Genomic DNA, 269,202 nt, shown 5'->3' on the forward strand with positions numbered 1-269,202 from the left:
GTCAGCTGCCCTGTGCTGTGATGAAGGCACACAGCATCTCAGTCTCAACGAGCTCACCTATGAAATGGGGAGACCAGAAGTACTTGCTTCGCAGGGACGTGGTGAAGTTCTTGAGAAACGGCAAGGCGCAGAAAGTTGTGGACCTGGCGCCTGGTTACTCTCCCTGAGCCTTGGCACCCCCATCTGTCAGCAGGGATAACAACAGCAGGTCCCTGCTCGGGTGCTGCAGGGAGCGAGCTGGATCAACACGCCGGGCTTGTGGGATGCCCCGTTGTGGTTTCCCAGGAGCAGCGCCGAAAGCCAGCGACTGGCTCCTGCCCAAAAGCCCCAGGCCGTGGCCATGGCAGAGCCTTTCTGGAAATGGGCCAGGGTCTTCCTGCCCCTCCACTGGCAGCCCGGCCCTGCCTCCTCACTAGCCAGGCCCACCCCCAGTCGGACCCAGAACCAGGGCAAGTGAGAAGCAGGTGAGGCTGAGGCAGACCACACCCAGAGACAGTCGCCAGGCCAGGTGCTCGGCCCACTCCTGCCTGGCCTGAGAGGCCAGAAGCCCCCACTGCAGCCCCCACGGGGCAGGGGCCAAGGCACGGAATTGGGGCAGGACTGGAAGAGAAGTGGCGGTCCCTAGGATGCTGTCCACACACCTGTGCACACACAACACAGACAGCACACATTGTCCACGCACCTGCACACACACCTGTACACACAGGCGGCACACACCCGCACACACACCTGTACACACCTGCACACACATCTGTACACACAGGTGGCACACACTGGCAGCACACAACTATGTAACACACCTGTACACACGCGGCACACACCTGTACACCCACCTGTACACACCTGCACACACACCTGTACACACAGGTGGCACACACCTGCACACACAGGCTGCACACACAGGCAGCACACACCTGTACACACAGGCTACACACACCTGCACACAGCCAGCACACACCTGCACACACAGGGTACACACATCTGCACACACAGGCTACACACACCTGTACACACAGGCAGCACACACCTGTACACACAGGCTACACACACCTGCACACAGCCAGCACACACCTGCACACACAGGGTACACACATCTGCACACACAGGCAGCACGCACCTGTATACACAGGCAGCACACCTGCACACACGTTTCCAGGCATTCACACACACAGACAGCCCATGGCTCCTTCCCCCATACACCAACACGCAGACATGCAGACATACAAGCACATACACACACAAACACTCATGAACCAAACTCCCCTCCACAGCAGACCCAGCACACATGGCTGCACACATAGACACACAGACCCTGACACACACAGGTGCCGCACACACTTCTTCATGGACACACACTTGAACTATCCCCCCACACCTTATACCCAAAACACACAGACCCAAATGCACACACGTGTGTGTAAATCACAACACAAGCTCACGCACACCCCCACTGCACAGGTGCGCATACCATACACACAGACACACTGCCCACTTTCATGCCATGTGCACAAGTACCTGGAACACACCCTCCATACCTGGACTCATAGACACCTGCACACATGGACACACACAGGCCCCCAGCCTGTTGCTCTCCTGAAAATGAGCCTCCTTTTCTGTTTAGCCAAGGAGACAATCAGCCGGGGATCCCAGCACAGCTGCTGCGACCCCCCCCATCCCCCAAGGGCCTCATGTACCTTCTGCCTTGGAGGCTGGCAGCCCCAGGACTGAACCTCATAGCAGCCCTCTCAGATATACAGCCTCCCTGCAGCTGGGAGTTTGCCCCATCCCCGCCTCCTCCGCATCTCAGAAGACCTCCATCTCCCCACCCCGCCTGCATGCTAGCCTTTCTGCAGTAAACATTCCACCAGGTGGGAGGCCACCACCGCTGGCTCCCAGTCCAGTCCCCAGGAGAAACCTGTGAGCTCAGAGAACTTGCCCAGTGAGGAGCCTTATCACCTTCTTCCTCCTTCCAGAGACAGGGAGAGGGGGATGACAGCCCCGACACCTCAGGCAGTCCACGGACAGAGGCTTCTCATCCTGCAGGCTGCAATGCTGTGTGAACACGCTGTGTATGCTCGCAAACAGACACACACAGCTCTGCCAATTTCTCCCTGCTCCCGCACGCCCCTCGCCCTCCCCCTGCAGGAGTGACTGTCAACCTGGCGGCAGCGGCCGCTAGTGCAGCTTCCCCAGCAGGAGACAAGCTCTGCCACCCTGCCTCCCCTCCCAGGCCAGGGGCAGGGGCTCCCCGGGAGTTCATCGGGCTGAGAAGGACCCTGCTGGCCAGCCGAGCCGTTGGCGGTCTAACAGGAGGAAGCAGAAATCCAGGGAGGAGGTGGGGAGGGCACGGACGGGCCCCCTTACCCTGAGAGGCCAGGTTGGGATTAACTGGGAAGCGCTCCGGGGTCTACAGTCTCCAAGTGACTCTGATGTGAGGTCCACCCCCTGGGGGCCCTTTGCAGTGCTCTGGAAAGGAAGGGATGACGTGCTCACTAAGCACCTAGGGCAGCATGTCCCAGAGGGCAGACCGAGGCCTGGGAGGGGGAACGGCTTGCTCTGGCCGAAAGGCAGGTCTAGAGCCCAAGTTTGGGGGCTCTGGGAAGCAGGGGTGCCCCGGGCCCTTGCTGCTGGGTGCCCCACAAGGGGGCACGGCTGGCACATCTTCTCTTGGGCTAGCCCTTGGGAGGAAACCACAAAGGAGCCCGTCAGCTGACCCAGGAAGCAGAAGTCCCAGACTATTTCCCCCAAATGGCCAGGGGCCTGGCTCTCCCAAGGCATTTAGGATGCAGACTTCAGGGGAGCCTGGCTGGCTCAGTCCAGTGGAGCATGACTCTTGATCGTGGGGGCCCAGTGTCATGAGTTTGAGGAGTCACAGGCCCACGCCTCAGAACCAAGGAGGGACCCAGTGAGTGTGCGAATTCCTGGCCACAGATTGAGTGACCAGAAGCAATGCCCTTGAATATGGGTTTTAATAGCCCTCTCTCCAAGAAAGTCCAATGACCCCCGGTGACTTTCTCTCTTTTACTTCTTCATTTTGAAATGGAATCAACATATGGGAAGGTGCACCCAACATAAATTGGTGGTTGAATGAATAAAAGTGAGGCCCACCCTCCCAGTCCCTGCCCTTCCTCTGCAGACGGTCACCACTTCCCTGGCCTGCAGCCCCAAATGCCATCCTTTATCTTGCCTGCCTGGGAGCTTTCTGTAACCAGAACCACACGGAATAATTTGCGTCCTGCTTCTTCCCAGCATCACGCTGAGAGATTCATCCCTGCTGAGTGTGACTGTCCCCTATCCATTTCCCCTGCCGTGTGATATTCTGCTGTAGGACTCTCTGCAGTATGTCCATGCACGATGGGCTGTCGGTGGACTTCTGGGTGGTTTCCAGTTTGGGAGAATCACCGACAACACAGCTAGAGGGCTCCTGCGCCCAAGCTCAGGCTGAGTGGCATTTTCATCCACTTGTTCCCAAAACTGTGATATCCAGGGCTTGGCTGACCCTGGACCACAGAGATCGGGGAGAGGGCTGATGGGGGGTGGGGGGAGGTTGGCCGAGGCACCTGCACAGGGCAGGCCTCAGTCCTCGTGCCCCTAAGCGTGGCACCCCAGCTCCGCACTAGGGCTGCCAGACCTCTGGGAAGGCAGTGATCCCACAAGCCACCGTCGCATGGCAGGGTCACTGTTCCCAGGCGCAGAGTATGTGTCCCTCTCCCGCCATCCTTGCTGCTACCTCCCCGTGGCCCAGGCCTCTGCGGCCCTCCCCCTGCCACCGTGAATTCAGACCCTGGACAGCTCCGGGCGCTGTCCTGCCTCGCTGGTGCTGAAGCCATCTGCTGCCTTATCAAGCAGCCTTCCAGAAGGAGCCACAGGCACAGGGACCTCGGGAGAGAATGGAATCAAGTGCCTACAATCCCGTCTCCACCAAGGCCTGTCGAAGTGAAAACAGAGGTGCAGAGAGGGAAAGTGGCTTGCCTAGCTGTGCAGTTAACGGCAGCAAATGAAATCCGCGGCAACAACTAAGACTCGGGGACCACCTGCTACACCCCACACGCCGTGCTGTTTGTGTGCACGGTGTCTCAGCCAATCCTAAGAGCAGGACGCCCCTGACAGAGGAGAACCTACATCAGCCTCATGCTGGGTCTTTCTTCTACTCCACTCCCCTTGCCCTTGATCTTGGGGAGTCCTGCTCCTCTCTGGGAACCACCCAGAACCTGTCTTTCACTCTGCCCTGAGTTCTCCCAGCCACTAGCTCACCTGCACTGTAGACAGATGCTGTGTCCCCCCCATCTCTGTGTCCCAGGAGCCCTACAGCCAGCAGCCTCCCAAGAAACCCCCAGCAGCATCTCCTGGGGTTATGGAGCAGTTACATAGCCTTTGTTTGCAACAAGACCACTCGCTGACAGCTTAAATGTCCATTCAGAGTGGTAAGAACTCAATGCTGTGTCCCCACAGCACAATATTGGTTAAAACCGATGTCATGGGGCGCCTGGGTGGCTCAGTCGGTGAAGAATCTGCCTTCGGCTCAGGTTATGATCCCAGGATTCTGGAATCAAGTCCCACATCTGGCTCCCTGCTCATCGGGAAACCTGCTTCTCCCTCTGCCTCTGTATGCACTCTCTCTCTCTCTCTCTCTCAAATAAATAAATAAATCTTAAAAAAAAATCACGGATGCGTAAGAAGTACTGATTGGCATGGCAAGATGTTCGTAACAGAGTAAGCAAAAGCCATCTGTAAAGAACAGGTGAGTATTGGACACCTGGGTGGCTCAGTTGGTTAAGCGACTGCCTTCAGCTCAGGTCATGATCCTGGAGTCCCGGGATCGAGTCCCGCATCGGGCTCCCTGCTCAGCAGGGAGTCTGCTTCTCCCTCTGACCTCCCCTACTCCTGCTCTCTCTCTCTCATTCTCTCTCTCTCAAATAAATAAATATCTTAAAAAAAAAAGAAGAGGTGAGTATTGTCTCCTATTCATGAACGTGTTCATATCTAATAGCAACCATCCACCAGGAGCGTGCCATGTGCCAGGCCTGGGCACGGCCTGTGGTGTCTTGTGTGGCTGTCGCAACCATCCCCACATGCTGGCATCTGTTAGTACCACTGTTTTTCAGAAGAGAAAGCAGAGTCTCAGGAAGGTGAGGCAGTAGCACGCAGAGTGGGGATTTGAACCCAAGCCCCTCCTTCTACAAAGTTGGTGTCTTCAGCCACAGGGCTGGGTGGCCACTCCTCCCCCGAGACTCTGGAAATGCCCGGATCCTGGTACATACCCAGGGTCCAGATCACCTTATTTTCTTTATCTGTCTTCCTCTATAAAGGTGGGTTGATTCAGTAATTAGAAAAAATGACCAAAAAACATTTTCCCTCTTCGTGGCAGCGTTCCTACATTCAGTCCCAAGGACCAGAGCAGGGCATGGGCAGGAAAGGCCACTTTGCCATGCTCTTAAAGGCAGGGTTTGGGGGTGAGCCACAGTGAGATTTCTTAGAACGTCACCTCTCAGTCCTTAGGCTTAGGGACTTGGCAGTTGGTGAAAACATCCAGCTGGGAGGTGGAGGCTCAGGGAAGGGGGTGTTCCAAATGTGTGTTGCAGATGGCACATGCCGGGGCATGTCCGATGGGCCCTGAGGAGGGAGGGTGTGTCTGAGTGAGTCCTCAAAGAAGCATGCAGGTATTCAGCTGCCTCAGTGCTAAATTACCACATGACTTCCATACCATCTGTCCATAACCAAGGGCCCTCTACCTCAGCCAGCCAGACCCTCCTTGGAGACTTCTGGACCTCTTCCACGGCCTGGAAACCAAATGGTTCATGTCTGGTCCCATGGCTGTGATCCCTCTGGCTGGTGGGCAGCCATGCTGTCCGGTTGTTAAGTAGTACTTCAGCAGCACGCTCGGGTATTCAGCAGTGGGTTCTGCTGAAGGTGGGGGGTGCTCCTAGAAGCTCAGGTGGTGTTTGTATAAAAGAAGATCGGGGCAGAAGTATAAAGTCATTGGCGTAGAGATGAAAGCAGGCTGGCGCTAAAAGAAAGCAAGTCATATTCTGGTGGTAACGTCATCACAGGGCTGGAGGGCCACGTGGGTGCAGAACCTGGGTCCCAGGTGCAGCAGAGCCCCTGTGGCCTTGGTTCTCTGGTGCTGGGCTCAAAGGACAGCCACTTTGTCATTGTGCACACTTCTGCAGCAGGCTCCCCTGGGTGGTCTTCTGTGCATGGTGATGGTTGGGACCACAGTTGTCTAGGGTCACCTGGCTGGCGCTCATGCACCTGCTGCCTCGCAGGGAGGACTGGCAGGCTGGGGCTGGCTGGGACGGCAAAGCCCGGCTCTCTCCACGTGGCCATGCCAGTGGAAAAGCCAGACATCCTACAGCAGCTCAGGGCCCCAGGAACACACAGTGCCTTTCCCCGCCCCTGCCAACTCAAGCCATCATGAGCTAGCCCAGATCGAGGGGCTGCTCCAGAGTACGAGTCCCAGTGGCCAGGGTTCCTTGGGACCATCTTGGAGACCAGCCACTACAGTCCCCTTGTCTTCCAGAAAGGGCGTCACTGACCGCTGGGATGGGGAAGCCACGGGCTGCCTTGCGGCATGGAACGAGGGTGCTGTGCCCGCGCTGTCACCGTGGGAAGTGCGGGAAGAAGTCCCAGCTCTTGGTAAAGGCTGTGAGTTGGGAACTAAACTGACATCATTCACTGACTCACTCATTCAGCCTCACCAGAGAGGAGGGGGTGGGCAGCCGCTGCTTGGCTGGGCTGAGGCCCATCCCGGGACGTCTCCAGGAAGGGAAGGGAAGAAGCTGGGTGGGGTCAGTGCTGGGCAGCCTTTGGGGGTCTGGGACAAAGTCTGGAGGGGGCAGGGGTCCCCCGGGGAGTCAGGGTCCCACACAGAACCAGGGGGCCCTTCCTGCAAGCCACGTCCACAGCCACCCCCAGAAGTCAATTCCAAATACAGAACAAAGCTGAATAGAAATGTGTGCTCCATTAATTTTCTCGTGAAGCTGGAGAACGAACTTGTGGATGAAGACGAAAGGGACTGTGTGCGCGCACGCCTGCGTGCGCCCCTCGCCAGTTGGGGATGGACAGCTTTGGAACGTGCAGGAGCCTGAGGCCTGCCCTGCCTTCCCGGCAGCACCCAAGGGGCCATCTGGAGAATGAGAAAGGCTGAGGGGCGCTGGCAGCCAGAACAGCACCTGCCAGCTCCTACCCCGGCCCACATCCCCGACCCGCCCCCCCCCCCCAGGAGTGGAGAACACCTGGGTTGGTGTGCCCTCTGGTGGCAGCTTGAGAGAACAGCAGAGGCTCCCGCGGGCACTAGCCCCTTGAAGAAGTGAGAATGCGGGTCCACCCCCCCAGGACCCCCAACCCCCGCCGCCTCCGGCTAAAGACAGCTGTAAAACCCCGACGTACTGACTGATATACGTGCATAGACGCATTTGGAGGGCAGCCAACGCGGGCAGCTGTGGGGCTATCACCCCTGAGCAAAGAGAAAGAACAAAGTGACCCCGCATCCACCCCGGGGGGGGGGGGGCGGGGGACGGGTAGACAACTGCAAGCACGACCCTGCTGAGCTGAGGGAACAGGGTCTAAAACATCTGGAACTTGAGGGAAAAGCCTGGAGAGAAGGAGCCCAGCATCCTGAGTGCAAACCCGGGGAGTGGCGACTAGCCCCTACGCCCGTGCTGGGGAACCCATGAGAACCAGCAGAGAGGAGCAGCTGGGGAGACCAGGAGCTGGATGAGCGGCCGCAGCAGCATGAAAGCAGGAGAAACAGACTGCAGATCAAGCCTGCGGACACAGAGTTGGGGCAGACGGTGCAGACCGTCCTCTGAGAGTGCAGACACTCCACTCCCGGGAGCACGGACGGGCCACGCTCTCAAAAACAAGCCAGCCCTTGCAAAGCCTGGAAGCAAGGCTTAATAGGGCCCGGTGATCTGCTGAAACCACCCGCTCATACGAATGAAGCCTCACCCTCTTTGGAGCAGATAAGGCCATCCCAGCACCCTGCAAAAATGTATCCACCATGTCCAACATCAAATAAGAAGTACAAGGCATGCTATAAAACAGGACCAGATCACTGAAAACCAAGAGGAAAAGCAACAGACCCCACAGGTGACTCAGTTGCAGGAGCTTCAGATGAGGCTCCAAAATCACCAACATGCACTTTCTTCATGTCCCCTGCTTAATATCTACTGTGGCTCCCCGTCACTCCTCAGTCAGGCAGTAAATGCCGCCCTTGAAGCAGCATCCCAGAGTGGAAAGAAAACAGCCTCATCCATATAGACATTACAGACATACACTTCAGACTCATCTATTACAATGTGTAACATATGTTCGATACGGCAATCAGCTGTGAACATTTGGGCCACTTCTGTTTTTTCCCCCTTTGTTCTTTCATTTGTTATCAAGAGATCTTCTGTGAGTACCCTTGCTCATGTCTCCTCACGGCCATGGGTGAAAGAGTCCAGTCTGGTGGTCTCGCCCTCCACGGGGCATCGGATCCCCAGGCCTGTGAAAAGGCAGACTGCCAGCCCCACAGCCAGAGTTTCTGACGCAGCAGCTCTGGACAGAGCCTGAGAATGTGCATTCCTAACAGGTCCCGTGGTGTTGCGCGGCCGCCCAAGGAATCCACTTTGAGAGCACCCATCTAGGGTTGCCTTGTTGGTCACAGAGCACTGCTCTCGATATGCCCGTTGTTTTCCAAAGTGGTTGTCACCCAGTGTAGAATCACACACTTGTTAAACTCAGACTCGGTGCCCCCCCACAACCACCGTGCAAACACCTGTCACAGTTCAGTGGGTGGTGGCAGCTATCTCGGGCCGTAAGTGATGTTCATGCAGGCCTGTTGTCTTTGACCAGCCCAATGGCCCTGGCCGGATGGGCCCACGTCAATCAGCACTCTGAATGTGTGGGGTGCATGCCTGCCAGTTAGCGTCAGAGCAGCTGCTAGTGACCTTTGACTCCAAATGACCCCGTGGATAAAACAGAGGTTTATGTTTCTCCTACAGAATTGTCACAGCCAGAGTGACCTCACCTGGAGACACAGAACACCTGGGGTTTGTGGTCGGACTCCCTGGGTGAGGTCCCAGCTCTGCCCTTCACAGCTTCTACTTCCTCTGGTGTAAAACAGAGATCGCAGTGCGGGCTGCCTCCCGAGGATGTCACGACCACGCCCAGCACACAGCCTGCCTGAGCAGGGAGCTCTGTGAACCAACGACTGTGTGTGCCTGCCACCTTGTGGCCTCCTCCTTCCCTCCGGAGAAGGAGGCAGCAGGTGTGAATAGCCCCGCTCTATAGAGCAGTGAAACTGAGGCTCACAGGGACACTGCTTATATGCTTACACCCAGGGCCTATGGCTCAAGGCACAGCGATCCAAGCCCATGGTATTTAGGTTCACGGAGACTGGGTTCTGACCCATCTCAGCCATTTTCTGTCTTTCTGAATGCGGGCCCCCAACACACACACATACTCCCGGTGCTGCAGATACTGTGGCTGGCTGTTCAGTGCCTGACCGGGAGCTCATAGTCGTGCGGCGGAGACAGACAAGGCTCTGGAAGAAGGTCCATCCTGGGTGAGGCCTGAAGAAGGATCAAAGTTCGGCAAGGAAATGTGGGAGCAGCGTCCCAGGCAGCAGGAATGGTATGGACAAAGGCCTGGGGGCAAAGCAAAGTGTGCAACCAGTTGAAGGCAAGGGAGGGGGCACAAGGGCTGGAGATGGGTTAGGGAGCAGGGACAACACACCCGAGGGTTCAAAGCTTATCTTGGGGCAGAGGGAGCTGCTGGGGGGGCCTCAGGCTGGAGCAGTGAGATTATAGTCAGGTGGCTCTTGGTGTCTGGGGGAGGGTGGGGAGCAGGGGAGTGGCTGGAGCTGTGGCATGAGCCCCCTCCCCGCCCCCGCACGTGAGGATGGTGGGTGGAGAAAAGGGAGGGTAGCTGGAGATTCCTTCAGGAGGTAGAACCCTGGACAGAGTCTGGCCCTCTCCCTCTCCCACAGAGCCCTCGCTCCTTCCCTCCCCCCACCTCCTCTCGCTCCTTGCTCCCATCCTGCATTGCCCCCCCATGTCTGCCTCTACTTCTTTTCTTTCCTTTTTTTAAATAATAGCTTTGGGGGCACCTGTGTGGTTCAGTTGGTTAAGCGTCTGCCTTCGGCTCAGGTCACAAGGCCAGGGTCCAAAAAATCTTTTTTTAAAAGTGAAAAAATAATAGCTTTGTTGGGGTATAATTCATATGCCATAAAATTCACCCTTTTCAAGTACCCAATTCAGTGGTTTGTAGTACGTGCCTATCACCACTAACTCCGGAACATTTTTCTTACCCCAAAAGAAGCTTTGTTCCCAGTAGCGGCCACTCCCCATTCCACCTCCCCCGGCCCCTGGCGACCACTCTTTACTTTCTGACTTGATGAATTTGCCCCTCCTGGATGTTTCATGGACATGGAATGTATTAGTCAGCTCGGGCTGCCAAAACAAAATACCACAGACTGGGCAGCTTAACAGAAATTTATTTGTCACCGTTCTGGAAGCTAGAAGTCCAAGGACAGGGTACTGGTGTGGTCGGGTTCTGGCAAAAGCCCTCCTCCAGGGAGGCAGGCACCACCTTCTTGTGCCCTCATGTGGTGTGGGGGGGGTGGGGGGAGAACTCGGTGCTACCTCTTCTTATAAAGACTTCATTCCTTTATATGACTAATATTCTATTGAATGGATAGACCATATTTATCTATCATCAGTTGATGAACATGTGGGTTGTTTCCCCTTTGTAGCAATTGTGAATAAATCTGCTGCCAATTTCCGTCGGTGTACGGGTGTCTTCGTGCATATTTCATTTCTCTTGGGTTAGCTACCCGAGTGTCATTGCTGGGTCGTATGGGAACTCTCTGCATGCCCCCATTTCTTCCCTTGCTCGTTTGTTCAGATAACACGGGGCAAACGTCTAGGAGTTCATGCAACTTCACAGTCCGCCAGACACTTACATATGTGGCCCAACGGTGGCAGGCTGCCCCAAGGAGGAGCTCTCTTTACTGCAGGCTTTCTGGAGGAGGAAGATGGGCTGAGGGAAGGCCCGCTCTGCTCAGCATCTCTTAAAACCCTTCATTACGCCCAGAACCAGCTATCTAATTTGCAGTGTCCAGTGCAAAATGAAAACCTGGGCCCCCTGTTCACAAATGATTAAGAACCCAGCCCAGGACCTTCCTCTTTAAAATGGAATAGTGCACTCGGTGGAGCGTGCCACTCTTGAACTCGGGGCTGTGAGCTCAAGCCCCACATCAGGGGTAGAGATTACTTAAAAATAGTATCTTAAAAAAAAAACATAAAAAGTGCTGTTTGATCCCCTGCAGGCTGGCTCCACGTTGAGGGGCTGTGCGCAGCTGGTAAGCTGCCCAAATGCTCCCAATACCACATGATGTCCTTTCGCTCACAGAAAGCTGATCACATTTAGTATTACGCAGAGCTGTTTATTCCCACAGAAGTAGTGAAAATTGTCTCTGATATTGAATCTTAGTATCTACAATATGATTGATTTTTTTGTTGAGCTAATTATTTTTAAGAAAGCGGGAATGGTTAAAAATCTTAAGCTTTGACATTTAAACTCAATACTCAAAAATGATTAATTTTGTATTGAATTGACTATACTCAACAGAGCGTAAGCGATTTAGTCCGACGGAAATAGCTAAAAACGTCCGGGCTTTGAGGTTTAAACTCAATATCCGAAAAATGAATAACTTTGTGTCAGGTGCCCACGCTCAACGGGGCGGGAGCTCTCGGGCCCGGCGGGAGGAGATAGGATTTCCGGCTCCGGGGGCGAAACCACCTGCGCGGCTCGGCCCGCCCCGCAGGCGTGGTCGGACGGCCGGCGGCGCGCGGGCTCGGAGACACGCCCCGGGGCGGGGCCTCCGGCGGCGCTTGCGCCGTGGCTGGCTCGAGCGGGCGCGCGCCGCGGGGGCGGGGCCGCGCGGAGGCGGCCGCGCGGAGGCCGGAAGGAAGCGGGCGGAGGGCGGGGCCAGCGAGGGAAGCCCGCCGGCCCGCAGGACGACCGTCGCGGCCTGATGACGTCGCACAATGGCCGGCCCCCGCGGGTAGTGGAGCCCGTTTGTTCCGCCCGCGTCGCGCCTGAAGCCGGAGCCTGTGAGGAGCGGAAGGGCCGAGGGACGTCTTCCCCGCGCCGCCCCGACGCCAGCGGAGCCGTGGCCCCCTCCCCGCCCTCGCGCTGAGGTAGGTGGCGGCGGCGGCCGCGGGAAGGCCGGGCCCGCGGGGAGGAGGCCGAGGCGGCCGGGCGGGGAGCGTGGCGGCGGCGCGGAGCCGAGGCCCGGGAGCCCCGGCGCCGCCGCCTCCGGGGAGCGCTCCGGGCTGTGTCCCCGGCCAAGCGTGGCTCTCGGGTCCTGGGAAGGGGTCGCGGAAACAGACACGATCCCGCGTTCGGTCCGCGGCTTGCCGGCCCGGGGAGCCCTGGAACCTACTTGGAGCCCGAACTCCCCGTGGCTGCCTCTGCGCCCCGCGGTGGAGTCCATTCTCCCGAAGCTGTCATTTCTCTTCCGGGACATTCGCGTGGCACATGTTTGCCGCCCACGGCGGGGGTGGGGGGGGGAGGCACGCAGATTCGCCCTCCAGAGGAGACCAGCCCGGACTGGGGATGGGCTCTTCGGAACTTTGAGCTCTCTGGAGCTTCCCGGAACTTGCTCCCTCAGCTTCAGTGTGCACAGGTTGGATGTATTGGCTGTGCCCCAACTCGCGCTCCACTCTTAGGCATAAACTTCCTTGCTCCTTTAGGATCCCGAAGGATGCCGAGTCCTTTGGATAAACTAACTGTAGCTATCATGCTGGGAGAGCCTAAGACTTCACTTCCAGCCTTGCTTCTGCTAAAAGTTAAGTTTTCTCGAATACTTTATGACAGCGCGTTTGTTGTGTAGAGTGGCTGATCGTTTTAAGAGAGCTCTGTTCAGCAAGCTCTTTTGCAAGAGTAGGTCAGTGTTCGATCCGTTTGGGGAAAATGGAAGAAGAGAGTGTTTGGCATCTGTAGTACTTCCTGGGGGCAGAGCACTGTCTCATCGTTTCTTCTTTGAGACTCACCTCTCTCCTATTGCTCGTGGAGTGGAGTTGGAGTCTTTGCCTGAGGATTTTACAGTCTGAGCACGTGTGTGTGTCCCGAAGGCTGGAACTCCTCTCTGGTTTTGGGTGGGGAATTCCCAAATGTTCTAAGAAAGCTTTGTGGAATCATTCCAGAGAGCCAGCAGGTAAGCTGTGACCTTGCTTATGTATAAGAAGGTTTTTTGCTTTTTCACAGCTACAGATCATCATCCCAAGGTGAGTGCTTCTTTCCTGAGGAGTTTTGGTGGTCAAGTTTAGTCAGTTTGGGGGTGGTGTCTGTCATCGACTTTGACGTTCTTCCTTTAGATGTTGTAAATCTGTGAAGTTATGAATCAGAATTTTTAACCAAATGTACCAGAACTTGAGCATTCAAGTAGGGATTGCTCTTTAAAAGTTGTTATCCTGAAAGGTTATGCTTGTATTTCATTGCTGTTCCTTTGCCAAAACTGCCTTATAACTTCTGTTTTGGCAATGAATATATAAGTCATATGAGAAAATTGGTCTCATTCAATAGTCGTACCCTATGTTTAACCACAAAGCATCTTACCTGGCTTGGTAGCTCACCTCATGTACCAGACCAGGCTCTGAATGGTCTCCCCTGACCTCTCAAAGTGACTTACCTTGAGGGGAGGAATACCTGCTTGCTACTAGAGCACCAGGAAAGAACTTGCGTGTTCTAAAGGTCCCTCAAACAGAGAAGTTCCCAAAATGCTCTGCACTTTAGCATTGCCATTGGAATCAGTGTGCAGCCTTCCAGCGTGGCTGCTGGGAGGTGAGGCAGCACCCACTGCAGGTCTGAACTCTGGTGTAGTCTTCTAAAAATGGGGTGCTTATTTCCAGTTTCTTCCTGGTATGCAACAGGTAGTTTCTCAAGTAACAAGATTTTGTCATTTATTCAACAAGCATTTATCGAGCATCGTCTGCCAAAGGCAGTGTGCGGTGGAAACACAGTGATGGACACTTGTCATTCAGTTCTCTGGGCAAGTTCACCATCTTGTGGGTCAAAGAACCGAAGAGGTAGTTCTAAACTTCGCCAAGAATCCTCAATTACAAGGTGATTGTGTGAGAAGAACAACTGAGTAAAAACTCTGAACCGGGAGTTGGTGAAGATGTGACACAAGAGGACCCTTCATGGCATTGTCTGCATTTGATAGGCTGCGTGTTCTTCCTAGCACCTGACCTAAAGTGTGCACCCAGGTGGTTGCCAAATTGAATTCATCTCAAAACAGGACGTAGATGCCCAGTGAGACCATGAACCTGCCCAGCCCAGGGCCTGGAACACAAACCATCTTCTGACCCCCAGTGACACTTCTCTTCTGTGCAGCAAGGTGTGGCTCAGGTTGTTTCTAATAGGTAGATTCTTTGGCACATTTTTCTCTCCAAGGTGCTCACCTGTGTGCAGCCTCATATTGTTAAATCCTAAGGGGTTCCACAGGTAAAGAAAAGATGTGACTCCTCAGGAAATTGTCACGGCCTCCTAAGGGTGATTGTGTGTCCCAGTGTGCCTAGGACAGCTCCTCTTCATGCCTGTTGTAATTATTTTTTGTTTGGTTTGTTTTCAGTTTGTTTTTTTTTTTTTTTAAGATTTTATTTATTTGTCAGAGAGAGAGAGGGAGAGAGTACAAGCAGGGGGAGCGGCAGGCGGAGGGAGAAGTAGGCTCCCCGCTGAGCAAGGAGTTCGATGTGGGACTCCATCCCAGGACCCTGAGATCATGATCTGAGCTGAAGGCAGATGCTTAACCAACTGAGCCACCCAGGTGTCCCACCTGTTGGAATTGTTAATAGTGCCCCCTTTTCAGTCTCAGACGTGACCCAATTTAGACAATAACATGGGACACTGCTACTAAGGGCCAGCTGTTTGCTGAGCTTGAAAAACACAGAGGTGAGTCTGAACCCTTTTATTCAGGTACTTTGTGGAGGGGAGGGGTCTGCCAACAGACTTTACAGACAAACAGTTGTGGACAGCGTGGTTAGTGTGGAAATGTACTAGAATAACATATACTATACTTAGGGCAAGTGTTCTCAATTTGAGAGTGGTGGGTAAGCCTCAGGGGATTTTGAACTCCCTAAAGTGGGAGATAAAAATTGCATACATTCAGGTTTTTCTAGGGAGAGGAGCCATCCTGTCCCCTTCATCAAGATTCTCAAATCAATCCATGTCCCCTGAGGCTAAGCACCACTACCCTAGAGCACTAAGCCCCCCTTCTAGTAGCAGGTGTGCCCCGGGACCTTTTGCCCTGCCACCTTCTGGTCAGCTCTGAAAACTGCCTTTGAGAGTCAGGAAGTTAGTTAATCTTGGTGTCCTTGGAATGTTGAAGTGATGTCCAAAATTTAAACTGTGGGGGGATGTACTCAGATAGTACTTCTTAAAATTACTTTCCTTGCCACAATACACCAGCCTCTCGGGATCGTGATTTCAGTCAGCATTTCCCGTGGCATCGGTATAAAGGTGTGCACCTTTGGGGTTTTTCTTGGATTCATGTTTAGTTTACATGTATAAGATTCTAACTTTAGGCAAGTTTAAAATAAATGGTGTCACAAGTTGGACCTCCATATGTTCATAACTATTTTAACTAATAGACTATATAAATGGTATGTTAACTTTTCTATGTACATGAGAATGTTTTTGTTTCTAGAGGGCCTAAGATAGAATTGTAGATGGATCAGCACAAAACTTTAAAAGAGAGAAAAGAAAAACAGGCAAAATCTACTGGTTCAGTAGAAGTCCCCAGTATGTGTGGGTTCTGTTCGAAAAGAGTTTATAAAATTAGTTTGGAACTCAGGTCCCATTTTCCTGTAGAAACAATGGCAAAAAGCAGGGGTGGGCTCCTCTGCAGGTTGCACCAGCTCATTTCATGCATAGTGCGGGGCTCTGTAATTGACTACACGCCCTAGAAGCAGCTCTGATTCGCAGTCCCAGGATACCTGCTCAGTGGCCATGTGGCCTAGGTCCCCTTATCTGTGACAGGGAACATGGCTTATTTGGAAGGCTGACGTGAAGGATTGGTCAGGTACCTGACACAGAGGGGTCATCTCTTAGCAGATGGTGGTGGCTGTCAGCTTTATTGCAGACATCCTTGCAATGATAGAGTCTCCCATTGAGTAGAGAGCTGTTTGTCAAATGAAACCATGAATGAATTAATCAAGTGCACCCAGAGACTGGAAATGCGTCTGACAGAGGTGATAGGAGTCTGGTTCTTAGAAGTTGAGGATTACCTTTATTCGTCCTCTCGCTAATTCAGTTTAAATTCAAATATGTGGAACCTGTGCCAGGCATGTTACCAGGCTTATCTCATCTAATTGTTGCAACAGCCTTGTGAAGTGGATACTGTTGTCCTCGTGTTTCAGGTGAAGAGACAGACTGAGGTGTGGCAAGTGTACGTAGTTGGCCCAGGATCCTGAAGCTAGGAAGCGGAGGGGCTGGGGTTCAGCTCTTAACGCAGAGCCCACACTGTTGCACTGTCTCTGTGCCCCATAAAACTGCAGCACACCAAGGGGAAAACTGCCCACTGGCCTGGCCCACTTTTTGCATTGGTTCAGGTAATTTGAAGTTAGGTACTCTTTTTCTTCCATTTCTTACTCTAGGATTTGATTTCAGTTTCCCAGAATATAAAAAGCAGTTTGGGTCTAATCGTAACAGTGAAACCAAAGTGCAAACCTGTTTACATCTGGGCCCCAGAAAAAGGGCTGTTACCAGGCTATGAGAGCTTGTATCTGTGAGCAGGGTAGGATGTTCGGAGGCCAGTAGCAGACTTGGGTTTTTCTGCAACTTATCAGTTGCAGATTTTTAAACTAGTTTGACATACAATTTTAGATAACATTTGATTGATTTAAGTAAGAAGTCATTTTGTTTCCAGGGTTGCCATTGGATTATAAAATGTGAGAATCAGAATTTGTTGGGCGGGGGGTGCCTGGGTGGCTCCGTCAGTTGAGAGTCCGACTCTTGGTTTCAACTCAGGTCATGACCTCAGGGTCTTGAGATCGAGCCCCGCATTGGGCTCCACACTAGGTGTGGAGCCTGCTTAAGATTCTCTCTCTTCCTCTCTCTGCCCCTCCCCCCTTAAAAAAAAGAAGAATTTGTCAGGTTTCAAGTAGGATGTCTGAGGTTCAGTAACCAGCTCCATGTGACCGGCTGCCCACAGGGTACAGGTCTAGATTCAGCAGCTGGGGAGATGAAAGTCACTGCCCTCCTGTGAAGATTTCTTATATGCAGTGTGATAAAAACTAAGCAAAGATGGGCATAGGACTCATGCACAAAGGAAAATCTTACTATTCGGTAAGGAAGGGGAAGGGGCCCTGAGTGGCTGCTTAACCCCCGCTCCCTTCAGGCCCTGTCTGCAGCTGAGAGCAGAAAACCCTTAGCTTTTGGGCACCTTGCTTATCTTTATTGTGGGTGGTAGGTATGCTGTGCACAGGGACAGGCGCTGCCCTGTGGGGCGTAGGGCTCTACCTTGATTTTCAGCAGAGTCCGTTGTTTGTGGACTTTTTTATTTGAGAGAGAGAGAGAGCACGCATGAGCGGGAGTGGGGTGGGCGACAGATGGAGAGGGAGACTCTCAAGCAGACTCCGTGCTGAGTGCGGAGCTTGAGCCCGATGCCAGGCTCAGTCTCACAACCCTGAGATCACGACCTGAGCTGAAACCAAGAGTTGGACGCTTAACTGCCTGAGCCCCTCAGGCGCCCCTTGAGGACTGACTGTTTTTAAAAATTCTCCCAATAGTCCTACCTCTGGATAGTGCAGTTAGGAAGACTGAAAAGTGAATCATTTTCAAAACTGTGGCTGTGAATGGATTGATTGGTTTGTAGATTTCTTTTGCTGACCATTTAGTTGATTTATAAAATGGTGAATTTTAAGTGGTTTGTCTTAATGTGTACTCAATTATAATAATTTCCATTAACTGCAAAAAAAACCTTTTAATTATAGGTTAAGATACCATCTCTTGGTATGTGCATCTTTAAACACAGGTTCTCCTTTCAAAAGTATAAATTTGAAAGATATATGTTTAGTTTTTAGTTATATAAATGCATAAAATAATTCTTTAAAGTATATAATTTCCTGTGTGTGTTTCCAGATCTTGCTGAGATACCAAGCTGCATAATTGTGACATACATTATTTTAAATTAAAATTTTGAAGAATCAAGGAAACGCTGAGCCTTTCACTGTCCCTCTTATTCCAAACTAGTTCAGCAGCGACCTGCTCCAGGCCGCACTGGTGAACGCTCTCTGGTGTTGGTTTAGTGCATATACTCCTGTCCCACTCTGCGCAATTTTTACATTTAAAACAAAGGGAACAATGTCCTGTCATTGGGCATGGAGGTGGGAAAATGAAAAAATGTCCACTATATGATTATGTCTAGCTTAGTAAAAATAGAAAAAAAAAAAATCTTCTAAAATGACGGTCTTTTTACATAGGAAACTACTCAGATACTTAAAATTTTCTGCCAGAGGTCTTTTCCGTGACATACTATGTTAGAATGATAGTTCTCCACTGTTCTGTAAGATAATCACAGCATGCACGGATGAACGCCACCTTCTAAGCGTCTGCTGGTGGCCCCGACATACAGATCTGTGAGAAGGCCCAAGGTCTGCATTTTCAAAGATCATCCCGAGTGATTCTGATGGGGCGATCGCAGCCATACTTGGAGAAGTGCATTCAGGAACAGGACATAGCCCATGACCTGGGGACAAGGCCGGCCAGGGTTTCTGCTCCAGACCCTTGAGGGCGGCTCCAGAAAAATAGCAGCGTGCCTTTAGTTTGGTTGCCTCATTCCATAATGCAACTTTTCTGGAATTTTAAAAATAATTTAAGAATCCAAAAAGCTGTCCCTTGCAATGCGTATCTTATTGCTCACTTTCTGTTTACCTGCCGGGTTGTGTTTGTGACAAGAAGTACTCCAGGTCTCTGCTGGATAGCTGCAGATGTGAAGCACTTACATACAGCTTAGGGAGTACTTGCAGCCTTGTGGAGGTATTGTGTGCAGGGCCAGCCAGCGTCCTTCCTGCTGGGACAGCCAGCAGCGGTGGTCTGTGGAGTGGGGTCTGGGGTTTGGAGGAGCCGTGTGGGACCAAGAGAGGTGCAGGTCCTGGTCCCTCCTGCAGGTCGGGAATGAGAATGGGGCCAAGAAAACCAGGCCAAGATTGACTTTCTGTTTTGCTAACTGCTGTGCATCTGTGTTCTCTCTCTTGCGCAGAACTGTGGGTACCGATGGATGTGGCCGAGAGCCCTGAACGGGACCCTCGCTCTCCGGAGGACGAAGAAGAGGAGCAGCAGGGGCTCTCGGACGATGACATTCTGAGGGAGAGCGGGTCTGATCAGGATTTAGACGGAGCTGATTTGGAGGATGGAGGCAGTGCCGCCCCGGGACTGAGCCGGGAGGAGGAGGAGAGTCACTCTGACGAGGAGGCTCAGGACCAGGAGTCCGAGGCTCACGGTCTGAGCAGGGGCCCCACGAGCCCCCCGCACGGGGGGGAGGAAGAGCGCACGAGCGACCTGAGGGACGAAGCCTCGTCCGTCACCAGGGACCTGGATGAGCATGAGTTAGACTATGATGAGGAGGTCCCCGAGGAGCCAGCCCCCGCTGGCCAGGAGGACGAGACCGAGAAGGCCGGTGCCGAGGACGAGGAGGAGAAGGGAGAAGGAGCTCCTGGGGACGAGGGGGCTGCGGGCATGCACAGCGTGGAGGACAAGGAGCCCCTGGAGACCGCCAAGGAGAAAAACAAGGAGGAGGATGATGGGGAGCTCGACGATGGGGAGCTTGACGTGAGTGCCCGGGCTGCCGGGGCTGGGGCGGTGAGGGGAGCTAAGGCGTCCAGGAGACAGGACGCATGAGGGCTGGGAAGTCAGGACTGTTCTGGGGGCAGTCACTCTGGTAGTTAGGGAGTGCCAAAAACCAAGGAGGGGGACCAGGCTAGATTCAGAAAACTTGGTTCTGCCACTTGGTAGCTGGCGGAAGTTTGTGGACCCTCCCCTGTCTGCTGCTCCTGGGTGGAGTGTATTAAAATCCCTAACCCTGATTTTGTTTACTTGAGCTCTAGGTTTGTGTAACAATTAAAAAGATCATTTCTCTCTTTCTTTTTGCTATCTTTAAGTAACACTTGAGGTCACATTCTACTAAAACCATCGTGGATTTTCAGTTCCTGTTAAGTTCTTGAGACTGATGAGCTCCAGAAGCTCCCTTTAGGTTTTGTCTGTTCTTCTAGGTTATCTTTGTCCCTAAGCCCGTCCTCTGGCAAGGGTGCCGGCTGGGCCGAGCGTCTTTGGAGGTGTCCCTGAAAAGACCCTTAGGAATGGATCATAGGGGGTTGTGCCTCCAAACACCTCAGCCTTGGATCAAGCCATCACACTTTGTTATAATTTATTTAAATACTCTGACTTTCAGGTTACAGAGAAGGTAACACTAACATATCCTCTCAGACACGGATGGGTTGGGTTTTTATGATGTATAATCCTGTTGAAAGGACTGTGATCATGATCTGTCTCTCTTTTTAAGTTTTTTATTTTAGTTCCAGGAAAGTTAACATAGAGTGTAGTACTAGTTTCGGGTGTACAACAGAGTGATTCAACAGTTCCATACATCATGCAGTGCTCCTCAAGACAAGTGCACCCCTTCATCCCCATCCCCTGTTCCCCCAGCCCCCCACCTCCTCCCTGCTGACCGTCAGGGTGTTCTCTGTAGTTACGAGTCTGTTTCTTGGTTTGCCTCTCTCTCTTTCTCCCTTTGCTCGTTTGTTTTGTTTCCTAAATTCCACGTCTGAGTGAGATCATGTGGTGTTTGTCTTTTTCTGACTGATTTATTTCACTTAGCATTATACTCTCTAGCTCCATCCATGTTGTTGCAAATTGCAAGATTTTATTCTTTTTTTACGGATGAGTAGTATTCCATGGTGTGCCTACACCACATCTTCATTATCCATCATCTATTGATGTACACTTGGGCTGTTTCCGTATCTTGGCTATTATAAATAATGTTGCAGTAAATGTAGGGGTGCGTGTATCCCTTTGAATTAGTATTTTGTGTTTTTGGGGTTAATGCTCAGTAGTGCCTTTGCTGGGTCATAGGTTAGTTCTGTTTTCAACCTTTTGAGGACCGTCTGTACTGTTTTCCAGAGTGGCTGCATCAGCTTGCACTCCCACGAACAGTGTAGGAGGGTTCCCCTTTCTCTACATCCTTGCCAACATCTGTCGTTTCCTGACTTGCTAATTGTAGCCATTCTGACAGGTGTGAGGTGGTATCTCATTCTGGATTTGATTTGCATTTCCCTGATGGTGAGTGATATTGAGCATCTTTTCATGTGTCTGTTGGGTATTTGTGGGTCTTCTTTGGAGAAATGTCTGTTCATGTCTTCTGCCCATTTTTTAATTGGATTATTTGTTTTTTTGTTACTGAGTTTTATAATTTCTTTATATTACTAACCCTTTATTGGATATGTCATTGGCAGATATCTTCTCCCATTCCATAGGTTGCCTCTCAGTTTTGTCGTGCAAAAGTTTTTTATCTTGATAAAGTCCCAGTATATTTTTGCTTGTTTCCCTTGCCTCTGGAGACATATATAGAAAAATGTTGCTACAACCGATGCTAGAGAAAGTACTGCGTGTGCTCTTCTTTAGGATTTTTATTGGTTCAGGTCTCACATTTAGGTCTTTAATCCATTTTGAGTTTGTTTTTTGTATATAGTGTAAGAAAATGTTCCACTTTCATTCTTTTGCATGTTACTGTCCCGTTTTCCCAACCTCATTTGTTGAAGAGACTTTTCCCCATTGCATATTCTTGCCTCTTTAGTAATCATTTTTTTAAAGATTTATTTATGTATTAGAGAGAGAGAGAGTGCTTGCTTGTGGTGGGGGGAGGGAAGAGACAGTCCTAAGTAGACTCCCCACTGAGCAAGGAGCCCTACGTGGGGCTTGATCTCAAAACCATGAGTCAACCAACTGTGCCACCCAGGCACTCCTTTTGTAATCATGATCTTTAAAAAAGTTGAGTTTTGGGGGTGGGGGGAGCCCAAAGTCCTGCTGAGTAATACTTTTACTCAAAGGAGTTGAAAGAGGAATAGAGCACATTGAAATAATCAGGGGTTTTTTAAGTACCCCAGGGAAGGAGATGCTGCCTGTCCAGGAGTCATGGCAATGAAAGGTGTGTGGAATAGGTCTCACAAATGTTTTGGGTTGGAGGAGGGAAAAGGTTGCTAGTGAAGCACTTGCCATTGGTTCATGGTAAGCACCACACTTCTTAGTGGCTGCTGGTACATATGTGCTCAGTCCATTTCAAACCGTGGTGGTGGGGCATGGCTATGCCTGGTAAATTTATAGGGTTTTAAACATTGCTTATCTAACTTTGGTTCACACGAACAGAACTTTGTGGGGGGGGGGCGGGTATGTGCTTACAAGCTCAGAATTTTAGATCTTTTATCTTTCACAACTAAGTTAATAATCTTTGCTTGGTATTTTATTTAAAAGGGTATTGTCAGGATGTGATTATGCAGGTGTCCTTAGGTTTTCCAGCTATGCGTCCCTTCCAGTTTTGGAAAATGTACCTCTACCACAGGGTCACCAAAGGGAAGAGATGCTGTGAAACTCAAGTTCATCAGTTTGGGTGAAATTTTAGGCAGAAGATGAAGTTATTGGTTGAGATTGCCTGTGAATGTGGTTTCTCAGTGTCACAGAGTGAAAAGCGTGGCTTTCTTGCGTCCCAAGAAAATGAGGAGGGGGCTCCTGATTACCAGGATGCTATGGCCCTGGGGTCCTTGGCAGCCTGTGTCCCATTCAGAGAGGATCAGTTGTGAGTTCTTGCTTCAACTGTTGAGTAAGTCTTAGGGGGAAATTCAGCTCCTTTCCTACCTTTCCATGGTCATATAGGGTCAGGTGTCTCCCTACAGGTCCTGGAGAACCCTGCTGTCCTCGCACCAGCGGGCTTGCCACTACTTAGGTGTAGTCGTGTGGGACCTTGGGTTGAACTGAGCCAGCCCTGGAAAATGCCCGTTGTCTAGAAATTGGCTGGTTCCCTAGAAAAAGCATGTGGAATAAAAATCTAGTTTGTCTTTCTTGTCCCCTCAGATCCTACCATTGGTTGGCTGGCTGGCTGGCTGGCTGGCTGGCTGGCTGGCTTTGCTGTCCATCGCACCTTCTTGTGAGGGGCCCCCAGCCTAGTTGGAAACAGTGCTGCTGAGGAGACCTGAGTACAGCTTCATTCAGCTGTGCAAAACCAGCCTCCCCACCTCCCCGCGCCACAGATGGTGCCTCTTGGTCTCAGCCCCTCTGGGCCCTGTGATGTACCAGGGTCATTGTACTGTTACCAGAGTGACCGGGTAGAGCAGGACCTGTTACCCCCCTTGGAGACAGGCAGACCTCAGCAAGGGGAGGGCGAGGCACTGTGGATGTGACTCAGAGCCTCACAGGAGCACGGCTGCCCTCCAGGAGCTTCTCTGCCGATTTCTGCTCTGGGCCCTGCCGGCTGCACTCCCAGCTGCCCCCCACCCTCTGACTGTCAGAGGTCTGCGCTTGCGTCTGGGAACAGCCTGCTCTCACCAGTCCTTTGGCTTGATCCCCTTTAGTGAATCCCTGCAAAGTAGCCTCTGGCCTCATGGAAAGTATACATCCCAGAGAGTGTTTTGGCTTATTGCTTTCAAGCCCGCTCATCAAAAGTGAACTACCTGGATGCATTATGAGGAGGAAATGTGCATTTTGGCTTACACCTCAAAAATATGCATTCACTGATGTCCCTGAGAGTTTCTTTGCCCAGCACGCTCCCTGGGACCCAGAGCACCCCCCCTCCACCCCCCTGTTGCCTGCCTCCTCTCTGCAGCCTCCCGGCCCTGAATTGCCCAACAGCTGAATGAAGAGTCTAAAAAGCCAAGTATTTTTTCTTCTGTCATAAGACATTGTCCTGCCTTTTTTCTCACTTTTAGATTTTGGGTCACTGGGACAGGTGACCTGATATGCGGTGGGGTCACCCCCACCGTCCCCAACTTTTCTGCCCTCTTGGTAGTTTTCCTGATGATGACATCAATTTGTGCAATAAACCCTTAAAATTCTTTTGTCTAAACCACACAATTTGTGACTAAGACCTTGAATGACCTTTATATATGTTTGGCGTGCTGCCAAAATACCCTTCCCGTGCAAATACCTTTCTGCAAGTACCGCTTTGTGGTACTTGTAGGGGTGGGGTTTTGCACACAGCGTGGGCCAACTATTTATGGCACCTTGGCTTGTTTGTGGAGTGGGGGCCGAGGGTCCCTGACATCCAAGCCCCAGGGAGCCTTAGTTAATCCGTAGTCTCTCACCTGTTCTGGAAGCCACACTTAACAGCAGACTCACCTGTGGCTTGGTTTCTGCCTCTGCATCTCTCAGAAGAGTGGGTGGAGCCCACCAACATCAGCTCCTACCGTGTGAAGGTCTTCCTTTCTCCTGCAGTTGCTGGGTCTTGCCAGAGCCATTCCTTCCATCTGGGTTTGACGACCACTTGGATACGTATTTGTGGGTCTTTGATTTTGACTTTTCCGACTCACGTCCTCCCATCTCTGGTGTGTTTCCTTCCCTTTGTGTCAAGGGTGCTGTCCCGTGTTTAGACGCACCAGTTTGCTTCTGGCTGGACCACTGGGTCCTCTCCCTGTCTCCCACTCTCTACTGTTTCTGCCTGCAGCCACATGATCAGGTGATTCAGGTAATCTGAAAGAATCCGCATGCATTACACACTCACCATGATAGCCACCAACAACTGAGCGGTGTGAATTTGACTTTAGAATCCCCTTTCTTGATCTGTGTTTGCATGAAACTCTGCAAGATTTAACAACTCATTTTAATTTTTCATCAGTTGAAAAGCCATCATACTAAATGGTTCGTTGAAAATTTCGGGATATTATATTGCCGAGTGATTTATTGATCTTGTTTGTTTTTTAATTAAAGGGGAGACCATAAACCCAGCATAGCACCGGGGACAGCTGTCCGTCTCCATCCTAGCAGGTGTGGGGGCTGGGGGGCAGCGGCCAGTGGGTGTTCTCCGGGTGGATGTTCTATCGCGGGTGCTTTACCGTGCGTTGCTAGGTCTGTTACAGAGCGTTTTCAGCAGCTGCACAGAACTCCTTTATATGGCTCATATGACTGCTCACCAGTCTGAAGATGGGTGGGTGGTTCTCCTTTGTGCTCTGCCAAGTATTAAAAGTCACAGCTTTGCAGAAATACCTCTTTAAATCTGATCTAGTGCACTTGCTGTGAGTCCTGACTGCAGACCTGCTCTCCTCATCGCAACTCCTGTACCTTAATTTCCAAGTGAAGCAGAGAGATTTGAACAGGTTGTAACCTTTCATAAGAGTTTGTTTTCCTAATGACCATGAAGAATCTGCTCTCCATTTGAGCTATGTAAACACCACAGGAAGGTGTTAGCATTGTGATCATCACTGTGAGGACAGTTGTAAAAAGAAGATGCTAAGAACCAGAGGAGAGCGCTGCTTTGTCCCTCGCATGAAGGAAACACATTTCCTCTGAGACGTAAGGAAATCAGCCTGTGGTTTGGGAAGTGGGGAGGTGGTGCTGGTGCTCCAAGGGGACACACTTCAGTTAGAAGATGAGTACGTTTGGGGACCTAAAAAAGTCCTTGAATAAATTATTTAATCTTTTTCAAAGAAAATAAGTCATCTTTTAGTTCTTAAAGGATATAACTTTCCAGCATTTGTTCTTTTCAGTATATAAAATGCCTTTTTTTTTTTTGAGATTTATTTATTAGTGCATGTGTGCACAGCGGGAAGGGGCAGAGGGATAGAGAGAGTCTCTAGCAGGCTCCATGCTGAGCATGGACCCCCAACATGGGGCTCATTCTCACAACCCTGAGACCATGACCTGAGCCGAAACCAACACTTGGACGTTTAACCAACTGTGCCACCCAGGCGCCCTTAAAATGCTTTTTTAATAAGTAAATATTTTCAAGGCAGAAATGATACAAATACCTAAGCTTTAAAAATAAGTCGTTGTAAATCCAGGGTTTGACTTCAGTATTTTTTCCTTCAACAAGTGCTTACCATTGACTACACGCCCATTGCTGTGCTTGTACGTGCCACAGTCCAGCCCGGTAGAGCTCCCATTCAGGCAGAGAGAGCCGCGGTGGCCATGACCCGTGCTGCCAGAACCCGTCGCGAAGGGAGCTGGGGGGCCCTGAGGAAGGAGACTCACCTGTCATCTGAAAATGAGATGAGCCGCATGTTAACAGAAGCGGAGAAGGAAGAAGGCGGGCCAGGGTCAGAAAGGTCACTGGGTGTGGGCAGTCAAGAGTGAGTGGGGTGGCACCAGGTAGGAAGTGGCTCCTAGACCAGGTGGAACTGGGCAGTATTTTGGATGAGGGTGATGCTGCAGGAGAGGGTGAGATGCTCCAATGACCCCCACACCCTGCCCTGTGTGACTCCTTGAGTTGACTGCCCTGGAACAGGCTAGGACACAGGGGCAATGAGGAGCTCCATCTTGGACCTCCCACCAGAGAGGTCAGCAGGGCGGCTGCATACTTGGCTCTGGGCTGTAGGTGACCCCTGGGCCTGGGGTCTCAACTGTGGGGCACAGGTGGGTGTCTGCAGGTCAGTGGTGACTGAGGCCCTAGGGTAGTGGGGGCTGGACAGGGCACAGAGCAGTAGATCACGGCTGTCCTTTGGAATCCCTGAGGGTGAGACCCACCCAGGCTCTGCATCATGTTAAAGCTTGACAGCCGGGGCGCCTGGGTGGCTCAGTTGGTTAAGCGACTGCCTTCGGCTCAGGTCATGATCCTGGAGTCCCGCATCGGGCTCCCTGCTCGGCAGGGAGTCTGCTTCTCCCTCTGACCCTCTTCCCTCTCGTGCTCTCTGTCTCTCATTCTCTCTCTCTCTCAAATAAATAAATAAATAAATAAATAAATAAATAAAATCTTTAAAAAAAAAAAAAAAAGCTTGACAGCCAAGGAGCTCTGGACTGCGAAGAGAAGGGCCTGGGTCTGAGTCTGACCTCCCTCTTCCCCAGCCCTAGACTTTTGGAGGATGTTGGTGTTTAATTTAATTTTTTTTTTTTAAGGAGCCACTTTGAAATATACCAGAACATTTTGTTCTTTTTTTTTTTTTTTTTTATGATTTTGTTTGTTTATTTGAGTGAGAGAGACACAGAGCACAAGCAGGGGGAGGGGCAGGAGGAGAGCCAGAAGCAGACTCCCCGCTGAGCAGGGAGCCTGACTTGGGGCTTTATCCCAGGACTCCGGGATCATGACCTGAGCCGAAGGCAGACGCTTCACCGACAGAGCCACCCGGGCGCCCTGGTGTGTTTAGTTTTTGTTTTTAAGATTTTATTTATTTGAGAGACAGACTCCCCACTGAGCAGAGAGCCCAACATGCAACTCAATGGATCCCAGGACCCTGAGATCATGACCCAAGCCAAAGGCAGACACTTAAACCGACTGAGCCACCCAGGCGCCCCACAGCATTTAGTTTTAAGAACATAAAAAATTTTGGGGGCACCTGGGCGGCTTGGTTGTTTTAAGTGTCCGAGTCTTGATTTTGGCTCAGGTCATGATCTCACAGGGGGTTCTGCACTCAGTGGGGAGTCTGCTTGGGACTCTCTCTTTCCCTCTGTCCTTCCCCCCTGCATGCACTCTCTCCCTCTCTCTAAAATCAATAAAAATAAATTTGAAAAGGAGCATAAGTATTTTCTATAAATATTGTTTAAACCTAGAAAGTGTTAAAAACCTGGAGTGTAACCGTTTTCTGCCCGGCATTGCTAATGAAGGGAAGTGTGGGGAAACCCTGCTTTGCGCCTCCCTTCCCTACTCCGCAGCGTGTTTTTAGGTGGTGCTCCTGTGTAATGCCTGGGTCTTAGGAGCGGGCCATCGTGCTGGCTGAGGGACCTGAGGTTGTGGACGCTTACGTGAACTGCTGAGCAGCGAAGACACGAGTCTTGTGGGAATGCGAAGCCCTGCGTGTTGGCAGCTGCCGCTGCCACCTGCTGTCTCTGGTTCTGGCAACTCCCTCTGAAGCCCTCTTGTCCTTGTTTCAGGATGATGACCTGGAGGAGGGCGAAGTAAAGGACCCCAGTGACAGGAAGGTGAGGCCGCGACCCACCTGCCGGTTCTTCATGAAAGGTAATGGTCTGAGGGGCCTTGTGTGACCTTGGCTTTTCCCGGGGCTGTGGTGCTGGTTCGGCCCTGAAGCTGTGCACGGCTGTTCTTGGGGCCAGACTGTGACCGTTAGTGGCAGTGGTGCCATCGGTGTTTTGGGGGTCCTTGCTTCACTTGACTGACGGAGCGGGCCAGCCTCGCCCTTTTCACACTTGGGGTACCAAGCCCAGCTGTTTGTAGCAGAACCGTAGCTTTAACATGCCCTTGCTGTCAGGCCAGATGGCCCAGGCACCAGGGCAGTCGTTTTCCCACCTCTGTAAGGAAAGTTGCCACTTGTTTGCTAAATGTGTCGAAGTACACCCTTCCTTTGGAATGGAGGGGCTCTGAGTGCAGCAAGGTCCACTCCCTCTGGGAAGGTGAATGGTGTGAACCAAGTGGCTATAAACGAGCGGGGCCGACCCGGCCATGGCAGCAGGAACCCTGGTGTGCAAGGGTTTCTGTGCCATGTGACAGTAGTCGTCCCACATTTTCCTTGCCTAGGTAGGAGATGTTTGTGTCTGTCCTAGGCTCGCTCTGGCCCTGGGTGCCCTTGCTCGCTGGCCCAGCCTGCGCGTACGGTCTGAATTTCACCAGAGCTTCCTGTACTTCTTTTCCAGATGTGACAGCCTTATCCACTCCTCTTCCACCAATATCACATTCCATACCATTCAGAGGCCAGGTTCAAGGTACAAAGTATACGATATTCACTCTCTGCTCCGGAGGCCAGACTTCTTTCTCCTGGATCCAGAATTCTGATGTGAAGCCAGAAGGAAGGGGGAGGCTCTGAGGGGCAGAGAGCGGTCTTGGACCTCAGTTCTTAGAGGCACTTGATGAGGCTCACGGGAGCTTTGTGGATGGCACGGGGAGGGGGGAACCGTAGGGGACGGTGGAGTCCCCATCTTCCTGAGAGGCCAGGCTCTGCCCTGAGTGGCCCCTGAAGGACCCTCTCCCTACACCCAACATGATGTGGTGCAGAGGGTGCACGGGGACCGAGGAGCCAGTGTGCTCAGGACACAGGTCAGCCCCCTCCCCAGGGCGAGTGCTCCTGGCCTGTGCCGTTTACATGCGGATATGGCTTCTGCCAAGTGGAAACTCACTGGAGGTAGACGTGCGTGTGGTGAGTTCCACTATGCAGCCTTGTGTGTTCTGCCCTCAGGAGGGCGGCTGCCAGTGATGTCGTGGGCAGCATGGTCACCCTGAGAACGCAGAGAAGTTTGTGGTATGTTTTAGGAAGTCAGTTCTTAACAGTTCTTTAAAAGTTTTGGTATTTGAGGGGCTCCTGGGTGGCTCAGTTGGTTCAGTGTCTGACTCTTGAACTTGGCTCAGGTCTTGATCTCAGGGTCCTGAGTTCAGAGCGCACATTGGAGCTCAGCATGGAGCCTACTTAAAAAAAGTTTTGGTATTTGAAACATTAATATTTCAGAAAATTTTAACTTAAGCAGAAGACCTCTTTTCCATAATTATGTGGGCATAAATGATGTCAATCCACCTCTGAAATTTCTAGATTAAAGAGAAAGAGACCAATACGTACATGTGTATGTAGATGTATGTGCACTGTTGTCAAACTGTGTGGTTCAGAATCCTGGCCAGCCCGTCAGGACTAGCCCGGGTCTCCCCTGGCAGGAGGCAGTGCCTTCCATCCACACCAGAGAGATTCCCATCCAGGTGCGTGGGGTCACAGCACTGAAGTTATTTCCAGAATTTAGCAACAGAAGCACACAGACAAGTGAAGTTATTGCTGGGACTGCAAATCAGCATCCTTGGGAGATGCCTCGTGGGCAAGGACTGGGCACCATCTCCAGGGACCCCATGGTCCCCAGGGCCACATTGCAGTAGGAGGGAGGTCCCCTCCAACAGTCCAACGAAATGTTCAGCTTGGGTTTCAGAGACAAAGGCCAGTGGGCAGGGCTTTCTGCAGAGAAATCCGAGGCTAGTGGCAACCGGCCCTCTTTGCAACTTGATTGGGCATAATCAATAACTTGTTTCAGACTTTGCTTTTAAGTATATATTTACCTTTTCTGCCCATACTTACTTGTTTATTCCTCGGAGTGGTGTGATACAGTACAGAAAGAAATTGATTCTTTGGGTGTTTTAGAACTTATCTCTTGCTTCTTTTCTTAGGAGAGTTTTTGGGTGAAAATGTTTTTGTTTACCTTCAGTTTATAAGCTTAGTATTAATTTGAGATGAGTCCATATAATTTCCATTTATTAGCAAGAGAAGTCACTTTAAAAATAAAATGGAGTTTGTTGCATTTGATGAGATGTGGAGAAATGGAACCTTTACACACTGCTGGTGGGAGCACGAAATGGTGCAGCTGCTGGAAAACAGTGTGGCGGCCTGGGGAACAGGAAAGGGTAGAACTCTCCAGTGATCCGATCACTTATGCTTCTAGGTCTCTACTCACAAGAAAGGAAAACGTACATCCTCACAAAAACTTGTACATAAATGTTCATAAAAACAGTGGTCAAAGTAGCCAACAGGTGCAAACAACCCAAATGTCCGTCAGTTCATAAATGGTTAAACACATCGTGGGCTGTCCACACAGTGGGATGTTATGCCTCCATGAAGCAAATGAAGTGCTGACCCCACAGCATGGATGAACCTTGAGGACATTCTGCTGAGTAAAGAAGCCAGACACAAAAGGCCCCCCTCTTGTGCATTTTCATCTATACGAACCATCCAGCATGGCTCCATAGGGGCAGGAACTGGGTTGGTCATTGTCTAGGCCGCAGAGCCTGGGCGGGGAGGGAGGGAGTGGGAGCGGGCAGTGGGGGTGATGGCCAAGGAGTGCGGAGCTTCCTTCTAGGGTGATGGTTGCATACCTTCTGCATACATACTAAAACTCACTAAATTATGCACTGTAGTTTGGGGTATTTTATGGTATGTGAATTCTATCTTAATTTAAAATTCTTCCTTTTTTTTTTTTAAGAGTATGTGTATTTTTTTTTTTTAAGATTTTATTTATTTGACAGAGAGACAGCCAGAGAGGGAACACAAGCAGGGGGAGTGGGAGAGGGAGAAGCAGGTTCCCCGCTGAGCAGGGAGCCCGATGCGGGGCTCGATTCCAGGACCCTGGGATCATGACCTGAGCCGAAGGCAGACACTTAACGACTGAGCCACCCAGGCGCCCCTTAGGAAAAATTCTTCCTCAGAAAATTTGTTAGTTGTATTTCTATTAAAAGATTTCTGCAGATTAATCATTAATTGCCCAAATGGATACATTGGCGTTTGTGACCACTGACAATGAAATGTACTTAGAAATAAAAATGGAAACTTTTTTTATTTTTTAATTTTTTTTTAAAGATTTTATTTATCCATTTATTTGAGAGAGCGAGAATGAGAGAGAGAGAGAGAGAGCACATGAGAGGGGGGAGGGTCAGAGGGAGAAGCAGACTCCCCGCCGAGCAGGGAGCCCGATGTGGGACTCGATCTGGGGACTCCAGGATCATGACCCGAGCCGAAGGCAGTCGCCCAACTGAGCCACCCCGGTGCCCCAAAACATTTTTTTAAAGGTTTTATCTATTTGACAGAGAGCGCGAGCATAAGCAGGGGGAGCTGCAGGCAGAGGCAGAGGAAGAGGGAGAAGCAGACTCCTCGCAAAGCAGGGAGCCCGACACGGGACTCAATCCCAGGACCTGAGATCATGACCTGAGCTCAGGGCAGACACTTAAAACCAACTGAGCCACCCAGGTGCCCCTAAATGGAAACATTTTTAAGCACCAGTATTTTGTTTGTGGTGTATTTTTACTTCTAGTGTATTTAAGTTGAATCATCAAGATAAAAAGTACTATCTGCAAAAGCATAAATAACATTTTCTTTAAATTGTGTCCTACTTTGGGTTCTGATTGAGCCAGCTGTCAGTACTGCCCATCCGTTCTGTGGGCCAGACCTCGTCTCTGCTCCTTCCTGTTCTCCCCCTTTCTCCCCCCTTTCTCACACACACACACACACACACACACAGTTTAGTACTATATGCCTAATGTAAAGTTTACCATCTTAACCATTTTCAGGTATACAGTTCCTGGCTCTGAGTACATTTACTTTGTTGCCATCCCCACCATCCATCTGTAGATTTCTCTCCCTCTTGTAAAACTGAGACTCTGTAGCCAGTAAACAATCACTCCCCATTCCTCCCTCCAGCGGACCCTGGCAACCACCATTCTACTGCCCCTGAATTTGACTACTTTACGTGCCTGATAGGAGTGGAATGATACGATTCTTGTTTTTTTGTGACTGCCTTATTTCCTGGTGTCCTTGAGGTTCATCTGTTTTTTAGCAGGTGTCAGAATTTTCTTCCTTTCCTAGGTTAGTACTCCATTGTGTGTACACCACATTTTTGTTCATCCATTCATCCAACAATGGACACTTGATGTTTCCATCTTTTTGCTACTGTGAACATAGGTATGCGAATGTGTCTTCAAGACCCTACTTTCAAATTTTGGGGGTGTGTACCCAGAACTGGAATTACTGGATCATATGGTGATTCTATTTTTAATTCCTTGAGGAGCCTCCATGCTGTTTGCCGCAGCAGCAGCACGTTGGATCCCCGCCCGTGGTGCGCAAGGACCCAGGGCCTCCTTGTCAACACTTAGTGTGTTCTTTTTGATAGCAAGCATCCTGATGAGAAATGGTATCTCATTGTGGTTTTGATTTACATTTCCATAATGATTAGTGATGGTAAGCATCTTTTCATGGGTCCATTGGCGTTTTGAACAGTCTGTCTTCATTGGAGAAATGTTCATTGCCCGTTTTTGAATCCCTGCATTCTCTTTTATGTTTAAAGCAGCAGGTCTTCACATATGGTCTGCGGACCCCTAGAGGTTCTTAAAATCCTTTGAAGGGACCCTGAGGTCAAAACTACTTTTGTTGTCCTGAGCCTGCTAGTAGTTGGGTATTGACCACCAGACACTTGGAGTGGAGTAATAGCAATTTCACTTAATGATGTCTCTAAGAGAGCAGGAAGAATTATAATTAAATTTTGCATTTGAGTACAGGTCTTTAAAAAAATATATTGAGATATAATATCCATGCCCTGAAATTCATGTGTTTTAAGCATACAATTCAATGATTTTTATTAAATTTACCAAGTTGTGTGGCCGTCACCACAATCCAGCTGTAGAGCACGTCCGTCGCTCCAGGAAGACCCCACAGTGCTGGTCTTTCCCACATCCAGCCTGATGAGATGCGAGCGCTCCCGGAGCCCCTCAGCCACACAGGGAGGCGCCAGCCGCATCTCCAGGGAGGGCACGCAAGGCTTGCGCGGTGAGCAGGGACCGCCGCAGGACACAGAGCACGGTCTCCTCCGAAACAAAGTGAGCCCACCGCCTCCAGTAGAACAGCTGACAGTGTCTGTTGCTAACGATGAGCTTTGGGCTCTCACGTGAAAGTCAGAATTTTGGAGGGCCTGAATCTCCACCCGCGGTGCTTAATGACTTTTCCAGATGACCGTTGCATGGTGTCCCAGAATCACACCTGCGTAGAAGGTCCACTCGCAGTTCGAGGCGGAGCAGTGCGCATCTGTGGAACAGTCAGAAATGTTCAGTGCGAGGGTTACAGACCCCGCACAGCAAGTAACGGCTGAGAAGCCTTGCTTGACAAGGTCCAAGTGGCCTCAAGGGCATGCGAGAGTCGCTGCAGAGTTGGCCTGAGGCTGGCTTACCTTCACCTACTTCAGCGCGAATGAGCTCTCCTGGCAAACTGAATGCAGAAGCCGACAAGAGAGAACCGCTGTCTTCTGTGTTCCTGTCAGCTTGAAAGAGGTTTGCAAAAAGGAAGAGAATTCTGCTCGCGTCATTAAGTATTTTTGAAAGTTATCTTTCATGAAACATTTATGCTAATGTATTGTTACCATAAGTTACACATAGCATACACTGTGTCTTTAAATTTTTTCAGTCTTAATTTCTATAGTAAATAGATACGACCCATTTGTGATGCTTTGGGCTCCTAAGACCTAGAAGTTAAAGAACTTCTGGTTTCAAGTCTACATTATTTACAAAGAAGCAGCCCAGATATTAATTATTTCAGCTAGCACAATGAAGGTATTCCTTAGAGAAATTAAAATATCTCAGATACCCCGAGAGGTGACTGGTTGTCGGTGAAATGGGAAAGGAAAGTAATCCTGAGTTGTTTGTGTTCTGTCGTTAAAAACTTGCATGTGATGGTCCATGGGACTTGATGCCCATTAGGATACACGTTTATAGATTCTCAGTTTGTCCTTAATATTGAATGGTTACATTTTTACATATCCTGCCTTTCAGTGATAATTTCCTAAAACCATGAAGCACTTTAAACCTCCTGATTTTTACAATTCCTGTATTTATTTTCTATTCTGAGTTATTTAGACTAACAGAAAATGGGACCGCTGTGTCTTACTTAGAAATAACACGGTAGCAGGACGCCTCACAGACACAGAGAAGAGCCCCTAGGCGAGGCCAGCCCTGCGCCGTACCAGCAACCAGTCAGACCGACTCTGGTCGTCTTTCTGGACCCGGCACGCGTACGCACTCGCGAGTGTGCCCACAGATGTGCTTTCTTCTCCTGCCATTGCATGCTGCAGGAGGGACGGGTTGGGTCCTTGGATCAGTCAGGTGTGTGGTTGTGAGCAGCAGCTTACTGCCACAGGAGATGTGGCTTTGGTGTCCCATCATCTCTGGGTTCAGTTCCTCTGATGGCTGTGGAAGGACTGGGTAGGTTTTCTGCAAAGGTCGTGTGTGTCTCCCTGGTCATGGGTGTGTTGGTAATGCACACACAGGTTCCTTTTTCATGGATCTGTGATTTAGTGAGAGAAGCAAGGGTCAACACAGGGTACAATAGAAGCGGGGGAAACATGGGGGTGGATACATCGATTGATTGATTGATCCATCCCCAGCAAATTGATAACTGTCTCTGGTCGAGGGCCCTGGAAGCATGGAGACTTCACTGAATACCTTTTAGAGTATTTGGATATATTTTTATGTGTTACTTTTATTTCATACCTATAAATATTTCACGTATATAAAATAACAGTGTCTCCTCAGGCTTATATGATGATTAAAAAAACAATAGTACCTAAGATGCCCACCATTCAGTTACGAAATCGAACATTATTAGTGCCTTTGCGAAGAATCTTGTCCCCCGTCCTGCCGCCGTGACCATGCTTCCAGTTCTCCTTGTTCCCTGCTGGCTCGCGTCCGGGTCCTCACGTGGAGTCGTTACATCATTGGGAGCCTGTTTCTTTCCCCGGTCAGAGTCACAGTCCACATAAATTTGTGTTTGTGAAGTTTCATTTGGAAGTAGAAGACCATATAGTTTTAAAACAAGATTTTTGCCTCCATTTTCTCGAGAATATTTTTCCCTAAACAAAATGATTTTTTAAATTGTGAAAGTAATACATACTGACAGAGAGTAGGGCAGTAAAAGATAAAAGTCTTTCTACCATCCAACAGTTTGGGGTGTTTCCTTCCAGGCTTTTTTCTACACAGATAAAAATCCACTTTTAAAAAGGCTAGTGGTGGGGCGCCTGGGTGGCTCAGTCGTTAAGCATCTGCCTTCGGCTCAGGTCATGATCTCAGGCTCCCGGGATTGAGTCCCGCTTTGGGCTCCCTGCTCAGCAGGAAGCCTGCCTCTCCCTCTCCCACTCCCTCTGCTTGTGTTCCCTCTCTCGCTGTGTCTCTCTCTGTCAAATAAATAAAATCTTTAAAAATAAAGAAAGAAAAAAAAAAGGCTAGTGGATGGTTGGCTCAGTCGATGGAGTGTGCAAATCTTGATCTCCGGGTTGTGAGTTTGAGTCCCATATCAGGTGTAGAGATGACGTAAAATCTTAAAAAAATCAAAAGGCTACTGGGAGTGGACAGCCCCTGTGATCCCTCCTCCCTGCGTGTGCTGGGCATCTGTCCTGGTGGTAGGTGCTTATAGACCTCTCCTCCTGCCTGGAGCAACCTTCTCCTTGTGTTTGGTGGCCAGGAGTCAAGACATGTCCAGCTGGGATCTTTGCACACCCAGGCGCACATGGTCCACGAGGACAAGCTCCTGTCACCCACCGGAGTCTCGGGGCACAGGCCACTCGCTGCTCTTGCCTCTGGCACTCCTGACTGATTTCTTCTGTTCCTCTTTTCTCCCCCTGCCTGTGGGAGCAAGAAAAGATCTTTTTTGTCAGTGGGCTCATTGGGTGATGTTTTTGGTTTCGTTTTGAAGATATTTTACATATAGGGGCGCCTGGGTGGTGTCCGACTCTTGGTTTCAGCTCAGGTCATGATCTCAGGGTCGTGAGTTAAGCCCCGTGCTGGGCTGCACGCTCAGTGCGGAGTCTGCTTGGGCTTCTTTCCTCTTCCCTCTCCCTCCCCCTCTGTTCCTCCCCCCCCCCCCACACACACACTCGCACTCTCTCTCTCTAAAATAAATAAGTAAAATCTTTAAAAAATATATTTTACATACAAAAAAGAACAGTGATTCTCAAATACCCACTTATCCACCACCCAGGTACATATGTTAGGTTAAAAAACTTACGGAAACCTGGAGTTTTGCACATCAGTGAGGATACCGTGCGAGCTCTGTGACAGATGGGGAAGGGCCTGACAGCCCTTTATTTAGATGCAGGACTGCATACAAGGTCTGTTTTCTGTCAAGCTCTCTGAGACTCTGGGATTTGAAACCCTCATAGTGTAATATTTCCCAGCCTCTGACTTACGTGATCTCTCTAACACTTTAAGAATTTTAAAAGTCATTTCTGCATTTCCAGAGAATTAATTTTAAGCATACTTTATTTTGCATTTAATTCAGATCAGTATGTTATTAGGTTGGTTTTAATACAAGTTTATTCATGATGTCAAATTTAGCTTTTTCTTAAATACCAAATGATTATTTCTCTTTATGTTATACAAGGAAAAATGTGTTTTGTTGATAGAAACATTCAAGTGGAATATCACATTTAGAAGGGAATATATATTAAAAGATGGTTTAAAATTGAACTGCATGTTAACCCATTGAAAATGCTTTTAAAATTAGATATTTATGCCATATTTATTTTTATTCTTATATAGATATTACATGTTTAAAAAATTAAATTTTTATTTTTATTCATGTGTTTTATTTATTTATTTTTTTCAAGTAATCTCCGGGGGCGCCTGGGTGGCTCAGTCGTTAAGTGTCTGCCTTCGGCTCGGGTCATGATCCCAGGGTCCTGGGATGGAGTCCCACGTCGGGCTCTCTCCTCGGCAGGAAGCCTGCTTCTCCCTCTCCCACCCCCCCGCTTATGTTCCCTCTTTCGCTGTGTCTCTCTCTGTCAAATAAATAAAAGCTTTAAAAAAATAAATACATAAATAAAAATAAAATAAAAAATAATCTCCGCCCAACGTGGGGCTCACACTTGTGACCCTGCGATCAAGAGTTGCACACTCCACCAACTGAGCAGGCACCCCCCCCAGATTAAATTTTTAAAAAGTGGTTCACTTACTGATTAAATTAAAACTTGGACTTCTTGCCTTCTGCTCTGAAAAGTCAAGTGGTTTCCTTGAATTATCTTGGTGTTCTGTTAGGGAGGAATTCTAAAAGAGGACATTTTTTACTGTGTTTTTGTAAAGTATGAACACCCGGTGTGTTTCAGTCCTCCATATCTTGGCGCTCGCACACATCTTCAAGCACAGAAGTATCCTGGGATGGTTTGTGAGACTTTTGGTGGGAGAAATGCAGGTTTACAGAGCTGGTAGAGACGCCCTGAGACAGACGCAGAACTCTTGAGGTGATCGCAGTGTTTGGAGTCAGGATAAGGATCTTGCACGCACACCTCGGAGCCCTGCTGGCGGTGCAGTGTACCTCACAGAGCAGGGGGCGGCCTCGGATTGTCTGGGAAGCTCTGGGACTTCACTGTTTTTAGGGGGCGATGAACTCTTCCCAGAGTGACTTAGGAACGGGGGCTGTGTTTCCTCGACCACATGACCCCAGCCCTTCGGGAGCCCTTAGGCGGTCCTGCTCGCGGGAGGCTCCTCAGCCCGCGCTCTGGCCCGACGCCTTCCTGGCCCGCCTGTCAGGAACTTGCGCGTGGGGGGGGCTGGTTGCTGCGCCCTGTTCAGGCGTGAGGGGTGGGCCCGCACGGCCCCGCTCTGAGCTTCGACTCTGCCGCTGCAGCCGCCTGCCCTGGGACCTGTCCATGCTCAGGTGACACAGCTAGCGAGGCAGCGAGGGCTGCGGCAGGAGCCCTGGAGCACGCGGGGGGCGGGGGGGGGGCCTCCCCAGCCCTCCGTAGAGCCGCTGACCCCAGCACTGCCCCCAGGCTGCTGCTGCTGCAGGCAGAGCGAGCAGGAAGCTGACCCGTGAGCTCTGGTTCCCTTCTCCCCTTTCTGACCCGGCTTTTGTCTCCATAGGGAACTGCACGTGGGGAATGAACTGTAGGTTTATACATCCCGGAGTCAACGACAAGGGCAACTATTCCTTAATCACCAAAGCCGAACCTTTCCCGCCTAATGGTGCCCCGCCTCTTGGACCTCACCCACTGATGCCTGCCAACCCATGGGTGCGTGAACACCTCTTTTCTTTAACTGCTAGCAGATGGGACACCTAAGCTCTCTGAATCCTCAGCTTACAGCACATTAACACACCTTGTTTAAAAAGGCACTTCTGTGACGTCACACAGTCACTGAGTCGCCTTCCAGATGCTTCCGTGTCTCCATGTGGAGGTAATTCTAGATTCAGGCAGGGCAGTGGGTCCGGGGCCAGACTGAGGCTTGGAGAGCGGGTGGTGTGCAACCACTAATGCTCTTGCTGGGGTGTTTGCTCCCGTTTCTTTATAAATTTTAAAGTTTTGCTTGCTTTCTCAACTTTTCCCTTCTTGTTTTTTAATAGGGTGGGCCAGTAGTTGATGAAATTTTGCCTCCACCCCCTCCAGAGCCCCCCACAGAGAGTGCCTGGGAACGAGGACTCCGGCACGCGAAGGAGGTAACCAGACAGCCCGAGAAGAAAATGCTAGCAGCGCTCCTTGAGCAAAAGTAGCATTTCTTTGATTCAGGGACAAGGATTGAAAACCCAGTAAAGTCTCTGAAGTGAGGGTATATTTGTCTGATTTCTCTGAAGAGTTACAAAAGGAAACTGATGTCTGTCGACCTCTCCGAGGTGCGTGAGGTCACAGCACAGGCCTGCTGCCTTCCCTTGGCTTGGGCAGCAGCAGACCACACCCCAGCTGGTGCTGCAGCGCCCACAGCCCAGCCGCTGGCCGCCCAGTCCCGCTCCCTGGGGACTTAGCGCAGGGGCCCCTGCCTGTGGAGGAGCTGCCCTCTTCCAAGACCGCCCTCCCCTCCCTTCCCGCTCCCTCACTCCGTACCGTGGCCCCGGCTGTCAGGCTAGTGGTCCGTCGGCACCAGGCCTGCTTGCTGAGCCCCCACTTCTCTCCAGGGAGGTGACAGACTAAGACAAAACCCTTCTCCCTCGCTCAGCACACACCCCACCACCCTTCCTTTCTTTTGAGACTGGAACCACTCCATGTGGCTTTTCTGCCACCAGCAGCCTCACCTTCCTCTCCGCACTTGGGCTTCCTCACGAAGTGACTGTCTGGGGCTCCCCAGCTCAGTGTCAGGACTATTTCTAGGAGGTGGCCAGCTCTCTCAGCCCTTTCTGGAATGTGAGCGAGCTCCGTGGCACTGCTGAGCGGGCCTGTCCTGACTGCCAGGTGCAGCGACCGCGCGCTCCAGGCCCAGAGCTGAGGTGCATCTCCCCCACCGCGCATGCAGGCCACTCGGCCATCCTGGCCGAGGCTCCACAGGTCACACCAGGACAGGCTTCCCTTTGCTTTTCTTAACGGTAACCGGCATTGACTTTTTCTTACAATGGTAGGTTTTAAAAAAAGCAACCATTCGAAAAGAACAGGAGCCTGATTTTGAAGAGAAAAGGTTTACGGTGACCATTGGTGAAGATGAACGGGAGTTTGACAAGGAGAATGAAGTTTTCCGGGATTGGAATTACCGGATCACCAGAGATGTCCGAGACACAGTGTAAGAACAGTTCTGGTCTCTTCCTTCCCTTTTGATAAAGTATTAAGTTGTCCCCAGCTGTGTGAGCCACGGGCTCTGGAGAGCAGAGGCACGTAGGTTCCCTCAGGCATTGCTGGCCTATGCTTGTCCCCTGTCCTGGACTGAGAATGGCGTCCCCAGGATCCTTTCAGACTCTCTGCATGAACTTTCCTTGGTTTTTTGCTCCGTGAAGGAAGAGTGTCAGCTCTGCCAGGGCCGTGCGCCTGGGGGGGGGCTTGCCTCCCTGTGGGTTCCTCTGAGCTCGGAGAGCTTCTACAGCTGTTCTTGGAGCCTTGTCGGTCCGCCTCTGCCCACCCTCCTCCAGGCCCCCATGAGATTGTCACCAGAGTCCAGGAACTTGGCAGGTGTGACCCTTTTCGTTGTAAATGCTGTCTTTGTTGTTTTTTTCTGCCAGGTGTTTTACTGCTGGTCTTTTAGAGACTCATTACCAAAGTACACATGGTTGAAAACCTAAGTCAGGGTTTTAGAAATCATGTAACATTAAGTAAAGCTCTCGTCTGCCTGTGCTCCAGTTCCAGGGGAAGGAAGGCCAGCTTCGTTGTGCTCTCTTCTATGGAGCAGAATCAGGCAGGTTTCTCCTGAGCAGCAGCTGCAGTGTGGGCCCAGGTCACAGGGACGGCGTGGCATTCGGCCTGTGATCGGAGCCGCCTTCAGCATCGTGTCAGGCTTGTAGCGACGTGCGTTCACGCTTGCTTCCGGGAAAGCCCCGTCACCGGGCTTGGCTAAGGTGCTGGTGGACGGTGCGGAGGGGAGGGACTCCTGCAGTGCTTGTGTTTCAGGACTCCGCTGCCCTTACTTGCTCCCGCCAGGCTGTCTCAGGGCCCTCCTGTCACACGTGCAGAAAGGAGGAGAAGCTCTTTGGTCCACGCCTGTCATGGCAGGGAACAGCTCAGAGGTCGATGGATAGAGATTGAAAGATGGAGTTCAGACCTCTGTGTTTTGTAATTCTGGGTATGGGGACGTGTCAGATCCCAGACAGGAACATGGGAGTCAGAACTGTCTGCTAAGTCATGCGGCTCCCTTCGTGTCCTGAGGCCTCGCATTTTCCTTGTGTCAGATGCAGGTGATGATCTTGCCTTGCGGGGGCCAGGGTGGGATCCCGGGAGCTCTGGTGTGGGGCATGTGACTAGCACGGAGCAGTGGGTGCTCCCTGAGTGTGGTCATTCTGAGCCCTGAAAGAAGAGGTTTAGAACCTCAAGGTTCGCCCTTGCCACTGTGTTTCCCAGCCCTGGTTGGAGCGGGGACTTGAACACGTGCCTCCTGAGGAACAGGGTGGCGAGTCTGGCTCTGGCCTCCCCCAACCCTGCGCTTGGTGCCGGGCTGACACTGGCTGCTGACTCCATGCCTCCTCTGCTGGGGACGGGGGGAGGGGTCCCCGCTGCAGGGCCTTCAGCCTCTAAAGCCTCTGAAGATGGGTCTTCGAGCCAAGTTCTCACTCGGGTTTGATGTTTGAACATCGGGGCCTTGGGGCTGATGAACCAGGGCTTCTGCGACACTCGTGGGCCAGGCCCCAGCCAGACGTTGTCAGTCAGGACCTCCGGGAACAGGGTCCCGGCATGGGTCAGGTGGGAAGCCACCTCTGCTGTGTCAGTTGGCATCCACTAAGCAGAGGAGATCCCCCTGGCTATTGTAATGAAGAGCATGTAACGTAAAGACACGCTGTCTGTGAGACTCTGGGAGCAGCACCTGCAGGAAGCAGTGCCCCCACCCCTGCAGGGAGGGAAGGGAGAGGCTGGAGGAGGTGCTGGGAGTCCAGCCACTGAGGAGGGGATGCTGGCCAGCTACACTGATGTCTCTGAGGTGAGCGAGGAGGCCGGGGTGCAGGAGCCCTGAAGGCAGTGATGGGCCGGGGCCAGGACAGAGCCCTTGTCCACCCCAGCCTCACCAGCTCCTGGGGCACCTGCTGTGGGCCAGCCTCACACGGAGCACTTGGCAGAGAGTGTGCGGGGCGGCTGAGACACCAAGCAGGGAGCTTAACAGCAGTTCAAGGGCCAGCGATGGAAAACTTAGAATGCCCAGCATTACTGGTTCTCCTTTCCTGGGAGCCTGCAGCGTCTCCACTTTGGTGCCCAGCTGCCCCTCAGCTGGCAGCGCAGCAGGCCTGTGACCAAGGTCCCTGTGTGTGCCAGGCGAGGGGAGGGGGGCACAGGCCCAAGGGTGGAGCTCCGGGGTTGGCCTCGGGATCAACAGCACACCAGGCTGGGAGGCTTGTCAGAAATTCCCCCTTCTGAGCGTCAAGGGCGGGTGGAGCCCAGCTGGCTGCTAACAAGCCTTCTGGGTGATTCTGCTGCCCACCTACTGAGGTCTGAGAACGTGGACATCCGTTCCCGGGACCTGGGCTCCCTGGCCTGATGCTGAGGGTAGGGACGGAAAATTCTGAATCGCTGTCACGTGGTGGCGCCTGGTGGCCTTATTCATGGTCGGGCTCCGGTAACACGGAGCTGGGTGCTTCATTAGAGACCCGCTGGGGAGATGCCTGCTCAGGAGCTGTGAGGAAGCTCTCTGAGGTGGCATAAAGGACAGGAAAACAGGTGTTATCTTTATGCTATTATTTGGAATTAATTTGCCCAGCAGGATCAGTTGGTAAAAATAGTGTCTTTCTAGACAGACCCCAATTCATAGCTTTAGGACCTTCTTTCCACCACCCTGAGGCACTTTATTCAGGTGCCGAACAACTTGTGGGATCTGACACGCACAAGACATTAAGAAATGTCCCCTCAGGGCACCTGGCTGGCTCAGTCGGGAGCACACAACTCTTGATCTCCGGGTCATGAGTTCAAGCCCCATGGTGGGCTTGGAGCCTACCTAAGAAAGGAGGGAGGGAAGAAGGAAACCTCTCTGCACAGGCTGCTGGGGTGGGGTGTGAACCCAGAATGCCGCGCTGAGCCCACAGGACGGTGGGAACTGGCAGACAAGGGGACCCCAGGGTGTCAGCTGTGAGGAATGAGGTCCTTGGCAGGAGCTGTCAACAGCGGTAACCTGGGGCCTGGGGTGGAGCCCTTACCAGTATGCGTCCATCGAGCCGCTTGCGCCGCCTGATCTGAGCAGTCCCTCGGGAGAGGGCCCGTTTTCACCCCACTTACCCGGTTTCCCAAACACGAATCGGCAGGTACAGCCCTCCTTTGAGAGAACGTACACCCTCACACCCACTTGGGAAAGGGCTCCCCAGGGCCTCCACTTAGCTGCAGATGGTGCTGGTGCCTCAGGGGCCGCATTCTCTCTTCTGTTACGGCTGCAGCAGGCCTCTGCCATTCCTGACTCTTGTCTTAAGTACGATCTGAGTAGTGTGGGGCTTAGGTGCTTAGGAAGATGTCTGGCTGCTTGGAATGAAAGAGAGCTGTGTCATCCGCAGAGCCAGCCTTGGGGGGTGCCTGCCGGACGGAGGTCCTGGACGAGCCGGGGAGAGGCCTCCCAAAAAGCAGCCCGCTGGAGGCCATCAGGTGACCCAGATGGTCCGCCTGGTGTAGGCCTTGGCGGCTACCCAGAACAACACCTCTGTGGGTTATAGGCGCCTCGGTTTCCCCCACCAGCTTACTCAAAGGGGAGAGTTGGTCTCGAGCCAAGAAATCCCTGGAAGAATGCCCATGTGTTCTTGGGTTTACATTTCCTCTTTCCTCCATCGGGGTCCCAGGCATCCCCAGGGCAGGTTCTCTGGGTCTGTGGGTAAGGTGGGGTCTCCTCACCTTCCTCACAGAGGTTAGTGGTGGTTCCCTGCGGGAGGCTCCTTTATCCTCCCTACTGGGGTCTGTCTCTGGGTTTCCTGTCACATTCCTGTGGGCCATTCCTTTCCTCCCCAGAAAGGCCTCCTACCATGGCTTATTGTCTCAGAGGGCGTGTCTTTCTTGGCTGGTCTCCCTTTCCTCTGTCTCCCTGGGCACCTGAGAGCCAGCTTGTCTAGCTCCATACAGAAGCTCACTGCTGTTTGTACCAGGATTACCCTACGTTTATTAATTAACGGACAGATAGTTAACTCCTTGGCAGTGTCTGGTCATCCTGACCCAGCACAGGGAACATTGTCTCATTTATTCACGTGTTTTTGTGTCTTTCCAGTGTTTTCTGTGTTTGTTTTTGTTTTAATTTTAGGTAGTTAACATGCAGTGCAATGTTGGTTTCTGGAGTAGAATTCAGTGATTCATCACTTCGGTAGAACACCCAGTGTCATCCTAACAAGTGCCCTCCTTAATGCCCATCCCCCATCCAGCTCCTCCAGCCCGCCCCCCAGCTCCTCCCCTCCAGCCCGCCCCCCAGCTCCTCCCCTCCAGCAACCCTCAGTTCTCTGTCCTTATGAGTCTCCCGTGGTTTGTCCCCCTCTCTGATTTCGTCTTGCTTTATTTTTCCCTCTCTTCCCGTATGTTCCTCTGTTTTGTTTCTTAAATTCCACATGCAAGTGAAATCATGGTAATTGTCTTTCTTTGATTGATTTATTTCACTTAGCATAATACCCAGGCACCCCAAATGTGTAGATATTTTAACAGTGGTTGTTCTTCCAGTCCATGAGCATGGAACATTTTTCCAATTCTTTATGTTCTCTTGAGAGTGTTGTGAAATTTTCCTCAAATATGTTCTGCTCGTTTCTGGTTAAATGAACTTTATTCCTCAGTATTTTTGTTTCTTGCTTACTGTTGCAAATGCAGACTTCTCTACTCTCTCCCAAGCGGTGAGTATTTGGTCTCGGTCTGCCTCACTGGGTTCTTCTGGCTGCTTGGAGTGGCTTTACTGTGCCTCAGTTTCCAGGTGTAGATCTTTTTCCTTTTTGCCCAGTCTCTGGCCTCCTGGTTGTAGTGGCTGGGCCCCTGTCCCGCCAGTGGGTGCTCCTGGAGGCCGTGGCTTCCTCGCCTTGGCCTGGCCTTACAGAAACGCCCCTCTGTGCCCATGGCTTTAGTCCCACAGTGCACACATATGTGTGGTCACATTAAGAAAGCGCCACCTCCACTTTCCTTCAGTTTTGTCATCAGGAATGGGTACTCTTGTCCCAGACACTGCCACCATCTGTGGGTGCAGTCCTGTGATTTTTCTCTCTAGGTTTGTCGTGAACCTCCTCGTATTGGCCCAACCTTGCACTCCTGGAGGAAATCCCACTGAGTCATGGTGTCTGTTTTCATAACGTGGTGTCGGATTCTGTTTGCTAACATTTTATGTAATGTTTTTGCATTAATATTCCCAAGTGGCAAGATTTACTTTTCCCGGGCTCTGTTTTCAGACTAGAGCCTTACGCAGACCCGTATTACGACTATGAAATCGAGCGTTTCTGGCGTGGCGGGCAGTACGAGAACTTCCGGGTGCAGTATACAGAGACGGAGCCGTACCATAATTACCGGGTAAGTGGGATGCGGGTGTGCACATCTGAGCTCACTGGGCAATTCCTTAAAATGATCTGCTTTTTAATTCATAGGACTTCCTACGGTCTTAGTACTGTGTTGGCAGTGTATCAGTTTCAAGCCTAAATTAACTGTGGAGAAACAGTTCAGGTCCACAGATTGAATTGGTGGTGGTTTGAACAGAGACTTCCTTTAGTTTACCTGTAGTTCTGCTATGGTTTTTTTAAAACTGAGGTTTACTGATTGGGTTATTAATATTAATATAAGCTTGCATGGGAGTGTGTTCCACCCTCCTGAACAAATCCCTCCTTCAGACTCCTTACTGATACCGTTTATAACTGTGCTGTGCTTCTCCATTTTCATAACCTGGGCCTCTCCCCAGCTGTGCCATGGTGGTCTCCTGGCGGACTATCCTGTATTGGTATTTTTCGATGAACGAATGTGTGCCAGTGTTTTGAATCCCTCATGTTTTCAGAGTGGTGGGCACCCTGCCGCTAAGAAAAGGTCCGGTGGGAGCAGTGGGGTGGCCTTTGTCCTGTGAGTCATATGACAGAGTTTTGAGTTTTCAGGATCAAAAGGAGGTGACTGCCCTGGGAACCCATGGATGGTCGGACCGTGGTTGACCATCATGTGCCTCTCTCCCTGATAGAGCATCGGTGGGGCCGGGCTGCCGGGGTACGGGTGCCGCAAGCACCCATTCCGTCGCCTCTCTCCCCCACCATGTCCAAGGGTGCGGGCCAGGGAAGGAGCAGGAACATGCTTCATTTCCCCACAAGGCTCCTTGGAGCCCAAAACCCATCTTTGGGCTGTGATTTGGGCTTTACCGTTTTAACTTTGAATATTAGTGGAAATGAACAGATGAGTGCAGACTGGTTTAGAAAGATGTTCAAGGGTTGTGCATAGGAAAGCAAGGGCCACCACTTGGGAGCGCCCCCTCTGTACCAGACTCCACCAAGCAGAGTGCTTTGGTCCGAGCCCATGAGAGGCCTTGCCAGGTCGTGTCCACCCCTCACTGGAAGGGCTGAGGCGGGAGGCGGGTGGTGCTGAACCTTTAGGTTGGGTCCCAAGCTGGCATCTGGCTCATGGCCTAACGCTGTTTTAAGGAGAAACTTGGGAACAGAGTGAGCACTTGAGATCATTCCCTGTGGCCTTCAGTGTGCTGCCTGCACTCGGTGCCAGGTGCCACCCAGCACGTGTGTTTGGCTTTAGGACCGGGAGCGCGAGCGGGAGCGGGAGAACCGGCAGCGGGAGCGCGAGCGCGAGCGCGAGCGGGACCGCGAGCGGGAGCGCCGGCAGCGGGAGCGCGAGCGGGAGCGCGAGCGGGAGCGCGACAAAGAGCGGCAGCGGAGGAAAGAGGAGTGGGAGAGAGAGCGAGCCAAGCGGGATGAGAAGGACCGACAGCACAGAGACCGCGACCGGGAGAAGGAGCGTGAGAAGGAGAAAGAGAAGCCGAAGCCCCGCTCCCCACAGCCGCCCAGGTAAGCCGTCCGCCCGCTGGGCTCTGGGATGGTGGCCCCCGGGGCCGGAGAGGAGGGGGCTCACCAGCTGGTCACGGGTCCTGTCTGCTTCCCGTAGCCCGGTGCCTACAGTCCCACAGTCGTTACTGGGAAATGATGTGTTTTGAGGAGCAGGTGCCACCCCATCCTGTACCGTGTGTGTTACGGTGGAAATGCGCACCGAGTGCTCCTTATCATCACCCTGAATCAGGGAAGTTGTGAATTCCCAGTCCCCCTGCTTTGGCAGAGGGGGTGGGAGGTTGCCGGCCACCGGGTGGCACTCTGGTGTCTCGTGGCGGAGGGCAGGCCTCCAGTTAGCTGGTTCTCTGGGCGCTAGTCATGGTGCTGGGCTGCGTCCGGAGAGCTGCCAGGGTGACCACTGGGGTGGGCGCTGACAACAGGCAGCACAGAGGGGCCCAAGAGGCAGGGCAGGTTCTGGGCCTTCATAAAGCACTTGTTTAAAATGCAGACAGGGGACGCCTGGGTGGCTCTGTCGGTTGAGCGTCCGACTTGTGATTTCGGCTCAGGTCATGATCTCAGGGTCTCGGGATTGAGCCCTGCGTGAGGCTCCATGTTCAGTGTGGAGTCTCCTTGAGATTTTCTCTCCCTCTGCCCCTCCCATCACTTGCTCCCTCTCTTCCTCTCTCTCTCTAAGATAAGTCTTTTAAAAATAAATAAAATATGTGCATATGTATATTTGAATACTAGAGCAGGACAGGCGGTCCTCAGAAAATCATGGAATTGGAGTAAGTTTTGTCTGTGTGTTTACAGCCTCGTGAGATGAAGTCTGCACGCCCTGTAGCACCTCTGTTCAAAGTGGACAAAGTCAGTGGTGTGTGGTGCACTCACAGTACTAAAGCACCTCTGTGCCTCATACTCATTGTCGCCAAACGCCTCCCAGCCCTTGGCAGCCACTAACCCACTTTCTGTCTCTATAGGTTTCCTTATTTTGGACATTTCACGTAAATGGGATCACACAACATGTGGTCTCTTGTGATTGGCTCCTTTCACTTGGCAAGATGCTTTCCGAAGTTCACGTATCCATACTTCACTCCCTTTTGTGCTGAATAATATTCCATTGTGTGGATGTGTGCATACAGCATTTTGTTTACCTGTTTGTTGATGGACATTTAGGTTATTTCTACCTTTTGGCTACTGTGAGTATGAGCATTCGGGTACAAGTTTTTGTGTGAAAATCGTTTTCACTTCCCTTGGGTATACACCTAGGAGTGGAATTGCTGGGTCATGTGATAACTATGTTTAACCGTTTGAGGAATTTCTAGAATCTTCCTGCATAGCTGCATCAGTTTACATTCCCACCAGAAATGTGTGAGGTTTTCAGTTTCCTCCAGATTATGTATTATTGCCCGTCTTTTTTTTTTTATTATAGCTGTCCTACTGGGCATGAAATGGTAGCTCACCGTGGCTTGATTTTCATTTTCCTGAGCATCTTTTCATGTGCTTCTTGGTGTATGTTCTTTAGAGAAACGTCTATTCAGATCCTTTGCCCACTTTTTTATTTTACTATTTGCTCATTGTCTTTATCACTGAGTTTTATATATTCCAGGTACAAACGCCTTGTCAGATACCCAACTTGCACGTGCATGCCCCCCCCATACTTTGCGTTGTCGGTTTTGCTTTCTTGATGATGTCTTTTTTTTTTTTTTTGAGGGAAAGCCTCTTATTTTATATTCCAGCTTTATTAGATGCAGTTGACATGTAGCATTGTACAAACCTAAAATATACAGTGTGATGAGTGGATAGGCATAGTGCTGCAGAATGGTCTCCGCAGTGAGTTAGCACCAGCATCACCTCACGTGACTGCCTTCTCCGTGTGTGTGGGGAGAACATTTAAGATGAGCTCTCTCCGCGGCTTTCCAGTACACGAGACAGAATTGCTCGCCACAGCCCCCGAGGTGTACATGAGATCCCCAGAACTTCCTCACCCTGTAAGTGGAAATGAGTACCGTCTGACAAGCAGCTCCCCATTTCCGGCACCCCGGCACATGGCAGCCACCATTCTGCTCTCCGTCTCTGAGTTCGGCTTAGATGCCACATGTAAGTGAGCATGTGCAGTGAGAATAGAGAGTCTTTCTTTGTCTGACTTACTGTAGTTAGCCTTGTTTCTCAGGGCCCGTCCGGGCCCTCACAAATGGCAGGATGTCCTCCTTTTTATGGCTGAGTAATAGTCCGTCATGCGGCTCACCCCTGTTTTCTCCGCCTGTTCACCTGCCCGTTTGCTCCCGTTGAGAAGAAGGCTGAGGAGGGTGGCAGAGTGCGGGCATCTCTTTTCATTTCTTTCAGATACTTACCCAGAAGTGGTTGCTGGGTCACATAGTAGTTCTGGTGCCTCAGGCCTCCCTTTCCTCACCCTCACTGGCATTGTTACCAATTCAGCTTTGGTTGACAGCCATTGTAAGAGGTGGGACATGATACCTCCTCGTGGGTTTGATCCGCACATCCCTGATAATTAGTGGTGGTGAAGCATTCTTTCATGTACCTGTTGGCCATCTGGATGTCCTCTTTTGGAAAATGTCTGGTCAGGAAGTTGCCCATTTTTAAATCGGATTGCTTTTGGCTATTGAGTTGTACGAATCTCTTACATATTTTGTATGTTAATCCTTTATCAGATGGATGATTTGCAAATATTTTTTCTCATTCGGTAGGTTGTCTTTTCATTTTATTATTTTGTTCTGTGCAAAAGCTTTTTAATTGAATGCAGTAATAATTCATTTTTCCATTTCCAAATATATATTTATTATGTATTTAAATTCAGTTCATTAACATATAGTGTATTATCAGTTTCAGGGGTAGAGTTCAGTGATGGCACTTATTTATTTTTGATCTTGTTTCCTGTACTGTTGGTGTCCTGATCGGACAGTCATTACTGAGACCCGTGTCAAGGAGCTTTGTTCCTGTGTTTTCTTCTAGGAACTTTATGGTTTCAGGTCTTCTATCATTTCTAGTCTTTAATCCACCTAGAGTTAGTTTTTGTGCACAGTGTGAGATGGGGTCCAGTTTCATTCTTCTGCATGTGTCTGTCCACTGTTCCCAAGACCATTTATGGAAGAGACTGTCCTTTCCCCATTGTATATTCTTGCCTTCTTTGTTGTGATTGACCATATATGTGTGGATTTATTTCTGGGCTTTCAGTTCTGTTCCGTTGATCCATGTCTGTTTTGGTTTTTTGTTTTTTTGGGTTTTTTTAAGTAATCTCTGCACCCAACATGGGGCCTGAACTCACGACCCTGCGATCAAGAGTCCTACGCTCTGTTGACTGAGCCAGCCAGGCACCCTGATCTGTTATGATCTGTTACGCCAATACCATACACTTTTGATGACTGAAACTTTGTGATACAGTTTGAAATCAGGAAGTGTGATGCCTCCAGCTTTGTTCTTGCTCAGGGTTGCTTTGGGTGTTTGGGGTCTTTTGTGGTTCCATATAAATTGTATGATTGTTGTTTCTATTTCTGATGAAAAATATCATTGGAATTTTGATAGGGATTGCATTGAATCTGTAGGTGGCTTTGGGTACTAGGGACATTTTTATAGTATCATTTCTTCCAGTCTGTGAACATGGGATATATTTCCCTTTATTTGTGTGGTCTTCAGTTTCTTTCATTAATTTCTTGTAATTTTCAGCGTATAGCTCTTTTACCCCCCTTGGCTCAATTTATTTCTAGGTATTTTACTATTTTTTTAAGACTTTTATTTATGTATTTGAAAGCAAGAGACCAAGAGCATGAGTAGGGACAGAGAGGGACAGAGGGAGAGGGAGAAGCAGACTCCCCGCTGAGCAGGGAGCCCGGTGCGGGGCTCGATCCCAGGACCCTGGGATCATGACCTGAGCCGAAGGCAGACGCTTAACGACTGAGCCACCCAGGTGCCCCCAGTATATTATTATTTTTGTGCAATTGTTAATGAGATTGTTTCCTTTATTGTTTTTTTCAGGTTGTTAGTGTATAACAATGCAACAGGTTTTTTTTTTTTTATGTTGACAGTTGTGTCCTTTGTATTTTTGGTGGATGAAGCCAGGCTCTCCTGTATGATCAGACCAGCCCCTTTCTTGTGCCGCTGTGTTTCTGACAGTAAAACAGCAGGACACTTAGTCTGTGTGAGCACCAGTTTTGACTGTTCTCATCCTCCAGATCACAATAAATTGTCCTCACTAAATTTGCTATATTTTTTTCATACATTGGGCAAAGTAATGTTTTTAAAGAATATTCAGAGTGAATCACATATTCTGGGTGCACTGAAACCATTCATTAACAGACTGCTTTGATGACTCTTTGTGTTGCAGCAATCACTACGCTGTCTTGAAATTTAAAACTTCATTTGAATGGCAGAGCTTGATTTTGATATTCCTGTTGGTCCACTGAAGCCCCGTTTTGATAGAAGCCCTTTTCCCTGAGATGTGCGGTTTCCCGTGTGGACTCGGTGGTGAGGCTGTGGCCTTTCTGGGAGCATTGCTAGAGTAGGAGCCCAGCTCCCTCTGCTCACACCACCTGCTTTGCCGCTCCTCCAGCCTGCGCTCCAGCCGTCTCCTGCCCCTGCTGGCCCTCCTTATCTCCAGGACTTTGCTCAGATCTTGCTGCTCAAAGAGGCCTCCCCGCTCACTCCTGTCTTCCCACCCTGCTCGATAGTTCCTCATGGCTCTTATCACTCCCTCATGTCACACATTACTGTCTACGTGTATGTTATCACCTGTTGCCTTCTATAGTGCAGTCCCCTGCAGGGCACCGCGGCATCAGGCCTCATCTCAGGGCCTGGCACAGAGCTGGAGCCCACAGACACTTGATGGTACTGTCAATGAGTTTTGGGTTTGGTAGCAGCCTCCAGTTTTACTTTTTCTGTCATAGCACGTTGTAGGATTGATGAAATTGCAGACTGAGTTCTGCAGACAGAACTAACTCATGCTGCTTTCCAGATTCCTAAAACAGCTGTTTTCGTGCATATCCAGACGCCTGGTTTTGGAAGGAGAGAGACAGGAGAGGTGGGCAGATGGTGTGTAGGATGTCACCCTGCCCTTGTAACTCTGTGGATTTCCAAATCACATCAGCCGGTCCACTCCAGGGGTTTGATGACTTACGAGCATATTTACTCATATTTACTCTGGCTACGGACCGCTTTCCCTCACTCCTATTCACATGTTCTGCTTGTTTCCAAGAAGCCAGGTAGCTCCAAGTCAGGTGTCTGTATTTCCAGCTCAGGGACATTTTTACACACTTGAGTGTGCTTTTAGAGAGAGCCTGTTGGAGGGAGGACAGCTGCACAGGTGGCTGTGTCCATCTGTGCTTGTTGCTAACGCATGGGACAGACGTTCCCGATGCTGCCTGACCCCTCCAGAGAGGAGTGTCCACGTGAACCCAAAAAGACTGCTCAAAAGGCAGGAGCATTCATTGGCTTAGCTGCCAAGCACCAGATCCATGTGAAGAACAGCCTCCACACCCTAACTTTGCACAACTGTGGACCTTCGGGTGAGGGACGGGGTCAGTGAGAACACCGCTGAGCCATCGGGGCGGGTTCAGGAGGCTTGACTGAGTGGATTCTTCCTGAAATGAGGTGCAGCTTTCTCACCAAACCGGGCAGGCCTGCTCTCCACTGGTGTCTGCTTCCTTCTGCTAGGCTCACATCCTCCTTCTTCCCTGGACCCTCATTCACGCTCCTGTGGGCAGAGGCAGGCGCACCTGTCACTTTGTCTGGATTCAGCCTGTCTCGGTGGTGCCAAGGAGTCTTGAACCCCATCTGTGATCACCCTGGCTGGAACCCTACGAGCCCTGCTGCCAGGGTGAAGGGCTAGGGTTTCCCCGGAGCAGAATTTCCAGCACGGTCCTCCTGTTTCCTTTTCCTTGGAGAAGCCGGAGCTGACGTGACCACTTCAGGAGGTGGCTGAATTTCCCTGCAGTAAAATATTTGTGTGAGCTCCCTTTTTTAGGTGAGTTTACTTACCTAGGACAGGTTGGGAATTTTACATCAACAGCTGGATACAAAGAACTTTTCTCGCCTAAAGTAGGAGACAGCCATGACTGCATTCAGGGCAGAGTAGGAAGCTTTCATCTTAGCTGGTGCACAAGGGACTCAGCAGTGGGGTCGAATCTGCCCGGAATGCTCCTTGCAGAGTCCAGCGGGCACACATGGGAGTCGGTGATGATAAACTCGGTGTGGTCTGTCTGTGACCAGCAAGAGCTCTCGAAACCCAGACCGCCCATTCCCCAGGGGGGACAGACACGGCACAGCGGGGTGAGGCGCGGCGAGGACTGGCGCCACGTGCCAGCAGGGTGCCAGGCTCCCTGTGTCTTAGCCGCCCCCCGCCATCAGCCCTCTCTCCTGCCCTTCTCCCCCCGCCCCGCCCAAGTGGGCCGCTCTCAGGCGGTTACTTGGTGAGCGGTCTTCTGTGGAACATCTCCCTCTGGGGTTTCTGACCAGCTTTCCTCTAGAGTTCAGAGGCTCGATGCAGCGTCGCTGTGTGGAGAGACGTGTCTCTCTCTCCATTTAGGTTTACCCTCTGGAATTAGGCCTTTGGAGAGCTCTTGCCTGCTCCTGTATCTGGGCTGCTTTTAGACTTGAGCAGAACCTTGTAAGCAATTCTGTAGAAGGCATCTATGTAAGTAGAGGGAAATCCCTTTTGTGAAACCTCCTTCTAATCTTTACAGCCAAGCCAGTGGGTGTGCTGCACCGGGTGGAGCTGAGGTGGGTAATTAGGATGTTCTTTGGCGTACGCAAATTAATTTCATCCTAGATAAAGATAGTAATTGGGCTCTTCCTGGAGGGATTGCCCAGACAGCCTGTCATCTTAAAAGCTGCTCGCTCAGTGTTCAGATGCACAGGTGAGGTTTGGCGCCCCTTGGGGTTGAAAGGGCAGGCTCCTTACCTCCTGGGAGCTTTCCTGCATCCTCACGAGGGAGCCGTGTTCCGGCCAGGCTGCTTTGCACTCCCTGAAGACCGCCGGCTCCTGCGAGGGCTCCTTGTCTCGGGACCCCAGCAGCCTGCGTGCAGCCTGTCAGCATCCAGTGTGGGGCACGTCAGGGGCCCCGGGGGCTTGGCAGTGGGCAGGCGCTCACAGCCTTCTTCACAGGGGACCCTGAGCCCCTCACAGGGGCCCATGGCTCTGGACTCGCCCTCAGAGGCTGGGACGTGCCAAGGCAAGGGAGCTGGATTTGTAGCTACGTGAGCTGTGCTAGGACCGCTGCCTTGTGCGTCTCTGTCCAGCTCAGGCTCACCGTCACCTATCCGAGGCTGCGTGGCCTTCTGCCATCCTAGAGAGAAGGCGACCTCACTCCAGTCAGCTGTCTTCTTGGCAAAAACTACACATTGGGTTTCTTTCTGCTTTTGGTGACTCCCCCTCCCAGTTCCCTGAGCACACCTCTCCCCTCCAGCTTCCTGTTCCCCTCACCTTGGCAGCATGGTTCCTCAGTCCCTCCCACAGCTTACGTGTTGCAGTTCGTCGGGTTCATGAATTTGAACATTACAAGTTGCTCACACGGCCCTAGACCGATGTGGTGGTGTCACACACCTTTGCTGCCCCTGAGTGTGTCCGACGACCACACCTGGATGGCTGTCAGGAACCTCGCAGGATGTGCGTGGCCCCACGGAAGCAGGTGGGCGTTGTCCTGTGGCCGGGAGATGGCAGGTCGCCCCGGCCTCCCACTCTGCTCCCAGCTGCGTGACGTTTCATGCTTCCTGATGAGCCAGGCGCTCGGAGATTGCTCAGCGTTGGTTCCCTGGCACTTAGGCTGGGTTTTAAAACAGTCACTGATCTTCTGTTAGGGCAAAAGGCACTCGCCTGGAGATGTAATAAATCTCAGTTCACTGTGCTGACCTCTCGTCTGTCCTGGGCACAGCTGAACTGCCTGCCTCCGAGAAAGTCATTGTGCCTGGGGCATTTTTAAGCTACTGAATGATCCAGAAGTTGCCCAACTGATAAAGACAAAAAGGCAGATAATAGCATTCTCCCGTGTATTGAGATCTAAGCCCGGACCTCTCGTGGCAATGGGAGTTGGAGAGATAGAGGTGGACACAGATGGCGGCTGTGAGGTTGAAGGACTTGCTGCTGAGCCTCCTGGAGCACGACCTGCCCCCAGCGGCAGCTTTTGGTTCCTCACAGGGGAGGCTGCGGGGGCAGGAGCCGTAAGGAGCCTCAGGCAACATCAGGGGCCTTGCAGCGGTTAGAACATGTGTGTGAATGCCGCTTGCCCAGCGCTTGAAACAGTAGACTTTTTTTTCTTTCTGTTCACCCAGAAATTAAAGTGGAAATGGGTGGGAGCTTGCGTGTACCCTGCTGGCAATCACGTTTCTCTCGGGTTTACTTGTTCCTCATTAAGTTCAAGGATGCTTTCACAACTGGAGAGTGGAAGTTATGGGTCTGTCGCCACGTGCCGGCTCACTAGGGAAAGCCTGTCTGTTCTGCCCTCCCACCCCCCACCCCGGGGAGGACTGTCCATGGCAGTGACCGGCCCCTGGAATTATCAGGGTTCTGGGGCACTGCTGCGTGCCTCCCTGAGGCATTGGCCTGTGTGACAGGCTTCCGTCAGGGCCTGTGGGGGCACTAGGCTGAGAACCGTGAACAGGAGATCTAAATTCTCACACATCTTACTTGTGTGTCCGTCCCTAAGAGAGGGCAGACAGCCTGGCGGAGGCTGGAGGAGGGGTTATAGCCCGCTGGGGTGTGTCATAACTCATGATAGTCCGAGACCGGGAAGAAGTGGGATTCCCATGCAAGGTGGGCATTCCAGAGGGAGAGATGCCTTGGCAGCGCTCGCAGTCTCGGCACTGGCAGGTGTACCCCCCCCACACACACTGGCAGGCATGGTGCTGGGCAGGAAGGGCTGCAGCCAGCAGGGTACATTTTGGGGGCCCACCCAGAAGTCCAGGGGAGGGGTGTGGCAGCCCCCAGCCGCGTGGACCCCCGTGGGTGGTTTCTGCCCAGGCTTAGGGGAGGTGATCACGGCGCAGGTTTCCATCGAAGGCCCCACAGAGGCTTCCAGAATGCAGTCGCGGCAAAACTCTCCCGTGAAAGGTGCTGTGACGTGAGTGTGAACAGGTTTAGTCACTTCTAATTCCCTTTTCCTGGATCTTTATTAGATGCCAGCCTTTTTGATTTTAGAAGAACACCTTTATGTTTTCTCTCTTGTTTTATCTTTGACCCCAAACTTGGCAGCCGCTCCACTCGGAGTTTCCAAACACCTTGGGGTTGCTGCCTTACGTCACTGGCACCTCATGCCTCTGTCTGCTGATGTGACATGAGAGGCGTGTCATGCATCGTCTGGGCCCCTTTGTTGTGTTTTGTTCTGACGTTTGTGTTTGGCAGGCCTTGCAGCTGACCTTTGCTCCCGGAGTCTCTTCCTAGGCCTTGAACAGAGGGTCAGAGCCTGGAAGATAGAGTGTGCTGCGGCTGTGCTGGGGAGGCCCCTTCCTCCGCGGTCGAGGCCTGTTCCCCCTCCCTGTTGAGAAGGTTTTCTGCAAATGCCGGCCTGATGCCGCAGCTCCGGACTGCGGCCCTCCCTTGCCAGCAGCCCTGCCTTCCCCTGCATCTCCCGGCCTGCCGGCACGGGACAGGAAAACAAACTCCTTGTCATTTTGGTGCAGTGTTTGTCAGTTTGTCGGCCTCCGGGGCCTGGCTTCTCTCCAAAACCAGGGGTAGAGCCATGGGCCAGGGGCACCCGTGTGACGCCAGCCCTGCCGCCTCCAGGTCCTAGGCTCCGGGGCAGGGGTGCGGCCTCCCAGGGTTTCAGAGCACAGCCGCGCTGGCCCTGCTTCCTTACAGACTGGGTCGTGTTCAGCTTACCCTCGCAAAGCGACTTCTCTCCTGTCCCTGCCGGTGTGGGGCCGAGAGGCAGCTGAGGGTCGGCATCAGCGGCCATACAAGCCACTTGGCACCGCGGCAGCGCCGGTCAGAGCCCGGGAGCTTCTTCCTTTTTCGGACCAAGTATGAGTAAAATTCCTGAGCGTGTGTGCTAGTCAACATAGCAGAAGATCTCTGCAGAAGGAGAAACATTTTTAAAATAACATTTGGGGTTTTCTGTAATAGATATAAAACGTGATGGTGTAGGAAAGTTTGGAAAACTTTGTAAAGAACGAAAAAGATCGTGAAGGACAGACCATGTGAACGTGCAGCTGCCATCACCCCTGGCCGCACGTGCCCACCTGCTTGGGAGTCCAGGGGCACGCCTCATCCTGCTGTCGCTCACCCTCCCCAATGTCCCGGGCACATTTCCCAGTGGGCTTTCCCGTGAGCTCTTTATTGGGTGTCCATTCAGTCATTTTCTCCAAAACATTTTCCATTAAAATGGAGGTTTCCAGTTTTGTGTCCAAGTCTAAAACTGTTTCTCCCTGGTTTGAGTCCCCAGATATGTGGCCCAGCTCAGCTCATCTGAGTCTGGTGGTCTGCAGAAGGGACCCCTCACTCAGTGTGCTCCCTAAACCACTTCATTCTTGTACCAGCTGCATGGTTTCCTGTATCCAGGTCCCATGTACGCTTTTTATATTTTTTGATATTTTTACTTTTTAAGCTTAAATACATTTTAAGAGGAAACTACCTCATTTCCATAAAATAAGCCAGATTATTTGTCCTAGTGAGTCACTGTAGAAATTAAGTCAAAAATGAAAATGGCTATCTATATACAAATTAAAATCAGGACCCCCATTTGCCATACTTTGAGGGATCCCTTGTTTCACGGGGTCACTACCAGGCCTGGTTACCGGCCCTTGAGAGGGAAGGTGGCGCTGGCTGGTGGCTCGGTGTGCGTGGGCTGGCGGCCCCCTCTGGGCCCTGTGCCAGCAATGGTGAAAGGGCACTCACCATGAAGCCCATAGTGTCACCCCCAGAGTGTGTGAAGGAGTCTCCCTGGGGGGGAAACATTGACTCTAAAAGATGGCGGCAGCCTGCTTTGCTCACCTCTCTGCAGCCTCCGTGGATTTCTTTTCCGTGCTGTGATGGGGACAGCACTCTGTCCTTTGTCCCCTACCTGCACCCGGAGCTCCCAGTACAGTTAACAGTGACATCAGGAGTCTGTCCCTTGCTTTCCATCTGCTCTGCTGCCTTGTCAGAGGGGCTGCAGACTGGCAGAGGTGGGCCATTCTGATGACTAATGAAAACCTGGTGAAGAATCCCACACCAGCATTTTTAGGGGGAGAGTAATGCAGGCAGCTCCGGGCTGGCCTGGGACCGGCTGGAATTGACAAGTTTCACTTCCTTCCGGGATTACTTTTCCAGGAGGACACACTTGTGAGCTTATGTGGCAATCACTCTTGGGGTTTAGAGCCGGCATAACGGGGATTTTATGCTTCAATTTAGTGTGTCCTTTGGGCGTTTTTGAAATGTTTTATTTAAATTCAGTCAGTCACCATATAGTACATCATTAGTTTCAGATGTAGTGTTCAGTAATTTATCAGCTGCATATAACACCCAGTGCTCATTCCGTCACATGCCCTCCTTAATGCCCATCGCCCAGTTACCCCATCCCCCACCCACCTCCCCTCCAGCAGCCCTCAGTTTGTTGCTATGGTTAAGAGTGTCTTTTTTTTTTTTTAAGATTTTATTTATTTGACAGAGAGGTCACGAGCAGAGGGAGCAGCAGAGGGAGAGGGAGAAGCAGACTCCCTGCTGAGCAGGGAGCCCTATGTGGGGCTTGCTCCCGGGACCCAGGAATCATGACCTGTGCCGAAGGTAGACACTTCACCCACTGAGCCACCAGGTGCCCCCCTCAGGGCATTTTTAAATGTTGGTTATTGCTTCTGGTGTGGGATTTTTGGCAAGTAACAAGCTGGAACTCACTGGTGGTTCAGCAAATGTCAACAGGTGACGGGTTTTGTATATTATGATGGAATATAAGTAGATGGTGGCCAGTGTCAACCGAGACGCTCAGATGCTGGTGGTGGAGAGTCCACAGCAGCTGGAAGTCTGCCCTGGAAAGGCAGGGCCTCTTAGGAAGAGAGCTCTTGGCCTTTGCTGGCCCATGTGAAAGAAGACATGGGTAAACAGGAGGTGCTGTTGATCAGCTCCACACCATTCCCACCGAAAGCCTGGTGGAGGCGGTGCGGGCTCTGCCACTGCTGCTGTGCTGCACCTCGCGCTCTCCCGGCAGTGCCGTGTGCTGCAACCACAGATCCCAGGCACACCGACAAGTACAGCTTTACAAAAAGAAAGGAGGGGAACTCCAGATCACCCAGAAGAAAAACGCAAGCATATATGGCTCAGAGTGAAGGACTGCTCGGCAGACGCCGCCACCAAACGCAGTCAAAAGCAGCTAGCCGGGGGCAGATGCAGGACAGGGAAGGGTTCCTCCATACATGAAGAGCTTCCTGGAAAAGTGGCCATTGGTGGGGGGGGGGGGGGGCGCCACAGCCCGGGGCAGCCCTCCAGCCACAGCTGCCCCTGGAGGCGCCAGGAGCCCGTTCCGTGTGTGCCGTTGCCACAGTTGGGGCTTGATCTGGTGGCTTCCCTGGTGACACAGCACCCCAGGATTGTCGACAGGCAAAATGGGTACCCTCCGGCTGCCAGTGGAGCGCAGATTGCTTTCACTTTGGGGAGAATGCTTGACAGCTTACGAGAACCTGTAAAGTGTTCGTTTCCTTTGACCCACTGCTTCCATCTCTTAGGAATTTACCTCGAGAAAACCTCGTCCCTAAAGATGTATATATAGTAATTTTAATGTTGTGGTTTCTTGTAAAGTTAGAAACAGCTAGTACTATAGAAATTTTGAGATCGGGTTAGCACAGGGGGTGGATTTTCACACGGTCCAGGAAGAGCACGCCTGCAGGGGCGGATGCCACCGGGCGGGTCGCAGCCATGTCTGCAGGGGGTGTGAGTGCACGCCTGAGTGTTCATCGTGGCAAATAGAATACAGGTGGGAAGGAAACGCAGCAGTGCTAAGTGTTGACTATCTCTGGAGAACGAGGTAACGGGATTTCTGTTTACTTCCTTGTTTTACTTTTCTGTGTTTTCCACAACTTTTCAGTGAACTTTGTAACTGATTAAAAATGTATGTATCATGGGACCAGCAGCTACCTCTGTGTTAAAGTACTGCTGCTAGTTGTCTGGGATCCTACACTTTGGCTCCTTTTTAAGTGAGGATATTTGGGTTTGTAAGGTGTATCTTTGGGCACAGGGCACCCTGCTGCCACTGTGTCTCCACCCTGAGCTCCCAGACAGGGTGAACGGGCTCCCCCGTTGAGCACTTGGCTGCCTGGCTGCCTCCTACCCCGTTAAGGAGGGCTCCTGGGTTCTTCTCCTGCCGGTGGTCTGCTCGTCACCGTAGAGCTCGGCTTTCACGTGTCAGCCGTAGCCATGATTCACTCCCAGGTGATCGTCCTCTCTGCCTGCAGTTACCACTGGTGCAGCCCCACAGGGATTTGGGGGCCAGGGCCCTTCAGTCCTGGCAGAGTCCCTCCCACTGGCACGCCGGTCCTGACGCTTGTGTTAGCGGCTGTCCCACGGAGCACCTCTGACTTCTCTGGGGCTTGGACCAGCACTCTCTGCGTAAATCAAACCAGTCTCTTCAAACCTAAGTAAGAGAACAAAGGAACTGTTGAAGGCTCGGGTTTGATGATTCACGAAATTTCTAATGCACGTGGACACAGTACTTTATTTTTTTTCAAATTTTTATTTAAATTCTAGTTAGTTAACACACAATGCAATATTGGTGTCAGGAGTAGAATTTACTGATTTGTCACTTCCATACAGCACCCCGTGCTCATCGCTTCACGTGCCCTCCCCAGTGTCCACCCCCCACCCCCCTGCCCCCCAGCAGTCCTCAGTTTGTTTCCTAGAGTTCAGAGTCTCTCAGTCGGGCTCCCTGCTCCGCGGGAAGCCTGCTGCTCCCTCTCCCACTCCCCCTGCTTGTGTTCCTGCTCTCTCTGTGTCTCTCTCTGTCAAATAAATAATCTTTAAAAAAAAGAAGTCTCTTACGGTATGCTTCACTCTCTTTTTCTCCCCCTTACCTTACATTCATCTGTTTTTTTCTTAAATTCCACACGTGAGTGAAATCATGTGATGATTGTCTTTCTCTGACTTAGTTTACTTAGCATAATACCCTCTGGTTCCGTCCACGTTGTTGCAAATGGCAAGATTTCATCCTTTCTGATGGCTGAGTAAAATTCCACTGTATATATATACACCACATCTTTTTTTTTTAAGATTTTTTTTTTATTTATTTATTCGTGAGAGACAGAAGCAGAGGGAGAAGCAGGCTCCCCTCTAAGCAGGGAGCCCGTTGCAGGGCTTGATCCCAGCACCCTGGGATCATGACCTGAGCCGAAGGCAGACGCTTAACCATCTGAGCCCCCCAGGCGCCCTTACACACCACATCTTTATCCATTCATCTGTTGATGGACATCTGGGCTCTTACCCTAGTTTGGTTATTGTTGATAATGCTGCTATAAACATTGGGGTGCATGTGTCCCCTCAAATCTGTATTTTTGTATCCTTTGGGGTAAATAACCAGTAGTACAATTGCTGGGTTGTAGGGTAGCTCTAGTTTTAACTTTTTGAAGAACCTCCGTACTGTTGCCCGGAGTGGCTGCACCAGCTTGCATTCCCACCAACAGTGTAGGAGAGTTCCCCTTTCTTCGCATCCTCGCCAACACCTGTTGTTTCCCGACTTGTTAATTTTAGCCATTCTGACTGGTGTGAAGTGATATCTCAATGTGGTTGGGTTTTTTTTGTTTGTTTTTTAAGATTTATTTATTTGACAGAGACACAGTGAGAGAGGGAACACAAGCAGGGGGAGTGGGAGAGGGAGAAGCAGGCTCTCCACTGAGCAGGGAGCCCGATGTGGGACTCGATCCCAGGACCCCGGGATCGTGTCCTGAGCCGAAGGCAGACACTTAACGACTGAGCCACCCAGGTGCCCCTCAATGTGGTTTTGATTTGAATTTTTGTGAGGGCTCATGATGTTGAACATTTTTTCATGTGTCGGCCATTTGGATGTTTTCTTTGGAGAAGTGTCTGCTCATGTCTCCTGCCCATTTCTTGACTAGATTATTTGTTCTTTGGGTATTGAGTTTGAGAAGTTCTATAGAGTTTGGATACTAGCCCTTTATCCGTAACATCATTTGCAAATATCTTCTTCCATTCCGTGGGTTATCTTTTGGTTTTGTTGACTGTTTCCCTTGCTTTGTAAAAGCTTTTTATCTTGATGAAGTCCCAATAGTTCATTTTTGCCTTTGTTTCCCTTGCCTTTGGTGATGTGTCTAGCAAGAATTTGCTGTGGCCAAGGTCAAAGAGGTTGCTGCCTGTGTTCTCCTCTAGGATTTTGATGGATTCCTGTCTCACATTTAGGTCTTTAATCCATTTTGAGTCTATTTTTGTGTGTTGGTGTAAGAAAATGGTCCAGTTTCTTTCTTCTGCATGTGGCCGTCCAATTTTCTCAACACCATTTGTTGAAGAGACTGTCTTTTTTCCATCGGATGTTCTTTCCTGCTTTGTCGAAGATTAGTGGCCATAAGTTGAGGGCAACAAGTACTTTATTGCCCTTGAACTCAGTATTTGTTTCGTGCCCACTGCATGCCAGCTCTAGAGAGGACATGTTAGACAAGGCCACCCTTGTCCTTCCCAGAGTTTGCAGTATGGTGGGGAATTCTGTAAGTCATTACACCCAAAAAAGTAAGTACCGGTGTGGTTAGTTACCATGAAGGAGAAAGACCTGTTCCTCCAGGAAGGACATGAGTGCGTGGAGACTGTCTGTGGAGTTAGCCCCACTACCAAGGGAGGACTTGCTGCCCCGGTAGGCGACTCGTTCTTTGTCAGGCTTCCCCTGAAGCAGGAGCTCATGCCGCCATCCTGCCTCTCGTTTGCCTTCACCGAACAGCACTGCTGTCATAGAGGATGGTCCCAGAGTGGCTAACGCTTCTGTGATTTTAGCCGTCAAGCTGAGCCACCAAAGAAGGAGGCCGCCGCTGCAGGCCCGCAGGTGAAGCGAGCAGACGAGTGGAAGGACCCTTGGCGCCGGTCCAAGTCTCCCAAGAAGAAACTCGGGGTGTCTGTCTCCCCTAGCCGGGCACGAAGGCGTCGGAAAACATCAGCCTCTTCGGCCTCTGCCTCCAATTCCTCCAGGTAAGGAGGCTGGCCGGTCACAAAGACTGGTTCATAAATGCCACCGGAGGGCTGCGTCGTCCTGGCCTGAGGACGGTCAGGAGGACTAAAGAGGCATCTGTTTGTCCAGCAGAGAATTACTGAGTAACTGGGGTGCTAGAGCGTCAGCGGCAGGCAAAACTGATGTTTAGAACCTCAGTAAGGCTTCACACCCCCAAAATAAACAGTTGACCTTAGCCAGGATGCTGGCAACCCAGAATGGAGCACAGACCCGGCGAGGGGGCCAGCAAGGGGAGAGAGCCCGCCCACTCCCTCTGGGAGAGACCCCGCCCACTCCCTCTGGGAGAGACCCCACGAGGCAGAAGGCCAGAAGGACGGCGTAAAAGCCCCGTCATGCAGTCAGCCCCTCTCTTTCTCCTGTGCATTTGGGCTCCCGTGTGTGCACTGGGTCTGAACAAACAGGGATGAGGTGGCTGGTGGGAGGCCGCCATGCTAGACAGGGACTGGGGAGGTTAGCGTCGACGTCGCCAGGGCTTTCATTACATACGCAGACGGGCAGAGAGAGAACTTGCAGGTGTGTCTGCACAGGGGCGCGCGCCTGTCCTGGCTCTGTCCGGCCAGGGCCTGGGAACTGTCCGCCGGCAGTAGGGAGCACCCGTACCACATCTTGCTTTCTGAACCTGAGTCCTGCCAGGAGGGCACTGGACTGCAGCACGCCCGCAGGGGCGTCCCAAGGGCGGGTGGGAGCGGGGAGGCGGGCAGGTGTGCACGGACGGGGATGGCGGGACGTGTGGCCGTCATCGGGGTAGCAGGCCGGCAGCAGCGGCCAGGCTGGCGCGGAGGAGGACTGGCCCCTCTCCCACCTTGTGCTTGGACTTAGGTCCTCGTCGCGGTCGTCGTCGTACTCCGGCTCCGGCTCCTCCCGCTCCCGCTCCCGCTCCTCCTCCTACAGCTCTTACTCCAGCCGCTCCTCCAGACACAGCTCGTTCTCAGGCAGCCGGTCCAGGTGAGTGTGGGCGCAGCCGGGCGCGGCCCGGGGCAGCCCGGGCGCCTGCACCGTGTCCGGTCGGGCTCGACGGTGTCCTTCCCGGCACTCAGCTGCTCTCAGAACAGCCTCAGCTGTGCTTCGAGGTAACTTCTGAGGAGGAATGTGCGGTGCATCGCCAGGTAACAGACTGCAGGCGCTGAGGGCTCAGGGCACAGAGCACGTGTCGGGAGGTGGCTCAGAAGCAGCAGCGACGCGGCCTGTGCTGTGGGTGTGCTGAAATCAGAAGGCCACTGTTGCCATGTCCTGTGGACCCGCACTGTCCAGTGGGCCACTGGCCACGTGTGGTGATGCAGAGTCTCCTTCAGTTAGAATTTTAAAGTGCGTGGGCCCTGTTTGGAGTGCCCAGATGGAGGACATTTGCATCTTCACAGAAAGTTCTGTTGGACGTTTCTAGAAAGATCAAACAATATGTGTATTTTTCCCACTGAAAATAGATAAACTCTGGAGTTTTAGAGAATTCTTCATTGTCATTTATGTAGGAACTAGGTCATTGATTAATACAACTAACAGGACCGTTCAGGCTCTGCGTCTGCTGCTTCTGACTTTCCAGCCAGCTCAGGTGGCAGCACTGCACCTGCACCCACATGCCCTGCCTACAGGGGACACCCATGTGGGGAGACCCCCTTCACCCCATTCAGCGTTGGTTAGGAGAGGCCCAAGGCCCGAGGAAGGTGGAGGTGGAGGACTGCCCGCGTGGGGGCCTCCAGGCCGTACCCCCCAGTTCCACTGTCTCCGCACAGAGAGGGCGCTGTAGCCCCGCCGGGAGGCCACAATCGGGATTGGACCAGAGACCTCATCGTCACAGTCAGTGACCAAGACCACGCGCACACCAGGCGGTGGCACAGGGCAGCGCCATCTGGCTGTAGCCTCTTGGCAGTTAGTGGGGGTGGCCCTGCCCGTCTCCCCTGGTGGGTAGCCCCAGCCAGGCGAAGCGAGCGTCAGGATGGAAGAGCCAGGCGTTTCCTCCATGCCTCTCTGTCTCTAGAACCTCAGTGTGTGTCACTGCAGGAGCCCCACTTTATTTTACCTGGTGCCATTGCTTGGCTGAAAATGTGGAGTTGTCCACGACAGTTTCTAAGTCGGGAGAAAACAACAGCCCGGGAGCCTTTCGGAGGCTTGCCTCCTGTGCGGTGTGGTGCTGGATCATGGGACAGTGGAGTCCCTAGCTTGGCCAGGCCGGCCTCCAGAACTACCTGGCCAGCTCCCCGCACCACCCCCCCAACCCCCCACCCCCGTCCTGGGGCTCTCTGTCCATGCTGCTGTCACCTGAAACTGGAGCCCGTCACCGTTTGCTTCAGCAGGGACACTCCCGGGCTTGGCCAGTCCCGACCTCATGCTGCTCGCGGCCGCTCCCCACCCCGCACCTTCCAGCCCCCTAGGCCTCAGTGTCCAGCTCTCTCGCTTGGCCCTCTGTCCTACCTGTGTCACCATGTCCTTGCTGGACTTCCTGAGCAACGCAGAGCGTGTGCCCTTCCCACCCTGCCCACATGACTTCCAGGCCTTCTGCAGGACCCATCAGCCTGGCTACTCCTTTCCCCTCTAGTGTGTTTTAGGAAAGGACCAAGAACTATCTGAAATCCATTTTGAATCTGAGACAGCTAAGTGGAGACTTGCAGTAGCGTTTTCTGTGTCTGGGCTCGCTCGAGTGCAGACTAGGGCACCGTGGTGCGCCCTCCTCATGCCGCGGTTTCCTCCCTAGGTCCCGGTCCTTTTCCTCGTCCCCCTCCCCGTCTCCAACGCCTTCCCCACACAGACCTGTTAGAACCAAGGGGGAGCCGGCTCCACCTCCTGGGAAAGCAGGGTAAGTGCCCCGTCAGGCAGGTTCTCCTGCTCTCTCTCTGTCTCTCTCTCCCTCCTGTTGCATCTGTGAAGAAGTCCCAGTGAGAACCCCTGGCGGGTGGGCAAAGGTGTTGGGGGATCAGGCTTGGGGACCGCAGGGCACACACTTAGCCTCTCGCTTCTTGACATGTGGACTTCGAGGCCACACGCACATCAGCGTGCCTGCACCCCTATGTGGTCCATGGTGGTGGCCGTGCTCCTTGGGGTTAGACCACTTCCCCTGCCAGGAGCAAATCCCTGCTGTTCTCTTCCAGGGGGCAGGACGGAGGTGGTTCCCATCGTGCTTCCTGGGCTGTGTCCAGGGCACGTGGAGAATGGGGGCCCCACCAGACTGGCCTCGTTGTTCGCATTTACTGCTCCTAGAGAGTGGTTCCCATTGATCCTCATCAACAGCTGTGGCTAACGTGACAAGTTAGAAACATCTGGAACTTACCAGACAGATGTCACACCCCGTGGCGTGCAGTGTCTCGGGTTGCAGCCGTGCCCACGCTCCCCCCCCAGAATGAAAGTGGGCTCCTTTCCTGAGTAGTGCAGAGCATGGAAAGGCAGCCAGTGGTGGAGTTGACCCTGCGGCCTGCAGGGCGAGGCCGGGGCACGTGTGAGCTGACGGGCCTGCGTGCCCACATGTGGCGCCAGCGCCGCCCTGCTTTGTCATTTGTCCTCACGCGTGTGGCTCACTTAGCGGCCGATAGCCTGGCACTTGCCGGGTGGCCGGCGCTGAAGCGCTCCACGCTGCACGTTTGCTTCCTGAGCAAGTCTTCCAGCAGCCCTCAGGAGTTTGCAGGAACCATAGTCGCCCCCTCCTAGAAAGTGAGCGGTGTGGAGGCATAATTTATGCCTGGCACCCCAGCCATCTGAATTGTGCCGTCTGACGGGCTTAGCGAACACGTGAGGCCACCCCAACCCAGACACCGCAGCCGTGTGGCAGGTTGTGCGGGCGTTTTCATCTGCTCGGGTCTTAACTCGCCCCCGGCACTGTGCTGAGTGGCTTGCTTTTGCTCAAGACTGTTTCCTGCTGATTCCACCTGAACTGTGACTGTTCGGTGCTACCAGAATGTTCAGCAGGGTATTCTTCCCACACTGACAGCACAGAAAATTTGGGGCCGTTCTCTATACTGCAGTGTGGGTCCCACATGTGAGCGGTGCTGGCGCCCTCGGACGTTGGCCCGTGAGCAGGGCAGGGGGCCGGGGGGCACGTTCCTGAGGAAGCACAGCGCCGGCTCTGTGGTTCTCGGGGGCTCTTCAGATGGACCCGTCCTCCGCCTGTGCGGCCGGGTGTGACCCTCCCCCCTTCTCCTGTCACAGAGAGAAGTCTGTGAAGAAGCCAGCCCCACCTCCAGCCCCACCACAGGCCCCCAAAACCACTGCTCCAGCCCCCGAGCCCGCCAAGCCAGGAGACCCTCGGGAAGCCCGGAGGAGGGAGCGGCAAGCTAGGACCCCCCCCAGGAGGTGAGCGAACGGGCTTCGAGCTGGGGCGGGGGGGGGGGGGCTGTTCAGTCCTTGTCCTGTCACATCGCGTCCTTGAGCCTCGGTTTCCCCTGACCACGATGGGAGGTGCGAGCGCCTACGCACAAAAGGTGTGGTTGTGCGGGTGGCAGGCGCCCCTCGACAGGTCTCCCCTAGAAGGAGGTGGGGCTGCTGCAGGACGCCGAGGACGGGGTTGGCATCTCGCTCCGAGGGGACACCGCACGCCCCGCGAGCCGCCTGGTGAGACGGGCCTGGTCTGTGTTGCAGGCGGACTGTCAGCGGCAGCGGCAGCGGCAGCAGCTACAGCGGCTCCAGCTCCAGATCCAGGTCATTGTCGGCACAGCCCCGGCCCCTGCCCCCCCGCCCGTCGTGCTCGGGGCGCCCCGTCGCGGCCGGTCCGGTAGGGACGAGTGCTGCCATCGAGCTGCTGGAAGAGAAGACACTGTCAGATCAGTCCGTAGATCCCAGAGCAGACGTTCTCGTTCGTTTCTAGGCAGCCCAGATTTTCCTCAAAGAGGTTTAAAGACCCCGCCTTTAAACAGAACTGGGCCCTTCCTTTCTGCCTGGGTCCTTGCGGTGTTATCGGAGAGTGACCGGACTCGGACTCAGCGGCCCGCGGCGTGGCACGTCGTCCTCATGGCGCGGGCTGTGGCAGCAGCACCTGCGAGCTGGCCGCCATCCCCGTGCTTCCCGGAGCCGCGTGCGGGGCCGGGGCACCTCTGCTCTGGGGCTCTGGTGTGGCTGCGGGGCAAAACCCTCCCCTTTCTCGGGCCTCACAGCCTGGGCGCTCAGCTCTGTCGTCACCAGCCTCACTCACAGCTAGTCACTCATCGTATGTCCCAGCCCAGCAAACAGGGTGGCTGCTCTCTCGTGCACGGGCCCTCGACTCTGTGACTGGGGTGTGCCTTCACTGTGGGGCACCTTTAAACCGCCCGCCTTACCCCCTGAAGTTTCCGGTTAGGTGGTACATGTTCCTCGAAACTGGAGGCTGGGGAAGGTGGATGTGGACACCCACGGCTGCCCCCCCTCCCCGTGGCCTCTGGCCCCTGGCCATCTTGCCGTCGGGGCCACGTGGGTGCAGACGTGCTTGTGTGTGTCCAGGTCCCTGAGCGTGAGCAGCGTCTCCTCGGTGTCCAGCGCCACGTCGAGTAGTAGCTCGGTGCACAGCGTGGACTCAGACGACATGTACGCAGACCTGGCCAGCCCCGTGTCCTCAGCAAGTTCGCGGTCCCCCACCCCAGCCCAGACCAAGAAGGAGAAAGGTACAGGGGGCTCCTCGTGTCCTGGGCATTGTGGCTGCAGAGGCGGGCAGGCCCTTCATGGAAAGAGGGTGTGTGCACTGCCTCACTTGGTTAAACAGGAAAGCGCAGGAACCTCCCAGCTCTGTCCCATGGACACGTGGCCTGGCTGATAGCACGTCCACCCTCCAGGTGGCCCCCAGGAGACCGCCGTGCCAGGATGGTGACTGTGACTTAGCATTTGTTGTTGGCAGGAAAGTCTAAAAAAGAAGATGGGGTTAAAGAAGACAAGCGGAAAAGGGACTCGTCCGCACAGCTGCCCAAGTCCTCAAAGCCTTCTGCTGGAGGTAAAGCCCAGCAGCCCACAGCCCCCCAGCAGGGGCCCCCCGGGCAGCCCCAGCAGGGCACGTTCGTCACCCATAAGGAGATCAAGCTGACGCTCTTGAACAAGGTGAGGCCGTGGGCACTCCTGGTGGCAGTTCCGGGAGCCCCGCTCCCCGGGGGGCATCCTGGTTCCTGGGGCCAGTGAACGGTGGCTGGACATCAGCCCGCTTGTCCTGCTGCCCTGATGGGGGAGGCGTGGGTGTCGGGTGGCGAAGCCCAATAGCATGTCCTGGGAGATGAGAGCATCCCGGGGGTGGTGGGTGCTCTCCCCGGCCCTTCTCCGTGTAACTGGCCCTGTGTGAGCTGACATCCCCGAGGCTCCCTAGGACTGGGAGGGCGAGATGCTGAGTCCCTCGGGGTCCTCTCCGGGGCTGGTGGCCCCCAGGGAACACGGTGTCTCTGCGGGCACCTTCGCTGCCGAGAACGAAGGCCCGAAACCCTGGGCCTTCCCTCCCTCGGGGCCCCGTGGGCACCCACCGGAGGGGCTAGTGGAAGCAGATGTGGGAGTGAGGCCATCACCGCTGTGCTCCCTGCTTCCCGCGGGGGGCTGGTTCTGCCCGATGGCCAGCCGTGCTCACTGTGCCCCCTCCATTGTGCCAGGCGGCCGAGAAAGGAAGCAGGAAGCGTTACGAACCCTCGGACAAAGACAGGCAGAGCCCTCCTCCGGCCAAGCGGGCTAACTTATCACCAGACCGAGGTGAGCTGCCCACCTCTGCAGGGCCCAGCGGGGCGGAGGGGCCACGACCCCGTGTGCTCTTCAGTGTGGGCCCCAAGGAACCAACGCTCGTGTGGTTCCGTCCATCGATGTTAAGTTTTTAGAAGTTGAAACTCCGGAAAAAATGTCAACGTTTGTTAATGTTAAAAATAACAGTAACAAAAGTATTATATTTTAACACAAATAACCTTTTTTATGAAAAATAACTACATTTCAACGAACAAAAATCAGGAGTGTCACTTTTTTTTTCTTTGAAAATGTCTTCAGTGTCTGGCTGACAGACGGTGGCTCGGTCCTCCATGATGGCACAGGGTGTGCAGACTCTGGGGGCGGGCAGAGGGCAGGCAGGGGGGCTCGGCGTTGCTGCGCACGCAGTCCAGCCCCGGCTGTCTGCGGGCCCTCTGCCTGGCCAGCTCTGATTGCCGACGCACAGCCATCCTTCCTCCCTAAGCAAAGGGCAGAGGGGGCGCCCCTTGCCGGTGCCGCTGAGCCCGGGACTGCAGCACACCCGCCTGGGCCGAGAACCGGCTGGTGCCAGAGCCTGTGTGCTCCCCAGGCGCTGACCACCCCCGCCCGCCGCCCTCACACAGGCCCCCGCGCTCACTGGACCCCTGGCCTCTTGATTTTACTTCTCTTTCCTATGCTCCCCTGCCTGTTGGTTCCCAGTTCGAAGGTGTGAGTGATGAGGGTCTTTGTGTTGGATAAGTGGGAGCTCGTTGGCCTGTCCTGACCTCGGCCTACGTGGGCTTCTGGGGCTTCACTTTCCGACGTGACCGGCACTGCCCTGTCCCTTCCTTTGACCCACTCTGCCTTTTGCCTCTTCCTGTGAGAACATGCAGGCGGTACTGAGCTGCCACGTCTCTGGCATGGGGTCGCCGGCATCCGGTAAGGCCGCCCCAACCCTGTCCATGCACAGCAGCCCACTCTGGGCTGGGACCGTGGTCTTACCTCGTCCCGTGTCATCCAGGTTCTCGGGACCGGAAGTCAGGCGGGAGACTCGGCTCCCCGAAGCCAGAGCGGCAGAGAGGCCAGAATTCTAAGGTGCCCGTGGCCCCGCCGGACAGGTGAGTGCCCCACCCGTGCCCTGGGCGCACCACCTGGGCACCGTTGCCTCAGGGCAGGCTAGCCAGAGCGTTCCTGCCCCGCAGCAGGTCCTAGAACGAGGGCCCTGAGGCACGAGGCTTCCAGGTGCTCCCGGCTTCTCCTGCCTTCCCCATCGGCCCCGGAAGCAGGGCAGAGATTTCCTTCTCGCAGGAGGCCGGCTGTGAGGCCCTTCCCTGTCACCCCACTGCTCAGGGTCGTGGTCCAGACAGGTTTGGGATCTCAGCCATCTGTGTAGCCCCCCACATGTCCCGGCCCTCAGGGCTGCTCCTGGGTCAGCACCATGGGATTTCTCGCCACCACAGGGGGAGGCCGCAAAGAAGCACCAGAAGCAGGAGGGACAGGTCAGCAGGGCACCGGCCGAGCCCTGGACGCTGTGCCCCCTTCACGCTCCACAACCGAGGGCGGGGGAGGGGCACTCCCCACTGCAGCCTGGCCCGCTGCCGCCGGGAGGCAGACCTGTGTCCATGGCCGCCAGGGCCCCACGTCCTTGCCCAGCGCCCCGCGCGTCCTTGCCCAGCAGGAGGCTTATGGCAGACCCTCTGATGGCCTCCCCCTCCCCCCCACAGGAAACGCCAGTTGTCTCCCCAGTCCAAGAGTTCCAGTAAGGTCACAAGTGTGCCCGGCAAAGCCTCGGATGCCGGCACTGCCAGCACCATCTCCGGCGGCACCAAATCAGGGAAGGCCAGCACACTGTCGCGGCGCGAGGAGCTCCTGAAGCAGCTCAAAGCCGTGGAGGACGCCATCGCGCGCAAGCGGGCCAAGATCCCCGGGAAGGTGTAGGGGCCCCACGGGCCCGGCCCCCGCCGCCGTGAGAGACTCTCGTGTTTTTATAACTAGCGTGAGCACAGCCGTCTTGGATTTTGAAGTTAATGTCTTATTTTGGCTGTGAATCTTTTTAAAAATTAAAAAAGAAAAAAAAAGTTTCTCAGCTGGAAAAGAAGCCACACACGATGAAGATGATGTTGAATCCCAGTCTTCTCCCGACCAGACCAGACTGAACCAGCCCCATCCCAGAGCAGAAGTCCCGCCAGACAGGCAGGCAGGCCGGCCGGCGGCAGGAGCGAGGACGCGGCACCAGTTTTATGTAAATGATCAGCCCCGGGTGCCCAGTTCCGCCCGCCCGCCTTTCCTCCCCGCTGCCGGCCAGCCTGCCCTGCGTCCTGGCCTCCGCACGTGCTCCTTCCCGGCCCGGGAGCGCCCCATGCTCCTGAGCAGCCGCCTCCCCGCCCCCGCCCGGCCCCAGGGTCAAAAAATAGATATATATTCTTGACTGAAGTCCGATTGGGAAATATTTCCTGTCTTTTATTTTAAGCATCAGATTGTTTTAGTTGATTTAAAAAGGAAAAAAAAAATACAGAAAAAGACCAAAAAAAAAAAAAAGGCTGAGGGTGTTGTTGGGCGTCTGTGTAATGTGGAGGGTCTTTTTTTGAGGGATCTCCTAAAATAAAGTATTTTGATAAGCAGCCATCTTGCCCTGGTGGTGGTGATTCCGTGGGCCTGGGCCCGCCTGCTGTGCTGGCAGCCGCGGCTCCCGGAGGCCCTGATGAGATGCCCCTGGCGCTGCCGGCACAGGGGCTGTGCCCCCCGGCCCCCGTGGGCAGGGCACCTTGTGTCGTCGTGGTGACCCTGGGCCTGGCGGGGCGTCCTGAACACGGGAGCACCTCCTGCTCGCGCCGGTGACCTGCTTTCCCCGAAATGGGTGCCCGAGCGGAGAGGCCAGGAAGCATGGTCGTCGGGCTAGGCCGGCCCCCGGCCCCAAAGCTGGTGTGTACACGGGCTCCCCCGTGTGCGTGCACGCAGGCTTGACAAGTCCTGGGCCCAGGACCACCCTGTGGCCGTGCTGCCATGAGGGGGTCTGAGCGGAGCCGCCCTGCTGCCCGCTGCAGCCCCCGCGGAGAGCCCCGCCGCCGCCAAGCCACCGCTGAGAACGCTGGTGCTTGCCGCGGCCCTTCCTGGGGGAGTGAGCTCGCGGAGGAGCACCAGGGCCTCCGCGCGCCCCCACGGGGTCTGGGGTGGGCGGGGTCAGCACCCCTACGCGCTCAGATTGCTCTAAAACCAGACACCCCCTGGGCTGTGTGCTGCTGCCCCCAGGTCTGGGCAGGGCTGCAGGGACCGGTTCAGAAGGCAGCAGCCCCGGGGCCTGTCCCCTGCCGGTGGGACCCGCTGAGCTGCCCTCAGGCTCTGCCCAGAGCCGGGGTGGCGGTTAGAGCTCGGGCGCCTGGGGCTGAGCCAGGTCAGCGTTCCGTGGATGGTGTTTCGTGTTGCCTCCACGTCCTGCGGGATGTGTGAGTCCTCCTGCGCCACGGCGGCCTCAATCCTGTGTCTCAGCAGGTTTTCAAGGCTTATCTGATCTGCCGTCAAGCCGGGTACAAAGGGAACTCCCATTCTCTGAGTGGGTGGCCTTCGAGGACACAAAGCCAGAACCCAGGGCAGGTTGGGGGCCAGCCTGATCCCATGTGCTCTGTACCCCCGGGGCCGCTGCACCCCACAAGCCAGCTGGGAGCCCGCAGGTGAGCCCACCACATGTCCCTGTCTGCACATAGCTCTCCTTGCCCCACTGACCTGGCCCGGGCCTCTGACACCGAGGCTGGAACCACGGCCCTGGGTCCCCTCAACCCCAGCCCAGTTTAAACGAGCATGAGCCTTCTGGGCTCATGGTTCCTCTGGGCCAGACTCAGTAGTACCTGTCCAGGGAGGGGTAAGGGCCACAGCCGGAGCCAACCCTCCCCCTGCCCAGTCTGGTGGAAAGAACATTCGTGGAAAGAACATTCCGTGCCAGACATCTGGAAAAAGGAAACCCTCTATTATGTAATGGATCCTCAGGCATGTTGGCGCTCTAGGGAACATGATGGCTGAGATCCTGACTGTGGTTAACATGCAAATAGTGGGGAAAATTAAGGGCCGTCCCTCCAGTTCCGTGTCTGTCCGCTAGACTGCCCCCCGTGTCCAGGTCCAGTCTTCACAGCTCGAGCAGCCCGGCCACGTGACACATGCTGAGCCACCCCACCCCCACCTGCTTGCCATTCTCCCACCCCAGGTCCTTTGCACATGCTGTTTCCCCGTTTTCTGGAACTCTGACCTGACAACTCCTCACGCTAACTCTGGCAGCTCAGGCCAGCCCACCCCATCCCTTCAGGCCTTCCCACACTCCTTCCCCAACCACCTGGCTCCTGCTGACGCCCCCCAGCCCCCACGGCGGCCTCCCTCTCTCTTGAGTGGATAAAAAGAAACAAAACAAGGGTTTTTTATTTTGTAATTCTTGTCACTCAAATGTGAGATACAATCTCCAACGTCATGAGTGAACACGTCAGGCTAATGCGGCAGCTCGTTTGGTGAAAGTGAAATTTCTGTGGGTTTCTCTTTGGTCACTCACAGCACCCGGCAGGGCTCCTGGGCCTGTCCCCCTCCCCCACGCGCCCAGCTGCCCGGCTCCCGCCAGGGACAGTTGTCACCCGTCTACCCAGGGCTGCAGGCCGCCTCACTCAGCAGGACGCTGAGGGAGGCAGGCGCACGGTCCAAGGGGCATGGTTTGAGGGCGGGGCCTTCCCGGACACCGCCTCCGGGACTCCCTCCAGCCTTCCTCTGGCAGCGCCTTTCCAGTCTTGCCCAACCCGGGACTTCTGTGCTTGCCTCAGCCGCCCGCAGGAATGAGGTGCCGCCTGGGCCCCCGCCCTGCATCCTTCCGGCCTTGGCACCGCCCGCCGAGACCCCCGACCCCCGGGCCCTGCCCCTGGTCTGCTGGGCCAGTTCTCCCCCGACCCCAACCCCCTGGGGACCGCCGTCAGGACCACGTGGAGCCGCGAGGGGCGGTGGTGCCGTGAAGCAGAATGGGCGCTCAGCCTGGTCCCAGGGTTACTCTGCCGAGCGCGGTGCCCACCCGTGGAAAGGCACAGAAAATGCGGAAACTCCCCCCCGCACCGTGGGGGGCTGGCATGGGCAGGGGGCCGCCGTGCTTGCCCAGTGCATCCAGCCGCGCCCCCGTGGGAAGGGACCCGTCAGGCAGCCACAGCAGAAGTGACCATTTACAGCCGTTTCGTTTCATAAATAACACCTGTGTGCGTGTGCGGCCAGACCGCGCCCCAAAAAGAAGGCGAGACCACTGCACAGCGGGCATCTCGCTCCCTCGGCCTCCAGGCTGGGGTTCACCCGCCAGCACCCCGCAACTGGGGCCCTGTCACGCCGTTTTACTCCCTGGGGAGCCAGGCTCGTCCTTCTTCCCCTCGTTGCAGCGTGTTTGTGGACCAGCTTGGTGCCACCACACCGCCGCCCCTGCCCTCAAGGGGCTCACACTGCCTCCTGGGGGGACACAGGAGAGACTGGAACTCACTCTCCCGAGACAGGGAGGCGGGGGTCAGCCCGGCCTCGGGAGGGGCTTCCTGGACCTCCAGCATCTGCGCTGTAGAGGGGGTCCTGGGCTCAACTGTGTACCCCCCAAAATACATCAAAGCTCTGGCCCCAGTCCCTGTGAAGAAATGAAGGGTCTTGGCAGATGTAATTAAGGTAAAGATCTTGAGATGGTTCTGAATGAGGTGAGTGTCCTTAGGAAACACAGAGCAGGGGAGACAGACACGGGCAGAGGCCCCGTGAAGACAGGCAGGGGTCGCAGCAGCGTGGCCACAAGCCAGGGGGCTCAGAATCACCAGCAGCCCCCGGAAGCGGCAAGAGGTGGGAACGGTCCTCCCTCGGAGACCCCAGAAGGAACGGAGCCTGCCCACAATTCGATTTCAGACTCTGGCCTCCAGAACTGTGGTGTCCTCAGTGTGTAGTACTTAGTGATAGCAGCCCTAGCGAACGAATGCAGGGGGTGGTGATCTCCCCATTGCAGGAGGTATGCAAGCAGAGGGCTGACGACCAGGGACCGGGGCGTTGTAGGCAGGAGCAGCTCTGGGGACTCAACGCATCTATCCATCCATCTGTTGGGAAGGAGCATTTCCTCCAGGCCAGCGAGGGACAGGGTATCCCCTAACCCTCTCCTGCTCCCCAGGAGGGAGAGGGGCACAGGACAGCCCACTTGCAGGTGCAGACACCTGCAAGGACCAGGAGGGCAGGTCCCTGCCCAGAATCACACCTGGGACAGCCCTGCTCCCCCAGGGGGTCTTCGTGTCCCTGGAGACTTAGGGAATGGTGCGTATCCCGTCACTGCCCCGCCCTCCGACCCTCATCGGCTGGGGGATGCTTTAGCCTCTGATAGGAGAGACCGGGGACACACAGGGCCCTGTGTCTTAGGGGTGGCCAGGGGACCCAGGGAGCGGCGTCCAGAGCTCCGCCAGATGGCCTCCAACTGTCCCTTTCAGGACAACCAAAGTGCCTGGACCGTCGCCCCTCAGCCCCCTGCAGCCCCCCTGCAGCCCTGAGAGGGGCCTCCTCAAATACAGCTTCTTGGGGTGCAGGCACTTTAAAGTTTCCAAGGCATTCTCACCCGCATCTCTGGCTTCTAGGGTGAGGATTTGTTGAGTGAATCCGCAGAAACCCAGCCCAGAACCTGAAGACACTGGCCGGCCCCCGGCTCCCGGAGCCTCTTCCGGACTCTCTCCCACCTGCGCAGCTGCAGGCAGACACGGGGCCCCTCCTGGACTATCTCAGATGAAAAACGGGACCAAGTGCGTGTCCACAAGCTGGGGAACCAGCCCTGGAGGAGTTCCACGCAGCCCTGTGGACGAGCAAGCTGCCCCAGCGCCCCACTCATCGCGCCAAGCAGCGGGAACTTCCCCGTCCTAAGAAGCCCTGGGCTCCGTGGCTCCGTTTGCAAGGCGGCAGCCTGGGACAGGGTCCCTCTGGGTGTGTGTGGGGGGGGGGAGCAGAGGAGTGGGGGTGGGCATGGCCCGCCCCGGGGCGGGAGGAGGGGCCGGGGACCCACCGGGAGGGGAGGAGGAAGCAGCGCAGCCGGGCACTTCCCCAGGAGGAAGCTGCTCCGGATTTTCCCCAGGTGTGGCTGGAGGTATAAAGGGCACCTGGAGCCGGGCAGCCTCCAGGTCCGCAGCCTCCAGGTCCACAGCCTCCAGGCCCGCAGCCAGGTGCACCTGTCTCTCCAAGCCCAGCGCCCCTGCTGCGATGATGCGCCTGGTGAGCCGCTGCCTCTCCCCACGCCCCCGCCTGCCCCGTGCCGCCGGCTCCCAAGCAGAGGAGGTTGGCACGGGGTTCAGGAAGCCCCCCAAATCTGGGGACAGGAGAGAGCCAGGGCCCAGGAGCTCTGGTGCTCTGGGGAGCTTGGGCTGAGGGTCAAGTTTCCCTCTGGGCCTCAGTTTCCCCAGCTGTAGAGGGAGGGCCGCACCCCATCGTTCCACGGGAAATAGGGCAAGCTGGGAGGTCAGGGAGGTGCCCTCTTCCCTGGGCACTCCCTGACCTGACCACCCAATGCCTGTCCACCAGCTCCTACCCGGCCTCTTGCTTCTGCTCTGGCTGCCCGCCAGCCTGGCCCGCCATGGCCCCCCGCTCTGGGGGGGGCCCCACCCCCACGGGACCCCACGCTGCTACTCAGCCGAGGAGCTGCCCCTCGGCCAGGCCCCACCACACCTGCTGGCTCGAGCTGCCAAGTGGGAGCAGGCTCTGCCTGTAGCCCTGGTGGCCAGCCTGGAGGCGGGGGGCCGCAGAAGGAGGCACGACGAGCCCCCGGCTGGGACCCAGTGCCCGGTGCTGCGGCCTGAGGCGGTATTGGAAGCCGACATCCACCAGCGCTCCATCTCGCCCTGGAGATACCGGTGAGGGCTGCAGGACTCCCCAGGGACAGGGGTCCCTGCTCTGCGGGGTGGGGCCGTTCCCTCCCCTCTCTGAGCCTCAGCGTCTTTCCCCTCCCCCGCTAGACGGGCCGTCACCCCCAGTCTGCAAGATTGCAGCGTGGCTCCATCCCCAGGATTCCCCGGGACAATTCTGAGGTCCACACTTGAGCCCCTGCAGGGGTGGCTGGGCCCGGTGTCGGGGTGGGGGGGAACTCTCTGGGGGGCAGTGGGGGGCACGATGAGCCTCACTAGTGGGGGCCCCGTGCCACCGGCCCCGCAGCCTCGGCTCATGTGGGCGAGGAGCACCCTGAGCACGAGGGGCAGCCAGGGGGCTGTGGGCAGGGGCCTCACCCCGTCTGTCCCTGCAGCGTGGACACCGACGAGAGCCGCTACCCGCAGAAGCTGGCCTTCGCCCAGTGCCTGTGCAGGGGCTGCATCAGCGCCAAGACGGGCCGGGAGACGGCCGCGCTCAACTCCGTGCCGCTGCTGCAGAGCCTGCTGGTGTTCCGCCGCCGGCCCTGCTCGCGGGACGCCTCGCGGGTGCCCACACCCGGGGCCTTCTCCTTCCACGCCGAGTTCATCCGCGTGCCCGTCGGCTGCACCTGCGTCCTGCCCAGGTCGGCACAGTGACCAGCGGCCTTGGCTGTCTTCGCTGGACACACTGGACGGTCGGGGTCTCTCCGAAGAGGGCCCCTCCTATTTATGTGTATTTATTGGTTATTTATTTGCCCCCTGGGGTCCCCGGGCAGGTACCGAGGCTGCAGGCCTCGGGGCTGAGGAATGGCGGTGGAGACCAAGCAATGGAAGAGCGGTGTCCCCTGGGGCCTGTGGGGGCACCCATCTCGAGACTCGGTTTACCCTTTCTGCACAGACAGTTGGGATAGAAGGAATCGTTTTATTCTTCTAGAACGTCTTAAACGAAAGGTGTTCTGACGTCCCCTCCGTGTCTGTGGTTCCCCGGGCTGCCCTCACTCGCTCACGGGCCTCAGGCTGGTCCCGGCCCCCAAGCTTCCTCTTCCCTGCAGCCCCCCAGGAACAAGTACCCCTGTATTTCTAAAACACCTATTTATTTTAAGTGTAAAATGTGTTGTTTAATCGACAAATGCCCCCAGGGCACAGCGTCGGCCGGCCGAGGGCAGTGGCTGAAGGCACCCTCCTCACCCTCACCCCTGCCTGGCCTTGACACCCAGCCGGTCCTGCAGGGGTGGCCGCTGGCCCTAGCTTCTGCGTCCTTCCAGAAATGTCTGTGCGTGAACCCCAAGGGCAGCCAGTGTGCGAGACGTGTGTGCCCTGCATGCCCTGGCGGGTTTCACCTGCCGACACCCCTGGCCCCGGCACCCGCAGAATGGCTGGGCTCCCGGTCTGGCCAGGATGCGGGCAGGCCCTCCTCCAGCAAGGGGACCTACCCTGCTTCCCCACGGCTGGGGGCGTCGGCTCGGGGGGACGTGACTGCGCAGCCCCCTCCAAGTGTCTGCGTGTCCCTTCCAGCCCCACCAGACACCCAGGCCAATCCGAAGGCCAGTCTCCATCTCGCTGCCTGGATGCCCTGGGGGCTTCTGCCCACCAGCACTCACCTGGCCTGTCCGGCACCCCAGCCTCTGGACCCGGCCTGCAGAATGGCCGGGATCAGAGCCTGTGCACTTCCAGCGAGGCAATGATCCCCCCTTTGGAGACTCAGTTTCCCCGGCCCATCTAAGGACAGTTTTCAGCACCTCCCTACCTGACCAGCCATTTCCACCCCTGATGAAGGCCTACTGTGTGCAAACAAGCGCCTGGGAAGGGGGGAGGAGTGACCTTTATCTGAGGTCCGAAGGACACTTTCATCAGCACGTGACTGAGTTTCCACCATGTGGCTGGCTCTGAGGGCAGAGCCCCACGGGCCACGGACACCACAGAACCAGCGGCGACACCGTCTGCTGGTGAAGGAATGACGGCCGGCTGGGCACGGGGAGGGGGAGGGGCTGCACTTCCAAACCGAGGGTCCGGGAGGCCCAGAAGCCACGGGCCAGAGGCATCCCTGCGGCGGCGGTGACCGGCGTGGCGCGGGTGGTGTCCGTCCTGGGCTGTGGGAGCCTGGCGGTCTGGCAGTGGCCCTTCGGTATGGGCAGGTGGGGAGGCAAATAGGGCGAGAGAAGTGGCCCGTCCGGAATTTATGCTGAAGGAGGACCCGGATTGGGAGTGGGGTGCACACGGAGAGTCAGGAGCGTGCTCTCTTTGGTTTATTTTGGGGGCTACATGGCGGACAGCTGGAGACGTGGGTCACACGACCTCGTCGATCACCGGGACCGGGTTCTCCTGGGGGCCTCCAGAAACGCCCGCTGCACCTGCTGCCTCCTCCTCGCTAGGCTTCTTTCGGGCCTCGGCTGGGGGCCGGGGCGGGGGGTTGCTGGGAGGCTGCTTGATGGTGGCCCCCACCTGCGGCCGCTCCTTGGGCTTGGGCTCGATGGGGACCCACTGCTCTCCGCGGACGGCCGCCTGCAGGGTATGGAGGGGCTGTGGATGGATAGGGCCTCCCAGAGGCCAACTCACCCCCCAGCCCCTGGGAACCAGGCAGGACCCACGTCTGAACCCACTAATTCCGGAGTGACAGCCAGGACCCCAGACCCAGCTGCTTCACTCTCCGGGCAGGACCCCACAGTGGGGGGAGGGCAACCTGGAGGCCCTTGAGGTGCATGCTCCAAGACCAGGCCTCCCCCCGTCCGATCTCCCCCACCCGCCCCAGGGACTAAGGCTGCGACGGGACATGAGACCACAGGGTGGGAGTGGCCCACAGGGGCAGCCAGGGAGGGCAGGGGGCCTCCCTGGGGGCACCCGCCATAGCAGGCTGGGGAAGAGAACGGGGTCTCGCTGGATGCAGAGCCCTCAGCGGGCTGGGAGGGCTTGGGAACGTGTGCTTCTCATCTGTACCCCACAATCCTTGATAAAAAAGTGTGACATCACGTCACTTATGAAGCAGAAGAATAAAATGAACATTTGTGGTCCGACCTCCTAACTTAAATAGTAGTGCATCTACCCTGAAGAGGAGAAACTCTACAGTGGACCCGAGAGGGTGCAGAGAGACGCGGCTTACGGGCAGAAAGCGGCATCTGTAGAAGGCACCAACCAGGGGGCAAACAGACAAACTTCTGTTGCGCCCAGGGAAGGATCTCACACAAAAGCTGACAGACACCTCCCTGAGGCGGAGAAAATATTCAGGCTCTGAAATTCACTCACAGAACGTTCACAGTGAAAACAGACACGAGATTCCTTCAAGTTAATAAGGAAAAGACAAAAGCCCCCTCGAAAGATGGGCAGTTCTAAGAGAAAGCTCAGACACGCAGGCGGAGGGAAGCAAGTGGGAGCCAGCAGGCCGGCCAGCCTTAGGTGGGAGGTGGGCAGACGGAGGGTGCAGGGGCCGGACGCAGGCGAGGCACCCCGCCCCCCGGCTCCTCGCGGCCGCACCCAGGAGGCCGCCGAGCGAACAGACAGGAAGGGCTCCCGTGGGGGGACCGGCAGGTGGGTCCCCAAGGAGTGAAACGGCTGGGCCCGTGGGCATTCAGAGCACAGACAACATGCCGCCCCTTTAAGAACACGCACAAATGGAAGGATGAACATCCAGCGCAAGAGAAGCGCGAGCATCTGGCCCAAAACCTGTGCCCGAGACTTCCGCCCTTGCCATCCTTCCCCAAGTCTGCCGGCCTTTCTGTGAAGACCGGGTGACGTGCATCCTTACCGCGGGACCTTTGCATGTGTCCCAACTCCGGGCAGGCCCAATGGGGCAGCTTTGGAAAACATTCACGTGGCATCTGTACTGTGAACGTGCTCCCCAGGAAGTGCTCCCAACGGCACCCCGAGTTAGCAAGAATGGGTTAGATAAAAGTATACCAAACGGGTCCCCACCGGTTGGGCCTCGGCTGGCCGTGTGACCCTGGGCCAGCCATGTCACCTCTCTGACTTCCCACTGCTTGGTCTGCAAAGCAGGGCGAGGCTCAGATAAAGGAGTTAGCACACTTTACACATGCGGCGAATGGTGTGCACGGAGTCACCGATCCCATCACAGCGCGAGCGAAGGACAAAGGCTGCAGAGCTGGCTTTGGAGACGGAGGTGGCAAGAGCCCTCGGGGCTAGTCACCGAGGGTACCACTCACCAGCAGATAGATGCTGCTCGCGATGGCCAGGCAGGCTGTCCCCAGGATGGTGGCAAGCAGGAAGCCAGCAGGTACTGACAGCCTGGGGAGGGGGGCAGGGCGGTCAGGAGGGGTCTGCGGCCCCGGGACCCCGGCTGGAGGACACGCCCAGTCCTGCGAAAGGTTGGGCTTCCATACTCGGGCCCTTGGAGCTGTCCTCTTTGCTTTTATTTGAACCTTAACGACTCTTGGGGTGCTGGCGCTTGGCCCCCACCCACCGCGCCAGGAGGAAGCTCGCACGGCCGCCGAGGCCCATGGGCGTTGCGGCCTGCCTGGCAGGAACCGGCAGGCGTGTGCCCCGGCCGGGAGCAGGGCCGCCCGGGTGAGCCTCATCACCCCGGCCCCTCCCCGACTACTCCTGATTCGGCTCCCAGCGTTGCCGGGAGCCATAACGCAGCACGAGGGGACATCTGGAAGCATATCTGCGCGGGGATGGGGCTGACTTGATCCAGGCGGTGGGGAGGGTTTATGCCCAGGCTGTCCTGGTCCTCAGCGGGCCGCGGGGGGAGCAGGGGGGCTCACCCAAGGTGCAGGAAGGCCCGGATGTAGTAGTTCCTGGTGAGAGGCCCGAACAGCTTCAGCACTTTGGTCATATACTTCTGTCCACTAGGCAGAGGGAGAGAGAAGACAGACTGTATACTACTCAGCAGCCCCCACCCGAACCCCCCGCAGAGCACCCGGGCTTCTTCGCTCCCAGAGACCGAAGGGCCATGGCGGCTGGGCGGGCTCTGGCCTGTTTGCCCAGGAGGGCGTCTGCGGCGTCAGAAGGAGTGTCCTCGGCCCCCAGGCAGAGGTGGGGGAACTCACCATCTCTCCATGGTGGATCCCTTTCTCCTCTTCCCCCGGGGGTACTCCAGCAGGCAGACGAACACGCCTGCGCCACTGAACGTGCCGTTAAGGAACAGCCGGGCTCAGCCTGGAGGCCAGGGTGAGCCCCCTTTGCTGACGAGAAAACAGAGGGGTGCAGCTGCGTCCTGGAGGTCAGACAGCTGGGAAACAGGTTCCAACAGGTCTGGCCACTCTCCTGCCCTCTGGCCTGTCACAGCTGGGCCACAGGGGTTCAGCCCACTCCCGGACAGATCCCAGGCCTGCCCAGGGGGACAGCTGATAGAAGGGGGGCACAGAGGGCACCCCCAGAATTCCCGAGGCCTCAGGGCCTGCCTCAGGGCCAGTCGCTCCCCTGCTCCCAGCCTTGGCTTCCCAAACTGCGACTGAGCCCTATCCTGCCTTCCGCACGGCTGCAGGGGGTCTAACGGGCCCCGGGAAACTGTGCCGTGGGTCCAGGGGCAGCCGCGTCCCCACCCTGGGCGGAGCAGCACTCCCCGCCCCCCCCCCCGCCCCGTCCCAGGGTCTACCCTGGCAGGATACATGGAGTACACGCCAAAGTACCACTTGGTGAACTGGCCGGCAGTGGCCACGATGCCCCCCATGATGAGGACTGTGGACAGAGGGGAAGCAGGTTAGCAGGAGGCCCCCACCCCCCGGGGGATGCGCCCCCACCCAGCCCTCTCCGTGTGCTCCACCCCCGCTTGGGGAGGCCAGCAGTCGGCCACAGATGCTCCGCAGTGGGACAACACGCTTGCCTGTGCAGGGGACACAGGCGGGGGGGAGCCCTAGGAAGCAGCACGTGCGCTGGGCAGCGAGCCGGGCAAGGCGCTGAAGGAGCGGCTCGCGCGCGGGCGGAGCCGGGTCTGCGTCCCAGCAGCTGCCTCGGAGCCCGGGGAGGGCAGGTGGGGCTGGTCTTCACCCTGGCGGCCCGCTCTCTGCAGGTCTCTGCGGACGCCTGGCCATTTGGAGCGTTTGCGTCCCGTGTTTCGAGATGACATTATCATTCGTCCGTGTTTCTGTGGACAGAGGCTCTCTCCCGGCCGCACGGTGCTCCCGTTTGTCCGACGGTCTCACCTGGACCCCAGCTGTCACGTACCGATACCCCAGGCCCTTCCGGATGTCAGCTGTTTCGAGCCTGCGGGGTGCTGCCTCATCTGATCTTTTCTCCCCAGAAATTATTTTGTTACAACTTTTTTTTATTGCGGTAAAATATCTGTAACATGAAATGTTCCATTGTAGACATCTAAAAGTCTAAGGTCCTAAGTCCAGGCACACCCCCGAGCGAGCATCCCCAGAACTTCCAGCAATTTCTCCAGCTACAATTACGTGAGCTCGGTGACTTTGGGAGGTGCTCCCCCACATGCTCTTCACCCACGTCAAGACTCCCCTCAGCCCGCGAGCCCCCCGCACCCTCGTGCCCCGCCTCGGCTCATGCATGCCGCCCATGCGGTGTTCTGCTTTAGTTATCAACCGCTGACCTGCTCTCCCGTCTTTGGGGCTCAAGCTCTAAGTTCTCAACTTTCTCTTCCTGGATCACGTGCGGACTTCAGCTTCGCCTCAGCCTCGGCCCCAAGCCGCGGGCGCCATGACTGATTAGTTATTTACCATCGGTGCTTATTCCCGAAGGCCCCCTCCTCCGCCTCGTGGCCAGTCCCGTCTGCTGGACTCGGCGCCCCCCGGCTGATGGGCATCCTTCGGGGGTCCCCCGGGGCAGGCCTGGCAGCAGCCCGCCAGAGGAGTCGGCCTGGGTCCTGACCCCACCCTTCCTCTCTGCACCTAAGATTTCGTTCCCTTGCCTTCTGGCAGCTACTCTAGAGAAATCTGCAGTCAGATGCCAAGCCACTTTTCCCCTCTGGCAAATTTTAAGATTTTCTTTAATGGTCTCTAATCTCATTACTGTGTGTCCAAAAAGGGATTTGTTTTCCTTTATTCGGTAAAGGACTCTGCTTTCTCTCAGTCTGAGATTTCTCCATCTCTGGAAAACGCTCACCCATTACCCTTTCGTCTCGCCTCCCGGCACTCACCCGACAGAGCCCTGACTCTCACCTCTGCACCCGCTGCTGCCCTCGGGGAGGGTCTCCCCTGCCCCGCACCGTCCACGGGGCAGGTTTCTCCCCTCCACTCCGGCCCACAGGGTGCCCCCTCCCCTGCACAGGGCTCAGCTTCTCTTTAATAACCGCACCTCTGTGTCTGGGCTGCGCGCTGTGAGGTTCCGAGCCCCGTCTCCCATGAATCCTCTCGTCTTTATAGCATGTTCAATTCATCCATTAACCTTTAATGACTTTTCTTCCTTGACGTGCTGCATTAGTTCACTTTTTGCACTGTCCTGTTTTGCTGTATAATTCTCTGCTCCTTTCGCTCCTGGAGCAGTTTGGAACATACTGGTAGGCATCGATGTGTGCTCACGTTCTCAGGTCTTCCAGACGGCTCGGCCGCTCCAGCTCTGTCATGGTGTGAGCAGGTCCACCCCAGGCGGCGTGCTTCCTCGGGGCGGCTGGGGCGGGGAGTTGGGGGGGAGCAGACAGTTGGCAGGGTCCGGCTTCCTGCGGCCCCAGGGAGCAAACGGCCTTGCAGACAATTTTCACGTTTGCCTCTGCTGGGGGCTTTGGGGTTTCTCCAGGCCTGGGCCCAGTGCATGGGAATCTCTTGGTCTGGCGCAGGGTAGGGGACGTTAGGCCCTTCCCCACACACAGCACGGGCCTGAGTTCCCATGGTTTTGCCTTGTCCCGGACTTCTTCAATCCAGCCCTGGCTGCGGGTCCCAAGCGTCCTTGGAGGGGACCATTTCCTACTCTGTTTCTTGTGCAGGTGGCCCTCCCCAGCCCGGTCCAGCCATGCGGCCCAGCTTCGCCTGTTCCCACACAGAGGCCCCCACATCCCACCAGGTAAGAGCCTGAGCCCCTTCCTTCAGCCCAGATACACCACCTTGAAACCTCACTCTGCTTTTCGGCTAGCAGATTTCCTACCGGTGGTGCTGAGCTCTGGTACATATTAACTTTTTTTGTTGGCTGGTCAGCATCTGGGGGAACTAGAAGAGGGAAGGGCGGTGTTCTGCATTCAGCCAGCTCACTTGTGTTTGGTGCATGATTTCCGCATCCCGAGCTGCAGTGTTGCCGCCTACCCTCAGCAGGAGGGGGGCAGACACCACTGACTCACCAGGAAGGCGGGAGGAGTGCTCCACTGCCCACCAAACGCTGAGAGTCCTACCACATGCAGGATGCAGCAGCGCCACGGAAAGATGAGGCCTCGGCTATCGTGGGGCTCGTGGTCTCGTTAGGCGGAGCAGAAATAAACATCAGAACTAGAAGGGGGGGCGCCTGGGTGGCTCAGTCGGTTAAGTGGCTGCCTTCGGCTCGGGTCATGATCCTGGGGTCCTGGGCTCGAGCCCCACGTCCGGCTCCCCGCTCAGCAGAGAGCCTGCTTCTCCCTCTCCCTCTGCCTGCCATTCTGCCTACTTGTGCTCTCTCTCTATCTCTGTCAAATAAATAAATAAAATCTTAAAAAAAAAAAAACTAGAAGAGGGGGAAGGTAACTGAATGTCTGGGGCTACTCTCCACCTGGTGCTCTGGAAAGACACCTCCAAGCAGGTGGCATCTTGAGCTGAGAAACAAATGGAGAAGTCAGCCAGCCACAGAGGCTTCAGCTCAGCAAAGGCCCTGCGGTCTGCTCAGGAAATCCGGGCACAGAAAGGAAGCCTGTGCATGAGTCCCGGCAAGGCAGGGAGCTGGAGGCTCAGGGCCCAGAGCAGCCAGAATCTGGCTTTTGGTGTGTGTACAGGAAAACCCCAGGAAGGCTTTCAGCAGCAGGTGCCAAGATCGGGTCAGATGGGGTTTCCCACAATAGAAAAGTCTGTGGAGTGTGACTGTGGCTAAGGTCTCACCAGGCCTGAGCCATCCCTGGAGGCTGCAGTTTATACCCAGGAGAAAAGTCAGCAAGGGAGGAACCAGAGCAGGGCTCTGGGGGACCTTCTAACAAACAGTCTTATTTGATTTGATGATGGAGAGGGCTAAGCCCAGGCCCCGACTTCACCGTCTGCGCAGCGGACGTGAGAGAAGTGTGGGTCCCAAGGCACCACAGGCTGTAGCCAAGGCCAGGACGGCTGGCCTGCACGCAGTGGACCATCAAAGAATGGGGTTCCGGGGCCCAGAACCCTCTACTTCCTGGGAGGCTGGTCTGCAGTGGACAGCCTGGGGACAATGAGGAGCACCGTGTGACCAACCCACTGGTTCTTGGCCACTCGAGATGCCCAAAGCAAGGGTGACCTGCCTGGACATACAACACACCGCTAGACCCCATATTCTAAACTGTGATCCAACAGTGGGGGCTGGGGAGACTTTGTCTACCTTCCCTCCCCAGGTGGCAGGAGGCCTCGGGGCGGGGGGATCCCAGGCGAATGGTGCTGGGCTGTCTGCACATTCCCCACTGGGCACAGGCCCTTCCTGGGAGTGGCAGGTCCCTGGAGGGGGGCCAGGCAGAGGCTCTGGGCCCCCTCTTGACTCTGGGCCCGCTTTTACCCCACCCAGTCCCGAGAGGTTCCTGCTTGTGAGTACTGAGCTGGGGTACACACCCCACTGCTCCCTAACCGGAGCTCTTGAGCACGCGTGGCAGGGTGACTGGGGGCGCTGCCACCCTTCCCCAGAAGCAGTCTCTTTGGGAGCAGAGCTGAACGCGGGTCACTCTGAGTGTTTCCAGCCACCTTATGAAATCCCAGATGCCCTTCTGTGCAACTGAGGGCTGGGCCCCACATGGAGAGCGCCTGCCACCCCGGGCCCAGGAAGAGAGGGAGCCCCTCCCCACCGCTGGGCAAAGCCCCCCCACTCCCGGGCAGCAGGCCCCCACCCCTCACCGCCCCGGGCGTCCACTTGCTGGTTGCACCCAACTCCGGTGGGCAGTGACTCCCCCGGAAACCACCAAGGCCGAAACGCCTCTTCTCTGGCTGCAACTTCCTCTCTCGGTGGAGAGGTCCGGGCGGGGGTGGGGGAGCGTAGAGGGGACAGCTGGGGGGTTGGCAGGAGCCGGGGGATTGGTCTCCGAACCCCCTCTGCAGGATAAGGTCCCTGACTGCTCGGCTGGCCGCAGCCCACCCCCACCTCGAGCCCGCCCCGCAGCTGCAGGTCCTCAGCCCCGCCTTCAGTCCCCACTTCCCGGCCCGCAGCCCGAGGTCTCGGCGCCCCCGCCGGCCCGGCCCGCAGCCCGAGGTCTCGGCGCGCACTCACTCAGGCCGGAGGCCAGTGCCTGCTCGTTGGCCCACATGGCCCACTCGATCTGCCCCATGGTGGCGGAGGCGACCACGGCTCGGCGGGATCCCTGCGACACTGCGTCCCGCGGTACCGCCGCCCGCCCCGCCCCGCCCCGCCCCGCCCCCCCCGCCCCCAGCGACCGGCCCCGCCCCCAGCGGCAGCCCCGCCCCCAGCGGCAGCCCCGCCTCCGGAAAGCCTCGCCCCGCCGGGCAGGCGGGTACCCCGCTGGGGCCGTCGCCGCCCCGCTGTCCTTGAGAGCCGGGACCGAGCGTGGGGGGTGCCTGTCGGCCCCCGGCCTCCCTCCCTGGCGGGGTCCCCTGCAGGCCCAGCCAGACCGCCTCCGGGCCCAGGCCCGGCCCACTTCCTCCTCCCCGCTCCTTCCGGCCACGGGAGCGGGAGGCCACCATTTGTGCTCCACTTCCCAAGCATCGCCTGGGCTGATTCGGACCAGGGCGATCCCTGGAGGGCTGGGTCACACGGGCATCAGGCTGCGACTTGGAGGCACCTGCCTAAGAGGGCAGAGGCACCCCAGAACGCTCAGCTTCCAGACCAAGGATCCCACAGGCAGCAACAGGGGTTTCTCCCAAAAGAGGTGTGGGCAGGCTGGTTCCTAGAAGGTTTTAAAGGCCTAGAACCTTCACCATGGCCACACAATGGATGCCCCACAAGGGAACAAGGCGCCAGTACTCACCACGAGGGACAGTGGCAAGCCCAGCCCCCACTTCCTCATCTGGCCGTGGCCTGGGGCAGGTGTGGCGGAGGTCAAACTGCAGGCAACCCTCTGCTCAGAGGACTAACTCCTCTGCAGGACAGGATGTGCCAAGCTTCTGGAGAAATCCAGAATGCAGGAGTGCATCCTTGTCACCTCCCCCCACCCTCTGCGTCAGGATCACAGCCCAGCAGGTGCTTCAGCAGCAGCTGCCACGGCCACGGCCACGGCCACAACCCCAGCCACGGCCAAAGCCACGGCCACAGCCCTGACCCTGGTGGGAGAGGGACGGGGGTTTGGCCCAGGTGTCCACCTTCTCCTGGAAGCCTGCCTCACATTGCACTGATGTTTCAGAAATGGGGAGGGGTGGCATTCCTGTGGTTTCGGGAACCAGAAACTTCTGGGCTGTGGGGAATCATGTCCTTAACCAGCAAACCCACTTCCCACCTTCTTTCATGGACAGGGACCTAAAGCCAGACCCAAACCACCTCCTCACACCCCTCAGAGCCTCAGTGACCATGTCAGCCGCCGAACATGGGTCATGGCCACATGCTGAACACTCGCTGTGTGGCCAGCAGCGGACAGGCAAGCGAAGGGGACAGAAAGCAGCTTTTTTGGGTGCGCTGCCCATACCCTCCCAGGCTCTCAGCACAGGGGCCCCAGAGCACTGGTGTCGGAACCACAAAAGAGCACGTCTGCCCCAGTCAGCCCCGCTGCCTTTATTCCCAGCAGCCCACAGGCTCCGTTGGTGCTGCTCGCCCACCGCCCGCTGGAGACACACCCGGGGTCTTTCTGTGCCACATGCCTGAGTCTGGCAGAGGGAGCATGGGGGCTGTCTCAGGCTTGAAGCTTCTGTGGGGGGGTCCCTGAGGTCTGCAGCGGTGACCTGTCCTCCGGCTCTGAGGAGGGGTGCCAACTCCCCGTCATGTCCGGCAGAGCTGCTGTTTGGGGCTGTGGGAGTGGCCTCGGAGAGTGAGTCCAGGGGGCCCTCTGAAGGGTGCCCGGCAGCTCCACACCATCCAGCTCAGTGCCCAGTATCGGATCCTTGGTGCTCATACCCACTCTCTTCTCGGCAAAGTACTAGGTGAGGCTGGGGCGAGGTGAGGCACTTGGTGGGGGGGCATTCCCGATGGCCCGGGTGGCGCACATAGTCACTCCACTGACCCAACTCGGCCACAGCACGTGGTCCGGCCTGGAGCCCAGTGGCTAGCCCTCAAGCCCCAACAAGCATGGACCCGCCACCCGCCACACCCAGCTCCCCAGTCCCAGCGAAGCGGCCCTTCTCCCCGCAGTGGCCAGGGCTCCCCTCGGGGAAGGCAGTCAAGCGGCTGGCTTCGGCAGGCCGTCTGGGCCCAGGAGGTGAGCGTGAGGGTCATCCAGGATTTGAGGCCCAGGTCCCACCTGTCAGATGGGGATAACGGGAGAGGCAGGTAAGTGCAGGTCAGAAGCTAACAACCCACGTGGTAACACACTGACACCCTGACCCACACGGGGCACCCTGTCGCTTGACCCCCATCACCCAGACCCGGGGTAGACAGCATGTCCCAAGTGGAAGGGCCTGGGGGCTCAAGTCACAGGAATTACAATCAGACAGATCTCAATGAAATGCTGGCTCAGGCATTCAAACAGGGATTCTGACCTCATCCTGTCCGGTGAGCCATAAAGGTCCCCAGGACCCCCAGCACCTACATGTCTCAAGTCTGCCCCCTCAGCACAGAGAATACCACCCCACAATGCCAGGGGTCCTTAAACATCCACTTGCAGGGTAAGTGAGTGAATGGGACAAGCCACATTGTACTAAATGCTCTGAAAACCCAAAGGTAATGTCACTGCGTCTTCTGCTCCTACTCTTGGCAAGTCGGCTTCCCAGCCAACTGGGAAGATGGCAGCTGAAGGGAGCCCCTTCGCCTGGGGGCAGGCGGGGTCTGAGCCTGCAAGGCTGGAGGCGCCCCCCTCAGTCAGCGGGGCTGCTGGGCCTCACCTGGGTGGCAATGATGTACTTGACACCGCCGGGGGTGGGGTCCACGTCCAGCGCAGCTTTGAGCTCGTCCGAGAGTGGGACAGGCCTCACGGGCAGCCCTTTCAGAAACCTGGGGAAAGACAGGTAGGCAGGTCCGGAGGCCATGGACGGGAGGTGTGCAGACAGCAGATACAAGACAGGAAGCAGACTAGTGGCTGTGGTGGTTGGGGGAGGGGGGCAGGGTTCTTCTGGGGAAACGCAGAAGCCCCGGAACCAGATGGAGATAACGGGAGAGGCAGGTAAGTACAGGTCAGAAGCTAACAACCCGTGTGTGGCCACAGCCCCGGGGCGCACACTCCAAGGCTGCGTAAACGCTAACGGTACGTGGTGTGTATCCGACCTCGCCCACGAAGGCCAGCACAAGTGAACAAGTGCCTGGCGAGCCCGCCAGGAGGGGGGCTTTGGGTTTCCTCCTCTTCCACTCCTCACCCGTGGCCCCTGCTTGGGTGACCCCTGGAACAAAGGTCAAGAAGGAAGCACCTCATGGGGCGCCTGCGTGGTTCAGGCGTTTGAGCAACCAAGTCTTGGTTTCAGTTCAGGCCATGATCTCAGGGTCCTGGGATCGAGCCCGTGTCGGGCTGTGTGCTCAGTGGGGAGTCTGCTTCTCCCTCTCCCTCTGCTCTCCCCCCCACTCACGCTCTCTCCCTCTCTCAAATAAATAACATCTTTGAAAAAAAAGAAGACGAAGGCAACGCCTCAGTCCGAGTGTCAGTCCATGGACTTGCTCCCCAGAACGTGAAAGCCTGCAAACCTCCCACGGGGTGACAAGAGCAATGAGTTCAGAGTCCCCCGAAGGACACCAGCTGCCTTGGGGGCCGTCCTTGGTCATGGGGTCTGTCCACGGTGAGGAAGTCAGCCTTCTAGCCCCACCCACTACAAGTCAGTGTCGCCCCGACGACGGTGACACATAAACCGACCCCACATACTCCCTGCACCCCTAGCAGGGAGGCGTCCCTGCGCGGAAAACGACTGGAGGAGAGAAGTCCAAAGGCCCAGCCGTCACCGCGAGGCCGCAGGCACCGCTCCCAGGAGCCATTATACTGCATGCACCTGCACGTGAGGCCACCGGGCTGTGACACGTGATGGTCACAGGGAGGCACCCTTGGTGGCACACTGCTTGGGGTCCCTGCAGAGACTGAAACTCCCATGGGACCCCATTCAGCACCACGGCCTCAGGGGCCACCGTCCCAGATCTCAGCAGGAGACCCTGCTCCTCCCTCCACGCCTCCCAAATGTGGGAGACCCCCAACTCACTTGTCTCCGTTCGACTCGGGGGGGAAGCACTGTCTCACGGCAGCCACGAACTCAGGCACAGTGTCCTCCAGGGTGAAGACCACGGCATTGGGGCCCGCGTCAAATGTGTACGCCACCTGGAACCCACGTGGTCAGTGCTGAGTGTCTGCAGAGTGGCCGGTCCGGCTCACACGAAGACCCACGGCTGCCCACGGCCGAGCCGGGCCCAGGCGAGCTGCCTGCCGTGGAGCCGCGGCACCTCTGCCCATCAGCTCAGGACCAGCGTCTTCACGTGTGGGCCACACACCCCTGAACCGGCCAAAAAACAAAGCGCCTGCAGACCACAGGGGACAGCGGGAGCCGGGAAGCCCTGTCTCGGCCGGCCTGTGCTCGACCGCAGCCGGGCTCTCTGGCAGCAGCTCTGGGCCCAAGGGCTGTCCCAGGGAACACACCGCAACTCTGGGGAGCCGGCAGAATGGCGTCAGCCCCCACCTGCCCCCCACCCGGCCTTGCCTTGGTCTGCCCATAGTGGGCGTTGAAGCAGTGCACCAGCTGGACAATGCGCCTGGAGGTGTCGCTGAGGTAAGAGATGGGTGGGAAGGTGTCCAGGCAGGTGGCGTGGAACTGGTTGCTGTCCTTCATGGTCAGCTGGCCGAAACCCTGGAAGTCGCGCTCCTGGACACAGCGGGTCATCTCTGCCATGCGTGCTGGCACCACCGATTCAGCCCGGAACTGCAAGGCACATTCCCGTGAGATGCGGCCGTTCCCCCGGTCAGAGCCCTGGCCCTGCAGGGCGGCCAGGGGCTCTGCTGGGGGTGCTGAGCCGAGCAGAGCAGCCTGGCTTTGAAGGATGCAGGTGGAGCCTGCTGTGTGTTGCGATGTGCAGGACGTGCCCTGGGCCGCCGCTCACCCATCCCGCCACCAGCCTTACCCTGAGCAGGGAGCTGGTCTCCACGCTGGTCTGCATGCCTGCGGTGCTGCCCATCAGCTTCTTCTCCGCGCTCACCTGCACCAAGAGAAATACCCTGGACCCCACCCTGCAGCCCCCAGCCTGAAACATCCAACCTGTCCCACCACCCCCCTGCCCAGCCACAGAGGTCGCCTCCCTCAGCAGACAGGGCAGGCCTGGGAACAGTAGCCCCTTTGCTGCGGGGAGTCACTCAAAGCTTCTCCAGGTGCCTCTACCACCTGGGGAGCCCACAGGCCAGGAGGAACCGCCCCCTCCCAGCCTCACTCACCACAAGTATGAGGACTCGGAGCTCGGGCCAGTGTGACTCCGGGGCCACCTGCCGGGCTATGCTGTCCTTCCCATCGGCCCGCTCCCCCATCTGCCACTCCACAAAGCCACCATACAGGCTCCGGCAGGCGCTGCCTGAGCCCCGGCGAGCCACTTCCGAGAGGTCACTCTCAACCCCGTAGACCCGGGCCAGGGCATATGCTGTAGGCACAGGGTGAAGGGCAGAGGGGGCTCAGATGGGTGGGGTAGGGATGAAGACTTTGAAAAGCCATGTGGAGCAGAGACCAAAGCAGAGAGGCCTGAAAAGCGGGCATGAGCACGGCAGCTGGTAGTGCTGGGCGTCAGGGAGCAGGGCTGGGTCTGGCCAAGGGTCTATAGCCAGGATAGAGAGCTGGGGGCCCACAAGGCAAGCTCTCTGTCCCCACCACTGCGTGTCCTCCTGCCCTTGCCAGTCATCGAGGGTGGCTTAAGCATGGGCACATGAACTGGCTGAGCAAGTAAGTATCACCCCTGGGGTTTCTGCTAGGCCACACACGGTGAGCCCACCGCCTGCCCCTGTGGTACCCAGCTTTGCCCCAGGTGGGGGGGGGCGGCTACTGGAGAGTGAGCCAGCACAGAGGAAAGCGGAGCAGGGGTCTGGAGGGAGGGAGACAGGTTCCCAATGAACCTGTCGGAGCACCTGGAGCCAGCTGCACCTGGAGCCAGTTAAGCCAAGAAACTGGCCCTATCTTAGGCGTAAGCAAGTTGGAGATGGGTTTCTGACACATACAACCTAGAGGATTCTACACACAGACCCCGGGGAAGACTTTAGCACTCGGGTCCCTGAAGGCTGTGAGCGTGTGAAGTGCCGCCTGCCGCAGCACAGCACCCTAGGGGCCCTGGGTCTCCTGTGGGCACCCACCTAGGCAGGCATAACCTGCCGCCGAGGAGGCCAGGCCCGCGGCCGTGGGGAAGTTGTTCACTGATGCGATGTGAACCTTGTAGCTGAGGCTGAGGGGCAGCGGGTCCTCATCACCGGCGCTCCTCCGCTTCCGGGCCAGGCGGCGGACTGAAGGGACGGGGGGGACAGTCACTGGGCAGAGTGGCCCCGACCTGCTCCTGGCAACTCACTTGCCATGAGTCAGGAAGAAGCAGCGGCACCGCTGAAGCCGGGCCTCTGCCCAGACTTGGTGCGGGCCTCCTGCTCAGGGTAAAGCCCCAGACCCCAGCGCCAGACCCACACCCGACCCCGGCTATGCTAACAGGCATCCCCCTCCTCCCCCCCAACAGGGGCCGGGCTGCGGTGGGAAGTCAGGGGAGCCAGGAGGCAGCAGCACCTTCTGTGCCCTCAGACCCAGCCCAGAGTGAAGAAGGGACAGTGGAGTAAGGAACCAGCTTGGCCTGGCCCCAGCCCCGCGCGCCTCCCTCTCGGGACCCCACTCACTCTCCCTCAGGCAGGCCTGGAGGCGGGGCTGGCCCACGTCCTCCTCCTGGCAATTCAGCCAAATTCGGTCCTCGGTGAAGTCCTTGCTAATGGCAGCTGTGGTGGTGGTTTTCAACTGGGAAAGAAAACACAGGCCACCTCAGGGGCGGGTGCCAGCTAAACAGCCCCCTCCACCGGGGAGGGCCTTCCTATGCCCCACTCAGGGGCAGGGACGGCCTTACTGGAGAACAGGGCTGTTGAGGCCCAGCAGGCCAGGCCGGGCAGTGAGGAAGGCCCCAAGCCACACAGCAGGCTCGGTGCCAGGCTTGGTCTCCAGCACGCAGGGTGCAGCCCACACTGTCATGGCCCACAGCAGAGCCACTGGGCACGGGTCCAGGAGGAAGGGATGCGGACCTCCAGAGGAGACCAGGGAGCACGGGAGTGCATGTGAAGAACAGTCCTAATGGGCTGTGTGTGTGCGTGTATGTGTGTGTGTGTGTAACAGTCACTGGCTACGGAGTTACTGCTACCAATCCAACTGTCACACAAAAGTTCAACAAAAGAAGTGTGGTAGATATTTGCTTTGGTGTTTGGTGCCGACCCATACTAACCTGGTCCTGGTGCAAGGTGACACTCAGAGAGGAGTTGATGGGTAGGATCAGGTCCTCATCTCGCTTCCCCCCTGGAACAAACAACCCAAGGCAAGGCCAGTCCATTTCCCAGCCCTGCAAACCAGCACGCTGTTGCGCTCACTCCTCCCCACCAGTGCTCCCCCATCTGCCGGGAGCCTGCTCTCTGCACCGGATACGTCCTCTTCCTCCTGTGCCCTCACCTTCAGGAAGTCCTCCTGGATTGCTCCCCACTTCACTGGGCTCCCGCTCCCAGAGCGGAGCCGGAGGCCAGCCCATCCCCCTGCTTCAACACTTCTGTTTAATCTTGTTTCATCTGTTCAACGAATTACCTTGGAGTGCCTTCCAGGCCCTGAGCATTCTGATGGTAAGGTTCTTGCCTCCCACACAGGAGGAGCCCTGGTTACAGAAAACGCCTCCAAGCTCTCTGCTCTCACGCCCTGGAGACACGCGGGACCGCCCCACTGCCCGCACACCAGCGACAAAGGAAACCTTCGTGGAGGGAGAAGTGGCGGATCTCTCGGTGAGGCAGTCACAGCACACGGCGCTTTCGTGTGCAGTGCTGGGAGGGTGGACAGTTAAGGGGGTGGTAATGACTACCGCCTGGCAGGTGACCCGTGACGGCACAGACACGGACCGGCACAAACACGCCCAGCTCATCTGTGACAAGAGTGCAGAAGCAATGCAAATGAGAGGAACGGCCTTCTCAGCAAATGCTGCCCCGATAACGGGACATCCAGAGGCCAGAGGAAGACTGCAACCCGACTCCCGTGCCTTACACAGAGAAACAATTCAAGGTGGGGACTTAAATTTAAAACGTAAAACTACAAAACCTTTAGAAAAACACACGGGAGAAAACCTTTAGGCTGTAGGACCAGGCAAATGCGTCTGACTTGACACCAAAAGCATGACCCACTCGTGGAAAAACTGACACACTGGAGTTCACCAAAACTTTAACAACTTTGGCTCTTTGAAAGACCCTGTTAGAAGGATGAGAAGACAAGCTACGGAGTGGGAGAAAATATTGGCAAACCCCGTGTCCAACAAAGGATTAGTAGAATATATCGCAAACTCTCAAAACTCCACGGTAAGAAAGGGCACGGTCCAAGCAGACCATGGACATGAGGACATGCAGGTTACAGGTAAGCAGGAGAGCAGGTGTTCGGTATCCCTAGCCCGAAACCCACAACCAGGTGTCACCCCACCGACGAGAGTATAGCTCAAATAACAACTGACAGCACCACCACAGGCTGAAGAGCTGGACCACACGGACACTGCTGGTGGGAATGCAAAGTGGGGCGGGAAGTTTTTCTTTATTTTACTTTTTTTAAGATTTTATTTATTTATTTGGCAGAGAGATAGGATCAGAGAGCACAAGTGGGGAAACGGCAGAGGAAGAGGGAGAAGCAGGGGCGCCTGGGTGGCTCAGTCGGTGAAGCGCCTGCCTTCGGCTCAGGTCCTGATCGCAAAGTCCTGGGATCGAGCCGGAGGGGGGCCCCTGCTGAGCAGGGAGCCTGCTTCTGCACCTTCCTCTGCTCCTCCCCGCAACTTGTGCACGTGCGCTCTCTCTCAAATAAACAAAACCTTTAAATTATTTTTAAAAAAATAAAAAACTAAAGTGCAACTACCCTGTGGCGCAGCAGAGGCATTCCTGGACATCGGTCCCCAAAGAATGACAGCTTGTACCCACACAAGCCCTGGTGCACAGTTTTGCAGCAGCTTGATTCACGATAAAGCTCAACCGGGAAACAACCCAGCTGCTAAGGAACGTGTGGGGCGTCCCCACCAGCCAACAGGGCTCAGGCCGAAAGAGGCCAGGGATGACGTGAGCAGCCGCCTGCACGTCTCCGGACCCACCGCGACAAGAGCACTCCCCCAAGCGACACAGGCTGTGGTTCCGCTAACGGCGATCTTCAGGTGACAGCGTGAGACCCGGGCAGCGGCCCCCAGCCGGCCAGCTGCGGGAGGCCGAGGGAGCCCGGCCCCCGTGCTGGGCACTGTCACCGTCCCCCGCGGGGCTGGCCGTCCTGTGGCCACGCGCACCCCCCCCCCCGTCCCGCCCCCGCGGGGCCGAGCGTCCCTCGGGGACGCTGTCGCCAACCGGCTCGCCCCCGCGGGGCAGACATCCCGCGCGGGCCGTGTTCGGCGCCCCCGGCCGCGCACTCACAGTACTTGATGACCGCGATGTTGACCGGCGCGGTGCAGGTCACCGCCACCGGCGGCTTCTCAGGAGCCATAGCCTCGAAACGGCGAACGCAGCGCTCAGCCGCCACCAGGGCCCGGCTCGCACCGCACCTGCCCTGCGATTGGCTCGCAGGGCCCCTCTGTTTCGCACGCCGCCCAATCAGCGGTGGGCCCGGCCACCGCTTCATTTCTCAGCCAATGAAGGGGATCGAACGATGGACTGCCGACTCTGGGCCCGCCCCCGTTGGCGGGCGACCACGCGCCGGCTCTGCGCAAGCGCGGAGATACGCCCAGACCGAGTCCGCGCAGGCGCCGGGGTCGGCGTAGGTGCGGGGACCGCGCAGGCGCAGGGCTCTGCGTAGGCGTGCGGCGCCGGCTTCCCTGGAGCGAGCCTGAACTGCGGCTGAGGGCAAGGGTCCCGCGGGCGGACGCGGTAGGGGACCACAGCCCGAGGGGCTGTCCCGCCGGCCTAGGCTCAGGGGGTGCGGAGGCCCAGACGCCCTCAGCAGCTCCGGACGACAGATGGGATGACCGCGTCAGGGGTGCCGCCGGAGCTGAAGGGCAAGCCCCGGAGTCTTCGGCCCCGCGGCGCGCATCGGTCTCCCCCCGCCTGACTCCTGGGGTCCCCGTGCCCCGTGCCCCGCGGCGCGCATCGGTCTCCCCCCGCCTGACTCCTGGGGTCCCCGTGCCCCGTGCCCCGCGGCGCGCATCGGTCTCCCCACGCCTGACTCCTGGGGTCCCCGTGCCCCGTGCCCCGCGGCGCGCATCGGTCTCCCCACGCCTGACTCCTGGGGTCCCCGTGCCCCGTGCCCCGCGGCGCGCATCGGTCTCCCCACGCCTGACTCCTGGGGTCCCCGTGCCCCGTGCCCCGCGGCGCGCATCGGTCTCCCCCCGCCTGATGGTCGGGCCCCGTGCCGCGCGGTTCAAATGGTTGTCCTCAAACCTCACCACTTGGGGTCCCTGCGACCCAATGGTCTGGCATCACTATGGGGTCCGCATCCCAGCCCCCACCTGTGCTGGGTCGGGGGGCACTAAGGGATGAATGGCTTCAGAGATAGGCTCTTTCAAACCTCAGCCCCCCTTTAAAGATTTATTTCCCTATTCGGGGGAGGGGGAAGAGGCAGAGAGCATCTCCTGCAGACTCCCTCTGGGTGTGGAGGCCAACTGGGGGCTTGATCCCACCACCCTGAGATCATGACCTGAGCAGAAATCAAGAGTTGGACACTTAACCCACTAAGCCACCCAGGCGCCCCGCTCACTCCCTTTTTTTTTTAAGCTCCAGATAAGCGGGGATCTTTTTTTCACTGTTAAGATGGATTGCCATATCTATATGCACATTGAGTTTTTTGTTGTAAATATTCGTAGTGTAAAACTTACCATTTTAACTATTTTCAAGTGTGTGGTTCTGTGGCATGAAGTCCGTTCCCGTTTGACAGCCATCACCACCATATAGCCACAGAAGCTTCATCTTAAACTGAAACTCAGAGCCATTAAACAGTAACTCCCAATTTCTCCTTCCGTTTATAAACATTTATTTTTTACCTTTAAAATGGCTGAGATTTCAGTCAGGTTGTGAGTGTGCAGAAGGAATCCTGCCACCCCAGCCACCGCCCGGTTCTCTTCCCAGAAGTCTTAGTTCTTTATCTTTCCATCGAAGTTTATGCATGATACATGCAAAGACCTTCTTTCCCACCCAGCTTTTCCCATTTAGCTACTTCTTGGAGATCATCTGGTTCTATTGTCTACATGTGCCTTAATCTTCCCAACTCGCCTCCTGTTGGTGCACAATTAGGCGGTGACCAATTTTTTTTATATGGTATAAGCTGCTTTTTATGTAGCGCATTTTGTTTAAGTGTTAGTCTTCCTTAGGAGAAATTTCAGGAATTGGAATCACCGGGCCCGGTAGAACGTGTCAGGTAATTTTGATAGCTGTTGGCGAGTTCCTAGAAGGAAGTTGAATCCGTTGTTGAAGCCTGGCCACCAAAGTGTGGAGGTATGTGCGCCTTCTCCAGCACACAGCTCTTCAGTCTGATGGTGAAAATAGTGTCTCGCTGTTGTTTACATTTGCATTTCAGATGGTTATTGTTTTAAGTTGTTCTTGCGATCATGTTTGTTTCATGCAAAGGCGCTAAAACTTGTTTTGAAAGGTTGATGATAGGTTGCTCTGGGCAACAGTCAGGGTGTATTCTCTGAAGACAGGTCACCTGTGAGCCTCAGTAATTTATGTTCTGCCATGGTCACGGTGGAAAGGACAGCACAGATCTTTACGAAGTTCTCCAAGTTCATATGATGAACCCAGCCCCCACGGTGATGGTGTCAGGAGGGGGGCCGGTGGGAGTCTGTGAGGTCAGGAGCAGGGAGCCTCATGATGGGATTAGAGCCCTTACAGCAGAGGCCCCAGAGCGCACACCCTTGCCCCTTCTGCCGCCGTCTGAACCGGGAAGTGGGTCCTCCCCAGATGCAGAATCCGCCAGGACCTTGGTCTTGGACTTGCAGGCCCCGGGACCGTGAGAAATCAGTGGAGGTTTATAAGTCCCTCAGTCTGTGGTATTTTTTGTTACAGCAGCCTGAACAGATTAGGATAATATTGTATATGCATGATTTTAAAACTCAGTTACCAGACCCCTTCCGTACTCACGTCCTCCAGGTTTTGGCTCACCAAAGGCAGCCACTGGTTTGTTTTGTTTTTTTGAGATTTTTTTTTTTAATTTTAATTTAATTTAATTTATTTTAAAGATTTTATTGATTTATTTGACAGAGACACAGTGAGAGAGGGAACACAAGCAGGGGGAGTGGGAGAGGGAGAAGCAGGCTTCCTGCTGAGCAGGGAGCCCGACGCGGGGCTTGAACCCAGGACCCTGGGACCATGACCCGAGCTGAAGGCAGACGCTTAACGACTGAGCCACCCAGGCGCCCCTATTTATTTCATTTTAGAGAGACAGTGAGCACTAGTGGGAGGGGCGGAGGGAGGGGGAGAAAGAATCTCAAGCAGACTCCACACTGAGCATGGAGCCTGAAGTGGGGCTCGATCCCACGACCCTTAGATAACCACTTGAGCTGAAGGCAGATGCTTAACTACCACCCAGGCACTCCAAAGGCGGCCACTATTCAAATCTCTTATTTTCCTCCATATTTCTAAATAACCTGTTCATATTCTTTTTTTATTAATTTCTTTTATTCTTTTTTCAGTTTTGGATAGCATCTGTTGATTACCACCGCGTAGAAAGATGGGGTTCTATTCTACCCCAACAACATCCCTTCCTGCCTGTCCTCCTCGTGCAGTCAAGTGGGTATTCCTTTGTTTTTGTTATTATGATTGTTTAAACCGTACTCTCTTCAGTCAAGGAGGCATAAATGTCTGGCCACGTGCTCGTGGGCAAAGGCTCCCTCATTTAATGGAGAACCTTGAAGGAACAAGTCCCCTATAAGAGGGCTGGGCCTAGATCCCACACCAACACCTTCAGCCCAGGACCTACTCACATGTGTAAAATCAACTCCTCGTAGGGCCTCTTGGGTAAATAAATATATTTATTTTCGTACTCTGAGCTTTTGGTTTTATAGGTTGTGGCGTTAATGCCTCTTAGGTCACAGAGAGAAGGATAAACCAGAGGTCACTTTATTCTGATTTTCTGTTTGTTCCATTCAAGTGTTTCAAAGGTGCGTGGAAAACGGAGTAAAGCTTGAACTTTCAAGGCCAAGTACCAAGAATGAAGAGCAGGGTGTACTCCTGTAAGCCTCAAGCATCTCCCAATATCCTCCTCAGATTTTTTTCTGTTTTAAAACGTTTTTTAAAAAATCGTGCTAAAATATACATAGCCTCGGGGCGCCTGGGTGGTACAGGCAGTTGAGCGTCTGACTTTTGGGCTCGGCGTGGTCACGATCTCAGGGCTGTGAGACTGAGCCCCGTGTTGGGGGTCTGTGCTCAGTGCCCGGTCTGCCTGGGATTCTCTGTCCCTCCCTGTGTGTACTCTTCCCCCACCCCCGTCTAAATAAATAAATAAACCTTCAAAAAAGTAAAATGTACATAGCCTAAAATTTACCATCTTAACCATTTTTTTATTAGCTCAGGGACGTTAAGCACACTCATTGTAATGTAAACACCACCACCGGTTCACAGAACTTTTCCATCTTCTGCACCTGGAGCTCTGTCCCCATTAAACAAACTCCCCATCCTGTACCAAGCCCCTGGCGCCCCCCTGTCTTTCTGTATGGATCTGACTCTCCTAGGGACCTCGAATGAGTGGGATCTTACAGTGCTTGTCCTATTGTGACTGGCTTTTCTCATTCAGCATAATGTCCCCCAGGCCCATCTCTTTGCTATAGTAGGTGTCATGACCTTTCCTAAGGCTGAGTGATTGTCCACTGCATGGAATGGGCCGCATCGTGCTTTTCCACTGAGAGACACTTAGCTTGCTTCCACCTTTTGGCCGTTGTGAGTGATGCTGTGAACACAGGTGTACCAATATCTGTTCAGGTCCCTGCTCTTAGTTCTTTTGGGCAGATACTCAGAGATGGACTTGCTGGATCATACGGTAATTCTCTTGTTGGTTTTTTGAGGAACTGCCGTGCTGTTTCCCATGGCAGCGGCATCATCTTGGATTCCCACCAGCAGGGTACAAAGATCCCAGTTTCTCTACACCCCTCTCAATTCTTCTTTTCTTTTTTGTAGGAAATATTTTTTATTTATTTTAGAGGGAGAGAAGCCGACTCCCCACTGAGCGCCGAGCCTGATGCGGGCCTCGATCCCACAACCCTTGAGATCACGACCCGAGCCGAAACCAAGAGTCGACGCTCAACCGACTATACCACCCAGGCACCCCAACTCTTATTTTCTTTTTCCTCTTTGTTTTTACTTTTATTTTTAAAGATTTTTATTTATTTATTTGACAGAGAGAGACAGTGAGAGCAGGAACACAAGCAGGGGCAGTGGGAGAGGGAGAAGCAGGCTTCCCGCTGAGCAGGGAGCCCGATGCGGGGCTCGGTCCCAGGACCCTGGGATCATGACCTGAGCCTAAGGCAGATGCCCAACGACTGAGCCACCCAGGCGCCCTCCTCTTTGTTTTTAATAACAGCCATTCTAACAGGTGTGAAGTTGCTTCTCATTGTGGTTTTGGTCTGCATTCCCAGACTTCGCTTTATATTTCAGGTGATCTCACAGTGTTGATGAGAGGAAGTCTCGGGTGGTGTCCCTCTAGTGTTAATGTGCACACAAGTCATCTTGGGAGCTCGTGGAAATCTGGATTCAGGAGATCTGGATTGCGGCCTCTGCATTTCTAGCAAGCCCCAGGGGATGCCAGTGACAAAAGCTGCTGGTCTGAAGGCTACCTGTGAGTAGCAAAGACAGACGACAAGAAGTGCATCAACTCCAGAATCAGGCGAACTGAACTTGGGTGCGTGTATAAGTTTCTTAGCTGTGGTGACCCCAGTCTCTTCGTTTATGGACCAATAGCAGTGCCCCCTACTATAAACTGCAGAGTGCAGGGCTTGGACACAGAATAAATGACGGCCGTCCCCAGTAGCTGCTGCTTGGCCCGTCCGTGCTGGACGAGCTGCCTGAGGCAGAACTGAAGAAGTGGGGTCCTCGTGTGCTGTCAGCAGGCACCATGTGTGGTGGGGCGTGGGGGCCCAGGGTCCCCTCCTGGCTGCAGGCTCCAGGGTCTGACCTTCCTTGAGCACTGGTGCCTTGGCATTTCAGGAGAGCATGAAGGGCCTCACTGCTCATTCAGTGACCACCCATCGGGGGTCTGCCCTGCGTCACAATGCTGTGCCGAGTGCCGGTGCGGGATTGTGGTCAGCAGAAGCAAGCCGTCACAGCCCGGCACGGGAAGTTGGGCCTGGGCCTCTAGTCACACTGCTGCCCTTCCCTCCTGCTTGGGGACCAGAGAGGGACCAGAGCTTAGTGCTCCCGGACCTCGTGCACGACAATTCTCAGAGTCTGCAGTTGCCTGGCCCGCCCATCTCTGGCCACTTTGCTCCAGCCTGTGCACTGGGGACTGAGTCCTTACGTGAATTGTTTCATTTATGCTCATGATAGACTGTTGTCTTAAACACCAGTTCCTAGGCAGATCAGTGAGGTATGCTTGGTGTCCTTTAATTACCCTGAGAACCTGCCCCAGCTCACCAAGCACTCCCATCTAGAGAAATGGATCTGAGGCAGAGTGTCCAGAGCTGGGGGCTGGCTGGGACAGATCTGGTACAAACATTCCTGCATCCTGGAGACCTTCAGGAGCCTGTGTTCAGGGGAGAAGGGGCTGGACGTTGCCCCATGATTGCTGCAGGGGACACCAGCCCCCCCTTCCCGACGTCTCTTTCTTCTCCCAGAACCACTGTTTCTTTGTAAAGTTTTCCTGTTCATTAAGGAATGTTTGATGCACAGAGCACAGGTCATGTGGTCATTTGAAGCATCCCCCAGCCTCCACCACTCACTCTGAGATCCTGACCAGTTCTCTGAAATCCTTGGGGCCACCGTCCCTCCCGGGTCTGCTCACCAGAATGCAAGTCGGTGGGAGGGCCCTGCTACTGTTGTGGTCCTGTCACTGGTGGCACTGTGTGGCTTCTGAGCCTCGCTCTTCTCACACCCAGTTACATCTCTAAGGGTCGCGCTCTCTCCTTTACAGGGAGGATTCCGTGTTGTGGATCCAGGGCCACCTTGGCTAGAGCCCAGCATGTTCAGACACCAGGCACCTGCCAACATCACAGGAAGGTGAGAGGTAGCGGGGCTTGTGGCAGAGATGGAACAAGAAGCAATTAAAAACTGGCCCGGCACGAGGTTGCCCCCAGCCTTCACCTTTTCCAACTTCCAAAACTGTCCTTCATTCTGTCCCTCTTCAGAAAGCAGCTGTGTGACTTTCTCATCATCACAAAATGAAGGCTCTAAAGCCTGTGATTCTCTTCTAAGCTCTGTCAAAGTCACATATACTCCTCTCTCTTCATTTGTGAAGCCTTCTTGGGGCCTCGCCGGCAGGGCACGAGGCCGGGTGAGGCAGGAGGGAGCCCTGTCCTCGGGAGCTTCACAGCCTGCCTGTGGAAAGGAGACAACTAGAGTGTTGCTGGAGGTGGTGTGAATGCTCAGGCCTCACAGACCAGTCTGGGGGATGACATGATTGTCAGCTGTATCTTGAACAAAGGTCATTGGTCACATGGATGACTTGGAGCAGGGAGACCCCTAAAGGTTGTCACGGTAGTCTGTAACCTCTGCTGTCCGCTGCAGCCTAGATGGTGACATCTGTCATCTACAGCTGTGGTGGTCTGTGACATCTGTCATCTATAGACTATGATAGCGTGTCGTCTGTCGACCCTGAGAGCCCATGTTTGTCGTCTATAGACCATGATGGTCTGTGTCACCTGTGTCGTCTATAGACCAGGATGGTCCGTGTCGTCTGTTAACTGTGACAGCCCATGTCTGTCGTCTATAGACCATGACAATCTGTCATCTGTGTTGTCTGTAGGCCAGGACGGTCCATGTCGTCTGTCATTTGTTAACCGTGACAACCCGTGTTTGTCGTCTATAGACCGTGATGGCCTGTGTCATCTATAGACCAAGATGGTCCGTGTCATCTGTCGTCTGGACTATGACGTCTGTATCCTCTGTAGACATGGTCTGTGACATTTGTCATCTAACACAGACTATGGTGAGCATATAGTGAGCATATGGTGGTCTATAATGAAAGTTCTGGACCAGCATCGGAGGGTCAGCAAGGGAATCTGAGGCCTCGAGAAGTCTATGGGAAGAAAACATGACGTGTTGAGGCCTCGGGGTCGGGACTGAGGAGACGAGATGGGTAAACAATCATGGCAGATTCCGCTCCTAAGAATATTCTAGAAAGTGCCAGCAACCGACCTGTGTGACAGAAGGCAGCTGCGTGGTTGCCTGGGGGCGGGGCTGGGGTGGGGGACACAGAAGGCTGGGAGGGGCTGGGGTGGGGGAGACAGACGGGGGCAGGAGGCTGCTGGCTGGGTGTGCGCAGGTGTCCTGACTCATCAGCTCGCACACTCATATATGTGCACTTTGTTATATGCCGGTCACCGCTCAGTATGGCTGCTTAGTGATGCCATGATTTCATGTGTGTGAGCCACCAAGTGGTTGGTTATGAACTGAGGGGTCTGGTAACTGTCTTTGATTGGTGGACCTGAGTGGGTTCCCCCTGATGTCAGAAGACAACATGCTCGTCATGTCAGGATCACAGACACTGTCTTTGCTGACCAGCTCGTCTAAAAATATTTGCCCTTTGATTTCTGAACCAAAATGAGCTCTTTGAACGAGGCATAAACGCGGAGTCCAATGCGGTGAAGGTGGCATGGCGTGCAGCTCCGTGGTGACAGAGCCGAGGTGACAGTGGGAGAGGGGGAGCATGTCACTAAGGAGCGCTGGGCTCCCTCCGTCTGGAGTCATCTGACTATCCGTGTCCTCATCACCTGTCCTCGGATGCAGGACCAGCCGTGTCACTGCAGGGCTCCGTGCAAGGTGAAAGTGTGGGTCCCCTGTCCAAAAAGTAGGAAGAATTTTGAGCTGAGCCCAGCAGAGCATTCACCTGAGCGTGGGGCCCTCCACGTCGGGGTCCGTGCCAGGGCCTGGCCTACCAGCAGGGGCTCAGGAGGAATGGCGTCTGCATGCACCGTGGCCTGAGCCGACCCCTGTCTTGTCTGCACGGTCCCAGCTCTTCCCTTTGAGACTACTGGTGTTTTTCTCAAAACTGTGGGACTCCGCTCATAGTGCTCATGTCCACCACGACGCAGGCAGAGTGCTCAAGTTTGCGTCTCCACTCTCCCTCTTGGCCACTGGGTGCTCCCTTTTCCTCCTGAGCCCTGCTCCTCGGGGCTGCTAAGGGGGGGTGTGCCGGGCACGGAGCAGGTGCTCACTGTCTGCCCTCCTCCATCAGCAGAGAGAGAACAAGACAGGACTTCATGTACAGGTTTTTATTTTCATTTTACTGGTTTTTTTTTTTATGATTTTATTTATTTGAGAGAGACAGATTGAGAGCATGAGAGGGCAGAAGGGCAGAGGGAGAAGTTGACTCCCCGCTGAGCAGGGAGCCTGATGCAGGAGTCGATCCCAGGACACTGGGATCATGACCTGAGCCGAAGGCAGATGCTCAACCGACTGTGCCACGCAGGCGCCCATATGTACAGGTTTTTAATCCGTGTTTCATTTATTTATGCTTTGGGGTTAGTCTTGGGGAAGGCATGAGGTGCGTCGTGAGGCATGTGTGCGGGGGCAGCCAGGGGAAGGTGCCGAAGACAAGGAGCAGGGAGACGTGGATTCCTAAGCCTGCTCCAGGGAAGGCCGGCAGTTACCTGTCCCCACGTGGGGGAGGGCAAGGCGCTTGCGTAACTTGAGGCCCACCTGTCCCTGCAGGGCTGCTCTCTAGCGAGAACGGGGCCTGAGAGTTCTGGGGTCTGGGGGAGGCTGCCTGGTTCAAATCCTGGTCCTGTGTGTTGTGGCTAGGAGCCCCTGAGCAGGTCAGTCCACCCCCTGTGCTGCCTACCTCTGAACTAGGGCTGGGACACCGCCAACCTCAGAGCTCAAAAGTCTGACTCCTGGGAAGGCTGCTTGCGGCACACTGGCGCCTAGGGGGTCATGGCAGCGGTCTATTGTTTAAATAAGATTACACGGTTTTTTGTGTTTTTTGTTTTTTTTTTAAGATTTTATTTATTTATTTATTTGACAGACAGTGAGAGAGGGAACACAAGCAGGGGGAGTGGGAGAGGGAGAAGCAGACTTCCTGCCGAGCAGGGAGCCCGATGCAGGGCTCGATCCCAGAACCATGGGATCATGACCTGAGCCGAAGGCAGACGCTCAATGACTGAGCCACCCAGGCATCCCAAGATTACACGGTTTTGAAAGGGAGCTCTCGGGCTGAGTTGCCCTCTGAAAATGTACATGTTGACATCCTGACCCCCAGGACCTCAAGATGTGACTCTATTTGGAGAGAGGGTCTTTAAAGAGGTGATTAGGTTAAAGTGAGGTCAGTAGGGTGGACCCTGATCCCAGTGACGGGGACATGAGGAAATCAAGCACAGATGTGCACCGAGGGAGGACCACATGAGGACATAGGGAGAAGATGAGAAGATGCCAGTCTGCAGGCCACATAGAGAGGCCTCAGCAGGCACTAGCCTGCCCACACCTTCGTCTGGGACCTGCAACCCCCGGGATGGGGAGAGAGTGAGTGTCTGAGCTCTCAGCCCCAGCTGTGGGGTTTGTGATGGCAGCCGCAGCATCCGGGAGTTAGGATGCATTGCAGTCCCCAGACACTTGGGAAGAGGGCGTTCTGCAGGCTGGTTTGTGTATGCTTCACAGAAGACGGTGGCCGGGGCCTCTCACCCAGCCCTGTGCACACCTGCAAGAGCAGGTGTCTGGCTTGTCTTGGGAGGTGCCTGCTAGCTGTACCTGCTAGCGTCTTGCTGCTAGTCTTTCCCTGAAAGGTTTTTGATCCCAGCAGGAACAGTTTAAGGTCTCATTGTGAACCAGAAGGACTAGAGCTGTGAGTCACAGAGTGTGGAGGGCTGATTATCAGGCACTTGCTGGGTGTCCAGTGCTGTGCCAGGCAGGTTACCTGCTGTCTGGTCCCCAAGCCCAGCTCTCAGTGGCACCGTCACACCTGGCTCAGGAGATATCCTTTCCGAATCTGCCTTTGGACTCGTTCAGTCCTGGCCGCTACCCTTTGACCTCCCCCTTCTCTGTTCTTCCTTGCCTTTCTGTCTGGTTTCTCAGAACCTGGTCAGCTCGGTGAGATTCCGAGCATCCTGCTGTCCTTATGTGACTTTCCAGCCCCCCCTCCCTCTGCTTACGACCCCTTCTCTTTCACTGGGCAGTCCAACGCTCAAGTCCCTGACCTGCCGGCTAGGACAGTTTTCCTCAGTGCCTGGGGCAGCTCCCCTTCCTGCACATCCCCGGCCGCCCTCCAGCCATCTCCGCACACCCGGGCCTGCCGCTGAAAGAACAGCCTCTGCATCCTGATATCTACTCTTTTTCTGATTTCCAAGAGAAAGGAAAGCTCAGAATGTCTTACTGAGCAGCAACATGGTTTAGTAGCTGAGATCACAGGCTCTGAAGCCAGAGTGTGTGGGTTTAAATCCCAGCCGCCACTGACAGGCTGTGCGCCCTCTCTGGTGGAGGAGAAAGGCCTGGAAGTGCCCTCCCAATGTCACGCCCATGGCAGTCCACGGTGGCCCCAGAAGCGCTCAGGTACATGCCACCACCTTCCAGAAGAAACAGTGGTCGGGTGGTTAAATCAGTGAGTGAGTGACATAGCTTCTTCCGTGGCCTCCGGTTCTCCGAAATGAGCTCACAGGCACCATCACTCACTGCATGCACACGGCTTGGAAGCCTTGTTAGCTGGGGCCAGCCGGCTGGCGTCTCCCTGCCAGTGCTGCTCACGGTGGAGACTGTCTCCTCCACCGCCTTCATTGTCCGCCCGCTTGCTGACACCCGCCCACCATGTCTGCACCACAGCCAGCCTGGGGGAGCACAGCAGGCTGCCCACCTGCCCCCTGGGCCTGATCATGGTCCTCACATTTGTGCCGAGGCTAGCAGCTTCCTTTCTAAGGATGAGAAAAGGCCACGACTGTGAGATTAGCCCCAGAAATGGACTGAAGAAAACAAAAATAAAGGCTGGTTTAGACTGAGCCTTGGCCTGTTCCCTGTCTCTTCCTTCATTCCCTTTCTTTTTTTAAGTAGGCTCCACGCCCAACGTGGGGCTCAAACTCATGACCCTGAAATTAAGAGTTGTGTGCCAAACTGAGCCAGCCGGGCACCCCTTCCTTTATTCCCTTGGGTTTGTTGAGCACCTGTCCCAATCAGATACAGGCCAGGCACGTGGGGCACGGAGTTGCTCTTGTTCAGTTGGTTTAGGGTAGAAGGTGGCTTCCCACAGGATGCCACGGATTGTAGTCTTGAACATGAGGCTGCCAGGGTGCTGCACTGGGGATGGGGGAGGTGGGTGTGGGTGGAAGATGGGAGCAGGGCCCAGGAGGAGCCGTCACTGATTGGGCTGAGAGCGCAGGGCCTGGGCCGAGAGGGTGGCGGAAAGAGCCTGGTGCATGTGAGTAAGTGCACGCCGGGGAAGCAGGGGGTCCCCCCCCCGGAGCAGCGACGGGGGTGTCTCTCACTGCATGTGTGTGAGGAGTCACGTGGCCTCAGGGATTGTTTCCAGGGTCAGTGGGGAAAAACAGAAAACACATATAGTCTGAGTTACCCCAAATAACCCCTCAACATCCCCCGTGAGGCCGAGCGGACACCTCTTGCTGCGCCTGGTGCAAGCTTCTCTTGTAGCGCCCGGCCGGATGGCATCCGTGCACCCCCACGGGTTCCTGCTCCCACACCAGGACCACACATGGCAGTGTGGTCCTCCAGCTGGGTCTCAGAGTGCTTTCCCTCTCCAGGCTCAGTACCCGAGAGCTTTGTATATGTGGTTCCTCTACATTTATGTATGTTAGGAATTAAAATTGATGATGTTTTAAAGATTTGCTAACTATGTTCGTTTAGAATCATCAATAAGAAACCTACCATGTGCTAACACATTTGTGTGAAAAAGAATGATTTTCCAAAACAGGGTTTTAGGAGAGTAGGATTGTTTTGCATTGTTATAAATCTTGGCGTCTGGTGTCCTGGATGGAGAGGCCCAGTTGCCCCGTCTGCCCGACCCCCACAGACTTGGCGACAGAAACACACCCCAGCAGCCTCCGGATACCTGTGGCTCATCTTTGGTGGCATTGCCTCCAGGCGAGCTGCGACATGGCATCTGACGTCAGTGAACACCTCCCGTGCTCCATTCCATGGAAATAGTCCTGTGCTTGGGCTCTCTGACCCAGGCGGGATGTTGGAGCATCTGCATCAGTCATTGGGAAAATACTGGTTCACTGATTTACCCGGAATGTCCACATGTCGACGTTTCATTTTATAATTAAAAAAATTATTTTCTCATCAGAGAAGTCTTTCAGCATGAAAGCTGCCAAAAGATAGAAAGCTTCCGAAATGGTCATTTTTCTCTTAAACGTGTAGGTGTTATCATGGGCAAGGACTCCTGTTCGTTCTCCTTGAAGTGACAGGCTCCCCTGGTTCTTTTCTGATAAGATGCCTGCAGGTGTCCAGGCCTGTGTCTCCATGGCGCGTGCCCTCCCCCGGTGGCTGGGGCTCTGCGCACACCTCCCATTTCTTCACTCGGAACACGACTGAGACCAGGACCCAGGGTTGAGATTGTTTACAATTCAGGATGTCCTTAGGCTGCATGTGATTTCCGTGAGTGTGTTGTGGGGACGTGCCAGGGCCCTGGGGCAGCAAGCTGGCTGGCCCATGCGGAGATGCCAGCACTAAAGCCCCTGTTGTTTCTGCACCATCAGCGTGTGCGCCCCACGGTGAGGGGTCTCCCGCGTAGTTGCCATGGGGGGAAGCCTGCAGACCACTTGTGTGGGTTCTGAGAGGGGGACAGGGGCAGCCGCCACCACGGTCACTGGAGCCATGGGACAGCAGCCGCGCCTCAGCTCATACTCAGCAGAGGGACTGGCAGTGGGGTTGGGCTCAGACTGTCCCCAACCCCAGCCTCCTTTTGGCTGATTCAGAACCCTTGCCTTCCTGAGGTGAACGTGCAGTTTTCAGAGTCCCCTGTGGCTCCAAGACCGCCTTCCTTACACACTCTCCTTTCCGAGGTCACGGTGTCACTGTCTGGAGCCCAGGCCTGCTCCCAGGGGAGGGAAGGCAGGACTGGCGTCTTAAGCTAGGTAAGCCAAGTGATTACACGTCTTCCTGAAGGACCCGTGACGGCTGGATCTTTACAGGAAAATGGAAGAGAGGCCCCGAGGGGCAGAGGTGCCGGGAGATGGGGGCAGGGGGGGAGGGGGGCGGTGGATGCCCTCAGGTCAGCCTCAGGGCCGGGGGGCGCAGCACAGATGGACGATGGGGGGAGGCAGCCCCGCACTTTTGCACATACTGGAGACATACGCGCCCAGTCGCCGTGATGAACCCTGAACCTCTGCCCCTCAGCCCTCCCGCCCTTGGCACTGCTGTGTACTCGAGCCCCTGCCCATGTCTGCTGGGCCCTGAGGACGCTCTCAGCAGCGCAGGCAGCTGGGAGGGGAGATCAGGAGCCAGAACTCGGTGGTCGGGAAGTGCACAGTTCCTAAGAGGCGGTGAAGGTGGAGGGTTTCTCTAAAGTTAGCAATTTGGTTTTATTTGAGGCATCCTAAGTGTCTTTTTTTTTTTTTTGCTATTATATGTATTTGGCACTCCCCTGAATTGTGAAATAGAGTTTAGCATGATTCCTTTTTTACAGAAGCAGAAGCCAAGGCTTTATAGTGGGATTGGCTCTGCTGGGATGAGAACACCTCACTTGGGAACCGGGCCAGGACACCCTGATTGCCAGTGAGTCCCACGGACTCCCCCGCTCGGGGGCGCCCTGCTGTCCCAGGCTCCTTGGAGCCCCTGACTCTTGGCAGCACCCTCCCTGGAATGTCATGCCATCCGCAAGTGATAGAGGCCTGGAAACTTTTGTTCCATTGAACTTTGCCAGCGAGCTATACTTAGCCACCAAGTGGAGGCCAGGAGTGGGTTCTCTGAATATAGATAGTAACAAGCGGGCTATTTTCAAACTTCCAGAGAACCCCCCCAGAATATTCTGGGCCAAAATGATATTTATGGAACCCTCTGGGCTTTTGGAAGGGAAGGCATAACCTTAGTGTGTCTGCAGCTTCAGGAGAGAGGTTTCCTTGAACAGGGGGCGGGGCAGAGGACCGGGCCACTGAGAAACTGGGTGTCCCTCTCGCACCTGTTTCTAGGACCTGAGCCCGCGGAGGCCGGGCGCTGGCATCTGAGTCCGAGAACAGTGGTTTTCCTGGCTGGGTATCTGGTGCTGACCCTGTCCATGGCCCTCATGCTGCTATCCAGGGGCACCTCTCATGCTGAAAGACGGGGTCCCCAACCTTGGAGGGCTCGTGTCATGGTTTTCCTCTTGTCCAGAATCCTCGCTGATCTCTTAGGCTTCTGCTTTTCTCCAGACATAACCGGGCTGCAACCATAGCACCACTCCCAGCTCCTCAGGCCAGGGCCTCTGGTCCCTCGTCCACTTGCTCCCAAAGGCCTTCTTTAGGGTGAAGAGGGGAAATGTGATCAGTAAGATTTGGGTAGTACAAAGAAGGCCTATGCATGGAGGGACCCAAACAGCAGCCCCTGGAGAAAAGCACCAGCCCCGCCCGCTTCACTGGGACAGACATGAACGAGGCCTAGACCCCCTTCCTGATTCCTACTCTGTAGGTGTTGGGAGGGGGCTCCAGAAAGCCAGCTTTTAAATGGGTGTCCCAGGTGAATTCTGATGACCAGGCAAAGTGACAAGGAAAAGCGGGGGTGGGGGTGGTGGGGAGGGGGGAGCTGCCAGCCCTGCGTGGGCCTGGTGGCATGGCCTCCCCGTGGTCTGACCGCAGCCGACTCGCTCCTGGTGGACCGTCTCCCCCATTCATCCTCCATCGGTTCCCCAGCAGGTGCTCGGGCCTTTCTTCACCCCCTCGGCCAAGCCAGCCTCCACTGCCCTGCCCTCTGCCAGTCCAGTTATAAATATAAGAGCATTTTCCATGGGCCAGCACAGAAGGGCAAGCATTTGACTTTATTTTAGGGCCGCGAAATTCTCTCCCTTCATACCCGACAGGTGCATCGCCTAATTTAGACATCAGGGCCCAGAAATAGAACACAATCTACAATATAGCTTCCTTCAGGCATCTGGATGCTATCAAAAAAAACAAAAACAAAAAGGCTTCCTGTGAGATGGTGCGACATAGGCCCGAACGCTGGCTTAACCCGCTCAATGGAGGAGCCCAGCGCTCTGGGAGGCTGCTGGGAGGAAAGGCTGCCCTGTGAGCGCGGGGCCCTGCTTGGACGATGGACAGGAGGTGGGAAGTGGGAAGTGTTTTCAGTAAATCTGTCAGTTAAGTTGACTGCACCCCCCCGCCCCCCGATCCTTTGTGAACTGAGAGGACAGAGGAGTCAAACACAGGGACCCTCCCCAACCAGGCATCTTGGCAAACTCTGTGTTCACATCAGCTGTTGGAAATTCTGACCCCCAGGTTCTCAGAATGTGTCCCTATTTGGAACCAGGGTCTTTGGAGGTGATCAAGTTAAGATAAGGTCATCAGGGTAGGTCCTAACCCAGTATGCCTGGTGTCCTCACAAAAAGGGGGAATTTGGACACAGAGACAGATGCAGAGGCAGGAAGAAGCCGAGCGAGGTGGAGGCAGAGATGGGTGATGGGTCTACCGCCCGAGGATATCGAAGTTGCCAGCAAGCCAGTAGGAGCCGAGAGAGGGGGCCCAGAAGGAACCAGCCATGCTGGCACCTCGGTCTGGGACTCCTGGCCTCCAGACTGCAGGAGAGTGGATTTCTGTGGTTCAAGCCACCCGGTGTGTGGGACTTGGTCACGGCAGCCCCAGCAAACTGATATATTAGCTAAGCCTCCAGCTCACACTGTCCCTCAAGGGACGGCTGATCCCTGCGGAGGGAAGGCAAGCAGTGCAGGCCTGGGAATGTGAGCGAGGGTGTCTTCATTCCACCTGCTGATACAGTCTGGTGCATGCTGGAGCCTCGGTCTCCTGAGTGGCCAGTTTCATCAAGGTCACCCTTGGTCCAGAGAAGCCCAAGATCACGGTGACGTTTCCTCTGGGGTGCCCCCAAGGCTCTTCCAATGTCCGTCATCAAACCAGCCCCAGAGGACCCTCCAGCGGAATCTACAGGGGCCTTGTGGCCCGGCGTGGGCTGGTAAATGCTCTTCAGCAGGTCCATGTGGCCTGGGGCTGAGATAGGGGCCTCTGCCGCTTGCCCTGTGGCCCCATTCAGGGCCAGGACCAAGGTCTCTGACTTTGTTCCTCAGCCTGGGCCAGAAGTGGTATTGCTGACAGCAGGCCAGCTCTCCTGAAGAGAGGAGCAGGTGTCCCCTCCGGGTGTCAAGAACTCAATCAGTCCCCGTTAGACACAGGCCACCCTCCGGGACCAGCTAGAGATGCTGAGACATGCTGGCAAGAGGGGGACCAGCCCAGCAGGTGACTGCCTGGAGGTCTCTGGTGGGAAGAGGCTGCCACGTGGGGGCCCAAGGCTGGGGAGGGGTCTCCTGTTGTTACCTGAGTCAGTTTGGGAGGCGTGTCTTGGGCAGTGTCAAGGTCTGCCACTCTCTCAGCTGGTGGATACCTGTGGCTTCAGGAGAGGGCAGGCAGAGGGGAGTGACTGTGCCACAGGCAGCCACGGACACAGCTCCTGGATGACGTGGTGGGCTCCGTAGAGACGTGTGCAGACCCAGGACTAGACTGTCTTCTGAGTACCCTGCCAGTGCAGGCACGTGCAGCCCACAGCTGCCTCTTCCTCGGGCCTCTGCTCTCACACCCTCACCCCAGCATGTCCTTGCCCCGTGGCTACTCTCCCTCCCTGTTTAATGCTGTTCCCCTTTCTGGTCTCTTTCTTCCAAAGGATGGTGCCTCTGCTCACCTGCTTGTGCTCTCGCTGCCTGCCTCCTGCCAGCCCTGCTCTCTGTCCCTGCACTTCATGGCTCCACGCCCTCGCCATTGCCTCCCCTACTCTGTGGCCAGAGGCCAAATTACCCAGGCATCTGCGGCCTCTGGCAGATAGCTCCGCGCTCAGCCTCCACCATAGATTCAGAGCCTCAGAGGACACAACAGCCAGGGCTTATAGGCTCCTCACTGCCCTGCGGTTGTGGTGGGGTCCTAGCTCCGTCCCCGGGGCCACCTGGTGAGGTGGGCAGGGGTGTGTGTATGCGTGCACCTGTGATGTAACTTGGCCTAGAGTCCAGACCAACAGCAGGTGGAGGTGAGCCATGAGGCTGCTCTGCCTGTGAAGGCCAGCTGAATAGCAGGAGCTGTCCATGCTGGTAGCCGACTCTGGGAGAAGAGAACCAGAGACCAGAGCAAGTCAAACACAGGACTGTGGTTAACGGTTCGGTGACCTTCTTCAGTCACTTACCCGAACAGCCCACCGGGCTTCTCTGGCTCTGGACGGAGGCGGGCGGCTGCAGGCAGGGAGAGGAGAAGCACCCAGTGGGCGAGCATGGGGCCGGGCAACACGGGCCGCCTGGAGCGGGTCAGCCACCAGCTCCTGGGGTGAGGTCCTGCCCCTCCTCCCTGCACCGAGCCCGCGCCCCTCAGGGGCCGGGGCAGCAGCCGGACTCCGCGTGGCGTGCCAGGAGCGACATGCGGGAGAAGGTCTTGGCACAGCTCTTGCACTGGTACTTCTTGGTGTCAGAGTGTGTTTGCAGGTGGGCCCGGAGATTGGAGCGGTCGGCGAACGCCCTGCTGCAGTGAGAGCAGGTGTAGGGCTTCTCACCTGGGGGAGGAAGAGGAGTGCCAGGTCAGTGTCCCTCTGCGTGGCCACGGGAGCTGGCCCCCGGTTCATGGGTCTCTCTTTATAAATGAACAAGCCCCAGGGCGCCTGGGTGGCTCAGCTGGTGAGCATCTGACTGGATTTTGGCTCAGGTCACGGTCTCAGGGTCATGAGATGGAGCCCCACATCAGGCTTCGCGCTCAGCAGGAGTCTGCTTGAGCTCTGCTCCCCCCCAAATAAATAAAATCTTTAAATAGAAAATGAATAAGCCCCTCTACCTCCCCCAATATCATGGCAATTCTAATGCATTATCTGCCTTCAGCACCCTTCCCAGGAGATGCATGGTGGGGGCTTTGGCCCCTGATCCAGGAGGAAGCCCTATATGGGACCAACAGGCCCCCACAAACACGGTCAAGGTCAGAGCCACTTGGGCATAGGATGGAGTGCCACACCTGGGCAGGACTGCAGCACCTCAGACCCTTTCTAAGAGGAAAGATCTAGCATGGGTCTTTGCTGGATCTAGCACGGTTGCTAGATCTTTCTCTGTTTCTGCCAGAGCCCTCCTGGGGCCCTTTGCCCACATCTGCCCCTGAGAAGCACTGGGGGCCTTCTGGCCGCTGTTCCAACCATGGAAGGACGGGGGTGGCAAGCAGCGCGGCTCCCACAGAGTCGGCCGTGAAGGCGGGCTGGAACGAGGCCCAGCCCTTGCAGTGAGGCAGGCATTTGGGGATGGCTTAAGAACCTGGTGTCCCCTGGGGCACCTCCAATCAGGGCGCCTGGGGATTTAGACAAAGTCCTTCTGTTGGGAGCTGGGCCCCCAGGACGACCCTAACCAGTAGAAGAAGACCACTGGGGGCCATCTGTTCTCCTCTGCCCGTGTGGCTTGACGCCTGGCCCTCCACCGTACAGGATCCTGAGAGGCACCAGCCTGCAGCCCCCATGGCCCCCGGGCATCTCATCCCTGCCACCCAGAGCTCCCATGCACCCTCCCAGCCTGGTCAGCCTCCTGCGGGGCCTCCTGCTCTCAGGGCTCCCAGACGGAGAGTGCTGAGCCGCCGGGGGGGTGGGGCGCTCAGGGACATCTTTGTGGGGGGAGCTAAGGAAAACCAAATGGAATTTCAGCCCAGAGAACAGCTTCTGCAAAACCCTTCTTTCGAGCGTTTGCCTGGCTGGGACTCCAAAGAGTCCTAATCACAGAGCCGCGACCTAGGGCCAGGGAGGCTGCGGGGACCGCGGGCGTGTGTGGCAGCCATGGGCCTCGGCCCGGCGAGTCTTGTTCCTGGCCTTCTGTCTGTGTCTGCCTCTCCCTGTCCTGGTGGGCCTGGGGTGAGGCGTGGTCCCACCCCCTGCCCTCAGGCCCGGCTCAGCGGTGGTTTACAGACCAAGTGCGGAGGCTCCTGGGCCCCTCTCCTTCCTTGGCTCGTCTGTGTCTGTCCATCTCTCTGTCCACAGCTGCCCTTCTCCCTTCCTGTGTTCAGGCATCCTCTCCCCAGGGATGGGTTTGCCCCCCCGGGCCCCAGTCAAGCTGCAGCCATCATCCGTGCCCTTCACACAGTCTGTGTGGCCCCCATGCTTGCCACCCGCCTTTCCCCGTCCCCCCCTCCTGCGGCTCCAGAGTTCCGGAAGGCCATGGCAGGGGCGTCCTGTGTTTGCCGGGTGTTGTGGGTTGAGTTGTGTGTCTCTTAACAGAGATGTTCGCGTCGTAACCCCCGGTGCCTGTGGATGTGACCTGACCTGGAGCATAGGGCCCTGCAGATGTGACCGGGTTAGGGTGGAGTCACCCTGGGGTATGTGGGCCCTGGTTCCATATGACTGGTGTCCTTACAACAGAGGGAAATGAGGCCCCGTGAGGACAGGGGCAGGGGCGAGGGGCGCGGCCACCACTGAGGGACACCCAGGCCCCCCGGAGCTGGAGGAGGCAGGAAGGACCCTCCCCTGGAGCCTCTGCAGGGAGCGTGGCCCCACCTACACCCCGTTCCAGACTCTGGCCTCCAGCATGGGGAGAGAGGGCACTTTTGATGTCTAAGCCTCTGATCTGTGGGGCTTTGGAAAGCAAGACGTAGGGGAGTGGAAGCACGTCCACCCGCTTGTTTGTAAACTCACCCCTCCCTCCCTTCCCAAGGGCCAGGCCTGACCCTCACCCCTGCCGGGTCCCTCGGGAGGACCCACCTGTGTGGGTGCGGATGTGGCCGCGGAGCAGCCAGGGCCTGGAGAAGGCCTTGCCGCAGATGGCGCAGGGGCAGGGCAGCGTGTGCGTGCGGATGTGCATCTTGAGGGCGCCCAGGCTGCTGTACTCCTTGTCGCAGTGTCTGCAGGGGAAGCAGCGCGGCGTCCGTAGCCGGCAGTGCAGCTCGCGGTGCCTGGCCAGCCCAGCCAGTGTGTGGTAGGGCTTGCGGCAGTGCGGGCACTGGAAGCCGCCGGGGCCGCGGGGGGCCCGCGCCGCACCCCCCGGCAGTCTGTCTGCGGCCTGGTCCCCGGCGGGGCCTGGGATCGGGGGCCACCGTGTGGGCAGCAGCAGCCGCGGAGGCAGGTTGAGCTGGTTCAGGCTGTCTTTGAGGGGCACGCTGGGGGCCCGGCCGGCCCAAGGGTGCACAGGGCCGACCTGCAGGGGGTCTGGCCCGGAGGCCCCCCACGCTTCCTCATGGCGGGGAAGGGGCAGCGAGATGCGGGCGATGATGGAGGTGCAGTCCCAGGGCCGGGGAGGGTCACCAGGTGTGGATGAGGCTGCTTTATCTGGGAGGAGGAGGGGCACCACCAGCCCCCTGCAGGCAGAACAGGCGCCATTGATTTCTAGAAGGGAGGGCGGAGAGAGAAGGTACAGGTGAACATGAGCCCCCACACTCTGTCCTCACGCTGGCCCTGCTTGGTCCGACCTCAGGCCTCTTCTAGGTCATTGGCAGTCCGCACGAAGGGAAAGGGCTGACGAGGTGGGGTGTCAGCTCGGGAAGTGACCACAGGGTCTACGGGAGAGATCTCAGGTTCCCCCACTGCCCGGGCAAGGCAGGCCTCCCTGACCCCCGTCCCACCTCAGGGCCAGCTCAGAGCTGTGGCGCCAGGCTCCTACACAGAGCTAATTCAGAACAAACACTTGGCAGTCCGCCACGATGTGTAAGAGAACTAATTAGCCTTCGGTCACCCCCGATCACCCCTCACCCGTGGTGACGGAGGTGCACACAGCCTCCCGCCAACGCTCCCGGGTCGACAGCTGTCCTCGGTGGTACCACAATGGCCTTCAGGGGCATCTGGTCCCCAGGCTGCTGCCTCCACATTTGTGGGCCAGCATGCCCATGCTTGACCAGGTGAGAGCGGCAGGATCCCCCAGAGTAAACAGGCAAGCATTTCCCCCAAGCCCAAATCTCCACAGTCCCCGACCCATTTAGTACTCCAGATGTGTTGAAATAAATCTCTGGCCCCATTTCTACCTTAATAATGCCAAGGCTTTGGGTAGAGAAAGACAACCCACAGATTGGAAGAAAATATTTGCAAATCATGTATCTGATAAGTAACTAGCATGTAGAATATACAAAGAACTCTAGCAACTCAACAATGAAAAGAAAATACAATTTTAAAATGGGTAAAGGATCTGAAGAAACATTTCTCCAAACAAGATATACAAATGGCAGGGTGCCTGGCTGGCTCAGTTTGTAGATCATGTGACTCTTAATCTCAGGGTTGTGAGTTCAAGCCCCATCTTGGGCGTACAGATTACTTAAAAAAAAAAAAAAAGCAAGAGAGATACAAATGGCTAGCAAGCACAGGAAAAGATGCTTGCCACCATTATCCATCAAGGAAATGCAAATTAAAGCCACAACAAGATACACGTCATGCCCAGTAGGATGGTTAGAATTAAAAATAGCCAATTACAAGTGTTGGTGAGGATGTAGAGAAATCAGGACCTTTTTTTTTTTTTTTTGAGAAATCAGGACCTTTAAGGAAGGTTCCCACCCACCACTCTGTCCTGACCTCACCCCAAAATCCCCTAATTATAAAATAGCACACCAAATTTCTGTCCTCCCAGGAAGAGGGAGTAGCAGTGGCCAGCTAAGAGACAAAGGCCAAGGAAGTTCTGGAGACAGCCCTGGGATGCCGGAGAGCCTAGGACCCCACAGAAGCTCCACGAGGAGCCTTTCTACTGGGGAAAAAAGTCACCTTCTTAAGTCTCTGGGATGCAGCCACCACCCTGGTCCCAGGCATCGCCAGAGCCAAACCCTGTCTGGAGGGGGCGGTCCCAGGAAGAGGGCAGGGGGGGCGAGGCAGCCATGCTGGTGGTGTTGACCCGAACTTCTGCTGGTCCTTTAAATGCCTCCCCACACCCTCTGGGGCTGCTGGATTTTGTTACTGGTCCTGGGACTCAGATTCCTGGGAGAAGAGACTTTTAAGTCCCCTCTGGTTTCAGAGTTCCCTGGGGGCAGCCTAAAAAGGGACTTATTTAAAATGAGAGAGTGAGGGGCCCCAGACAACATCCTGGCAGGAAGAGGCTCACAGTGGTCACCTAGGTCTCGGCATGCAAGGGGAGTGACAGCGAGGGGAGGCGGCTGAGTTTGAGGCTCGTCACTGGCTGCCTTGGTCTGCATAGTCTGCACGTTCAAAGGGTAAGGCGGGGTGCACATTAAGGCTGGGCTTAAACAGCAGGTTTGAAACGTTACCAATTATGGCCAAGGTCAATTCCATTTTCCACCATATATGTACGTATATATCTGAAACAAGTTTCCTTTACCTGAGCCCTGCACTCTGATGGTTTCTGTTCTGTTTCATTTTATGAAACTGCTGGTGGTGACTCATTAAATTGATTTCAAAATGCAGAGTTCAGGAGCCCAGTCCTAGAAGGCACCCCCTGGCGGCAGTGGGCCCCAGGATGGATCAGTGAGGCGTCCTCCACTCGCGGACCTCTGCAGTGTCCCTCCTCCCGAGTCACCAAGCAGTTTCCTGGGGTCGGGGGATCTTCACCCCCAAGAAGCTGCTGAGCTGTGGGGAATGGCCCTGATCATTCTAGAGAGGCCTTTGTCCTGGGACCTTCTCGTGTCCCTATGCCTAGCAGGGAATGGGGATTCATGGACAGTCCTGGGTCCTGGACGTGCGTCTCCCCACTGAGCCACCTGGGGGCTGGCAGAAGGACGGCAGCTCCTCAGCTCCCCCCGCCTCCCCCGAGGAACCGTCACTGGGGTGAGGGGAGGCCCGAGGGAAGGTGACCCACGGGAGGGGTGAGGGAGCACTGGAGGGGTCTGGAGGAGCACCGCAAAGAGCCGGGCCTTGGCACGCGGAGCCCAGGATCTCTCCTTTGGTCCCCTCTGGATGTTCTGGGGGAGCACTTGGACAGCAGCCCCAAGTCCTCCCCATCTCTGTCCCCACCCATCCCTGGGTCCCCACCCACCTACCCACCCAAACCTGCACCAGGAAGATGGCCCCGGGGCTCCCTTAGCTCGGATGGGTTCACCAGGCCACAGCGGGAGAGCCCCAAAGTGACTGGGGGTTTAGAAACTGCTCTAAGTGGGGAGGGACTCCGCGCCTGCTCAGCCCAACGCGGGGCCGAGGCCCCCCGAAGCGGACGAGGCGCCCGGAGGCCACCCACCCACCCGGGGTCTCGCTCCCGCTCTGCTGGCAAGGTAACTCCTTTCCTCCCACCTGGGACGGGAGTCCGGGGAGCCCGGCAGCCCCTACCTCTCTGCGTCTCCAGCTGCCTGTAGTTGGGAACCCTGTGGCTGGAGTGCGTTTTCACCAGGAAGGAGCGCGGCATGGTCCCCCTGCTAACGCGGGTCCCCCAGCGCGTCCACCCAACGCCCGGAGGCAGCGCTGCAGGCAGGTGGCGGGAGGGCTGGCTCATTAGCATAGCGTGCCCCCTGGACCAACCAGCGCAAGGCGCGGCCGGGGCGGGGTTGCGGGGCGGGGCTTTGGGGCCACGCCCAGGACAGGTGCGCGGGCCGCGGGGGAGGGAGCGCGTGGCCGCCGAGTCCTCCCCACGGGACTGCCCTGGCGCGCGCCGCGAGTCACACCGACCCCTGGGGCCTGGCGCACCCACTCACCGTGGACTAAAGGGCGGAGGTCAGGGCTGGATGGAAGTCGAGCCGGGCTCCAGTCCACACGGCGGTGGAGGCGTGCGCAGAACCCCTGCTCCTGCTGGTCACGCCCGCCCCGCCTGCTGCGCCAATCCGCAAAGGTAGGATTGATGAGCACAAGCCCCGAATTCCAAAGCTGACCCACCTGACTAGCCATAGTGGTGACGGGGGTCAGCTGACCTGGGGGAGAGAGGCCTTTCCCAGGGGGTGAAACCTGGGGAGGGTTCCTTCCCTCTGGGGACAGGGCTTTAGGAGTTGGCCCACGCCTCCAGAAGGCTCCTTTGGTTGGGAGAAGGGACACAGCCTGGAATTCTGGGATTCCAAGGGGTTCTGAGCTGCACTTATGGGAAGTTTCATCAAAGGGGGGGAAGCACGTGCGCTGTGGAACAGCCTAGTCTGTGACCCTGTGCAGCCGTGTCCCTCCTTCAGTGCCGCAAAGAGCTGGACGAGCCATGTCTGAGTGTCTGGTCCCTTTTGATGTGGACGTTTCAGGACTTCAGGCGTCAGATGGGGCATTCTCTGGGCGAATGGACACAGCCCCAAGCCTGCCCCTGACAGCTGCAGGGTTTTTCCATGGCTGTGCAGCAGGCCTGCCTTCCTGGCGGTGCCTTTGAGGCCTGGGTGCCGCGGGACTGCTGGTGCTCCTTGCCAGCCGTGGGCTTGGGGGGCGACGAGGTGAAGTTGATGGTGAGCCTGTAGAAGGACCTCTGGAAAAGCAGGGAGGGAGGGCCATGTCACCCAGGGTCTGATGTTCATAGTGTTGCAGACGAGAAGGTGGAGGCTCTGAGAGTAGGGGGGATAGGAACCCAGGGGAGCACATGTGGCTTGGTGAGAGCATGGAGGGGCAGGTGGTGCACGGACAGAAGGCACGCATCTCTCCTGCGGGCCGCAGCCTGGCACCGTGCTGTTGTGCGTGTGGATTTCAGAGGACACGTGGCTGCCTTCTGCTTATTCACCTGTTCTGTGGCCTCGCAAGCTTTCTTTTTATACCCGCTCTTCCTTCTTTCCCCTCCCAGACGTAGATAAGGCTTGCAGGTACCTGGGTCAGCCCTCCACCCACACTGTCCTTCCTCACCCGGTCACCCACTGTGTGGCCGCCCGCCAAGATGAGGTCCCTCATCCCCAGAGAGATGCTCACACTACTTAGGGAAACTTGAGTGTTCCTGATCTCATCCTGGAAATGCTCCCTGGGATTGCGAGGGTCCTTGGAGCCGCTCTGGGGTAGGGGCAGTATATTCTTTTCCTAGGGCTGTCATTACAAATGACCCCCACCCACTTCTCAGCCCTCCTTGGGGTCACGCAGACTCACTGGCTGTAACTCACAGGGTGGTGTCTGGGTTGGACCCAGGAAGGACCACAGGGGAGGACGCTGGCATCTACTTGTCCACACCTGTGCCGTGCCAGGGAGGGGGTGCAACTGTCCCCATCCCCTCTTGCTCTGTGTCCCTCTATCCTTATGGCCGCTTTACTTGGCCATTAAGCCTCATGCCCGCCCACTTCCCACCAGTCTCCTGGAACTGCCCCTCTTTCAACCACAGCAGGACTTGCAGGGACCAGAGTCCCTGCCTTCCAGAAGAAATCACAGCGGTCTTCCCTTGGCACCTAAGACCCTAGGGTTGACAGCTGGCTGGGAGCCAGGCTGTGGGCCCCACCCATCTGCCTCTGTCAGCCGCCTGAGCAGCACTTTCCAATTAGGATAGGCACCTCCCGAGCGATTGCTACAGTTCTGCTTAGTTTCTCTCTCTCTCTCTTTTTTTTTAAAGATTTTATTTATTTATTTGACAGAGAGAGACACAGCGAGAGAGGGAACACAAGCAGGAGGAGTGGGAGAGGGAGAAGCAGGCTTCCCGCGGAGCAGGGAGCCCGATGCAGGGCTCGATCCCAGGACCCCGGGACCATGACCTGAGCCGAAGGCAGACGCTTAATGACTGAGCCACCCGGGTGCCCCGTTAGTTTCTCTTTTTATGTGTATGTGTTTGGAGTCTTTTTCTCATGCCTTACAAAGAATAAGACAGGTAGTGCTTGACTCTGCCTACGTATGTTCACATACATCTGCATCCCCACTGCATGCTCACTTTTTAACTGATTGCGTTTCATGACCTAGTTTGGGGGGCCCTGCTCCCTATCAGACTGCGCCCAAGAGGGGGGCCAGCTGGGAGCCAGCCCTCACTCCTGCACAGTACCTGCATGTGCACGGTGTGGTCCAGCAACGCTTGTTGGATGAGATGGAAAGGCATTGAGAACCCCCAAACAGTGTGGCCCCTGGCATGCACATCCCTGGGGCTTGGAGGAGGGTGAGGCTCTGTGCTCTCAAGTGTGGACATGTCAGCATGAAGCACAGGCCCCAGGGACCAAGACTCTTGGAACAGTGCTCAGAGCTGGACCTCGCAGCTGGGGCTCAGCTGTCCCAGGACCCCGGACAGATGGCCCCTCGCACTGGGGGCTCCAGCCGCAGGGACAAAGGGTCCCTGCACCAGCATATGGGGTGTTCATTGGGGTGTGGCTGTGGCTGGGATATCCTGACTTAGGGCAACCTCATGGCTGTACGAGGTCATGGACTTGTGGAAATTGAGACCAAATGTTCCAGCTCCCAACATCTGGTGAGATTGGTGCCAGTGAGTGCTTGGTCACCCCCAGAGAAGGGGAGCTCATTCCATTTTGAGGCCTGTTACAGCTGATGCTGGTATTTAGTCTGGGGTCTGGGGGACATGTCCGTGTGAGACAGAAAGGGACACTGTCCCTTCCCACACAGCTTATTCGACATGCAGGAGGGTACTAGACATGGTGCCCTAGGCATGCCAGGGGACACGGTGTTGGGTGCTGAGGAGGGGTTCTAGGGGCTGGGGCGGAAGGGGGAGAAAGCGAGGGGCCGAGCGGGGGTGGACGCACGTGCTGGGCCGTGGCCTGCCGTGTGTGCACATGATGCATGTGTGTGCACACGTGTGTTTTGTGAGGCCGCAGGTGCTGTTCCCATGTGATAATGGGTGTCAGGCATCAGCAGGATGCCCTGCAGGGCCTCAAGGAGAGGGGTCCCTCGGGTCCACAGCAGGGTTTCCCGCTCTGCACCCCACTGCCTCCTCCCTGCACTCTGGAGCTGGCCCCTTGTTCCCAGCAGGTTGTTGGAGACAGGGAGGGCCACCTGTCAGGCGGGTCTCTGTCACCAGAAGGGGCTGGAGTCCCCATCTTGCAGAGACCTGCCCCCAGCCAAGCCTCCGCACCACGGCACGCCCTGTGCTTCTCACACCAGCCACCAGGGGGCAGAGGCCAGCAAGCTCGGCCCCTCCCCGGAGGCTCCTGGACAGGCGTCTCAGGCAGCTCAGGCCTCTGCTGCAACTTGCTCCCAAGGCGCTGAGCGCACCGGCCAGACAGGAGCCTCCTGGGTCCCAGGTCTGGGATCCCTATAGCGCAGGCTTTCTGGAAGCCACTGACTGCAGGGCCTGGAGTCTCTTCTAGCCCCGAAGGAGCCAGCAGTGGGGCTCTTGGGTCCAAAGTGCCTCCTCTGCTGGCCTGGCTGGCTGGCCGCCACATTCAGCAGGGTGCCTCCGTGGGAGCCCAGCTGGCTGTGCCCCAGGGCTAGGTCAGGGCAGTGGGCCAAACTCTCAAAGGTGCTCAGCTCCCGTGAGACCCGGGGGTGAGCACCGCGCCAGTGCTCGGGGGCCTGGGGGCTCTGCCCTCTGGGCGTCCTGCCTGCCGGCCCCGTGCTAACATAGGAGGTCGTAGGTACCCAAGATCCAGACATGCTTTCTAGGCCTCAGGGTGCGTGTGGACTCCCCACGCCGCGGTGCAGTGCGTACCCTGATAGAGAAGTGTGCACTCCGGGCGGGGGCGCCCCAGGACGCAGGGCTGTCTGGCTTTGTGTGGCAGTGGGGGACATGAGCTCCTGCGGTGGTCGGCCCCGCGTGTGTCAGGGTGGGAGGGGACGCTGGCTTCCAGGACCTCCCAGCCTAAAGTGGCGGGAAACCCTGGAGGTGGCGGAGCTGATTTACAGGGAGGCCTGGCGGGACAGCCCCACTGGCACAGGATTCACTCGAAGTACAAGGGAGGCTGTTTGTGCTGTGGCCTTCAGCCCGAGCCTCCCCACCGACACTGCGGGGTCTACTGAGATCCAGCTCGCCCGGTGTCCCCCACGCCGTGTTGGGGTTCACTCTGATGTCCTCCCCTGGGCAGAGTGCCCTGAGGTGTTGGGGATGAGAGGCCACATGTGGACGCTGTCCTGTGGCTGTACGGAGAGGGCAGAGATCCTCAGGTGTCCTCAGGTGGCAGCAGGGACCCGCCACCATGCCCGCCCCTGGAACTGGCGTCCTCGGCCAGTGGGGTTGAAGAGGGGAGGCTCCTAAAGAAGGACCTAAGGCGGTGACCAGCTTGTCACCGCTCTCCCGAGTGGCAGCTTGTGGGCGCTTGTTTGCCTGGCCCTGCCTTGGGAGACCCACCTGCTTTGAGGAACAGCCCAGAACACAGCCCTGCCCAGGGAAACTGCCCTGGTGGCCCAGACCACCATCTCTGGCTGGACATTCCACATTTAAAGATTTTATTTTTAAATAATCTCTACATCCAATGTGGGGCTCAAACATAGAACCCCAAGACCGAGGATGGCACCCTCTAAGCCAGCCAGGCGTCCCAGACGTTTCACATTTGAATGGCTCCTTCCACCCGCCAGGCCCTGCATGAGGCTAGGGGACCGAGGTCACATGCTGGGGCACCAGGAGGACGCCCAGGGGAGCTGCAGAGCAGCAAGAACCAGCCATGGGGAGAGTGGCTGCTCAGGGACGCGGGGCTTCACCCCGAGGGCATCCCAAAGACTGTCCGCCAGCCTCCATGGCTACCTCCGGCCCCCAGAACAAGCCTCGAGTCCAGTGTGCTGGCCTCGGGGGGACCCCATCTCATGACAAGGAAGGTGAGAACCACCACCACCTGGCAAACTTTTGCCAAGATGTGTCACCAGGGACTAGACGGGGTTCGAGAGAGAGGCTGTGTTCTGGGGGAGCTGAGGGAAGCCTAGGGAGGCCCCGTGCGCACAGGGAGGGGCCTGGGGCAGGTGGGCAGCACCGTCCCCAGCCAAGTGCTCGAGCTGCCTGGGCACAGACACACACCTGCAGATCTCAAGGAAAGGGAGGTCACAGCTGCACCCCAGCCCCCACCCGCCTTTCACCCTCCCAGATGAAACCTAGCGATCAAGGTTGCTATAGATGCTTCGAAACGTTTTATTGAAGTTTTTTTAAAAGAGCAATAATTTATGCCGTGAACCGAAAGAGTACGACGGCTCCTTCCAACCCCACCTGTCACCCCCCGGGGTGGCCTACCAACACGGCTCGGGGTCCACCTGGGAATGAGACAGCGGGGTGGGGGCCAGGACCCCGGCGGAAGGAGGCCTGCACTGCTGGGGTGGCCGCTGCGAGCGGCCAGGGCCCTGGGGGTTCTTCCTGGCAGTTGGGAAGGGGGACCCAGGATCTGAGCAAAGCCCCAGGGCGCCTGCTGGCTCTGGCGTCCGCGACTCTCTTTCCCTCCCCCGCGCTGACCCCACAACTGTTGCTTTTTGATTGTTTTTTTTTAAAAATATAATTTTGTAAATGTTCCATAAAAATACTATTGTTCCTAGTCAAACACGGGTATTGCCATATGAAGAGTAACTGCTCGGTCTTTGCTCTATAAAATGTGAAAAGATCATCACACTGGATAATATAGAAAAATGCCAGAATTCCTAAGTATCACAAAAGCCAGTACCGAGTGCGCGAACTGGAAGCGCTGAGAGACGGTGGCCGGGCTCCCCCCGCGCCCCCTGCTCAGCAGCCAGGCCTGCGGGACGCCGATGGGGCACAGTGGGTCTCTGTGCCAGAGAGGAGGACAGCATGGCTTTGAGACAGACCGGCTGCCCACCGCTCTCAGGCCCAACGAGCCAGCCCCGTGAGGGCCGCCTGCTCAGCCCGAAGCACCGAGGAGCCAGCAACGCTCGGCCAGGAGCACTGGAGGCCACCCTCCGACGGGGCCCCTGGTGGGCTCAGGGACGTCTGTCCTGCAACACAGGAGGCTCCGCTTGTCCCACAGGCGCATTTCCACGCAGGCGCTGGGCCTGTCCCCCCAGCCGGCCCCATCCCCCGGAGGCGGGAGGGCTCAGGTCCAGGGGCTGGGCTGTGCCTTCAGTTCTCGGACAGAGACAGGGCCAGGGCAGCCTGGAAGGCAGCTTCCTCGTCGATGCTATAATCCTGGAAGACAGGAAGGGAAGACACGGGGATGCGCAGGTGCCCCGCAGGGCCGGACCCTCCGACCCCGGGCCCGGAGGAAACAGCGCTGCCACGCCCAGGGCCATGGGCTCATGGGATGGGCTGCCCCCACACGGGATCCACATCTGGCTCCTCCTCAAGGGCACCACGGGGCTTCTGCAGCGGACTCCCCCACAGACACCTGGCCCGGAGACCGAGTGCCGAGCGGGTCTGTGGGAGGAGCAGGGAACTGGGGTCTGAGGAGCAACTAGGACCGGGGCGATTAGCCCCAAAGGCCCTGCTGTGGGAGGGCCTGCGGGTCGGGGGGGCGTGGCTTCCAGAGGGTGGAGGGGGACAGGGCAGGGCCTCTGTGGGGGCACGGCCGTGGGGAGGGGGCACGCACCACGAAGGTGTCGTAGGAGAACTTGTGCCGGTGTAGCAGGTGCTGCAGGAAGTTGGCACTCTTGTAGCTGGGGTCCCCCCAGGGCATCGCCGAGCAGATGGGGCACACCTGCAACACAGGGTGCGGGCTGAAGCAGCTCTCCGCTGCTCGGGGGGAGCCGGCCCCGCCCCCCGCCGGTCCCCGGGGCCGGCGGCTCACCACGCGGTTGGGGTCGCTGCGGTGGTTGTCCACACAATGCTTGAGCAGCTCCTGCTGGTCCAGGTTGCGGGCGCCACAGTAGGGGCAGGTGAAGGTGGACCTGTTGGGGACTGCGCTGCGGCGGTGGCGGGAGGTGAGTGGGAGCCCGCACTGCCTCCACCTGCGGCACGGCCCACCCCGGGGGCACCCGGCCGGGCCTCCCCCTGGGCTCTGGGTCCCATCCCTTCCCCCCCCACCCTCCCCCACTGGGAGGTGACTCGCAGGCCTGTGCAGGCCCTCCTTGGGGTCCCCTTCCTGCAGGGCAGCGAGGCTGTCCGCAGAGGGGGACACAGCAGCCTCTCCCACCTCCTCCAGGGACAGCAACGTGGGCCAGGAGCTGCCCCTACAAGGAACAGGGGCTCTGAGCACTGGAGCAGGGTGGCCTACCTGGGGATGGGCTGAGACGTGGGCACCACAGGGACGAACTTGGGACAGTTGGCCATTTGTTCCTGGACCTTCATACAGGAGGAAACGTGCACCCTCATCTTGGCCAGCGTCACCTAGGAAGACAGAGGCCGAGGAGGTGTCGGGGTCAGGCTCCAGAGGATGAGAGGGCCACTAAGCAGCAGGACCCGTCCCTGCCCCTGACGTTCATGGCCCAGCAGTGCTGTGTAAGCAGTGGGGGGCTTCATTCAGGGGCCTCATGACCCTGCCAGAAAAGGGGCACCAAGGGAAGGAGACACAGACTCCGGACACCCACTGGCAGGTGCGTCTGGCCACCAGCTACTGGACAGGAGCACACCTCAGCTGGGGTCGCTCGGGGCCTAAAGAGGGCAGGGGCAGTCCTTGAGGAAACCAGAACAGATGTATCGGTGGGGGGGGATAGCCCTCATAACAGAAACCGAGGAAAAGCGTTCTTGTAGACGGCCAAGCATCTACTTGGTAGAACTTCTTACCAAAACGCACCAAACCACAGCACAACCTTCTCTTCAGCCCGGCCCGGGGCACACGCTCTGGCCAAGGGGCAGGGAAAAGAGCCAGGTGTGCGGACCTCGGTGTGGCTCAAGTGAACGACCCAAGGAAAGGGACAGGTGCAACCATCCGTCCCTGGGGAGCAGATGCTACCAATCCTGCTGTCACCAACGCCAACAGGCTGGGAGTAAATGTCTCACAAATAGAAAACTCGTTCACAGGACCAAGGAAGCAGTGAGGAGGGTGTGAGCGAGGGGTAAGGTCCCCGGGGCCAAGATCCCCCCCAGGTGTCCTGGGCAACAGGAGAAGGGCCTCTCGAGGGCAGCCTGGCTCCCCACTCTGCCCGGGCCTGCCCCACTGGCCCACGAGTGCGGACAGACCTGAGCACGCTGTGGCAGAGCAGGCCCGCTGCATGTGGGAAGCCGAGAATGGGCCTGGCCTGCTCTCTCGGGAGAAAGCCCGCGTGCCAGGGAAGGAGGCCAGCAGCCTCATTGCAGAACCCGGAGTAGCTCCAGGATGTCCTGACTCTGACCCTGACCTGTAGGACAAAGCAACCAGGGGTTGCCTTCTATTGTGATGTTTCTATCAAAATGCAAAGTCAAAATCCGCTCCTGGGGCTGGGCCACCGTGAGGGGCTCCAGGCAGGGTGGAGAGACAGGCCAGGTGGGTGGTGGTGGTCAGCCCTGGAGAGGCACCCCCCTCCATTCTGCCTGGGGCCCCAACCCCCATCGGCAGGGCTGAGGCTCAGTTCCCACGTCCCCAAATTAGCCCCACAACAGCGACCACGCAACAACGTAAGACCCAGAGCCCAGGCCAGGCAGCAGGGGTGGGGGTGATGGGGGGGGGTGTGGGAAGGCCCCCAGGGAAGTGAGTGGTACCGTGGGGGAGGGGCAGAGTACAGGTTCCTCTCTGCCGGAGAGGAGAGGGGGGAGCGGAAGCAGGCCCTGCAGCTGCAGACCACAGCCCTGCCCGCCCAGCCGGCCGGCCCGCCCGGCCCCAGGAGGGCCCCGGGGGTGGGTACCTTCTTGTTGCAGCCCCTGCAGGGCGCCTTGTAGGACGAGAGCTGCTTCTCCACATGGGCGGCCTTGTCTACCTTCTTGGGATCGAAAGGCAGGCGGCACAGCGGGCAGAGGGGGGACGGCACCTGGAGGCAGGGCTGGAGGCACTCCCCGCAGAACCTGCAGGGGGAGCGGGCATGGGCCTGAGGGCCGCTGGCTGCTTTGAGCCTCACAGGGCAGCTCCCCTCTGTGTCAGCGGCACATTTCTGGAGACCATCATTCTGTTCCTCTGACTAAACGATGACCCCAGGTCCCCTCCCAGCTGTGGGCTTCTGGGGCCCGCTGCCGTCTCCACGAGGCTGGTGGGGCTGTGGCTGGGGTTCTCCGGGAGCTGTGCTGGCCCTGCGGCCCCGGGCCCAGCCCGAGGCTCAGCCTGCCCGTCTCATGGCCATGTGGTGATGCCAGCACCCCAGGTGCTCTGGGGACACAGGCAGCACAGGGGGGCTCTGAAGACCCTCCACCCACAAAGCTTTGGAGAGTAAGATCATCAACAATGCTGGGAGAGGAAACCACAGCGCTCCAGGGGCCTGAGACTCATTGGACGGGGCAGGGCCAAAGCTGTCCAGCCTCGTGACAGCGCTGGAGCAGAGGCGTGCTGACGGAAGGGACCTTGCTTGGGCTCCTGACTGCTGAGCAGGGACACTCATGGCCCTGGCACACACTCAGGCGCTTGAGGCTCTTGGTGCTGTCCCTGGAGATGCCGTATCAAGAGGCCAGCCAGTGGATACAGATGTCCTTGGGCCTCAGCAGCAAGCCCTTCTCACCCCGAGTCCCCCCAGTGCCGCAGAGAAACTAGCAGCGTTCAGTCTGCGGGGACACCGGGCTGGAGAGCACCCAGCGGGCAGCAAGAGGGAGCTTGATCCCAGGACCCCCTTGGTCCAGCTTCTTAGGAAGTGTTGTGGGGGCTGCTCAGCTATGACCCCGACCTAGAATCTGCAGACGCTGAGATGGAGCCCCAGGGACCCAGACGAGTGGGCACTCCACCCCAGGACGAGGGCTAAGCCCACACCCACAAGAAAGGGAGCCCCTTCAAAGATTGGGATGCGCACAACTGTGCCGTCATCTGTGTGCACCAAGGGGGGGCTGTGGGGGCCACGGGATGGGAGGGTGTTCCCGAGTGTACACGCTCAGCTCAGCTCAGCTGAGCGGCTGGCATTCTGCCACCAGGAGAGCTTCACTTCCCTCCCAGGAGAAGGCAGCGGGGGTGATCCAGAGTCCCTCCTGCTGTCCACGCCTGGGCCTCCCTCCTACGTGCTGGCTTCCGGTGCTGCCCCCACCTGGCTCGGCACCGTCTGCAGGAACGTGCACAGAAGGCCCAGGTTGGCCTGAGGTCCATCAGAAGACGCAGCGTTCCCGGCAGCCTCTTTCCCCCAGGAGAAGGAGGATGGCCCACCTGTCACCCTCACCTGGCGGACATGTGACAGAGGTGTCTAGGCACCCACCCCACGGCGTTCTGGTGAGTGCCCCAGCCTGCCTCTCTTGCAGTTCCAAGGGTCTGACTAGCCTAACGGCCGACGCAGGCCTCTCTCTTTGCCTGTCACGGGAGGAGAGCTTGCTACTGTCGCGGTGGGTGTGCACGGTAGCGCCACCACAAGAGCCACGGGGCAGAAACAGGCCACGTCATCCACGGGTAACGGACACACGGATGTGGCCAATCCCCAGGATGGGTGAGCTACTGACGGACGCTGCCACTGGGGCGAGTCTCGGGGACACGCCAAGCTCAGGACGTGTGTTGTGTGACTCCATTGACATGGACAGTCAGAAGAGACCCGTCCACAGACGCAGCACAGATCCCTGGTTGCTGTGGTGGGGATGCTGGCTCAACACCGCACACTCCGGGAACCACCAACGTGTATACTTCAGACGAGGGCGTTCTCCTTCAGCAAAGCTGTAAGTCGCACATGCAGAAGGATGGCCCCAGGAGCGCTCAGGGGACGAGTCACCATGTCGTCAGGGCAGGCCTCAGGGCCACGGCTCCGACGACAGATGCACAGGTCGGGGTGAAGGGCACCTCTTTGCCAGCAGGAGGGGTCCGGGGAGCTTGGGGTCTTGAGAAGGCATGCGTGGACCCCCTGCCTGCACCCGGACCCGCCCGCCGGCCCGCAGCTCTGCTGGTCTGTGTGTCGTGGCACCTGAGGAGCTGCGGGCACCATCGGCAGGCAGCCAAGGCTCCACGCTATGAGTGCGGTGCTCGGAGCTGCCCCAGACAAGCCGTGCCTGCCTCTTCCAAGGAGGTTCTGCCAGCATAGGCGGACAGAGCCAGCTGAGGGGTCTGCTCTCTTCCCCCAGGCCTGACCACACAGGCTCTAGCGCCGCGTCTCACTCCTGCCCGAGCCTCTCGCACACACCGCCATGCCAGCGCTGGCCAACAGTGCAGGGGACCCACGAAGGCCAGGAGCTGTCCTCAGGGGCAGAGCCCAACTTCCGAAGCCTTGCGTGGATGATCTCAATCGCCCATATCCTGGTCCGCCCGCACGCAGATGGAGGTGCGCTCCCAGTGCCCGACGGAGGCCTGTGCTCGTGGACCGCCAAGCAGGGAGTGACAGACCCCGCCCAGAGAAGCCCGCTCACGGGTCTGGGTGCAGGTGGGCAGCGGGCCGTCAAGGCTCAGTGGTCCCCAGGGTCTCCAGGGTCTCCAGGGTCACTGCTGCAAGGGCGCTCACCAGAGTCGGGGGGAGAGGCGGGGGCTCAGAGGCCAGCCCTGCCCAACTGCCTGAGCTCAAGCTCTGGCTTTGCTGCGACCCCTGGGAACTCAGCCTCTTGTACAAAACAGCAAGAGCACCTACCCGACGGGGCCGCGGCACGCCGAGCACGCAGGACGCTCCTGTCCTCATCAATCCCTAAACGTGCTGGCTTCCGGTGCAGACCCCACCTGGCTCGGCACCATCTGCAGGAACGTGCACAGAACGTCCCCCTAAACATGAGCGCTCTTACTTCTCTATGATCTCTGCTCATTGACTGCATGTGGGGATGCGGAGGTGGAGATGGGAGAGCATGAGAGGAGAACGGAGGCCGGGGGAGCCTGCTCCCCCCCCCGCCAGGCCCTCAGGGGAGGGCTCAGCAGAGGGTCATACATAGCCATGCAGCTGCTGCTTCCAGAGGGGACTTACTGCCCAGGATGTCCCCTGAGTATGAGAAATAACCGGCTCCCTCTGGGGCTCCTGGGGAGCTCCAGGGAGCTCTTCCACAAGCCCCGCTGAGGGCCTCCTGACCGAGACCCGCCCCGACCTCTCCTCTTCCGTCTGGTGCTGCCCACGCACAGCCGCTTAGCACCAGAAACTCTGTTTTGTGGAGGCAAACTGTTTATGGTTAGGTGGCTGTGCGGGACAAATACCTAGACCACCATCAGGTTCTTTGAAGGAAAAGCGTGAGCCTTTAAGTCCACTGTGCTTGTTCGTGCATGTACCTTCACGACACCAGACAAGAAACTTGGGAAGAGTAAGAAACAGAGGCAGAGAGAGCTAGGGAGGAGGGCTTATAAGGAAGACGCTCTGGAAGAGCTTCTCGCGGGACCAGCCTCAGAAACAGGAGAGAGATCAGATTCTGCCAAGAAAAACATGGTGGGGGGGGGAAGGGTTTAGAGAACATGATGCTTTCATAATTCTGTGCAGTGCTGTATTCTGAAGGCCACATTTTAAGAAAAGATTTATCTGGGGAAAAAAAAAAGACATCTGGAAAAAAAAATCTGTACACTGATTTGTACAGACCTGGAGACTGGAAATGCTGTGGCCCTGCGATGAGTAACTGTTGGTGCCAAGGGAAGACCATCCGAAAACCAAGAAAGGCTTTCTAAAGTTGGGTCAAGCCTTACAGTTCTCTCAGTGTTGGACTAAAAACTGCAGAGCACACCCGAAAACACCCACCAGCATATGCTTCCAAGAAAGGAGTCTTGTTCAGAGGCTGCCCCGACAAGATGTCACCAGCAGTGTGACAAAGTGAGGCACACGGCCCTTCCTGACAAGTTGGCTGTATTCCCCTGGTGTGGGCAGGTGCCTGTGCTGCCTGACACGGGAGGAGGAGGAAAGTGGAGGTTTTCTGGATGCTGACACTGTCCCTGGGTGACAAGAAGGCACACCTACCCAGCTCCCCCTTTCTATCAGGAGCCTCCTAAGTCAGCTGCCTGTTTGCAAAATATTCTAGGGGCACCTACCTGCCTGGATGCACCTCTGCCCAACCCCAGGGAGTGAAAGCCCCACCACCCCAGTAGCCCTGCTTGCTGGCAACCGAGCCCTCCTGACCCCACTTCCCACACTGCTGATTTCACTCAAGAGCTGTACTGTTGAGCCAGGAGCCAGTCGGACAGTACACACTCTGAACTCGGAGCCCTTCCAACCAGGCTGGCAGCTCGCAGGAGACTTGAGTGCAGCTCTCAGCTGGGAGGAGAGCCACATCCTCAGGTTTTTGTTGCTGAAACACCCCTGCAGGACCCTCCTGGAGGCTCTGGTGCAGCTGGAAACCCTAGCAGGGTGCTTGCTGTCTGGTCCCCAGGGCCAGCCCGCCTGCTCAATGATGGATATGACCCAAGATCTCCGTCAAAACAAAACAGCACCAGCCTCCAAACAAGTCCCTCTCCTAACTTTAGGAAACTCCTCTCCTCTGCCGTTAAGACAAGCAGACAGCGGGTCCGAAAACGAATTGATAGCAAGAGCCACAAGGCATTTATTTACAAATGCCCACCCCGGTCTCCAGGGGACCGAATCGAAGGCGACTGGCGCAGAGGTCGCCTGCTGCCGTCTGAGCACCCGGGTAGGCCCGCCGAAGCTGTAAGCAGACCCCAGGGGGAGTCGGGACCGGACAGGGCTGCAGGTCGCCCGATGCGCCGACAGGGTGCTCGGCTCGCCCGGGACTGGCGGGCAGGAGGCTGGGCTGAGGCGGAGGAACGCGCCCAGAGGACAGGGACGGCGCTGCGCAGGGAGCCCCGCGCCCCCGCCCGAGTCCTCCGCGCGCCTGGCTCCGGGGCTGCGCGGGGCGGCCGCGGGCCTCGGGCCCCTCCCGGGGCGGGCACGGACCCCTCCCCGCAGCAACGTCCCGGCACCGCGGCCTCCCGCAGGCCGGCGCACTCACGTGTGGCCGCAGCTGCCGATGGCCACAGGCCGGTGGTACACCTCCAGGCAGATCGGGCAGCTGTACTGCGCCTCCAGGCCGCTGTCGCCGCCCGCCGGCCCGCCCGGCGGCTGCCGCTGCTGAGCCGAAGCCACCAGGCTGCGGAACATCGCCATCCCGGGGCCGGGTCTGCCGCCGCCGCCGCCGCTGCTGTCCCTGTTCCGGCCCGGCCGGGCCAGGTCCCCGCGTCACGGCCGCGACGGCGCCGCGCTGACGTCATTCCGGAGCGCCCCGCCCCCGCCCCGCTCGTCACGGCCGCGGCGCCGCGGCGCTGACGTCATAAAGCGCGCGCTCCGCCCCCAAGCCGCTGGCCACGGCCCTGACGGCGTCCCGCTGACGTTATTAGGGCGCGTCTCCCCGCCGCCGGCGCTTACTACCGTGCGGCCGGGCGCAGCCATGTGCCAGGTTGGCGAGGACTACGGGGACCCAGCGCCCGAGGGACCGCCGCCACCGCGCCCTGGGTAAGAGCTGGGCGTCCGCACCCGCCCCTCTCCTTCCCGGCGCCGGGCCGGCGGCGAAGCCCTGCCCCGAGGGCCCGGCCCGCGCCTTGCAGTCCGCCCCCGGCGCCGCGCTGCGGAAGCCAGGAGACCGCCGAGGCTGGGGCCTAGAAGCCCCGGGGTCCCGGTGGGGGCTGCACCGTGCTCCGCAGCACCCGGGGGGGTGCCTCTCTAGCCGGGGGCGAACACCCCAGCAAGGGGCTGCCTCTGCGCTCTGGCGCTGGCAATTCTTGTAATTTGTGCCCTCGGTCGAAGAGGAGGTCGGCCCCCTGGTCGCTTCCTCCCGCTGCTGCCACCTCTCCCCTCCCGAGCCACACAGAGCAGGTCGTCCCTCCAGGCGTGCCGGCACTTGAGAGGCTGACAGGTGGCCATTATGTGCTTTATCGGGTGGCTTAAGCAGACTAAAATGCCCCCACGGCCCTTGTCTTTTTTCGTATCGGTAATTTGGGTAAGACACAAGCCTTGGCTGTTGTGTGCAGCTGCTCGCACGAGCTTCCCATACACCAGTTGGGGTGAGAATGGCAGTGCCACCTCCCCAAAGCCCGCTGGAGGGAGGTCTGCAAATCTGTGTTCTCCTCCCCCACCCCCGCCCCCATGTCTCCAAAGCCGTGAGCTGAGGTGTGTGAAGTGCTCGGAAGGCCTACCCGTGGTGGTGATTCGAGCAGGAGATGCCTTCTGCAGGTGAGGCCTGGAGGTGGGTAGGAGGTTTGGCTTAGCAGCCAAGCTTGCCCCCCTTCTGTGGCTTTATCTCTTGTTTTGAAGCATTTACTTCTAACATCGCTTCCAGTGACTCTGGTGCATGTGTGGGGTATTGGGTTTCTGTGTGGGTACGCCGTAATTCTCCCACGGTCCAGCTGTGGGTCAGGTGGCAGGAGGGCATCTGATGGCACTTAGGAAGGTGGCAGAGTGAAGGTGATATAGGCAAGATGAGCATTTCGGAGCAGCTGGAACGCATCTAGGGGCAGATTAGAGCATCCTGAGATCTTGGGCAGGAGCTCTGGGGATGATTTTTTATTTTTTTTGTTTTTTAAAGAATTTGTTTATTTGGGGGGTGCACAAGCGGGGGAAGGGGCAGAGGGAGAGGAAGAGGCAGGGTCCCCGCTGAACAGGGAGCCTGATGCGGGACTTGATACTAAGACCCTGGGATCATGACCTGAGCTGAAGACAGACGCTTAACTGACTGAGCCACCGAGGCATTGCCCAGCTTATGTTTTGTTTTTCTTTTTAAGATTTATTTATTTATTTGAGAGAGCGAGAATGAGAGAGAGAGAGCACATGAGAGGGGGGAGGGCCAGAGGGAGAAGCAGGCTCCCCGCTGAGCAGGGAGCCCGATGCGGGACTCGATCCCAGGACTCCAGGATCATGACCTGAGCCGAAGGCAGACGCTTAACCAACTGAGCCACCCAGGCGCCCCCCAGCTTATGTTTTTAAAATAGTCTCCACGAGTCTTGGATTCTACTTTCCAGAATTTTCCAAAAGAGAAACTGAAGGGACTAAGGTTTTTTCCCCAAAGCTTTCTCCTCCCCAGCCATCTTTTGGGAACACAGTAAACTTGGTGTGTGCTACTGGAATAAACATAGGCAAAGCACCCATTGCTTTAATCTCTCAGAGCATCTGAAGCGGTGACAGTCCGGAGAAGAGGCTGCAGCAGCTCCTTCTGGGCTCAGAGCTCCCGTGGGCAGCCACAGGTTCTTTCTGTGCCCCGTGCAAGCATCTCTGTTTTAGCGGCCTTACCCCTCCCCGATGGTGAGTGAGTTCCTGGGCCTCGCTGCCTGTGGCTGCTCACCTGGGGCCTTGGCATTTTATTAAACACCACGTTGACCTACTGACCACAAAGGAATGTGGGGTGTTTGGTCAGCCCCTCAGAGTGGTGCCTGCTCAGTGGGGGGCAGGGGGAATTGTGGACACTGCTGTGTCTTTTTTTTTTTTTTTTTTTTTTTAAGATTTACTCTGGGACGCCTGGGCGGCTCAGTTGGTTAAGCGTCCGACTCTTGTTTTGACTCAGGTCATGATCTCGGGGTCCTGGGATAGAGCCCCACATTAGGCTTTGTGGTCCGCGTGGAGTCTGCTTGAGATTTTCTCTCTCTCTGCCTTGCGTCTTTCCTCACACACTCCTGTTCTCTTTGTCTTTCTAAAAAAATAAAGGCTCTTAAAAAAAAGACATTTATTTTTAAGAGAGATTTATTTATTTGCTTTAGAGGAAAAGAGGGTGTGGCCAAGGGGGTGGGGCACAGAGAATCTCAAGCAGACTCCACGCTAAGCCCAAAGCCTGAGTTGGGGCTTGATTTCATGAAATCATGATCTGAGCCGAAACCAAGATTTGGAGGCTTAACCAGCTGAGCCACCCAGGCGCCCCTGGTATGTCTTAGTAGGAAAAAGAAAGTAGACTTAGGGGTGGCAGCCTCAGGTGTGGGGCAGTTCTCAGGGAGCCGCATTGCTGTCATCGACCCTGACTTCCCTGCCTGGGTCGCCAGGGAGCTTTTAGATGCAGACGCCTCAGCCTCACTCTGGCACTTCATGTCCGATGTATTTGGCCTGAGTGATTCTGACCTGTAGCTGAGCCTGAGAATCAGGTGTGGGAGGATTTTCAGGAATGCTGATTCCCAGGGCCCGCCCTGGAAGTTCTGATTCTTCGGGTTTGAAGAAGCAGCCCCGACTGTGCATTTGCATGAACTTCCCAGGCATTTCTTGTTGAGATGGTATCAGCTCGGGAATGGCGTTCTGGGACACGGGGCACCCGCTGCTGCCTACTCACTGCTTCCCCCTTTGCCCCAAGAGATAGTACTTCTCCCCGTGGGAGTTTTGGAAGGGGCCTTCCACTCTGCTTGTGGGAGGGTCAGGCTGGCCTTGCCCTGCACTTCCCTGTGTCCATTCTGCCTGCTGGGCCTTCCTGAGTGTTTGGAGGTGCAGGTGGCACCTGGGCTCTGGGCCGCTCAGACATCAGTTCACACTAGGAAGGATTGTTGGGGACTAAGGGGGGGCCTCCCTGTGCAGCACGGGGCTGGTCCTGGGGCAGACAGCTGGCAAGAACCTCTCAACCCTGGCTTCCCTTGTCAGTTTCTGGGCAGAGCCTCTGTCAAGATGCTGCTTTTAAAGATGGACATTGGTAAGAGAAGGAAAATAGAACGCTGCAGCATCTCAGGCTGCGTCCCCATTGGGGCCATGTGGCCACAACTGCTGGTTGTCTGTTGCAGGGACTGTTTCAGGGCCTTCTACATCCACAAGTTCAGAGCCGTGCTTGGGAAGAATCGGTTGATCTTTCCGGGTGAGAAGGTAGTGTGTTGGGGTGACTCTTCTGCGGGGTCCCCAGCTGGGAAGCCCAGGCCCCCCTGGGCCCTGGCTCTCAGCCCCTGCCTCCCCTCCCATTGTCACGCACGGGTGATGGTGGTGGTGGAGAGGGTGGGCTTGCTCATGGGGGAGATGCAGCACTCTCCAGCGACATTCCTTCTCCCATAGGTGCTCCTGGCATGGTCTGGGGGGCCTTCATCCAGCTCCATGGTCTGGCAGGTCCTTGAGGTATGTCTCCTAGCATCTTCCAGGGTCCTGGCTGCTTCCCTGCTGAGTTGCAGGGTTGGGGGCCCAGGACTGAGGCGCTCTTGCCTGCAGCTGGCGAGAGCGGCCCACCGCTAGCTGGGATGCCCAGAGGGTTGTCGGATGTGTAGACAGGGCTGCACAAACTGGAAGCTGAGTCTGGAGCACCCAGCTGTGCCCGAGTGTAGGACTGTTTGCCGACCACATAGAATCCTAGTCATAGGGAACACGTGATGGCATGGTGGAGCGTTGCTTGAGGTGTTCCCGAGTTCATGGGCCTCCCCCTGGTCCTGGGTCCAGGACAAAACCGGGAAATACGAGTAGGTGCCTTGGGGAACCCAAAAGGGGTCCAGCCTGGCTGGGGTCGGGCAGCTTCCTTGAGAAGTTTGAGACCCAAATGAGCAGTGGGGATGCCAGGGAATGTGAAGTTGGATGGGGAGGGAGAGCGTATGGGAGAGGGTGCTCACTGGGGAGCTGTGCTCCAGGCTCTCGGCAGGCCGCTCACACTGTTGTCCGGCGTGTTGGAGACGGCTAGGGCTTTTCCTAAGGGCCCTGGCTGCCGTGGAGGCCTTGACCTGGGGCTGGGACATACACAGACCCTCTGCATTCCCAGTGAGGGGCACAGATGAGAGGCGTGGTCTGTCCGGGGGTCTCTGGCATGGTGCTGTTCTCCTCTCACTTCATGACCCCCTAAGCCTGGCCTCGTGTAAGTGCCCACTCCGTTGGCCTTTTGTCCGGCACCTGGAGGCCCCGTTTCCTCTGACTGATGACACCTTGATGGTAGTCTGTTGTCCTCTTGCACGCAGCAGTCAGAGGTGCTCAGGCAGGCTCCTCTCAGGACATTGCTGGCGGCGGGGGGTCTGAGGGGGGTGGGAGACTGGTGAGGGGCAGGTGTTACTGGGGCGGTGAAGATGCCCAAACAGCCACTTTGACCATGTCGGGCTGTGTGGCCTCCCCACGGGGCCTGCTCGGCACTTTGAACGGTTTGTCTGTTCCAGGTGGGGAACACCACCCCTTCCTGGAGGACATCAGTTCAGATGGAGAGTGGTTTGTGCCGGGAAGGTGTCTTCTGGCTTCTGACCGTGGGGCTGAGGTCCTGTCCCTTTTCTGTCTAGGGCCTGAGTCGGGATTCTGCCAAAAGACTGCGTTTTGTGCCAGGGGTTGTATACATCGATGGTATGTGTAGCTGCCCCAGCCCCAGCCCCAGCCGCTCAGGATGAGCCCCATTGAGACAGCTGGAGCTGTGCCCTTAGGAGGCACTTAAACTTAATGAGTATTTGGAGGCAACACATGGGTCTAGCGACAAAGTCCCGTTGTTGTCTTGGACTTTTGTTAGAGTCAGGCAGGCCTGTCTGCCTAGTGTCCATGGATCAGGGGCCAGATGCTCACCTGCCCCGCCCCTTGCTCCCTGAGATAGGCTCCCACATGGGTCTGGGGCACTGGGGTCCGTCACGCCTCCCCCCCCCCGCCTCTCCCCTGTGCCGCTGGAGAGAAGCCACTCCCCACTCTGATAATGCTGCCCTCCCTGAGAACAGGTACATGTCCTGTGGTTTCCACCAGAAGGCTTCGTAGAGTTGCTCCCAGGACATGGCCTTATCCCATCTTGGGCTCTCCTGTAGTCATGATTCCTTTCTGCCTGCACTTAGAGGGAGCAGCTTGTGGCCAGAGCCGGGAGGACAGAGCAAAAACTCTGTCTGATGTGAAGCGGATCCTACAGACCCTCGGCTTCCCGTGGCACGTTGTCACCTTGGAAGAGGTGGGTGGGCCTGACTCAGGGCGGGCCTCCGGGTGCCCACAAGGGCCTGTGGGGTCAGCTGTGGGCCTCGCCCGTGGCCTGTTTGTTCTGGCACGTGGGGGGCGGGGGGCAGACCTGGGCCTTACGCTCTCTCCCTGCCCTGGAAGGTGTTTGCCCTGCCGCCGTCCGTGCTGCGCTGCTCTGCCCCGGAGCCGGTGGGGACTGTGGGCACCTACAAGGTGGCTGTGGACAGTTTCCTTCAGCAGCAGCATACGCTGGAGGCTGAGGGCGTTGGGGACAGCCCCAGCTCAGCCCAGGGGGAGGCGCAGCCGAGCCAGCCCTGCACCCAGGACCCCCAGGACCTGGCTGAGCCACCCCCGGCTGCCCAGACCGAGGCTCTGTCCCGACTGTTTGACTCCGTGAAGACGTTGACGGCCAAAGAGGAGCTTCTGCAGACCCTGCGGTGAGCCCCCATCCCCACCCTGGCAGCTAGGCCCTGCTTCTTCCGGCCCCCTGAGACCCTGGGCTCTGCTCTGCAGGACCCACCTGATCCTGCACGTGGCTCGGACCCATGGCTACTCCAAGGTGATGACAGGAGACAGCTGTACCCGCTTGGCCATCAAACTCATGACCAGCCTGGCACTGGGGAGAGGGGCCTTTCTCGCCTGGGACACGGTATGTGGGTACGGGCATTCCAGGGGCCCTTCTGACCCACGTCACTTGAAAGTAGCGTCAGGAGTCTGTGCCAGGGTCTCCCTTGTGGTGCAGGGAAGGCGGAGCTGTGAGCCCGTGTGCTGGGTGCGGTGACGAATGTGCCCCCACCGCAGGGCTTCTCCGACGAGCGGCACGGCGACGTGGTGGTGGTACGGCCCATGCGTGAGCACACGCTGAAGGAGGTTGCCTTCTACAACCGCCTGTTTGCCGTTCCCTCTGTCTTCACCCCAGCCATCGACACCAAGGTGAGTTGCGGGATTATCCAGCATGGGGTCAGAGGTGGCCCTCTCCAGTGTGGGGTCAGAGGTGGCTAGCATACTCTCAGTGGCCTGAGCTGTGTCCACACCAGCTCCTTGGGAGCACACGCAGGGCACTCCCCTGCCGAGGAGAGGCAGGCTAGTACTCGGCTAAGGGGGGCTTGCGTGGAGGGTGTAATAGCAGGTGTGTTCAGTGACAGGGACACAGATGCGGGTGCTCTGGCTCACTTCAGTCCCGACTTGGCACTCTCAGGGCTGATGGTGTGAAGCCCTGGCCCCCACGCTAGGTGGCCGCTGGGCCAGGCCTGGGGGCGCCACTTTTGCAGTCCTCCATCTGATTATCCCTAGGCCCCCGAAAAGGCCAGCATCCACCGGCTGATGGAGGGCTTCCTACTCCGACTGCAGGCCCAGTTCCCCTCCACAGTCAGCACTGTGTACAGGTGCGTGCGTGTCAGTGCCTACGGTGGGGTGGGCGTGCGAGCACCGAGCCTACACCCGGGGGGCTTGTGCAGGAGTGAAGCTCAGCCTCACGCTGCCTTTGTGCCCCCTCTCCCACCCCATCAGGACCAGTGAGAAGCTGGTCAAGGCCCCCAGGGATGGCTGTGCCTCTGGCCCCCGCTGCCTGCTCTGTATGTGCTCGCTGGACGTCGACACTGCTGGTCCGTGAGGAGGGGGAGGGGCACTGGGGAGTGGGAGTTGGGTGTTCTAGCCCCAGGAGGACCCTCAGCCTCTCTCTGTCTGCAGATAGTGCCACAGCTTTCGGGGCTCAGACCCAGGATTTCTCCCAGATGCAGCCCCCCACCCCACTGGCTGAGGCTGGGGCCCCCACCGTGCCTTGCCGTTCTGCAGAGGTGGGCAGGGCCCCGAACTGCTGCCAGGGGACCAGGCCGTGCAGGAGGTGAGTCCCTTCCTGGCCCCGCCCTGACCCGTGGTCAGCCCCAGGCCACTGGCCAGGGTAGGTGCGGCACCCCGAGGCCCCGCACCAGTGCTCAGGCACAGCTCTGCTCCTCCAGGGAGGACTCCCGAGCCCGTGTCATCAAGCAGCTGTGCTACGGCTGCCGCGTGAACATGAAGGATGTGGTGAGTCGTTCTCACTCCTGGGTCGTGACAGGGGAGGCCCACCCCCCGGGGCTTGGTGCCACGCAGCCCCTTGTCCATGGCCATCCTCTATTGCAGCCCTCCTTGGACCCCCTGCCACCTTACATCTTGGCCGAGGCCCAGCTCCGCAGCCAAAGGTATGGGCTAGCCACACGGCTGGGGGAGTGCCGGAGGGGTCCTTGTGGGCGGTGGCCCCCACGGGGCAGGTTCCCAGTGTATGGCTTTTCCCAGGCTCTCGCCAGAGATCCAGGAGTATCTGCTGGAGAACAGTGACGACAGGGCGCACACCAGCGGGAGCGGAGCCTGGGGCCCCCCGGAGGACGGGGGCGAGGAGGGGCAGACAGTCTGCGATTGTATAAATAAAAACATTTTTAATTAGAAAACCCTACAGTACGCATGGGCAAGGGAAGGCTGGAGCCCCTGGCCCAGTGTGCCGGCTGCGCTGGGCCCTGCGCCGGGCCGAGGAGGGGCCCCAGCTTCCTTCTGGCAGCAGCGTCAGGGCGTGGCGGCCGGGGCCGGGGTGTCTGCGCCCAGCAATGTGCTGGGCGGCTCCTTCATGCGTGGGTGCAGGAGCCCTGCTCCTACTCCTTTTCACGGGTCCACTTGATCATGGTTTCGGGCGAGCGGTACAGGAAGATGAGCTTGGCGTAAAGCTCCTCCTCGAGCTCCAGCTCCCGCGTCTCCCGCACCAGGAAGATGTCCTGACAGAGCTTGAGGATGCGGTCCACGCACGGCAGCTCCTCGAACATGATGGAGTGCGAGATCTCGCTGAAGAAGCCGCGCACGAACTTGCCGATGACCAGCACGATGGACACGTAGAGCCCCATGATCCTGCCAGGCAGGAGTTGGGTGAGGCGGGGGGTGATGCTGGCGCTGCACCCTGCCCACCCGCCTGTCCTCATGTGCAGCACACTCACCCGTAGCCAGCCAGGAAGCCCAGGCTGGGCGGGCTGACCTTGTCACTGAAGATGACCATGGGCAACAGGTTGCACTCGGCCTGGCAGTCCTGCAGCTCGATGACCCACCACTCGAGGAAGCCAGCGGCCCCTGCGGCCACGCGCTCCCTCCGCAGCTGGATGCGCACGCTGAGGTAGTCTTCCTCCTCGTCTGGGGCAGGGGCAGAGTGGGTCAGGGCCACCACCCTCCCCCAGGGCTGAGGCCACCCCCCCCAATCCCCAACACACACACACACTCACTGGGCTGCAGCTGCTTCACAGGGTTGGCTTCAGGCCCGTTGGGGGCCCGGATGTACTTGGGGAAGAGGTTGCGGATGACCCTGCAGGGAGAAGGCCGGTGGGTCAGGCCCAGCCTGGCCCTCCAGCTGCCTCCCTGCGCCCCTCGCCCCACCCCGGCCCCAACTCACACGGACTGGTCGGAGGTGCCTTCGAGCAGGCTGGCCAGCTGCCGCCGCTCGCTACTGTTGGGGGCCAGGTCCAGGGTGTGCTTCTCGTTGGTGTACTCCACGGTGCCGCCCTTGGCCAGGTCCCTACGTGCCAGAGCACGGTGTGACCCACTGCGGGCTGCACTCCCCCCAGGTCCCGCCCCAGCCCAGCACGCACCTCTGGAAGTTCCAGGTGAAGCGCAGGGTGATGTCAGCCGTGCCATTGTATAGCTCCCGCTTCATCTGGGCCCGGCTCGGCGGGCTGATGCGCCACAGCGCCCCGGAACTGCCCTCGATCTGCGCCGTGACGACGTCCTCGGGGCTGTACTGGCTGATGAACTGCATGGCCAGCTGGACCCCAGGCAGCCCTTGAGCGAGGGGCTCCCGGATACCACCCCCCCCCCCACCGCTGCTGCCGGGTGGGGCCCACTCACCGGGTTAGGGTCAAATTGTCTGGACAGCTCCTCATAGGCCTGCTGTGTGAACGGCACGATGGACGGCTGCTGGGCGCTCATGGTGAACAGGGGCTGCCGGGGTGGGGGCGGCGACTGTGATGGGGCAGGGAGGCCCCATGGTGCCAAACGCCGTGAGGGGGGGTGGGGTGCGAACCGTGCCCACAGTCCCCCGTTTCCGGTGGGCACAGACTGGTGGCTCACCTCATAACCACCCAGCTTGAGGGTGACCGTGACGTCGATGGGCTGGTTGACGACGCCGACCACAGAGCGCACCAGGGACATGAAGAGCAGCGGGAACCAGATGATGGCCACGAGGAAGAGAATGATGAGGCCGCCCATGCCGTACTTGACGATCTTCTTCTTCTTCTGCCCCTTGGGCTGCGGGTATTTCTGGGGGGTGGGGCAGGGCTCAGGGGCTCAGCCCTGCCTGCCCCCTTGCCCCAGGGGGAAGGCGGGCACTGGCCCACACCCCGGAGCCTCACGCAGCCACAGCCTGGGGCCCACCCAGGGGCTCGTGAAGCCAGGTTTTAAAGCATCACAGCTGACTGCAAAGCTCAGCACTTGAGACACAAGGGCCCAGAACGCAACCCGCCGCTCAGTGAGCGCTGCCAGGATGATTCCACGTGGGGAAGGACCATCTCTTCAACGATGCTGCTCGGACAGATGGCTGTCCGCGTGCCAAAGCAGCAGGACCCCTAGCTAAGACCTCAATCTGGATTCCATGGAAAATTCTCAGATCAAACGTGGAAAGCACGAGCAATGAGAGAAAAAACACTGTACGTTATAAAAAAGGAAAGTTTGTGCTTCAGAAAATGAGATGCTATCAAGAAAGTGAGGGGATGGGATGTCTCACTGGCTCAGTCGGTTAAGCGTCTGACTCTTGGTCTTCGCTCAGGTCGTGAGGTCAGGCCCTGTGTCAGGCTCCACCCTGAGAAGTTTGCTTGAGATTCTTTCCCTCAGCCACTCATTCCCCCTGCTTGTGCTCTATGCTTCTCTAAAATAAATCTTTTTTTTTTTTAAGATTTTATTTGAGAGAGAGAATGAGAGCATGAGACAGGGGAGGGTCAGAGGGAGAAGCAGACTCCCCGCTGAGCAGGGAGCCCGATGCAGGGCTAGATCCCGGGACTCCAGGATCATGACCTGAGCTGAAGGCAGTCGCTTAGCCAACTGAGCCACCCAGGCGCCCCTAAAATAAATCTTAAAAAAAAGCGAAGAGACCACACAGAGAATGGGAGAAGCTATCTGCAAATCCTATGTGATAAGGGTCTAGTGTCCAGAATGCAAAAAGAATTCTTAAAAAGAAGTGAACAAGCAAGCCAAGGACAAAAGGGGCAAAGCAGATCGCTGACAAGCACACAAAACGATCATCGCCATCATTCACCGTCAGGGAAACACAAATCAAACCCCCCCCCCCCCCCCCCCCGCCGAGTCACAGGCGCTGGTGGGGATGGGGGAGGGGGCGGCTGCGGTGGACAGCAGGGGCAGTCCCCACCAGGAGCTGCCCTCTGATGCAGCCACCGTGCTGCGGGGCATGTGCCCGAGAACAACACAAGCTTGTGTTCACAGCAGTGCGCGTTGCAATAAACAGAAGGAACCAGCTCGCCGTCCAGGGCTATTTGTAACCGTTGGGTACATGTACGGCGGCACAATCACACGAAGGAATGCTCCTTAGCCATAAAACCCTCAATTCTGACACAGGCCACATGGACTAGCCTTGAAACTGCAGAATGAAAGAAGCCAGATGCAGGCCACGCGGTGTGTGACAGCGTGGATACCAACTTCTAGAACAGACAAGTCTGTGCAGAGTCGGGAGGGCGGTGGCGGGGGCGCTTTCTGCAGAGCGTGAGCACATCTTAGATCTGCCTGGTGATGTGGCCAGCTCTGCAATGACGCTAGGAGTCTCTGAACTCTACCCATGCACTGGGGGGGGCCTGTTTCCGTTATCTCCCACTGCAGCCACTCACACAGAAAACAGCTGACCTTCACTGCCCCAGCTCCCAGCTCTCGTGCCTGTGAGCCAAGCAGTCAAGCCTCCTGGGCCGGGCATGCACTCAGGCCCGCTCTGCCAGCTACCCGCCGACGGCCACATTCACAGCCCTGTCCCCGCGCCCCCCCCCCCCCCCCAGCGGGACCGCCAGCACCACCTGGCTCTCTGGTGGCTCATCTGCCCCACTCCCCGCCTGAGCCAGGCACCTTCTCAGTCTCGCGGCTGCACTTGATGATGAAGATGTTGGCGTAGATGTCCTCCACGCACATCCAGCTGGACAGGGACAGCGTGGTGTCTGTCCACACCCAGTCCATCACGGCCCGAAGCTCCACCAGGAACGGCACAAGGCGGAACCTGCCCAAAGCGGGGAGCCCGTCAGGAGGGCCTGTGGGTGGCAGCCTGGTTCCTGGCGCCCCGGGCCAGCCCACACTCACCCCTGGAAGAGGAAGAGGTTCAGGTGGTTGTACTTCTTGGTGAGGAAGTTGCCAAGGATGCGGGTGGGGTATCCGCAGCGGATCTGGTAGGCGGACAGGGCGAAGTAGATGCACTTGACGAAGTACCACAGCTGGGCCACTGCGTTCTGGCTGAACATCCTGGGGGGACAGGAAAGCCAGCTCAGGGCACCCTGCCCGAGGCCAGAGCCCTAAGGTCCCCGGGGCCAGACACCTACCTCTCGGTGACGGCAGGCAGAATGAAGAACATCCACAGGTGGATGGCCAGCACCAGGACGACCTGGAAGGCTAGCTTGCCCAGCACGGTCTTGCGGAGGTAGAGGGCACGGTCGATGACCATGGTGCTGAACTGGATGAGCAGCATGACCAGGAAGGCCTCTGGCACCTGGTCGTCTGACAGCGAGGACGTGATGTCTGTAGCTGCCGAGTGTTTCTGTGCCGGGAGAGCAGAGGTCAGGGGGCAGCTAGGGGCAGGCAGCGGGGTGGCCACCAGGGTCTGCGCTCACCCCAAAGGCCCAGAAGCCGAAAATGATGATGATGAAGTCGACCACATCGGCCAGAAACATGAGCGCGTAGACATCGGTGGCCGCACGGTACTTGGTGTGCAGGATATCGTGGAAGAAGCGCCGCAGGGGCTGGTACACGCTCTGGGCCCTGTGGGTGAGGCCAGGTGGGCAGGGGGCTCAGTGCCTGCCTTGGCTTTTCCCACCCACCCTTGCCCAGGAGCGGCCAGCCGTCACCCACATGGCCAGGCAGAAGCTCTGCAGTCGGAGCCCCACGGCTGTCACTCTTTCCCGGGGGCGACTCCACTTCTCTCTCCCAGAGGCTGCCGTCACACCTTCTGTGGGGGGCAGCCACTGCTGACCGGAGCCCCCAGAGCGCTGAGTGCAGCTCAGACTCCAACCAACCCGAGACCCCCTCCCACCAGGGGCTGGCATCACCCCATTTCACAGGCCAGCAGGCTGAGCATGGGGACCCCCCCAGGTCACGGGCAGTGGGCTGGCTGGGGCAGCGGGGAACCGGGTGGGCTGGATGGCTGTGCACAGACAGGGCCGTCCTACCAGTGGCTGCAGGTTCTATGGGCTCCGCGCTCTCCCTCCTTTTCTTCCTGAAGCGCAGGCCGATACGCTTCGTGTCTCGGGGCTTGAGCTCCCCGGGAGGCTCTGCAGGCCCGTCCCCTGCTTCTGCCCGGATGTGGTCCTGGATGAGGGCCCCAGCCACTGCTGGCTCTCCCTGAGGCCCCGTGACCGCCTCGGTCTGGGGTCCCAGCGGTGCCCGCTCCTCCTCAGCGCCCCTCTTCCCACTGCCCCGCTCCTGCTCCTTGGAGAGCTGGCCCTCCTCGTGGTCCCAGAGGCCGTAGCACTGCGGAGGGAGGGAGGGAAGGAGCTGAGGAGCCGGGCAAGGTGGCCAGGCCCACTCTGGGACCCTGACGTCCAGCCTTGCCTCCTGCAGCCGGGCAGCCGGCGGGTGGGGCGCGTGCTGGGAGGTGCCCGCCTGCTGCCCGCTGGCCCAGGCCCAGTGGACTCACCAGCAGCTGCGAGCGGTGGAAGAAGAGGGCCATGAGCTGCACCAGATCGTACTTGATGTAGCTCTCCGTCTTCTCCAAGCCCAGGATGCGTGGCGGGAAATACGGCTTGTTCTCGTGGCGCCGCAGCACGGCGTGTGTGTTCCAGGGGAAGAAGCCAAACTGGAACAGGTACTTGGTGACCACGGACACCTGTGAGGGAGGGGGCTCAGCATGGGGGGGCCGGGCCCCGCCCCCTCCCGCTCCAGCCGCGACCCACCTCGGTGAAGACGATGGCCGTCATCCAGAAGCGCTTGCTGGGCCTCGGGATGGACAGCATGGCCCACAGGAAGACAAGCACAGGCAGCACCAGGGAGGTGGCCGAGGCGGTGACCATGTGGTTGAGGATGATGATGAAGTAGCAGAGCAGTTCCGAGTGGGCCGCCACGCACTGGTATGCAGCCCGCAGCAGCCGCAGGGCCCGGCCCTGCCCGGCTTCGAACTGGGCGGCCTCCTCCAGCTCCTCGATGCGCTGCCGCCTGTGGGGAGCCACGCCCAGACCCCCCCTCAGCGCCGGGCCTGGCTCCGAGCGGGCGCCGCCCCTGCCCGCACGCCTGCCCCCACCCCCCGACCTGGTCAGCAGCTCGCTGGCCGTGCGCGTCCGGGTGGCGGCGCCGACAGGAAGCTCCCGGGAGCTGTGCGGGGAAGCCCCAGGCTCGGGGGCCACCTCGCCGCCGCTGCCGCCCCGGCTGTGGTACCCCATGCCCAGCGGGCTGCCGAGGTCCTCCGTCGCAGTGCTCAGCAGCTCCTCAGCCCCCAGCCCGCTGTGGGAAGTGAGGCTGGTCACGGACGCAGCGTGATCTCTGCTCTGCCCAGGCTCTGGGGCTGGAGGGGCCTCCCGGGCCCCGGTGGACAAGGGGCCAGGAGGCCACGCACCTCCTGGCCTGTGTACCCCCTGCACGCCACCAGCCCGCACCTACCTCGATGCTGTACTCGGTGCATCTTGGGTTCCCAAGGGGCCTGGAGGTGCGGCCTCGGCCTCGCTGCTGTAAGGCTGCTCCACCAAGCTGCGCTGCACCTCTTTGCCCTGCAGGGCAGGGAGGGCTCAGGGCAGCAGTTTCCCGGGATGTGGGCTGGGCGGGGCGGGGCGGCGGCGGCGGGGTGGGGTGTGCACACTCACCCCACACAGCCCCTGCTTGTACAGGTAGCGCTCGGCACGCAGCACGTCACTCATGGCGCGGTGGTGCCGTGTGAAAGTGAGCAGCCAGTCCGTCAGTCCATCCACCAGTGCCTGCCCCAGCACCCACAGAAACTGCAGGGTGCTCAGCACGCGCTGCATCACATGGCTGGGGCCTGTGGGGCGGGCAGGAGGCAGGACGCTGCAGAGGCTGCCCCAGGTGGCCCCCAGCCCCCCAGTCCCCGGGGTGCACGTACCAGCTGCCACTGCCTCGTCGGGGCCGTCTGCTGGCTCTGCCCCCTGGCCTGGGCCGCCTCCTGGGCACGGGGTGCTGGTCAGCCCCTGCAGCCCCGCGCGCCCACCCCCGCCCCGCACGCAGCCAGCGCACCTGTGGGCAGCTGCTCCGCCCCTTCCTGCCTCTCCTGGTCCTCCTGCTGCTGCCTCAGCACCGTCTGCGCGTTGGTCACCCACGCGTGGTAGGCCATCTGGGGACCGGGTCCTTGTGTCAGCAGCCCACTGCCCCGGACGGCACATCCCGTTCAGCCCACCCGCGAGCTCCCGAGGATGAGGCTGGGATCAGGCCGCCACTGGGGGGCCTTCGGCTGGCTCCCTGCTTCGGGGCAGGGCACGGGTCCCGTGGGACTGTGGCGGGCAAGCAGGGCAAGCAGCCCGCCGGCGTACACGGCGGTCACTCTCTGAGAACTCTGGGCCCAGAGACAGGCAGGAGGCTCCCGGCCCGTCCTTTTTCCAGCAAACACGCGTGACCCTTCTCCAAGGACAGGCCACTGGTGGCCACTCAGGGCTGGACGGTTGGAGTGCTGACCTCAGGAGGCGGTGGACAGAGAGGCACACAGCTGCCCACGACCTGTGCCTCCGACAGCCCGCCTGCCCACCTGACGTGTGGGCGCCGGGGGTCTGGATGGATCGGGGCAGGCCGGCCAGAGCGTGTGTGTCCTCTGCACTCGGGGCTGTGCAGGCCCAGGCGCCCGTGGCCAGGGGAAGGCACGGCACCCTCCCGCCTCACCTGGAAGGCACTCTGTGCCGATGGCCTGGGGTCCTCGGGCACGGCCTCCTCCTCCTCCTCACTGTCCGACTCAAACAGGAAGTAGTCCCCCGAGTGGATGACTGCGGGCAGGGCGGGGCTGAGGACCATCCTCCCCTGGGGGGGGCTGGCCTCCACACCCCCGCACCCACAAGGCGCTCAGCTTCATTTCTTCAGTTTGGGGCGGGCCCAGGACAGGCGTGTGGGTTCCCTCGGCATCCCATGACCCCCGGGCAGAGGCCCATGTGTCCCTCCCCACCCTCAGGGACAGCCCATGCAGCCTGGGGTCGGCGGGCTGGGGGACAGGCCAGAGCAGTGACACGAGACCAGACGGGACGAGAGGCACACGAGGGCTGGGGATCAGCGCTGAACACTCAGACTTCTGCATCTGAGAGTCCGAACGACGGGAGGGCAGCACCGAGCCTGCCGTGGGGGCCTAGTTCAATCGAGGCCGGGGTGAGGCCCGAGGGAAAGGCCGGGGGCACAGCCAGAGGTGCACACAGAGCAAGCTCCCTTGCCCAGAAGGCAGACCGCAGCTGAGAAAGGAGGGGCCCAGGCACAGCAGCCCCGACGGGGTGGCCGTGGCAGGCCAGGCTAGGGTGGTACCTGTGGCGTGGTCCAGCCAGGGCCGCCACCACTGTCTCCGTGGGGAGGAGCCCCCTGGACTGCCGGGCCCTGCGGAGGGGCGGGGCGGACGTGAGCCAGCAGGGAGAAGCACGGGGAGGGCGAGGGCAGCCCCCTGACGGACACCACCTCTGTGCGGACAGGGGGCCTCGCCGTGCTGTGGGGAGCGGCGGACAGCCCACAAGTGCACGCAGACAGTGGTGGCCTGGCCACGGAGCCTGCAGGGACACGGGGACCACATGGCACGGGACAAGTGGGCGGGAAGGCCCGTGGACAGCACGTGGCACGGACACACCCGGACCCGGGAGCCCTTCCACCCCCCGTCTACTCACCTGGCTCCTGGGTGGGGTCTGGGGGGTCCTGGGAGCGACTGTGGCCCACCCGGCCCTGCCTGTGCTTTTCCTGCTTGGCGCGGATACGCTCCATCCTGGGGGGTGGGGGGTGGGGGGCGGCCCTGAGCACCGAGCTGAGGAGGAGAGCTGGTGAGGAGAGCCCGGGGTCCCCGCCCCGGGTGCCACCTACTGCCTTTTCAGTTGGGCCAGGGACTTCTCCTCGGCCTTGCGGTGGAGCTCGATGCTTTTGAGGTTGGCGGCGTTGTACAGCGCGAAGCCCCTGTGGGGGGGTCACCCCGGGGATGCTGAGCTCCAGCTCCCCGGCTCTCACACCTGTGGGCTCGGCCCCAGCTAATGCCCCCCTTGCCCTGTGCTGGGATCAGGAAGAGGAGACCTTCCTGCCGCCTCCTGGCTCACGGAGGCCGAAAACATGCAACCGAAGAGGCGTCAGCGGGCAGGGGCTGGGCTGGCTCGCAGCCCGAGGAGCACGACCGAGGGAGGCCCTCCCAGGCCACCCAGCCCGCGGCCGGCGTGCGGGCACAGCCGGGGCCAAGATGAGGCGCTCGGGCCCCGAGGAGGTCCCGAGTGACGTGCGGTGATGGAGCGGGGACGCGGGGCCCCGGGGCACCCGAAGCCGGGGCTGACCTGGAGGCCTGCAGGGCGGTGGCCTGGAGCTCCGCACGCACGTGCAGAAAGTAGCGGCTGAGGAAGACCCGCCGCTGCAGCAGCAGGAACAGGAAGCAGACGCTGTCCCAGAGCACGCCAGCCTCCTCCACGGGCAGCAGGCAGTCCCGGTCCCTGCTCAGCATCTCCTTGGCTGTGGGACGGTCCAGCTCAGGACAGGGGGCCCCACAAGCAGTGCGCATCCCTGGGCCCGGCCCATAGTGTGCCCCCCGCCTACTCACGGTCGTAGTAGCCTTTGACGGTGCACACGAGGCTGAAAAGCTGGATGACCCAGCAGAAGCTGCTCTGCATCTGTTCCACAAATACGCAGGACAGGAGCTGGGGCAGGAAGAAGGTCAGCCTGGGTCCCGCGGGGCGGGGGAGGGGGCGGGGCCGGGGGGCGGGCGAGGGGCGGGCTCACCGAGAGCATGTTCTTAGAGATGATGACGGTGACGTTGTACAGGATGAGGCAGTCCCACAGCACGAGGCGGGTGCGCGTCTGCTTCTGCAACAGGCTGGTGCCGAAGAGCAGCAGGTAGAAACAGGCCAGCAGGTAGCCCAGCCCGAAGATGCTGATGCGCGTGGCCCCGGTAACAAACACCACCACCAGCACCAGCCAGAAGAGGTAGCGGAAGACGGCCACCTTCAGCATGTCGAGGTAGGACCTGTCAGACAGGCCGTCACTGCAGGGACCGGGCGGCCCCCACCCCCTCCCGGCAGCCCCGGACCAGGGACGCCCGTGGAACGTGCCCCTGCGGCCAGGTCAGCGTCCGCCCCTCGTCCTGGGTGCAGGGGTGCTGCCAGCAGCACCCGTCCCGAGCTTGTCTGTCAGGCCTGCAGACCAGCCGCTTCTGCAGCGCCCAGGACCCACCTGCAGTAGATGAAGTTGGGCACGGCACTGGGCTCGCCCAGCTGCAGCTCCAGGTGGTCAGTGTTGATGCCGGCCATGAGCTGCCACTCCTCCGTGCGCTCGGCGGAGAACACCTGCCACTGCTGGGAGGCACACAGCAGCAACAGGAAATCACCTGCGGACACATGGGAGATGGCTGGCCACGCGGGTGCAGCGCTCGGCAGCACGGGGCCGGAGGGAAGCACCGCTGTGTGTCTGCGGGGGCCCACCGTGGCAACCACGGATGTCCACACGTGAGCATGGACAGCAGGAGACGTGTCTCTCCGTGCCGCGGAGGCACCCCCACCCCAACAGCCGCACGCACACCCCATCCACCCCGACAGCCGTACGCACACCCCGTCCACCCCCACAGCCACACGCACACCTATGTCCACACAAGGGGCCCTGCTGGTGTCGACCCCTGTGCGCACACCTGCGAACAGATGCAGATGTGTGTGGCTGGGCGTACACATGGGAGGTGGGCCTCCGTCTCAGGAAACATGCCCAGAGAACTGGACACCGTTGTGGGGCAAGGCCCCTCTGGGGCCCCACAGGGCTAGCTGGCCAGGGAGGCCTAGACACCGTGCCCCTTGCTGGCAGAGGCAGGCCTCCGCTCAAGGGCTGTCCGTCCCCACGCAAAACCTCCGTGCCCTGCCACGAGGCTGGCAGGCGGTGCGTGGGGGGCCGGGCCACAGGCACTCACTGATGAGGTTGGTGGAGTTGGGGGTTCTGAAGAAGTCGGGCAGGTACAGCCACTTGATGAGCGCTGAGTTCATGGGGATGGCCTGGCTCCAGCGCCACGGGTAGTCTGTGGGTGCAGGGTGTGCGTTAGGACCCCACCCGCAGGCCCACAGCCTCCAGGTTCACAGGCCTCATTCTTGCACCCACTTGTGCATTCACACGGTCTCAAAAACACCCCATCTCCTGTTCAGAGCACACAGGCCAGAGATTCTAGTGCATTCTTCAGGCATCAACCGGCCCAGGCCCCACGCAAGGACCTAAGAGCCAGTCCGGGGAGTCACAGGCGGGCAGGCCTGGTTGCGGGGTGGTCACGGCATGGAGGGCCCCAAATGAGGCTTTGTCATGCGCCTACCAGCCAAGACAAAACACAGGGACACCACAAACACCAGTGAGAATGCAGAAAAACCAGGTCCCACGTCCATCCCTGGCAGGAACGTCAACGACCAGCTCTGCACACAAGTCCCCGAGAAGCGAGAACTATGCCCACACAGAGAAGCCTGTGGCTGGACACCCCCGACAATGTCCCTGCAGAGAGCCCCATGCCGGCAACAACCTGCACCTGCCATGGGCCAGAGATGACAGAGCTACGTCCGTCCACCACAGACAGCCCTCAGCAGGGGAGAGCACCAGATACCAACGCCCATGGCCGCCCAGATGCACCCCGACTACATTCGCCGAGTGAAACAAGCCAGCCCTGAGGCACCCTGGGGCACGATTCTAGCTCTGTGACACCGGGGACGGCCATCTGTGGTTGCCCAAGACGGGGGTGGGCAGGCTGCAAATAGCCCACACGGCCCCAAGTTCGGGGTGCTGGGGAGGCCTTAGGGAACTGCCATGCATTTGTCAGAACCCAGAGAGTGAACTTGACCACATAATTAACTCCAGAAAGTACATGGATGCTGGGGACCCAGGATGGGGCACAGACTGCGGGTCCACCTGGAAGACCATCGTGTGGCAGACCCCTTGGGAATGGGGAAGAGCAGAGCCCACCCACGCTGCTTTGGAAAACAGTGTTTTGCCTGAAGAAAGGCACCCAAAGCAGCAAGCACACCCCGGGCCCAGATCTCGCTTCTGCGTTTCAGCCTGCGGGGACAGGAAGGGGCGCTCCGCGGGGCGGGGAGGACTCCCCGGCTAGGCGGAGGGCGCAGGCTGGGGCAGGGGCGTGTACAGGCGCAGTGCGGGTGTGCTTGGAAGGCGGCGGGCCCGCGACAGGGCCCAGGGCCTCCTGGGGCCAACACAGCAACCGTGTGAACAACAAAGTAGCAGCACCCCGTGTCCACACAGACAGGAAAGAGCAAGTGGACACGTCGCGGGGGACGGAGCACCAGTAACTGTAGGACCAGCAGAAAGTCACCACCAGAGAACCCAGCGAATGAGCCCCGCAGACAGGACCCTCCGGCGGAGGCTGGAAGCAGCCCGAGAGGTCCGGGAGCGACAGTACGTTCGCAGAGCCTCAGGGGAGACCCACAGTCGGCACTGCCCGAGGGACAGGGAGCAGCCCCCGAGCGGAGACACGCCAGCCCCGCGGGGCAGGACGCTTCCCGGCTGCGGCGTTCCCGCCAGAAGGGTGACTTCAGCTGGTCCAACGGGTACCAGACTATCCCCAGCTGAGGGACACAGCCCAGGCTCCTCAAAAGCTCCAAGGTCCTAAAAGGCAAACCGCAGAGCTGAGCCAGCACCGAGGAGACAGCACGACGGGAGGCGGCGTGGGGCCCGCGGTCCACACCCTGGCTAACTCGGGGGGCGCTGGGCGAAGGGCATCCGGGTAGGTCCTACTTCAGCGATTCTGCGTAACAAGGTCCAAAGCAGCCCCCGAAACAGGAAGAAGGACAGGGAGAGTCTCAAATGTGTCTGGCTGAAGAGCTGGCCTCAAGGTGATGTGCTGGGGGGTCGGTTTCTGAGACACTTGGAAACGGTCCGGCCAGCGGCTGCCGCACGGGGCAGGCATCTGGGGTGCAAACGCCGCCACGTGACTCGCCAACGGCCTCACGCGCCCACAGGCCCACAGGGAAGCCTTGAGGAGCCGCTGACGCAGCGCGGCCGTGGCGGTGGAAGGCCCTGGGGGCGCCGCCATTCTGACAAGCAGCAGAGCGCGGAGAAAGCCGGGCACTTCTCCACAGACCAGCCAACTGACAAGTGCACCAGAAATAGCCGCGAACGCTGGCCCCACGAGTCCCGCCCGCGGCCCGCTCAGCAGTCCCCGCTCGCGGACGCCGCAGGAAGCAGCAGGCCCTCCGCTGGGGGGCTGGGGACACGGGAGGGCAGAAAAACGACCGCACCCCCCAGGTGCCGGCCGTGCCAAGGACGCTGCACCGCGGCAAACCCACAGGCCCGCCCCAGAGCCCGCCCGGAGAGAGCCAGGAGCAGAGCGCCGCCAGGGGCACCCCCAGGGGACGAGGCCAGACCTGGGGGTCGTGCAGGACAGATAGCCACGTGCGGCCCCCCGCCCGGGCGCCCGCCCTCGGGGCACGGGGCTCAGAGACTGTGGTGTGGCCCCCCGGGGATGCGGCAGCCACCGCCCGCTCACCGATGCACAGGGCGGGGGGGATGCCCAGACACAGCAGGTACTGGTAGAGCAGGAAGAGCGCCAAGAAGAGACAGTAGTTGGGCCAGAGGCGAGCGATGGCTGCGCGGCGCCGGCGGGTGAGGATGAGCACCAGCCAGCAGCCGTGCAGGATGACCATGAAGTTCATGCGCTGCCCAATCACGTTCACGGCCATCAGGAAGCAGATCTGGGGGTGGCAGAGGACGGGGCGCACAGTGAGCTGCCGGCGGGGCGGACCTTTCGGGCAGACTGGGAGGTCAGGCAGGCTCCGAGCAGTGGGGGCAGCAGCCCAGCTCACCAAGGCCCACACTGCCCTCGTGGAAGCGTGGAGAGGCTGGACGTGCCTCCGCCACGAGGGTGGCAGGGGGAGCCGTGGCTCAGGGGCTTCCAAGCACAGTGGACCTGCGACCCGGTCTCCGGCCAGGGTCCCTGACCCCCTGGTCCTTACTCTGCGGGGGCAGGCCAACAGCCTGGGAGGTCCGGCCCCTCGGAGGTCCTTCCCCTGTGCGCCCCCCACCCCCAGGTGGCCCTCGAGGGCCTGCACGCTGCTGATGCCCAGCAAAGGCCACACAGAGGGTGACATGGGCCCCCCCGGTCCTGCCCAGGGAAGGGGTGAGGGTTGACGCTAGGCCTCACCTCTAGCCCAAATTTGTAGAAAAAGAAGTTGACAAAGTACTTGAGGCAGCTGAGCAGGTCCTGGTCCAGCCGCTGGCGGGTGCCGTCGGCACATACGGCCTGGGCGGGCAGCGGGCCCAGCTGGTGTTGCCGGCGGTGGTGCTCCTGGCGCCGGTACATGATGGCCTCGAACACCAGCAGCAGCAGGACCTGCAGGTGGTTCTGGGGAGGGGGGCACGGTCATGCTCTACCCACCTCCCCTGCCCAGCCCCAGGACCCTGTGGCCCCTCGCTCACCTGGATGTAGCCTAGGTTTGGGAAGCCCTTCCGCACCCCAAACCAGTTGGCAGGGTCGACGGGCCCCCGGTACAGCAAGGACTGCTTGATCTCTGCCTTCTGAAGGTTGGTGCTGTTGAGCAGGGGCTGGGGGAACGGAGAATCAGCACCTGCTCCCCCCACCCCCTGGGAGCCAGACTGTGACCCCAGGACGGCCCCCCCTACCCGGCCCCCCCTACATCAGTCACAGCTCCGGACAGGTCCAGGTCAGACCCTAGCGACCCCCCACCAGGGACACATGTGGACTGTCAGCCTCTGACCGACCCTAACGGGGAAAGGGGCAGCGTGTCTGGGGACGAAGGGGCCACAGGCTGGGGGAGGGGTCCCCCGCCTCTGTCCCCCCCACCGTGAGCTGAAGAGCCATCGGTGTGGACCCCCAAGGTCCGGGAGGCTGGGTGAGGCTCCTGCCTGGCCGTACCTCGGTGCAGTTACTGGAGTACTCGTGGGGGCTGACGACCTTGAGCTGGTAGAGCATCTTGCACACAATGATGATGCAGGTCCACACGGTGGACAGGCAGGAGGCCATGGGCCGGAAGCGGGGGTAGGGCAGGGCGAAGGCCCAGAGCACCACCAGCAGCAGATTCATCACCGACACCTGAGAGGTGGTGGGCGGGCTGGGGCAGGCACAGCAGCACCTCCCGGGGGCCCCGCGACCTGCCGCCCCGGGGCGCCCCCCTCCAGGAAGGCCGACAACGGCGCTCCACGTGGCCCTGCTGCAAACGGGGGTGCGGTGTCCATCCCGTCCTTACCTCCTTCAGGGCCACCCACACGGTGTACAGGGCCACCAGCTTGAAGACGTGCAGCTCCAGGAGACGCCGCACCAACACCTGCACTCGGGTGAGGATGTCCGAGAAGCCGGAGGCCAGGTCCAGCAGCCGTTCAGCCACCAGGCCCCACTTGCTGGCTGCAGCCAAGGGGGAGGCGCCGTGAGGAAGAGGGGCTCACAGGGGTCGGGGCAGAGGGACCTCACAGCTGCCCGTGGGACTCACCTTCCGGGCCCTGCATGGCGGGGCAGGGGCCAGCCGTGCTCATCGGCCCCTCCTCCCCGGGCTCCTCCTGCTCCTCCTGCAGCAGCAGTGGGGTCCCACTGACCGCGTCCTGCCTGCGGGGCCCAGAGCATCACTTCCTACCCCAGCTCCCGGGGTCGGCCCCACCGGCCCCTCCTGTTCCTGCCCTCCCCAGGGCTGCAGGAAGAGAGCCCCACCACAGCCCCCGCTGAGGTTCTGTCACCGACCCGCCAGGCCCGCCCGCGGCATTTGAAGGGGGCAGCTGAGGCCTTGGCTGGGCTCCAGGCACTCCTGTGCACACCCACCCGCCTCCTTCCCTTCCCTTGCGTGTGCCAGTGGGGTGGGGCATGCTGCAGGGCCCCCCCGGCCCCGCCATGGGCCTGGACGGCGGTCTGCACCCCTGGGGGCCGCAGACGTGCGGGGCCGGCCACGGACCTGTGAGCCCAGCGCGGGAGGCGGGCACCGGGTGGGGGCACGTGCTCCAGGTCGGTGAGCTGCATGAAGGGCTGGTGGAAATAGTGCAGCTGCAGGATGCAGGCCAGCAGGAAGAAGCCGGGGACCAGGATGCTGGAGAAGAGCTCTGACACGCTGAACTGCTCCAGGCCCAGGTCCCCCAGCCTGGAGGGGGGAGGGGTGTCAGACCCAGGCGGCCGGCGGGGAGCGGGAAGGCCCCCACGCCCGGCCCGGCCCCCACTCACTGCTCATCCGTGAGGCCCGTCAGGTTGCGCCAGTACGTGGGGAAGTCCTGGAACTGGAAGGTGTAGACGGCGATGAGCACCAGCATGGTGTAGGCCACCACCAGCCACCAGAAGAGCTTGAGCAGCTTCCTCCACAGGCTGTAGTAGACCTGGTGGGCACAGGCGCAGCGGTGAGGCCCGGCCCCGGTGGGGGCCGCCCGTGTCCCCCGCCGCCGCCGCCGCCCGGGTACCTGGAAGAGGGTGAGGCACAGCAGGAAAAGCAGCATGTACACGATCTTGTACACGACCAGGCGGCCGGCGAAGCTGACCACGATGAACATGCCGGCGCACACGTAGATCCAGTACTTGGCGTACAGGCCGCTGACCAGCTGCCCCAGGCTCTGCAGCAGCGTCCGCATCCGCGGCGGCTCTGCGGGTCGAGCGGGCATCAGCGCGGGCGTGGGTTCGGACCGGGCGGGGACTGCCCCCCCCCCCCCGCCCGCCGCCCCATCCCGGGCCTCACCTGTGTCGGCCACGGTGACCCCCGTCGGCGCGGCGGGGGCCTTCGCCTTCAGCAGCTTCTCCTTGACGAACCGGCGCAGCAGGAGCCAGAAGGTCAGCGTGTACAGCAACTGGGGCGAGCGGGCGCAGCGTCACCCCCCCAAAGCCAGGGCCCGGCGCCAGCCTCCCTGCGGGCCCAGACGCACCCTCCCGCACCCGCCAAGCAGAGCCCAGACATCCAGGTACATGGCGCTCTGCCACAGCAGCCTCACACAGGGACACGAAGCTCCCAAGATGCAGGCGCAGTGGGGGGCACTGTGGAAGCCGAGTCAGGGACGCAGGGACATCCCCCGAGGGCACAAGGTCATCACTCATTCACTCAACAAACATCGACGCAGCCACTGCTCCGGACAGGCTACAGGGGACCCCGCGGGGACAGCCAGACACGGCCCTGCCCTCCCAGAGGTCCCACATCCACGGGGGAGCCGGACAGCGAGCAGACGGCACCGTCATGGAAGCTCACAGGTGCCCTAGACACTCACCATGTGAAGGGGGACACGGGGGGGACACTCACCATGGCGCCAAGGTCCAGGCAAGGGTAGCGGGTGTGCTCCAGCCCCAGCTGACGCAGGCTCACAGGGCCCAGGGTGGTGGGCAGCTCGGGACGCAGGTCCATGGCCCACACGTAGCGCAGGCCACACAGCGCCAGCCCGTAGAGCAGGATGAAGGGCGAGCAGAGCATGGCCATCTGGTGGCGGCTGCGCACGGTCCAGATAAGGCAGGCCCAGAGCAGCAGTACGAAGGTCAGCCAGCTGTGGTAGGTGATGCTCCACACCTGGTCAGCCAAGGCTGGTGGGCAGGGCTGCAGGGCGCACCCGGCCCTGCTCCCCCACACCCTGCTCCCCGGCCCTGCTCCCCGGCCCTGCTCCCCAGCCCTGCTCCCCTGGCCCTTGCCCGGGGACAAGGAGGCCAATGCACCTCCTCAGACTGGAGCCCGGTGGCACAGGATGCAGGCTCACATGGGCACCCACCTGCTCCACGTATGCAAGCACACACACACGCTGCGCAGCTTGCAGCCCAACAGGACACAGCCCCATTTCTGGCCACAAGGCACCAGGCTCTGCAAGACGTGGGCCACCATCCACCTCCCAGAACGTCCCAAGGGAAGCAGCAGGAAGGGCCCACCTGGAGGGCCGCCCAGGCCGGCTGCCCCTTACCATCATGGCAATGAGGGCACACACGTAGCTCTGATCCATGATGAGATGACCCAGACTGTGTAGTGGAGACGGCTCTTGAGGCTCAGCCAGCCTGGGGCGCACTGAGGGGGGAGGGGACAGAGGTCACCGGGGAGCCGGACCCTAGCTGGGGAAGCTCCAGCATCAACAGAGGTAGGCTCTCGCCCACACCAAACTCAGGCAGTGGGGAGGAGGGGCCCTAGGGGCAGAAGATGCCGGCAGAGGGCCCGGCTCCCATCTGACGCTGCTCCCCGACCGGTCCTGGTCCCATTCACCAGCTTTGGTTTCCAAGACCGTGAAGGGACACAGGGTGGACAAGATGACCCCGACCCCTTCCAGCTCTGTGCACGGCCAAGTCCCCAGGGCGCCAACGACTCCACCTCCGGCTTCATGCAAAATGGAGATCAAGCCTTCGGGGAAAGGGAGAAGTGCCCAGGGAAATACCCCGCCTTCCCCACGGGGCCGCTGTGGACGCACAGGCCCCCTGAAGACAGCTGGCAGTCCAGGGCCCCGGGCCATCCCAAAAGGTAGCAGTCCAGTCGTCTGGGAACTGGAAGGCAGGTGGGGCGGGGGGGGAGAGCTGGAGCCTCCAGCAAGGTCTCGGGCGGGCGGCCTGACCCCATGTCCAGGCCCTGGGGGGGGCCCCAGATGGCACAGCTAGGAGGTCCGCAGAGCAAGGGCACCCCGGCCACCAGGGGGCAGCACCAGTGCGCCTGCAGGAGGCGGTGTCCCTGGGCAGCCCGGGGCATAGTGCACTCACGGGGGCGCTGCTGGACGGGGCTGTGGCCAGTCAGGTCATGCACGGTGCAGCTGTCAGTCTCCCAGTCAGACCCCGTGGTTGTGGGCAGCATGCACTGCGGAGATGAGCCGAGACCCCGTGAGCCAAGCCCTCGGGCAGGCAGGCTCCAGCACCACAGCTCAGCCCCCACTCCTCACCTGGGCAGCCCCCTCCTCCTTGGTGGCTGCAGCCCTGGCCTGCCCCTGGGGCCACTGGTCCACCTGGGTCAGCTCCACCTCCTGCTCCTCATCACTCCCGGCCGCCTCCTTCCTCTGCAGAGACCAGGGCGGAGCTCAGCGCCCGCCCCCAACGAGGGGCGCAGGGGCGGAAGGCCATCAGAGGCCACTGGCCCCGGGCCTCACCTGGTTCAAGGGCTGGTGTGTGCGGAGCTTGAGGAGTGAGGTCACGGTATAGTAGAGAAGCAGCAGGACTCCGGGGCTGACGTAGATGGGCCAGTCGTGGCTTGTATCGAGGACCAGCACGTTGGGGCTGGAGCAGTTGCTCTGGGCCACTAAGGCCTTGAGACCGAACACCCTGCCCAGAGAAGGCGAGCCACTGACCGCTGGTCGAGGAGGACCCGGGGACCAGGCAGCCAGGGCCCGGCGAGGGGGAGGGACGGGGCCTGTGCAGGTGAGCCTCACCTGGCCCAGATGCCGGACGGCGGGAGCATGGCCTGGGCGAAGGGCGTCTGGTAGCAGTAGATGCAGATGAGGTGGCCGGCGCCGAAGCAGCCCACCATGACGCAGAGTGTGCTGAAGCCCAGGGGGCTGATGGGAAAGTGGCACGCCCACCAGGTGCAGGTGGCCAGGAAGATCAGGAAGTAGACGCTGGAAAAGGCGGAGGGGTGGGCAATGCCTGCAGGACAGGGCAGAGGCAGCGGGGTCACGCCTGGCCGGGCCATGAGACCACGGTCTCAGTGGCCAGTGGGGAGCTGGGCAGGCTGCTGAGACCCTCCCCAGTGGCAGTCGGTGCTGGGGTCCCTGCTCCTTGCCCAGTGGGTACCTGCCAGCGCGAGCAGCACGATGGCCAGGGTCCGCCCCGCAGCCACCAGCAGCCAGTGCGCTGTGATCTGGAACCGGGTGGCCAGCTGCAACCTCCGCGTGGGGGCCAGCACAGGGGTTCCCTGCGGCCCCACTGGGGAGCCGGTGTCCACTTCCCTGTCATCCTCGTCCTACCAAGGTCATGAGGAGGGGCAGAGGTCAGGGGCACGGCACTCAGGCCACTCAGGGAGGGAGGGGCAGGCTGCTGGCCAAGCATGGACCCAGAGGTCTGCCCACCAGGCCTTCCCGGAGACCACCCGCCCCAACCCCCAGACACGCTCCCGCCAGGCCTGGTACGCATGACAACCGACCCCTGCAGGCCGGCCTCAGACCATTCCAAAACGCTACAAGTCTCTTTTTTATCTCCTTCTCTAGCCTGGGGGCCCCCAAAGGCCAGGCAGCCCCCCCAGATTCCGGCACGCATCCTCGAAACCCCTGGCTCCTGAGAGGCCCCGAGAAGGGATTTTTAGGAAAAAGGTAGCTGTGCGCACATGGTGTCCCCGCATGCCACAGTTTGGGGAGCACCGTCCGGTCTCCGCCCCTGGGTCCCAGGGCCGAAGCAGCGCTTTTCTCTTACGTAGAGGGAGGGGGGTGCACAGGAGACCCCGAGTCCGCCCACGGTGACCCTGCTCCCTTTCTGCCGCCTGTGGGGCACCTGGACAGCAAGGGGCGGCAGCCTGCAGGCCTCACAGAGGTCAGGGCTCAAGGTTTCCCAGGAGGAAGCCGTTGCCCGGGTGCCCAGCCCCCTCCCCCACCGCGTTCCCACCTGCGAAATGGGCACATGCCTGTGCCTTTCCCTAAGGGTGGCACTCAGCGGCCAGGCTGAGCACACAGGAGCCAGGCGACCTGCTCCCATCCCAGCTCGCGCCACCCAGCTGAGCAGCCTTGTGCAAGTCACTTGACCGCTCTGTTTCCCCTCCGTCCGACGGAGGTGGGGACCAGATGGGTCCTGTCCTCCCAGAGCCTGAGCGTGGGGAGGCCACGGGGAGGAGCCCTTGAGCAGAGCCCGGAGGGAGGGGAAGGGGCAGGAGCCAGGCCTGAGCTCACCCCCGCCCACCACTAGCCGAGGCCCTGGGAACGCGTCTGAGCGCCTGCGGGAAGAGCAGAGGCAGCTGCCGGGCGGGAAGACAGGTGCTCGGCCGCCTGCGGCGTCCAGCCGGCCAGTCCCAGCTACAGCCCCGGCTCAGCAGGGCCCTGGGGCCGCCACAGGGGCCTTGGCGGGAGCCTCCTCTCTCCTTCCCTCCCCATCCCCCCGGCGGCCCGCCAGACCCCCTGAGAGCATGCATGTCCCCACGTGTGACGTGAGTCAGGACGCGTGTGCACAATTGCGTGCACACACTGTCCCGTGGGTGGCGCCGTGTGTACGTGCACGTGGGTCTGGGCTTGGAAACTCGCACCTGTGAGGGGCCCCCCCACCTAGCTCCGAGGTCGTCTACACCAGCCACCCCGGGTCAGCGCAGGCTCTCATTAGCCAGTGGGGACATGGAGATGGGGTGACCCATCCCAGTCACGGGGCAGACCCGGTTCCAGGCAGCCCTGGGCTGTGAGGGGGACGGGTTGCGAGCAGTGCTGCCCCCGCCCCCCCGTGCTATCCCAGATTTCGGGATCGAGTCCAGCCCCTTCGTGGCAGAGCTGTTCCGGGAGGCCTGGCTCCACTAACAAGGAATCCAGAGGCAGCCCTGGCCCCCCCCAGGGGCCCATATGCCCGCCCGGGGGATGGCGCCCCAAGGCCGGCAGCAGGGTGGTCCCAAGCCCCCCGAGGGCCTGGAACAAGAACCTGAGCTCTAGGCTCCCGTCTCCTCTCTGAAAGTGGGGTGCCAGCTTTGTCTGGTGGGCTGGGGACAGGGACAGCAGGTGGGGTCAGGGGCAGCCTGAGTCACCCCCAACCTGGAGGGGGCTCCCTGACAGCCAGCAGGTCACTCCCTGCAGGGCTGACTCCCTACTGCCCTGTGGCCTGGGAGGACCTCCTCCGGGAACGGTTTCTGAAGCACAGACACGACCTGGAGCCCTCCAAGTCCCCCCCAGATGGAGCCCTGCTAGGACCAGGTCTGAAAGGCACACAGGCGGTGGTACTGCTCGGGGCGCCCCGCATCCCGGGCAGGGGGCACACAGCTTCTCCCACCTCTGAGGCCTCATCTCTTCACAACGAGCACATACTGACTCTTAAAACTGAAAAGTCCACGTTCGCGTAAAAGAAAAAGTGAAATCGTCCTCAGATGGGCAGAGCTCGGGAATACCCCCCCTCCAGCACACGTGCACCCCGTCTTCCTACAGCCCTCACCGGCTCCTGGGCACACTGGCTTGGCTGGGCGTCCTGGGCGAGGCGCCCACACAGGCCGAGGCACACAGAGGAGGCCACCAGGACACCGAGGTCGGGGGCCACCAGCCGGATGGCGTTGGGGATGTCCCTCAGGTCCAGCCTGTGAAGGGCAGGGAGAGCCCCCTGGTGGGTCGGGGAGGGCAGGTGCCAGGCAGGGAAGGCAGAGGATGGGGGGACCCCAGGGGAGGCAGGGAGCGTGCTTACCTCGTGACCCCCACGTGCCGGGAGAGGATCTCCCAGGGGCTGCCTGCGGAGAGAGGCGCAGGGGACTGGGTCAGGCAGCGAGCACCAAGCACCCCTACTCCTTGCCGCCAGGAGGCCCGTGGGAGGCCCGTGGGAGCCCCGCGGTCGCAGAACGTGGCTGGTGTCAGGGATGCTTGCAGAAGGCTGCCTTTATTAGTAGGGAAACGAAGGCCCAGCCAGGGAGAGCCAAGTGGATCGAAAGCCCGTACATTGTGTCTGGCACAACGGGGACTCCCGGCCCCGACCCATGGGCGCTGGAACGGGGAAGCCCGTGTCAGAGACACCAGGGCAAGGGCACCCACGAGGCGCCTGGCTTCTCCCCGTGGCCCCATTTCTAAACTGCAGAATGGGCAGCATCAACATGGAACGAAAGCGGGAGCGCCCAGGCACGGCGGGGGAGTGATGCCAGGCAGGACCTAGGCTGTGTGGGGGCTGGGCATGCAGGGCCCCCACATCTGGAGCCCAGGGGGCTGATGTCGATCCTGTCCAGAGCTGGGAGGGTGTGCACCCGCTGCAGACAGTGTCCACAGGATGAAGGGCACTGGGCGGTAGGCCCGGCAGGGCACGGAAGGCCACTGGTACCCCGGTCCCTCCGCACCAGAGGCAGATGCTGCTGGATTCCGGAGTGTGGAATGAGCCCTAGGCTGCTCCAGCCCAGCCCCTGGGAGCAGCTGACACTGGCACTAACCTGGGCCATGTAGGGCGAACATGAACTGGGGCCGGGCACTCAGGGCCCATACGAGGCACAGCCTGGGGGGGGGGAGGGGGCAGGCGGCCTTCCCAGGGCTGCTGTCCCCGCTCCGTGTCCCCGGGCTCCTGGCTAGCTCAGCAAGGCCACTAGCTCCCCCAAACCCATTGAAACTCACAGCTGGGCCCCAGAAGCTGGTCCAGGCGGGGCATGGTGTGCAGGCATATCTGGAAGGCCAGGTGAGCTGCCAGGAAGAGGAGGCTGAAAACCAGCAGGGCCCGGAGGAGGCGACCAGTGTGGCCTGCGGGCAGAGTGGGCAGGGGTGAGGATGGCCTGGGGCCCTTATTCCCACAGCCCGGGGCACCCAAATGCCAGCAGTCCCACCTGTGGGGGAGAAACCGAGTTTAGAGGCTGGGTTTGGGGGACCCAGAGCACAGGCAGGGGTGGTCCCAGACAAGGGCCCCGTGTGCCTTGCAGCGGGTGGGATGTGGGGCTCAGCGCCGGGCAGGGAGGCCGTGGCTGCAGGGAGCCGTCTGCGCACACAGCCAGCGCTCGGGGGAGACCCACGGAGTCCGGGCGCCGACCCTGCTCTGCGCGGCGGGCAGCTTGGGCTCCGTGCAGGGGGCTGAGACTCTGACTCCCACACTCTGAGCTCCGAACCCTGGCTTCCTCCTCTGGCGCCTTCCAGCAGGAGCCCCAGATCCTCACTGTGCCGCCGGCTCACTGGCTGGGGCTCGGGGACAGAGGGGTCGCACTTTCTCCGGCCCAAGGCTGGCGGGCTCAGGGTCCCGGCTCTGTGGGTGCCCCTCCCCCAGGGGTGCCCAGCAGGTGAGACCCCTGGAGTGCTGGCCCTCCTTCACCCCCCGCCCCACCTGACTTTGCAGAAGGAAGCCAGGCTCAGAGAGGGCAAAGGACTCCCAGGGGCAGCCCAGTCAGGCCTCGGACGTCCTCACCGACACTCATTTCTAGGTCCCTCCCGGCCTCTGACCCTCGGGGGCAGGGGTGAGTGAAGGGGAGAGCAGGGTGGGGCTGGTGGAACACTGGGAAGGGACAGATGGAAAGCGAACGGAACGTCTGGCCCTCGGCCGCGGCTGAGCCAACTCTGCTCGCAGCACCAGGCCAAGAGCAGGGAGAGGCCGAGGGCCTCCCAGCAGGAGGAGGGGCGGGCCACCTGTGGGGAGCAGGGCAGGGCTCCTGGAGGCTCCCTGGCCGGGCTGACCGCCCCTGCCTGCTCAGCTGTGCAGCCCGCTCCTGCAGGCCCGGGAAGCGCCAACAGGAGGGAGCATAGCGGGCGCCGACGCACCCTGCTCTGGAGCCACGGACACCCGAGGTCGGCCTCGTGGACTAGCGGGGCCGAGGCCTCAAGTGCCAGGCTGCTGGGCCCCTCAGCAGGTGCCCCACTGGCTCCTATCGACACCATGTGACGGCGTCGGACGTCACCACTTCTGGCCCCCCTCCTCCTCGTCACCAGCTCCCGTCTTGGGTGGCCAGCCAGTGTCCTGGACCACGGGCCGCCGCCAAGCCAAAGGGGCCAGAGCACTGGCCCCGTGGCTTCAGCTCCCCGCCAGGCGGGGGCTGGACGAGCACAACGCAAGAGAGGTGGGGGGTGGGGGTCGGAACCCCTGCCCGAGCAGCAGGGGCAGGAGGCTGGCCGGACCTGGCCTGCTGACCCCACGACGACACTGGGTGCCATCCCACGCTGCCCACCTGAGCTTCGGTGTGGTCTCAGGGAGGCTGGCCGGCCCCTTGGAGAGCCACTCGGGAGCGCGGTGGGACAGCAGGGAGGGCGGCCAGAGGGCAGGGGGGTGGGGGTCAGGCAGGTGAGGGGCTCCTGCATCCGCCCAGGAGGGACGGGCTCTCACAACACTGCTGGAAATGTCCCTGTGGAGCAGGAGGTCTGCTGGGGGTGCCGGCTGCCCGCTCCCCCCTTGTGGGCGCCGCGGTTGGGGGGCTACGCAGAAACCACCCCTCCAGTAGGAGCAGTGATGGGGCTCAGGCTCTCAGGGGAACAGGAAGTGGAGATGGCAGGCTGTGGACCCCAGGAGCAGAGGAAGTGGGGCACCCTCCCAGAGTGCATCAGCACGGAGGATCTGACCCGGAGCAGGAATCCTGGGTTGGAACCCCCCAAAACCGCCCTACAGTGCCCTCTCAGAGGGGACCCCTGTTCCCAGCCACAGCTCACGGACCGCCATCCTTCCTACGCTACCCCCTCCGCAACTGCCCACCCAGCGAGCTGCCGCCCCCACAGGCCTCGCTCCAGCCAGCTGTCTGCAGACCTCACCCCGACAGGAGCCTGGCTCCCGGGGGTGCGTGAGGGCCTCAGCGGGAAGTGCTCTGAGACGCTGGGGAAGGGGGGCCAGCAGTCGCAGCAAGCCGGCTCCGGGGGGGGCCCACCTGCTGGCAGAGCAAACCAGACGGCCGCCCCACCGGGCCCCCAGGGAACGCTGCAGCAAGGAGCACCTGGGGGGGGCCAGGAAGCCTGGAGGCGGGGGTTTTAAGGCAGGGACGGGGTCTTGAGGCCCTAAGTGTTAAGGGGACGGCCGGCACTGACCCCTGCTTGCAGCTTCTGCTGCAGCCCTGCCCCCACAGAGCGCTCGCTCCGGGCACAGAGCTGGAGCCAGCCGCCTCGGGCACAGGGAGCTGCATTACCAGCGGACGCCCCCATGGGGGACGGGGCCGGGGGTCAGCACCCATCAGACCTCCCACCAGATGCCGGCGCTGCGGCCCGGCCTCCACATGTCCTACACTCGAGGCCAGGCTCCCGGGCACGAGCAGGCCTCCCATTTCCCCTCTCCCGCCCGGAAAAACCAGGCAGCCTCCCTGTTCCTGAAGGGCCTCTGAGGGTGGACAGACAGAGGTCAGGCAGCGAAGTCTTCCCAGGGCTCCCTAACTCCTCCCCACCTGGCCCCTCCTGCTCTGGCCAGGGCCCGCGGGGGCTGGGAACGGAGCACACCGAGGGAGGGGGAGGGAGGGGGTGGGCCTGCCGCCTGAGCTGGGAATCCTGGACGGCTGCGGCACGCTGGCCTGGGTGAGGGGCTGGCCTGGGGCCCAGCAGCTCTCAGCCCTGCCCCTGTGCTGCCCCCCCAGAGCCTTCACGGCCCTGTGCTCCCAAATTCCACCTGCAAGACCAGCACCCCAGCGAGGAGAGAGCCTGATGGGGGCCAGAGCCAGAGGGACGAGGGTCACTGCGGGGCCCTGACAGTGGACATGACCAGGGCGCCAGAGCCAGAGGGACGAGGGTCACTGCGGGGCCCTGACAGTGGACATGACCAGGGCGCCAGAGCCAGAGGGACGAGGGTCACTGCGGGGCCCTGACAGTGGACATGACCAGGGCGCCAGAGCCAGAGGGACGAGGGTCACTGCGGGGCCCTGACAGTGGACATGACCAGGGCGCCAGAGCCAGAGGGACGAGGGTCACCGCGGGGCCCTAACCGTGGACATGACCGGGGGGCCAGAGCCAGAGGGACGAGGGGACATTCGACTGGCCGTTGCCGGCCTGGACGGTGGAGGGAGGGGCCGTGGGTGCCTGGAGAAGCCGGGAAAGATGAAATGGATCCTCCCCTGGAGCCTCCAGAAGCTGCGAGCCTGGCCCAGGAGGCCTGGCCGGTCTTCCGACCTCCACCCCAAGCGCAGGAGGGGATGCTGCAGGAGCGACGGGAGGCCCTGAACGCCCCCAAGGCCCCGAAGCAGCCGACTTCTCCTGAAGGCAGTGTCTACGGGCCTGTCTCCCTCAGCGGGGCCTCAGCTGCCCTGGCCAACCTGGTCCTCGGCCCTGCTGGGCTCCTTTCTCACTCACCTCTGCCAGGTACTGCGGACAGCCGGCTTCTCTCGGGGACCCCTGTTTAAGCCTGGGTACCTCTCTTCCCCCTCAACACCGAGGGGGCCTTCCCACCTATGGAGGGCAGAGCAACCTTTGGGGACAAGCATTACCCTCCCCAAAAAGCTGGGGGGAAATGGATCCTGAAGCACATAGCAAGCAGGTGGCAGGAGCCCAGGGTAAAGGGTCCTTTCAGCAAGTCTGGGCCCCACCCGACCCTGTATCACCTGGCCACGGGTCTCCACCTGTTCACAGGGGGCCTGCCTGCACCACGGGGCATGGAGCAGGGCACAGCCCTGTCCCCTCTTGCCTGGGGCTCCTGAGACGGCCTCCCTGCTCCCAGCCCCTCTTGGATGGCTCCATGCCACAAGCTCACAGTCAGACCCTCCTGGGGGTGCAGCCCCCCCATGGGCTTCCCCACATCTGTTCGTCTGGCCACACAGGAGACTGAGACAGCACCCACCCACCAGGAGCTCAGGACCCAGACGGACACATGGCATGCCCAGTGACCCGAATGACAAGGTGCTTGCAGATAAACTGAAACCCCACGGAGCTCAAGCAAACACGAAAGGAGCCTGACTTTAGGGTATGGGGTGGGGGGAGGCGACGTGGCGGCCAAAAAAAGGGGTTGGCCGGAGCCTCGCCAGGCAGAGGGGTGGGGAACGGGAGAGGGAGCCCGCAGGGAGACGGGCCGCCCCACGGTGCCTGGGAAGCTCCGGGGATAAGGGGGAGCCATCCGATGACCCCCACTACCTTCAGCACGCCCCTATAACACGCAGTCAGAAACGAAACGCTGAAACTAGCCCAGGGTCAGCAAGGGAAACATGAAACTTGAGGCCACCCGTCCTTCACCCCAGCTGCTAAACTGCCCAGGGCTTCTGCGGAGTGCGCACACGCCCTGCGTGCCTGGGCCGGTCCACGTGGACAAAGAGCTCCGAGGCCCCGAGTGCCCCCTCCCGGCAGGAGCCAGTGCCCAAGCCCTTACCTGGGATGCCGTGCCGACGGGGACCTGGGAACCAGGGCAGCAGCAGCAGGAACAGCAGGTAGACCAGAGAGAGGGCGTTGAAGCGGGACAGGCAGGCTGCAGGCAGAGAGAGGGCAGTTAGCATGGCCACACGGGGGGGGGGGGGGGCAGGGGCGCCCTGTGCCCCGGACATCACCCCCCAATCACCCCCTACATCGCCCCCAGCATCACCCCCCGATCGCCCCGAACATTGCCCCCCAGCATCACCCCCAGACATCAGCCCCGGACATCAAGCCCCCAGCATCACCCTCTGATCACCCCCGGCCATCAAGCCTCCAACATTGCCCCCCACATCGCCCCCCAGCATCACCCCCTGACATTAAGCCCCCAATACTGCCCCCAGCATCACCCCCCTAGACATCACCCCCGGACATCAGGCCCTCAACATTGCCCCCCAGCCCACTGGGCACTCCCACTGCCAAGCATCACCCTAACCCCCTGCCCTTGGCATCGCCCCAGACACTGCCCCCCAAATATCACCGCGGCCATCACCCCCAGTCATCTCCTGCCAGGATGCCGCCTTCCCACAGGTGTGAGCAACCCTGCTAACATGTGACCGGTCACCTGTCACTCGGGATTCACACGCTGTCATACTGCGTCCAGACAAGCACAAGTCACCTGTCACCCAGAGCATGTCCACGGTCACACTGTGTCCTCCTACGAGTTCTGCTCCCAACATCACGTGGTGCGACTTCTCCACGCACACGCACGGGCTCATCCTGTCCACCCCTGTGTCTCGGGCGCATACCGCCACGAGTCCCCCCGCCACGGGCAGACATGACCAGGTGGCTGACTTTCCTGACTCTTCCTCCTTTTTAAAAATTTTATAGTTTCAGGGGCGCCTGGGTGGCTCAGTTGGTGAAACGTCGGACTCTTGGTTTTGGCTCAGGTCAGGATCTCAGGGTCGTGAGATGGAGCCCCGCGTTGGGCTCCGCGCTCAGCGTGGAGTCTGCTTGGGACTCTCTCTCTCTCTCTCTCTCTCCCTCCACCCCTCCCGCTTGCGCTGTCTCTCCCTAAAAGAAAGAAATAAATCTTTAAAGAATAAAATAAATAAAATAAAATCTGAGAGTTCCAGTTAACACACAACACAGCCGACTGCTTGAGTCAGCCACACGCCGGCCGCCCCGGCAGCCCCTCGGCCGTACCCTCTCCCTGAGCGGAGCTGTGGGGCTCGCGGCCATCAGCCTGGCTGACCTGTGAGAGAGGCCCACGTGCCCACAGCCTGTTCCCGCCTTTTCTCTGAACCTGCTGACACCTCTTCCAGCCGGCACAGCTGGACGCTCCCTTGACCAGGGGCAGGGGGAGGCCGGGGGCCTGGGGCTCATCCGGCCACAGGGAACGGATGGTTGCCAGGGGGTGGGGGGGGAGGTGGCCTGATGTGGGTCTGAGCAGGGAATCAGGGGCCCTCTCAGCCTTCCCTGGGGCTGCCCGAGAGGGGGCTGGACTGCGGGCCCAGCAGCCTGTGGGCACCGCGGGAGCGGCCCCCTGCTCCTCAGTCACCTCCAGGAACAAGGGGGCCCAGGCTGACCCCAGCCCTGGCCGCCCAGGAGGGCAGAGCAGAGCGCTAAGGGACGGGTGCCTACCGCGATCCATCCCCTCCTGGACAACCAGCCTCGCGGTCAGCCGTCTGTGACTAAGCAGAGCGACCCCGCTCTCCTTTCCACTGAGAGGATAGGATGAAAGCGGCCCTGCTCCCTGGGCCTCAGACCTCCCAGCGTGAGCCGCGACCCGCCAATGCCTTGGACGTGCAGGGGGCCGCTGCATGGACCGCCCGAGCCCCAACCAGCCGACCCGAACTCGCGGGCTGGGGCCGGGGGGCGGGGGGGGGCAGTGCTAAAAACAAGTCAGGGGCCGGGCTGCCTCCTCTGGGCAAAGAACGGCTGGAATACCAGTGTCTCCTGGGGAGGACGCTGCCAGAGCCTTCTGAGCACAGGGTGCCCCCGTGGGTGTGGCCAGTCTGCACCGTCCCCACGGCCTCTAGCTCGTGACGGGAACTCTTCCACCCTCCTGTGTCAGGAGGGAGGTCTGGTTCTCCTGGGCCCTTGCTGTTTAGACAGGCCTTAGCTGGACTCCCTCGAACACCCCCCCCCGGAGGCTGGGACAAAGAAGGGGCTCCTGCTCCCACAGAACCCAGGCTGCCGAGACCCCTGCCAACACGCCACCGCATGCCCAGGCTCAGGGTCACCAGCAGGGCCCGGGGGCTGTGCACACCTCTGCCAGTCTGTCCCCCAGCCTCACCTTGCCCTGGGGCCCGAGGCGCTCACCCAGACCAGGAGCTGGGGTGGGGCGGAGAAGCCGAGAGGAGCGGACAGCAGGAAGAGCCGCCGCGAGGGAGGCAGAGCCCTGACCTCGCAGCCGCGGGCGCACCTTGCCCCAGGTCTCAGTTCCCGCCTCTGTACAATGGAGTTCACACAACCCGCCCGAAGGGTCGTCTGGAGAGTTAGCCTGGGTCTCGGACTAGGGGCAGAGCCCGGGGCTGGGGCGTGGGACTCCCGTCCCTTCCCACCAAGCCCCGACCGAGCCCCTCCCGTCATCCCCACAACGAGGAAACCCTGACGAGCCCAGGTCGGTTCCAGGCCGCCCTGCAGCACACTCCCGCCCCTGGGAGCCGCCCCCGACGTCAGGGCGCCTCCTCCTTCCATTACACCTACTGGCGACAGCAACCGGCTCAACCAGAAATATGAAGTTTTGCAGCAACCGCGCATTTCCCTTTTAAAAAAAATCTATCTGATCTGGCCCAAGAGGCAAGCGGGAAATGCACTTACGGCAAAGGCTTCTAAAGCTTGTCTTCGCCTTCCAGCACCACACTTTCCAGCCCCCGGTTCTGCTTCTCCCCCCGCCACCACGCCAGCCCTGGCCCATCCCCAGAGAGGGTGGCACCCCCCACCCCCTACCAGCCAGGCGACAACTGTCCTCCCGATGGCCCAGCTAGCCAGCCAGCCACGCATCGGTCCGTCCAGCCGTCCTTCATCCACCCACCACCTAAGCAACCTTCTCCTGAGGACGTACTCGCAGGCCCTGCCCTGAGACACTCACGCTCTGACCCGCCAGGGCCACCTGACACTCCGGGAGCACCTACCCGGAGTGGGGGAGAGCATCCACGAGCAGGGGGGTAATACCCGCAAGCTGGGAGGGAGCACCTACGAGCAGGGAGGGAGCACCTGCATGCTGGGGGAAGCACCCACAAGCTGGGAGGGAGCACCCGCGAGCAGGGAGGGAGAAGCCGCGGGCCAGGAGGGAGCACCCGCGGGCAGGGAGGGAGCACCTACATGCTGGGGGAAGCACCCGCAAGCAGGGAGGGAGCACCCGCGGGCCAGGAGGAAGCACCCATGAGCAGGGAGGGAGCACCTACGAGCAGGGAGGGAGCACCCGCGGGCAGGGAGGGAGCACCTGCATGCTGGGGGAAGCACCCGCAAGCAGGGAGGGAGCACCCGCGGGCCAGGAGGAAGCACCCATGAGCAGGGAGGGAGAAGCCACGGGCAGGGAGGGAGCACCCGTGAGCCAGGGGGGAGCACACCCCGTGCGAGGGGGAGCACCATTTGTGCCGAGGGGAGCAACTGCAAGCAGGGAGGGAGCTCCACCAGGAGGGAGAACCCGCGTGCCAGGGGAAGCACCCACAAGCTGGGAGGGATCACCCGCGAGCAGGGAGGGAGAACCCGCGGGCAGGGAGGAAGCACTCGCGGGCAGGGAGGGAGCACCCGCGAGCCAGGGGAGAGCACTCCGCGTGCCGGGGGGAGCATCTACAAGCAGGGAAGGAGTACCCACAAGTCGGGGGGGGCACGCCACGTGCCTGGGGAAGCACCCGCAAGCCAGGAGAAAGAACTCCGCACACCAGGGGGAGCACCCATGCGCCAGGAGGGCGTCTGCTGTGCAGGCACCAGGGAGGTTCTCAGAGGCAGAGGCACAGCTTGGAGGACGTGCCTTTACATTCCCTGGGCCTGGCTTGTGAGCAGCCGAGGCTGGGACGGGGAAGGTGACAGTAGTGCCTCAGTTTAGGAAGACAGAAAGTTCTGAGGATGTGTGGTGGGGTCGGTTGAACAATACCGAGAAAGCACTTAATGCCACTGAACTGCACACTTAAAAGTGGTTAAAATAGGGCACCTGGGTGGCTCAGTCGTTAAGCGTCTGCCTTCGGCTCAGGTCATGGCCCCGGGGTCCTGGATCGAGCCCCGCGTCGGGCTCCCTGCTCCGCGGGAAGCCTGCTTCCCCCTCTCCCACTCCCCCTGCTTGTGTTCCCTCTCTCCCTGTGTCTTTCTCTGTCAAATAAATAAATAATTAAAATCTTAAAAAAAAAAAAAAGTTGCATGTCCTACCGACTGAGCCAGCCAGGAGCCCCTACATTCTGTGTCTTTTACCCAAATAAACAAACCATGTGCTGAGTTCAGCGAGGGGTGTCAGAAACTCGAATCCAAGGGGCAGGGGGCCGGCCCGAGGCCCGTCTGCTGTTGGTGGAGTCAGCACCCCAGGCTGAGCGGGACAGACAGAATTTCTCAGAAGCTTATCTGCCCAAAGCAGGAAGTCGGAAATGAAGAGTCGGGGAGAGCAGGGTCAGAGGGCTGCCAGGTGACCCCTACCCGGCAGCCCGTGAGCCCCTCACACCTTCCTTTGCTCATGCACCCAACACACGCCAACCTGGCCGGTTCCGCAGACGGGGACACAGCAAGAATGCGAGGGAGGGGCCGGGTGTGCAGTAGAGGTGGGGTCTCTGCTCTCCGAGGCATCGCGGGATGTTCGGGGGGCAGCACACCAGCTCGCACGGAGATGGTCTGTGAGCCGGCCCGACACCATCCCCGACTCCTCTTCTGCCATCAGCCCAGCCAAGAGGCTGGGCACCAGGCAGGCGGGTGGCGCCCGGACAGCCCTGGACGCCGGCCCGGGGGACGTGAGCGGGGAACTGAGGCCCACTGGCTCGCAGCCCCGACAGGGCGGCAGCATGGCCGGGGAGACAGAAGGGGTGCGGGTCCCCTGCTATCAGGGACTGCGACGGGGCCAGGGGGCAGAGGAACCTGGCTGCCAGAGCCCCTGCTCAGGATGCCCGTCTGTCCAGATGCAGAGGGGGAGGGTCTCTGAGGGGCACGGCTTCCGTGCGGTACAGGCAGGATTTGGGTCCGGGGCTCGCAAGACCAGCCATACAGCCATGGAGGCTGCGGGCTGGGTGCCTGTGCCTGTAGAAGGTGACATTTCCTCTGGCCTTGAAGACCAGCTAAGACTGGGGGAAGGCCAGAGGAGGGGCTGCTCAGCCCCAGGCTAAAGCAGAGAAGGAAGAACTCAGTGGAGGGGACCAGGGCCCTGCCCAGCAGCTCCCACCTCCCACCAGAGCTGCCCCAGCTGGCCTGTGACCTCATGAGGGAAATATGCCTTTTCCGGAGCCAGGAACAATAGGTTGGGGGTGGGGGAGAGAGCCCTGCTGGGCAGGAAAGGGCTCCCTCCTGCCAGGCCCCCTCACCCACAGCACATGCTTAACCCTTTACAGACCCTTGCACAGCTGCCAGAGCCCGGAAGGCCCACCCAGCAAGCAGCCCACCAGACCCTTGTCCCGTGGATGACGGAACTGCAGTCTGGACACGGGACACACTGAGCCCCGGCCCCGGCCAGTGCCAGGTCAGGAAGGGGAGGCAGAGGGCCAGCGAGCGTGTGGGACCCCATGGCCCCAACCCACAGGAGACACCAGAGACCCTGCTCAGCACACAGTTCCTGGGACATGTCCCCTGAGGCTGGCCTGTGTGTCAGGTGGGCCCAGACTGTCCCCACCCCGTCCCTCCTGTGGGAGCCTGAGCTCTGAGCCTCAGTTTCCCCATCCACAAAGCAGGGTGAACAGAGCACGCAGGAAGGGCTGTGGGGTGATGGGCGGGCCCTTCACAGGCTGGCAGGGTCCCCAGGGACGGGGGTGGGTGTCTCCAGGTCCACCTGCAGGGAGGCTCCAGGAAACACACGTGGCCGCGGAGCACGCTGCCACGCAGCCTGCGGGATGCACAGGCCGGCGCCACACACACACAGCAGAGGCGGTGTGGAATGGCGGAGGCCGGCGTGGCTCGGGGACCCTGGGGGCTCACGGGGGCTCCGGCTGACGTGGGGCAGAGGCTCTGACGTCACGCCGTGGCCCCTATCAGCATGAGAAGCTGAAAGGACAGTGTCCCTGGGAGAGGCCAGAGTCTGCAATCGGGTGGTTCTGTCCCCGCTCTGCCTGCTTCCTCAGCTGGTGACGGGGACCCCAAGGGCACAGGAACTGCGGGACCTAGCACGGGGCAGGAGGGCGACTGTGGGCCCAGCCCTCAGGCACCCCGAACACCACACCCACACCGCTGCCCGCCGTCCACGCACAGAAGGATTTCTCTTGTGTAAAATAAAAACAGGATTCGTGCCCCTAAGTGTACAAGAAGTTCCAGAAGGGTCTCTCCCCAGTCGCTGTCACGGTCCACCTGTGCACGAGGGTCCCTGCCTCCGTCTGTAAGGCCCCCTCTCCCGGCAGGAGAACGTTCTCATGTGACTGGGAGGAACACAGCACAGAAGGGCTCAGACGCGTGGCCCGGGCTGTCCTTCCACACGGGGCCTGCGGGCTGGGGGGCGGGAGTCACCTGAGTCCCCAGGGCAACGGCAGGACTAGATTCAGCCTCTCCTGACCCGGGCGGGCACCTTTCAGGCCTGCCTTCTGCTGCCAGCCAGGCAAAGCCCTGGGGAGGCCAGGTGGGGCCCAAGGACCGGAGGTCAGAGTCCCAGGTAACAGCTGCCAGGGTGGGGTGGGGTCCTGCTCCGAGCCCGCCCGCTGTCTCCCGGGAGTGTGCTCACTCTGCCTTACCTGGCTTGGAGGAGAAACCCGTAAACACTCCCCTGCTAGCTTTTTTTTTGGGGGGGTGGGGAACAGACGTGGCAGAGGGGGCTGACCCTTGCCCTCCGCCAGAGCTGCCCAGGCGGCGGGGCCTTCTGCCCCCACAGCACTTGGGAGGCCACGCCGGCCATGCTTCCCCAGCGGGACATAAACACTAAGCCCAGACCCTGACCCAGAAGGGAGAAAGGGCTGGATTTATCCCACCTTTCTGGAAGAGGAATACTGGGAGGTCAGCCTGGGCTCCGGGAGGGAGCTGCCCAACCCCAGCATCCCCTACCCTCTGAGGACAAGGACCGTGGTCACAGAAGGCGAGCGCAGCAGCAAGACAGGGCAAGGCAGGGAGCAGCAGAGCCCCGGGCAGGCGGGCGGGCAGGAGCAGAAGGTAGGGGGTGGGACGGGGGCCGCACCCACCACACTGGCAGCCAGAGCAAGGCCCATGGGCCCTCCGGACACCAGGCACCTCGCCACCCTCCACTCACACAGGCCACCCCTGCTCTGCACCCCGCGAGGCGCTTTCCAGCGCGTGCCCCACAGGACGCCGCCCCACGGCCGCACCCTACCTGGAGAGCCAACCCTGCTGAGGGGCCTGCCCCTCCATCCCCAAAGCAAGTCCAGCACTGGCCACGCGCCGGCCTTGGGGGCTTCCTGCCCACAGCACGCCACGCAGTCCTGGGGGGCGGGGGTGCCAGGCATGGCCGCAGGGAGAGAGCACCAGCTCCGCGGGAGGAACGGCCCAGAAGCCCTTCACAGTTCACAAAGCTCCAGAACTCAGAGACTGGCCTGGAGTCAGCAGAGGATGGAGCCAGAGAACCCCGCACGGCCCCGTGGCGTGGGGGGGGGGGGGGGGGGGCAGGACACAGCGGGGGCCCCGGCAGCCAGTGCCAAGGACACTGTGTTACCTACTTGGAGCCCAGCCGAGAGCCCCAGGCCCCGCGCTGCTGGCCGAGGGTTGAGTGAGCACGGGGCCCAGACGCTTGGTTTTACGGCTCACCTGACCTCCCAGGGCTGGGCGCAGACAGCCAGGCCCCCTCCCCGTACCACCAGCCCCGTGAAGCTACGGTGAGTGCCTAGGCCCAATGGCGGACTGGTGGCCACCGTGGGCCAGGGACAGAGGAGCCCCCACAAGAGGGACAAGGCCATGGACACCTGCCACAGACCTCCCGGTCGGTCCTCAAGGGTCCGGGAGCCCCTGACCACTTACAGCTGGGCCGCCCTTCCAGCCACACCTGGTCCCAGACAGCTTCCGAGAGGTGAGGAGGGCAGGGGCAGAGGGACGGTGCTGTCCTCTTGTCAGCCTGGGCAGGGGCGTGACCCACTGGGGGTCCAGGGACCCAACGGATGGCGTGAGCCCACACCACGCAGGACGGGCGCCCTGAAGCAGGGCGGTGGGTGAGCAGTGCAGGCAGGCTGGCCTCCGGGGCCATCTGCAGACCTCTCAACCCCAAAGTGTCCTAAGTGGAAGCACCTCTGGGACCTCCCACGGCAGGTGCTGTCCTCCCTGCTGGCCAGGCAGAGGCCGGTGAGCACGAGAGGGCGCTGCGTGTCCGGTGCGCTTGCCCATGACTTTGCTCAGACAGCCCACGACTGCGAACACCCAGCACGGCCGCGAGGCCCGCTACCCGGCCACCAGCACCTCCCTCCGCATGAGACCCGGGCAGCCGCCCCCCGGGACCGGGACCCGCTGGGCTTCCCAGGGAAGCAGCGGGGACCAGGGCCGTTGCGTGTGTCGTGGGCTGTCTCCCGGAAGGGCCCACATGGGCAGCCACGAGAGACACTCTGTGCGGAGGACCAAGCCGGGCTCCAGGCTCGGGTGGGGCCCGCATCCCGCGGGGAGGGCCCTCCCAGGCTCTGACCTGCTGCAGCCGCAGGTAAACAAGTGGGGGGCGGAGTGCCCAGCAAGGGAGTTTCTGGACCAGGCCCCACAGGGCACCCCTACCCACGTCTGCGAGGACACGGTTTGGCAACACCCCCCACCTTGGGCCACCTAGAGCTCGGGGCCCGGCCATGGAAGGGGCCATGGTGAGTGGGAGAGCTCACACCATGATGTCCCCGAGGCCAGCAACCCGCAAAGGAACCCCCTAGCATGTTGGGGGATGGGGGGTTGGGGGCTAGAGCCCTCTGGGTCTTCACCTGGGTCAGACCTGTCCAGGCCCTCACCAGATGACGGCTCTCCCGAGTCACTGCCACGGAGACTTCCCAGGGACAGGCCAGCCTCCTTCAACCACAAGGAAAGGGGTTCCCCGCAGAGCTGCACCCCCAGACGGTGACGGGCAGAGCAGGTCGGCCAGGGGCCTTATGTGCCCGTGTGGAGCCCTGGCCCTCACGGCTCTTCCCTGGACGACAACTCACGGCCCACAGGTCAGGTTACAGGACAGAGTCAGCTCCAGACTGACAGACACCCCCCCCCTGCCCACGCAGAGCCCCGGGCAGTGTCAGGACACACAGCCAGAGACAGGGGCGGGCAGCCACTCAGGCCGGGGCCAGGTGACAGCTGGAGCCCCAGGTGAGGATGCAGGTGTGCCCAGCGCCCCATGCTCAGCGGGTGGCGACACCCTCCCGGGGTGAGACTCCCACGTCCATGGAAGACAGCAGGCAGAGGTGTGGGGGCGCCGGGCTGGCCGGGGGCCACGGCTCCTCTGTGACCCTCTGCCACGTCATCTAGAAAGGCAGGACAGCGGCTGTGGCCCTGCCCTCCCAGGCGACGGACGATCTAGGAAATGGACACATATGGCAGGTCAGCTCTGGGGCAGGGCTTCAGGAGAAGAGGGGCGCCTGGGGGGCTCAGTCGGGTACGCGTCTGACTCTTGGTTTCGGCTCAGGTCACGATCTCGGGGTCGTGGGATCGAGCCCCAAGTCGGGCTCCCTGCTCAGCGCAGGGTCTGCTTGTCCCTCTCCCTGCCCCTGCCCCCCACTCACGTGCCCTCTCTCTCTCAAAAATAAAAACACAAATTAAAATTAAATGAGTAAGTAAAACTGAAGCAGGTGTCGCCCGGGGCTGCTGCTGGCTCTCTGAGAGCAAGCGGTGAGGCTGGGGGTCTCAGATAAGCCCTCACGCCCTCGGGCTGACCCGAGAGCCCAGAGGCCTTGAAGAGAGCAGCCCGGATGGCAGAAGCTCTGGGTAAACGAAGATGCTGCAGCACCACCCCCGACCCCGACCCCGCATTCCAGGCTAACTGACAGGACTGCTGTCTCCCTGCGGAGGTGCCCCAACGGCGCCTGAAGGGATAGTGTCCCAGCGCCACCCCACCCGGGCCCTCTCCTGAGCCAGATGCAGGCTCTCCGCCTGAGCTGTGCATGCGCAGTCCCCGCACGCGCAGGCCACCCAGCCCCTCACATAGGGACGGAACCCCCGCCCAGCACTGGGGGCGCGCACTCCCCTGCCCTCGACAGCGGCCCCACCGGCAGCCACTGGGGCCCCGGGGTGAGCACCAGCAGCCGGGGCAGCGAGTCAGAACGAGGGTCCACACACGGCCCAGCCCGTCGCGTGTGCGGCTCAGGCTGCACCCAGGGACGTGGAGAGGGGCGCGAGAGCCGGGGCACCGCCTCAGGGTGCATGGTCTCCCAGGGGCAATGGCGGACAACTGAGGAGCGCACAAAGAAACGGGACGAGAAGGAACCGGTCAGTGGAAACAAGCCCGCGGGAGCCAGCAGGACAGACTCACGGAAGCCCTTCCCTTGGGAGCAGATGGGAGCTGGGCCCAGAGATCCTGCAGAGGATGGTCCAGTGCAAAGGCCCTGGGGCAGAAATGCTCTCAGGAGACCAAGGAAGGCAGCGTGCCACCCAGGCTCTGAGTCTCAGCCACAGAAGACTGGGTCCTCCCGGCCCCTCCAGCCAGCTGGCTGTTCTCCTGTCATGTTCTTCACTGTGCCAAAATTGAGCATAACCCATGGTGTCCAGCCATGGTCCTTAAAGTGGGATCCCAGGTCAGGCCACCAGCATCACTGGGAATTTGGTAGCAGCACAGATGCTCCAACTCTCCGGGGACAGGGACATGCCCTACAGACTCAGAACCCACACTCCAGAAGATTCCCCAGAGACATGAAGGGTGCAGTGTGCCCTTTTTCCAACTCAGAAGGAGCAAGCAACACGAATGTTCATTTCAACATACTGGCCAAACCTGTCTTTGGGTTTTTTTGTTTTTGGGTGAAACGATTTATCTATTTTAGAGAGAGCGCTCCAGCGTGAATGAGGGAAGAGGCAGAGAGAGAGAAGCAGACTCCCTGCAGAGCATGGAGCGTGGGGCTCCATCCCACGACCGCAAGGTCATAACCTGCGCTGAAAATAGAGTTGCTCGTCTAACTGACTGAGCCCCCCAGGCACCCCCATATCTGTCTTTTGATGCATGCATCCACCCTGACAGCGTGACCCTGGGACCTCCCCTTCAAGGACGACGACCTCTTCCCGGACATGCGGGGGGGGTCCCCTTATCCTTCGGCCTCAGGCTGCCTTCCTGCAAACGCCTTCTCCTCCTAACCCCAGGACCAGGACGGAGACAGCGTCCACTCTGGGGGTCACCACAGCAGCCTGGCTTTGGAGCAGCTTCTGGGCTGCTTAACACCTTCCGATGGCCCCCCCTCGGGGCCAGGGCTGCCCTTCCAAACCGTGGGGGTCCACCCCAGGCTGACCAGGTGCCCACATCTCCCCAGCTCTAGGCCTGGGGCTCAGGGTTGAGGTGCTGACTCAGAGCCTCAGCCTGTGACTCAGCCAGCCCACAGCACCCCAAGTCCCAGCCCGTCCAGTCCAGCTTGTGCAAACGGCCGCAGAGCCCAGTTGGCCCTGCTCTCTGGGGGCCCTTCCCGGCAGGACGGAGGAATGCCACCTGGCCACCTCCTGCTGCCAGGCTGGGGCGGGTCACTGGCCAGGTGGGGGAGGGGGACACAGGCCCTGGGAGCCCTGCCCTCTCCAGGGCTGAGGAAGGTGGGGGGCAGGGCACTGGAGGTTGAGGACAGGTGGCTGTCCTCTGTGTCCTTCAGCGGGAGACCACAGTCAGGTCCTGGCTCCAGCTTCCCCATTCTGGGCCCTGGTCTCCCTCTGGGTGAAATGGGACCACAGGCACTGGCCCCATGACCACCTTTCTCCGCAGCAGACACCCCGCCCCCAGCACAGAGCCCGTTCCCCAGAAGGCACTCCATGAAGGCGTGCCGAGCCCCTCGCAGAACCAGTGTGAGGAGCAGGTGACAGGTCATGCTGGGGGCGGGGGTGGGGAGCGTGGCCACGGTTGTGGCGAGCCTGAGGGGTCAACTCCACTCTGCACGGGGCAGGAGGTCAGGGGACGTGTCAGAAAGCCCGGGAGTGTGTCATGTGCCAACCCGGGCCGGGCGTTTGTTAACGGGCCCTGGGGCTGGGTGTGGTGGCTTCTGCGTCTACCTGGGGAAGCTGCCTGGCATTGAAATCCGTTGACTGTCAGCAAATAGATGACCATCCGTGAGCCAACCGGTGAGAGCCGTCAGAGCAGAGGGGAGGCCCCGGGGAAAGAAGGAATTCTCCGGGGCTGGCCTGTGGAATGTGGACTCAGGATTGCAACATACCCATCCTGCCTGAATTCCCAGCCTCTGCTGGGGGCCCCAGAGGCCTGGGGACCAGCTCCGGCCACAACCGTCCTTCTCCTCCGGGTGTGGGTACGTGTGCGCGAACACGCGTCTTGGGGAGAACATCCGGTCTGTCGTGTCCTGCTGGGCCTGCTGCTCTGACGGACCCACCTGGTGCCATGTTCCACACCATGAACACCAGGCCGGCCCGCTGCCTCTGCGGTCCAGGCCCAGGCAGCTGAGGCTCGGGAGGACGGGGCAGGGGCGGGGCACGTGTTCTCTGGAAATTCAACAAGCTCACGAAATGACCAAGGGAAAAACCAACACTGTCCACTCCTAACAACCAGCCTGGCCCCACCCCCAGGAAACCAGACCCTGCAGCAGGGACCCAGCCCACCCCGCCCTGAGCATCCAGGCCCCATCCCCCGTGTGTGACATGTCCCGACCAGCCCACCAAACACCCATTTCCCCCCTTTTCTCCATTCTGAGGTTTGGACGCAGAGAAGTGCAGAAAGCACTAAACGCGGGCGTCCGTGCCCCAGGCCCGCGCGTGCTCTGCTGCCGGGGTTTTGTAAGGTAGCCGGTGCTGAGTAAGCTGCCCTCGGCTCATCTCCCTCAGTCACTCTCCCTCCTCTCGGAGAAACACTCTTGGATTTCAGGATATCCTCACAGAAAGAGCCACTTCTGAGCTCCGGAATTCCATCCGGGGTCACTTCCAAGAGGGCATTCCGGGCCTGCAGCTGTGGTCTGTCTGGGAAGGAAAAGGAGCCTCACAGCAGGCTGGCCATGGGGCCAGGCCCTGTAAGCCCATCGCGGCCATGCCAGGATTCCTGAGAGACCAGAAGCCCGAGGCCCTAGCTGGCCGCTGAGCGGGGGACAGAGGCCCGGGCAGCCCTGCCCTGCTGCTTCCCGAGGCGGGAAGCCCAAGCCTGCAGAGGGGAGGGGAAGCCCTACCCCCACCCCATATCTCAGATCCCCGCCAAGCACCAAGCACTGTGGCCGAGCCGCACTCCTAACACGAGGCTTGGTGGAGGGAGGCCCTGCCGTGGCCAGCCCGTGGACAGGAAGTGACAGACCAAGGCAGCTGGGCCAGCGAGTGACAGCGCCCAGGCCGGACGAGCCTCTCCCGGCCTAACCACGGGCAGCTCAGGCCCCTGCCCCAAGGCATGTGTGACCGGCGTGCCCCCTGCCCAGCTCCCCACTGCCTCCTGAGTCCAACAGACCCTCCGGACCGAGGTCTGCAGAGCGGGACCGGAGCCTGGAGCTCTGTGCGGTCGCTGGGCAGGGCCGAGGCCACACGCAGCACACGCCCCGGACGAGAGAAGAACGATGGAGCAGCCGCTCAGAGAGCAGAGCGCGCGGCCCCACAGCCTGGGGGAGATGACGGGTGAGGACAGGGCTGGCCTGGCCCAAGCTATACATTCGGTTCCTGGAAAAAGAGGGACACGCTGCCGGTTCACCCACCGCATCCTGTTTTTATGGAAACTAATCTAATTCCTACCCACACAGCAGACACCCAAGGCGGTCCTGAGAGGCCACGGAGAAGGGGCGCCTCACTCGGCCTGGCGTGCTGGAGACAGCTGCCCTCGGCCAGATCCACTTCCGAGGGTCGGAGCCTCCGTCCCAGGGGAGGCCTGGGGATGACGGGCCCTTCCCAACAGGGAGGAACTGGCCGGCTCGCGTCCACCCCCAACCGCAGCGGGACCCTGCTCCAGGACAGTGGTCCAGGGGTAGCTGTCACCCTCAACGGGCAGGTCAGCAAGTGCCAGAGCTACCACAGCCTTCGAGGACCTGCCCCTGACCTGGCGGCCTCGGGCCAGGGCTTGAGAGTCAGACCAGCGTGGCCGGAAGCCCAGCTCTAAGTCCGCACGCGGTACGATGGGGGTGCCAGCCCCACCCACCCACCTGGGAGGCCGCTGAGGGCCACAGCCACCCTGCTACGCTACCAGTCCAGATTTGTGAACAGGAAGCGTGCCTGCTGACACCCCTGGGGCCTGAGCTCCCACCTGACAGCGACGGCAGGCCTGGGACACTCGGCTAGCTGTCCAACGCCTGACCACTCCCCCAGGCCCCTCCTGCTCCTAAAGGTCAGGGCGGAGCCTGGGCCCCTGCAGGCTCTGGATGGCGAGAGGGGCGAGGTCTCTAGGGCATCGGGCCAGCCCTGCCCCAGGCTGCTGCGTCCCGCGAGTCCCCGCTAACACACAGAAGAGGCTCAAGTGCATCTCCTCCAGCAGCTGCAGCCAATGGCGAGAGACCACGGAGGACCGGAGTGGGAGGTCCCGGGAAGCCTGGGATGGGGGCCGGGCAGGCCTGCAGAAACCTCTCCGTGCCTCCCCCATGGTGTCCTTCCCACCACGGAGGCCCCCGAGGCCGGGGACATTCCCCACCCATAAGCAGACACGATGTCCGGCAGTGGGGGTCCCTCCCCTCCCCTCCCCCACCAACGCTGCTGGCCACATGCACACAATTCCATCCTCGCAGCCTAGGTCCGGTCGGGCCCTGCGAGAGCTGGACAGGCACCTGCCATGGGCACAGCCTGCCCCCCGTCCCCACCGAACCATGCCCTGGCCCCCAGTGCCCTGCTGTCACCCCAGACCACACTCCTGACCAGCCACAGGGCCCCAGAGCCAACGTCCAGGCACTATGCTCCCCAGCCTTGGGACCTGGAACTCGCTGGTCCTCTTCAAGCTGATTCTTCAACTGGTACCTCGGAGGACACATGAGGATGGTGGGGACGCAGGGGGTGGGGGTGGGGGCTGCATATAGCCACACGGGGCGTTGCTGTCTGTTCTCCCATCACCAACTCTGAACCCCATCCTGAGAGCAGGGAGTGGTCTCGAGAGGCCAAGCCCTCTGCCCTGGAGCTTCCCAGCCGAGCCGGTAATGGTCCCCCCAGCGTACCGGCCAGGCGTCCTCCTTCTGGGAGGGTCAGCAGGGGCGCCCACCACCCCAAGCAAGGGCTCTATGTGCGACAGACACATGCCTGCCCCGACCACCCCCTCCCTCCCTGGGCCACACGCACCCTGGGCTGGCACCCTCCTCCAGCCACCAGCCCACAAGGTCAGCCACGACATGTCCTTGCTGCTGTCCCATGGGAGCACCCAACAGCCCGTGACTCAGCCAGACACAGCAGGTTCCATTGTCCCTGCCCACGGGGGCCTGAAGCTGGGCGTCGGCACCCCACCAGCCGCCCCCTGGGCTCTGGGACGTCACCAGGCTGCCCCAGATTCCTCCCCGGTGAGAGCACGGACATGCTTGGAGGCCCCGGTGGACAGCTCCCTAATTAGAGTGCTCTGCGGCACGCACTGCATCCAGCACAGGCTCCGCGGGACGTGGGCGCAGCCCTCCCACCGCGGGACCGTGGGGCGGGGTGAGTCACAGGGTCCTCAGCGAACGCGCAGCCTGAGGCCGTGAGGGCTCGCGGGAGGCGGCACCCTGCTCGCCTCTCAGGTCAACTTCACAGAGTTCCCCCGGCCCACGCCACCTGGCGGGTCACCCCGAGGGCCATGAGGCCAAGCGGGGCAGGTGCTCAGCTCGCAACTGGGGCATAGGGAGGCCCCCAGACAGAGGGGCACCTGCTGGTGCTGAGCGCCTGGCGTGGCAGGCTCGGCGCCCCCGGAGCCACGCCCCAGGGCCCACCTGCCACGTCAGGCAGGTATGCCCCACTTCCAAAGGCGGGGCATTCGCGGCTCAGAGAGGCTGTGTCACTCGTCCCAGGGCGCCCAGGAGCAGAGCCAGACTGGGCGCCGGGGCCGACGGGACCTACGTGGACAGGCTCCTGCGGGTGCTTCTCCCTCCCGCTGCCTCCCACATGTGGCCTCACAAACCGTGGGTCTGAGGACTCTGGCGGCCTGGCAGGTGTGCGGCTGTACCCAGGAGACCCCAGGGACAGCGTTCAGGGCCGGGCAGAAGTCAGTTGAGGTCCCCCACTCTCCACCTGCACACACAGTGGGGCCACACAGCGGGGCCACGGCAGGACACAGGTCCACAGAAGTGCCACAAACCATGGCAGACACACTGCTGTCCTGGGGCCATCCTGGTGGGAGGCTTCACTCCCCACAAGGCCACCAGCATGACCAAACCTCCAATGCCAAGACCTGTGGGCCATACCTGGAGGCTCCAGGGCTGACATCCACACCTGTGGTCAGAACTGGGAAGAGCGGGCAGGAATCCCGACCCTAGCACAGCGGCCAGTGAGGAAGCTGGGGACATGTCCCGTGGCCCGGCATCCCCGACAGCCGCGTGGGCTCCTGCAGCCTGGCCGCCAGCCGGCGCCACCACTAACAACAGCCTGACAAGGAAACCAGCCTCCAGTTACAGTAACCACTGGACAGACTGCGGGCCCTGTGTCCCTGGAGGCCGTGCCCGGACCTCGAGGCCCCTGCGGTCCCAGGGCCCCCCGTGGCCGCCTCCTTCTCTGAGGGATGACCCAGCAGCTCCACTCACATCCTCAAGTAACCCTGAGCAAAGGCGGGAGCTCCTGAGGCCACCCGATAGGACGCGCCTGCTCCTGGCCGGCCCCCTTGGCCGCACTGCCCTCCCCACAGGGCCGCAGCCCCTCCAACGTGCCACCAACAGCCCCTGCAGACAGAAAGGGGGGCACAGTGGCTCCTGGCCCTTCAGGATGCCTGGAGTGTCTCAGGCTCCGGAACGTGGTACAACCCGTCCGGCCCACAGCTTGTCAGGCCTCCTCCGGAGGCAGCAATCACTCCTCCCTCTGCCTGGAGGGCCAGGGTCTCCTCGATGGAGAGCGAGCCCTGAGAGGAGCGTGTCCCCCTCTGGCCCTTGTACGTGACTCAGCCTCCAATCCTTGTCCCTGGCTCTTCACACAGGGAGCCTAGGGGAACAGACGGAGGAGACAATGAGCCCTCCGACCGTGGAAGACGGAGAACCACAGGCCACGAGCTTTGCACACTCAGTTCAGGGGCAACGGAGGAGATGGGGAGGGAGAAGAGGGGCCTCCCTCCAAGGACAGGAGTGGCTGGGCGGGGGGTCCGGTGAGCGGAGCACAGGCTCCCTTCTCCAGGTGCCCCCACAAGCGTGAGCCTGGCCTCACTCGGGGAGGACGGAGGGTGGCCCCCATGCCCAGGGTGTCTCCACCTGCAATCTCAGAGGGCAGGACTGATGGGTGGGTGCTGCATCTGCAGGAGGGGGGCCTGGCACCCTCCCCGTTTCCTCAGGCACAGGGGACCCACAGCTCACCACCCACCCCCAGTGTCCAGGATCCCGCGTGGAACCACCTCCAGGCCAGACAACGCTCCCACGCTTTGCTTCCGTGCTGGCTAGAATCACTCTCGGGAGGTCACACTCACCCATTGCCCGGATGAGGACAGTGAAGCAGGAGTGACCTTGCCGAGGTCAGAGCAACAAGCACAGTGCCCGCTGCCCATGGGGCCCCCAAGCACCGTCCCTGGACCGCCGCACCCACCCACAAGGGCCCCCACATCCCTCTGCACTGCCAAGCCCCTGCTCCTGACCTTCCGAGATTAGGGCCCATCCTGGCCACCTCCCCCTGGGCTGGCAATGTGTGCCCGCTGATAAGGTCTGGGACATGGTTTCAGGCAGGACAGGAAGTGTCACCGCATGGGGCTCAGGAACCAGTGGGTGGGTGTGACCCCCGGCACCCGGAGCATCAGAGGGCAGCCTCAAACGGTGCCCCTCTGACAGGTCTCCAGAGCCTCTGCTCATGCAGCCCCGTCCACCCACAGGACTCTGCTGGGCCAGGAGGCAGAAGAGGAAGCAGGAGATGGGGCTGTCCTGGGCGAGGACTGCAGCCCACTGACCAGGCAGGTGCCGAGAGCGCACTAGGAGTTCGTGGGGGCGGGGCGGAGGGGCTGGAGGAAGGAACGGGGCACGCCGGGTGCAGCGTCCGCAGGCTCTGAGGCTGCCCTGTCCTGGACTCCAAGCTGCGACTCCAGGGCCGTTATCCTGAGGGGGGAGTCCGGGGTGCTCGCTGCGAGCCGGAGGGACCACAGGAGACGCCTGCATGGTCACTTTCAGCATCACTTTCCAGCAGCTGAAGGAAATGCACTACTGCCCACAGGCAGCCCCAGGGAGGCCAGGCTGCCCCGAGTCCCAGCCATGCCAGCAGCCCCGGGGACTTGGGATTACAAACGCCGGCTCTCAGACGCCGGTAAGAAAAGCGTGCGAATCGGCAAAGCCAAAGGCAGGAAAACATGTGTAGCACGTGCAACTGATGAAGAGCTTAGAATCTCGGCTCAAAAAGAATGCCCACAAGTCAAAAATAAGAAGACCTGCAACCCAACATTTTTATGCAGCTAACTTTTTTTTTTAAGATTTTATTCATTTGACAGAGAGAATGAGATAGAGAGAGAGCATGAGAGGGGGGAGGGTCAGAGGGAGAAGCAAACTCCCCGCTGAGCAGGGAGCCCGATGGGGGACTCGATCCCAGGACTCCAGGATCATGACCTGAGCCGAAGGCAGTCGCTTAACCAACTGAACCACCCAGGCGCCCAATGTAGGTAACTTTAAAAGACACAAGAGGAGACACTGAAGGTGACGAGCATCATCTGGTGTCAGGGTGATGCAGACCGAAGCCACGGGAGACACTTCACCCCATGGACTGGCTACCATGGGAGCCCTGCGCAGGAGTGTGAGCATGAGCGTGCACGGCCAAACCCGGGAACATGACAGAGTTTGTGGCGGGGGGGGGTGGGGGGGGAGGCCAAGTCAGAGACTCGGTGCAGGTGTTTGTGCCCAAGTGGCCCGTCACTGGAGGGGTGGCCGGAGTGAGGTCTGGCCATGGGGGCAGCTCAGGAGGGGCTGGGCAGCTGCCGCCCCGGGGCATCTGCACTCGGAAACTGCGCCTAGACTGAAATCACGAGGGTGCGCGGGCGACCCTGCGGGAGGAGCCCAGCACCTTGGCACGGTGACCTCAGGCAGCTGGGGTGACCTGCTCCTCTGGGGGACCACGTGGGAGCACCCCCAGCCAGAAGACACAGACCCACCCCAGCACAGAGCCTGGCCCTCAGGAGTGCCCCTGAGGACCCAGGTCTCAGGCCGCCGCACGCACGAAAGGAAAAGCAGAGACCAGCTAAGTGGGGCACTGGAATGACCTGTTTCCTTTCCCCTTAGAAGTTCCCTTTAGGGGCGCCTGGGTGGCTCCGGCGGTGAAGACTCTGCCTCTTGGTTTCGGCTCTGTTGGGATCTCAGGGTCCTGGGATGAGGCTCCGCGCTCAGCAGGGAGTCTGCTGGAGCGGCTTCTCCCCCACCCGGCGTGCTTGCACCTGGCCAGCACGCGCACCGTCTCTGTCTCTGTCTCAAATGAGTAAATCTTGGGGGGGGGAAAGGGGTCCCTTTCATGTTGTTACGGTGACATGTTTAGAGAGTGTTTCAACCACGAGGAGAAATGAGATACATGCGCGCGGGGAGGACAGGGCTGGGGAAATGTCTGCACAGGGCAAGAGGCCGACAGCCGCAGGCCCTGCTGGGTCTGGCGGACCACAGATCGAGACCCGGGCCGCCGAGGCTCCTCCTCGGGGGGCCACCTGCCCAGGGACCGCCCCATCTGGCCTCTGGTCGCTCCCGCCGTCCCGAGGAATCTGTTTGTTTTCTGAGCTGGGGAGGAACGAGCGAGCTCACACCTGGGCACTGCGGGGCCGGGCTGGCCGGGCGGGGAGCACCCTGCGGGACGCGGCTCCCAGCGCAGGGCAGCTCCTCCCCACCAGGAGGCCCCGGTCCCGCTGTGGAGCCAGCTGGCTTGAGGGCCAGTGCGGCCGCCCTTCACTGGCAAAGGAAACCACAGGAGGTGACTGAGGCGGCCGGTCCCTCCTTAGCCGGAGCCCGAGGAAGGAGAAGTGGCCCCGGCTATATATACTTATGGAGAAAAACAGCGTGCACATCGAGCCTGGTAAACAGCTGCCCGTTACGGGGAACCTAAAAATACTCCCTATAATTATGTTATTAAAACACACCAGAAAAATTGACCCACCCCACTCGACAAAGTCCGCACGACACGGCTGCAGGGAAGCAGGCCACGCACGTCAGCCTGAGGGTGCCCTGGCGTCACCCAGGGGCCGGTCTGGCCGGGACCGCGGCCCCAGTGTACAGGGCAGCTCTCTCGTCCCCGAGTGGGTGGCTTCCCCCCAGGGCCGAGGGTAGCCACCTGCTCTCAGCCTCATGGGCTCATGGACAGAACGGGAAGCTCCTCTGCTTCCATCCCCAAGACAGGCTCACCAGAGAGGACAGCAATGGTGCGACTCCAGAGACCCAGAAGCCACCCAAACGCCCGCAAGTGGCGGCTGCAGTAACTGAGGGACAGCACGGGACACGGCCCCCAGTGAGTGTTCCTTCCAAAGCACCTGGGGGAGATAGGCTCGGAGGGTTAGGGAGGGAACGTTGCCTTATCTGATCGCAATGTCACCATCCCACGGAAAGTATTAATATTTGACTTGTGTAATTAAAAGCAAACAGAATATCAAAACAGGAAGCCTCCACCACAACTGTCCACTCAGCCCCTTCCAGGCCTCCTCCTGCCCCCACCCCCACCTCCCACCAGCCACCATCAAGGGATTAGAGCCTAGAAAAGATGCACCCCCCACAGCACCCCAACCACCGGGCCACAGCTCAGCTCCTTCCAGACAAGGGGCCCCCTCCCCAGCCTGGCCGCCAACGCCCCCCTCGCCAAGGGCTCAGCATCCCCCCCCCCGCCCTGCCCCACACCCGGCCAGGACTTCATTCTCTATGGCGCTATTGGGGGATGCCGCCCTGCACGAGGTATCTGGGGACTCCGCTTCGTATGGTGTAGTTTGCTGCACTGTTTCTCTCCCATCTGTGCTTAGCCCAGTGCTGCGTGAACAAACCCAACAGACCGGGAGCTGGGAGCACCCCAGATGACCCTTTACAGCCAAGGAAAGCACGGCCTGGTTAGAAACGGCGAAGAATGAGCCCCGGCCCCCCCCCACATCCACCACCATTAGCCCCCACACAGAACTTAGGTTCCTGTCTCCTGCCCAGAGCTCAGTCCACGAGACCTGCACGAGGGAATGCTTGAATGCATTTGGGAAACGCTCCGGAATCTGTGCAGGTGGGCATAGTGCATGGTGGCAGGGGGCCAGCCTGCCCTGGACACCGCACCACCCCCCGGGGAACCGCCCGTGGACAGCAGGGCAGCCCCAGAGGTGAGAGGCCCCTTCCACTCAGCTCCCCAGACACCCGGCCGGGCTGCTGACAGCCAGCACCCAGGTCTGGCGTGCTGCACATCTGGGAAAGCGCTCTGGGGCTCCTGGCCCACGAGGTCTGTGTGTGGGAGGACGGGCCACCGCCTGCTCCCATCCGGAGCCCTAGACACCCCTGAGATCAGAGACCTGGGTGCCGCCTTCCAACTTTTATCATCTCGTTTACAGGTGAGGAAGCTGGAGCCCAGAGAGTGGTGAGGGCCTGGCAAGTTCGGAGGACACAGCAAAGTCAGCTACGCCTCCCAGGGACCTCCCCCCCAGGCCCCCCACGGGGAGAATCACACCAGCACCGTGTGGTGCTTACCTGCTCCAGGACAGTAAACGCTTCATCCCCAGCTTCCTCACATCCTACCTGTGTGATCTCAGATGAGTAAATTAACTTCCCCAACCCCTCAGTTCATCAAGATAACAAGCTCAGCTCAGAGAAGTTCAAAGGTCAGGATCGGGACAGAGCTCAGGTGTAGTGCATGTGGTCCTGCCCGGCCCCACGCTGAGTGGGCCGGGGCTGCCAGCCGCACTGCCCCGCCCCCCCAGCCCAGGAAAGCAGGAGGCAGACTCTCTGCACAGATATACTGCACTGCAGATGCGTGCTGCCTCATTGTTTCTGAAATGCTTGAAGTCTTTGACCACGAGGAAGTACAAACGTGCTTTGGGAACCAGAAGGAAAAAGAGCTACATTAAAAAAAAAAAATCTACATAGAGGCGCCTGGGTGGTTCAGTCAGTTGCACGGGTGCACGTCTGCCTCTGGATTTGGGATCTCGGGGTCCTGAAATGGAGCCTCCCCCGCCCCCCAGGGCTCTGAGCTCAGCGTGGAGTCTGCTTGTCCCTCTGCCCCTCCTCCTGCTTGTGCTTGCTCTCTTTCAATTAGATGAATCTTAAAAAAAAAAAGGAATCTAAACAACGTCTACGTATTTCTAAAATAGGTAACACAATAAAGACCAGCGTTTTCTTGAATTCTAAGGCAAAGGGGATTTCTGAGGACCAGAGTGGTCAAGAACGGCTTTTCCCGTGGCAGGTGGTGGCAGACCTAGGGGCATCCACCGGCCTCTGGTGGGCTGGCCCCATCTCAGGACCCCACCACAGAAGGCAGTCCCCTGTGGCGGCGCTTAGAGCCGCTGGGGCCCAACAAGGTGCCGTCAAGAAGGCCTCCCCTTCTTTCTCTTCATCTTCCAGCAACAAGGGCAAATTTAGTGCTCTGTCAGAACAGGAGACACCGCCCAGGAAGCAGCGCTCGGGGCCAGGATCTGAGCCCAGGGACTCCTCCCACCCCCAGAGAAGACACTTCCTCTGCAGGACCCTTCCTGGCCAGCGTGGGGCTCTCCACATCCTGCTGCCGGTGGGGTGAGCACAGGCAATCTGCCATCAGCTCCCGGGCCGACCCCACCCCTCCCCCCTCCACGCACTCACGTGCACGCACACACCTGGGGTCCTGTCCCCCAGCCTCCTGGGGCCTGCTGACTCACTCCACCATCCCGGCGCCCACCCCCAGCTCCATGGCCCCACAGTTCTGGATGCTTTCCTTCCTAGTGGCACCTGCAGAGCCCGGCCTCTGAATGTGACAATCCCAGGCTCCATGCTGGCTCACTGCAAATCGGTCTTCCTGCTGCCTTCCTGCCTGATCACAAGGGTGTGGGGACAGTAATGATGAAAAGAAGGAAGTGTCCCCATTCTGAACAGTAGCACTGCTCAGTGACAGTGTGGGACAGGTGACGGCCCAGGGTGCGGTGGGAGGCCGACAGGGAGAAGCCATGTTGCCACACCACACGGGTTTCCCGTAGTCAGTGATGGTTACCACGCTCTACCCACCTGTCTTTCAGACCAGGGCGTTAGTTTCTGGGAGCCCCCCGTTAGGTCAGGAGTCAGGAGGCGTAGCCTAGTCTATGGGAATCACAAAATGTCCCGCCCAGACATCTCCCTAGAAGCTTCCAGCCGGGGTCCTCAGCCCCTAGGGCTCGGGGACAACAGGGGAGCCATGTGAGGCTGCTGTCCCTGCTGGGGAGCTGGGGAGTCTCCGCCACTGTGCAGAGGCAGGCAGGCTGTTCGGGGAGTGGTGTGGGGTAACTGAGGGGCACTCCAGGATGACTCAAGCCTTCACCACGGCCGCTGCCGAGCCGGCCCAGGGCACACATGACTAATAGCCAAACGCCTTCTCCAGTAACCACGCACTCGCCTCCAAAACACTGCGGAACTACCCATTTCTAGCCAAAGCCTATCACGGAATGAGGCGGCGCCCAGAGAGGGGCAGAGCCAATGGCTCCTGCCGGGCGGCTGGGCCCGACCATCAGCGGGGGACAGCGGGAGGGTCCCCGGGGAGCTGCCCACGCCCAGGCCGGGAGAGCCAGCCTCAGAGTCTCAGGTATCACCACAGGGCTCTCAAGTCGGTTCCACACCACCCTCTCCCAGAGCTTAAGAAAAAGCAATGAAGCCAAGCCCTGCACCCAGACACAGAATCAGCGCGGGGCACGGCCTGTGCATCGGAGTGTTTGAAAAACAGACTTTATTTGGAAGGCAGTTTTGGGTTTACAGACAAACTGAGAAAAGGATATAGTGAATTAGTCACCTGTGGTTGGAAGGCTGCCCAGCTGACTCCGGTGGGGCTCGGGTGGGGCCCCCTGCATTAGCACAAGCATCCATTGAAGAAGAGGGCCCCCCCAGCACCCACATGGGCACTAGCCGGGAGCCAGAGAGCCCAGGAGCCCCGGCTACTTATCAGGCCCACACACTCGGGCCCTTCGGCCCATTCTGGTCCGCCACCTGTTTCGGTGCAGCCCACGAGCTAGCAATTTTACATGTTTTCATGGTTGGAAAAAATATCAGAAGAGTTCATGATGTGAAAATATTTACTGTCTGGCCGGTGACAGGAAGAGTTTGCCGTCCTGCACCAGGAGTCTCCACCGCCTGCAGGGGGCGCATCCTTCAGGAAGGGCCCCTGCCTCCACAGGGCCTCCCCTGGCCTCACGGGTCCCTGTCCAGCGAGGCCAGGCTAAGGAGGCCCAGGTGCCCTGCAGGGCAGAGGGAAACCTGCCGTTTGAGAAGCTTACCCGTGCACTCCCCTCCCACCTCCAGCTAGGTCTAGTCTGCTTGTCTGTATGTCTGGCTGTCTAGAGGCAAGAGGAGGAAAGCCAGCCAGCGTGGAGAACGGTCCAGGTGACCCGGCAGTCTCCCCTGAGCTGATCCCGGGCGGCCCTGTCCACACAGGGCTGACTCAAACTCTCCTCTCCGACCTCAATGGTTTCCATTGATTCCTGTCCTGAAAATTTCCCCGCTTCACCATCTTTCTCTGTTACAAATCAAAACAGAGTCTGTTTGGGAGCCAAAGTGCAGGCCACTCTGTCTCCCACGCACTCCTGGCCCCCAGGGAAGCCAGCCCTACCTAGGACAGAAGTTGGCAGAGGCCCACCTGGAGGGACTTAAGAGGCCCTGGAAGGGCTTTCAGAATCCAAACACCCCACCCATCACGGTCTGACAGACTTCCACGATGCGAACGGTTCCATGTTTCCCTGAACGCATTTAATCAGACTGCTTTCCAGCTCACAGCTGGTAGAGGCGGCCCCACGTGGAGGGGCTGAGGGTGGAGGACCACGGCAAGGGTGGAAGGCGTTCTTGGGCACTCTGCCCTGGGCACCCAAGAGGCAGGAGGGCTGCAGAGGGGGGCCTCAAGAGACCGAGGGACACTGATGCCCACCGCAAGCAGGGACGAGTGATGCCAGGATTGGGGATCCTCAGCTCTAATACGGAGGCCAGAGCCTTCTGGGGGCTGTACCTCCTCCAGGCCAGGGCGGACCCTGTGGAGTAAAAGCCAGGGAGGAGCCTAAAGTATCTTTCCCAAAGCACAGGCCTGCCCGAGGCCGCGGGGGTGGGGCCCCACGAGCCCAGGGCACCCAGGGACGGAGGCACGTTAGTTCTGCTCGGGAGGCTCCACGTTAAACAGCTCCAGGCAGGAAGCCCGCCTTCCCCCAGATTGGTCAGGAAGTCATCATGAAAGTTTGGTGTTTTTTTTTAACACGAAAGAGAGAAAGAGATTCGTGCCCCCCTTCTCAGCGCTCCAGTCCGAGCAAACCAACCCCTCCGGCGCCCGACTCCCCCGCGTCCCTGCGGAGGGCCCGGCCGCTCTCCCCGCGCTCGCCGGCCCGCACCCGAGGGCGCCCGGGTGCCACCTCACCCCCACCCCGCCGCCGCCCTCCCGGCCCCGCGCTCGGACGGGGCCCCGGCCTCCCAGCTGCGCTCATGCTTCTGGAATGCGGGCGCCGCGGGCCGCGCGTCCCGGGGAGTCTCCTCGCCCGGCGTCCGGGCGGGGAAGTGGGGGGCCGCGGCCCTCGTCCAGCCCAGAGCCCCCCGCGCCCACTCACCGGCCAAGAGCGCGAAGGGCAGCAGCCAGTAGAGCGCCGCGCCGAGCACGTGCCTCTCCATGCCCGGGGGGCCCGCGGGGCGGGCCGGGGGTCGCTCGGCCGCCGCGGCGCTAGGGGGACATGGCGCGCAGGGCGGGTCGTCGCACGTGCCGCGCCCCGCGGCCAGGACCCCCGGCTGGGCGGCGGCGACCCGAGCGCCTCCGCGGCCGCCGCCGCCTCCTCCCTCGCCTCTTCCTTCTCCTCCGCCTCGGCCCGGGGCCCGCCGAGCCCGCTCCGGTGCCAGCCCTGCCCAGCGGCGGAGCACAGCGCGCGGCTCTGGGCAGCTCGCGGAGGCCGAGCAGGGCCGGGACGGCGGCTGGGCGGTGCGCTCCCGCCCCTCCGCCCGCAGGCCTTTATAAGCTCGGCCCCCGCCCGCCCTCCGCGGCGTGCCCGCCTCCGCGCTGCCCCGACGGCCGGCGCGCCCGCTCCGCAGCTCCACGCGGCCCGCGCGCCCCACCAGCCCTCCACGCCCGGGAGTCCCGTGGGCACGCGCCCCGGGAAGAGCCTGGGCCCGGCCGCTCGCCGTGCGCGTGGGGGCGGCCCCGGGCGGAGCGCGCAGGACAGGCTGCCCAGCGCCGGGCTTCCCAGGCAGCACCCCACGCGCCACTGCGCCCCGCGTGGCCGGAGCGACTTTAGCTTTGCTCCCGCACACGTGAGCGTGCAGCGCCCCCTGGGGACCGTGGGGTGGCGCGGAGCCGCAGGACCGGGGCCCCCCACCAGCAGCTTGGCGCTGATCACTTTGCTGTAGGAGGGGAGTGACAGCCACCAGAGCACCGCCTGGGGCTCCTGTCCCCGTGGTGGAAAAGCCAGAGACTGAGTCCAGGCTGTGCCCGTCACCCAGACCCTGAGTTTGGCCTGTGCCACCCTCGAGGTGAGCTTGGAAAGGAGAAAGGGGAGGGCCCCCCAGTGTAAGGGGCAGAGCCCACATGAGTGTGGTCCTAGTGAAGCTGGTGGGTGTGGCTGGGGCCCAGAGAGCCTGCAGCCAGCACTGACCCGCTCCACACCCACCTACTGAAGCCAGCCGCAACGCAGGCCCAGACCCTCCGACTCCAAAAGCCAGAAATGCAGAGGCACCTGGCTGGCAGACTCCTTAAGCCTTGGTTTCGGCTCAGGTCATGAGGTCAAGCCCCGCCTGGGGCTCTGCACTCAGCCCAGAGTCTGCTTAAGACCCTCTCTCCCTCTCCCTCTGCCCCTCCCCACTGCTCGCTTGCTCACTCTCAAATAAATAAGTAAATAAATCTTAAAAAAAAAGCCAGAAATGTGGACTTTTGGAAGTCTGGTGTTCAATGCTGATTGGTTTTCTTCCTGCCTCTTCTTCTGCTTGTTCGCGCCTTAATTCCCACTGGTGTTGTGTCTGACCCTGGCCTTTTTCTAGAACCCTTTGAGACTTGTAGCCTTGGGGTTTCTCCCCAAGGCCAGAGCCCCAAGGAGGCTGCGGACAGAAGGTCCAGCTGTCTGGGAGTCCCAGGACCCACATGCAAATGCTGGTTAGTCCCAGCCTCTAGTGGAGACAGCTGGTGCCACCCTTACGGGAAGCCAGCATCTGGCCACCTAGGGCCATCCATTGGCAGGGGTTGTGGCCAAGGTCTCTGAGCAGCAGCAACATCAACAGATGACCAAATGGCTAGCCCACATTGGCGCCTCAGCTGCTGGCTTTGTGGCCCCAGGAGGCACCCCTCCTCTTGGTGCCTCACAGAGCATCTGTGAGGTGGGGTTGTGGTCCCGAGCAGCAGTTGTGAAGATTTCAAAGCCCACCTCAGAGTAGACTGAGAAGGGCTACTGTTGGTCCCCTTGGTCCCCTCCATGGGCATTCTTCACTGGGCCGTGGACTGGAGCTTGGACAGCAGATGAAGAGGAAGGCTCCCCTCAGAGCACCAGCAGTGTGAAACGGGCAGGATAAATATGAGCTAGAGTGAGGCCTCTCCGTGGGGCGATCATGGGGGCAGGTGAGGGGGTCCCCACACTCAAGACACTGACATCCACCTGCACAGGCCTTGAAGGAACAGTCTGTAGGTCCACTGGCCACAGTCCCAACCACCCAATTCTCCCTCACCTGCTCAGGGGAGTCCTACCCCAGCATACCGCCTTCTAGTGAAGTGTGCACCGTGTCAGAAAACAGACCCCCCCCAAAGCAGAAGGGCAGGGGCAGGCTCCCCTAACCTCTGTGAGTCCTGGCTCACCACTGTCCTTCTCTGGGCTCTGCCTGCAAGAGTGAAATAAGAGGCCTGAGGTCAATAACCTCCGAGGGAGGGTTCTCCACTCTGACATTAGAGGGGTCTAAGGCATACTTCAAACCAGTGATTTTGAAATCTGTGCATAGGTAGGAAGACCAGGGTGGGCCTCCTTCCCCCTCTAGTGCTTCAGTGGGACGAGCTGTCTCCCATATGGGGTGGCAAAAGATAACCTTGTTTGTATAAAGAGTTTAAATGCAAAAAAAAAAAAGTTTAAAAACCACTCCTTTATACTATAGTCCTCCAAAGGCTTAGGCTACAAGGCTTCAGACCCTTTCCCAAGAGCAGGCTCTGAGGTGACACAGAGAATGAGGGTAAGGGGAGGGGAGTCCCAGAGCAGGCAGCCCCAAAGCCCCCACACAGCTTCAGGGACTGACTCGCAGTGCTCCTCCCTTCCCGTCTGGCTCCCACAGGGACTACCAAGAGAAGGGGAAGCCTCAGAACTTGCCCAGCAGGTGCGCTCCCTAAGGAACAGAATGCACGTGTCCCAGAATTATGAGTAGCAGAAGATTGGCTAGAACCTTACCGGCCACCTCCAGGAGACATTAAATAAATCACAGTGTATCCTGCGGCAGAGTGTATCTGCATGGAACCGTCTCTAAGACACAATATTACAGCTGAGAAAGCCCGGTGGTGTAGAGCCCAGGCCCACACTCCCTGGAGGACACATGAGACAGGAGGCAGAGAGAGAGAGGGAGGGAGAGAGGGTAGGGGTGGAGAGACAGAGACAGAGAGCACAGGGGTGAGGCCACATTATCGGGGTGGGAAGGAAACATAATGGTCACTGAAATACTCTTTTGCGCTGTTTAGATTTTTTGCTATATGCATATAGTATCATCTTTCACAAAATAAATTTAAATTGAGCACAGCGGGGACAGATTCTCAGAAAAAGAACTTCCTGACCAGCCCCCTTGCCAGGCAGGGGAGTGGGGAACATCTCGGCCACACCCACTGTCACCCCACAGGTGAGGACACAGGGGCCACGGGGGGGGTCATCTGCCATAGAACCAGCCAGGCTCTGAGTCCAGCCTTCCGGATGTCCCAGTACCCCACAACTCAGAGTCCTACTAAGTTCATTGTTCTTGATGAAATTCGTAATTTCGTCTTGAAAGAGCAAGAACATCAGTTCCCCGAGGGAGAAAGGAAGGGCCATCACAGGGGGCTTTACCACTCAGGCTGCACTCTTCCCCAAGGATAATATAGGCGTTGTTTCCTGCCCACACTCAAACATGAATTTCAGGAAGAAACCACCCAAGTGTCCCGAACTGATGGACAGATACAATGTAGCACATCCCACAAGGGAAGGTTATCCAGCCATAACCAGGAGCGAAGGGCTGGCCCACCACCGTGTGTGCCGATCCCAAGATCCCGAGCAAAGAAGTCAGACACTGTGTGATGGCGTTTGCACAAAACATCCGGGTCAGGCTGACTTGTAGGCACAGAAACTAGCCTAGCAGTTCCCCGGGAGGGAGGGAGGGAGGGTATGGGGAGTTATTACTTAACGGGGCCAGAGTTTCTGTTGGGATGATGAGAAAGTATGGGAAATTGTGGTGGTGGTTGTGCAACCTCGTGAATGTGCTTGGTGCTGCTGAATCGTACGCCTATGAGGGTGAAAGTGTTACGTCTTCTATTGTGGATTTTTAGCCCAGAAACAGCTCACTTAACTTGCGGTGAAGATGATTTCTGAGCAGCCCACCCTGAGTCTTCCTCAAACCCAGGAGGCTCCCCAGAGCCAACCACATTTGCTCTTTCTTCTGAATGTTGTTTTCCTGAAGGCTGGCCAAAAACTTGACGAGCTTCTGGGGAGTTATTTTATTTCTCCGAGTACATTCCCACTCAGTTTCCCCTTTCCTGGAAGCAAAGAACAGGACCCGATCCAGCGGAGAGTCAGGGCACACCCCACCCCGCAGAGGCCCAGATTCTCCTACGGGCCCTGTCCACCTGCAGCACAGAGCCAGCCTTGTGGAACTGTGCCCTCCAACCCGCCCACCCACCCAGAATTGGCCTGGTGACCCTGCGTCCTTGCTGCCATTCAGCTTTGTCCTTGCTCAGGACGTGAGCGGACCAGAGTCAGCAGCAGCACCAGGTCGGGTCTGGAACCCACTGCTGGCCTCACAGGCCGGCCGAGTTAGAGCCCACGATGCAGAGATGTGCCCACAGGTGCATGTGGCCAGGAGCCCTTCACAAACTTCTACCAGGAATCAAGTAGGTCCTGAAACCCACACCTGTGGCTGGTAAACGTCACCTGATGAGTAATCAGCATTTTCCACATGAACCTGATTTTTAGAGCTTTGTCAGCAGTTTCCTTATTCCACCCCCCCATCTCAGCAGTAAAACCGCCTGCAGCTGGATGGGATGATGGGAGGGACTAAGATCGAGCAAGAGGCTGACGGCCCGGACTCGAGCAGCGATGAGCCTGGCCAGTGTCCAGTGTCCCTGGAGTGGACAGGCCCCCCGGGCAAGCCCAGGCAAGAGGCTTCAGAGAAATGACTGATGGCCCTGCCCAGACCTCCGCGGCCTGTCCCACAACAGCATCTGGTGCCTCTCCAGTTCTGCCTGCCGACGGGAAGGACAACTGTCCCCAGCAGCAGCGGGGACAGGGCGAAGCAGAGGGGGTGGCACAGAGCGGCAGAGACCAAGGCTGCATTGAAGAGGGCGGGCTGACCTCGGGGAGCACGTTCCCCCAGTGAAATGGGGTCACTTCCACCATCCAGACGGCTTTTAGGGTGGGAGGAGGGGCTGTGAAAAATGTCTGGCAAGGGGCGCCTGGGTGGCTCAGTGGGTGAAGCATCTGCCTTTGGCTCAGGTCAGGATCCCAGGACCCTGGGGTCCTGGGATCGAGTCCTGCATCGGCCTTCCTGTTCAGTGGGGGTCCGCTTCTCTCTCTGCCCCTCCCCACTGCTTGTTCTCTCTCTCTCACTCAAATAAATAAATAAAATCCAAAAAAGAAAAAGAGAGAAAGGAAGGGGAGGAAACAGGTCAAACGCGGAGAGATCCCTCGTCCAGCGAGAGTGCGGAGCCACCACCTGGCTGTGCTCACTGCAGCCCCGCCAGGGCCCCGGACGCACAGCAGACAGACGTTTAGGCTGAGAGGGACAGGCCATCACCCCATCCCACGATTGGAATCTGGGCCAGGGATCAATAGTGCACCAGCAATTTTAAAGAAAGCCACCAAGACCAGAGGGTTTGTAACACATGAACAAACGGAGCCCAGAGAAGGGCAGCGCCTGACTCCGCCACCGACCTCCCGTCCTGGGCGGGTCCCCGGGAGGCCCTCACAGCAGGGAGGCCGGGCTGCTGCGAGGACTGGGGCCTCTCTGGGCAGGGGCTTCATTCCTTCCAGGGACGCGCTCCATCTCACCGAGCTAGGTGTGAAGGCGGAGGGGACGCCTGTTTCTCCAGAGCCCACAGGCCGGCCGGCTTCTAAATGCTCCGCCTCACTCATGGTGGGAAACTCTTGACACCTTACAGCCCCCAGGGACACCAGGAAGGAAGCCAGGGACGGCAAACCCAGGGGGTCTGGGCAGGGCAGGCTCAGCAGTTCGCTTTCCAATCCAGGCCCAGCTGGGCCCCGTGGGGGCGGGGGGGGGGGGAGCAGCGGGAGGTCCTGGCGCCAGCGAAGCGGGCCGTCCGGCCCTCCCTGGGCGCTCGCGGGCGCCTCCAGCCCCGCTGACTCACGCGCCCGCGCATGTGGCCCATGGCTCTCCCGGGAGCCTGGTGAGAGCAGGAGGAGGAGTGCCCGGCCCGTGTGCAGACTTGGCTGCCCCCTACACTTGGCCCTTTCCCTGCCTGCACTTCTGGGGTCGGGACAGCTGGAGCAGCTCAAGGGTGGAGTGGGTGCTGGGCACACACGGAGCCTTCCCCCTTTGCAGGAAACTTCCCAAAGTAGGCTTAACCGAGGCAGCCCCCGCCCCCTCTGGCCTGGGCGCTTCCCAGCTTCCTGCTGGCCCTGGGCCAGCCCTTCAGTTACTACTGGTTTTCTTTACTGTCCCTGGACCGGTACTGACAAGGGCCCCTTGCTGTGGTCCCACGGATGGAGGTCCCCCACCAGCTCGCTCAGGTGCAGGGAAGGGGGAAGGCACCCCCTCGCCTGCAGCAAGTGGACAGTGGGCAGCAGGGCCCCAGCCCTTGAGGGCAGAGCACAACCATGGAAGCGCAAGCGGAGTGGTGTCCTGTGCCCCCCGGGGGCGCTGGCTGGGAGCCGAGGAAGGAGACGGGAGGTCCTGAGCCTTCAGGCCCAGGAGGCAGACGCGGGGAGCCTGACCACGTCACTGTCCTCAGGATCCTGGGTCCTCTGCAGGGTTTCTGGGCACCCTGTCCCAGGGCTGGGACCACCGGCCACATCGCTCCACTGTCTGTGCCGCGTGAGACCCCCGAAAGCCTTGCTCTCTGCCGTACCTCTGCTGGGAAGGCCCCCTCCCCACCTGGCAAACTTCACCCATCGTCTGGGCCACCCCAGCAGGCCTGACGGCCCAGGTGGTTGCCATGCTCTGCTCCAGCAGCTCTGACCCCCTGGGACGGGGCTCCCTGAGACCACGAGCCTGGCAGCTCCCCGGGGCTCTGCCTCAGGTAACTCTGCACCCCTGAAGTGGGCACATCACCTGCAAGAGACCACGGAATCACACAGGCCCCCACCCCCGACGGGGCCCAGAGCTCTGTGACCTCTGACCGTGTCTGGAAGGGGAGTGTAGCTGACCCATGGGAGCCGGTGGATACACTCTTCTCCTTTCTCCCCTGGACTGTCCTCAGGTGTGATCTCCTTGGCTTTTTGAGGGAGGGTCCCGTGTGGCTGGAGAGCTTCAAGCAGAGATGGGTCTTCCCCGGGCGCCCTCCATCCCACCTGCTGTCCTGTTCTCACAGACTCCCTGCAGGGCCCATCACCCAAAGTCCTGCGCGAGGCTTTGCCTTGGGCCCTGCTTTCTGTCGATCCAGGTCAAGAGAGGCCCCGGCCAGGAACATGTGTGATACCCAATAGCCTTTGACCTGACAATAGCAGAGACCCCACCCCTGGCCCCACGCCCACCTTCCAGAGACTTTTGGGTGGGGCTGTGTGGTCAGGGCCTGCCTGGCGGACAGCACTCCATCACAGGTGGAGGCAAAAAGCCTCCATGTGCCCCGGGACCTGCCCTTTCCCTCTCCTGTCCTGAGGTCCTCACCACGGGCCAGAGCCACTCAAGGCCCCATGTGGTCACTCGGTGGCCCTGCTGGGCTGCGCTCAGTCCTTCCTCCTTGCCCACATCTGTCCTCTCTCAGCAGTGGGGCTTCCACAGCGCCCTGCCCCTCACCTGTCCTCCACAGCAACCGACGGGTCTATTCTTCACACAGATCTGTCCGCCGCTTCTCTCCCCGCCAGCCCCAGGAGGAAGTGCAAACTCCTCTGTGGTATTCTGAGCCCTTGGTGGTCTGCTGACCATCCCTGCCCAGCCACACAGGTTTGCGGTCTCTCCCGTCCACGCCCAAAGCCTGGGGTCGGGCCTTCCCTGTCCCGTTCTTGGGTACATCGCGCTCTGCCACCGTTCCTCATGACCGTTCAGTTCTCGCTCCTTGAGCGCTCCGGCACGCAAGCATGCTACAGGCATGGGCCACAGATCCTGGCGACGCCGTGTCCCAGGTACGTGCAGCCGCGTGCCCGAGGCCACACACCCAGGTTGGTGAATGAGCCAGCATCTGACCTGATCTTCAGCCCACCCCTTCTAAACTGAAGTCAGATGATTTGGGGCTCAAACTCTCAACCTTGAGATGATGAGTCTCACGCTCCACTGACTGAGCCAGCCAGGCCCCCCTACAAAGTCATGGGCTTCTGCCCAAGTGTGAGCCTGAGCCTCTCTCCGGCTCCCACCCCTCAGGCTTTTCTGCCCGGGTGGAACCTGGCCTCACCACTCCTGAGCGTAGGCTTCCAGGGCCCTTAAGACCAAAGTGCTCTGTGAGGCCAAAATGACCTTGTGTGCCTTCTCCTGTCAGCACCACACCCCCACCCCCTCACTGCCAGGCTGCAGGAACCCTGGCTTCCCAGAGCTACTCCTTGCTAGCTCTGGGAAAACTCAGGGCGCCATGGAAACGTCGCTCCGCAGTCCACCTCTGCAGGGTAAGGCTGGCCCAGGGGGAAGCCGACTTCACAGCACCTGTTTACAGACCTGTTTAAGGTGTGTTATGTTAGACCCTGCCCCTTATTTTACCAGCAAAAGATGGATTAGGGAATAAAAAAGAATTGCAGTTTGGGACAAATGAGCGGCAGCAAAACAACAGGTGAGTGTGGGGAACAAAGGAGAGGCGTGCTTTTTTAAGGAGGAAGGGGTAGGTGGTTGGGAGTGCTGTTATGAATTAGAAGTCCAGTGGGGTAAACTGGGACCGGAAGTGTGGTGGCTTCCCATCGGTGGAGGGAGCCGTTGTGTGTGGGGGCGGGGAGGTCATGAGGCCAGCTCCCTTCCTCAGGCTGTAGCAGTAGAGTGGTACCCACCGGCAAGGTCAAGTCCATGGAAGGCCAAGTCCCTCTTCCTGCTGGGTCTGCAATGGACAGGTGGTGGCAGGGCGGGAGAGCACCCCCTGCCGACCCGCCGGCTCCCTTTTAATGGGGTTTCCCTTCACTAAATTTCACTTACCCCAGTGGGCATTGCCATGGTCTCGCCATGGTCTCGCGGCCCCTGCACAGTGCCCAGCACCCAGTGGGAGCGCAGTGGATGCTGCCGAATGGGCCTGCCTCACTGCAGAGTGGGCTCCTGAGTCCGGGAGGAGCCTTCCGCTCGGCAGGGCTGAGCAGCCCCAGCTCAGGGCTGTGAGCCCCCCGAAGCTTAGGGCTGTGCGCCCCCTGTGCGTAGGACTGAGCCTCCGACCGCAGGGCTGTGAGTCCCCCCAAGGGCAGCGCTGAGCCCCCGCAGCGCAGAGCACATGCCTTCCACTCCGCAGGACTGTGAGCCCCGCCCCCCAGCGCAGGGCACAGCTAACCTACCTGTTTCGGGAGTGGCTTGTGGCAGGGCCCCCAAAGTCCTTAGGTGAGGGACATATACAAGCCTCCCGAGGGTAGTCCAGGGCCACGGCGGAGGCGGGTGCGGCGGCGAGCGGGGCCCGGAGCAAGGTCCTGGGCTCAGGCCTGACTGTTCCGCAGGTTCTTCGCGCGGTTCCAGGCATTCTCCCGTGAGCTCTTATCGTCACGGGGCCCGCCTTCCTACGGAGGACAGGGCAGCAGGGGTCAGAACAGGAGGCGCGGAGCCTGCAGGACCCTTGGGCTGAGGTGACCCAGGTGACCCCGGCGACCCCCACACGCTGGGGCAGCAGCGGGGCCCGCCCCCCAGGTTTGCGAAGACGGAACTCGAGACCCAGCCTCAGCTCCGGCCACGCCCACCACTGAGCCACGCCCCCACCGATGGCACCTCCCCTGCCACTCCCGGCCACGCCCAGCCCCGGCGCCCCTAACCTAGCCCCCGGAGCCACGCCCTACCGGTCCACGTCGACTTGGCCTGGCCCCGCCCACCCTTCCGGCCCCGCCCCTCGCAGGCCCCGCCTCTTCTGGAGTTACGCCCCGCCCCGTCGCGTGATTGACAGCGCAGGGCTGCGCCGGAGGCCTAGCCTCGCGGGTGGGCGTTCTCGCGCGGGCCCGGGCCCACGGCCCCGGGTGTTCCGTTGCGTCTCGACGCGCGCCCTCTCTGCCCTGTGCCCGGCGGCCCTGTCGTGGGGACCGCCGCCCTGCAGCTTCCAGCCCGCTGGGACCTGGCCTTTACCCTGCACTTAATGGAAAAGTTGTCTCTTCGGAACAACTTGGGCACATGAGCCCGTTTCCAGCCGCGAATTTCATGAAATCTGAGCAAAGATCAAGTATTTCCGTGAAAATTGAGCGTGCTCCAAGTTGAGAGGAGCTGTAAGGTGTGAGGGGCGGACTGCACTTAGGTACTACCTAGGACTTAGTGGTTGTGATTGGACGGTGGTGAAACATGTGACATGGCTCATTAATAAAGTTTATATCGGCTACTTGTTCAAATGGTAACATTTGGGATACGATGGGTAAAATAAAAATATACTTTAAAATGCCACCTGATTCCTTTTACTTTTTTTTAAACATTTTATTTACTTATTTTACAGGGAGAGACACAGCGAGAGAGGGAACACAAGCAGGGGAGTGGGAGAGGGAGAAGCAGGCTCCCCGCCGAGCAGGGAGCCCGACGCGGGGCCCGATCCCAGGACCCCGGGAGCGTGACTCGAGCCGAAGGCAGACGCCTAACGACTGAGCCACCCAGGCGCCCCTCTTTTTACTTTCCTAACGTAACTACAAGAAAACGTAAAATTACACCTATGGCCCCGCCACGTTTCTGTTGGGGCTGGGGCTCTGGACGCTCACACGTGGATCAGGACACAGTGTGCCCTGTTCCCACCCTGACATTCTCTGCAAGCACGTGTGCTGTTAACGCGGTCACTGTCCTATCGGAACTTGAAGCTATGTTTGCTTTCCCAGGTCTCTGCTGAGAGCGTGTTCTGTGAAGTCCCCTTGATAAGGACGATTGTGAGGCTTGGGGAGGAGGGGAAGCCTCCCAGGTCACTCAGCCTGTGGGCAGCAGCAGCTTCTCCACCCTCCCATTCGTCCCATCACATCTGGTGGACAAAGAGCCAAGTGCAGGCCGATCCTGGCTGAGACCCAAGTGTCTTCACTGAAGGTCAAGCTGCCTCCAGATTTGGCTATGGACATCACATTATAAGCCAAGACCATGAAAATCTCCGCTGTGGCTGCCGGCGACAGGCTCTATGCGGGGCCCAGGGGGTCCCTAAAGCCTGAATTCCACCATAACTCTCCAGCTAGTCTGGTCTCTTAGGGAAGGAGTGACCGACTGAGAGGTGGAGGTGGGCGAGCAGAGCTGGCTCCTTGGTGCACCGGCTTTATGCCTTACAAGTCTTGGCTTCTTCACCCACAAATGGGGTATGGCTTGTAGGTTCGCTCTGAGGGTGAGACAGATAAGGCATTCCAGTTATGGGAAACGGGACCCGCACAAAGCACACCTCAAGAGTCCAGCTATTATTGCTTTGTGAAACTGCTCTGCAAATTGTCAGGGACTGCATACCCCTGGGAAGTGGTTGTTCCGAGCAAATGGCACCAGCACGGAGCAGGTGAGGTACAGTCATTCGGGCTGTGCACGTTTGGAGGCAGAGCAGGTGGGCGGGGTTCTAGGGAAGTTACAGCTGGGCAGACACGGCTGTAACTCAAACTCAGAATATACTGCAATTTTTTGGTGTAGTTAAAATGCTGCTGATGGTGGTGGTGATGGTGGTCTGGGTTCCATTCCCTACTGTGTCCTCTGTCAGATATTCCCGTGGCCCTTCCTTCTTGTCCTTCAGTGTCATCCTCTCCAAGAGGCCTCCCTGAACCCTCAGATCTAAAGTGCCCCCCCCCGGTCACTCCATCTCATGACCAGGTTTTATATTCTTTATTTGAAATGATTAAAAAATTTTTTTAAAGATTTTATTTGAGAGAGTGACTGAGCGAGCAAGAGCGCACAAGCAGGGGGAGCAGCACAGAGGGAGAAGCAGGCTTCCCGCTGAGCAGGGAGCCCAACGCGGGGCTTGATCCCAGGACCCTGAGATCATGACCTGAGCTGCTTAACTGAGCCACCCATGAACTCCTGCAATTTTTTTAATGAAACTAATTTGTCTCTCTCCACTAGAATGTGAGCTCCTTGAGGGCAGGGCCCTCCTGTCTTGTTCTCAACCTGATACAGAGTGGACCCTCAGTGGCCTGCCCTGTACTGGGCCTTTGGCCGCCAGGCTCCCAGTGGGCACTCAGTAAAAACCGGGTGATCACATGAATGAAGGCGTAGTCCCCAATCTCCCGGTTTCTTCAGGGTACACATCCAGAAACAAGGGTTCTAGTCCCTTTGTGATCTGCCGATCTCTCTCTCCTGAAGGCATTCTAGGCAATGCCTTAACATTCCATACCTATAAGCCAACATGACACTTCAGGGGAGCCTGGGCAGAACAGAGCAGAGATGGGCATTCACTTACCTTATTCTAGACTCTATACTTTTATTAATGCAGCCTCATATGGATCAACCTTTTGACCAGGCTTTCATCCAGCCTCCCTGGGTTGGAAGAAATAGAAACTTCCTCAGAGGCACTTTAGGCAAAAGACGCAGAGGTATGGGAGAGGCTAGAGGCTGCTTCATAAAAACCCGGGCCATCTTGAAAGGCTGTGGGTCTCCCACGAGAGCAAACTGGAAACCATTGCAAACCATCTGAGTCAGCTGCTGGGTCTGGCTGGGTGTCCCCGGGTGACACGGTCCCTTGCTCACTATCTCTGTCTCCATACACATGGAGGAAGGTGGCTGTCCTACACTCCATCTTACGTCCCACGACCAGAGGTGACAGAGGGTGGTTCCAGTCTTGGGTCCAAGGAGAGGATCTGATTGGTTCAGCTGTGTGCCTGTCATCCAATCAGTGGTGACTGGAAGGTAGGGGTCACACCTTGCAGAGGTGGCTGCTGAACTCCATCACTGTAGGTGGGCAGACAATTTTCTGAGAAGCAGCTGCTCTAGAGGCTTAAGTCATCCCAAACAGGCCGAATCACCAGGAGTGACATTAAAAGTAACAGTGGCACGGACATTGGCACTAGAGCTGGTCCCCAGGCTCCTGCTGCATGGCACGCCCCCCCCTCCCGATGGCTGGTTGTGAGGAGCGAATGAAGACAGCACTGCTGCGTCCCCAGACTTGCCTCATCCCACATGGGACCGCCACATTTTAGATTCATGTTCTGGATCCTACAAGACCCCTCAGCTATCCCCAGAGCCACTCAGGGCCTCCTAGGGCCTGCTTCCCCCTCCAGACTAGTGCCCCCGGGGAGCTGGCCAGAACACAGCAATGTGTGACCCTTTCCCTCCCAGGGGTCCTCCTCAGGTGGATGTGCCTGGGAGTGCATGCCCTTGTCACACAGCCATGTGGAGCCGGGCAGGCAGGGTGTCCTCTCCTGCGGGGTCCTGCCTCCCATCACCTCACTCAGCTGTCTTGGGGGGCATGAGCCCAGCCAGCACTCTGTAGTTCCAGGCTGGTGGGTGGGCAGGTGGCAAGACAAATGAAATGCGGGTAGAAACGTCTCAGCATTCTGGAGGCTCTGGGGAGGCCTCCTGCTCATCAGCCTAGCTGCAGAGGGCAAGGGCTGGGAGCCAGATACCGGAGTCACTTGTGGTTAGATCCAGCTGCCCGGACTCTCCAAGACCAGGTGTTCCTTTACTTTCTAAATGTGAAACAGAGCGCACGCGGGAACCACAGTGTATCTGGGAGAGAAGACAGCTGCCTCCTTCCTGACGAGCAGCTACAGGCTGAAAGATTTGCAAAGTCCCCTTGTCTCCGTTGGCCTTACGAAGAGGCTGTGCCTAGAATGTGTGCTGTCACTACAGTTCCAGGACCCTGCACATTTCTCCCTATAACGCACAGCAAGCTTACATTTGGGGAGGTCCATTTCGACGGAGGTCAATGCTTGCCTCCAGCGTGGTGGCCCACAGCACACACACCAGCACAAACCGGTCACAGAACCTAGGCTCAAACACGCCGGCTGCCACCTTCCACCCTGCTCCCTGGGCAGCTGCTGTTCCCAAAGCACGGGCGTAGCTGTCCGCTCCCCTCATCGCCCACGGGAACCGCCGCCTCCGGGCACCTTTCCCCCACCGCGAGGCCCTCTACAGGGCGCTCCGGGCCTCCCGCGGGTCCCCGGCGGCAGGGTCCCCGCGCCCCTGCGTGCAGCGGCCCCTCTGGAACTAACACCCCCTTCCCCGATCCTCCCGAATGCCACTCTTCCTTGTACAACAGCCTCCCTGTCGCGGAATTCGCACCCGCGGAGAGACTCCAGGGTCTGGCTGCCGACCCTGCCCAGGGACGCCGCCGAGGGCCAGCGTCACTCAACGGTGCCTGGTGTTAACTTCAGCAGGAAGCAGCGTGGCATCGCTCTCCTCCTCCGGACCGCACAGGCTCCGCGACCGCCCCAAGCCGAGCTCACCCGTCTCCTCGAGGTCGGCGGAAGGAGGACCACGCTGCGGCGCCTGCGCAGCCGCGAGAGCGTCCGCGCGCATGCGCCGGGACGCGTCCATTTCCCGGTCGCCCCCCGCGTCCCCCGCCGATGGTTCCGTCCGAGGGGGCGGGGCCAGGCGCGGCGGGAAAATCCGCGCGGAGCGCGGAGCGCGGCACCGCTTCCGTCTTGTGCCGTACCAGGTCCCTGCCCGTGTGCCCGGTCCCGTCATGGCACAGCCCCGACTCACCGACTTCTTCGCGCGCCGTCGCCCGGGGCTCCGCGCCGCGCCGCCGCGGGTCAAGCCGGCCTGGCGCACCCCAAGCCCCGCCAAGCCCGCGCCCGGCGCCCCGGCCCGCACCCCGGGCGGCAGCCGCAAGCGTGCCCGCCCGCCCGCCGAGCCCACGCGCGACCACCCCGCGCTGCCCGCGCGCCGGAGGCTGCGGCTGCCGGCCGACACGGTGTGGGGGGAAACTGAGACCGGGGCGGGGGCAGGGGGGACGCGGATCGGGGGTCTGGCTGCAGACGGTGCACCATGCAGAGAACAGGCCCGGTCTGTTCTCTCTCCCCCTGAGAACAGGCTGCAAGAGAAAGGCCTGGGGCCCGGTCACCGCAGACGGCAGGGGGCAGGTGTGCTGTGGCCGCCGCAAGAACCGGGCACAGAGCTCCGCAGCGAGGGCGCAGAGGTGCTGGCGTGAGGAGGGCCAGGGCTCAGTGGGCTGGTAGATGTCTGGCCTGCCTGCAAGCCTGGGCGAGGGGTCAGGCCGGAGAAGAACGGGAAGCAGGCTATGGGCCCGGCCCTCTGGCTCAACTCCAGCAAAAACCTCCCCTGGGCCCCCAGCAGCGCGTATTCTAGCTCGCTGAGGGAGGCAGGAATCCCTTTCCCCGCAGTCGCAGTCTCGTCGCTCCTTCACCTTTGGCGTTCTGCCCACCAGGTCTCCGATCCCGCTGACCCGGCTGACCCGACTGCCCCCGCTGTCCCCGCTGACCCGGCTGACCCGACTGCCCCCGCTGCCCCCACTGTCTGTGCTGCCCCCGCTGACCTGGCGGCCCCCACTGTCCCCGCTGCCCCCGGCTCCCCAGAGCAGGCCCCTCCCTCAGCAGGTCTACAGCCCTGCCTGGCTGCTCAGGAGAAGGTGAGGCTGGACCCAGGGTGGGGGAGGTAGAGTGATGTGGGTGTGGACGGCCAGCTGAAGGCATCTTGTGTCCACAGGCCTCAAAAGTCACTTTTTCTGAGCTCAAGTCGTGCCTGCAGCGGGCACGGGAGCTAGGGGCCCGGGCCCAGGAGCTAAGGGCAAGTGCCCAGAGGAAGGATGCTGGGGAACTCAGCGTGCCCGAGGACCAGGGGCCCCCAGCAGGGCCACGGTGAGTCCTGGGTGGGCGGTCAGGCACCGGAGGAAAGGCTAGGCTGGTAGAGGCTAGGGCTGCCCCTTCCGTGGAGCCCGTGCAGGTGACGTGGCTGTCGGATCCCAGCCCTGCCACTGGCTAGCTCCGCACCCTGGCCTCCATCTGTGAGCGGTGCCACTTCTTGCCGCGGGGGGCCCTTGTGAGCTTCAGATGCTGTCAACAGCTCACCGTTATGGGGTATTTGTCCTGTGTAGCCATGTCTGTCCTCCCCAGCTCCTGCGGTCATCGGGTGACTCTTCGAGATGAGGGAACCGGGCTTGGGGGTGGCCAGGGACTTCCCTAGGTGACCAGGCAGGACGTGGCTAGTTTTGGAGCTATGCCTTTCTGTCTGCACTTCCGGCCGTGCGCATGATGGGGACACGGGCTGTGCGGCGGCTGTGGGAACGGGGCGTGGTGTGTCATGGGAGTGGTTCTCAAGCCCCGGCTCTGGGGTCTCCCTGGCCACGTTGCCTGCCTGCTGTTGGTGTTGGAGGGGTGTGGGTCTGCCGCTTCCCTGACGCCTGGATCCCTCCCTGGCAGTGGACAGAAGGCCCCTGCCTACCAGCGCTTCCATGCCCTGGCCCAGCCGGGGCCCCCGAGCCTCGTGCTGCCCTACAAGTACCAGGTGCTGGCGGAGATGTTCCGCAGCATGGACACCATCGTGGGCATGCTCTACAACCGCTCCGAGACCGTGACCTTTGCCAAAGTCAAGCAGGGCGTCCAGGACATGATGCGCAAGTGAGTGGCCCGCCACGGCGGGGCCCTCCCCCCGCCTGTGGAGTCTGCCGTGTGCCCTACCGGGCGCTCTCTGACCCCAGCACCTTGTCCCGTAGGCGCTTTGAGGAGCGCAATGTTGGCCAGATCAGAACTGTGTACCCTACTTCCTACCGCTTCCGCCAGGAGCGCAATGTCCCCACCTTCAAGGACGGTGTTAAGAGGTCTGATTACCAGCTTACCATCGAGCCGCTGCTGGACGAGGGTGAGTGTGCTGTGGCTGAGTTCATGCAGCCCTGCGCCTCTGGTTCCCCGCCAGTGCCACGGTTTTGAGCATGGGTGTTAGGCGTTGGGTCCCCGGCCTCCCACGAGACCCGGGGTCTCGGGGCTGGGGGCTCAGGCCTGAAACCTGCCCACAGAGGCCGGCAGCACGGCGCCCCAGCTCACAGCCTCGTGCCTCCTGCAGCGCCGGCAGGTCTTCAGGCAGAATCTGGTGGAGCGCGTCCGTGAGCACCACAGGGTGAGTGTGCGCCCCGGGACGGTCAGCTCGGCCCCTGGAGGAAGCCTCTCCCCAGCCCGCCCTGATCTCCGCCCCCTCCTCCGGTCCAGGGCTCGGTCCTACCTGCAAGAACCAGGCCCTCTCTAGAGTTCTCTGAGCCCCTCCTACGGCTGCCTCCTGCAGGGTGGGTGCGGGCTGGGGGGCGGGCCCTGGTCCCGGTCAGCTGAGGGGGAGGAGCTCAGCATGGCAGCCTCAGGCCCTGAGAGGTTCATGACGGGCTCCTTGGGTGCTGGTGGCTGCTGTGTCCGGCTCTTGGCCCAGCTGAGCACCTGAGCTCAGGTGCAGGACCTTGCCCAGGGTCGCTCAGCTGGGACGGGAGCCCAGCAGCTTTGCCTACCCCGACACGGATGTGCCCAGGGTCACCCGGCACGCCCTGTCCCCTTTACACACAGGCCTTCCTGGCCTCCCTGAACCCTCCCATGGTGGTGCCCGAGGACCAGCTCACACGTTGGCACCCGCGCTTCAATGTGGACGAGGTGCCTGACATTGAGCCGGCCGAGCTGCCCCAGCCGCCCACCACAGAGAAGCCGGCCACTGCCCGGGAGGTGCTGGCCCGTGCCCGCAGCTTCATGTCACCCAGGGTGAGACTGTGTCCGGGATGACGGGGCAGGGCAGCCCGACCTCCACGTGGGCACCTGACAGGCTCCATCCTTGGCCAAGTGCCTCACAGGTGGCGGGATGTGCCCTCCCCTCATGCCTGGACGTACAGGGTGCTTGGGCTGGACAGACAGCGACTCCTGTGCAGGGGAGGCTGCTCCTCATTTCTCCCGTCTGACCTGCCGCAGATGGAAAAGGCCCTGAGTGACCTGGCTCTGCGTACGGCCCAGCCCAGCAGCCCTGGGTCCCCCAGCCCTGCCCTGCCGGCCACCCCGCCTGCGGCCCTGAGGGGGGTGTCCCAGGACCTGCTGGAGAGGGTGAGTGTTGGGGGTCCTCGCAGAGTGGCCGCAGGGCTGGCCTTGCACTGACCGCCCCCCCCCTCCCCGGGCCCCCTGCAGATCCGGTGCAAGGAGAAACAGAAGCAGCTGGCCCAGATGACACGCCGGCCAGAGCAGGAGAAGCGGCTGCAGAGGCTGGAGCGGCTCCCTGAGCTGGCCCGCGTGCTGCGCGGCGTCTTCGTGTCCGCGCGGAAGCCAGCGCTCACCATGGAGGTGGCCTGCAGCAGAATGCTGGGCAGCTACCCTGCAGCCATGAGCCCCGGTGTGTGCTGGGCCCTCCCTGTGTCCCCGGCTCCTGGGTGAGGGTGGGTGCCGTGGACTGGCTGCTCCCCACACGTGTGGGGTCTGTGGTGTGTGCTGGGCCCTCCCTGTGTCCCCGGCTCCTGGGTGAGGGTGGGTGCCGTGGACTGGCTGCTCCCCACACGTGTGGGGTCTGTGGTGTGTGCTGGGCCCTCCCTGTGTCCCCGGCTCCTGGGTGAGGGTGGGTGCCGTGGACTGGCTGCTCCCCACACGTGTGGGGTCTGTGGTGTGTGCTGGGTGGGCACAGTGCCCTTAGGGGCACTTCTCGAGCCTCTGTGCTCACAACCCAGCCAGTCACCCTGCAGCCCCTCGGACGGCCCCACGCCCCACGGGACCGGCAGCTCCCTCCTGGGGACCGGGACTGGCGTGGGGCTCAGTGGGAGGGGTCAGCTCCTTGGCAAGGCTGTCCCCCATCTTTCCTCTGTTCACTCTGCTTCTCGGGGACACAGACAGGCTTGGCGGGTATGGGCGAGAGGGGCAGGGCTGGTCCTAAGGAAGGCCTGCTGACAGGGCCTGGACACCCACCCTGTGGGGGCTTAGCATCCAGCTAAGCTATCAGATGTGCATGGGCCCCAGCCTCACACACCCCCTCCGTCTGCAGGGGAGATGGAGAAGCACGTGCGGCTCCTCTCCGAGCTGCTGCCCGACTGGCTCAGCCTCCACCACATCCGCACGGACACCTACGTCAAGCTGGACAAGGCCGCTGACCTGGCAGGTGTCATCACACGGCTGGCCTGCCTTGCCCGTGCGGAGGCGGCGCTATGAGCGCCTTGCAGACATGGGCTTCAGGTCCCCGGCCTGGCCCGCTGTGTCTGTTTTACTCCCTTTAGGAACACCATGCACTTTTCCCCCTTCTGAACTCCCCACCAGGCCGTCTGGGCAGTAAGCCTCCCCCCGTGCAGCATATCGTCATTAAACTGGTTTCTGTTGGGGACTTTGTCTTTGCTGTGTTTGGGGTGTAGGGAAGTGGGGCAGGAGGTCAGGCAGTTGGCAGAATGCCCCCCTGGACGTCGATGTGGGAATCCTGGATGGTCCAGTGGGGCTGGTGTCCCCGCTGGACCCTTGTAAGAGGGAGACAGACTGCAAGCCTGGAGGGTGGTAAGCCGCTGGCTCTGAGAATGGAGGGCAGGCCCCGAGGCTCTAGAAGCTGGGAAAGCCAAGGAGACGGTCTCCCTGGAGCCCCCTGAAGGAAGCAGCCCCAGCAACACGGACCGGCACTTCCTGCGTCTGGAAGCCGCCCCAGGGGCGTGACTTGTCAGAGCCACACCGGTCTCCTGTCTGCCCTCTGTGAGGACAACCACAAGGTGCCAGACAGGCCTGTGCAGCCTGCCATGGGGGGGGGGGGGTTCCAGCATGTCCTGGCCCCAAGCCCAGACCTCACCCTGGCACCTGGACCGAGAGCAGCCATTCTAGCAAAGCAGTTTATTCACTTCTCTTGGTGTTTGTGAGTGCCCCTACAGGGGCCTGGGGCTGGGCCCCAGCCGGAACTGCTGGCTCCAGGCCTTGGCACCCCCAGAGCCTGCAGGAAGGACCCCGACGATGGCCTAGGCCCTGGAGAAACTGCACAAAAGTTACAAAATTGAAAAGAAAAAAAAAAAAAAAAAAAGTCCTGGCAGATGGCCGGCGCCCCCTGGTGGCCAGAGCCAGCCACCAGGCTGGACCTCTTCCTTGCCAGGATGGGGCCAGAGTCACTCGAACTGCAGGAGAGAGAAGAAGGGCACGGGCGTCAGCTTCTCCCTGCCCTTCAGCGACGTCAGCTCCACGAGGCTCACGCACTCCAGCACCTCGGCCTGCAGCTGGCCCAGCAGCTCACACGCTGCCCGCATGGTTCCTGGGCGGGGGCGGGGGAAGGGGGTTGGTATGGTGACAAGGCTCCCAATGGCCCGTGCAGGGTCCTGCTGCTCACGGGTAAACTGTAGAGTGCCGGGGCCCCAGTCCACTTCTCACTCCTGCAGTGAGGCACTTTCTTCCAGCCCTAGCAGCCCTCCTGCCAGGCCCTCTTTGCTGGGGGGAGACCCTCACCGCCAGTGGCCAGCAGATCATCCACGACAACCACCTTCTGCCCCGGCTCCAGGGCGTCTCTCTGGATTTCCAGCTCAGCCTAGGGATGGGAAGCAGGCCCACGGTCTGCATGTGTCTGAAGACGGCCTGGGAGGTGATGCTGACAGGACGCCCCACAGTCTGGGCCCCGTTCTCAACCCACCCAGCGGTTTCCCGGCTGCGTGCGCTAGCCTGGCGTCTCAGGCTGAGCACCACCCACGGCAGGGCCACTAGACCCCACAACTATCCCTGGGGGACCGAAGGGTCAAAGGCAGCAGTACACGCAGCCCACTCACCTTGCCGTATTCCAGAGTGTATGAGGCAGACACAGTGGGGCCAGGGAGCTTCCCTCGTTTTCGGATGAGCACGCAGCCCAAGCCAAGCTCCTGGGCCAGGGAGGGGCCGAACAGAAATCCTCTGGAGTCCAGGCCTGTTGGCGAGAGCTGGGGTGTCAAGGGGCAGCTGTGGGGCACGGCAGCACGAGATCCCCGTGGGCCAGTGCTGGAAGAGGACACGGAGCTTTTGCATTGACAGAAAGCCCCTGGCTCTGTCAGCTCCAGCTACAAGACCAACGACATCCATCCTCTTGCACCCATTGGGCACAGGGACTGCTGGGTGCTGACGGGAGCTCGGGAGCCGGGGCCAAGGACCAGGTGTGTCTGGCACGGGCCTGAACGTGGCTGCGTGGCCTCAGGGAAGTGACCTGACTTCTTGTCTCTAACTGGGCTAGCAGTGACCCTGCATTGGACTGGACACCTCTTCTCATCCTTAAAAGCAGCACCTGCCCGGAAAGGGGCAGTGCGGGCCCCCACCCCACCCAGGGGTGCCGTGGGGGCGGCTTCCAGAAGGACCCCCCTGGAGGACTCAGCCAAGTGGAAGGCTGTGGTCCCTCCCAGACGTGGGGAGCCGCTGGAGGGCCAGGGGAAGGGCTCGCACAAGGACAAGACCTGCCAGGGTGCGCGCGGGGAAAGGGCCCGGCCCGCGGCTCAGTACACACTGGAGGAAGAGTCTCTGGTCAGACCCTCTCTGGGGAAATTCAGCCGCGGGGCCCCACGTGTCCGGAGCTGAGGGCCAGGAACTGGGCGGGCGGGCGGGCGGGCGGGCGGGGGGGGGGGGGGGGGGGGGACGGACGCTGCCCGCCGCCGCGCCACCCAAGGCTGTACCCACCCTCAGGCTGCGACGTGAGGCGCAGCGGGTCCATCCTTACAACCCACCCAGACACCCGTGCAGCGTTCGGCGTGTCCCCTGAGGGTCGCCCCCGAGCCCCTCCCAAGCAAGCGCGGGGCGTCCGTCCTGTGTCCGCTCTGCTCGGGGGAGAGGAGCGCACAGGCCACACCCTCACGGGACCTGGCGCAGAGCCGGCGACCCCGCCAACCACACGGCCTCCCGGGGCGTCCCCCTGGGGTTCAGGCGCCCGCCCCCGGCCCCTCCGCTTGCCCACGATGTAGTCGATCTTGCCGCCGTGGGTCTTCTTCAGGTGGTTCGCCAGTAGGCTGATGGAGGCGCGGAAGGAGTCGGGGTCCTTCAAGAGGGGCGAGATGTCCCTGGCACGCAAGAACAGGCCCGGTGACCCCAGGGGTCGGGCCTCGGCCCCGCGCCGCCACCCTCCCGCGCCCCGCTCCGTCCGTCCGTCCGCGCGGACCACGTGTCCGGCCGGCGCGCACCTGAACAGCACCCCCGGGACGGGGAAGTCCGGGAAGCTGCGGATGCGCCCCGCCACCAGCCGCAGCTCGGGGTCCGCCATCTGGAAGTCAGCGCGTGTCGGCAACCGGGGAGCGAAGTTCGGCGACTGGGGGCGGGGCCGGCAGCTCTGCGCCTGCGCTCAGCGCCGGCAGGCGGGGCCGGACCGTGGGGGTGGGGCCGCCGCCACCGCCACCGCCCGCAGGAACTACCGTATTTCATCGAATCTTAGGTGCCAACGTCGTTAGGGCGCTCTTGTTTTTCTGCACCCTGAACAAACGCGTCCCCGCCTAGGGCGGTTTGCGCGCGCCCGGGGGGCGCCCGGGGGGCGGAGGGCAGCGTCTACGCAGGCCCGGCCGGGCTCCCGGGGAAAGCCCGAGGGGCGGGGGCGCCGGGGCCTGGAGGGGTGGGGCCGGCCCCGGGAGAGTTCTGGGAGGAAGGAGGGCCAGGGCCGCCCGAGAGCACCGCCCCCTCAGCGGAGCGGGGCTGGACAGCGCACAGCTCCCCGTCCCGTCAACGTCCGCAAAAATATAGCTCTTAAAAAAAAAAAAATGCCTGTACCTTTATTCTAAAACTTTTCTTCAGAACTTCCCAAGTCTTACAACGGTGCAGCTTTGGCATCACAATCCCCGCAGGGACGTGAAAACCCCCCTCTACGGAAGGCGGCTACAAAGGCCTTCGGGCAGGGACGGGGAGGGTGCGGTAAGGTGGAAGCCCACCCCCGCTTGCCCGGGCCCCTCGCGGTAGGCCACACCGGGAGCCCAGGGGAGGAGGGTCGGCAGGGCAGCTGCCGAGGCACCGACTTGCCCCACAGGGTACTGGGGTCGGGATCCCTGAGGAAGGCGGAAGACCAAGGTCCCCACTGGACCAGGGGGGCCTTCCTTGACTGCTGTCACGATCCCCTCCAGGTTCGCAACCCCACCATGGAGGGGTGCAGGGGGACCCTCTGCATATAGGACCGAGGGGCCAGCACAGGACTGGCACGGCCGACCGTGACAGCGAGACTCGGGTCGCAGCCACGTCCTCTGGAGCCTGGGATGGAGGCAGGACGCTGGAGGAAGCCAGAGGGCAGCATTCAGCTCTGGGGCTGGGGTCACCGTGGCAGGGTCAGCCGGGCCAGGGGGGCTGAGAGACGCCAGGACTAGGTCTTGGGCACGTGGAGCCTTGCAAGTCCTGCTGCTGGCGGCAGAGGAGGTGTGTCTGGTGTGGGCAGGGCCGAGGGCAGCGGGGCTCCTCCAGCGCGGGAGCCCTGAGGCAAGAGCCCTCCCGCCCACAGGTACTAGTGGGGCCAGGAGCACTTCTCCGGGATGGACTCCGGGGGCGTCAGGCACTTCCCTAACTTTTCACAGCCTGGGGGCGCCCAGTTCTGGCAAAGAGAAGAGAGAACATGAAGTTGCTCTGCGCCCTTCTGGGCTCAGTAGTGGCCGACTCCTGCCCTGCCCCATCGCCTCCTTGGCCTCAGGGTGAGGAGCCACGGCCGGGCAGCCACCGGCCCTGCTGTATCGCCACGTTTCAACAACAGCTGACTCAGGAGGGTCCTTACAGCCTGCTCAGGATCATCCACACAAAGCTCTCTGATCGTCAGCTGGGGTCACAGCTGGCCTGTTTCAGGGGAGCCCCTTGGCGGGGCACGTGAATGTCCACACTTGCTCTATATGGCCGTATTTCTCCCGGTCCAGAGGAGGGAGCCTTCCTTGTTTCGCCCTGTCCTCCCACTGCCCATGGGGTGTCCCTGTGCCTTGGTAGGGAGACTCAGAATCACCCTGGGGGCACTCCCCCCACAGGGGGCCTCAGAAGCTGTTGCTGAATCAGAACATCAAGGGCAGTGAGAACCTGGCGAAGGTCTCTCCTGCCCTGCATGGCATCACGTGGCCTCTGGCTGCCCATGCAGGGTGGGGCCGGCCGCTGGGGCAGGGCAGGCTTTGGGTAAGGAAGCTATTCTCAACGTTGGACGCAGAGCAAAGTGACAGAGCGTGTGCAGGATTCAGACTGCCAGTCTGGGAGGCTGGGGAGAGCGAGCACCCATGCTTCTGGAGGCTGACCCACACTGCTCTGGTCTGCCTTCAGTTCACTTGTGGGATTTGCGGGGGAGGGCTGGTCCCCCAGTTTCTCCGGGTTCAGGGGTCAGCCAGCTGCAGCAGCACCCCAGCCAGGTCCCTCCACCCTCACATCTGCTACGTCTGCACGCGGTGAGCAAGGACGCTGCCACCTGGAGCCCCAGCCTGGGCAGGCACCACATGCATTTGCTGACAGAGGGCATGCTGGGGGTGGGGACAGCTCGCTTTCACAGAAAGATTAAAAACGGGGCTTGGAGTGGGCATGGGGGGTGCTCAGGCTCCTTGGACCCCAGGCACCTTGGTGGTCCTGAGACAGGGACCCTCTGCGGCACTGCTCTGAGTTCACAGGGCGGACCCGCCCCTCTGAGGGAAAGAGGCAGCCCTGCTGGCTTCTGCCCTGAATGTCCTTCTGTGGGGAGCCTCAGGACATGAAACCCCAGGTGTGGACAGCAGAGACAAGGCCGCCCCCACACTGGCCCTGGCTAACGAGGCAGCCTTCGTGCCCAGCGCCCGGAAGACGCTGCTAATGCCCGACTCGGTCTTCCTAGCACATGCCCCGCCACGCCGCACCGGCTCCTCAGCGCAGGCTGGAATCCATGTGGCAGCTTCGACATGCTCAGCTGCTCTCCAAACCACTGTCTGCGGGCCGCTCGGGGACAGGGGCCATCCAGATGGAACGCTGGGCTACGCCATCCCGACGGTGCTCGGTGGGTTTTGGGGTACGGCCAAAGGTTCTGACACTGGGACAGCAGAGATCACCCATCTTTGTGGAGCGGGGTGCCCCACACACAGTTATAGGGACAGGCCTTGCAGGCGAGTGCCCACGGGGTTCCAGGAGGTCTGTCCCTGACGGGACCTTCAGCCATCAGCCCAGAGTATCCACGCCTGCAGAGGAGCCAAGCGACCCCCTGCCCCACCTGTGAGGTCTGTGCCAGAGCAGCAGGACAGAAGGGGGGCTCGAGCCCACAGCCCCAGCAGCCTCCGGAGGCACAACAGCTCCAGTCTATGGGTGAGGGTCTGGGGTGTGCAGACGTCACACAGCCCCAGGGACACCCTCCCAGCATCGGCAGCCCGTGGCGTATCAAGCACTTACCATGACGGCCTGGTTGCACATGTTGAGCTGGGGCTGTCCAGGGACCAAGGTCTTCTGGTGCTGCCGGACAACCAAGGTGACCCCGCGAAGGGCATCCAGGTACTCAGTGCTGGCAAAGCTGGAGGCAAGAGGGCCAGGTCACTGAGGGAGGGAGGCCCCGGCAGGCCATCGAGGTAGGCCACCTAAGTAGGTCGGGAAGAGGCCTGGGGAGTGAGGGATCCCTCCCTGATGGAGCCGCCAGCCAGCGGCCCCCACCTCTATGCCCTGTGCCCAGGAGTAGGCGTGCACCTCGAGAACCTTCCCCACAAATGAGGCTGCGGGCACAGCGGCCACGACTCCTGCCTCACCAGTCAGGGCCTGAGCCCCGGCCAGCACCACCAAGGGCACCGCCAGGGTCACGCGCACCCCCGAGCAGACCCAGATCTCTGCAGGCTACTAGCACCTTCGGCTTTCTCGGTCCCTCTGGCCCAGATTTGTGTAGCGGAGCAGTGGATCCTGCCCTGCTCGCCACAGTCTCTGGATCTGCAACTGTGGCACTCCCAGGTCAGCTCTGCTCCTCAGGCCCTCTACCCTGTCCGGCAGGCTGTGCTCACTGCACACAACGCCTGCAAGCTTTTCAGAGCAGGTCTCAAGGCCTGTGTCAAGTCTTTCCACGATTCTCTGGCCAGACGCACTGGGAAGGGCCGGCTTAAGCTAGGTTCAGCAGTCTCATCGGCAAGGTCTGCCTGGGTCTCCTTGTCTGGAGCATGGGCACAAGTGTGACGGGGACACGTGTGACTTCTGGGGGACCCTGGGGGCAGTCAGGCTCCTCCAGAAATCGGGCCCTGCCATCCATTCCCATGGTCCTGCTGGGTCTTGGCTCTGAAGTTACTTCCAGGGGCAGGAGGGGGGCTCAGACTGCTTCCTCCCAGCCTCCTCCTGGTCTAGCTTGATCCCCAACCACACTCACACGTGGCCCTGGGCTCCAAACCTGTGGTTGGTGACAACCGCAAGGGTCTCCCAGCTCCCACCTGTGAGTGTCCTGGCGCGTCCGTAACAGATGGCCCCAGACTGGGGCTTAGACCACCGGAACCTCTTCCCTCCCAGTTCTGGAGGCTGGAGTCTGAGATCCAGGCAGGAATGGACCCACCCCTTGGGAAGCTCCAGGGGTGCCTTGGCACTTATCATGTCCCTTCATCTCTGCCTCTGTTCTCATGTGGCCTCTCCCGTGTCTGCGTCCCCTCTTCTGTCTCCCGTGGATACTCTCATTGGAGGTAGGGCCACCCTAATCCAGGACAACCTCACTTTGACCCTCACCTTAACTACCCCTACAAAGTCCCTACTGCCAGTAAGACCACGTGTGAGGTTCCGGTGGATGCAGGTGTGGGCACACCTGTTTCTTTCCCAGGGTCCCGGGCCTCAAAGCTGGACAAAGGTCCCAGGCAGTGTCTCAAGTGTTCTGGATGGCACGGCAAGGCCCCGTCCCAGAGCCTCACTGGCAGGAGCCCCTGGGTGGATCTTCCCAAGCTGGTGCTGCCTGCCATGCACAGAGCTTCTTCGTCCACCCCACACCCGGACCCTCAAGCCCCCAGTGCAGCCGTCCCTGAAGGCAGCCCAGGTGGGGGTCACATGGACCCGTGGGAGAGGGAGACAGATGGCAGGCAGATGGGAGCACCCGAGGAAAGCAGGCCACGCAGGGCACAGTGCTGGAAGAGGCAGCGCTGGCCAAGGCAGACACCAGAGGACAGGCCTGGAGCACCTGTTGGGGGCAGGAGGTCCCCGGGTGTTGCTTTGTGCTCTTCGGCGTCTCCAAGAGCTCAAGACATGCATTTGACTCTTTGGTAACACCCAGCCCGCTGGTGAGCACCTGCACTTGGTTGGGCCCAGCCAACGTCTTCTCAGCAGCCCAAAGGCCTCCCCATGCCCTGGCTCACCTGAGGGGGTACCTCTCCCCCGGGTCTCGTCCCAGGTGGAAGATCAGGGGCAGCTTTGTGTGCTCCTCCTGTGTGTGGGTGGTGACTCCAGAGACATTCTGCCCGGGGCAGAAATCAACACCCTGAAACGAGAGGCCGGGAGGGTGGTGAGGGCTGTATGCATGCACGCGCATGTATGCGTGTGTGCACCTGTGTGTGCCTGCGTGTGTGCGTGCGTGCGCCCGTGCCCCAGGAGCCCAGACAGCAGTGGCCATGCCATGCCCCGCAAGGCAGGAGCTCCCCATTCCCGTGTGCTGCGTCCCAGGATGCACGAGTGAGTGCTCTGGGGCTGAGCGCGATGGAGGAGGCCTCCTGTAGGATGACGTCTTTCCCACATCCCTGGCCTCGAAGTCGCTGAGCGCTCACGTCTGTGTTTTTAGTACCCCAGTGTACCCCTTTTGGGGGGGATGGCAGGTGACTCTTTAAAATGTTTTTGGGGTACCTGGCTGGGTCAGTTGGTGGTGCATGTTAACTCTCGATCTCAGGGCTGTGAGTTTGGGCCCCACGTTGGGTGTAGAGATTGGGTAAAAAATAAAATCTTGAAAAAAAGAAAAAAAAAGTGCTACCGCTTAAACAAAATACATGAACTATTTTAGCCCATCTGGGAGCTTCCAGGACAAAGCCACCCCACCTGGTCTGCCTCCTGCAGCCGCAGTGCTCCGTGCTCAGCACTCCCGGAAGGCTCCTGGGCCACCTCGGAGGCCAGGGAGAGACAGAGGCCCATGGCGGCAGCCTAGACGCCCCGGGAACAGCAGGGACTGAAACGGACCCTGCTGCGGTCACGTCCGCGGACAAAGGAGAGCAGATCGCGTGCATCATACAGGCCCAGCTCCGCACCCTCCCCAGGCCACCCCTGCCCTCGGGGGTCCTCTTGTGGGGGGGGCAGCTTCAGCTTCTGAGGTCCGCGCGTGGCGTGAGCACCTGGGATGGCCTTGGGGCTCCCTCCCAAAGCTGCTGCGCTCGCGGCCTGGAGCTCTGTCCCCAAGGCTTGCAGGCTGCAGGACTCCCCGACTTGGAAACAGGAAAAGCCGGAATCCTGACGCCCCGGTGAGCCCAGGGCCCCACAAGCAGCTTGGCTCCAGGCTTCAGCCAACACAGGACACGGCTTACAGGGGCTGGAGAGGTGGCTGTGACCTGTGCACGTGAACCCCAGAACTGGGGCCTGGGGGACAGACGTGTGCCACTCGCTTCTCAACCACGAGCAACTGGAAGGCTTTCTGCAGGCCCCAGTGCAGTCAACGGGCAACCCCCCTGTGTGTGACCCCCACCTCGTGTCTGCCATGGACAGCTGGTCAGTGGAGCAGGTAATATTCTGCTTTTCAATAAAGCAGGAAGGTAAGGAACCCATGAAATTTCATTTATCTGCACCGAGCTGTGATTCTTGAATCGGTGGCTGGAAAAATAAGGAGAATCGAAGATGGAGAGGGCAGCCAATGACGGATGCCCAAGTGGGTTCCAAAGTGGGCGACCCCTTGACCGTCTGGGCGCAGAAGTGCTGGAGAACACGTATCGACAGTGGGAAAACCACCACTTCTAGCACAAAAAGGCCGGTAGCTAACGGTCTAGACAGAACACACAAGTCCTCATTTGGATGCAAATCAAATACACTATTTAATTAAGATGCTGCTAATTTGCACAGAATTGCCCTTACGACAGCTGTCCCGTGAGGGAGGGCGTGCCCATGGGGCATCAGAGCCGAGCCAGCTCCAGTGGCCCCTTCTCCCTTGGAGCCCAGCGCTCTGCGCAGAGCGGGGCATGGGGAGCGGGGCACACCTGCCCCTCCGTAGCCCTGGCCCCTGGAGCCCTGCACTCAGGTAAGTGTGGGACGTAGTCCAAAAGTGCAGAAGGTCACGTGCACATGTGTACCCCACTCCTGCTGTGCTCTGGGCTGGCACAGGGAAGCTGGTCCCTCCATCCTCCTCTGCCCTCCCTGCTCAGCCAGCCCCAGGGGAATGGAAAAGCCTGACCTGGGGTGTGGCCGGGCCCCAGGAACAAGGGTACAGCTGGGAAGCTAACAAGGTCCATGCGGGTGGTTCCCAAGCCAGGACCACAGACCCGCACACCCTGGCTGACACGTATCCCCAGGCCTGTTGGTGGTTCCCAAGCCAGGACCACAGACCCGCACACCCTGGCTGACACGTACCCCGAGGCCTGTCCCTCAGGTTGGGAGCCTGCCCGGGCCTGGCTGTGCCCCAGCAGGGCAGGCCCATGGCTTCTGAACAAAGCTGCCCGCAGCATGTCAGCACCTGGAAGGGCTGGGAAGAGGTGGCCTGCCATCCCCCTGGTGCTCCAGGAAGCAGCCGATGGCCGCGGGGATGCTGTCACCCTTACCTCTTGGGCCCTTCGCACCCTCACATGCCCCCTGGGTCATAGTGACCCCTGGAGGGAGAAGGGTCGTCCGCCCACTCCCCCACCGGGCAGCTGCCCCCCAGGCAGAGACTCCCCTAACCTCTATACAGAGGAGAAAAGAACTGTGTGCTTCATCTGCTGAGAACTCAGAAGCTATGCCAAGCAACAACCCCAAGGGAGAGGGAGCCCCGTGTCCGCAGGCGGGGACGGCCTCTCCCGGTATTTCCTGGCCCACCATAAACACAGGACGGGTCACTCGGGGAGCTGCTCCACCTGCAGAACCTTCTGCACTTTCCCAACACCCTTTCTGAAAGAAGCTCCCCCAGCTCTTCCGGGTTTCGGCCCGCGTGGAAGCTGGCACGGGTCTCATCTGGGCCGGGGCTCACTGGACCCTGACCCAAGGGGCCCCAAGAGCCTGCAGGCCCAGGGAGCCCCAGGGAGGCCTGACGGGCGGCTGCTCCCGTGCCACCTGGACAGTGGGGCCGGAGAGAGAAGTGAGACCACACAGCCGCCCCCAAGCCCACAAGGCCAGGCTCTGGGTTTTTGGGTGCTCCTATGACCTCTTAGCCTCTGAGCACCTAAAGGGCAAAGCACGTGCAGCCCTGCCTGATAGGAGATGGGGTACCAGGTGCTCCGGATGGCTGAGATTATACCTGAAGAAAGGACGGGCTCGGCTGCGGGGAGGGAGAGCAGGTGCGGGGACCCTGGCCACAAGCTGGGAGGGCCGGGGGCTGCCTGGAGGAGGCTGGTGCCAAGAGTGCAGGCCAGGGGACAGGGCTCTGCCATGCCCTTTACTAAGAGTGTTCTGGTAGAGGTTGGGGCTTGCTGCCATAGTGAGTCTGGAGGCCCACCGGTAAGGTGGTGAGCACGAGAGCCCTGTAGCCACCAGCCCTCTGCAGAGGCCTCTGGTCCCGACCGCCTGTTGGCCTGCGCTGTCCAGAGCTGTCCTCCTAAGGACAAGGTGCTGGGGGTGCAGAGTCCACGGCACCCCAAGCCCCCTTACCTGTCTGAACTCCTCCCAGGAATTGGTCCAGGTCCAGAAGTGGGCCTTGTACTGGCCAAGGGTGACTGCCATCAGTGTGTTGCCACGATAATAGAATATTGGTCTATTGGGGAAGAAAGGAAAGGGTCAGGAAACACAAGAAACTTGTGGGCGCACAGTTATGTTGACACGTTACAGAAATGACCATGCTGGGCTCAGACTGGGCACAAGGGTGAACAGGTCCACCAGGCTGTGAGGGGTGAGCCCCATGGTCGGTCCCCTTCGCTCTCGGCCCTGGGGGTGAAGCTGGCGGCAGGAGGAGAGCGGCTCTAGCCCTCACCTTGGGGTCAGACAGCCTGCTAAGACCACCACCACCTGCACCCCCTCCCCACCAGTAAACCAGCTCTTGTCCAGAGTTCAAGACACAAAAGACAAACAACGCTGAAAACACCTAACAATACTGTCTCATCCGCACCCTAAAGCCAAGGCCGCGGGCGGCTCTGAGGACGGTGGGGCTGCCTCCCCTGCTACACGACTTAGTGTTTCAGAATTCACATCCCTGGGAACCTCGTCTTGTTTGAGCAGAACAGCAGCTGGTCTCAAGCCAGGGAGAAGCTGAGTCTGGACACGAAGGATCCAGCAGGGGTGGAGCCCAGGACGGGGCCGGGCTCTGGGGTCTGGATGGCTGGTAACTGGGGCAGAACAGTCTGTGCTCCCTCCCGCATCCTTCTGCCCCGAGTGCTGGGCCTGGATGTGCCCCAATGCCCCAGGTGCTGGGAACGGTCTTGGAGGACCAGGGCACTTGCCCCTCATGTCCTCCTCCTGCCCCGAGCCAGCTGGGGGAGGAAACTGCTTTGTCAGCGAGGCTTGGCTCTGTCACCTGGTGCTGGGGGGCCAGTGCCTGGCTGGAACCCACCTGTCTGTCAGCTGGCCCCACAGCATGGCGGGGAGCAGGTCCAGGCCATCGATCACCCTGTCACTGGGCGGCACCAGGCCTGCGAGGGACAGGCTGGTGGTGAAGAGGTCCATGACGCTGCCCAGCTGGTGGCTCACCTGAAATGACGGGACGGAGGTGCACTCAGGATGCCCTGCGCTGACCAGATGGCAGCCAAGGCTCAGGTCCCCGGGCATGGGCCCATCTGCTGCCCAGCCAGGGGCACACGGTCACACCCCCTTCAGCGCACACACACAGGGACAGAGACCCTCCCTGCCCGATGTCCACATGTGGGAGCACACACCCTGGCCCCGGCTCCTTCCTCTCGGCCCTGCCCTTGCAGCCTCACCCTGCTCCAGGCTGTCCTGGAGCCCCTCATGTCCTTGAGAGTCAGACTGGAGCACACGGGGCCACCACACTCACTCTCCCGCCTCAGGACCCCACAACGGAGGGACAAGCCCCCTCCCTAGGAGACTGGCTTTGCGAGGTTAGGGCCGAGTGTAGAGTCACACTGTCCCATCCCCAAGTCCCAATCCTTCCGTGGTGACTACAAATCGGAAGGAGACAGAGGTGAGGAGAGGGTGCAGGAAGATGCTGGCGGGGTCCAGCCTGGTGAGGCCGGCCCCCTCTGAGCCCGTCTGTCACCACTACTTGAACACTGAGGTAAGAGCACAGGTGGAAAAAAGACCCGCGAGGCCCAGAGCAGCGCAGAAGCAGGGGCTGCGGGCTGGGGCCGTCGGGAGGGCCCAGAGACTACCCGGGCCCAAAATGCACGGTCTGACTCCATGCAACCAGCAAGATGGGTCTGAGGAAAGCAGCGCTCTCGGCCAAGGGCCGCGTGCTGGTCCCCATGGATACACGTCTGCTCCCCTCATCTGGAACCCGCCCGGTCCCTTCATCCCACCATACAGCTCAGCGGCCTGGATCTGGGGGTGAGGGCCAGGTCGGCGGGGAGGCCCGGAGAGTCTGCTGGCAGGCCTAGCGAGGCAGGCATCCCGTGTGCACGCGGTTGGCTGGGACCTCCAGCCACTGCTTCCCACGCCCTGGATCACGTGTGGACACACACAGGCTGTGGCTGCTCGCGTCGCAGGTTCTGCGGCCCAGTGTGGGGGAACGGGAAGGCAATGTTTGACTTAAACCTTCTACGGAGGTTCGCGGGGGAGAGGAGGTGGAGGCCAATGGCATCACCTCATTGCCACGGCTTCTCTCCCTTGCCACTTTTTTTGGACAAAAGAGAAAAAGAAAAAAAGAAATCTAAATATTTTAACTGCCTGGGAAAAACAAATGGAGAAGAGAGACTGCCGTGTGGGTGGCATGGTGGGGTAGAACAGGGTATCTGATGTCCTCCTTGTGCGCACAGGACGGCTGGGAACACACAAACTCTTCCTGAAGGACAGAAACTCTCAACACGCATGACGTCTTTAAGAAAAAGCAGTCCATCTGCTGTGGGCACGTGGGTGTCCCTGCTGGTGCTACCACCACTCCCAAGACTCCACTCTGCAACAGTCACCCTGCCAGGCGTGAGGGGGGCTGAGTATTTGAACCTGCTGGACACACGAGAGTGGTTCAATAAAGTCCCGCCGTGGTCATCACAGGGCACAGGCCTCATAACCTGTCGGCTTCAATTTCAGCGTGTGCCATGGGACACAGCGCAGGGAAGGCCACACGGCTCTGTTTGGCATGCTCTCTCCTCCAGGGAGCAGGGCCCAGAAGGGTGGGGAGCCAGGCGGATGAGCGGTGGAGGGGGATGATCCCAAAGGCTGGAGCCCTCCCTAGGGAGACAGGTCCCCACGGAGATGGTCCTGGAGGAAGAAGCTGTGGGGGAGCCAGGGGAGGAGGGTGGGCTCCATGCCCCACACCTGGGGCCTGCTCCCCACTCTGCCACCTGACAGCCAGCAGTCCCGACAAGTGAGTTCCTCTCCCGGGGCCACAGTTTGCTAACATGTAGCATGGGAGTGGTGGTGACGGTGGTGATGGTGGTGATGATGATGATGATGATGTGATGGTGGACAGAACAACACCCACCCCCTACTGAGGTCCACGTCCCAAACCCCGGACCCTGTGAACATTTACTTACACGGTAAACAGGAAATCAAAGCTGCCAAGCAGCTGGCCTTAAAACAGGAGCTGATCCTGGATCCCTGGCAATGGCCAAGGGGCCAGAGCCAGAGGGACGAGGGTCACTGCGGGGCCCTGACCGTGGACAGTGGCTGGGGGGCCAGAGCCAGAGGGACCAGGGTCACCGCGGGGCCCTGACTGTGGACATGACCGGGGGGGCCAGAGCCAGAGGGATGAGGGTCACCGCGGGGCCCTGACCGTGGACATGACCGGGGGGCCAGAGCCAGAGGGACCAGGGTCACCGCGGGGCCCTGACCGTGGACATGACGGGGGGGGGGGCCAGAGCCAGAGGGATGAGGGTCACCGCGGGGTCCTGACCATGGACATGACCGGGGGGCCAGAGCCAGAGGGATGAGGGTCACCGCGGGGTCCTGACCATGGACATGACCGGGGGGCCAGAGCCAGAGGGATGAGAGTCACCGCGAGGCCCTGACCGTGGACAGTGGCTGGGGGGCCAGAGCCAGAGGGACGAGGGTCACCGTGGGACCCTGACCGTGGACATGACCGGGGGGCCAGAGCCAGAGGAACGAGGGTCACCGCGGGGCCCAGACCGTGGACAGTGGCTAGGGGGCCAAAGCCAGAGGAATGAGGGTCACCGCGGGGCCCTGACTGTGGACATCACCGGGGGGCCAGAGCCAGAGGGATGAGGGTCACTGGGGGGCCCTAACCGTGGACATGACCGGGGGGCCAGAGCCAGAGGGACGAGGGGACGTTCGACTGGCCGTTGCCGGCCTGGACGGTGGAGGGAGGGGCCGTGGGTGCCTGGAGAAGCCGGGAAAGATGAGGAAATGGATCCTCCTTTGGACCCTCCAGAAGCTGTGAGCCTGGCCCAGGAGGCCTGGCCGGTCTTCCAACCTCCAGCCCGAGTGGATGAGGATGCTGTGTAAGCCACTGAGCGTGGCAACTGTGACAGAAACCGTAAGGTGATCCGTGTGCCTCGTGCTGTGGCTACGGGGGCTGAACTGATCGCACTGCTCTCTGGAGCACATAAAGGGGAGAGACCAGTCCAGAGATCATGGAGGAGTGTCTCCAAACATTAGCTCTGACACCCTGTATTTGTCAGGAGTCTGAACTGAGCCACCCAGTGAGAGAAGACCCTGTGTGCGGGTTCTCGGTTGAAGGAGGGACAGAGCAAAGGGCTCTGAGGGGCAGGAAAGGGCTGCCATCTCTGCGAGTGTGCCTGTGGAACCAGTGGCCTGGGAGACATGCTTTGTGGCCCAACAAGCTTTTAGAAACTCAGCATGCCCTGTGCCTTCAGGTATTTGTGATGTCCACTGGCACACTAAGGCTCTGACAAGTCCTGTAGGAAAGAAAATTGCTTAACTTAGCTGCACTCAGCGCTGCCACTTTCAGGGACAGGCAGCCTCGTCACCTGATGTCTCAGTGCCTGCCCCACGTACCCTTCACCAGCTACCTCCCGGTGCGGAGGGACTGGGAGTCTCACCTGCGTGAGCGGCTGACGTGACTCACCTGGCCTGCAGGGATTTTTCCGGGCCACCACGCGATCGCAGGCTCCCGCATCCCACCTTCAAACGTGGTCTGCTTCCCGCACAGAAAGGGGCCGTTGCTACCACCTAGGGAGACAGAGTCGTCACGCACCAGATGCCTACCCCGAGTCCCCAGGGTGGCGCCCACCCTGCTGACCACTCGCTTTCAGGAGGTGTGTCTGTCACAGTCTGCCTGCCACCTTCCTGGCCCCTCAAGGATGACGCTGCTGAAAGGACCAGCCAGAGTTCAGGCCTCAAGTTCAAGGTCACACGCCTGCAGATCGTGCGGCAGTATCGATCGCTGTGTCCCTAAGGCAGTGCGACCGCTCAGAAACGGACGTGACCACTGCCGTTAGCCAGAGCTGCAACACGGGTCCCAGGGAGCCTTGATAGGGCTCACGGCTGCCTGCAAGGCCCGTGTAACTCAGACATTCGCGTCTTCAAGCGTCCCCTGTGTGCGCGTGGGGAGTCTAATTAAAATGCGTCGGCCCCCGGGTCCCCTGGCAGGTGCTCCGTTGAGACCAGGGCAGGTTCTGTTTCTGAGAAGTCCCCCTGTGAACCACGCGTGTGGAAGGGCTGGGGGGCAGACGGCCCCGGCCAGGCTGGCTCGCTCCCAGAGCCCAGGACAAATGGTGCCCTGCTGCCGCCAGCACCAGCGGCCTGGGGCTCCTGCAACCCCGGCCCCCATGACAAACAGGAGGGTGTTCTCCCTTCTGAGCTGGCCCTGAACCCCGCCCCACGTGCGCGCGGGCAGAGCCGATGGAGGAGCGGCGAAGCGCGCGTCAGGGCAGAGAGCGGGCACAGGCAGACAGAACGCACACGGGAGAGAACGGCACGGAGCAGCGGGGACCGATGTGGCTCCTTCTGGGGGCTTCACGGGGCTCACAGGCGCTGACGAGGGTCCACTGCTTGTCCGCCTCTACTCCGCACGCTGTGAGGCGAGTATACGGATTCACATGCTTACAGCCAAGCACGTGGATTTTGTGTGGGTGAACCATTCCATGCTTTAGGCACGAAGATGGGACACTGAAGCCCAGGCCTGGGAGGCTGGTGGTCCCAGCGAGGGCTGGCCATCGGGGGGCTCTCGGGGCACTGAGCTGGGCAGGCACAGCAGGGACAGCGGCATCCAGCCGGCCCGGGGCCTTTGCTGGGAGGGAGGCAGAGCGCGTCGCCCTCACCTCTGGGATCATCAGCTGTACGGGGAGAGCCTGCCTGAGGACAAGATCCCTCCATGGGCCGTGGATGGCACCCCTTGGGACCCCAGACCAGCCAGGCCCAGACTCTGAACTGCTGTTCTGTCACCAACATGATGCCTTCTCAGCTTGAGCCCATCTGCCCCCGGAACACCGGCCGCAGGAGCCCCCCCTGACTGCAGGGTCCCCCAGCACCTCCCTACCCAGGCCTGCCCCCCTGGGGTTTCCTGCTCCCCGTGGCCTTCCTTCCAGAGCCCTCTGAGTGACTCAGGGCCCTGCTGAGGCCCGAGCCCCTTAAAGGAAAATGGGACGGGGCTCCTGGGTGGCTCAGTTTGTTGGGCGACTGCCTTCGGCTCAGGTCATGATCCCGGAGTTCCAGGATCAAGTCCCGCGTCGGGCTCCCTGCTCGGCGGGGAGCTGCTTCTCCCTCTGACCCTATCCCCTCTCATGTGCTCTCTCTCAAATAAATAAATAAAATCTTTAAAAAAAAAAAAGGAAATGGGACAAAGAGACATGCCACCATGGGGGGAGGGGGGCGACTTACAGGACACGAGGGTGGGACCTCCTTGCTCAACAAGATAGAACAGCCGGAGAGCCTGCTGAGCAGCCCCAGGGGGTCACGGCCCCGCGGAGATAACCTCGCTGAGCCAAGCCAGCACTGTGGGGTGGGGGGCTGGGTCCCTGCTCTCCTAGACACCACTTCCCATGAGGTCTGGAGACGCTCCAGCCTTTTAGGAGAGGAGAGTACTCCATGCAATGTGGGTGTTGGTGGGTGGCCCCTGCCAGTCTCCTGTGTGACAGTCTGTTCCTACTAGACTAGGGCCCCCAGGAAGGGAGCGGGCGTCTCCCTCATTGGACAGGCCCCAGGCTGGCCCCTTCACACTCTAACTAGGGTGGCTGAGTGGCCCTGATGGAGCCTCAGACATCCCAGGGTCCCGAGGGCAGCCCCATCCGTGGAGGCAAGGGTACGTGGAACACTGGCCTTGTTTAGGGGCAGAAATGAGGGCAGCGCCGTTGTCAGACGTGAAGAAAACAAACGTGTTCTCTGTGATCCTCAGGTCCCGAAGAAGGCTCAGGATTTTCCCAACACTGTCGTCGATCTCCCGGACAGCATCCCCGTACCTTGGGGAGAAAGGGCGTCAGTGAGCAGTGAAGTCACGGCTTCGATAACGGACAACACAACGGACTGGCTGAATTCAGAGAAGAGAGGAGGAAAAGTCCGGTTCCCAGAGCTAATCCAGGACAGAACCAACCACACGACGGCAACCCTCCTCCCACCAAGGCCGGCCTCATGGACAGCTTCGGGGAAGCACAGGGGCTGCTGTCTCTTTCCGTGAAGGGTAACTGAAGACATAATGGCACTGAGCACCCATTCCTGGAGGTAATCAAGCATGACTGAACCCTCCGGGTGGAAGTCCATGTCTCTACAACCAAGGACTCACCGCCCTCGCCGGCTGGTGCCCAAGAAGGGCCGAGAAGCATAAACAGGTGCGTGAGTGGCATCAATGGCCCAGTAGAGGAAGAAGGGGCGCTGAGCCGCCTGCTGCCTCTTCATGAAGTCCAGAGCTTCCTGAGGAGAAGACGCCACCTTCGTGTGCCCGGAGGCCAGCCTCCCTCACGTGGGGCCTACCCAGCCCACACTTCCATTACCTGCAAGTACACCTGCGTGAGGTTGGCTTCCCCAGTCTTCAGATTGATTGGAAATTCCTCATAGTATCTGAAAATAACATAAACCCAGACAAAAATTAGATCTTAGAAGGCCAAGAAAGCCTCCTTTTCTGTGATTTCACAGGCAAAGTTACGGGCCTCGTTCACGAGAAAGATGAAACGCAAACGTGTGTGTAAACGACACTGAAGCTGGCACTGCTTGGGAGGTCACGGGCTTGTCGAAGACGAGGCACCACAGCAGCCCGCCGTCTGGGAGGAGCAGCGTGTGAGGACAGGGAGGCTGGCAGAGGCGGGTGTGCGGCCACCCAGGGCCAGTGGCAGCTCACGGGGCATAGGCGCTCTAAGCTGGCCGTGTCTGCGTGGCGCCGCGAGCGTGCCAGGGAGCCCCGAACTACGCTTCCAACAGGGTGCGTTCTCTCTCAATGAGACTGTTAAGAAAACGCAAGGGCCTGACCCAGCTTTCTGGCCCATGATGCACAGCAAACTTCCACCAAGGGGCGCCTGGGTGGTTCAGTTAAGCGTCTGCCTTCGGCTCAGGTCATGTTCCCAGCGTCCTGGGATCGAGCCCCTCATCTGGCTCCCTGCTCGGCGGAGAGCCTGCTTCTCCCTCTCCCACTCCCCCTGCCCGTGTTCCCTCTCTCGTTGTCTCTAATAAACAAATAAAATCTTAAAAAAAAACAAAATTTCCACCAAGAATGTGAAACAATACAAAAGGAAGGAAGGAGGAAAGGAAAATCAAGCCACACGAAGCTGGAGACAGACCAGGGCCTGACCCCAGCGGGGCCATGCTGCAGGCTCCGTGAAGGCAGGCCTGCGGCCAGTCGGGCGCATGGGGAGCCACTTGGCTCAGACAGCGGAGCACTCCTGGTAGGCTCCCAAGGAAGGGGGCAGCCCCGTGGGCTCCTAGCACGCGGCCCACAGGCCAGCCTGGTGCAAACGGCCTCGAAGCCAGAGCCCAGGCCGCTCAACGGCTTCAGGAACCAAACCTCAGAAGCTAAACACGGTGCTGTGTAAACACACCTTGTTCAGGGGAGGGTCTCGGTTCTCATCGTATTCCTAACCTTTTCAGGGTTAAAGCCCCTGCAGGTGTGGCTCAAACAGCAACCCTAAGCCGAGGGTCCTAAAGCCACAGTCCTATAAACCACAGGCAGAACCGCCAGCTGACAAAGCCAAGTGCTGATGTGCTGGGACACCAGCGCTGGAAGCAGGTGGTTCCAGAACCTCCGTCCTGCTCCTAGGGCAGCACCAGAGGGTGGGGCTGGGCTCTGCTGTCTTCAGGGTGGGGAGGGAAGGGACCCGTTACCTGCCGACCATCTCCCAGTCCCTGTACACAGGGATGTTGGGCCTGGCCCTGTTGTCATAAGGTCCAAAGTGACAGTTGGGGGATCCAAACCACTCGTCGAATCCATGCTTCAGGGGGTGGAACTGAGGCCTGTGGCCCAGGTGCCTAGAAACAGGAACCCAGGACACTTTAGGGACCCCTGCTCAGAGGTACCCCAAAGTCCTGAGCATGGACAACTTCTCGCCTTCACAGAACATTTCAGGAAGCAAGTGTCCCTCCCGGGCCCTATGTGTGCGAAGCCCCAGGCACCCCGAGACCTCTTCCTCCAGGCAGGCACCAGGACCCCACTCACCCCCGTCGAAGCCGAGGGCCCTGGCCACATAGGGTGTCCAGGCACAGAGGAGCGCTCAAGCACCCCTCCGGAATGCTGGGAGGGGCTCTGCGGAGATACATGGTGAGCTATCTCACACCCGCCAGAACCCGCCCAGAACTCTGAATGCAGTCCCATCTCCATGCTCTGCTTCCTTCCTTTTTTCATGAGGACGGTTTTGTGGGTTCAGCTTTCTCTGGGACTGTGAGGAAGGAAATGTCTCAGGGAGGTAGTTACCAGCCTCTCAGGATAAGGTCTTTAAGAGCCTCTTCTCCCAATTACTGATAATCACGCCCCAAAAGATGGACGGGGGCCCTGGGTGAGCTGACCGCCCCAGCCTGGCCTCATCACAGACAGGGACAGCGCCAGGACCTGCCAAGGCTGCTCAGTGACCCAGTGCCCTGGCCCTGCACGGGGACAGGCATGCCTGCAGGATGACAACAGCCACGCTCCCCAGCCCACGCTCTCTGTACTACGGGCATCAGGAGCCCAGCACTCCCAGCCCTCACAGCCCTCCCTCTGCCAGTTCTGCCAACAGGAGGTGCCCATGGGAGGGGCCAACAGTCCCTGAGCACAGACCCCGTCTGCTCTTCAGAACGCACAGTGCAGGCAGATGGGGTTTTTCCACTCGGGCCACGGGCTCTTCGGTAGCAAGACAACCCCACTGGGCAGTGGGCTCACCCGTCTCTCATGGCCACACAAGCTTGAAAGCAGAGTCTCCCTGCTCTGCTGCTTCTGGGGAGGCCTTGGAACAGGTGGCCAGGGGGCCCACCTGCCTGCTCAGAGGTGCTCCCGTGGCTCGTGTGAATCCCCGGGCGCTGGTCACTCGGTCAAGGAGGGTGCAGTGTGGCGTAGTGGTGGAGGGTGGGCCAAGCGGGGCCAGAACCGAGGTGCCCAGTGACAGAGACTAAAAAGATGCCAGTAAGTGCGTTTCTCGGGGCCTCGGCTGCCACAGCTGGTTCTCAGACGCCCTGCCTCCCGACTGCCACGCGGCCAGCGTCGGCCTCCGGCCTCTGCGAACCCCTCCGGCCAGGAGCAGAAGCATCGGCTCTGCTGGGACTTCTCTCTCTGCAGAAACCTGTCAGCTCTGCGCTTTGAGCTTCCTCTCCGCGTCTCATGTCTGCCCGGGCTTGCTGCTCCAGTGTGGTCATGTCTCCCCAGCCACGCCAGCACCGGCCGAGAGGGGTCACACTGGCTGAGCACGGCATTCCAGCATGCCCACATGCACCAGCTCGGATGGCCTCTGCTTAACACAAACAGCCAACCAAGGCTAAGCTGTCAACTCAGAACAGCAGCGAGGCCAGCGCTGCCCTCAGGTGAGCAGGAGCAGGCGGCGGGCTGCGGTCCCCGGGACCAGGGCAGCTGGAGCGCTCCGCCCAGCCCCAAACTTGCTCAAGCGCAGAAGTCTGGCTCTGTGGCGCTGGGCTGGGAGGAAGAAGGTCAGGAAGTCCACAGCCCTGTAATGGGACCTGGCCGAGACTGGGACCCCCACCCTGGAAGCCGGCTGGACCCAGGGCAGAGCTGCCAGGCCAGGCATCACAGGGCCCTTCCCTTCCGTGGGCTCCACCCAGACACAGCCCTGGCTGGCCTCGCACCCGGCTTCTGCCAGTCTCCCCGGGCTTTCTGGGCACTGCCCGGGACTCTGCAGGCAACAAGCAGCCCCTCAGCTCTGCTCACTGCCACCACCTCGTCTGAGCACTGCTTGGCAGGATGGATCCCAACGAGATTCAGGAGCGAGGAAGCATTCATTAGGCAGCTCCTGGATCACCAGGATTCTCTAACGATTAGATTACTGTTCCAGTCTCTGTGGACCTCCCACGGCTGTGACTACTGTGTTGTGCACGGGACGCGGCCAGAGCGCTCCTCCTCGAGAAGACAATGCCAGCAAGGTGCAGAGGGGCTGAGGGCAGAGGGGCCATGGTGCAGGGAGGAGGTGTGGGGAGGGCTGGACATCACAAAAGGCTCCCCGGAGACGGTGGGCTTGCTCTCTTCCAAGAGCCCCACAGCTCGGGAAAGGGAGGAGAGAACGTGTGACCTTCACATCTTCCATCTGGGGCTGCACGTCTGGGGATCCCCGTTGAACCTGCTCACCGTGGCATGCACAGCACGCACGCACACCACGTGGCCTCTGTGGTCACAACTGCCGGGTCCGATGATCCCACACCAAGGGACTGTCCTTCACCTCCCGGCTGCCTCTCCGCTTCCCCACCAGACAGAGCCCCTGCGCTCGCCGGCCGGCTGTGCACACCCCACGGGAGCGTCAGGACTCACCACTTGCCCACAATCTTGCTGGCGTAGCCGGCCCGCTTCAGCAGCTCGGGCAGCAGGTGCTCCTCGTCCGGGACACCACCCACGATCTCCTGCGGCGTGTAAGCTGCAAGAGTAATGCAGGGTGTGCGCACACGGAGCTGGCTTCCTCTGCTTTCTACTCTGGAGCACGACTGTCCTGGCTCTGAGCACACTTTCCGCTCTGAGCCCCAGCTGCTGGGCAGCCCCGGGGACAGGAAGGCAGCAGGAAGGAGCGGTGCCTGTCCACCCTGTCCTTGGCAAAGCAGCGCCGGGAAGGAGACCAACTCTCTACCGAGTCCCCGAGAAGACCAGCACTAAGGCCACCTTCCTCTTCACTTACTTATGACGCACGGTTTCTGATGGAGGCCTGCTCTAAATGACGGGCTACACCCACACACAGCCTCTGAGCCTCGGTAACGAGCTGGTGCTCACTGAGCTGGCCCGCAGAAGCCGGGTCACACGTGAGGACGGTGGCAGACACCCCCTGCCCGCCCCAGCCCCCTCTCATCCTCCTGTGCTACGGGAGTTGCCTGCGTGTACCGCGTACCGTTTCTGGCATGGCCGTTGGTGGTGTAGAAGCCGTTGCGGATGGGCAGGCGTCCAGTGAGCAAAGCTGCCCGTGCTATGTAGAGGAAACAGAAACGTCACGAGCGCGCTGTCCCTCACTAGACCCACGGCCAGCTCCGCGAGGCTCCTGCTCCTGCTGGCGTCTCCAGAGAGCCTGGTGGGCACAGCGCCTGGCACGGCAGCTCTCATGCCCCACCCCCCACCGGCCTTCCCTCTCCTCCTTGGGGGAGCACGTAAGGAGTCTCCCCAGCATGAGTGGTTGTCCTGGGAGGAGAGAGCACTTGTCCTGAACCACCCACAGCCGCTCCGCTCCGGGAAGGAAAAGCAGGTGCCACAAGCAGTGATTTCTGCCTCCAAACCCCTGACAAGCTCCATGCCCTTGGTAGCCTGCGACAGCATGGAGTCCAGGTGCTCCAGACTGCTGGGGCCCCGATGGGAAAGGGTTAGGGCCGCACCCACCTGCCGGCCCTTCTGGTGCTCTGCTTGGAAGGAAGATGGGTGGAGCCCGAGTCCTGGTCCCCACTCCTTGCGCCCACGGGCCAGCCCCAACTTACATGGCGAGCACAGTGGGTTGGCTGAGTAGAAGTTTGGGAAAAGCATCCCTTCTGCAGCCATCTGGTCCAAATTCGGGGTTTCTCTGGAAGGTTCTCCATATACCCCCAGGTCGCCCCACCCCATCTGCAGAACACAGCATGGAGAGGTTGAACAAGCCTCCTTCCGTCTTGGGGGAGACGTGAGAGATAAGCTAGGAGCTGCCCACCTTGCGCCCCACAAGCCACAGAGCTCCCACCACACCCCCGTGCCTGGCGCGGGCTGCGGAGCGCCGTTAGCCGGCTTTGCTGCATGCGCCTGCTCAGTGGAGACACCCACGTGCTCGCCTGCCCCTCAGCCTCTGATGCTAGCATCTCTGGCTGACGGGGAACCAGCAACTCAGAACACAAACCTACGTACCACATCAAGAAGTAAGACCTCTGAAGTCTGTTGTGCAAACTCAGATTTGAAGACCAGCAGTAAGGTTCCCCACCAAGTGAAACACAGCATGGCCACACAACTGGGCTGTTCCCCTCCCAAGTCTACCCACGAGAATGGGAAATGAGCACCACGCAGAACTACACAAATACACGAGTGTCTGCAGAGGCATGACTGACGACAGCCCAGAGCAAATGCACCAGGCGTCCGACGGCGGCTCGGGGGACACAGATCACGGTCTATCCACGTGGTACTGGGCTGAATGTCATGTCTACTCAGAACCTGTGCACGGTCTCGTATTTGGAAACACAGGGGTAGGGGGCGCCTGGGTGGCTCAGTTGAGCGTCTGACTCTTGATCTCAGCTCAGATCTTTGATCTCACAGTCGTGAGTTCAAGCCCCGAGCTGGGCTCCATGCTGGTGGAGCCTACTTAAAAAAAAAAAGAAGGAACTGCCAGTATAATTAGCCTGGATGAAGACTCACAGATCCGATGGCTGTCCCCATCAGAACACGGAGAGGCAGGACGCAGACACAGGGGAGATGTGGGAGGGCAGGGGCTGAGGGACATGGCCACTGGCCAGGAGCGCCAGGAGCCCCTGGAGCTGGAGGCTGCAGGAAGGGCCGTCCTCTAGAGTTCAGGAGGGGCCGGCCCTGCTGCCGCCCTGACTTCAGACTCTAGCCTCCAGAACTGGGGCAGGAGAGACTCATTCCTGTTTGTGGTCCGTGGGGCTGCCCCAGGAAGCAGCAAACGCGCACTGAATGCCGCTGGGCTGGGGGAGCGCAGCACCGACTCGCTGGGAGCCAAGACACCGTGGGCCAGGACCAGACGTGAGGACCAAGTGCCGTGGGGTTCCGTTTCCGTGAAGGGCCAGGACGGGCAGGGCCAGAGGGCTGGGAGGTGGATTGTGGGAGCTGGGGGAGCGGAGGGAGGTGCCTGCCAAGGGGCACAGGGCTTCTTCTTGGGCCGACAGACACGGCCTGAAGTGGACTGCAGTGGCTGCACAGTGCGCTGAGCCCAAGAGACCCCACAGACCTGCCCATCTAAGCCAGTGAGTAGCCTGCTGCCTGCACGATGTCCCCACACAGCTATCAGAAAAGTGCAGGCACCCTCCAGGCCCCTGACTGCTCTCCTGAGTCAGCCAGCAGGCGATCCCTTTGGCCTCTCAGCTCTGGATTCCTCCGGGTGTGCTTTATTCTGAAGTCTCTGAAATGGCTGTTCTGTTGGCGACCACAGGCGCAAGCACGGAATAAGCCCCCGGAGGAAGGTGTGGCCACAGGAAGGATGGAGGCTAAGCCTGGGGCAGAAAAGGGATGCTGTCCCTCAGCGACAGGAGTCTGTGAGGCCCCGCACAGGGAGAAGGACCCAAATGCCCCAGTCGGGGGCGGGAGGGGCTGAGAGGGGCCAGAACCTGACCCAGCAGCCTGCGGTGCAGGTGGAGCGCACGCTGCCTCTGCCCCGAGGCCATGCGGCTCACTTCCCTTCCTGGGATCCGCCTTCCTTTCCCTAGAGCTGCTCACCACTGGCTGTGAGGGGTCACCCCAGGCCCTCAGACTCGCATCAACATGCATCGAAGGACATGCACGGTCCGCTCAGTGGCTCGGGCAGTTCAGGCTGGGGTCTCCGCCTGACAGGCCCACCAGCCACACAGGGGCTGCTTCTGTTTAGCCCGACTTCACATGCCCCACTCCTGCCGTGCAGATAAGGAACCAAGACCGAGCCAGCACCCGGGCACTTGGAAGTGGGCCTCTATCCCCCTGCCCACCAGCCCCGTTCGCTGTGGAGAAGGGAAAAGTCAGCTCCACCGAAGAAGAGACCGTGCTCGGCATCTTCTAAACCCATTTAACACCCATCTGCAGGGGACCCGTCTGGTCCTGAGCACACAGCAAGGAACGGTGAGACAACTGCTGTCCAGGCCCGAGGCCCCCGCGGCCAGAAGCCCCACCCTGGCCCGAAGCCCCCCAGCCCTGGCCTGTCTAGCGGGAGAGCCAGGGTTTCTATTTCTGCCCGAGTCACTGTGAGTGTGTTTTCTGTCAGTTGTCACCAAGAAGTCCGAACTAAGCTGCGTTTGCCAACCAGGACAAAAGTCTTCGAGACTTCTTCACATTTCGGCTGTTAAACAACCCCAAAGCCACAAGGAGGAACCTGCACAAGAGAGGCCCGGCCCCAGTCCTGGCCCTTCCGGCCGGCTGTTCCGGTCGCGGCTGCCCGACGTGGGGCGCCCAGGCGGGGGGGGGGGGGTGGGAGGAGCTGCCCATGAAGCCCCCTCAAGAAAAGCACTCCCAGGGCTGGTCCCGCACCACCACTCAGGACCTCTCGGGCCTGAACCAACGCTTTCAGCAGAAATACGATCTCCTGTACACATCTACGTTCTCCAGCAGTCCCATCGAAAAGGCAAAAGGAGAAAAAGGTTCATGTATTTTAACCCTGTGTACCCGAAATGCGATCATCTGAGCACGCCTTCAACCCGCAATGCTCCCGCCGCTAGTGAGGAAACGCAGCCGGCTGTACACCGCGGTCACCGCGGATGGGAGGAGAGGGCAGGAATCAGAACGGCCGAGCAGTTGCAGAGTCTGGCCTTCGCAAGGACACTGCTCCAAGCGGCCTCCGCGGGGCTCGGCTTGCAGAAGCCCGCCCCGTGGGCCAGAGGAGCACGCGCGCCCAGGACGTGTCGTTGACAGGTAAGCGAAGTCTCCCCGGCAGCCATGGGGGCAGGGTCTCCCGAGGAGCCCCCGCGCCTGCTCCAGAAGCCCCCCCTCTGAGCACGCTTACAGGAGTAGAGAAGCACGGTCACTGTTATCCCTGGGAAGCCGAACTACGAAAGATGTCCAGCATCTTTCACAATTACCACAGAACCCTTAACTTCCCGTAAGAAATCATTTTAATAATGAAGTTATTAAGTGAGAAATTTTATGCTCATTTTCTCGAACTAAGTCTTCGGAACCTGAGCGTCACAGGCAGCTCTCCTCCGTGCTGACCTGCCAGGACAGCCTGGTCCAAAGGCTCCCGTGAGGCTCTCTGCCGGCATTTTGGGGAAACTCTGAGCCATTCTTACTGGAAACGCTTCTGACTCTTAACTGCAGGGGGTCTCCACACCATCCGCTTCTTCGACTTCCCACAACCCAGTTCTGCCTCGTCTACCAGGAGCTGGCATCAGACCCCACAGGCCGGGGCTCGGTGCCACAGACTGGCCCCTCTGCAGACGCCAGCCGCAGGTCCCGGGCCTCCATACTCCTTTTTAATTTTTTCCCTCTTTTAAACAGAAGCTCCACACCCAGTGCGGAGCCCAGCGCAGGACTTGAACTCACAGCCCTGAGATCAAGACCTGAGCTGAGCTCAAGAGTCGGGTGCCTCACCAACTGCGCCCCCGAGGCCTCCACACTTCTGACGGAGCTCAACCATTTGCTGTGGCGGCTCACGGTACCCAGAATGCGCCGTACTTCCTATTAGCAGTTTGTCATAAAGAATGTGACTCAGGAACAGCAGACGGAAAAGATGCCCAGGCGAGGTGAGGGTAGGGGGAGTCACGCTGCCAGCAGATGCCATCCCTTAGGGTTTCGTGGAGGTGTCGCTGCAGAGGCAGGGCTGATTAAATCACTGGCCGTCGGTGATGGGACTCAAGCTCCAGCCCAGTGGCCTTCCCTAGAGGTCAGGGCCGCGCTGAAAACTCCTCTCTAACCATACCTCAGCCTCTCTGCTGACCTGTCCTGAAGCTCGCCAAGGGCCTCCACTACCAGCCAAGTCACATCGAAGCTCTGTTAGCATGGGGGGGTCCTTCCAAGGGTTTGAGGAGCGGACGCCGGGACAGGTGACGGGACCTGAGGGGCACCAAGCGCCCGGGCCCGCCCCTGTTCCTGCTCTACTCTGACACCTCACACGAAGTTCAGAACCTCCATTTCACTCCTAGCTTCTAAGGGTCAAGAGAAGAGGTGACAAAGTCACAGAGAGACAAATGAACAGCTCGGTCCCCTGCCAGGCATCCTGCTAACCTCTGCAGGGCCGATCCATCAGTGTGACCAGAGTGGCCACAGGCCTGGGGCTGCACACACACCCAGCAGCGGACACTCCTCCTGCTTCAAGTCTTCCCAGACCCAACAAAACCCGACCTATGGCCAGAATTCTCAGCCAGCCTGAGCAGCCGACCAGGGAGATGGCAACAGCCCCAGGCAGGGCACATCCTGGATGCCAAGAGCAGAGGGAAGTGACCTTCACGGCAGGCAGGCCCTGGGTCCCAGTCAGCTCTGCACTCCCTCCCTGCCCCAGATACCTGGGGCAGAGTGTGGGGGGGGATGGCAAGGTGACCAGGGGCTGCTGGAGAACTGGCCTGGGTCGCCACTCTGTCCTTCTGGAGTGGGAGAGACGGAACGGTGGAGGAGTCATTCCCTGCGCAGCCTAGACGTGACTACCTTGGTCCAGCTTTACCAAAGTAAGGCTACTGATGGCAGGGCCAGGAGCGCATGCCCCCCGCGGGTGCCATACAGCCCTCCCTCATGTCCTCCCCTATGGCCCATCTCCATAGGCCGCCCCAGCTACGGCTCCCCACCTATGACCCTCCCCCACGGCGCGCCCCCTAACCCTACCCTGTTCACGGCCCTTCGCCCCAGGCTGCCCCACAGCCGTCCGTCCCCGCGGCCCAACCTCCCCCGGCCCTCCCCCCTCCACGGCCCTCCCCCCTCCACGGCCCTCCCTCCCCCCGGCCCTCCCCCCTCCACGGCCCTCCCTCCCCCGGCCCTCCCCCCTCCACGGCCCTCCCTCCCCCCGGCCCTCCCCCCTCCACGGCCCTCCCTCCCCCCCGCCCTCCCCCCATCACGGCCCTCCCTCCCCCCCCCGCCCTCCCCCCTCCACGGCCCTCCCTCCCCCCGGCCCTCCCTCCCCCGGCCCTCCCTCCCCCCCGCCCTCCCCCCATCACGGCCCTCCCTCCCCCCCGCCCTCCCCCCTCCACGGCCCTCCCTCCCCCCGGCCCTCCCCCCTCCACGGCCCTCCCTCCCCCGGCCCTCCCCCGTCCACGGCCCTCCCTCCCCCCCCGCCCTCCCCCCATCACGGCCCTCCCTCCCCCCGGCCCTCCCCCCATCACGGCCCTCCCTCCCCCCCGCCCTCCCCCCATCACGGCCCTCCGTCCCCCCCGCCCTCCCCCCTCCACGGCCCTCCCCCCTCCACGGCCCTCCCCCCTCCACGGCCCTCCCTCCCCCCGGCCCTCCCCCCTCCACGGCCCTCCCTCCCCCGGCCCTCCCCCCGTCACGGCCCGCCCCACCAGGCCGCCCCCACGGCCCTCCTTCACCCAGGGCCCTCCCCGGGAGCCCGACCAGCGGCGGCCGCACTCACGTCGTCCATGAGCAGGAGCAGGATGTTGGGGGGCTTCGGGGCGCCCACGGCCCCGAGCCCAGCGGCGCGGAGCACCAGCAGCAGCAGCAGCCGCCATCGCGTCACCGCGGCGACCGGCGCCATGGCAACCGCGCCGGGCGCCTCCGAGCCCAGGCCGACGGCGGGCACCGGCGGGCGCGCGGGCGACTCTCCCCGCCGGGCGGCGGGGCGGAACCAAGGCGGCCGCGTGACCGGCGGCGGGGTCACGTGACGCGGCCGACCGGGCCTCCAAGATGGCGGTGTGCGTGGCGGTGATCGCGAAGGAGGTGCGTATGCGGGCGGGCCCGTGCCGCTCCGGCCCCGGCGGGACGGCGGGCTGCGGGGCCCCGGCCCGGGCCCCCGCCTCGCCGCCTGCCCCGCGGGCTCCGCAGGAACGGGCTCTGCGGCGCCGAGCTGGGGGCGGGGCGGGGGCAGGCTCCGGCCGGGCGCCCGCGTCTGCGGCGGCTGGAGTGTCGGCCCCGGGCGAGCGCAGGGCCCGGGGCCCCCGCCGGCGTCCCCCCGTCCGTCCGCCGTCCGCGGGCCCCGTTGCTCTCGCTGCCGGGCCTCGCCGTCCACGGGAGCACATCCTGCTGCGCTGCGCTGCGCTCTCCCGCCCGCTGCGCGGCCGGCGGCCTCCTCTCCGCACGGCCGCCCCGGCGCTGTTGTAAAAACCTCACTGGAGCGAGTAGCGAGTCTCGCCCCGGCCCCAGATCCCTCCAGGGGCTTCTCATGGCCTCACGGTAGCGTCGGAATAACTGAGTCGCCTCATCCCCTTGTCCCCTGGCCAGCCCTTCCAGCCACTCCGACCCGCAGCTCCCCTGACAGGCTCTGCTTTCTCACCTCTGGGCCTTTGCCCTTGGAAACCCACTGCCGTCTTCTCAGCTGGCCACCATAGATGTCATTTCCTCCAGAAAGCTGTTTCTGAACGCTAAGACTGAGCGCGGTTTCCTGTGTCTTCTGAAAGAGCAGGCTTAGGAGGTGGTCCCTCTGGAAGTTCTTCAAGGGATGCCTTCTGCCTTAGCACATGACATGTCATGTATTTGTTGGGTTTGTGGCCTGCCCCTCACCAGAGATCAGCCCCGTTAGCATAGGGACACATTGTGTTTATCTTTGCAGCATCAGGCACGGGACAGAACCAGGGAATCGTGGCATGTGGGGGCCCTAGTAAGACCTGTTAACCCCTCGGGTTAGGATGGTAGGAATTGGCCATGCAGAGGTGAGGGGTGGTTTGAGCTGAGCCTGGACAGGGTTTAGTGAGAGGGCACGTCAGTGCTTCTGCCAGCGTGAAGAGAGCGTATAGGGAAACAGCTCCCCAGAGACACTGCCTACAGCACTTTGGAGGAGTAAGCAGTGACTTTCAGAGAATGAGAGTGTGTGTCCCTGTGGCTAATTGGCTCTTGGCCAGTTCTCCGTTCTGAGTGCTCTGGGGCCTCGTCCTCAAGGCCTGTGTGCCCAGAGTGGTTTCTCAGCATCTCAGTTCCGCACCCTTTCTTGCAGAATTACCCTCTTTACATCCGCAGCATCCCCACCGAGAATGAGCTGAAGTTCCACTACATGGTGCATACGTCCCTGGACGTGGTGGACGAGAAGATCTCTGCCATGGGGAAGGCCTTGGTGGACCAGAGGGAGCTCTACCTGGGCCTGCTGTACCCCACAGAGGACTACAAGGTGTATCCTTCACACCTGGTGGGGGCCCTGCCAGCTGGTGGTCTCTCTCCACAGGGTTTCACGTTTGGAGATCCCACCTCCAGTTTCAAAGTGTACTGTAGGATCAGGTGACCTTGAAAGACCCAGTGTCGCTTGGAAAGAACGTGAGAGCTTTCAACCAAAGGGAATTAGGGCAGCTGGAGGCTAATTGAGACTTCACACCGTTTTTTACTTGGGAGGATAATGTGGGAAAAGCTGGGCATGAATTCCCTGGAGAAGTGTGGCAGTCTGCATCTGTCCCTTGTCTGGTTTGCGGAAGAACCAGGAACCTTCCTCCTTCATGCCTGTGAGGACAGCTTTCCAGGCTGTCTGCTGGGCCACCACCTCTGAGCAAGGACAGTTCTCCTGTCACCAGGCCCAGCCCCATAGGCCCCCGTCATAACTTGACCAGTCCCTTGGGACAAATGGCATGAAACCCATGGAGTGCAAAGACAGCCCCACAAGTAGTAATGTAGCTTGCCTTCCGTGACATGTGCCCGGGAGCCACTGTTCTATCAGATAAAGTGGACTTTTGTGGCGTGGGTGCTTTAGGCAGGATCTGCCTGACTCTTGGGCCTCTAGTTTTGCAGTTAGCACTGCTGGGCCAGGAAGTGATTGAGAACGAAGCTGAGGTGCCCCACGGGCTGGGCAGGTGGGCCCCAAAGCTTAAGTCTGAACAAGGCTTAGCTGCCTCCCGTAAATGCCAAAAACTGCCCCAAGGAAGTGTGTGGTCCACCTAGTATGGCCCGTGGGGACCTACCGGTATTGTGGGAGGTACCTGGGGCCCCTTCTGTGATGCAAGCTTGTCCTGTTTTTCCAAAGTGGCTTTGGAGCCAGGGGCTGTGCACAGATGGTCCTCGGCTCACACACCCTCCATGGTGGTGCAGTGTCTTGTGGTGTCATAGAGTCCCTGAGTTAAATGCATGTTCCCTAACCAGCTGTGCAGGTATGGCTACGTGACCAACTCCAAGGTGAAGTTTGTCATGGTGGTGGATTCCTCCAACACAGCGCTTCGAGACAATGAGATCCGCAGTGTAAGTACGGGGGTGTTTGCAGGCTGTGCCTGGGCCAGTGCGTTTTCTCTTTTTCACTTTGTTTTCAAATGCTGAGAAGTCAGAAATTTGGCAGCAGCCGTGTGTACCCGTGAACTGACACCATTGGTTCTTGTCTCAGATGTTCCGGAAGCTGCACAATTCCTACACGGATGTGATGTGCAATCCCTTCTACAACCCCGGGGACCGCATTCAGTCCAGGTGAGCTGACTGCTGTGCAGACCCTTCCTTGCTGAGAACCGTTGTTCTCAACGTGCAGGAGGGAAGGTCTGTTTCAGCAAGGGGCATCGTTCCTCTAAGGAGTGAGTCATTCTGAAGCAGCAGAACCCTGTTTTCCCAATAAGCTCTTACATGGATGTCCAATATATAAAACAGACGGGAGAGGATTGGGGGTCAGGGCGGGGCACAGACCTTGCCCTCTCAGTTTCCCAGGTATGCCCAGTTAGTCCAAGAGCCCCCACAGAACCCAGGAAGGGACCAGGCATGTTGCAGGCCTTTGTGAGAAAACGTCTTGTTCCTGCCCCATTTGTCTTGGTCGTTGAACTTGAATAGTTAGGAAATTGGATCGTCGGTATCTTCCACATAGTCCTCCAATAGACAGACATGACATTGGGACATCACAACGATTGTATAAAGAAGCGTTCCCACGCACACATTCCACATCTGCTCCTGGGAATTCCTTACGTTCCTACATGTGGTTCCCAAGGGGCTCCTTGTAGCCATTAGGTGAGAGGATCCTGCGGTGACCTGAGCCAGGCCCTTCCCATGGCGCCTTCCTTCAGCCATGACGCTGTGTCTCAGTTCATCCTGGGCCCCGGGTGAGAGAAGCAGGTGCTGGTACGGAGAACCCCATGTGCAGGACAGGGACAGCCCCTGCCCCTCCACCCCGCCCTGGGGATCCAGCCGCGGCAGGACTGCGGGAACCGCGTAGGGTGTGAGGGGGCACGAGACTTAGCTTCCCGCTGCCGGGGTGGCAGGACACTGGCCTCGCAGCCGAGTGTGCCTGACTGGGGAGGGGCTCTCCCAGTCCCGGGTCATGGGCGGTGCTGCAGAGCCCCAGCCGCTCCTCTGACGGCTGTCTCTGTCCTCAGGGCCTTCGATAGCATGGTGACGTCCATGATGATCCAGGTGTGCTGAGCGAGCTCCCTGCTGCCGTGCTGGAGAGGCCCTGTGGGCATAACTGTACTGCTCCGATGGAGATTCATGATCATTTGCCTATTCCCAAGCGCCACAGACGGGCTGCCTGGGGGCAAGGTCTCAGGCACGGGTGCGTGCAGACTAAAGGTCCTCTGAGATTAGATTTGGCGTTTTCCTTGTGTCAGCAGAGTTTAACTGAAGAGAGCATAGCGCGGGACTCTCCAGGATGGTGCACTGCTTGGGGACCGGACAGAGCAGGGAGGCACGAAGGGACGGGGGGGAGGGGGTGGCGAGCCCACGGAGCTTCGGGCCCTAAAGATGCTGCAGCTGCAGGGGGAGCAGAGGGAGGTGCAGAGGGACCTGTGGGTGGGCCTCTGCTCCAGAGGCTGACCTGGCCAGAGCCAGATCTAGAGGGCCCTCCTTCCCCTGCTCCCCACACGGCCCACACACCTCCCCCGCAGGGAGGGGCCTTCATGTCTCCAGTCTTGCGCCTGGCCTCAGGAGGCACCCCTCACAGAGCGAGGGAGCTTTGGCTCGGCTCGTAGGTTGCCTCTGGCTTGCTGAGGACGGAGTGAGCAGTCCCAGAGGCCTCTTCCTTGGTGAGCACCCGGCAGTTCCTCACGGCCCGAGGGCCCGGCTGGGTTAGAGGAGTCCCCGCTCACTTGCTGCCCCTGCGGGGCCCGCCCCCCCCACCCCCCCACCCCGAGCTGGCGGGGGGGAGGGGTCACTTTTGGGACGGAGCTGGCGTGATTGGATTTCTGCACTCTGCCTCCCCAGAGGCCTGCTCGGCCAAGTCCAGGTGACAGTGCCTTCTGGGATCAGCTGGCCCAGGCTCTAGTACCCTTTATCATTTGTTCAGCACACTGGCTTTGAGTCTCGGCCCCAAGACAGCTGCGATCCCTCCCTCCCCTTTTCAGGGCGCCACAGAAGGCCTCTGACAGGAGGAGGGCAGCTTCGGGACCCCTGGGCAACAGGAAAGGCTGCTGGTGCCAGGATGAAACTTGCACACCTCTGCACTGCCTTCCCTTCCCGTCTGAGGAACACGGGAGTCGTGTTCAAAATCAGAGAAGTAGAGGGAGAACTCAGGCAGGAGTGGGCATTAAACACAGGTCCCAGCACACCACCTCCCGGTGCAGGTGGACTGAGAGGCACCGACCAACAGGCGCTGGTTCAGATGCCACCCGCACACCTTTGGTTGAGCTTTGGTAGTAATTGCTCCTGCCTGAGTGGTGGCTGTCGGGGGCCCTGCAGGTTGCCAGCTTGCTTCTTTGCTAACAAAGCCCCAGTGTTATTGGCTACAATTGGCTAGACAGAAGATATTTCCTACTCTCCATGGCACACAAGGGTAGGTATGGCATGAAAGTGGATGGTGTTGGGAGAGACTTGCAAGAAAGATACTTTGAAGGGGGATTCAGCTAGCACATGGAGTACCCTTCCCTCATCTTTTCCCTTCTGGATCTTGGATGTGATGGCTGGAGCTAAGGCAGCCCTCTTGAAAGCATGAGGAAAAGCTTTATCTCCTAAGGATGGAGAGCAGAAAGCTAGAAGGAACAGGGGTTTTGCTGACATAGGCCAGGACTTTTTATGGTCAGCATTTTGTAGAGGAAAATAAAATAAACTGCTATCTTGTTGAAGCCACTGCTATTTGGGTTTTTCTGTAGGTGCAGCCAGACCAGCCCTTAAACGTGCTTTACATTCAGGAGCTTTCACGCACATCGTTAGGTAGCATCCCGTTTTAAGCCTGAGAAAAGCAGGGCTCAGAAGTAATGTGCTGGCCCATGTGCTGCCAACGGAACTGTCCTGTGGGGGTTTCCCATCATCATTTTGTAGTTCTCTGCCTTGAGGCCAGCCTCCTTGTGGGCCACTGCCTGCCCGTCCCTCCACCCTAGAGCTGAGCCCCGTTAGGTGCAGCTCCCAGTCAGCTCCTAGCTGTTGTGGGTGACTGCTCCCTGTCCGTCCTTCTGCCCCTGACCAGACAGGAAGCCTGTGTGTCTCCGTCTTCTCCAGGCAGAGCCACACAAGTCCACTCAGCAGCTCACAGCTTGGAGCCCTCGCCACCCAGGTGGCCGCCAAGTCAGGAGTGTTCTCCAGCCTCCCTCCATCTTGGTCGGCTGGGGCCTGAAACCAAGGAGAGAGGAGGGACTCCTAGGCCCGCTCTCTCCTCAGAGCAGCCACACAGAAGGGGTCAGGAAAACACTTCTGGAAAGGAACCAGCTTGGGGTGGGGTGGAGACTGCCAGCGTGCACAGTGAGTGCCTCAAGACGGAGGCAAATCCCCCCTCGCCGCGGAGGAAGAGCAGCCCCTCGGTGCCGAGCAGGCAGGATCCGGTGTCACCTGCACGGTGCCACGTAAGCTTCAGCCCAGGGAACTGTGTCTGGGTGGCGAGCCTCGTCAGCGCCCTCCTGATTGCACCTGGTCCAGGCCACGCCCGGCTCTGCCCTGACACTCAGCCCCTCCTTCCTACCTTCTCATGGGGTGTGCACCTATGAGTGAGCCAGTGGGCAGGAGACAACAAAGAAATGTCCTCCCAGTTCCGGAGGCCAGAGTCAGGAATCGAGTCAGCAGGGCCGGTTCCTTTGGGAGGTTCTGAGGGAGGATCTGGTCCGTTCCTGTCCAGCTCCTGATGGCCACCAGCAGGTTCTCGGCTTACAGACACAACGCTACAAGCTCTGCCTCTTTCTCCACATCCTCTCTGTGGGTATGTGTCTCATTGGATTTAGGGTCCACCCAGATGATCCAGGATGATCCTGACCTTTTCCCAAGTAAGGTCACATTCGCAGGTTCTGGATGTTAGGGTGTGGACATTTTTTTAGGGGGGCATCGTTCACCCCACTCAAGAGCAGACTTGACCCCAGATCACGGGGAGTGAGAAGCTGGCCTGAGAGAGGACGCCAGAGACAAACGCGGGTGGAGAGCCAAGGGGTGGCCGTCCCCCCACCCCACCTGTGGACCCCCCGTGGATTGCAGCCCTAGCAGCTCTGTTGCGCGCTTAAGGAACTGGTAGGTAGGCTAACAAGGCGAGTGGCTCTGGAACAGCCCAGCGAGGGTTCCTTGGCAGCTACTTAGGTCCAGAGCAAAGGCAGCTTCCTTCCCCAGCCCTGCAGTGCGAAGGAGCACATACTGCAATTCAGGGAGGAGGTGGGGTGTGTCTGTGGCAGAGGGGCCGCAGTCGGAGTGCCCAGCGTGCGGAACTTCTGACAAGGGCCAGGCCTGGGCCAGGAGCCCAAGGTGCGTGCCCTCCCACAGCGCCTCACACTGTGTCCCTCACTGTGGGGGACAGCACAGACCCGGAGGCCACCAGGCCTGCGCTGGGAGGCCTGCTGTCACGTGCTTTTAAAAACTATTGAAATTTGATTTATGCTTTACCATTAAGACACATTTCTAGTTTTCTTTAAAAAGACTTGGAGATCCCCAAGCTGACTCAGCGCCAGCTGCCTGAAGCTTTGCCCAGTGCCTTCCAAAGCCCCGACTGGCACAGGACCCACCTGCACCCCCGTGGTGTCCGGCTTCATGCAGACTTGGGGCTCCGGCTGGGGGCGCTGCGCAGTTATTCCCGCCAAGAGCACAGCTGTTTACTCCTGACCCACCCCGGCCCCGCTCTCAAAATCGCATTCTCCCTTCAATATGGCGAATACCACAGGCACTTCCACTGCCCCTGCGTAGAGAAAAGGGGACGAGAGCGCAGGCCCCGCCCCGCCCCCCCACCGGCTCCGCCCCCGCGGTCTGAAGCAGGCCCCGCCCCCGCCCCGGGTTGCCCCCGCCCCCGGGCTCAGCCGCAGGCCCCACCCACCGGCTCCGCCCCCGCGGTCTGAAGCAGGCCCCGCCCCCGCCCCGGGTTGCCCCCGCCCCCGGGCTCACCCGCAGGCCCCACCCACCGGCTCCGCCCCCGCGGTCTGAAGCAGGCCCCGCCCCCGCCCCGGGTTCCGCCCACCGGTTCCAACTTCGTGGTCTGAAGCGGGCCCTGCCCCGGAGACTGCTGCGGGGGAAGGGTCCTCCTCTGGCGCCTCGCTGTCCTTCCAAGCCCCCGCGGTCCGTGGAGCTGATCCCCGGCCAGTTGGTCCTTTTGGGCAGCACCTGGAGCCGAAGGCTGAGTCCCTCTGAGACACTTGTTCTCCTTCCCGCCTCCTCAGCGCAGCCTTAATGGAGCGCAGGGCAGAGCCCAGGGCTAAAGCTGCCTCCAGGAAGCCTTCTTGGGTTTCTCCACTGGAGGCTCACAGGCAGCTGTGTAGCGGTTACACCCCGCAGCTCCTGGGCGTGGAGCTCTGGGGCATCAGACCTTAACTTGTTCCCAGCCTCCTCAAAATTCCCACTCAGACCTGAACTGTCCAGCCAGAGACATGGTCAGGTGATGTGCCCCTGTGGACCCAGCATCCCCTAAGTGTCCAGCTGGGGAAGAGTGCCTCGCCAATGCGCCATGCAGTGCGCCCGCTGGGCCCTGAGGCAGGCAGCCACCGCCCCCCGCCCCCCCCGGCCGCCGATGGGCCCAGAGACACTGGGGGAGTGGAGAAGGGTCGTGGCTTCTCCCTGTGCCTGCGTTTCCTGGTCCCCCAGGGATTCATGGGTTAACGTGGTTTAGGGGACACACCTTGATGACTTGGCCTCGGAAGATGCTCTCATCCAGCTCCGCTGAGGCCTGGGCTGAGCTCTTGGCGGCAAACTCCATGTAGGCATAGCTCGGGTGGGCGAGGGCCACGCCCGGGATGGCCCGGGATGCCTGGGCTCCACAGTACCCCAGGGCGCCTGGCCCCTCCAGAGCCGCCCTCCCTGAGCCCCCCCCACCCCCCACTCCCCATTGCCTGGCTGGCACTGACCCCTTGGGGTGTCCGGAGAGCTTGCTGCACAGGACGGTGACCTGGTGGCCCTCCCCGCAGGGGTTGAAGTAGGCTTCCAGATGCTCCGCTGTGCCCCCGCAGTCCACCTGCCACAGGCACGGGCCCCTGGTGGGGGGGGCCTCCCGCAGAGGCCTCGCCCTCCCGGGGGCTCCCACAGCATGTCTTCTCGGTAGAGAGGTTGACTGGACCTCGGGGTGGAGTTAGTAGCCGCGGCCTCGGCCCCCCACCCCGGCTGGGGGTGGGCTGCAGAGAGACGTCCGCCCTCCACGTGTGAGATGGAGTTCGTCTGGCCTGTTCAGACAACAGGTGGCTTTTTAAAGTGGGATTTGTGGCCAGCGTGACTGGCCCACGGGAGATGCCCATGGCAGTGCTGAATCCCAGCTCCCGTCAGGAAACCAGAATGCCTGAGGGCGTGGGGCCCACGCTCCCTCCTGGGGCAGCCCACCCCCCAGTCAGGTCGTGCCCTCTGGCTTCTCCCCTCCTGGGCCTGTGTCTCTTTCTGTAACCCTCAAAGCCAGGAGGAGGTGGCTGACCCTGGGTGCCCACTGCAGGGGCCCCATCTTGCCCCCTCCCGGACTCACATTGCCCACGTAGACGGCTCTGTGGTCCGACCCCCACCTTCTCCATGGGGGTCCCGGGGCAGAGGGGCAACCTACAGAGACGGGGTCCTCGGGACGGGTCTCACCACAGGCGGGGGGCTCCCGGCAGCTGCTAAGGGCAGGCACCTCACGTGTGTGGCTTATTCCTCACTCCTTGGGGAAGAGCGTCACCCCCAGGGACTGTTCTGGAAGGGCTTACTGCACACCTGCCCTGGCCAGGCCCGACGCATGGAGACCCCAGACTCTCTCTGTGGGCTGGCCCTGTGCCTACAGCAGCGGCAGCCCACCCAGATGTACCGACAGGGAGGGGGGCTCGGAGCCGTGTGCCCAGGACTCGTGGCCCACCCACCAGCGAAGGGGTCGGCCTGGCCCGCTGGCTCCTACCTGCCCCGGGGCTCAGCGTGGCGCCTGCGCCCTCCTCCTCCGCGGCTTGGCCCCTGCTCCATGGCCCACGGCTTCAGTTTGACGGCCTCCAGCTTCTGCCAGCATGACCCCGGCTGGAGCCCAGAGGCAGGATGGCCCCTAGGCTCCTCTCGAGGGAGGGCAGAGGGGAACAGGCCCGACCCTGTCTGTCCTCGGGGTCACTGGCTCCAGGGGGACATGCTGGAGGGAGCAGGAAGGCCGTGTGGACTGGGGCCCTGCCATCCTCCCCAGCCTTGCAGGGGTGGGCATACCCACGACCCTCTTCCAGGCCAGGGACAGTGGCCTGGAAAAGGGTCAGGGCTGCAGCCATCAGTCCCCCTAAACCCACGCACGAGTTTTTGGGGTCCTGGCCGGCCTCCGCTGGGCTCCACGTGGGTGTTACCTGGTCAAGCACCCGGTACTTAGCTAGGTCCTCCCCCTCCGAGAGAGACAGGAGGAAGCCTGCATCTTCATCTTCCTGGTCTTCCTCTGCTTCCCCTGGCTCCTCCTACTTCCTGTCCCCACCCCCTGGCCCCAGAGGGGGCTTCTCGGCCCTGCTCCAGGCCCCCCAGCCCAGGGCCTCAGGGTCCCTGCTCCAGGCCCCCCAGCCCTGGGCCTCAGGGTCTGGGGAAACGCTTTGCAGCCAGGCCTCGGTAGGGGGTGGGAAGAGAGTGTGGCTCAGGAACGGCCGCATGCCACATGGGTGGATCGGTGGGTGGGCGAGTGGGGGGCAGGCAGTCTCCCTCGCTCACCTCCACACCAGCACCTGCCCTCCCCCAGGGTTTTAAGCTCCTCCCCAGGCCAGGGGCTCCCTCGAGAGTCCACGGGGCTGACTTCCAGCCCCAGCTTCTGGGCCCTGCCCCTTCTTCCTCCCGCAGGACCCTTGAGGTGCAGAGAGGACTGGCGCCGGAGGCAGGGCCGGGCACGGTCTTCTCCTGCATGAGTTCCGCCTCGCTCGCCACAACACCTGCTCAGGGTCACACCTCCAGTGGCAGGCCACGGGTAGGATGACACGGGCAGAAGTGAATTCCCCAAGTGTGCACAAGCAGGGTGAGGACAGGCCTCCTGGAGGAGACGGCGTTGGGGCTGCCCTAGAGGGACTGGTCAGGCAGGCTGGGGCGAGGACGGTGTGGGTGGAGGGATCAGTGTGAGCGAAGGCCTGGGGGGGTGAGGGCAGGGTGTGTGCCACAGGAGGTCAGAGGCCCGTGGTCTGGGCAGGGTAGGGCCCCATCCCCACTCTTGACACGCCAGTCCATTGCCCGTGGACACTCCCCTCCCCCACCTTTGTTCTGGACCAGGGCAGGTGGGAGCCGGAGTCCTGCCCTGACTACAGGTCACAAATGTACAATCAGGTGCAGATCTGTGATGGACACTTGTAAAGTCCCTGGCTTCCAGGCCAGCCTCTGCCCCTCACTTGTCGCCCCTGGAGGGCGGCCGTGGGCCTGTATCCCCATGTGCCCTGGCCTCCATCTGTCTTCGCTGGAGCGGCTGCTCTGGCTGGCCTCAGCCTGGCTCAGCCTCGGGGGAGCTCCTGCTCCGTGTTTACGGGGGCCCCCTCTGGGCATGTCTGCCCACCCCGGCCCAGAGCCCCCCACTCCAAGCCATAGCTGGTAGGTCCACACTGGGCCCGTTGGGGTTGCTTCCCTGGGGACTTGGGACTGGGGGGAGCTGCATTTTACACGGAGCCGGCCTGAGGGCCCTGGCCCCGGGCAGTCTTTCCCAGCTGGGCGGAGGGCGTGGGAGCGCCTGCCGAGGCTGCTCTACCCTCGGGCCCAGGCCCTCTTCCCAGGTCTCCGGGCTCTGCTCTCGCTCCACCCCGGAGGAATCTCTCGGCCCCTAGCGGCTGCCGCGCCTCCTCAAGCACCGCGCTCCTTGCCGGCCACACCCCCTCGCTCCCGAGTCCACACAGCCACATGCACTGCACCGCTGTTTCCAGGAAGCCTCCCTGATTGCTCCTCCTTCTGCCAGGACTCCCCCTTGGTCTCCGCTGGCAGGTCACGGTGCCTCAAGGGCAGCATGCATGTCTGCACTGAGGACAGCGCCCCGGGCCCAGGCTCTCTGCCTCCTGGGGGTTGGAGGCCCCATGGAGGGCCTCTGGCCTGGGCGCTGCCCTCCACTTCCATGAGGGAGGCAGAACACCACGGTGGCTGTGTCCAAGCCAAGAGCTGGCTGGACTCAGGCCCCCCCCCCACCGCCCGCCCCGCCACCAGCCTCCGTCTGAGCTCAGATCTCTGCAATGGAAAAACGCTGTCAGCCTGCTCTCCGCTGGGATTGCTGACACACCAGGCCCAGCTGGGGCTCCTGCCAGAGGCCTGGCGTGGGGACAGACTTGCCCCCATGCTGGCCTTTCCAATGACGCCTTTCAAATACATCATGTTCCAAGCCGGAGCCCAAGTATTAATAACACCCCTTCCTCCCAGGGGCTGCCAGCACACCAGGAATGCCAAGTTCTGGGCATCCAAATCTGGCTAGGACCTGCCCTGGGAGCCAGGACACCCTGGCTGTGACACCCTGGCTCCTTGGGGTCAAGGTGTCCCTTCCCTCAGTGTCCTCCTTTAGGGTCTTGTGGGACATGCCCGGCACAGCCACAAGCCATGGGTGTCAGCTGGGGCCCAAGGTCATCCAGAGCACCTTGAGGACACAGCTTTTGAAAGTTCACCCACGTGGCAGGAGCACAGGAGGCTGTGGGTGAACTGCGCCAGGGGGTCCATTCCCATTCACACCCCAACTTACGTCACCCGTTTTTTCACCACCCCCATGGGGCAGGGCCTTGTCTCTTGCTTGGCACTGAGAAAGCGCCCCCCCATCAGACGTGGCTTCCCCGCGGTCACTGGGAACCAAGGAGAGGCACAGCCCTGTGATGGCAAACGTTGGCTTTATTACACGACACAGATAACGGACGTGACCCGAATCATGACGTCTTACAGCACCCAGGTCAGACAAAGCACATCAGGGGACACACACGGGGACGGCATGCCATGGGTACCACAGTGCTGAGAAAAACCCGTCACAGGAAACGAACCAACACTCGCTCCAACTCCTTTTGGGGAGTTAAAAAAAAAAAAAAAAAAAAGAGAAGAGGAAAAATCCATCCAATCCCCATGAGCCTGTTCCCAGGGCCTGACACCCTGGAGGCCAGCCTGGCTGGGCCCCCTCGTCCCTGTGGACAGCAAGGGTGTCCACTGCCTCTGTTCTAATATTTAAAAAACAGGCTCCAATTTGAGTCCCGACGTTATATCACAAGGGGTCTTTGGGGTGGCACTCCAGCAGCCAGGTAAATTGAAACAAAAGGAACAGAAAGCATGCAAAATGGAGTTTTCCAGAACTGTGGGGGACCAAATAGGCGCTGTCGCAGATGCTGGGCTCCCCAGGCCTCACCCATGAGGTGGATGGATGATAGCAGCAGGTATGCACCCCCAGTCTAGCTCCTTGTGTTCCGTTTTCTCCCCCAATCCTGCTAGCAGGACCACTGTCTGCTCCCAGCCCCATTTGGAAAATATCTCGTGTGGCCTGGGAGCCTGGGGCTAGGAAGTGCGGGGCCTCTAGTGTCCCAGAGATCTGCACCCCCTCCCACTGCCCATGCCATCAACCAAATTCAGCTTAGACAGGGTCTGTTCCTGTAGCTCTCCAGAGCCCTTCAGAGTCTGGTACCAGAGTCTGGTAGTCCAGGATGGAAGATGGGAGTGGGAAGGAGGCAGAGCGGGCCATGCATACCCGGGGAGAAGAGCTCCAGGAGCACTGGCATCTTTCTTCCCCTCCCCCTCCTTTCCTGAGGACACCTCCCCCGGGCAGTGACCCTTGGAGACAAGTACAGGACACCCACAATGCTGGGGTCTTGCCCGGGAATGTGCTCACCCTGACTGGTGGCGCTGGTCACAGGGCCCCTGAGCAGGTGTGTGGGCCATCTCCCAGTGAGCGCTCCTGGCCCATGGCCACCACACTTGCCAGGCTGGCCCAGACTGGCCAAAGCTGTTGCTAGGACATTGGTCCAGTCTACTCACAATGCCTGCAGCAGAGCTTTATCTGTCCCTGGAGCAGGCCTGGACCAATGGTTGAGGCACTGGGGAGGCTGGCTGAGCCCATACGCAGATTCCTTTAGGGCAGTCGAGGTCATGGGAAGATCCTTGTTGCTTTGGAACACTGGGGGACTTGGTGATGCTACTCTGGGTTCAGTGGATGGAGGTGGACAGGGTGGATGGACTGAGGCATAGCTGTGTGGGTTAGATTAGAGAAGAGATGGAGGATACGTGGCTGGTATGTACTGGGGTGGATTGTGGAGAGACAGGTGATTAAGTGAAAGTTTGAATGGGGGAGGGTAGAATCAAGTGGCAGCTGGGATAGAGTAATAGATGGACAGATGAATGGGTGGGTGTTTGTCTGAATGGGTGAGTTGGTGGGTGGGTGGGTGGATGGATGGACAGGTGAGTGGGTGGATGGATGGATGGACGGATAGACAAATGGATGGGTGCATGGACAGGTGGGTGAATGGATGGGTGGGTGGGTGGGTGGGTGGACGGACAGATGGATGGATGGATGGACGGAAGGAGGGGTGGATGGATGGGTGGGTGGGTGGATGGGCGGATGGACAGATAGATGGATGGATGGACGGAAGGAGGGGTGCATGGATGGGTGGGTGGGTGGATGGATGGCCAGACAGATGACTGGATTGGTCAGAAGGGAAAGCTGATGAAATAAAAGAATCGAGAAACAATTGTAGTTGGCTGGGGGGATGGGCAGAGCAATGGCCAGACGTGCCGCCTAGAGGAGGCTGGAACACGCAGGATGGGTGGGTAACAATGAAGGGACTTTGGTGTCATTTTGAGGATATATTTGGGAAAACTGGCAAAAGAGAAAGTTAGGGCCTGTCCTGATCCCTTTCCACCATGTCATTGAGATGAAACTGAAACCAATACCTCCCAGCCCCTCTCCCATCCATCTGCCCCTGCTGCTGAAGCTCTAGAGGCCTCTAGTGAGTGGCTCCACCTGAGGATCCCATGGGGAGGCCCCTTGCCTGGGCATCTGGCTCCTGTTGTCCTGGCCCTGACCCTTCTGGACCCCCAAGACTGTCTCCAGCTGTCCTCTTTGCTCCTGGTAACACTTGAGGCTTCCCTTTGGTCCTGGTGAGCTGTGGGGATGGGGACCCTCTATTCCGATGGGGTCTGGGGTGCGCCAACCTAGTCACATGTGGAGGAGGCAGCACTGGTCCTTGTACGGACACCCCCCAGACACCACCTGGGGACGGTGACATGTCCTAACGGAAAGGCCAGCCTGGGTCCAGGGCAGGATGGGAAACAGGGGAGGCAGAGGAGGGGGTGGGAAAGGTCAAGGGGTCACACACTGGGGAGTGAGAGGGCCTAGGGGTGCCAGCACCCATCCCGTTGTTTCCCCCCACCCCCCACCCCGTCTGTGCACCGTATGTGGCCGGGCTCTGGACGAGGGCGCTCTGGCTGCCACCTGACCTGCCAGCCTCGCTCTGCCTTCCTGTGGCAGCTTTGGGCTCAGAACAGGAGAGGAGCCCTTTTAGTTTGATTTAGGGGGAGGGAGCCTCCGTGAACATCTGCATCTCACTGAGGGTTTGGGTCACCTGTGTGTCTAACCCTGGTGGTGGCCGGCGGGAAGGAGACCCTTGCACGCTGCCCTTCTGCCCAGTGGTTCATAAGCTCAGGAGGTAACGGGACATGATAGTCTCTGAGCAGAGGGTAGGAGGCTAGATCCCCTCTTCACACGAGACAGGTGCACACTCCAGCCCATCTCCTATAACAGAAACTCTGCCACAGACCCTCCCCAAAGCTATCGATTCTGTGTTTGGTTCTGCTGTGAGGTCTTTGGCCGAATGGGGCCTGAGCACAGTGACGGACAGGAACACAAGCTCCCAAAACACGGACTGAGCCCCAGGGCCCCTCTCAGCCTTCCCTGGGTGGAAGGAGCTGCTGAGCCCTGGTGGACACGGCACTTACCAGGGTATCTCCCTGCTGCTGGCTCTGGGCCTCAGCTTCCTCACTGCAGGCCCCCTACCCCACCTGGCCGCCATGCTCTGATCCTGCCATGCTCTCAGCCTGCAGGGGCTCCATCCATCAGCCTGGGGTCGGCTCTTGATGCCGGGGGCTACTGCAGCCCCCTGGAGGCTGGCTTCTTGATATAGGGGACATGGATGTGGGAACCACACCAGGAAGATGGCCTTTTAGAGCTGGTTGGAGGGTGACCTGTGCCCAACAGCTAGGGTGGGAGGGTCTGCCCCAACTCGGACCCTCGGCCTCTGGTGTGGCAGGGGCACCCCCGGCCAGCCGACATGCTATACTCCCTGGTGCACCTGTTTGCCCCCAGAGGGAGGCCTTGTGAGGGGCAGGGAGACAGGCTGGCAGAACAGACCAGTGGGTCCCAGGTGAGGGCTCCTGCAGGCCTCGCCTCAGACCAGCGGCCTCACTCCAGTCCCGACCTCAGGGACATGGGTCATCGGGGCCTTAGACCTGCTCACCCAGACCCCCCCGTGTACCCAGGGCAGACACTCTCTGGACACAACCTTGGGGAACAGAGTCCAAAAGCACCTGCCTCCAAGGTGCACATCCAAAACTACTGTTTTCATAGGTTCAGCACTTGCCAGAGAGAAAGACGGAAGCCTGGACACATGACAGGTGGGATTCCATCGAGAGCCCAAATCCCGGACCGGTCCTTGCTTTTCTGAAACCCACGACAGCGAACTTTCGACAGGTGCACAGACCCGTGGCTTGAGCCTGGGGACATTTCTGGAGGATCAGATAGGTCTATCTTGACTTCCAGAATGCAGGTTCCACCGTCAGGCAGGATTCGGGATGGCACCTGACCTGCGGCCCCTGGATGGAACCCTTCCTCCCAGGACCGAACGACGAGTCCCTACAGCTCTGGAAGAATCACAGCAATCACACACACCCACCGCCCCTCACAGGACCACAGTTCCAATTTCTTTGAAAATCTACTTCCTACGCTTTGTATATTTCCGCGGTTTCTCTGTTTTTATTTGGCAAACATCCCTTCTTTATTATCACCACATGAACATCATTATTTGGACCTCTGCAAGGACTATATACATTCACATTAGCGTATACTCTTGACTTCTTGCCTCTCGGCGGGGCCCCCAGGAGCCCCGGTTTCAGTAGCTGGTCACTCCCCATATTGCACTGCAGTCCTGGGACTCTCTCGCCGCGATGCACGAAAATGCCAGACTGCGGGCCGCATCCGCCGTGGGTCCTGCCACGGAGCACACGGAGGGCTTCCTTACTCCTTCATTTCCTCCTTGAGATGGTTGGGGCAGCTGAGTGGGGTGAGGGGACAGGGCTGGGGGGCCCGAGAGACCGTGCCCCCAAGGAGCAGCTAGACAGAAACACGGGGCTCTCTGCAGCTGACCAAGTCTCCAGCAGGTCTGGTGAGGGCTTTCTTTGTGTAGTTTTCCTTCTATTTCTGCAACCGTGTGCACAGAGGAGAGTGGGGACAGCAGACTCCAGGGCCGGGGTGGCGGCGGGTGGCCTCATGGGGTGCGAGGAGAGGTAGAGGGGGAGAGATGGAGAAGCAGCAGTTCCCAGGCCCGGATGCTGTCTCCTCGAGCTTTGAGACGCAGTCAAGAATCAACCCAAAAGATTGTCACAGTTTGGTCTGAGTTACTCTCTCCCGGGAAGGACACAGTAGCGCGTTCTCACGCGTGGAAAACATGCATTGTGAAGAGAATTCACGGAGGGCGTGAGGACAGACGGGGGCGGCCCCCGCACGCGCGGACACATGCAGACACGCACGCACGTGGGTGGGGAGCCCTCCGTCGCGGCAGAGCAACCCAAGGGGCCTCTTGTTGAGTGAAGCCCTCCAAGCCCAATGTCCCCACAACCCCAAACACAGAATCAAAGAGAACAGGCCGACACCTGAACAAATCCAAGAGTGGAGTAAAACCGTGGACAAGATACTTTGGCAGTGACAAAACCATTTTGGATTTTGACTTCTTGTGTTTGCTTTTTGGATTTCCTTTGGAGCAGAGGTGTGTCCGGCGTCCTTGGCTGGCTAGCTGGTAAGGTAGTTTACCGGTATGCTTCCTTTCTTTTTTTCTTTTTTCTTTTTTTTAAAAAAAGACAAACCTTTTTGGATTTCTACTTAAAGCCAAAGAGTTTGACGTTAAAGGAAAAAAAAACTCTGAAAAATGTTTCTCGACTTGGAAATTGAAATCGTTCTTACCGTCTTCACCGCGTCGGCCACGCGCCCCTGGGGTGGCTTCTGGGCCACGGCGGCTCAGACCTCCAGCTGTAAGATGTCAATTTTCTGTTTCCCGTTTTAAGGAGGAAGGGGACAAAACCCCCGTTTCCTTCATCCACTTCTGAGTAGGTCTGTTCCACAAAACCCCCCAAAATTCTTCACTGAAAATAGAAGCCACCAAACAGATTTCTTCATTAAAGAGAAAGTGTACGAGGGTGATATCAACAGGAAAATGGGGGGCGCCCGAGCGGGAGGGGGACAGGCGGCGGGCGAGCTGGTCATGCTCCGGCCCGGCCGCTCTGCCGGCTAAAGCTTGGCAGGGGTCTCTGAGGACGCTCGGAGCGGTCATGGCGTGAGACCGTCAGGTAGCTGAGGAAGTTGCGTTGATGCAGTTTTTGTTGGTTCTGTTTTCTTTTGGAGAAAAGCGGTAGCAGCAGCGGCTCCCAGGGCCGGGGGCAGCGGCCAGCGGGCTGGGGGCCGGGCGGGGCCGGAGGGCACGGCATCCGTGGGCCAGGGGTGGGGGGAGGTCAGCGGGGCGCGGCGTCCAGGGGGCCGGGTGGGCCGGGCGAGCCGGGCCGGGAGGGCCCCGCGGAGCTGGCCTCGCTGGGGCTGGCAGCACCTGCGGGCAGGCAGGGGCCCAGGCCGGCCGCGGCGTCGGGCTGTGCGGGCCCCGGGTCGGCCACGGCGGCCGCGGGGCCCTGCAGGCTCTGGCCGCACACGTGGTGGTGCTTCTCCCAGTCCCGGTGCTGGCAGAAGGAGCCGCAGTACCGGGCCGCGTTGCAGCCGCTGCATGTCTCGCTGGCCTTGCGCCCACAGTTCCAGCAGCTCTGGGGGGGGGGCGGGGGGACATAGTTAGAGGGCGGCCGCAGGGCGGACGCTGGGCCCCGAACCCCAGGTGTCCAGCCCGGCTGCAGACTGGGGCAGCACACGCTGCCAACACCCCCACTCGGGCCGGCCGTTGGCATCATGCTGCCATAGCTTGGGGGCGGCCCTCAGCGGCCATGGCCCCCTGGCTGGGCCATTCTGGGGGTTGGGCGCGCACCACTGAGGCACACAACTCCAGCCCACCCCAGTCAGGCTCACACAGCATTTACAGGACCGCGGGTTCCTCAGGAGGGAAGGCAGCCATGGCCTGTCCTCTCTTCCAGGAAGCCCTCCTGGTTTACCTGGGCTCAACCCCAGAACGTGGCACCCTGGCTGGGTAAAGACGGCCAGGCTCCAGTGCGGGGTGCGCGGCCAGGCACCCCCTGCCCCCTGCCATCGGGCTTCTGCTCCCTTTCTGTGGAACGAGTGGTAACCTCAGCCACGCACGTGAGCAGGGATACCAGGAGAGACCCGAGTTGGCAGCCAGGCTGAGGGTCGGGGAGCCCACGCCCGCCCCAGGAAGGCCCAGTGTCTAGTTGGCCCCCGAAGCCTCTTGGGCTTCCTGGCTCGCTCTGCTCGGCCACACTGGCCTCCTTGAGGTCCTCACTCTGCCCGGCGTGCCCCCGATCTCAGTGCTTGCTGCTCCCTCATTGCTCTGCTCCCCAGATCCCTGCCTGGCTCGCTCACCTCCTACAAGACTCTGCTCACACGTCACTGCCCTAGTGCCTTCTCTGGCACAGGCCTCCGTGCGGTCTGCCTGTTCTGACCCGCCCGCGGCTCCGGAGCTCAGAGTACCTGCTGCAGCAGCTGGTGCAGACGCACGAGCTGACCCTCTGGGCCCGTCCACGCACACACATACCAGAGGTCTGGAGACAAGTCCCCTTCCAAAGGACAGGTCTAGGAGCCCCGTGGAAAACCTCTCCTCCTCCCCCGACTCCTCTGACGTGAGAATCCTTTCTGGACGAGGAGGGGAGGCACCCCCTGCCCCTGCCCTGTGGACCCCGCCCAGCCTCTGATGCCCAGGAGCCAGCACGACGTGATGCTCACACCCCTGCAGTGCATGCATGCGGGCGGTAGCTGACGAGGCCCTTTAGACACACCTGCGGTCTCCACACGCGTCGCATCCCCAGCTTTCACAGGTTAGCAAGAGCATGGGCTCGGCGCCTGCCAGCCTACACCTGAATAATGGCCCATGACGTCCTGGGGCGCAGCCTAGAGCAAGCCACCTACCCGTGGAACCCTCGGGGTCCACGTCAGCACGTGGACACCACAGGACCCACTTCACCAGCTGCCTAAGGTCATGAGGCGGGGAGGCGACAGAGTGAGGGTTTGAGGCCTGGACCTGGAGGCTGGGGCTGGAGTGGGGGGCAGGTGGGGGGCCTTACCTCACTGGAGTCCTCCTGCTGGTTGACCACGGTCAGGGCGTCCTCCGAGGCCTGCCGCCGGGCTTCAGCCAAGGCCCGCTCCATCTTGGCGCGCTCTGTGCTGATGAGCTCGTGAGCCTTTCGCTCGGCGTCCGACACGGCTTTTTGCAGCTCAGACATCGCCTGCCGCTTCACCTCATTCACTGCCTCCTCTGCAAAGGATACGCAGGCCGTGGTCCCGTGGCCCAGCCCAGCCGGGCCTCCCTGTGTTGTGGGCGGGGCCTGTGCACCAGCGACCCCGCACGCGTGTGCAAGCCTGGTCTTGGGGGCGTCTCCCAAGCCTGGCTCTACCCTAGCGTTCCCAGACCTTAGCGTGCAGTGGCACTGCCCTGGAGGGCGTGGCCAAGCCCACCCCTGACTTGGATGCCACGGACGTGGGGAGAACCTTGGAACCCACGAGTTCCAAGTGAGGCTGATGCTGCCGGTGTCAGCACCCGCTTTGAGACCCAGCGCCGTACTGTTCGGCCCTGTGGACAGTCGGCCTCCCCTGTGGCTTATATGGAAGCAGTCCAGGGGATGCCCCGTCTAGGGCTCCGCATTCTTATCACTTCCAAAGCCCTCCGTCACCCACACCTGCGGCCTCCAGTCTGCTCCAGTCTGGAGATAAGCACACCGTCCTTGGTGTTGCTGTCGTGAGCTGAGCTGTCTGCCTAAGGCCAGAGCGTCTGCTTGGGTTTCGCTGTGCTCTCCAGCCCTGGCAACCACCCACGGCCTCTCAGGCCTGCCTCAGTTTCCCTGGCAGTGCTCTTCCTGCAGTGGTGCGAGGGGCCTGAGGTGGTGTTGAGCAGGGCTCCTCTTAAGGAGCCTTCTGTGCGAGCCTTCGCATGCTGGCTGTGGCGGAGCTGCCGGTCCCCCAAGTCACCACGGGGGTGCCGTGTGGCTGTCACAAGGGTCCGCCACGGGCCAGATGGAGGCAGAGGGGACAGGCCAAGGGGAATGAGGACCCCATCCTCCTGTCCAGGCCTGGGCCTTCCCCCACCTTGCTCCAGGCAGCTGCAGCCTGTCTGTGGCCCCTTGGCCTCCGCGTCTGGGGTGGGACGCTCTCCTCTCTCTGCTCTCAAGATGCTGTGATTTTCTCCCTCTTCCTTACACTTCACATTGACTCCATCCACGATCAAAACATCTCAGGGACCCTGCTGCTTCTATCCACCGGCGCCACCCCAGCTAAGCCCCCTCTCCCCATCTCTCTTTCTCAAGCTGCCCACTGGCTCCTCCTTCCTCCTGGCCCTCCCCACAGTGTGTCCCCACAATGCAGGGAGCATCCCCCGCACACTGTTCCATGCCCCACCCAGAAGGCCACAGGCACTCCAGCTCTCACTTTCTGTCACACGTGTGTCTGTGCACATGTGTGTGTGCAGGACCCAGGGACCTGCTCTGTTCTGCTGAGCGGCACCCTCGTTTCCCTGCAGGTGTCAGGTGGCAGATGTCCTACCCTGAATACTAAGTGCACTCCCACCCCTCATGCAGGGTCTGTAGAGCCCTGTGAGCTTTGCCACCTGAGCGCCCCACACAGACGGAAGCTCCTTGCAGATGAGAGGGCAAGGAGGGCAAGGAGGGCACTCCTCCCACCCCCACGCCACCCCCCCGCCCCCGGCCAACTGCACTCACCAGCCTTTCTCCATATCTCCTCGGGCATGTAGCCAGAGAGGGTCCTAGGCATGAACTCCCGGTGGGTGTCTGAAACAGAGGGACGCCAGCGTCATGCACAGAACAGGGCCATACTCAGCTGGCTAAGGGGAACACGGTGTGTGTCCTTGAGGGGGGGGTCCTGCGACGTGCCCCTGGGTGGAAACCCTGTATCCGCGGCTGGTGTGGGGCAGGGCAATGTCAGGAAGGAGGATGCTCTGGAGCACCTTGGACTTGGCTGGGACCTGGGCCTGTCCTGGACTTCTCTTGGTTTCTGTGGTCATCTTCCCTGAGTCTGGGCTTCTGGTGGTTCGGGGTGTATCTTTATGCAGAGCAGAAAAGGCACCTCCTCTTCCAGGGAAACTCTTGGGTTGTATTTTACTGTAGTGCCACAATGGGGGTGCAAGTCTTGGTCCTCGGTGACCCTGCAGTGCACCCCCTGCCCACCATGACGCCTCCTGGGCACGCACCTAGCTGAGACCCCTCTGCACCCACGGAGCTGTTGAGGGGCCGGGCGGCGGCAGGCACGGGGCCCTTCTTGGCGTCCTCAGTGTCGCTGTAGCGCCGGATCCAGTGGTTGAGCTCCTCGCGGTCAGCTTCTTGGCACTGGCGCAGGACCGTGAGTGACCGCCGTGTCTTCTCAGCCATGTCCATGATGCAGTTCAGAAGCTGTGGGCGGGCGGGCGGTGGTGGTGAGCATGTGGGGCTGGGTGTGGCTGCTCAGTGTGGGGGACGTCCAGGGAGTTTCTCCTACACCCTGGGCCTGGGCCAGTCTGCTGTCCATGAGGGCTGGCCACAGTGAGCTCAGGGCCACAGTGTGAAAATCGCCTCCCACTGCCTGGAAAGGCACCAGGCATGGGGCTGGGGGGGTGAAGAGCAGGCTTTTAGTCTGGGGCTCTCCTTCCAACTCTCCTGGTTGTGTTCTGCCCTGGGGAGAGCAGATGGGCCTGAACTCCTCTGGGGACCACACCTGCCTGGGCTCCCTTCCCACAAAGGAAGCGGGGGAGGGATGACCCTGAAAACAGTGCGGAAGGCGTCCCGACCCCCACCAAACCCCCTTGCTCCGGGGACAGGGAGGCTCTGTAGGGCGGAGATGGGAAGGTTCTGAGGCGCTGACCAGGAGCAGAGTTCCAGTTGAGGCAGGTAGGCGCCTAGCAAAGCGGAGCCCACAGTGAGCCTGCCCCCCCCCCCACCTCCCTACACCCCGCAGCCCCAGGGCCCCACAGCCTGGGCGCAAGCCCCGGAGTCGCGCGGCCCCGGGCCTGGACACTCACGTTGTTGAGATGCTTCCACTCCTCTGCCCACTCCCGCTCCGTGAGCCTGTGGTCGATCACTTCTTCCTGCCGGGACCCGTGCACCGCTGCAGGGGCGTGTGGATGCTCAGTCGCCGCCCAGTGTCCCAGGCCCCGCCTCTCACTCCAGACCCCGCCCCGTGCTCCCCAGGCCCCGCCCAGGCACTCCAGACCCCGCCCCGTGCTCCCCAGGCCCCGCCCAGGCACTCCAGGCCCTGCCCCGTGCTCCCCAGGCCCCGCCTCTCACTCCAGACTCCGCCCCGTGCTCCCCAGGCCCCGCCCAGGCACTCCAGGCCCTGCCCCGTGCTCCCCAGGCCCCGCCTCTCACTCCAGACTCCGCCCCGTG

The 269,202-nt window shown here is 59.8% G+C and overlaps 14 protein-coding genes and 3 long non-coding RNA genes across 36 annotated transcripts in view; 8 read left to right on the plus strand and 9 right to left on the minus strand.

Moving 5' to 3' along the window:
- The first annotated feature begins 12,022 nt into the window (after positions 1–12,022).
- On the plus strand, positions 12,023–72,252 carry ZC3H18 (zinc finger CCCH-type containing 18). Of its 5 annotated transcripts, XM_088027533.1 has the most exons (22): positions 12,023–12,188; positions 12,744–13,277; positions 13,965–14,389; positions 16,410–16,601; positions 19,253–19,821; positions 28,054–28,138; positions 28,771–28,839; positions 38,492–38,640; positions 38,970–39,062; positions 39,954–40,111; positions 45,351–45,468; positions 46,678–46,946; positions 62,824–63,015; positions 63,875–64,000; positions 65,742–65,843; positions 67,187–67,330; positions 67,616–67,675; positions 68,450–68,610; positions 68,841–69,037; positions 69,571–69,667; positions 70,653–70,749; positions 71,356–72,252. In XM_088027533.1, the coding sequence occupies exons 5-22, from the start codon at positions 19,267–19,269 to the stop codon at positions 71,567–71,569; spliced, it is 2,886 nt and encodes a 961-aa protein (XP_087883659.1). In that variant the 5' UTR covers positions 12,023–12,188; positions 12,744–13,277; positions 13,965–14,389; positions 16,410–16,601; positions 19,253–19,266; the 3' UTR covers positions 71,570–72,252. The 5 variants fall into 5 exon arrangements, with proteins under 5 accessions (XP_087883659.1, XP_087883658.1, XP_087883660.1 ...); XM_088027532.1 differs by lacking the exon at positions 16,410–16,601; XM_088027534.1 differs by lacking the exons at positions 12,744–13,277; positions 16,410–16,601.
- Positions 72,253–77,143: 4,891 nt separating this feature from the next.
- On the plus strand, positions 77,144–78,135 carry IL17C (interleukin 17C). Its single transcript, XM_028092358.2, has 2 exons — positions 77,144–77,487; positions 77,874–78,135. The coding sequence occupies exons 1-2, from the start codon at positions 77,144–77,146 to the stop codon at positions 78,133–78,135; spliced, it is 606 nt and encodes a 201-aa protein (XP_027948159.1).
- A 1,574-nt stretch (positions 78,136–79,709) lies between these two features.
- CYBA (cytochrome b-245 alpha chain) lies at positions 79,710–87,843 on the minus strand. The gene is made up of 6 exons (XM_028093175.2): positions 87,715–87,843; positions 83,040–83,109; positions 82,479–82,553; positions 82,194–82,277; positions 81,633–81,714; positions 79,710–79,980 (listed from the first exon to the last, which is right to left on the minus strand). The coding sequence occupies exons 1-6, from the start codon at positions 87,770–87,772 to the stop codon at positions 79,765–79,767; spliced, it is 585 nt and encodes a 194-aa protein (XP_027948976.1). The 5' UTR covers positions 87,773–87,843; the 3' UTR covers positions 79,710–79,764.
- A 1,303-nt stretch (positions 87,844–89,146) lies between these two features.
- Positions 89,147–97,258, minus strand: MVD (mevalonate diphosphate decarboxylase). 2 transcript variants are annotated; one of them, XM_028096073.2, is made up of 10 exons: positions 97,136–97,258; positions 94,951–95,021; positions 94,361–94,475; positions 93,839–93,985; positions 92,939–93,138; positions 92,632–92,706; positions 92,214–92,432; positions 91,722–91,837; positions 90,429–90,537; positions 89,147–89,848 (listed from the first exon to the last, which is right to left on the minus strand). In XM_028096073.2, exons 1-10 carry the CDS (start codon positions 97,203–97,205, stop codon positions 89,768–89,770), a joined length of 1,203 nt encoding a protein of 400 aa, XP_027951874.2. In that variant the 5' UTR covers positions 97,206–97,258; the 3' UTR covers positions 89,147–89,767. The 2 variants fall into 2 exon arrangements, with proteins under 2 accessions (XP_027951874.2, XP_027951867.2); XM_028096066.2 differs by lacking the exon at positions 97,136–97,258 and adding an exon at positions 95,301–96,963.
- Positions 97,259–97,520: 262 nt separating this feature from the next.
- On the plus strand, positions 97,521–105,023 carry LOC114202817 (uncharacterized). Its single transcript, XR_003607869.2, has 5 exons — positions 97,521–99,145; positions 100,342–100,438; positions 100,800–100,881; positions 102,299–102,542; positions 103,770–105,023. It is a non-coding gene; the product is annotated as an uncharacterized LOC114202817 (long non-coding RNA).
- A 10,254-nt stretch (positions 105,024–115,277) lies between these two features.
- On the minus strand, positions 115,278–121,190 carry SNAI3 (snail family transcriptional repressor 3). Its single transcript, XM_028096140.2, has 3 exons — positions 121,115–121,190; positions 117,626–118,246; positions 115,278–115,459 (listed from the first exon to the last, which is right to left on the minus strand). Exons 1-3 carry the CDS (start codon positions 121,188–121,190, stop codon positions 115,278–115,280), a joined length of 879 nt encoding a protein of 292 aa, XP_027951941.1.
- Positions 121,191–126,690: 5,500 nt separating this feature from the next.
- On the minus strand, positions 126,691–135,593 carry RNF166 (ring finger protein 166). 2 transcript variants are annotated; one of them, XM_028095858.2, is made up of 6 exons: positions 135,381–135,593; positions 130,280–130,436; positions 128,734–128,846; positions 128,308–128,417; positions 128,110–128,217; positions 126,691–127,709 (listed from the first exon to the last, which is right to left on the minus strand). In XM_028095858.2, exons 1-6 carry the CDS (start codon positions 135,533–135,535, stop codon positions 127,702–127,704), a joined length of 651 nt encoding a protein of 216 aa, XP_027951659.1. In that variant the 5' UTR covers positions 135,536–135,593; the 3' UTR covers positions 126,691–127,701. The 2 variants fall into 2 exon arrangements, with proteins under 2 accessions (XP_027951659.1, XP_027951652.1); XM_028095851.2 differs by having other exon boundaries at positions 128,308–128,422.
- A 135-nt stretch (positions 135,594–135,728) lies between these two features.
- Positions 135,729–143,634, plus strand: CTU2 (cytosolic thiouridylase subunit 2). Of its 3 annotated transcripts, none has more exons than XM_088027543.1 (15): positions 135,729–135,880; positions 136,523–136,597; positions 139,111–139,189; positions 139,373–139,432; positions 140,563–140,623; positions 140,983–141,203; positions 141,350–141,645; positions 141,722–141,857; positions 142,010–142,141; positions 142,502–142,593; positions 142,718–142,812; positions 142,898–143,051; positions 143,167–143,233; positions 143,330–143,388; positions 143,483–143,634. In XM_088027543.1, exons 1-15 carry the CDS (start codon positions 135,816–135,818, stop codon positions 143,628–143,630), a joined length of 1,740 nt encoding a protein of 579 aa, XP_087883669.1. In that variant the 5' UTR covers positions 135,729–135,815; the 3' UTR covers positions 143,631–143,634. The 3 variants fall into 3 exon arrangements, with proteins under 3 accessions (XP_087883669.1, XP_027946854.2, XP_087883670.1); XM_028091053.2 differs by having other exon boundaries at positions 141,094–141,203; XM_088027544.1 differs by having other exon boundaries at positions 135,793–135,880; positions 136,523–136,610.
- PIEZO1 (piezo type mechanosensitive ion channel component 1 (Er blood group)) lies at positions 143,603–197,565 on the minus strand. Of its 5 annotated transcripts, none has more exons than XM_088027539.1 (51): positions 197,226–197,565; positions 171,285–171,380; positions 166,661–166,783; positions 165,756–165,798; positions 165,513–165,651; positions 163,194–163,362; positions 162,833–163,046; positions 162,554–162,725; positions 162,350–162,463; positions 162,174–162,267; positions 161,396–161,496; positions 160,753–161,013; positions 160,201–160,309; positions 159,929–160,107; positions 159,699–159,847; positions 159,436–159,618; positions 158,983–159,095; positions 158,743–158,897; positions 158,412–158,588; positions 157,955–158,080; positions 157,680–157,880; positions 157,026–157,230; positions 154,461–154,565; positions 153,740–153,893; positions 153,290–153,533; positions 153,111–153,207; positions 152,851–153,022; positions 152,396–152,485; positions 152,206–152,300; positions 151,856–151,924; positions 151,232–151,332; positions 150,596–150,692; positions 150,465–150,524; positions 150,211–150,383; positions 150,011–150,117; positions 149,663–149,854; positions 149,311–149,569; positions 149,055–149,243; positions 148,588–148,888; positions 148,271–148,364; positions 148,033–148,180; positions 147,745–147,959; positions 147,509–147,667; positions 147,281–147,428; positions 145,289–145,477; positions 145,067–145,159; positions 144,811–144,983; positions 144,615–144,737; positions 144,448–144,527; positions 144,169–144,358; positions 143,603–144,082 (listed from the first exon to the last, which is right to left on the minus strand). In XM_088027539.1, exons 1-51 carry the CDS (start codon positions 197,284–197,286, stop codon positions 143,833–143,835), a joined length of 7,551 nt encoding a protein of 2,516 aa, XP_087883665.1. In that variant the 5' UTR covers positions 197,287–197,565; the 3' UTR covers positions 143,603–143,832. The 5 variants fall into 5 exon arrangements, with proteins under 5 accessions (XP_087883665.1, XP_087883664.1, XP_087883666.1 ...); XM_088027538.1 differs by having other exon boundaries at positions 148,271–148,367; XM_088027540.1 differs by lacking the exon at positions 197,226–197,565 and adding an exon at positions 188,991–189,021 and having other exon boundaries at positions 148,271–148,367.
- Positions 189,293–189,943, plus strand: LOC114199319 (uncharacterized). The gene is made up of 2 exons (XR_015769160.1): positions 189,293–189,464; positions 189,692–189,943. It is a non-coding gene; the product is annotated as an uncharacterized LOC114199319 (long non-coding RNA).
- A 14,098-nt stretch (positions 197,566–211,663) lies between the features above and the next one.
- CDT1 (chromatin licensing and DNA replication factor 1) lies at positions 211,664–216,290 on the plus strand. The gene is made up of 10 exons (XM_088027159.1): positions 211,664–211,930; positions 212,405–212,605; positions 212,683–212,834; positions 213,396–213,593; positions 213,689–213,834; positions 213,989–214,089; positions 214,521–214,709; positions 214,914–215,042; positions 215,124–215,325; positions 215,965–216,290. Exons 1-10 carry the CDS (start codon positions 211,700–211,702, stop codon positions 216,126–216,128), a joined length of 1,713 nt encoding a protein of 570 aa, XP_087883285.1. The 5' UTR covers positions 211,664–211,699; the 3' UTR covers positions 216,129–216,290.
- Positions 216,291–216,770: 480 nt separating this feature from the next.
- Positions 216,771–219,556, minus strand: APRT (adenine phosphoribosyltransferase). Its single transcript, XM_028091145.2, has 5 exons — positions 219,068–219,556; positions 218,841–218,947; positions 217,700–217,833; positions 217,386–217,464; positions 216,771–217,194 (listed from the first exon to the last, which is right to left on the minus strand). The coding sequence occupies exons 1-5, from the start codon at positions 219,145–219,147 to the stop codon at positions 217,052–217,054; spliced, it is 543 nt and encodes a 180-aa protein (XP_027946946.1). The 5' UTR covers positions 219,148–219,556; the 3' UTR covers positions 216,771–217,051.
- A 70-nt stretch (positions 219,557–219,626) lies between these two features.
- Positions 219,627–245,901, minus strand: GALNS (galactosamine (N-acetyl)-6-sulfatase). Of its 6 annotated transcripts, none has more exons than XM_028091085.2 (14): positions 245,714–245,899; positions 239,979–240,102; positions 239,405–239,479; positions 238,840–238,942; positions 236,220–236,363; positions 234,899–234,965; positions 234,691–234,818; positions 234,231–234,370; positions 232,039–232,142; positions 228,433–228,569; positions 227,538–227,640; positions 224,147–224,268; positions 222,234–222,351; positions 219,627–220,449 (listed from the first exon to the last, which is right to left on the minus strand). In XM_028091085.2, exons 1-14 carry the CDS (start codon positions 245,834–245,836, stop codon positions 220,363–220,365), a joined length of 1,575 nt encoding a protein of 524 aa, XP_027946886.1. In that variant the 5' UTR covers positions 245,837–245,899; the 3' UTR covers positions 219,627–220,362. The 6 variants fall into 6 exon arrangements, with proteins under 6 accessions (XP_027946886.1, XP_027946903.1, XP_027946934.1 ...); XM_028091102.2 differs by lacking the exon at positions 245,714–245,899 and adding an exon at positions 242,827–244,887; XM_028091117.2 differs by lacking the exon at positions 219,627–220,449 and having other exon boundaries at positions 222,240–222,415; positions 245,714–245,901.
- LOC148163187 (uncharacterized) lies at positions 242,641–245,008 on the plus strand. The gene is made up of 3 exons (XR_015769159.1): positions 242,641–243,072; positions 243,655–243,899; positions 244,299–245,008. It is a non-coding gene; the product is annotated as an uncharacterized LOC148163187 (long non-coding RNA).
- An 18-nt stretch (positions 245,902–245,919) lies between the features above and the next one.
- Positions 245,920–251,240, plus strand: TRAPPC2L (trafficking protein particle complex subunit 2L). Of its 2 annotated transcripts, none has more exons than XM_028091189.2 (5): positions 245,920–246,018; positions 247,229–247,401; positions 248,364–248,451; positions 248,591–248,670; positions 249,561–251,240. In XM_028091189.2, exons 1-5 carry the CDS (start codon positions 245,986–245,988, stop codon positions 249,604–249,606), a joined length of 420 nt encoding a protein of 139 aa, XP_027946990.1. In that variant the 5' UTR covers positions 245,920–245,985; the 3' UTR covers positions 249,607–251,240. The 2 variants fall into 2 exon arrangements, with proteins under 2 accessions (XP_027946990.1, XP_087883663.1); XM_088027537.1 differs by having other exon boundaries at positions 245,944–246,018; positions 247,252–247,401.
- A 2,135-nt stretch (positions 251,241–253,375) lies between these two features.
- PABPN1L (PABPN1 like, cytoplasmic) lies at positions 253,376–255,770 on the minus strand. Its single transcript, XM_088026924.1, has 6 exons — positions 255,712–255,770; positions 255,020–255,146; positions 254,418–254,524; positions 254,192–254,279; positions 253,465–253,680; positions 253,376–253,414 (listed from the first exon to the last, which is right to left on the minus strand). The coding sequence occupies exons 1-6, from the start codon at positions 255,768–255,770 to the stop codon at positions 253,376–253,378; spliced, it is 636 nt and encodes a 211-aa protein (XP_087883050.1).
- A 4,296-nt stretch (positions 255,771–260,066) lies between these two features.
- CBFA2T3 (CBFA2/RUNX1 partner transcriptional co-repressor 3) overlaps positions 260,067–269,202 on the minus strand; it is an 89,916-nt gene continuing 80,780 nt past the window's right edge. For both annotated transcript variants that reach the window (XM_028091039.2, XM_088027545.1), the window contains 5 exons: positions 268,839–268,924; positions 268,035–268,233; positions 267,547–267,615; positions 265,900–266,090; positions 260,067–264,477 (listed from right to left, as the gene is read on the minus strand). In XM_028091039.2, coding sequence (XP_027946840.2) covers positions 264,178–264,477; positions 265,900–266,090; positions 267,547–267,615; positions 268,035–268,233; positions 268,839–268,924 — 845 coding nt within the window. In that variant the 3' untranslated portion in view covers positions 260,067–264,177. The remainder of the gene's footprint in view (positions 264,478–265,899; positions 266,091–267,546; positions 267,616–268,034; positions 268,234–268,838; positions 268,925–269,202) is intronic.

The sequence above is a fragment of the Eumetopias jubatus genome, unplaced genomic scaffold (assembly GCF_037043125.1).
Source record: "Eumetopias jubatus isolate StellerSeaLion01/CBP00866 unplaced genomic scaffold, mEumJub1_p1.0 scaffold_10, whole genome shotgun sequence".
Classification (NCBI taxonomy): Eukaryota; Metazoa; Chordata; class Mammalia; order Carnivora; family Otariidae; genus Eumetopias; species Eumetopias jubatus.

Excerpts from the sequence above, each read along its gene's own strand:
- PIEZO1 (XM_088027538.1), bottom strand. The coding sequence starts at position 197,286 with ATGGAGAGGCACGTGCTCGGCGCGGCGCTCTACTGGCTGCTGCCCTTC. Across the intron at positions 150,693-151,231 it reads CGGCACAGAGTGCCTTCCAG|ATGGCCTACCACGCGTGGGT; the intron begins GTGAGGCGGGAG and ends CCCGGTCCCCAG. Across the intron at positions 148,368-148,587 it reads CATAGAACCTGCAGCCACTG|AAGGTGTGACGGCAGCCTCT; the intron begins GTAGGACGGCCC and ends TGCCCCCCACAG.
- PABPN1L (XM_088026924.1), bottom strand. The coding sequence starts at position 255,770 with ATGGCTGCAGCCCTGACCCTTTTCCAGGCCACTGTCCCTGGCCTGGAA. Across the intron at positions 255,147-255,711 it reads GGCCTGGAAGAGGGTCGTGG|CTGCCGGGAGCCCCCCGCCT; the intron begins GTATGCCCACCC and ends TGCCCTTAGCAG. Across the intron at positions 253,415-253,464 it reads CCGGTGGGTGGGGCCTGCGG|ACCGCGGGGGCGGAGCCGGT; the intron begins GTGAGCCCGGGG and ends GGCCTGCTTCAG.
- CDT1 (XM_088027159.1), top strand. The coding sequence starts at position 211,700 with ATGGCACAGCCCCGACTCACCGACTTCTTCGCGCGCCGTCGCCCGGGG. Across the intron at positions 211,931-212,404 it reads TGCGGCTGCCGGCCGACACG|GTCTCCGATCCCGCTGACCC; the intron begins GTGTGGGGGGAA and ends TCTGCCCACCAG. Across the intron at positions 214,090-214,520 it reads GCGTCCGTGAGCACCACAGG|GCCTTCCTGGCCTCCCTGAA; the intron begins GTGAGTGTGCGC and ends CTTTACACACAG.
- IL17C (XM_028092358.2), top strand. The coding sequence starts at position 77,144 with ATGCCTGTCCACCAGCTCCTACCCGGCCTCTTGCTTCTGCTCTGGCTG. Across the intron at positions 77,488-77,873 it reads ATCTCGCCCTGGAGATACCG|CGTGGACACCGACGAGAGCC; the intron begins GTGAGGGCTGCA and ends CTGTCCCTGCAG.
- RNF166 (XM_028095851.2), bottom strand. The coding sequence starts at position 135,535 with ATGGCGATGTTCCGCAGCCTGGTGGCTTCGGCTCAGCAGCGGCAGCCG. Across the intron at positions 128,423-128,733 it reads ACGTCTCAGCCCATCCCCAG|CGCAGTCCCCAACAGGTCCA; the intron begins GTAGGCCACCCT and ends CCACCGCCGCAG. Across the intron at positions 128,218-128,307 it reads GCAGCGACCCCAACCGCGTG|GTGTGCCCCATCTGCTCGGC; the intron begins GTGAGCCGCCGG and ends CCTGTGTTGCAG.
- APRT (XM_028091145.2), bottom strand. The coding sequence starts at position 219,147 with ATGGCGGACCCCGAGCTGCGGCTGGTGGCGGGGCGCATCCGCAGCTTC. Across the intron at positions 218,948-219,067 it reads GTCCCGGGGGTGCTGTTCAG|GGACATCTCGCCCCTCTTGA; the intron begins GTGCGCGCCGGC and ends CTTGCGTGCCAG. Across the intron at positions 217,195-217,385 it reads TGATCTGCTGGCCACTGGCG|GAACCATGCGGGCAGCGTGT; the intron begins GTGAGGGTCTCC and ends GCCCCCGCCCAG.
- GALNS (XM_028091085.2), bottom strand. The coding sequence starts at position 245,836 with ATGGCGCCGGTCGCCGCGGTGACGCGATGGCGGCTGCTGCTGCTGCTG. Across the intron at positions 234,819-234,898 it reads TCACGCAGGTGTACTTGCAG|GAAGCTCTGGACTTCATGAA; the intron begins GTAATGGAAGTG and ends TCTTCTCCTCAG. Across the intron at positions 234,371-234,690 it reads GGCACCAGCCGGCGAGGGCG|GTACGGGGATGCTGTCCGGG; the intron begins GTGAGTCCTTGG and ends TTTCTCCCCAAG.
- ZC3H18 (XM_088027533.1), top strand. The coding sequence starts at position 19,267 with ATGGATGTGGCCGAGAGCCCTGAACGGGACCCTCGCTCTCCGGAGGAC. Across the intron at positions 39,063-39,953 it reads GACTCCGGCACGCGAAGGAG|GTTTTAAAAAAAGCAACCAT; the intron begins GTAACCAGACAG and ends TTACAATGGTAG. Across the intron at positions 63,016-63,874 it reads TCTGCCTCCAATTCCTCCAG|GTCCTCGTCGCGGTCGTCGT; the intron begins GTAAGGAGGCTG and ends GCTTGGACTTAG.
- MVD (XM_028096066.2), bottom strand. The coding sequence starts at position 95,628 with ATGAGCTGGGCGTGTTTGTGCCGGTCCGTGTCTGTGCCGTCACGGGTC. Across the intron at positions 93,986-94,360 it reads CCAGGCCTGCCTGAGGGAGA|TCCGCCGCCTGGCCCGGAAG; the intron begins GTGAGTGGGGTC and ends CCGTCCCTTCAG. Across the intron at positions 93,139-93,838 it reads GGCAGGTTATGCCTGCCTAG|CATATGCCCTGGCCCGGGTC; the intron begins GTGGGTGCCCAC and ends CTGTGCCTACAG.
- SNAI3 (XM_028096140.2), bottom strand. The coding sequence starts at position 121,190 with ATGCCGCGCTCCTTCCTGGTGAAAACGCACTCCAGCCACAGGGTTCCC. Across the intron at positions 118,247-121,114 it reads GCAGCTGGAGACGCAGAGAG|AAATCAATGGCGCCTGTTCT; the intron begins GTAGGGGCTGCC and ends CCTCCCTTCTAG. Across the intron at positions 115,460-117,625 it reads CCACATCCGCACCCACACAG|GTGAGAAGCCCTACACCTGC; the intron begins GTGGGTCCTCCC and ends TTCCTCCCCCAG.
- TRAPPC2L (XM_028091189.2), top strand. The coding sequence starts at position 245,986 with ATGGCGGTGTGCGTGGCGGTGATCGCGAAGGAG. Across the intron at positions 246,019-247,228 it reads TGGCGGTGATCGCGAAGGAG|AATTACCCTCTTTACATCCG; the intron begins GTGCGTATGCGG and ends CCTTTCTTGCAG. Across the intron at positions 247,402-248,363 it reads CCCACAGAGGACTACAAGGT|GTATGGCTACGTGACCAACT; the intron begins GTATCCTTCACA and ends CCAGCTGTGCAG.
- CYBA (XM_028093175.2), bottom strand. The coding sequence starts at position 87,772 with ATGGGGCAGATCGAGTGGGCCATGTGGGCCAACGAGCAGGCACTGGCC. Across the intron at positions 82,278-82,478 it reads GGATCCACCATGGAGAGATG|TGGACAGAAGTATATGACCA; the intron begins GTGAGTTCCCCC and ends CCCTCTGCCTAG. Across the intron at positions 79,981-81,632 it reads CGAGCAGCATCTATCTGCTG|GCGGCCGTCCGCGGAGAGCA; the intron begins GTGAGTGGTACC and ends CATACCCTGCAG.
- CTU2 (XM_088027543.1), top strand. The coding sequence starts at position 135,816 with ATGTGCCAGGTTGGCGAGGACTACGGGGACCCAGCGCCCGAGGGACCG. Across the intron at positions 139,433-140,562 it reads TGGTCTGGCAGGTCCTTGAG|GGCCTGAGTCGGGATTCTGC; the intron begins GTATGTCTCCTA and ends TTTTCTGTCTAG. Across the intron at positions 143,234-143,329 it reads GCGTGAACATGAAGGATGTG|CCCTCCTTGGACCCCCTGCC; the intron begins GTGAGTCGTTCT and ends CCTCTATTGCAG.